Raw genomic sequence first — 288,358 nt, 5'->3', positions numbered from 1 at the left:
ATGCATGAATACAGGTTTGTGAAAATTTCTTTTGAAAGCTTTGAAAAAAATCATTGAGAAATCCCCCTTTATTTCTAAAATTTATTTTGTATAAAAGGGGTTTTTGTGCCTTATAGAATTTGAATGAAATAAATTCGCTATATATTCCTGATTATGGCCATGAATATGCTTTTAATATATCTCATTAAATCCTAAAAGGAGGGTTTTAAAATAAAAGTGTTGGAAATATGTAATGATTTTTGAAGATAGCCTAAGAGTGTAGGTTGTTTGTAACCTAGAAGATAAATCTGAGTTTCATTTGTATTCTAACTATGACCACAAATACGAACTACACTAAGTTTATCAACTTCTTAAAAGAAGGTGCACATGCCATTCATGTTGACCATTGTAGGATTTGAAAATGTATATGAATCATCAACCATAATAATTAATATTAAAAATAAACTATATCCAGATGCAACCCTAATCTATGCAGAAAAGAAAATTTCTACTATTTTGTTTTTTTATTATAATTTACATTGAATAATTGAATAATAAATAAAGAAAAAAAAGAAAATATAATCTTGAGTTTTTCTGCAAAATTAGCAAACATGTTAGTAGAAATATGTAGGCTTTTTGAGATTTATCCAATAATATCTAAAAATTGATAGATTTTATCCGAATATAAGCCTTTTTCTCATGCATTAAGAAAATAAAAATTCTAAACAAACTAAAAGATGGATGCATGATTTAGTAAAATATGAAACTAAACTAATTCTAAAATAAAAAATTCAGAATTTAGGGTAAAATGACCAAAATACCCTTAAAATTGATATTAATTATGAAACAGGGTTAAAAATAGAGTTTTCCAGAAAAGATCTTTGAAATACGCTTAATCCATTGATCAATTGAATTTGAAATTACACCAAATTGGGCAGAAAGCACTCTGACATGATTAAGAACATGATCAAAATAAAAAATTATGAAAATAATTCGTGAAAATACTAAAATAAATAAAAAATATTAAATTTGCCCGTGTTTCAGCAAAACAGGACTCTACGGGCATTCAGTTTTTGAGAAATAACTAAATAACATATCAGATGACTTATAAAAATCATGAAAATTGACATGAACATTGTTAACAATCTTAAAAATAACATGCAATCAAAAAAGATTTTTTTTTTATTATTTAATAAGTAAATATTAAATAAAAAAGAAGAAAACATGTTATTTTGTACCTGTTACGGTGTTAAACCAGAATGAAATATCAAACAGAGATGAAAATTTATGAAATTTAATAGGGGTTCTTTTTACAGATCGAAAAAAACATCTTCGGTTAAGGAGATACGATTCTGGCAAGATGCACTTGATTCTAGCCAACGCTTATGATTCAAGAAAGACAAACTCTGGTTTTTTATTAAAATAAAATTACAAACGACTTACAAAAATTATCAAAATCACACAGAAGAAACTAGACATGTAAATGAAGAAATCAATTTTAATGGATTGGAAAGATCATCTTTAGTTATGGAGAAATCACTCTGGCAAGATGGTCCTAGACCTGTGCAACGCTTGGTAATTCAAGAAAGACATATTCCAGTTTTGGGTTTCAAGAAAATAGTAAGTGATGGTCGAAAATCTCACCATAGAAACTAGACATGCAGATGGATCAGTCACCTTTTATGGATCAGAAATACGATCTTTGGTTAGAGAGATATTGTTTCGGCAAGATGAACCTGGATCTGAACTGTGCCTGTCGGTTAAAAAAAAAAGGTTCTGATATCAGGTAAAAATAAATTATTAAATCAGCATAAAAAAATCACAAAAATCTCATAAAATAAACTAAATATGTAGACAAAGATGTCACTTTTTACGGATCAGAAATACAATCTCTAGTTAGGGAGATATGACTCTCGCAAGTTGCTCCTGATTCTGCAAAGCATTTTGACAGTGCAGAAAACAAGTTTTGATTCTTGAATTTATAAATGGGTCATCAGATCCCCAAAAATCATAAAAACTTTACCAGATTCGTGTAGACACATGTATCTAACCCTCATAAAAAATTCAAATCAAAACAATAAAAAAATACACATGAAATAACATTGTTAACGCAAGGCCAAAATCAAGATTCACGCAGGGTTGTAAAGAAACCTATAGATGCAATATTTTTAGATTTTTTTATAGATAAAATAATATAAAACTAAACCTAACATGCATATAAAATAAATAAAAATATAAAAAAAATGGCATGGGATTTGCTTTGATGTAGCCATGAAAAATGAAGATTTAATCTATGAGAGATCGGATCTTATTCTTTCGTGTGGCTAAAATAGAATTGATATCCGAGCATCAAAAATACAAAATAAAAATATGGAAAACAAGGGCTTACCTATAGTTGGATTGTTCATAGAGGCTATCACACGAAAAATAAAAAAATGAAGAAGAAATGAAGAAAAGAGGGTGCAACAATGGAGGAAAATAATAAAATAAAATAAAACAAAAATAAGTAAAAGAATAGAGCTATACCTTGGGCTGGAGGAGGCTTGAGAGGAGAGAGAGGGGGTTGGAAAGCATGGGATGGACGTCCAACCCATGACCCCTTTTTATAGAATTTTTTTGGCTTAAGCTGAAGTGTTCTGATTTGATCGAGACTCTTCTTAATTAAAGAAGATAAACAAGAGGAGGGCGATTTTCCTAGAGTTCTAATTGCATTTTAACTTTGACTTTTCTAACTCTAACTAATTAAAACCCTAATGAAAACCTAAATGAATATAAAAGCTTTCAAATGTGGTGCCACATATATGGGCCCCACATTTTGTTTTTAAAGCAAATGAAAGATTTTAAAAACAAGTGAAAATACAAGTAAAAGATAAAAACAAAATAGTGTCCTAAACCAACTAAAATTTTGAAATAATAAAGAAAGATAAAATGACAAAATGGATTCATAGGTGACGCCACCTAGATGGGTTCCTTCTAGAATAAATTGGATCTAAGATCCGTTTTGAAATTCAAGTTTTGATAAGAAATCCAAATCAAAGCCTGATCCGGATTTACATTTGACACATTTGAAAAAGATATTTTTCTATAAAGCATTTCAAAATGTCGAATGTAAATCATTGGGTTTTAGATGAAAATTGATTTTGAATCCCAGGTTTGAAATCAAAAGAAAGTTTGAATTCGGATATGGATCCAAAGTTTTAAGATGACAAATGGATCTGGATCTTAAACCATGAGCTTGATCCGTATTTGAAAATGATGAAAGATCTTGGATGAAATCGAAAAATGAATCTTGGATCTTGATCAAACAGATGAAATGGCTCTCTGATCAGAGATAGACTTAAAAAGTGGATCCTGGATCTGAAATAAGGTAGAAATGGATCTTGGATCGAAGAATGGATTCAAGATGACAAATGATGTGGGTTCTGGATATCTGATGAGATAATCCAGATTCAAAAAGCAAATTGGACCATAGATATGGATAATAGAATGAATTGAATAGGAGATCTAGGTCCAGGATAGAAAATGAATATTGGATATCGGATCTAATATTGGATCTAATGTCCGAATTGGAATGTACTCCTTTTCTTGTTTATGATGCTATTTCAAAAGTACTCCTTTCAAGTGTCAATTTGACAATAGATAAAAAAAACATTGTACCTGTTGTGCTCTTTCATTAAAGGTTGAAGGTGGTGGTGGTCAGCGAAAGAGATAGCGTTTGAAGTAGGGCAAACAATATAGTCTTTTAGTCTCTGTTAAGGGCTAAGCTAAATAATCACAATTTTTATACAGTAAAGGTCATATCAGTGTGTATTGAGATTTCATGAGTTACTTTTTTTTAGTTAATTTTTGTTTTCATATTCTATTATTGCCTATTATGACCTCAAGTTTGTTGTTGTCTTGACTGCTATGTTTAGGGATGGTAGTAGACCGGGGCGGGGGCAAGGGACAAGGTCTCCACCCTCTCCCCATTTCAAAATCCGAACCTTCATTCCCGCCTCCATCCCCGCATGGGGATGAATTTCAACCTTCACCCCTACCTCCATCCCCGTTTCATGTCCTCCATCCCCGATTCAAATGGGGGTGAGGTGGGGGGGGGGGGATTTCCCTTAGTCTATAGTCATCCCTTAAAGGATTGAGGATGGGGCTAGGCGGGGATTGGGACGGGGACAGGGCGGGGTGGGGAAAAGCTTAAGTCCATCCCCGCACGGGGATAGATTTTAATCTTCATCCCCGCCTCTATCCCCATTTTATATATGTCCTTCATCCCCAGTCCAAACGGGGAGGCGGAGAGGAGCCCCGTTGTCCCCCGGTCCACTGCCATCCCTAGCTATGTTATGAAACATCTTTAGCTTTATTGTTTAGACTGTATGGTCTCTAATTTTAGGGTATATAACACTGCAAAAAATAAGGATTTTGTAACCTCCGTGATTATAGAAATTGTTTAATTGCAATATGCATCTATTGCAATTGAGCTGCTTTCTGTAATTCTCTGCAGGTTAGCTTACCAGATTTGGGGGATTCAACTGTATTTTCTATGAACATGATGTACTCAATACTGCACCCAGGTGGCTGAAGAACCTGTTAGCTTGGTCTTGTCGTTCCTTAGCAGGTTTGCTTGGTTGATAGCCGACTCCTTGCATGTGAGGAAGGTCATATGTCAAACACATAGATACCAACATATAGAAACTTGTGGGATGGGATTATGGGTACGAGAATGCAGATCTCATTGCAGAGACCAGCAAGTGATGGTAACATCTTATCCAATGAAATGGAAAGGGAAAATTGGTCTTTGATGAAGCATGAGCGCTGTTGCAGCCAACTGGATGAGTTAAGTGGTCAAGTGCTGTTACTTTTTCTGAATCTGTCGTTTGTTGTACTTTAGTTAGACCATTGAGTTATTGTACTTCAGAGTCCATGTAACGTCTTCATGCCAATTTTTCAACCTTGTAGCAGTAGTTGTTGGACTTCCTTTTTGTAGTAGGCGACTGGTGCTGTAACCAGCTGGTTAATAATGGTTTTAAGAAGGAAATCTCTTATTTGAAAGTTGTATTCCATGTTATACCATGTCTTGCTGGTTGTTATATTAGCCCATTATCTAGGTTGAATATTGCTGGCTATTTGGCCATTCTAAGTTTTGCAGTGTTTCACATTTTCATGTGTCAGTCAAGTTGAACTCTCATTATAGGCATATAACAGCATCACCTGTATATAAGGGAAAAAACTCGATAAATAGCAATAAAATTTAAAACATATCTGATACAAATTTTATAGGTAAAAAAGTTATCACGATGCATAAAGTAAGACTTCCATATATTTTTGCTGTTATTTTACTTATTTCAAAATTCTATTGATATTTCATAAAAATGAGCCAGCAAACTCAATTAGTTTCTAAGGATTTTAATTGATAATTAATTTATTTAGGTTTAGATATATGATTTGACTATTATAACTTAAGGGGCTTTTTCTAGGTTTTGGTTCTGATCCAAATCAGTATAGGCGTAAATCTTAGTACATAACCATGTTTTATTTTATTTGTAATATTAAAAGTTGGTAATATTAATCACATAATATTGTTGTTCTTGTTTGAAACAAGTAGTAAATATATTTTTGCTCTCTACTTATAAATTATTATTAACTGTTAAGTTGCCGATAATTTAGCATGATATAGGATATTGATAGCGAATGATATGTTGCCTGTACTCAGTACTGCATCCATATCTGCAATGCTGGATCCAAATAGGTTTAGTCATACAAAGGCTATATATATGAAAATATAAGTTTCTCCTTATGGATGATGCTTGCATTCATTAGGTTTCAGTGAACTAAGAAAGTCTTGTTTTCCCTCTTTCTTCTACCTGGACCAGATATCAGCCTTATATATCACTCTTATGTATGTGGTGTATAATGTTCTAGAGGAGAGAATTTGATCTTACTCTTATCTCTTTATGCAAAATTGCATGCTTATAGTGAAGTCAACTCCCTTTAATGTTGTTAAATTGATATATTTTCATTGCAGATGTTTGACAAACACGGCCAATCATTTGGTGGGGATATCGCGCAGGTGTTGTTTAGTTCTGCTGAAGGGGTTGCAAGTTTACTAGAAAATATGACATTTGATCTTATGAGATTTGTTATGTTGAAGTGTATATTTGGTCTTACATTTTTGTACATATATAGGCTAGCGACATTTTTGTGTGGCTGCTAGCAGCCCCTTTGTCCCCTCTATTACTTTATAGCAGCCACATTACAGTGGCTGCTATTGCGAAAGTGGTGACTCTTATACATTAATTGTAGCGATACTAAAAGTGGCTGATAGCATCCACTTGTGATATGGCTGCTATTGCTAACAGTAGCAGCCACTTCTAAAGTTGTTAATTGGGGTCGCTATTGTTGGCTGAATCAATAACAACAACTAGGAAAGTGGCTGCTAATAGTACTACCAATAGCAGCGACCCAATTTTTTGGCTGTTTAAGATCAATAAAAGCTAGGTATATGTAGCCAAAAATGTCGCTGCTATTGACTCAATAGCAGCAACATTTTTACTATAGCAGCAACAAATATTGTTGCTAAAGCCCTTTATCCTTGTAGTGTTTGCACATAAGGGATTTTTGCAAGGATTGTTGCGATTTTAGTACTATAGATGTCAAAATCATAAAGAATTTTTACAAGAATTGTCGAGAATTTTGTATCGAATATCATGTAAAATTCATAATTATTTATAATCTATTCATGATAATAATTACTGTCATCAATATGCTGATTATTGTAATCTATAAATGATGATAAATATCATTGTAAATATATTGAATAATCAGCATATTAATTACAACAATTATCATCATCAATAGTTTACAAATAATCAACATATTGATGACGATAATTATTGTCGTCAATATGTTGATTATTTGTAATCTATTAATTAGAAATAATAAACATATTAAGGATGATATATATTGTCATCATTATGTTGATTATTTGTAATCGAATGACTATGATAATTATCATCGTCATTATATTGAATAATCAGCATATTTATTGTGATAATTATCATCGTGAATAATTGTAATTTATTCATGACGATAATTATTATCATCAATATGTTGATTATCTATAATCTATGAACAATGATAATTATTATCGTAAATATGTTGAGTATTTGTAATCTATTCATTTTATGATGATCACTATCATTGTTAATATATTACAAATAATCAACATATTGATGATGATAATTATCGTTGTCAATATGCTGAGTATTTGTATTCTAGAATAATTATCATTGTCACTACTTTGAAAAGTAATAAAGATAATAGGCAACAACTAATTATCATCGTAGATTAAAATCGATGATAATATCGTCGACAATATCTTCTCCCAACTATCTTTCACATCTTCTAAATCATATTACCGATGGGCTAAGAGCGACGATATTTTATCGACGACAATATGTATTTTTACTACAATATTTTATATCGTCGAGAGTAATTATTTATTGATGACGATGATTTATCATCGCCATATTTATTGTTGGTAATGACATGTTTTCTTGTAGTGACATGAGAATTGTGACAAATGAATAAGGAGGAATATGCAACACTGCAATAAAACCCCATGGCCAGCATAAATATGTTAAATCTATCAAACCAAGTCTCATAAGACTGTTGAAGGTCATACAAGGCTTGCTTGAGTTTGCAGACATGATTGGGTCTTTTTGGGTCACGAAACACCCGTGGTTATCCATATAAACAGGTTCTACTAAAAAAGCATTTAGAAAGACATTTTTAATGTCAAATTATCATATAGTCCATCTGTAGGCTAAAGCGACGAACAACATGATGCAAATGGTGGTGGGTGTATGACCAACGAGAAGGTTTCTATAAAGTCTACCCCTAAGAGCTGACAAAATCCTTTAGCAACAAGCGAAGCCTTCAACCTTTCTAAGGTTCAGTCAGCCCACAATTTGTCTTAGAAACCCATTTTACATCTTTTGAGAATGAATTCCCATGTGTTGGTTTCACTCAAGACCAACATTTCATTTTTCATGGCTCGGTACCACCCAGGGTGAGTCAAAATGGCTTTCACGCTTTTAGGTTCAACTGGGACATCAAGTTTGTCCAAAAAATATTTGGTATTAAGCTTTATGATGCCATGCTTGGCGCGGCTCATCATGCCATGTCTGTTAACACTATGACTGTTATTATTGTAAACCATACTGGAGTGCAGATTTTCTTGAGACTATGGTCCATGGTCTGGACCTTGTTCTTCATGCAGATCCAAACCGCCTTCCATGGATCCGTTATTGTGATCAGCATGTTGAACCTCATGTATGATGAGCTGATCCTCTTGGATATCAGGATTGATAAAGTTCTGATGGTCAATATCGAAAGCTGGATTGGACATCACTTGTTGATCGTTTCTCGCTTCACAATCATCTAGAAACCACTTAGAAGAGACGGTGAGATAATTAAAACTTTTACGGTCACCAAAATTATCTCAAAATGGAAAAAGCGTCTCATAATGATCGTAGGCGATCCAACTTTCTCGAAGAAGTGCAGTGGACATTTTCTATCTGAGTCCCATCAGTACTAGTAACATATTGTTGTGGGATGGCGATATTGTTGTCAGTGAAACCTTAAAGATCCAGACTTTCCATAAGGCCCAAGAGTTGAGTTCTTCATAGTGAGTAATTCTAATGGGTCAGCTTTATCGAAACAAAGTTAGTAACATTTAACGTTGCTGGGGAGGGGAACTTGATAGAGGATGAAGAAGAAGTTTAAGTGGCCATTGCAGGAGAGAAAAATAACAAATTGGATCAAGGCACGGTTCTGATACCATAAACCAATGAGAGAAAGAGAGAGAGACTTGTTTTCGCCACTTTTTGTCTACGTCCATGGAATGGGAAGCTCGATTATTCTTTCCTCATGCCTGTACAATTTATAAGACTACTCTTACACATGGTAAGTTTGTGTTTACATTTTGTCAAGGGATTATGATTATCCTCTTGCCTTTTCATAGTTCTTCTTTCCATTTCTCTCTTTCTCATCTTATGATGAGTTTTCATCTTCCTTGCTAACATTCTTTCTCTAATGAACAGGTTCATAGTGGAGCGTGGAGCTGGCCTTATCCTCATCTTGAGATGGGTTGCCATAATCCTGAGATCTATGCTTATCCTGAGATGAGTTGCCATACTCGTCCTGGGATTCTTTCTGAATCGGATCAGCAAGGAAGATGATGTTGGATCTGGTACCAATAATAGGCTATGGCTGGGAAATGGGATGAGCTGCTCATGGCTCAGCTCGGAAAAGGCTCATTTGAAGTTATAAATTAGGTTCTCAACAAGCTGAACACAAAGAATAAGTGTTGATCTCAGTCGGGTCATGCAGGTTTGTTCAGTAGGAATAAGTATATTTTAGACATTTTATACAACATAATTCCATACCGATCAAATGGTTGAAGTATTTAGCTTGCAAGCAATAGGTTTAGGGATAAATTATTCTTGCTTCCAGCTTTGAAACAATAGTCCTTTTGTAAATGAGCCGGCTCAACCTTGGCTTATAATAGGTTTGTAGTTCAAATGCTTTTTTTTACACGGAGAAACCACCAACAAGATCAGAGACTTAGCTGCATTGGCTCTGCCTGCCGTACATATGGTCGCTGTCTTGGCACCGTAAAACTCGAGAGGGTGGTGTATGTTCCCCCTGGAACACGGGGCCGCGTGTTCAGGGGTCCGAATGAGTGCCACGTGGCACTCATTCGGCTGGTTATGTACGGAGGAAGATCTTGGGTTTTGTAATATTCCTTCCTCCGTACACAACCAGCCGAATGAGTGCCACATGGCACTCATTCGGACCCCTGAACACGCGGCCCCGTGTTCAGGGGGTAACATACAACCTGCTCGGGTAAAACTCTGTAGGCTTAATTACCCCTTGCCCTGAGGAGTCGCCATGCTTCGGTTTGCACAAGGTGTGATGCCCATGTGATTTGAACCTAGACCACCTGCATTGCAGCCTAGGTCCAATCCCAATGCCCCAAATCCCTTTGGGCCTTAGTTCAAATGCTATTACTTTTAGCTTTGAAACAATTAATATTTTTGTAAACAAGTAATCTTGAGATCAACTTGTTTAGCTCAGGATAGTTATGAGCACAATCTCATCTCGGATGAGCCGAGTTTGAATACTTCAAGTTGGCTTATTCAGCTCATTTACCAGCCTGGGCCCAGTTTTTGTAAACGTTTTGATCGGGTTTGACCTAGACCCAACCCATACCAAATTACCTAATTATAGGGTTAGAGATTAATGATAAAAAAGAGGCCCCATTAAAAATCGGATCAAACCTAAAGCATCCGTGATTAGTATATAGACGAACCGGGTATGATTTGTAAAATTTTGTACCAGACCCAAGTTTCACACATGATTTTTTAGTATAAAATTGATAATAAATATTATTTTAATGGCCATGGATTATAGAGTTCGGATATGGTTTTTCTTATGGCGGATTTGATTCAACTCAGGGCTGAACTCAATACCCACACGTAAAAGTCAAATCCAGAACCGAACTCACCTGGGTCAAAATCAGGTACGACCCGTTGAGACCCCTAGGCTCAAGATTTCATGGTCGTTTATTTCCAATTCTCCAGTCATTTTAAGGTGCGCGCCAAAACTAAAGTTCTTCCTTTGGCTCGTTGCCTAGTGGTATTATTGAAAATAAGCGATAATGATCAAGGAGATTTTAGAAACTCGATAAATTTCTGGAAGAGGGGAGCAACTGCTTATAATGGCTTATCGAACAGATGCGATGGCATTTCAAAGGAATCATTTCCACATTTGTTCCGTTCTCCCTCTATCTCTTGTGAGGAACCCGCATCATCTATCTCCACCTGTCTCATGATCATGAAATCGGACGGTCACCTTTGCAAGTACTTTTAATTGGCAATTTAGCATTGTAACTGCCGTGTAGTAATGGCCAACGGCAAAACGCCCTTTCTTCTTCACATGGGCAAAAGATGGAAACCTTTTTATTCTTTTCCCACCAAAACGCTCTTTCTTCTTCACTATGTTTCAAGTCTCGACAATTATAACAATTGCCCTTCATTTTTCCGAAATGACAGCATCATAGCGGATGCTTTTGTGGGCTGAGTAAGGGTAATTCGGTCAGTTGGACTCATTTGTCCCATTTTGCACCTCGATCAGTAGAAAGATGGTAAATTTTTTTATGGACCCAAAATACTCCAAACTTCACAAACATATAGTTTAAGCGGAAAGCCAGGTCGAGGAGGAAAAGGGTAGTTTAGTCATTATGGGAATCTTATTCCATTTCCATTTTACTGCGTACAGCTAGACTAGACCAGAAATAGGGGAAGGTTCATCTGGCTCACACACACACACACACACCCTCTCTTTCTTTGTTCATGCGTTGAAATCTTCTATAAATTTTGTTTAGTGTGTTGGAGTAGGTATCTGAGAATTTTGGTTGAGGGGGAAGAGAGAAGATGAGGGGATGGGGTTGTGTTGTGGTCTGGATGGTGGCCGCGATCATGAGCAGTCTCTTGTTGATCAGCGTCGATGGTCATCGTGAGTTTGTGGTAGGAGGGAAGGATGGTTGGGTGTTGTCACCCCACGAGCCTTTCAACCACTGGGCACAGACCCAAAGGTTTCAGATATCCGATACTCTTTGTAAGCCTCTCTCTCTCTCTCTCTCTCTCTCTCTCTCTCTCTCTCTCTCTCTCTCCGTTTGAAATGTTCAGCTCTTGTAAGCATAAAAAAGGTTGGATTCAAATTCCACTATATTTGGATTGTGAAGGATTTACCTGGAGATTACTATTGCTGCAAATTTTACTTGCCGTTCGAAGTTTCCATTTATCCAATTTTGGAAACAAGTGGTTCATCGTGTGACTGCTTTTATATTGAGTTCAGTCCAACCACATAATCCATGTTTCCATGCCCGCCGTAAGATTGCATTTGTTGCAAGTTATTTTGGGTAAATCCAAACCCATGAATAGATTCAGCATGGTTGATTTGATAGGAATCAACCCATGGATCGTGTTTCTCAAATAAAAATATGATCTCTTTTAAATCATAAAATTTTGTTATTTTACAACCTTTCATTTTTTAATTGCGAAAAAGATCCTGCACACAGTTTGGATCTTGGTAATTCGAAAGCTGTTCTTCATTAAACAGACCAGGCATGTAGATGACATTTATGGGGTCAGATTGTATCTAAACTTCTTGCAACAATCGATCTCAGGGTATAATCTTAGTGATGATTGGATCCCGTTCCCGGTTGTGGTCTACCGAAGCTTAAGTGCAATGATTCATACGAAAAGTTAGTTCAAGATTAGGGTTAGGTTTAACTCTAGTATTCTCTTTATTTGATTTCTTTTGTCTATTGCAGTGTTCAGATACATAGTTGATCAGGACTCTGTACTGTTGGTGAGTGATACGGCCTATGGCAGCTGCAACACATCCAACCCAGTCAAGTCCTACACAGACGGGCAAACAATATTCGAGTTGAATCATTCTGGACCATTTTACTTCATCAGTGGGGCTCAGGGACACTGTGAGAAAGGCCAGAAGCTTATCGTTGAGGTCCTTTCTGAGAGGCCCCCTCCTCCGCCTCCCTATCCGCATCCCCCTTCCCTCCCACCCAGCCCCGCACCTCTTAGTGAACCAGCACCCCCATCAAGCCATGCACCAACTGTTGCTCCAACTCAGTTAGCTAGTGAACCAGCACCCCCAACAAGCTATGCACCAAATTCTGCTTTAATTAGTGAACCAGCACCCCCAACAAGCCATGCACCAAATGCTGCTTTAATTAGTGAACCAGCACCCCCACCAAGCCATGCACCAAATGCTGCTTTAATTAGTGAACCAGCACCCCCACCAAGCCATGCACCAACTGTGTCTCCAACTCCGCTACCTAGTGAGCCACCATCCCCACGAAACATTGCACCGACTGTTGCTTTAACTCAGCCACCTAGTGAACCAGCACCCCCATCAAGCCATGCACCACATGTTGCTCCAGCTCAGCCTCCTAGTGCACCATACTGGCCAAAAAGCCATTCGCCAACGGTCACTCCAACTCAGCCTCCTAGTTCGCCACATGCACCTTCTACTCCTCCTAGTGCACCGCCATCTAGTCCTCCTAGTGCGCCACTAAAAGCTAGCTCTCCTCCCAGCGTTCGAAAGCCAAGGCCAAACCCACCTTCACCCAGTCCAGCCCCTAGTCCTGTTCATTCGGGCACTGCCACAACTCTTTCAGCATGTATTGGGATTGTGAGTTTGATGGTGATGATTGGTTGGCAGGTGGCCTTTTGATGGGAGGTAGCCAGGGCCTAGGGGTACCTTTATATTTTGATACTGATGATGTCTCTTTGTTATTTATATGGCGATTGGGTACATACATGTATACTTCAATATTGGGGATTGTTGCTGTCTTTGACAAGTCCCTTTTGCTGGGAGTTACCTTTCAATATTTTAGAGATTAATTGTTTGACTACCATCTGTCGTGAAATGTAGTCTCTCTCTCTGTGCCTGTGTGTGCCTACAATTTTAATGTGCATTTGAAGATGTAGGAAGTTTTATATAATTTGGTATTCCAAATATTTTGATGTGATGCTAAAGCTTTTGACATTGCCACAGTTACTGATTTATAACGTTTTTGTTGATTGCATCATTTGGTGATGTATTTACACCTAGCATGCCTTTTGTCTATTTTCTGCCGTGGATCACCCAATTGTGTGGTTTTCTTTGTGAATCGTTTTGCTACTTCCGTCCCGGCCCTACCGTTCTTTCTTGGTGTCACACTGGGGCAAGGAAACCAGATGAGCACCTCGTTTTTGGACTTGTGTTTTGCTTTTAAAGAGCTCATTTTGGACTTGTGTTTGGCTTTTAAAGAGCTCATTTGAACAAGTAAATTAGGATCTAAAAACTAAAGATGAATAATATATAGGTGTTGGGCTTGTATAGGCTCCTTAAGCACGTACGTTAAGTAGTGTCAATATATTTTAGATATTTTACATCACACCATATAGTGTAGAACAAATGATTGAACTACTTGGTTTGCAAGCAAAAAATGTTTTTCATTTTTAGATCAATGTATTTCTTTTTATTCCTTTTATTTCCAGCTCTGAAATAAAAATTTTTTTAAAGAAGCTCTGAAATAATTAATGTACTCACTTCAAGCTCCGGCCTACTCTCTTTTTTCATATAAATCGCCTTATTTTTTTTCAACTAATGCCATTCAATCGGTTTATGTGTCTATTATAGGCTTCCATAAAACAGCTATAGCCTACGGTAATTCTATATGTATGATTCAATTATATGCTATTGTTTTATTATGACAGTAATTCTGTATTTCAGTACATGATGAGATAGTGACTTGGATAAGGACTAATAAGATTAGCAACTCTGTCTAGTTATTTCTCATCCTAATGGACGGGCAGAGTTTTTCTAGCAAGCATATTAGAGACTGCACGCAAGCCATGTGTGCCATTACCAATCGCAGTAACCCCCTCAAACGTTTAGCTACACGAGCATTAAAAAAAAGAAATTTATACTATAAAATACTCAAACAAGAGTTCAGTTCCCCTGATCCCCTATGTCATCCCCATCTTCATACCCATCTTAAATCTTATGATATACTCTAGTTGTTGTGATCAAATATGTCCTTGTAGATAAGTTAAACATAGTCAATTTAATAAGAATCGACCTTGGATCTGGATGAAAAATATGATTTTTTTATCACAAAATTTTGTATTTGTCAACCTTTGATTTTTGATTCGCCAAGAAAATCCTGCCCACAAGTTGAATTTGGGCAATTTAAATGTTATCCACTAAATGAATCATGTAGCTCATATCTGTGGAGTCTGATTTGATCAAAACAACTTGCATCAATGAAATCCAAGGAGTATGAAGATAGGAATGACACGGGATGATAGAACCGATTTGCTCAAACCAGTTAATGCATCCCACAACGTCAACTCAATCAAAACCTGACAAGTGATATGCACACCCAGGATTTTCCTGGCTTCAGCAAGGGTTCCTCGTCATAAAAAAAAAAGATATGCCTCCAACTCAAGCCGTTGCTTTACATAGATAGGATCTCATCCACTTCATTGTGCACTTCACTCACTTGCAAGTTCATTTGTGTCAAAAAACCCCCCATGTCCTCCTTAACTATCTGCCTGGAAGTGCACCCAGCTTGGCCTTTCGCCGAGCTCACCCACTCTAATGGAAACTCGGATGCAAATATGACAGGTTGCTTGCATAATATCATCATTATCTTCGTACTACTGCCACAAAAACTAACTATAATAATAGTAATAATAATATTAATATCTGTAAGGATAATAATAATATTTATAATGATGATGAGTTGATAATAATATATAATCGTGATACGATGATAATAATAACGATGATGCTGATTATGATAAAAATAATAATATAATAATGAAGTACCCAACATGTGCCAATTTAGGTCTAGTTGCCATAGCTTTCAAATATCTAAGATAAAAACCCTACCTTATCACAAATTTGCTTGGATGACCCCCTGAGTTACTTTTACCCTCTAATACAACTTTTTGTATGAGATCCTCTAAAATAACTTATTTGCCCTTAACTGCTGCTACAAAAATGAGGAGCTACAAAAGACAAAAGTTTAAAATAGTTAATTTGAGGTGATATAAAAAGTCACTTCTGAGCAGTTAAATGTAAATTTGACAAACATTAAGTGCCTATGTGGTGATGGTAATAATAATAATAATAATAGTAATAATAATAATAATAATAAATGAAGAAAAGCAAAGGCACATATGGCAACCTTAGCACCAAAGACAAAATTGGTGGAGCATCAATCCTATCAACTTGGTGAACCCTATCAACTTGGTGAACCAGCAGAATCAGGGTTGTGAGTGACAAAATTTTGGTGACTTACCTGTATTGAGGCTCCCATGGATATTTCTAAAGTGCTTAACTGAAACTAAATATATTTGGTAAATTATTAACCTTTTCTTTTCGCATTTTTTGGCAATTTTATTTACTTTTGTCTCTTAAGCTTAGTTCATTCTTTTTCCTTGAGGAACGCCGCTGTTTGGCATAGGCATTTGTGTCTTTCCTTTTCAACGGCTTGTTTCTATAGGTAGGACATGGCCATTTAATGTGTTAAAATTAAGTAGCTAACGCAGTAGTGGAGGTTAGCCCCCACACGATTATCCGACTTTTCTAGATATGTGGGTGTATCAAAACAACCATTAAATTAATTGCCTAATTTTTGCTTGATTAAGACTGTATGTATGTGTGTCTGGGTTTTTATAATGTTCAAAAAATCAACGGTCCAAAATCTTTGTAAATTTTTTAGGCACCAATTATCATTTTTTTCATCGAAAACACATGATCCAGGTGTAGATTCCTCGTAAATCTACCATGCCCAACACATTTATGGGTAGGTGCTAAATGAAATATGCTAAATGATACATGCTAAATTGGTTTTTCTACTCTTTCAGTGTCTTTTTTGCAGTTTCGACCTCATAAATGTATTGGGCATGATCGATTTACGAAGAATCCACACTTGAATCATGTGTTTTCAATGAAAAAAAATGATATTTGAAGCCTCAAAATTTTACAAAGATTTTGGACTATTGATTTTTCGAACGTTATAAAAGCACATTCATGTGTCTGAATCAAACACTTTAGGAGTTGATCCCTATAAAATCAAGTACATAGATCATATGATCAGAATTTAAAAATAAAACCAAAAAAACCATTTAGCACGTATCAGTTAGCATATTTCATTTAGCACCTGCCCACTAATGGGTAGGTGCTAAATGGGTTTTATTTTTAAATTCTGACCATACAGATGTGATCTATGTACTTGATTTTGTAGGGATCAGCTCTTGAAGTGTTCGATTCCGACATATGGGTGAGCTTTTATATGGTTCGAAAAATCAATGGTCCAAAATCTTTGTAAATTTTCGAGGCTTCAAATATCATTTTTTCATCTAAAACATATGATCCAGGTATAGATTCCTTATAAATTGGCCATGCCCAATACATTTATGGGGTCAAAACTATGAAAAAATACCCAAAGAGCAGAAAAACCTTTTTAGCATATTTCATTTAGCACCTACGCATTACTCTCTCTCTCTCTCTCTCTCTCTCTCTCTCTCTATATATATATATATATATATATATATATATATATATATTTTGGTGGAGAAGCATTTGGTAACGACATTGTTATGTACAAATGCTTTTGGATTTCTATGGACAAGTTGTTTTGATCCAATCCGACCTCATTGATGGATTCAGCATATTCAAAATAGTGAGAACCAGCTTTTGAATTATTTTTCTGATTAAAAAAGAAAATTTTATAACCCGAGAAAGTATCTCACATTGCACGCCATCAATTTTTAAACCCTTATAAAAACCTGCCCTACGTGTTATAGCCAGATGCATGGTTCAACAGCCAATTTTCACTAAAACATGTAGATCACATCTGTAAGGTTAGTTTCATGAAAAACAACTGAAAAATAAAAGAGCTGTTTGTAACTCACGTCACCATTACCAAATGTTACCTCTCTCTTTTATATATATATATATATATATATATATATATATATATATATATATATATTGAGAGAGAGAGAGATAGACTTTAACTGAATCAATCAGCCCGATTTGGCCAAACATCAGTCAGTTTCAGAGGCGTCACCGTATTGTCCTCCATCACTAAATAGTGTGTCAATGAATAGGCCAATTCAAAATGATTCGATTTGAATTTTATAATATTTGTTTCCACCACCTTTGGGATGGTGATATGATGTAGTCATATAACAAAGCGCCAAGTTTGTTATATCAGATTATCTGATCGCACCATGAGCAAATTCTTTGAACTGTGCAGTACAGTGGTCTTACATGGTTAACTTGTTACTTCATTCTTTTCCTATTTTGTTCAGTTCGTTCTTTGAAAGCTACGCTAAACCGCTCACTGACTTCACTTTTCTGTATGGAAATAACGTGAACATCATGAACAAGTTATTATGCATCTTTTTAGTTGCCTTGCTTCATGTTGTCCCTTTTTTTTGTGTTAAAAATTGGAGGTACGGTTAAATAAATGATATTGTTTGGTAAATACGATAATGCCACAAGGTATTCTCATGGCAAAATCCAAAATTTTATCTAAAAAATGATGTATTATTCTTGCAAAATGACATTTATCCTGAAATACCTCACAATTTATGAAATCTGACCCATTTTCAGAATCGCAGATGCCCCACTTTTTTAGGATATTTTTATCCTTCATACTAGCGATACTAGCCAACCTCCTGAGGTTCGTGCAATATATTGGTACTTTACTGGAAGTGTGCAACCTCTCACTAAAAAGCAGTTTTGCATGATAATTGTGTGAACCTCAACGACTGCTTTAAATTGGCTTTAAATTAGCGACAGCTTAAATTCTGTCGCAAAACAACAACTGATTGGCGAAATTTAAAAAAACAAAATTGAATTATTTTGAAACTCAAGAAAATTTTCTCGTTATACAATTCATATAACTTGCTTATAAAAACAAAGTACACATAAAAAATACATATACAGGTGAAACAAATTTAACATAAGTTCTAAGTTAAACAAACTTTAACAACCAAATACAGTCTTTGCCAAGTTATAATTAGTTACAAGTACGTCAAACAAATTAAACAAATGAATATAATCCTCTCCAAGATTCTGGCATCATCCTCTTCATTTTCTCGATCTGCCTCTCCCTCCATGCCTCCATCAGCTCCTTTACGTTGATCATCTCCAGCATCTTACAATAGAACCAAAATGTTAGTATTTATAAACAAAATATAATAAAATAAACTATATGCAATGCACCTAATCTAATGCAATAAAGTAAATGGTTGAATGACACATAGACTAGCAATCATGCATATATGTGTTGGAAGGCACTAAAAAATTTTTATAATGATGAAATCATGCATATATGTGTTGTAAGGTTGTAAAAAAACTTTCATAGTGATTCAATCATGCGTATATGTGTTATAAGGGTGTCATAAAAATTGTATAGTGAATCAATCATGCATATATGTGTTATGCAATTTCATGGACTATTATGCATGCATTTATAAACTCAATATTTTCGTGTGTAACACCATCACATCATATTTATACACATGACAAGGATATTTAGAAATATAAAATCATATTCCATAAAATGATATATTCATTTGAAGCATATTTTCATGATACAATTTCACATGAAAGGCATAATCAAATCGAAAATAACTTCATGCAAGCATGAATACAGACACATCAAACATTGCAATACATTCAAATCATTCATATAAAAAAAATGTCAAACATGTACCTGTAGCAAACATACTCCAATATTCCGCTAACTACTATCATGCTTAGCATGAAATCCATACTTCAAAAATAAGAACACTTCTATTTTCATACATTAAAATCATGTTCAACATGATCTTCAAACTCCATCAAAGCAGTCTTAGATATCCACAACTAAATAAGTATGTGAACAAAAAAGTGTTGCATTCAAGAAATTAAATAACATGTGATGCGCTTGCATCACTTACTCACCATGGGTATTTACTCGATTTGAATTGCTTTTGCGTTTTTATTTTTTTCATTGCTTTTTGCATTGTATTTTTAACCGCATGTGATGTTTAGCACTAAGCATCGCACAATTAGCTCAGCAACGTACCTGCAAAATACAAATATACAAAATAATACAGGGAGGAGGTTCAACCCCTCCCTGGCAAAAAAGAAAACATGGAGGGGTCGGAGTCCCTCCATCGTATCTCGTAAGCTAGGGAGGGGCCTCGACCACTCCCTCTCATCTCGTAAGACAGGGAGACGAGGAGAAGGCACAGTCCCTCCCTGGCGAAAAAAATAACAGGGAGGGGGCTCGGCCCCTCCCTAGCGAAAAAAAACATGGGAGGGGGTTGAGTCACTCCCTCGCATCTCGTAAGACAGGGAGACAAGGAGGGGGCTAGGCCCCTCCCTGGCGAAAAAAAAAGGAAGGGGCTCGGCCCCTCCCTAGTGAAAAAAAATAGGGAGTGGGCTCGGCCCCTCCTTGGCGAAAAAAAGGAGAGGGGGTGGCTCACCAGAGCTCTGGTGTGGGACGCCGGTTGCCGCAGTGGAAGCGAGAGGAGACACAGAGAGGGGGGGTTCTCGGGGTGTCTGCCAGACAAAGGGAGCAGGAGGTGGTCGGGGCGGTCGTCGTTTGTCGCAGGGGAAGCGAGAGGAGACACATAGAGGGGGGTTCTTGGGGTGTCTGCCAGACACAGGGAGGAGGAGGTAGTCGGGGCGGTCGCCGGTTGCCGCAGGGAAGCGAGAGGAGACACAAAGAGGGAGGTTCTTGGGGTGTCTGCCAGACACAGGGAGGAGAAGGTAGTCGGGGCGGTCGCCGATTGCCGCAGGGGAAGCGAGAGGAGACACAGAGAGGGGGGGTTCTCGGGGTGTCTGCCAGACACAGGGAGGAGGAGGTGGCTGGGGCAGTCGCCGGTTGCCACAAGGGAAGTGAGAGGAGACACGAAGAGGGGGGGTTCTTGGGGTGTCTGCCAGACACAAGGAGGAGGAGGTAGCCGGGGTGGTCGTCAGAGGGTGGGAGGTGGGCGGGGTGGTCGTCCGAGGGCGGTAGGTGGTCGGGACGATCGTCAGAGAGAGGTAGGTGGTCGGGGCAAGCAGTGCGGGTGAGATAGAGAGAGAGAGAGAGAGAGCATAGTTCATTTAGTGCCCTAGATAGGCATTTTGCATCGAAAATTAGTGACGGACCAATTTCGTCACCAAATCCGTCGCTAAATAGCGACGAATTTGAGACATAAACATTCTGTCGCAACTTAGCGATGGAATAACGACAACTTTCTATCGTCGCTAAGTTGTGACATAGTTTGCGATGAATGTATATCGTAAATCCGTCGCTACTTAGTGACGGATTTGGCGATGAAATTGGTCCATCGCAAATCTCGCAACTAAATCAAACTTTAGAGACAGATCATTTTCTCTTGCTAATCTATCGCAAAATTACGACGAATTATTTTCGTCACAAATTTCCGTCGTTAGTTGACGTTTTTCTTGTAGTGTTCCTTGTTGACTTGATTGCTTATGTGCCAACAACTTTGCCATTGTTCTGCTATCGACCTGCTACTTCTATTGTACTAAGCATGCATGGGATATGCACAACTCCTGGTCTACTTTCTCTCTTCAAGGCTTACACAGCTCGTCGCCCCCAAAGCTTCTGCACTTCTGCAAGGGTCAGTTGTGTGCCATCATGGAATAAAAAGTTCATCAAATCTCACTCTCTATGCAATGAAAGGAATGGTGACTTTTTATCCGTGATAGTCGGAACCTAGTGCTTTCAGTGATGACAACGAATGGATGGAATATTCCTCATAGTTTTGTGGTTCCCAATTAGTGTTTCTACTTACTTTACCAAGTCATTGTGGATATAAGTTTATCAAGCATGTTGTCTATGATCCTCAAAAGATAATGGCTAAAGAGATAAGCAAAATGCCAACGTGCCAAACATATCTCTTAGCATTATTGGTATCATGTTTGGTATGTATGGGGATACTTGAACCCCACACATGTGAAGTATATGCACGTTGAAGATTTTGTAAGGTAAGAACGGCTAAAAGCAAAAAAGTTTTTGGATCAGCGACAGAGAAAGAAGAATGAGATAACTGATAGTAAATATAAACAAAGGAAATATATTGGTTAGCTTTTTCTTTTCTTTTTTTTTACACGGAGAAGTGCAAAATCCCAAGGCCAAGGAGCCTGCTGCTTTAGCCTTGCAACTAAGGGCACACTCCTGGTATATGTTTGGTTGCATCTCATGTGATTTGGAATCACATGAGATGGAATCAAATGTGATTTGAAGTCTTATGATTTCAGATCACATATTCCACCATGTGATTTGGAATCACATGAGATTCACTTCAAATATTATTTGATATCACATTTCATTTCTCATTTGCATGAGATTCCAAATCACATGTTTGGTTGGCTGTGCAAATGAGTTTCATTATCTCATTTGCATGAGATTTCAAAACACATGTTTGGTTGGCTTAGCAAATGAGATTCAATCTCTCATTTTCAAGAGATTCGAAATCACATTTGAATGCAACCAAACATAAATGTCCTTTAAGTTGAATGTGTTATGTCGACCCACCTAGCGAGGTGTGCATGTGGAACCCTTGTGGGCTAACTTTCTCTAGAATTATTTTTAGATTATTGTAAATATGGAAACTAAAGATATGAATTCCCACTTGCCCCAAATTCTAGGTTCTCACATATATTGTAGAATCAAAGGATTTAGACCTTTGAATTGATAGGGCGTAGAGGTGAACTTTCTTGTCTTTAGTAACAATGGGATCACAAAGAGTAAAATGGAAGTGAGGAAGAAGGTAGGGCCCCACCAGCATCACACCCCCACATGTCCTGTGTTGTATAGCACTGAAACTTCAATCAACCCTGTTGGGGATAAAAACATACTCCCGTGGGACCCACTTCCACTCAATCATTCAAATGCCAAGTTGTCAATTTCAAGGGCACCAAGATTTCAAAAGGGTTGGTTTGTGGCAACACTAAATGGGGGAAGCTCTAGTATTTTTTTCCCAATGGAAGGCAAATGGGACCTACCCTGTGCCCTTCTCCACAACAATTCTAAAGGGCATTTGGTCATAAAGAAAAGTCAAGTGGCAGTTTTTGTGTCTACTTTTAGAACAGCTTTTCCATCACTGTGTGGGTCCACATTGACGATGATATTAGCACTGGGATGGATCAGTGAAAAGTCCATCGACTAATTAGGTCATAGATATCATTAATCATTGACAAATGCATCCATATTTTTATGATCATTTTGTTGTGTTATCATATTATAGTCAATTGTTTGCAAGACAAGCTCCTAGACTAACATTATACTAGCTTGACTTAATCAGGTCAACTTTACTAGTTAGATCCACATCTATGGCTTCATAGACTTGTTGGTCTGGCATGACTTGAACGTTTGGACCGAGTCAGGGAGTTTGTGTTGAGTTCATTGAGTCAATGTGCAACATATAAGCTCATCAATATATATGATCTAGGTGGATTCAATTATAGCTGCTAAATGAAGCATATCACCAAACCTAAACCAATCCCCGTTAAGTGGATCTAGATTGCATTAGGATTAAATTTTACTCTAGTCTAAACCAATTCTAAGTTAATGGCCTATATTAATACACTGGTTATGATTGTAAGCATCTTTCAATTGGTAGGCAAGTTATAGACTAAAAAATTTCCAGAAAGAGAAATTGACATGTTTTCAGGAAAAAGAATAACAATAAAAATTTGAACGATGGATCCAGATATCTGATCGGTTATGTCCATTTGGATCTAGACCAGGACCTACTTGGAAGCCCTTATGTTTGGATAAGTGCCTACGCCTACCTATATTATAGTAGGTCCAATCCAAATTGTTCACTCAACTTTTTTAGTGAGATTAAGGACGTAAATGATTAAGATTCAGGTCAAATATCCGACTGAATCTGAATTCATTTAGTTAGATTCTGTAGCCAAAGTTAGATGGTATTAGTCAGGGTTATCAGAAGCGTCATACCATATGGGGAAGTGTATTTTCTCGAAGCACTAAATGTGGTGCTTCTGAAACGCGTGGGGAAACGCCAAAAAAATGGGAAGAAGCTCGTTTTCTCTTGTTTTTTTTTTATTTTTCTTACTTTTTTCTCTTTTTTTTTTGCTTCCCCCTCGCTTCCTAGGTCGCTTTCTAAGTCGCTTTTGAGATGATTCCTGGTTTGCTTATAAATCTTCCAGCGATTTCTGCTTCCTAAAATTTTGAAAGTGCCTCGCTTTCCGCTTCCCTGACTCGCAACTCTGGTATTGGTAATTGGATCCTGACTGGGCATTGATTTTTGCAGCTAAATCTTAATCTGAGCCCAAATAAAGTCCCAATGTGACTAAGATTGAACATGAATACATGTAAATATCAGATTTTATGGTACTCAGATCAATATCCAGTTTTAGCTGAACCCTCTACGATTGGATGGTTTCCCGATTGACTTCTTTTAATGGAGGATTTGTAGCAGCTTTTCATAGAATTTGTTCATAACTGCAACCTCCCTATGATACTAGTAAGACAAAAAAAATGTACTTATTTCAACGATATAAAGCCTCAGACGACATTGCTTCTTTCTGCACAACATCCATCTTAGGGCGACGTATAGAACAATCGCTAAGGTCCTTGCCAAAAGTTTGAAGAAAGTCATTTCGAAGCTCGTAAGTCCCTTACAGAGAGCTTTCATCCCTAGTAGGAAAGTTCAAGATTGTGTTGTTCTAGCTACGGAAGCTTTGCACAAGACCAGGAGCATGAGGAAGGCCTTTGATTCGGTTACTTGGGTTCATCTCATCTCATGAACACTTTGCAAATCATGGGGTGGTGTAAATGAATACAGCAGTTGGTCACTTTAGCATCGGCCGTTGTTTTAATCAATGGTGAGCCTTAGGCAGGGCTGCCCCCTTTCTCCTCTGCTCTTCAACTTGGTTGTATGCTTCATTCCGCAGTGGATGTTGCTCTGATCAGCCCCATGGTGTTTCATGGCCATGACTTTTCCTTGTTGCAATCTGCCAACAACTTCAGAATCTTTGGGAAAGCATCCATGGAGCAGATGGTCAGGTTGTTATGTGTCCTTGGGACTTTCGATATCATATCTGGCTTTCACATTAATGAGGCTAATTATGTGAGGTCTTTCTCTTAAATGCATACCCACTACCTGTGGCTAGAGCCTCATATTTTTTGGTGCAAGATCTGCAGCCCACCTGCCTCATACTTGGTCCTTGCCCTAGATGATCATCTAATTTGTGCAAATCTGTGGACCTCGGTTCGGGACAGAATTAATTCTCGTCTACAAGTGTGGTGATCCAAGTACCTTTCAAGGGCAGGTTGGTTAACTCTCATTATCATTGTTCTCTCAACTTTGCCTTGTTACTTTAAGCTAAAGTCAAAAGGTGATTTCCGATTAAGAGGTTATGAGCCTTTCTCTAGGGGTAAAAATGCAGAGGGAAGGGAGGGTTGCCTCAGGTTCGTTGGTCTACAATCACTTTTCCCAATGGCTGCGGACCATCCCTTCAGAATATCACGCTAATGTCGAAGTGGTGATTGGGATTTGGTTATAAGTAAAGGTTATCTTTATGCATGTCAACGTGAAATCAGATCCATATTCGACATTAGATCCAGACCCAAATCAAGAACTGGTGGCTACCAAGACTCCAAGGGCAACCCACACAAGGACTCCCACGATCTTCTCCATTGTGGAAGTTTCAAATGAAGTTCAGATACATCAAATGGATAGAGTAATGAAGTTGAGAAATCTATCATGGACTCTGGTGCTACAAGACTGCTACAAGGAGATGATGCCAAATGGAGTGAGGAAACTTCTAGAGATGTTCAGCTTATAATTGTAAACATTATCTTAAGGATTCCCAATCTCATAATCAAATGTAATCTCTAGCTTATTAAAGGAACCTCTCATCTCTGAAAAACATTGAAGAGAGATGCATGGAGAGAAAATCGGTTCCTTTGTGGACGTAGACCAATACTTGATCAAACCACGTTAACCCTGCCTCTCGTGTGTGTGTGTGTGTGTGTGTGTGTGAGAGAGAGAGAGAGAGAGCATGTTTTTACTTTAACGTGGTACCAGAGCCCTGGTGATCTAGTGATCAACTAAAGCCTCTTTTCTAGTATGTGTGTGTACCTCATTTGTATAGGTGTGTTCTTCCTAGAAAATGTCATACGTGGCTGCAGAAAACAACACTAGTGCAAATATTACAACAAGTGCGAGTGACCTTTTTCCTTTACTTCTAACTCCCATGAGTCAACCACAATTTTTGTTTATGAAACTCTCTAGAGATAATTTTCTTTTATGAGAATCTCAATTCATACCTCTATTTAAAAGTTACAATCTTATGGGGTTTGTTTATGAAACAAAACCATGTCCTAGTGAATATTTGAGTGTGCCTAGAAAAAAGGCTGAGAAAAATTATGAATATGTTAAGTGAGAGCGTATGGATCAACTATTATTCAATTGGATCATGTCCTCACTATCTAACACTATGCATTGTCAAGTTGTGGGACTAAACACCTCATACAGTGTTTGGAATATGTTAAGAAAAACATCGTTCTAGAGCAAGAGTGCAATAACTCAAGTCTTAGTTACAGAAATTGAAAAAGATGTCAAATAATATTACTAGTTATTTTCATATAACAAAAAGCATAGTTCATCAACTTGCAATGGCTGAAAAACCTATTGTCAATGAGGATCTTATTATGCATATAGTGGTGGGTCTTCTTATGAGTGAGTATGGGTCCTTGAGGACCGTTTTGAACACTAGAGACGATCCTATAACCCCAGAAGATCTTCTGGGTATGTTACTAGTTTACAAAGTACAACTTCATGAGATTGAAGAACCAGAACTACCTGCTGCTAATTTGACCTATAAATCAATAAATCAAGGTCAGCCTCAAGGAGGTTGTGGCACTAAGACTCATCCTAACCTCCCATGTGGCAAAGGAGGGAGATTTTCCCTAACCTGTTTAGGCAAAACCATGGGCAGCCCTGTTCTTATGTCATGTTTATGGCAACCAAGGCCACATTGTCGCCTAGTGTAGGACCACCTGCCAAGCATGTCGAAAGTAGGGACATGGTGCTCTTCAATGCAAAATGTTTAAATTCCAAAAAGAATTCAGCACCCTTGAAGCCTACAATGTAACTATGATGAATCACATAAAAGATGGTGCATGGTTTCCAGATTCAAGGGCTACACATCATGTGATCGTCGACCTCAGTAACCTCTCTCTTCAGACAGCTTAGCAGGGCAATGATCATGTTAAAATCGGTAATGGCTCTTACTTGGAAATAAAAAATATTGGTAACATAATTCTCAGTACTCCATATTCTAAGTTTGCTTTGAATGATATACTTCATGTTCCTGCTATTACTCGCAATCTATTATCTGTTCAAAAATTTACTAAGGGCAATGATGTATTTTTTGAATTTTATCATTATCAGTATTGTGTTAAGGATCGCAAAACAAAAAAAGCAGTTATATAGGGTACCAGTGATCATGGCTTCTACAAGTTGGATGTCCCTCAGGAGAAGAGGTTTGGGGTGTCTGCATATGTTGGAGAGAATGCATCCATTGAGCAGTGGCACAAGTGAATGGGCCATCCATCTTTTCTTATAGTTCGTCAATGTTTGAGTAAGCATAGTGCTCCTTTTTGGCATAATAGTTATAGTCCTTTGTGTGAAGCATTATCAAATGAGTAAAAGTCACACAATACCTTTTGAATCTTCTACACACCCAGTAGATGGGCCTCCTGATTATTTTATTCAGATGTGTGGGGACTTGCCCCTATTCCTAGCACTAGAGGACATTTATATTATGTTATTCTTTTAGATACTTTCTCTTAATTTACATGGTTGTTTCTTACTAAAAGAAAATCTTTAGTATTTCCTGTATTCCAAAATTTTCAAAAGCAAGTTGAAACCAAATTTGGAACTCGGATAAAAGCACTTCAAAGTGATTGGGGTGGAGAGTATAGGACAGTTTCTACATACTTGAAATCGTGCAATATTGAACACTGTATTACTTGCCCACACACGCACAAACAAAATGGTCATGTCGAATGTAAGCATCGATATATTGTCGAGACTGGTCTTACCTTGTTGGCCTAGTTTGTCCTACCACAAAAATATTGGGACTATGTATATTTTATTGTTGTGTATTTGATTAATAGACTTCCCTTTGATGTGACTCATAAGAAATCCCCCTTCCAATTCTTGTTCCATATAAGTCCTGATTACAAATGTATTAAAGTCTTTTGGTGTGCATGTTATACTTGGGTCATTTAATAATAACAAACTTTAGTTTAGAAGTAAAAAGTGTGATTTTTGGGAATACAACAGCTAGCATAAGGGATATTACTGCCTACATCCTATAATCGAGAAATTCACTATAAGTAGAAATGTTCAATTTGATGAAACTGATTTTCCATTCAAAGTCATTCCTAACCCCGCACCTCACCCTGTCTCTCTCCTACCCGTCCATCTCTCTATTGCATCTTTAGACCCTACCTTGATTTGTATCCTCCTCATGACCCACTGACCGTACCTACTCCAAAACTGACACCCACTCTGTCCCTGCCCACTAGATTTGGATCCACCCACTCTTACACCAGATTCTGCTCCGGCTGTTTCTACACCTATGCCTTCATCTGATTCAAATCCAACTCAGCCCATCACCTGATCTCTCACTGGCTCCTTGAAACCTAAAACTTACCTCTCTAACAGATATCATCTCTCTCAAGTCCTTCTCACTGAACTAACCCAAGACGTGGAACTTACCTGCTTCACCCAAACTCATAAGTCATCCCACTGGCACCAAGCTATGACAGATGAGTTCAATGGCCTCTTGAAAAATGATACCTAGATGCTCTCCGGCGTCGCCGTCCTCCCTGAACCGGCATGCATGCTCTCCGGCGGCGGCGTCCTCCGTGAACTGGCATGCTCTCTGGCATCACCGTCCTCCGTGAACCCACATGCATGCTCTCTGGTGTCGTCGCCCTCCGTGAACCAGTGCGCTCTCCGACGTCGCCATCCTCCGAAGAAGTCGGTTTAAATCGAGCGAGGTCGGTTTAAATTTCAAACGGGGAGAGGGAAAATTTTGCGCTCGATTTAAATAAAAAAATAGCGACAGATTTAGCGAGAGAATTTTTTCGTCGCTAATCCGTCGCTAAGTAGCGACAAAAAATTTGTTTTTCTTGTATTAAGAATTAGCGCCAAAAAAATTGGTGTCGCTAATCCGTCGCTAAGTAGCGATTGTTTAGCGATGAAAGTTTTTCATCGCTAATCCGTCGCTACTTAGCGACGGATTCATGAAGAAAGTTTTCTCTAGTTAATCTGTAGCAAATTTGCGACAGAAAAAATCCGTCACAAATTTCCGTCGCTAATTAACATTTTTCTTGTAGTGATAATGTGTTTTTACATGGAGTTCTCATTGAAGAGGTCTATGTAACACAACCACAAGGCTTTATCGATTCCCAATTTCTCAACCATGTGTGCAGATTAGATGAGGCCATGTGTGGCCTCAAACAGGACCCCGTGCTTGCTTTCAACACCTAAGTTCATTTTTGGTGAGCATTGGTTTTGCGGGTTCTTAAGTTGAAACCTTTTTATTTGTGTTTCATCAGGAACATCTCTTAGTATATGTTCTCATTTATTTTGATATTATTATTACGGGCAGTTGTGCATATTACTTGACTCATATTATTGACAGTTTGGGTGATGAGTTTACTCTCAAAGATCTAGGCGATCTATACTTATTTTTGGGTATTAAATCAAATACTACTCTTGATGGTCTATTTTTGTCTCAGGGAAAGTACATGCTTGATCTATTGGATAGGACCCACATGACTGGTGCTAAACCAATCTCCATGCCCATGGCACCCTCCACTAAGTTAGCTCTTCATGGTGGAGATTCCCTTGAAAATCCACCCAATACAATCAGGTGGTAGGTGCACTTCAGGATCTGAACCTGACTCGGCCTGACTTAGATTATGTGGTAAATAACGCCTGCCAAAATATGCATCAACCTACCACCGTCCACTGGACTGTCATCAAATACATTCTGTGTTACATCAAGCACACTTTTACAAATTAGTCTTCTCATTCTTAAGGGTCATGACTTTTACATCTATGCCTTCTCAGATGTCGACTGGGCTGGCAATGTTGATGATTGTAAATCTATAGGTGGTTTTGCAGTTTTTCTTAATCGGCCACTCATCTCTTGGTCTGCCCACAAACAAAAAATTGTCGCTCAGTCCAACAATGAGGCTAAATACTGGTTCGTGTCCAACACTACTACATAGTGTTTTTGGCTAACTTTTTTATTCTGTGATGTGCATTTTTTTATTTCAGTACCTCCTACTCTATTATGCAACAATATTGGGGCCACATATCTATCTACCAATCCTATTTTTTGCAACATAACCAAGCATATTGATATTGATATTCACTTTATTTGTGACCATGTTGCCAAGACGCATGTTCAGGTTCAGTATATCTCATATGCAGACCAGTTAGCGAATCTTATAACCAAGTTAATGTCTAGTACAAGGTTTAATCTTCTTCAGTACAAGCTCAACACCCTCCCTAAGCCATTTAACTTGAGGAGGTCTGTCAATGTGAAATCAGATCCAGATCTAACATTGAATTCAAACCCAAATCATGAACTAGTAGCTACCAAGACTCCAAGGGCAACTCACACAAGAAGTGATACCTCCACAAGGACTCTCACGACCTCCTCTACTGTGGACATTCCAAATGAAGTTAAGATACATCAAATGGATAGAGAACAGGTAGTTGAGGTTCCTAATGAAGTTGAGAAATCTATCACGAAGGACTCTGGTGCTACAAGACTCCTATAAGGAGATGATGCCAAATAGAGCAAGAAAACTTCTAGATATGTTCAGCTTAATTATAATCCTTATCTTAAGGAGACTCAGTCTCCTAATCAAATGTAATCTCTAGCTTATTAAAGGAACCTCTCATTTCTGAAAAATGTTAAAGAGAGATAGAGAGAAAATCACTTCTTTCGTGGACATAGACCAACACATGGTCGAACCACATTAACCCTGGCTCTCATGTGTGTATGTGAGCACGTTTTTACTTTAACACTGCATATTTCAGGCAGAAGTGTGGTTTGAATAGTGATCTATGTGATTGGGTCCCTCTCAGGAACTGTCGCTATTCATTTGTGGTTTTGTATCACTATTGCAAATTTTTGCCCATGTTTCGAATGGGACTATAGTTAGCTTAGGTGATGGTTCTTCTTACTATCGTTGGATGAATTCAGGCTTGGTTGCTTCTCTTTACCTCTGTATGTGAGACCCTGGTACCGAGCCACTTCCTAGGAAATGTATATGGTGGTCAGGTCCACCCCCTAGAATGCAGTTTTTTGCCTGGCTTGTCATCTTGGAGAAACCCCACACTCTCAACAATCTTCATAAGAGGGGCCTATACATCACGAGTGTTTGTTGCTTGTGTGGTCCATGCATTGAAACATCATATCATCTATTTTGGTCTTGCATGTTCTTTCAATCCATCTTCAATGCTTCTTGGCAGTTTGGAAGCTTTTGTGTTCATGTGGTGTTATTCAGCTAAGAACTTCTATTTCTCCCATGGCACGGACTTGCGACAAGGTCGTTGGTTCCATGTATGGAGATATTGGTTGTTCTCAATATGGTGGGCAGTCTGGCAAGAAAGGAATGCAAGTCCTTTCCAACTGAGGTTTTGATTCGATACATTTTAACTGATGTTTTCTATTGGGTGGGTTCCAAGTGGCCTGGCAATGATCTATCTACAATGGCTCAATCCATTGCTCATTTGATGCCCAATATTGCTATTTAGGTTGAGGTCTGATGCCTTATCAACCTAATCTATTATTTATAACTATTATAACCTTTCCATGCTTAATAAATAAATTGTTTTTTTTTCAAAAAAACAATTTTTCTATACAGCAAATCATCGTATTGGTATTTGTTTGACCAATGATTCATCTATATTGGCTATACTGATACTCAAGTGAATCATTTTGTATCGGTCAAAAAATAATAAAAAAATTTGTCAATCAGAACATGACACGTGTTAAAACTATTAAAATATAAAAACTTAATTTTAAGTATTTTTATATTTATTAAAAATATCCAATTCAAGGGTGATGTTGTAAAGCAGTGGTGAGGACCATTGGGAGGCCACCTCAATGGTCACTCTCTCTCTTAGAAGGCTTTAATTGTTCATACTTGTAACAATTAAAACTAAATCAATAAGATAATTAATTTACATACAATATACAGTTAGATGTATGAACATCAAGAGATGTGTCACTTGGGATGAAGGAATTTCTTCCAAAGATGTGTTCCAAAAACTGACCTCTTAGAGGTATACAAAAAAGGATATATTAAGCTAGGATCGTATGTGAAATAGCATACAAAGAAACAACAAGTAAGAAATTGGATTTTCTAGGTTTACAAAAAATCATCATGTTATGCAAGAGGGTTTTGAAGATCTGACCGCCCTGGCGATTTTGATCATGCCTTAGCCCATCGACTCTGCTCCTGACATTGGTATCAAAGCGCAACAAATCCGTTCTTGTCGGTGATCGTGTGCATATAGCATGAGACTCGGCCACCACTAAAAAACAAAAACGGGGAAAATTAGTGGTCATTAGTGGTTTTTATTTTAATTTTTCTGTTTTGGATAATCGATGAATAGGGATTCCTAATTGCAAAAAAAACAGTTTATTTGCATAAAAAAGATATATATATATATATATAATAAATTTGTTTTACGTATGCAGGTTCTTTCTAGTGACCGGAGTCCTCTCAAATCCAACATCAAAAGGCTACAGTCGTGACCGAAAAGTTTGCTGTGTCTGAATTTCTGAAGAAAAAAAAGAAATCAGAAGAGGTGTGAGCTTAAAGGAAATGCTCCTCGGATCCCTGGAAATCAGCGATAGAGGAGTCATTTCTCAATGACACTAGAGATCAACCCTAGAATAGGGATCAAACAACCATAATAGCAAGAGGGGATGGGGACACCACCGATTTTTGGTATGTGGAGGAGGTTTCGACAGCCATAGCAGATGAAAATCTGGCTTCACTGGCCGTATATTGCTCTCCATGCCAGAAAACCAAAACTGAGTCGGTTCGGGCCATAGATAACTCGATTACCGCCAAGGACACTTTGGTCGACGTTCAGAGAGGATGCACAAACATTGGTCAATTGGGCTCCTCCACTCCGGTGGGTTATCATCAAAAAAATCTGCAGCAACGAAGGTGGGAGGAGGTCAAATTTTTCTTTTTGGTTTTAGGAAGAAGAAGAGTCGAGAACCCTTCCTTTTCTGGCTTTTTCCTTTTAAAAAAAAATTTATTTTAAAGAAAACTATTCAGTTTAAGTCTATATAATTTTTGTTATATCCATTGAGGACCCCTATAAATTCAAAATTAAGGTTCTATTTCAAGAATTTCTAGAAGCAGACATGTTTGCTGGAAAATTCGGTGACATGGTATCTTCTTGTTGATTTTTTAGAAACAGACTTACTGTCTTTTTTGAAATAAAAGAAAGGAGTTTAAACTTTTTTGTTTAACTCAAAAAGTTTCATAATTTCTGTTTAAGGGTTCTGATTTAGTTTTTGCTCAAAATAGGCTTCTAACTTTTTTTATTTTACAAAAAAGTGGTTCTACTTTGGAGGAAATCACCTAAGTGTTATTTGCTTAGATTTAAAAAAATTATTTTTTTAAGCATATTTTTGTATATGTTATGACTATGTTGCATGCTTAAATTAGAATAGTGACATAAAAGATTAAATTTATTTATTTTGTGGGATAAATTATGTTACTACTAATTGATAAAATGTTTTATTTTAATCACTTGTATTTTTTTATTTAAGCAAAAATGGCAAACATGACTGAATTATCCAAAACTGAAAAGCTGAATGGAACAAATTTTGGAATGTGGAGGAGAAAGATGGAGTATTTATTAACCCATGACAAGACCCTCCATGTATTAACAAACATAAAACCTTCACTAACTGATAAATCTAGTGACGAAGGAAAGAAAACTTATAATAAGTTTCTCGAGCATGATCAACTTGCTTGAGCATCTCTCCTCATATTCATGCAAGATAACCTCATGTGTGTATTTGAAGATTATGATACCATAAAGAAAATGATGGATGCAGTTAAGAAGAAGTACGATATGACTTTAGAAACTCATATGTTTCTCCTCAAGCAGTTTAACTCCTGCAAGATGAAGGAGTCAGATAATGTAGTCGATCATATGAATCGCCATAGCTGGAAATGATATTTTCAAGAGAATGAAAATTTCTATCATACTAAACAACCTTCTTCCATCTTAGAAAATGGTATCGATTGCTATGAGACTGAACAAAAAAAGTCTCTCTCTAACTAAACTCCCTTTACAACTGGCTCTTGAGCAAGAGTACATAACCAAAGATAAGAAGGGAGAAATCAATTCTTTAAGAATTTTAAGAAGAATAAGTTCAACAAGGGGCATCCAGTTCAATTTAAGAACTCTAAAACTGCAAACAACGATGTATGTTTCTCTTGTGAAAAGGTTGAGGATTTCAAGAAGGATTGCCCAAATAGATCCAAGAAAGAGAATCTAGAAAAAAAGAAACTGAAGAGCATAAAATTGTCTACATTATATTTGTGTCATTAATCATAGATGGCAATCTCCTAGGATAGTGGATTGACTCATGGGGCACAACATACCCAAGAAGCTGAGTATATTATATGTAACATAACGGTCACCGTTGGTATGAATATATCGCTTCCTAAATTATTTGAAATTGGATATTCTAAGAGATCCAACTCAACTTTATTATAATAATAAAGGTGCTACAACATTAATTCAAATAGAAACAGGTAGCTCTAAAAGTAAACATATAGAAATTAAATATCAATATATTCATGATATGCTTATGAAAAATAAAATAGCAGTGAATTGCATTCCTTTAAGTGACATGATAGTAGATCTGCTAACCAAGGCACTCATGAATGATGTTTTTACTTGACATGTGAATCGGATGGAACTTAGGTATATCTAACTAGAGAGTGAATAAGTTCACATATATAGACTGTGTGAATAAAGTATCACTAAAAAATGTATATGCAAAGTTACTCTTGATAACAAGCATAAAAACACAAGGTGTGTTTGCAAGGTTTCTATTGTAAACAAGCATGAAAATAGAAGATATACCTTATGGCCAAGTGGGAGATAATAAGGTAGTGGTCATAGGAGGAACATTAGGAGCCCCCCACCCCAACGGTCTCTCTTTCTCTCTCTCAAGGTTTTAACTGTTTATACTTGTAACACTTAATGATAAAATATTTAAAACTAAATTAATAAGATAATTAATTTACATACAATATACAGTTACATATATAAACACCAAGAGATGTGTCTCTTAGGCGGAAGAGATTTCTTTCAAGAATGTGTCTCCAAAACCAACTCCTTGCCGGTATACAAAAAGGGCTCTATTGAGCCAGGATCGTAGGATCGTATGTGTGTGAAATAACATACAAAAAGACAACAATAAATTGGATTTTTTAAGTTTACAGAAAATCACCGTGTTGTGCAAGAGGATTGTGAAGATCTAGCCATCCCTGACGATTCCGAGCTTAACAGTGTATGCTTTAGCTCACTGAATTTGTGCTTCAGCATAATCTGTTCTTGACAGATAGATTTTTTGCATAAGTATTGGCGGATACAAGCCGACTCACCGATACTGACAACATTGAACTGGTAAGAACCTAACAGACCTGGCCTATCACGAGGTCAGATAGAGCATCATTCCAGTTTCATCCTGGACAAGGGCCAAAATGTTGGCCCAAATGCCAGTCAACCCTTTTTTCTAACAGTGAGACATGCAGGCCTGGTCAAGCCTGCTGGACCATACCAGCTGACGCCCCACCAATAGGTTGGGTATCAGCTCAGTTCCGGTCAACTTGGTTCTCAAAAAGATGGCCCAGGCCATGACCCACCGGTCCAGTGCCTACTACTACTTAAAAAGGTACACTAATACTTTGCATTAGGGGTGGCAAAATCTGACACTACCCGCCAACCCGCTTCTTAGCCAGGTTCGGGTTTGGCTTAAATGGGTCGACCCGCCTAACCCGTTTATTAAACGGGTCAGGTTCGTGTTAGGGGTATGCCAACCCGCCAACCCGGCTGACCCGTTTAATAAACGGGTTAGGTGGGCGGTTTACCCGAACCCAACCCGCCAACCCGTTTACCTGACCCGTCAGCCAACCCGTTTACTTGTACCCAACCCGCCAACCCATTTACCCGAACCCGACCCGCTAACCCGTCAACCCATTTACCCGACCCGTTTATTAAATGGGTTAACCGTGTCATGTCGGGTTACCCGTTTAATAAATAGGTCAGGTTCGTGTTTGCCACAGACGGACCCGTTTAATAAATGGGTCGGGTTCGTGTTGAGGTATGCTGACCCGCCAAGCCGTCGACACGGCCCACCAACCCGCCAACCCGACCCGATTGCCACCCCTACTTCGCATGTCTTTTCATACATGTGGGGCTTGTCACGTGTGTCTGAATATTGGTCTGGTCTGTTCCCTCTGTTCTGTCAGTGTCACCAACTACCAACCACCCCCACACCCTTTCCTAGACTCCCTCTAAATCCCCTCAACAAACACAAGACTATTTATGACCCAACTCCCAGCCAGTCAACAAGTCCTCATGAAATGAAAGTAATAGGCTTTAACTATTTGAAATGACAGGAAAACCCTTTTATTTCCCAACATAGAAACCAAGGTTAAAGTGATTATTTTGTGGTAATGGGGAACAAAAAATTTCATTGTACTGTGACAGTGACAGAAAAATTTCCTAAAATTTGATGTTGTGCTCACGTTTAATTATGGTTATGGGCCTCCCTTATGATGCAAGGGCTTAGTTTCAATAAACCATGGAAGGATGAGCCCCTAGATTATCTTACTTTTATTATGAATGTGTGTGTTTTTAATGTAAATTATAGGGATTTTCCTAGTGGGATTCGAACCTAAGATCCGTTAATTATGATAATTTGACCTAACAATTCATCTATGTCTTTCATTACATGTGTTGAATACTTGACTAGTCCAAAACATAATGATTGAAAACTTTAAAGTGATAATCTCTTTTTTAAAGATGTGAATGTGATAGCAAGACCCATAGTCAAAGGAAAAGATAAGGTGGAGACAGCCCTAAATTCAGTGTTTGCCATTCTTTTTCAGCTTGGACCTGGCATTTAATCTCTTGGGATATTTCTCGTTGAGGAAAAAGCTTGCTATCAACTAGGTTTTTTTGTTGTTGATAAATTATTAGAAAAATATCAGCAAATATACAGTGTAAAAATATAAAAATTATGAAAGAAATATATAAAATTTGTAAACTAATTTTTAGAAGTGGACTTTATCTGGTCAATACCACAATCTTTTTTTTAAATGGGTTTTTATTTCAAAAATATCATGATATTTTTTAGATCAAATTAGTGTCGGAAGTTATGCTCACTTTGCGTGCAATTAAGCAATAATTGATTAGGTCGGGTTCACTAATTTATTTATTTTTTATAGCTAGGTCAAGAGAGAAGCCCCTTCCTTGATAAGTCTTTTGAGTAGTAAAACCTTTAAGTTCCCCTTATCCACTGGAAAGTGCACTTCAACTTTATAGGAAGGATTAGCCTCTTATGAGTTGCAAACCATAATTGCATTGATACTAGATACACCCGTGTATCAAGCACACCAGTATCAAATACTAGTAAGAAATTTTTCCCTGAAGCCATAAACGGAAATATCAAATGTTTAAGAAACTTGTACTATCTTACATAGAAACATGTTTTTATTATATTATAATTGAATATCAAGTTTGTTTCTATTAACCCCCAAATGGTTTGGTGCAGTGGGAGGAGCCTTGACCACCGGTCTCGGGTGGTTAGGGTTCCATTCCCATAAGTGTCAAACCCTGGATGACTTCCTGGGGAGAAGGGGTGCACCAGGGGTTTACACCATGGAAGAAGAGATCGTAAGTATGGCACGCTTAGCCAACATGACTAGGACTATGATCTCGAGGGTGATTTTCCCATTCTTGGAAAAAACGTTTGTTTCTATTAGCATTCTTGCACTCATACAACAATTTGATTTTATAAAGACACTATTTTTGTTAAGAGTTTTAAATGTTACAAATTATAAAAATTTATTATACGATAATAATTGATTTACGTATCATGTTTAACTATTTTAATTTATAATTCTTTTTATTTAAATATATACTTCATATCAACTTTTAAAAAACTCGTACCAATTCTTTTAGAAACCTAATTAATATATATTAAAAACTTATAACGATATTTTTCAAAATAAAAAATGTACATAAACTTTTTAAGCCCTTACGTAACCCTATCCATACCCATGCTTGTTTTCTGGCAACTATGTTTCAAAGTGGTCGTCTCATGTCAGTCATGCTTACACTATAATGGCAGTTTGGTGATTTTCAGAACCTAGAGAAACCATAAAAATGCTTGTCAACTAGACAAGTCACTTTGCCAGCCACAGGTAGGGATGGCAGTGGACCGGGGGACCCGCCTCGTTTGGACTGGGGATGAAGGGTATGAAACGGGGATGGAGGCGGGGACGAAGGTTAAAATCCATCCCCGTCCGGGGGTGGAGGCGGGGATGGACGTGCACTTTTCCCCGCCCCATCCTGTCCCCGCCACACTTTTCCCCACCCCGCCCCATCCTGTCCCCGCCACGATCCCCGCCTCATCCCCACCCCAACCCTGCCCTGACCACTTTTCCCCACAACATCCCCACCCGCCCCGCCTCATCCACGTTTGAACCGGGGATGAAGGCGGGGGTGGAGGATAAAATCCATCCCCGCCGGGGATGGAGGCGGGGGTGGAGGATAAAATCTTGAGGCGGGGCGGGGGTGGAGACCTTGTCCCCCGCCCCGCCCCACTGCCATCCCTGGCCCAAGCATTTTCCGGAAAAAATCAGGGGTCAACATGTTTTCGTAATTTTTAAATGACTAAAGTACCCCTGTTAACCAATCGAAACTCCTTACCACCAAGAGATGATGACATGCTGGGCCCACAATTTTCAAAAGTCAAAAGTCAAATATCTTTCCAACTGTCAGCACTGTGTGCCCACAATTTGAAGTACATTTTCGGGAATTAATAACAGGAAACATGCCAGAAGTATCCTTCAGGCCTTCAATAATAGGATTGTTTACAAAATGTTACCCTATTATTTTTCACAATTTAATTCAACAACAACAACAACAACTACGCCTTCATCCCAAAACAATTGGGGTCAGCGATATGAACCAAAAAAGAAATTCATTTTTGGTCTTCCACATGAATCCTTTTCCTCCAATCATTTCTATCCAACGCCATGTCCTCGGTGAGGTTCAAAGCATTCATATCCTTTCCTATCATCTCCATCCAAGTCTTCCTAGGCCTACCCCTACCTCTTTTAACTAATATATTTTCCCATTTCTCCAACCTTCTAACTGGAGCATCATTAGGCCTTCGCCGAATATGTCCAAACCACCGTAAACGATTCTCTCGCATCTTATTCTCAATGGGTGCAACACCTACCTTCTTACGTATCTCTTCGTTCCGAATCTTATCTTTTATTGTATTTCCATACATCCATCTAAGCATCCGCATCTCAGCTACACTCATTTTTTTAATATGATGTCTCTTGGCAGCCCAACATTCCGTACCATATAGTAAAGCGGGTCTAATAGTCGTCCTATAAAACTTTCCCTTCAACCGCAATGGCATTCTACGATCGCACAGCACTCCAGTAGCACTTTTCCATTTCATCCACCCAACCTTTATCCTATGATTTACATCTCCATCAATTTCTCCATACTTTTGAATGATGGATCCCAAATATTTGAAATAATCATTCACCGGTATATCTTGCTCACCAAGCTTCACTACACTCCCATCACTACTTCGTTGCTTACTAAACCGACATTCCATATATTCAGTCTTACTCTTACTCAACTTAAAACCTCTAGCTTCCAATGTCTGTCTCCATAATTCTAACTTAGCATTAACCCCAGCTCTAGACTCATCAATCAAAACAATATCATCAGCAAACAACATACACCACGGTACATTTTCTTGAATTGATCTCGTAAGCTCATCCATCACTATCGCAAATAGGAAAGGGCTTAAAGCAGATCCTTGATGTAACCTAACCGTTATCGGAAAATTGGTTGTCACCCCTCCACAAGTGCGGACATTGGTTACTACTCTTTCATACATATCTTTAATTATACTAATGTACTTGAGAGAAAAATCTTTCTTCATCATTGTCCACCAGAGAACGTCCCTAGGTACTCTATCGTATGCCTTCTCTAAATCAATAAAAACCATATGCAAATCTTTGTTCCTCTCTCTATATCTTTCAATAAGTTGTCTAAGAAGATGTATAGCTTCCATAGTTGATCTTCCAGGCATAAAACCAAATTGATTCTCCGATATCATGACAACCTTCCTCAACCTAGACTCAATCACCCTCTCCCAAAGTTTCATAGTATGACTCATGAGTTTTATACCACGATAGTTTGTGCAATCTTGTATATCACCCTTATTCTTATATAAAGGCACCAAAGTACTCTTCCTCCACTCATTAGGCATCTTATTTGTTCGCCAAATCAAGTTAAAAAGATTTGTCAACCATTCTAAACCTTTCTCTCCCAAGCATTTCCAAGCCTCGATAGGTATACCATCTGGGCCAACTGCCCTTCTTGATTTCATTTTCTTCAAAGCCTCTGCAATTTCTTTCTTTTGAATCTTGCGCATGAAGTCACGATTTATCTCATGAAAAGGAATGGAGAAGTCTCCAAGATCTTGAGCATGACTATCATTAAATAGCTTATCAAAATAATCTTTCCATCTCTCCTTAATCTCCTCATCTTTGACTAAAACCCTTTGCGTTTCATCTTTGATACATCTAACCATACCCAAATCCTTCGATTTCCTATCTCTCATCTTTGCAAGCCTATAAATATCCTTCTCGCCTTCTTTGGTATCCAACTTGTCATAAACCTCCTTATATACCTTAGCCCTCGCGTTTCGAACAACTTTTTTAGCTTCCTTCTTTGCTATCATATACTTCTCCAAATTCTCATTATCACGACTCTTACTTAGATTTCTATAACACTCTCTTTTAACCTTAATAGCTAATTTGACATCCTCGTTCCACCATGATGTATCCTTACCTAGTGGTGCACCGCCTTTAGACTCACCCAATACCTCCTTAGCTACTTTTCTCATACCACCCGCTATCTTATTCCACATTGATTCTGAATCCTCCTCAAGACACCAATCAACTTCCTTAACTACCTGCTCTACAAACATTCCTTGTTTAGCTCCTTTCAGTGCCCACCACTTAATTCTAGGATCTATCCTATGTCTATCCCTTTTGCGGCATTGTCTAATTCTAAGATCTAAAATTAAGACTCTATGTTGTGTAGCTACACTTTCTCCTGGTATAACCTTACAATCGATGCAACAACCCCTATCTCTCTTTCTAAGTAGGAAAAAATCTATCTGACTCGTATTAACCCCACTTTTAAATGTTACTAGGTGAGACTCCCTCTTCCTAAACCAAGTGTTTGCTAAGATCATATCATAGGACAAACAAAAATCTAAAATCCTTTCTCCACTTTCATTTCTTTCTCCTATACCATAGCCTCCATGGATATTCTCAAATCCATCCCTACTAATACCTACATGTCCATTAAGGTCACCGCCGATGAAAAGCTTTTCTCCATAAGATGTCTCTTGTACTACTCCATCTAAATCTTCCCAAAATTGATGCTTAATGGAATCATCTAAACCTACTTGAGGTGCATAAACACTAATAATATTAATAATATCCGTACCTAATACTAATTTAATAAGTAAAATTCTATCACCCTTCCTACGGACCTCAACTACATTATCTATAAACTGACGACTCATAACAATCCCTACTCCATTCCTATTCCTATTTATTCCTGTATACCAAATCTTATATCCCCAAGGTTCTATCACTTTAGCTTTCTCACCTACCCATTTGGTCTCTTGAAGACATAAAATATCAATATTTCTCCTACACATAACATCTACTAACTCTACCAACTTACCAGTTAAAGACCCTATGTTCCAAGTGGCTAACCTAATTTTATGGTCTTGGACTAACTTCTTTACCCCCACCCGTCCAACAAAGTGAGGGAACCCTTGCCTATTTGACACCACACTCGGGCGCCGGTGTGATGCGTCGCTTCTGGGCGACGACCTAGCAACCCTTGCACATTTATCACTGCCTCCGGGCCTAGAGAGTACAGCGCGTCGCTCAGTAGGGAACGCCCCAACGAAATTCTCATATTGGTTCATTTTCATAGGATATGACAAAGTTTTTATGCTGGCTGTCACAGGCCTACCGCAACCCTCCTCCTTTATCCGGGCTTGGGACCGGCAGTGTATAACTACACAGGCGGAGTTTTTCACAATTTAATTCATGTTAAAAAAATTCTTAATTCAACTGCATGCCTCATTTATTTTGTGGTTAATTTCATTGGATGAAATTTGTTAATTGAGTGATTTAGTTCAACAATCACAACTCTCCTTCTTGTGATCTTCTCGGCAAGGAAAGAATTTCAAAGGCAAAGAAGTTTTTTTTTTAATATTGAGAAAATCTCAAAATATATAAAACTAAAACATATGTAAGGAAGTAAAAAAAATATGAACAAAATAACTCGTTAAAATTGTTATACGTTGAAAACAGGGTATCTTATCAATCTTTGGTGATTTTACGAGGAATTATTGCGAGAAGTTCAAATTGTAATTGAAAATTTTGCCGTAGATTAGTTTCAGTGTGATCTAAAACCTAACTCAGTTTTTCTCTTCAATAAACTATAAAAAATAAAACAAATTATAGATCTAGTTGAGGTTTACTATTTAGCTCTAGTTTTCATCAATGGGTGTGAACATGGGAAAAATGGTTGAGGGTTTGTATCCAAGGTCTAGGCTAATGTGAAAGCTAACATCTTCAACAAGCAAAATCTGGTGATATTTAAAAGAAAAAGTTTTTCTTGAAAATTATCAAAAGTTCCTGGTGAATTTAAAATTAAAAGAAATAAAAAATATCAACATTAATAAAATTTTATAAAAGCAGAGGGAACATAATAAAATCATGATCTTATTGCAAAGTATTTGTTTCCTATTGGAAGATAAAATGATTGGAATTCCCTTAGTTTTCATAATTTTGGCTTGTATGTACTATAATATTTGTTCAATTGAATGAAATATTTTTGAAATAATTATTGTGGTTTTTCTTTTACATGTGATGAGTCTGAAGATTAAGAGTTGATTTATGTCTTCCGTTTTGTTTCAAAAAGCAAAAAAAAAAAATGTCTTTGAATTTTTGGGGTGTTAGAGTAAGGTTCTTTGTAAACTTGTTAGAGATAAATCTTAGGATGAAATATGCATATGTGCTAGCTTGAGTAGCCCAAGTTTATATTTATGATATGATTGCTTGAATTTGTTTTAAGCTTAAGATGTTTATGAATCACATATGTTATGATTGTTTGTTTTAACTCCTAGCATGTTGGAATAGGGTGAAACCACCATTTGGTTGAGTTTTGTAACTCAAAATGAGGTTTTGGTGGAGCTACACAATTCTGCAAAGTATAGGAGTAGACCACTGCTGAACAGGAGTTGACCCCTATTGCTTTGCAGAAGATTGGGTAGACACAACAATCGACCTCTGCTTTGGGGTGTCGATTTCTCTCTCTCTGGATAGGATTGACCCCTGTTTTTAAAATGAAGAGTCAACTTATTTCTAAAGAGTCAACCTATTTCAAATGAGTCAACCCCTGTTCAAAGGAGTTGACTCTCTTTTCAAAGAAGAGTTGAACCCTGCAGTAGGAGAGTCGACTCATGTGCTTAAGAGAGTCGACTTCTGTACACCAGAATATCCTATTATGTTGTTTGGAGTTCGGATAAAGGATGTTAAGCTTGGGATTCAAGTGAATCACCTCAGGAACATGTCGGGAGACTCGTGCGTACTATATTTTTTAGAAGTGATGCACTATTTATGCTTGTTGGTTCAAGGGAGACCTGATTTGTGTTGAAATGCATAAGTATGTTACAACCCTGTGGGATGCTAAGTTGTCGACAGATTCTTTCTCAGTGATGGTAGCATGTTATTGTTGTAGGTCAGTTTTGGTCACTAAGGGTGTATCAGTCCCCAACCATGGTGGCTTAGGGAGACAAGACTCATTGTGTTGCAGGTCCATACTACGTACGCTAGTGATAGTACACCATAACTTTGTTCAGGAAAATGAATGCCTTAATAAAGAGCTATGAACCTTAATGTTGGCGTAATTGGCTACTCTTAAGGTTAATAAAATATAGAAAATACCTATGTTTGAAAATACGCCCTCATGTAAATCAGTTTGCGTATAGCGGCTCGAGGTAGTATTTAGCTCATAAAAAAAGTAATTAATATTGAAACAAGTTAATTGCATCATGCAAAAAGCAAAAGATAAACTTAAATGGAAAAAGTAATTAAGATATATGCATGCATTTAGTTTTGAGCATGTTTTGGTCTGTGACCTATTGTTGGTGTTTTCTCTTGAGTTGAAGATGTGTCGAGTAAAATCCCACATAAAGATGGAAGCATGACTTGTGGTTGTAGTATGGACATTTGGTAGGTCAGTTTGCTTTTAAACCTGATGGTGTTCTTTATTGTGTGACGGGAGGTTGAGTTTATTACTGAGGCAGTTTTGGTCTCACTCATGCTTACTTTCTCTTTTTTAGGTACCCACAGGTGAGCGTGTTGTAGTGATGATGGATGCATGCATCAAGTATCGTTGGAGTTGGATCATAGATCCTTTTAGTCTTGGGACTTCCATGTGTTATGAATTTTATTATTTTGTAACTGAACAATATATAAATGAATTCTCTTTTGAATGAAATGAAAAAGATTAGTTGGTTTTGAATCTTGAGTTCAGTTCAGAGTTAAAAATGCTTTCTCTTGAATCGGTTTTCATAAACCATCTTCTGTTGTTTTAAATAAATATCATTTTCCATATAAAAAAATTTATTGAAATTTTGGGTATCACATTGATGGTCCTTAGCAAATGAGAATGTCCTGGTTGTGAAGAGTATGCAGAGGAGGTGGTTTCACCTCAATTATTTGCTCGAGAGAAGTGATGGGCTGCAAACTTTGAATCTAAAATGCGATGTGGAGCTATGTTTGATTGAAAATGAGCCTTTGAAAGAATAAGTGTATGCTCTAGGTTGAATTGCAAGATTTGCAAATTCAATAGTCAAATTCTAGAAGATGTGGTTTTGTCTCAATCATTCGCTCAAGAGAAGAGAGAGTCTGCAGACAAAACAATAACTCTACTAGCATTAAGAAGCCAAAGATCGAACCCTCTAATGTTTAGCTATGTACTGTGAATGTTTGTAACATGTTCACTTTTTGAATAAATGTAATGAATATATGTATGAGCAAACTTATTTTCGAATGACTGAAATGAATATATATGTATGAACAAGTTTATTTGTGAATGAATAAAATGAATATATGCATACCAAGTTTTGAGAGGTTTCAATTTCAGGAAGTTCGTAAATTTGATTGTGTGAACTTCGCACTAAGTATGTGAAGTTAGTTTGTGAAGTTTCAATCACGAAAGAAATCACAGATATTGTTATGCGAAGTTCGAACTATATATACGAATTTAGTGTCATACTTGTGAAGTTTCTATGGTTTTAATTACTGAAAGTACATATATTTTGTTAGTTTAACTTCACATATATTTTTTATGTAAACTTCATGAGGTATGTGTAGATTAAATAGGATATTTATGAGGTTACGAGGTTCAGTTTAACAGAAAGTTTGCATATTTTTTATGTGAATTTTGTATTATATATGCGAACTTAGTCAGGTATTTGCAAAGTTTTAAGGTTTGAGTTTAATAGGATGTTCGCAAATATGATTATGTGAATTTTGTAATATCTACAAAAGAAAATTATGAACCTCCTTTTAAGTGAGAGTTTGTGATACTCAACGAGCACAATGATATATCGCGCAAACTTCATGAGTTTTGCACGTGCGATAGGTAAAAATGTCCTAACGAAGTTGGCTATTTGTGATCTTGGATATTGGGCGGATTTTGAAAATTGTAGTGCATTTCAAGAAATACAGCATTTATGTCAAACAATATGTCATTTTACAGAAAAAAAAATGTCATTACTGCACAGACATAATAGCTTTAAATTTTACAACTTACAAATAAATTATTATACAATAATGATTGATTAAATAGGATTTTATTGCTATTTTATTTCATAGGTATGTTTAGAAAAATATATGTACCTTGTGTCAATCTTTAAGAAACTCAACCATTTTTCTTTTTGAAACTATACATCAATGTTTATTACAGACTTCTATTAAATTGTTTTGAGATTGTATTATTTTAACAAAACCTTTTTATGCCTTTACATAGTAGTACCAATACCTCGCACTCTTACCTGTTTCCTGCAATATTGATTATAAAGAGATTTCAAGCTGGATACTTGGACCCTTAACTTTGAGAATAAAGAAAATTTAATTGAGCATCTCTCAGACTGCTTGCACGTGCTAGCACGTACACACACACACACACACTTTTAGCGGTAAAATCTCATGTTATTTTGAAAAGTCTGGTTTTTTCAATATAATAACAACATATATACAAACATAAACTATATTGTATAGACAAAAATATTGAAGTAAAGTACTGCCAAAGATATTTTTATTATCATAATATCACAAAAAAATATGATATTTTCAAAACAAATGATATTTTAGAAAAATATTAAGTTCTTTTGTATTACATCGGCCTTGGAAAATATTAAAGTAAAATCACGATATTTTCAGAATATGGGCAATGTTTGTGACATAGGACCAGAGAAGCATAAGGAAAGGTCTTGGCTTTGGCCGCATCTAATTCAGTCTGTCTCAACTTGATCCGACCAATCTCATTCTCACCTCTCAAGCCTCAGGTACCTCCTTAGATTTTTTAAAATGGTTATTTTGAAATAGAGAAAGGACATATGAGTCATTATGACTAACGCCAGAATCGCATTCAAAGTTTTACAAAGAAATTGAAAAAGGAGAGAAATTTAACTGCCCGTTTTCTACGTAATCAATGAGAGAGAGAAGCCATCTTCCACTTCTTCTCCCCCCTTGCTTTCCTTCCCAACCACCTCCTTCTCCTCCTCCTCCTCAAAAACCCTAAAGAAGGTTCACCCACCACAATTTCTCACCAGAAAATGGAGGCCCTGAAGCCCTCCCAATCACCACCATCCTCAACCAGCTCCAGCAGCACCAACAGCAATTCCACCCCTCCACAACGGTCTTCATTACCGTCCATCCCCAAGATCCCCCCAAAACCCTCGCTCATCCTCCAGGAAATCCCCCCTCCCACCACCTTCATCCAGGCCGACCCCTCCTCCTTTAAGCACGTCGTCCAGATGCTCACCGGCCTCCCTGAAACAGCCGCCGCCCGGAAACCGCCCTCCCCTTCCGCCCCCTCCTGCGATCAGCCGCCTCGGAGCCACCTCCCCACCTTCAAGAAGTCCTCCTCCTTCAGGCTCTACGAGCGTCGCCAGAAGACCCTCCGCAAGCTCAAGCTGTCCAACTCCGGCTTCCTCTCCGGCGGCGGCGGCTCCTCTCCAGCGGCGTCCCCGCTGCCGCTCTCGCCGAGCACCCTGCTCGACCTCACGGGGCTCTCCCTCAGCCCCGTCACGCCGCTCATCTCCGACCCGTTCGCCGCCGCCTCCGCCGCTGCTGCCGCCGCCGCCGCCGAGGAGAAGGCTATCGCCGAGAAGGGGTTTTACCTCCACCCGTCGACGCCCCGCGGCGGCGATTCGGCGGAGCCGCCGCGGCTGCTCCCCCTCTTTCCGATGACATCGCCAACGGATTCGTCGCCGTCGCCGTCATGAGGAGATCGGACGGCCGCGATTGCATTCGTCGATCGATTGAGGCCATCCTTTGATTCAATTGTACAAATTCTTCTCTTTCTCCTCTGTTTTTCTTTTTCCACTTGTTTTCTCGTGATTTTTTTTCTTCGTGATTTGAATTGTGAAATATTATGGATCGTTGATCGTGCGATCGAATTTTCCTTGGGATTTTTATCATAAAAAACTCGCCTTCCTCTCTGCTTTTTCCTCTTCCTCCTCTCCCGCTTCTCGTTAATCATGATTAGTAGTACTCTTGATCGTCATTTAGTTGGTAATTAACTTAATTGCACGTGGGTTTCCTCTTCTTCTTTCTTCCTCTCTTTATAATCATCATTAGTGATATTCTTAAGCGTCATTCCGGTGGATCATTAACTTAATCGCGTGAAATCTGACCCCGCTGTAAAAATGTCTGTTGGGGTCTGAATTGTCATTTCGGAATTGTGGATCCTTTAGTACTTGTGTTTTAGGGTTTCTTTTTTCGTAAAATGACGGTCGTCTCCCTGGGTGGGTTGTGGAGTAGACGGGCCCAATTTCATCCGGGTCCATCTACTGGGGGATCCCACCTTCATGGTCCGGATATATGCTATCGTATGGTACACGTGTCCGGATCTAGCGTAGTGCAAATGAAACAAAAGTAGTACCAAAAACATGTTTGATAGGATCAAATGCGGAATCAAAGAATTTTTACGACAGTGCATCCGGGTTCTATCCTATCTTTGGTTGGATTGTGGGGCATGGTTGAAACCGGATCCAAGTCCATCTATTTATAAAACCCTTCCCGCTACAGGATCTGGTTGGCGGGGGTATCATGGTCTTTTATGTACTTATGAAGGGCATGAAGGGAATTTAGTCGGTCGATGTCTGGTTTGGGATATGAATTAAACAACGGTTATGATGCCCTTGGTTTTGTTCGGGAGTTGTTTGGATGCTTCCGGTAGTCGTCGTTGTTTGTAAGGGTATTTTCGACATTTTCTTTCCAGATGAGTTGGAATTAGGAAACCGATGGGGAAGCGGATCAGGTCATGCTGAAAAATGAGCATTTTTTCTAATGCTGACATCATGGCCGTCCGATTTGCATTTTAAAAAGCTCAAAAGTCAACAAAAACCACGTGGCATTCATCCAAAATGCAAACAGACGGCCACGATGTCCGCATGAGCAAAAACGCTCATGTTGAGCATGACCTGATCTGCGCCCAACCGATAGGTGATATTGCGCTCTTCCGTGTGAGCGCTGAAGAATCGAAGGGACGCTTCCGTCTTTCTGTGTTTTATTGGGGTTACTATTGTAACTTAATATTTTTGCGATGCTGCTAGCCCTTCTGCCGCACGAGAATTTAGGGCGCAAATGGGTCGGATTCGGGCGTCTTCGGATCAGGATTCAACACATAAACTCAGATATGGATCTTAAAAGTAAGATCTGAATGAATGTATGGATCGGATTTGGACTTAAAGGATCGGGCTTGTTGGATTTGTACTCATATTCGGACCAGTACTTTGATCCAGATTTAAATCTAATCCATCTACACTTTTTCGCCGTGTAAACATTTATTTGTGAGACTCGATGTTATAACTTAAAATGTCAAAGACGTGCTTAACTCTACTAGGTTGGATCCTGCTTTGGATTCGGAGTTGTTGCCAAATATTCTGATTTGGATTTGGTTTGTCATGATTCGCACCATATTGGACCCGTTGCACCCTTTGGGCATACGGGCACGACATGAACTGTTTCTTTTCTGTTTGGATGTTGGGATTACCTATAATCGGATATTAGCTTAGTGGGATTTGTATTCAGATCTGAATATGGCAATCTTTTGTCGTATCCAAATCCAATTAGCTTTTACCCTCCTTTCCGGTCTGACTTAGAATTGATTCAAATGGATTTGGATTTTGATAGCATTCAAATATGAAAACCTCAAACCGGATCCCACCCTCTAGTTCATTGGTTTTATAAGGGGATTTACTGGGTAAACGGTAATCGATTGGTCAAATATTCCAACCCAAATCTGATGCATTGACAACTTAAAATGATAGATATAGAGCTGATTCAAGACCCAAATGCACAACTTTTCTTTTCTTTTGCAAACTAGGACACAAGGGCACTGATGTTTTTATATTGCAATTGGTAAAAAAATTAATTTTTGATACTTTGATATACAAAAGTATATTATCATTGAAAATATTATTAAAACTATTTAAAATTATTAAATTGTATACGATAATGTTTGCAAAACCGTGTCACGTGGCGTGTCATATGTCGTGTGGCTCTCTTAGACACTGGAACCTCAATGGCGTATCCCTGTGACAGAAATATGGCGATAATAAGAATATGGTTATTTGGTTACATTATGTGTCGTCATCATTTAATCATTTAAAGAAGGAATCATATCATATCATTGATGGTCATGATGATGACCATAATAATCACCACATCATCATTTTGCTTGAAGTAAGGCTCAAAATGATGGTATAATTGTGGTGACGGTGGTGGTGGCCTTGTTGTTTATTATTGGGTTGAGGAGACCATATCATTGTTATTGGGAGAATGTGAATGCACGTTATAACTTTTGCAGGTGTAATGTTGGGAAACTCCCTTCTATGACTACTAAAATGGCAACAAAAGATTGATGCAATGCATAAATCATAAAGCCAGTACCCATAAGTCAATATAATCAATAAAATGTATAAAGCATGAGTTACTTTTGACAAGGGTCATGGTCACCAAGAAGCCTCCTAGTAATTTCTATTTGGGAGTTGCTTATGAGAATAAAGTACTGCATTACATTGGTGAAGTAGGCATACTCATTGGATGAAGATTGTTCGACCCATATGAGTCCATCATCCAACAAGACTGCTCCATGTTCAGATTCGGCTAAACCTAGATGCCCCCAGAGTTGGATCCATTTTATGTTCCCCACAATATGGGGCTCAAGATGAGCTGGAGTTTGGTTGGTTAGAGTCGACCGAGATCTGCAATAATATATGATCAGATAAATATCCTATCTGTATTGGTTATAGGTTGTTCACAATGAAGTAAACACAATATGTAAATGAATTATAAACAATGTTGTCAGTATCTGTGCGAATCGGCATGGATCGGCTGATTTGTATCTTATCAGCAGAAAATAGGTATGATACTAATCTGAATTTAATAAATGTAAAAAATGCTTGAAATTATTTTTTTAATGTTATTTTAATGGTTTTAACACATGTCACATTCTGATTGACACAGAATATTTTTTAATTATTTTTTAGCCGATTCAGAATGATTCACTTGAGAATCGTTATCAGCCGATTCACCTGAATCGTTAGCCAAACCATTCAATAGCCGATATGATTTTGACAACATTGATTATAAATGGTCTAAATACCTTGGGATCGTGTCATTATCGAATTTGGATTAGTGTTTTATATTAGACCCATGATCATATTTGAATCTAATCTGAAACATTTGAATATTTTACATGTAAAAACCTTTATCTCAATCTTCTTTTACCAGACCCTGTATCACCATATATATTTTGGATTCGGATTCAATCTTACATTATCAGGCCTTATTCAGATTCAAACTCAGATCTAGATTGACTGCACAAAATTTTGATTCATAATTGGATAAAAAAAGGATCCAGCCTGTATCCAATCTGTTTGCAGCGCTAGTTCAGTCCCATCATTTGCTTATTTTTACCTGTTAGACTCGTAGGTAGATTTAGATCATGTTCACACCATTGACAGCCCAATTAATTTAAACAACTTATATTTCCTAATCACTTAAGTATTTTTCCATGCTGGCTCGGTTATGTCACTATGATTAAAAGTTCAAAAGGCCCAATCAAATACTAATGGTGATTGACCATGGGCACACTTGCAAACTGTAAAAACAATTAACCAGTGATATTGGTTACTGCCATACATGGGTCTTAGAAACAATGCCTCCTACACAATGTTGTTACAATCGGTTCAGTGTGCAAATCGGTTTTTAAAAAAAAAAAAACTGAATCGAAACCGAATGGTTTGTGAATCGGTACTTTTAAACCATTAGATGACACGTCATTAAAAATTATTTAAAAAAGTGTTAAAATTTTTTAACCCTCATTAAAAATATTTAAAAATGCTAGTTGAATCGACCATAGATAGGCCACTTTTGAATCACATTTGGGCCGATCCAGGTTGATTCTAACATTGCAATTACATCACAGGGATACTTCAATTTTCTCTCGCGTCGTGTCCTCGTATATGCTATTCTTAATGATAACCTACCCAAAGTGGTGTCTCTTGCCCTTTTGCCGTCTTCTTATGACAGAATGAAAATTCCAGGTTCCTGTTTATGGCAGCAATTATGGGTGGCTTGATTTACAGGTGTTCATTCAAAATTTATCATGGTGTCTGAAGAGACTAAACAAAAGCTTGGTCATGACCCAAGTTTCCAAAAAGTTATAATCATTTCCTCTATGATACCAAACAGAACAGTACGGCACATACGCAAAAGATGCAGACCCCCACAAACTCACATGGATGGCTAGTGAGCCATATGAGTTGGTGTATACCAATAACTTTATCATGCATACATTTGAATTTATGTGACGCTCTCAGGTTCAGGCGCCAAGAAACAGCATTTCTAAAACTTGTTATTATCACCAATGAATCCCAATTACTTAATGATGCATTTCTCTAATCAGACAGATTTACCGAAATGCAGTCGTGTTGCCTCACGTAGATACAAATCGATACATAAGCATAAACCACCTGGGGATAAATCTTCGCCTACTAGATCTCTTCAAATGATCGGATTGTCCGGAACTTGTGATTTTCTGGGAGTGGGAAATTCCCCGGCCGCACTGAGATCATCACTTCCAAACCTAAAAGACGAGGGACAAAGAATTATAATGATTAATGAGAAGATTAATGAAATAATAGTAGGTCGGATCTTTGTTTACTGGCAATGTGAGGAGATGACATCGATAAGATCCAATTCCTAATACCAACCAGTTTTGTGATTAAAACAATGGAGACTTTGGTTTTGTTATTGATTAAAATATTTTACCTGCAGCATTTGCAGCCTCTGCTTCCTGAATGACATCAGTCACAAACAGAATCTGTGATGGCTTGTCTACTCCAAGAGATTGCCAGATTTCTATATAACTGTGTGTCTCTCTTTTGTTCCTTTAACAAAAGAAAAGAGTGAGAAAAATCAACTAGTAACAAAGCAGAGGAGAAATACAGGGTAATGCAAGGATCATGACTTTTGAAATGTACAAAGGAGTTATTCAAGGTAAGCTACCCTACTGTGGTATCAAAGAATCCACATAGATATTTCCTCAAGTCACCATGTGCAGTATTTCCAAAGATAAGCCTTTGAGCCTCCCTACTACCACTTGAATATATGTAGACCTGCAAGAATATAACAGCACAAACTAGTATTTGGTAAAAAGTTACAAACTTCCAGGCAACTATCCAATATAGCCAGCCAACTTTAAGATGATAATAATGAGAAAATTCTAAACAATATTGAGAAATGAGTTTTATGAGATGGATATAGTTTGTACATTACATAGATAAAAGGATGGGAATACAATGATCATGGTTAACTAGTTCTATAGCAATATAGTTAAATTGCACGCTGTGCTCTTCAGATCTCTGGAGAAGACCAACTATCATGCTCCTACATTAGGTTGAGAGTTTGAGATACCTCCCAAAACTCCCTGTTGGTCTGCTAATTATCAAAGTTCTTTTTGGCTCCTTAAACATGTGAATCAAGTTTGAATATTTTACTGTTCTATTTGACTGATTATTTAAGAGGATACTCTAAGAGCAATTAAAAAAAGGAAAAAGAAAAACTCAATTTCCAAGCATAGTTAGCATCTTCCAAAAATCCACTCAATTTCTCAGTTTCATTTCATCTTTTTACTATTGTGAGTAAGTTTTAGCCCTAAACTATATGTACTCAACTCAATAGTATGATAATGTTGTGAATATATATTTGCTATAATCATTTGTATGTACAAACGACATAGCAAAACCTTTTTTTTCCTAATCTTTTTGGTTTTAGTAAATTTGACCCCATGGATGTGATCTACATGCTGCATTTACTGTGAATCAGCATTTGGATTGCCTCCAACACAGGAGCAAGTTTTCTTCAGCAATCAAAAAAATCGAAGGCCATGAATGCATCAAATTTTTTTTACTCAAAAAAACACGTTTTTCATTGACACCCGATCCAAGGGTCAATCCCACTAAATCAAGCATGCTGAACACATCTATGACATTGGACTGAGTCAAAACAACTTGCATCATCAGATCCCAACTAGATTGTACATACAAACGATTGTAGGCTTCTAGCAAATATATACCTAATGCTGTCCATCTAAGTATCATAGTCAAAACTAGTTGGTTATAGCATGTAAATCTTCCATTGTTATGTTCGATCAAAATTTGCCCAAACTCTGTATATGAAGCAGATGAATAAAGAGCTATATATTTAGGAAAAAAATAGACATGTATATTTGTACATAGAAAGCAAAAGTGGATATTATAAGCTGCATTCTCATTTCAATATTAACAATTTCTCTCACTTAACAGTAGGGTGGCCATCAGGCCAGGTGCCCGATGGGCTGTCAGGTACCCGGCCCGTTCCAGGTCAGGCTCGGGCAGCAAAATGCAGCCCGGGCCCAATTAAACTCGGGCCGGGCCGGGCCTGTTAACTAGGTCAGGCCTAAACGGCCCGGAGCCTGAGCCCGATTGTAACTGGGTCAGGCCACGCATGGGCAGGAATATGGGTTGGACCTGTTGGGCCCTAATCAGGCAGGGCCGATGGCCACCCCTACTTAAACAGACTCAAAATATCAAATTGATAGTGTCAAGAACTACACTAACACACACAAATTAATAACAAGTATCAAAGAATCACGCAAGCTGGGCAGAGTCTCATATGGACAGAGAGGGGTTAGACCGTTAGAGCCAAAATGTATGATGTTAGCAAATTACATTGTCACAAGGGTGGCATGAGATCTCTCAACCGTAAGACAAATCCATTGTACTCTAAGTCCATGATACTAAAAAATGTCATAACTGAAAACTTCAAGTAAACTATGTGGGAGATAAGAACCTTGATGCCCATAGCATGCCACTTAGCAAGAGCTTTAGGCACATCCTCAAAAAATACTCCCTTCAGTTCATTGTTCTCATAACCCGTTCTCCATATATGACCCTGAACATGAGAGCAGAATTTGGCACAAAAAATTGTTTGCAATATATGGATGCACACACACACACACACACACACACACACACACACACACACACATGTTCTAGTACCTGTAATTGTTTCAATGCAGTAATTTTTCTGTCAGCCTTGATCATTGCTTGTACATTGGCCACCAAGGAGTCAAGGATTTTCTCTTTAACAGCCTCTTCAGATGGTATGGCTTGTGAACCTGAAACACCTTGCTCTAGATCTTCCTTTACCTGTACAAAACATTAAGTTGTATGAATATAGAAGTGTCCGCTTATATATTCTTCTCAGGTTGTATGGGAATTTGTACTTTCCATTTATTTACCATTAAATGCACTTTTTCATCTCCCTACTATAAATATTTATATCAGCCTTTGTACCATTCCCTGTATGGATTCTCTACATGGCAGCTTTATATATCTTAACCTTACCTTGTTGGCTTTTCCATAATGAAACACTAACTTTTGTTTTTACTGAAAACCACAGGAAAACATTCACACGGGTTAAGTGTGTTTCCTTATTTATTATATTTCCAACAAGTCTACCATAATAATTTAAAATTGCATTTCTATTTCATCGACCAAAATACTGGATTCCTTTTGAGGACTAATACCAGAAGTCTAATGATCTTGAATGGACTTTCGATGTTTTATAGATAGAAATATTCTTTCAGATATATATGAATGACATTCACAATAATTGTCATTGTGATCCTTTCAGCAGTATGCCTCAATCCTACTATCGATGACGTGCAAAACTCTGGAAATAAATGTGCAGTCACTTATAAAACTGCACATATAGCTGCATTTTTTATAATAGAAATTCATGCTTCTGTAACTCTGTTTAGATATGCAAAAACATACTTCATGCTACTGCAAAAATACATATTACCAATAAGAAATGCCCAACGTGATTATCTGCAGATTACCAAGAAATGAACCAAATGAACCTTCCTATATAGGCAGGCACTTGCACAAGATGATCAGAAACAAAAGCAACAAAATCTTACTTGTGCACGTAACAACTTTATATCATCTTGAGTTTCCTTGCTCTCATAAGTGGCAGTCAAATGCTTCTGCACATTATCACATGCATATGGGAACAGAACGTCTGCGACAAAGGATATTGGGGTTGTTGTACCTTCAATGTCGAGTAGAATGCAGCTCTACAAAATACATAAAGCGAACAAAATAAGAAATTAAAGCACATGATACTTCTAGGCAAGTGTTCCAAATGAGTTTTTGCTACGAACCTGATGAAACTGAAATTTTTGGTACATATTGATTCATTAACTTCCTATGCACACACGTATTTACATACACATACACATACATTTATATGTATACATTCATACATACATATGTATATGAAACTCACCCAGTGTGGATCCCCTACATGGTTGTCCTCAGCAGCTTTTACAACCCCATTTATGTGTGTGGCACCGCTTCCTACAGCTCCTAACTCCTTGTTAAGTGGACCATGACTTGGACTGGTCCAATCCAAACCCATCTGGTAGAGCTTGACAGCAGCATCAAAGAGATAATGATAGCATTCTGCCTGCAAGGATAAATCCAGACTTCTAGGCAATGAAATGAAAACCAGTTTTCATGCATGTCATGTCAGTAAAAGACAACTAAGGAATGACTATTTGAAACTATCATGACAAGAACGCAATACAAAATAGTTGCACGACAATTGCAACTGCATTTCTTGGAATTAATATTAGTGTTGTTAACAACCTACTCACACTATCCAGTCTTGCAAAAAGTAACTTTATTTAACAATTGAATGTGCATTCTGTTAAAATGTATTGTTGTATATACTCATATCCACTATGTCACATAAGTGCGGGTGCGGCGATGCAGCACTTTAAAAAATATTTTTTCTGTACTTTCTCTGTCTTCGCCACTTCAAACAAACAAACAAACAAACAAACAAACAATCCTCAAAGCACTCGCAAAGAGTCCCTATATCCTTGTGGTTAGTGGAGAAGGGTATATATATATATAGTGAATGGTAACTGCTCACACGTTAGGTGCAAAATGAACGTGCTAAATGGGTTTTTCAGCCTTTTTATTTTATTTTTAAATTATGACCGTACAGATGTGATCTATGTACTTGATTTTATAGGGATCAACTCTTGAAGTGTTTGATTCCAACACATAGGTGGGTTTTTATAAGGTTCAAAAAATCAACGGTCCAAAATCTTTGAGACTCCAAATATCATTTTTTTCATCGAAAACACATGATCCAGGTGGATTACTCATAAATCAACCATGTCTGACACATTTATGGTGTCGAAACTGCGAAAAAAACACCGGAAGGGCAAAAAAACCCATTTAGCATAGAGTTGTCAGTCGAAAAAGTGGGAAGCGATTTGGGAAGCAGAAGCAAGAAGCAAGAAGCGAGGCACTTCCAAAATTTTAGAAAGCGGGACGACTTAAAAGTGAATCAGGAATTGTCTAGAAAGCGACCTAGGAAGCGAAAAAAGAAAGGAAAAAAATAAAAACATAAAAAAAGGGAAAAAGGAGAAGCGAGCTTCCTCTAAATGGGAAGTGAGCTTCCCTTAAATAGGGAAGTGTGCTTCCCGATTTTTTTTTTGCACTTTTCAGCACGTTTCATAAGCGCCACATTTCACACTTCGAGGAAGCATGCTTCCCCATGCCCTATAGCGCTTCTGGCATGGGTGTAACTAGGATTCATGTGGGGGGGGGGGGGCAAACAGGGGCGTAGAAAAAAAAATGTATTTGTGCGATAGTCGGGGGGGTTCGGGGGCAGCGGCCCCGAAAATTTTTTTTTGAGATAAAATAAAAAATGGCTACAATTATTAATAAAAATCTATTTCATATGGACAAATCAAACTATTTGCTGCAGTCAGGGCTGGGCTAGGACTGGGCTTTTAAAAAAAAAAAAAAATTTAACTGTTTCGGGAGGCAGGACTGGGCTACAGCCCAGTCCTGCCCCCCCCCCTAGCTATGCCTTTGGCTTCCGGTAACCCTGATTTAGCATGTATCATTTCATACCTAACGTGTGAGCAGCTACCAATTTCTATATATATATATATAGAGAGAGAGAGAGTAATGTGCTCCTGCCCACCTTGTTATGCCCCATTCTGCCCTCTCAAAAATCATTGTTTTTGGCATTTTTTTCTCACATCTAACACCATAGATGTGATCTATAGGTTTTGTTTAGTGGGAACCGGCTTTTGGATCACCAGAATCTGACCTGCATACAGGTTTTTTCAGTGATCCAAAATCAATGGCTATAAAGATACCAGTTTTTTTTTTGCTCATAAAAACATATTTTTTGACAAAAAAACATGATCCAAGAGTTGATTCCCACTAAATCGAGCATGCTAAACACATCTAACGGTTCTGATCTATCATAAAACACTTCAAAACTATGGGGCAAAACGAGAGAGAACGAGAAATGGGACCTAATATGTTTAGTTCTCATATATATATATATATATATATATATATATATATATATATATATATATATATATATATATATATATATATATATATATATATATATATATATATATATATATATATATATATATAGTTTTAAGTTAACACTAATGAAATAAAAATAATTATCATATCATCAATTCATCATGCATAAATTCATGCAATAAATCAAATTAACAATCTAAAATTGTTATTCCTCATCAATAAAAATAATACCACAATTGAATCAACCTAAATATATTATGGCTACGCCAAGTGAATTAAGAAAACAAGAAACAATCAAACAAGTCAAGCAAAAAATAAGTAAATTATACTAATAAAAAAAGCAAACAATGCATAATTGCATACCAAAAGTATATCATACACAGTGTTATACCTAGGTTCGGTTTTGGTGAACCCAGGCCTAGGTTCGGCTCTGATGAACTCAGGCTTGGGTTCACCAGAGCCGAACCCAGCAGGCCTGGGTTCGGTTTCGGTTATAGGCCTCAGGTGAACCCAATCCTAAGTTCACCAGAGTCGAACCCAACAGGCGAACCAAACCCAGGCCTCAGTTCACCAGAGGTTTGACCTTTGCACCAACGAGGGGAAAAGGAAGAAGAATAAGAAAGAGAAGAGGAAGAGAGAGAGAGAGTGGTACTTGTGGTCATCGTGATCGTCGCTACCGCCATTGTCGAAAGAGGAGGGGAGGAGGAGTCAGGAATGGAGAGGGGGAGGAGAAGGGGGGGGCAGTCATGCCCTAATGCCCCCAGAATTGACCGAGCACATTTTGGACCAGAATAGACTCGGTCAATTGAACACACCCAGAATTGTTTGATCGCACTCGGTGTAGCAAATTTTCATATTTTCCGCAGCGGGTGCCGCACACGCACCCACGTCGCGTTGCGTCTACGCCGGTGCAGCCGCCTCTAAGGAGAGTATAACATAGATTATACGTAAGTATACCTATATACATACATAGATTTTCTTATATATATATACATATATGAGTATATATATATGTACTATGTCACATAGGTGCGGGTGTGGCGATGCGGCACTTTCAAAAAACTTGGGTGAAGGAGGGTATATATATAATATGGGACAGACCTAGGTTTGTATACCCAGACTAATTCAAACTTGGGTTTACTTTGACCCAGGTTTGAATCAAACTGAGTCAAAGCAAACCCAACAGACCCTGGTTCAATTCAGACCTATGTCTGCTTTAACACAAGACTGAGTCTAACTTGGGTCAAAATATATTTAGGTTTGATTCATATTTGGGTTGCTTTGAACCAAGTCTGAATCAGACTTGAGTCTAAACAAATCCAAATCAATCAGATCTAGATCAAACCTAGACATGGATCAGACCTGAGTCTGACCCAATTAACACCTAGTTGCTTGCTTGTGCCAGGTGTTGTAAAACTATAAAAACATAAAAAAATGGGGAAAAGGGGAGAGAAAAAGAGAAGAATGAGAGAGAGAGAGAGAGAGACTTGGCATAGATGCAACAGAGGAGGAGATGGAGGAGGAAGGGGCGAAAAAAGAGAAGCAGAAGGGAGCAGGAGAGGAGGAAGAAAGATACGTACCTCTCCCCCCTAAAATTCTTGCATCCCTTTTAGCGAGACCCCACCATTCAGGTACGCACCCCCCCCCCCTCTCTCTCCTCTTGTTCTGCCTCCTCCTTTATTTCTTCCTCCTCTCCCCTGCTCCCTTCTGCTTCTCTTTTTCCGCCCCTCCTCCTCCTCTGTTGCATCCACGCTGAGGCTCTATCTCGTTCTCCCATTTTCGCCTTTTTCTCTCCCTTTTCCCCCTTTTTATATTTTTTTTAGTTTACCCCCCCCCTTAATTTTTTTTAATGGACCAAAATGGAGTCGGTCAAAGTTATATCTCATAATTTTTAAGCCTGAAAATATGATTTTAAATTAAATATTTATATTTAATATGACAAAACTGTGAAAATTAATTAAATGTGGGATGACGTCAACCTAGGTCCGGACATGGTCCAAAGCCCACTGACAAGATCTAAATATATTAAGAAAAAATTATGAATTTATTTATTTTTAACCTTTAAATTCAAGCAAAATTCGGCTTAAATTCAGGTTAAATTTAGGCAAAATTCGGGAACGAAATTGATCTAAGACCATAGTTTGATCCGTTTCGGAACGTAGATCTCGTAGGAGATCTATTTTATCGAAATTGGATATCGGTTGGTTCAAAAAAAACATTTTTCTAAATTAACCAATCTCTATTTTTGGGTCTTTTCGGTTTCGATTGGACTCGACCCGCTCCGTTGGACCAATGTTAATATGGATCTGGACCCAGTCTAGGATCCATAATGACTAGGACCCGATCCGGATTGAGATACAATTGGATTGGATATGGATTTGGATCATGGATCCAACCTGGATCAATAATCCATCCATGCCATATTAAAACTAAAATGAATTTACAACTTTAAAAACAAATGTTTGAATTTAAAGACTAAATAGAACTCTACCCCATTTGGTCGTCTAGAAGGGGGCGTCCCCCCCTAGAATATTCCATAGGATAAATAAATAAAATATATTAAAAAATTTAAAAAGATAAGGTTGTTAGTAGAACTCTACTCCTAAAGGGTCTAGAAGGGAGCATCACCCCCTCTAGAACCCTCATATCCTATATAAGAGGTTAGGAACCCCTCTCTCTCTCTATAAATCGTTTTCTAGAGAGAGAGATAAAGAGAGAGAGAGGTGAGAAAGAAATAAAGAGAAAAGAAAAGAAAAATCATGAGTTAAGGAAGAGAGAGAAAAAAGGAGAGAAGAAGAAGAGCTTTATCTATGATTTTCCCTCTTTCCTCTAACTTTTTGTAAAATCAAAAATCAAGGTACGGGTTTTTCTCTAAATCTGAATGGGAAGGGAGTTAGTGTAAGTTGATTCAAGCATGGGTTTAGAGAAAAAGAAGAAATTTAGTCATAAACATATATATTTTATTGTTTGTCGATTCATATTCATGAATCTGATCATATATTGTTTGTCGATTCATGTTCATAAATCTGATCATATATGTTTTGTCGATTCATGTTCATAAATTTGATCAGATATATATTTATTTTTCTGTCCACCGATTCATGCTCATGAATCTGATATAATTATTTTTCAGTCTACCGATTTATGTGCATGAATCTATTATACATATTTATTTTTTTGTCAGTCGATTCATGTGTTTAAATCTGATATATATATATATATATATATATATATATAAAAATCTTCCGATCATGTTTTTAAATCTGATTTTATATATATTTTTTAGTAATCGATCATATGCATGAATTTGTTCATAACATATGTATTATGTTGTTCATCGATCATGTGCATGAATATGTTCATAAGATATGTATTTTGTTGTTTACTAATTATGTACATGAATCTGATCATAATAGTTGATTTTCTATCAGCCGGTCAGGTACATGAATCTGATTATAAGAAGCTGATTTTCTGTTAGCCGATCAGATACATGAATCTGATCATAAGAAGCTGACTTTTCTGTCAGCCGATCAGGTACATGAATCTGATCATAAGAGGCTGATTTTTTGTCAACCGATTAGATAAATGAATCTGATCATAACAAACTGATTTTTTTGTCTGCTAATCATTTATATAAATTTGATCATAAATAGATCAGTTTGCTGTCAGCTGATCATACACCATAAATAGGTGTTTGCATGACTGTTAATTATATGTATAAACTTGATCATATGCATAAATATGATCTTGAGTAGATCGTTTGCATGTTTGTTGATCATATGCATAAATTTGATCATGAAAAGATAAATCTGCAAGATTTCTATATGCATGTGTATGTACTTGGTCAAATGCGCATTCTTTTTGTGTTGTGAATGTGCATTGCGAGCATAAATTGTGAAACTGTATATGTTTTATGTTCACTGAAATTTTGCAATAACATGAATCATTTTTGAGATTATGTTAGTGATTATGTGTGAACCACTGTGGGGCCTATGTAGGCCAGGAGCATGTGTTACTCATGTGCTATTGAAACTGTTTATACATTACAAAATGATTTCTGAAAATTATTGGTTTTCCAAAATTAATTACACTGTTAAATTTTTAGGATAAGAGTCCGAAATTGTTATTGCATGTGGATTTGCATAATTGTTCTTGTGTAAAGAACCTGTAATTGATTTAAATAGTAAAAGATACCAAAATAGCGTAATAATGTTCTTCCTTTATGTTCCTTTTATAGTGTGAAAATTTTGAATGACAATCATGAAAGACCGTCAGGATACTAAAACTCTGTGTGTAATTGTGTCTCGAAGAACCCGATGTGAGATTCATGTTCCCGACCACGGTTTTAGGGAGCTTTCAACCACTTTGCCTGGGGGTAGTATTCTTAACTCAACTGTAGTTATTGGTATACCAAGAAAGTGACATCAATGGTTAAAGATTTTTATTGATGTCCCGGCATTAGACGAGGATTCCTAATGTTTGGATGAAAGGTGAGGATTCCTGATATCGGTCAAGAAATAAATGTGGAACCTAGTAATTAAAATAGAAATTGTGTGTTAAGCTATAACCGAGAAATACTTTGGACCTCAAGAACTTCCGTTTTGAATATCTGCGGGTTTGTAAGGAAAAGTGAAAATTAAAATTGTATGCATTTAATAGGGACACGTATGTAGCAACTCTGATAAATAACTTAAGACGTTATTCAGGAATGTGCATTGATTCATTCATCCTTTACTGTTCAACATTAGTTTCATGCATTTTTTAATATTGATTTAGCATGATATTATTGAATGCTTGAATGGTAAGTTAGTTCTGGTAAATTATTGCTTGTGATTTTCTCTTAAATTGCGATTTTCTCTTAAATTTGTTCATGAATTAATTTATGTTATTTCCTTTCCTGTTGGATTTTTAGAGGAATTCATACAAGGACTCGTTCTTACCCATTTTCTAAAATTGTTTTTCAGGCATAGAGGCTCGGTGATGCGTGGGACTAGCTGGCTAGAGGACTCGAGGCTTTGTGACTTATGTGCAGGATTACATTGAATTGATTTTTAAATTTAAAACTTTTGATTTACTTATTAAATAAATAAAGTTCAATTATTATTTTTAATTGACTATGCATGGAATGGTTTATGAAATGGATATATTAAATTTGTGATATACCCCAGATCCTTGGGAGATTTTCCGCAATTGTTTTAAAAAATATCACTATTTTTCAAGGGTCAGTTGGGGTCATTACAAAAGATATCATTCAAATCAAGGTTATAATTAACCTAACTATTACTATCCAAATTATCTCCTGAGATGGGCATACAATCAATAGTTCTCAGTCCAGGCAACACCAAATATTAGAGGAACTGAGCCTTCAAGATGGTGCCAACGACACCAGTTTCCAACCTCACCATCCTCGAAAGAGCTCGGCCAAGCTATACACCCGAGTGTGCTAAATAACTGATATATTGATGCTATCTGTCTTGGAGTTTCTAAATCATGATACTTCTGGAGTTTTCTACAAGTATCACAATATTTGGTGAATATGATAGATGTACAGATCCATTTCCTTTTACATACATTACCACAAAACATATATTTATGTTTCTTGTCTACTTGGATATGTATACTATAGAATCATATTACTTTTTCTTATATATTCATGATATACAAGTCTATACCAATTACTACATAGCACCTAGGAAACAAATTTTTTGTTCGAGATCCCGTAGTTTGTTATATTTGCAGGTTTGAATATGTATCAAGGCACTTGTTCAAGTGTTGATAAGAGCAACCTAAGTGCTTTACTGCATCCTATAATACCCTTGGGAATGGGATTCTTCTAGTTGGAAGCAATGTTTCTAAACAAGCACAAGCTCCAGGACCACAGGGCTGGGATTACAAGGTGAGGAAACCGCCAAATGAGAAGCAACTAGCTACTAAGACGTGGAATCAGGGAATGTATTAATGTTGTTTCAGACATGCATGTTTATCATGTTTTGCTTTGTGAATAGGAAATCTGTAAAGTCTGCAAATTTCTCAGAATTTTGAAATGAATAAAAGAGGATTTTTTATGATTTTTTCTGGTATTTAGCTTTGATTAAATACCATTTTCTGACATTTTAATTAGCTAACATTGTTCGACTAATTGGTGATTATTTATCAATAATATTCTGGCATTTTTGTAAGTTATTTGATATTTAAGCAAGGTTTTATACGAGGGTTTTTTTATCTGTCCAAATTGATCAACCCATGTGTCCGGGATTGGATCCAATTGGAAGATCCAATCCAAAGTAGAATTGTTAATTTTGGACCTGAGAGAGAATCCGAACTCATACAAATCCATTGTGAGTTTCGAGACCTCGGATCCACTCTATATATGGATCTCCGAATGATTCGGGTCAGCCCAAATGGATTCTACTAAGTAAAATGAGATTTGGATCCAATTGGAGACCCAAATGGATCCCATTAAGCAAAATAAGATTTGGATCCATTTGGATTTATTCGGGTCATCCCAAATAGATCCCACTAAGTAAAATGAGATTTGGATCCATTTGGAGACCCAAATGGATCCCATTAAGCAAAATAAGATTTAGATCCATTTGGAATACCCAAATGGATCTCACTAAGAAAAAGGTATTTCGGATCCATTTGGAAACCCAAATAGATCTCACTAAGTAAAAAGTATTTTGGATCCATTTGAAGACCCAAATGGATCTTACTAATAAAAAAGAACCCAAATGAATCTCACTAAGTAAAAAGTATTTTGGATCCATTTGAAAATCCAAATGGATCCCACTAAGGAAATAAGATATTGGATCCAATTGGATTCCATTACGTAAATTGAAATTTGAACCCATTTGGAGACCAAATTGGATCCCAATAAATAAATAAGGCTTTCAGACCCATTTGAGACCCAAATGGATCCCATGAAGGTAAAATGAATTTGTTTGGATTTGGATCCAATTGGGGACCCAAATAGATCCTACTTAAGGAAACAATATTTGGATTCACTTAATATCCAAATGGATCTTCCTAGTGTACTATGAAATTTTTTGGATCCACCAAAGGCCCAAACAGATCCCGCTTGTATGGATCGGATTTGGGTCCACTCAGGACCCAAATGAATCTAATTAAAGTAATATATATATATAACATTAGTAGGATTGATTTGGATTTGATGAGACCCAAATAGGTCTCACCAAAATCCAACTCCAAACCTATTTTGGTTTTCCTCTTAAAAACCAATTTCGAAAACCCCAAAAATTTCAAAATCAAAACACAAAAATGAAATTTTCATTTCCCCCTTCATAGCTTTTCAAAATTTAAAACACCCAAAACATCTTTTTTTCTTTTCCCCCAAAAATCCCTAAGTTTTTTTCCCTCTTATTTCCCTTAAAGTTCACCTATAAATACCCTATTCCCCCACCCTTTAACGCATTCTCTCTCTCTCTCTCTCTCTCTCTCTCTCTCTCTCTCTCTCTCTCTCTCTCTCTCTCTCTCTCGTGTATTTCACGAGAGCCCTTGAGCTTCTCCATCGTGCAAGCCACCTCCGTGGCCACCTGACAAGTGTATTTCAGAATTTTACGAATAAATGTATGTATGTGGTTCATGCTTTTCAATATGCAGATTTCTGAATTATTACGCAATCATATTTGTCTTAAAGCCTGCATATGAATGGAAGACCAGATTTTGATGCATGAGTACAATATAGATTTACGATACATGTAAGCATGCTCATGACATGATGTTTGATGAAATGAATATTGTATGATTTACCCATGATAAAGAACATGTTATGCAATTATTGTTTTACGAAGGCTCGAACCCAAATAGGTGGCTCCCGACCTTGTGCACAGTCAACTGGACCGATATGTGTTAAGTGCTCCAGATGGGTGGCTGAGAACCTTACGATGGGTTAATTGAAATTATACATGTATGTTAAGAGAATTAAATGATAAAGAATGCATATGTTAATTCTCTTATAGCTTACAATGAGAGGGTAAGCAGTACACTATGCTTTGTGGGATATTGTTAAGCCCGAAGGGTTGCTTCCCCAGCCATGGAGATAGAGGATAGCTGCCACTGGTGCCATGAAGTGGTAGTGACTAGTGAGATTGTTTTAGCTTGTTATATCAAGTTGAGGGTGGTGGGAGCTCTCTCTGGGTTGTACCTCTAATTTGGATATTATATGTATTTTACCCACAAAGTATTGTGAAAGAGAAACAAAAAGTGTATTGTGCATATAGTGAAGGATAGCATGCATCATTTAATAAAGAAAACATAAATGAAAGAATTATAAGTTATCCATGCTTTCTGAGAATGCTTTGTTTGCACAAGTCATAGATGAATTGAATGATCATGCATGAGTATGGTTATTGCATATGATATTGAATTGTTACGTTTAAGTTATTGAGTATACTGAAAATTATTTATTTACATGAAAAATAGTGTCATTCATGTATGCATGTTTCTATGCAATAATGTTATTTTATTGTATTCCTAGTGGGGGTTTGTAGATATTGACCCCCCTACAAATTACAGATACTGAATAGTTGCAGGAGCGTAGCGGGAAGCTGCGGCGGCATCAAGAGTCAGTCATCGTCCTTTCCCAAGAACTGGAGTTTTGAGTACTTGTTTGTACTAATTTTGTAAAAACCTTATGGTTCATTTTGAAATGAAAATACTCCGATTTTGATTTGAATCATTTATAAGTGTTATTTTGTCTTACTGTTATAGATCGAATCTGTAACCCACCAAGGTTTTCAACCGGAGTGAAAAAGGTTGTCTTTCCACTGCTATACAAAATAAAAAGTTTTACGCATTTTTTTTTCTGGTTTTAAATCTTGAGGCGTTACAAAATCTACTCCACAGAACCAAGGCTTTTATTTTGTGAATTTCAAATATAGAGTCTATATTCATCAGTGGATAGAGAAGTGCATCTTACCATTGGCTAACAATGCCTTTCCATCGTCTTCCGTAGAAGATTCCATTGCTCAAAACAGTTTTTTCAATTACATGGAATCACATCTTGATCACAAGAACAAAATATGCAATTAATGCTAACTGAGGACAAAAACCAATAAATTATTAGGGAAAAGCTTTCATAAATAGGATCAAATCTTCTGAAGTTGGCTCAGGAACAGAAGTATAGGGGAAGATTAACTCAAGGGAGTGGATTCGTAAGCCTATAGAATTTCAAGAATCAGAAGCTAGGGGTCACTATTGTCTCTGACACTTGATATGTATACTATAGAATCATAATACTTTTTCTTATATATTCATGATATATAAGTCCCAATTATTACCTAACACCTAGGAAACAAGTGTTTTGTTCGAGTTCATGTAGTTTACTAGGTTTGAATATGTATCAAGGTACTTGTTCAAGTGTTAATAAGAGCAACCTAAGTGCTTTACAACATCCTATAATACCCTTGGGAATGGGATTCACCTGCAGGGCTGGGATTCCAAAGTGAGGAAGCCACCAAATGAGAAGCAAGCAACTAGCTACTAAGACTTGGAATCAGGGAATATATTGATTCTGTTTCATAAATGCATGTTTATCATGTTTTGCTTCACGAATAGGAAATCTACTCCAAGAATCAAGGATTTTATTTTGTGAATTTCAAATATAGAGTCTATATTCATCAATGGATAGGGAAGTGTGTCTTACCATTGGCTAACAATGCCTTTTCATCATCTTCTTTAGAAGATTCCATTGCTCAAAACAGATTTTCAATTACATGGAATCACATCTTGATCACATGAACAAAATGCAATCAATGCTTATTGAGGACAAAAACCAATTACTTATTAGGGAAAAGTTTTCATAAATAGGACCAAATCTTCCCAAGTTGGCTCAGCAACAGAAGTATAGGGCAAGATCAACTCAATGAAGTGCACTCGTAAGCCTATAGAATTTCAAGAATCAGAAGCTAGGAGTCACTATTTTCACTGACACCTTAAAAGTCCAAAAATTATGGTAACTATTGCTGCAACAGAAAGTTGCATCTCTCAGTTTCAGTTTCTAGTAGCTATATGTTTACTGTTTTAGTTTCTTGTAGCTATATGTTTACTACCAACACTATCTGACATGCCTATTTTTTAAGTACTATTAGCAGATTCCAGTGACTCTAAACACAATACCAAATAATTAATTATTAATCAATACTACCCCCCATTCTTAACACTCTACATATGGGTCCATTTGCCTCTGTACATGTGTACGAGTACTCATGAGCATGAACATGGGGAAGAGGGTGTAGTATAAGGCCATGTATTAAACCGCAGGCATGAACAGAAAATACACCACAAGCAGTAGCTTTATCAATGGCTGGACAAATGACAGGCTGCCAATGTCAACCATCACAACCAAAAGGCAATTTCAAGCCAAGAATGACTATGCACGTATAGTCAAACCAGAGTTACCGGAAGCTTCTTAGATAAGTGGGAAGCCCGCTTCTCGGAAACTCACTTCGGAAGCGCGATACTCCTCACTTCTGAAACTTGATGGGAATCTCGATTCTCCCACGCTTCTCCTATGTTTTTCACACGCTTCATCTATTCTTCTTATTTCTCACTCTACTTTTCATGTTTTTTATGTGTTTCCCTCACGCTTCTCACTCACTTCCACGTGCTTTCTCTAAATTGGCAATCATCATTTTTAGATTTTGCTAAAAATTTAATTTTTACAGTAAAAAATCATGAAATTTATGAATAGTCACTTTTATTTTAGTTTTTATTTGTGTTCCATTTCGATTATCATTCAATTCTTATATTGTTTTTTTATTCCTCACTTCCCGCTTCCTATACATTTTAAAATGCATCGCTTCTCGCTCTCGCTTCCCGTATCGTTTCCCGCTTCCGCTTCCTAGTCTGGCAACCATGAGTCAAACTGGGTATCAAGTAAAACCATGTTCAAGAAGTTCACCTAGATATCTTCCATAAAACCAGCACCACACGATGGAAAATTTGAAGAACACTATACTATTACTAACCAATGAAAGTGCAAGCTACCACAGCTTCAATAAACAATATCCAAGATTTAGTAAAGAGAGGAACAGTAGATCAAAACCTGAGTTTTAGCACTGATCCATGAATCTCCCCAAACATATATTCCATGGTTGCGTACAAGAACTGCGGTTGCTTTTGGATAAGCTGCAATCTGTTATTCAGTGCAATCACTACACTAATCAATATATATCAAGAAAAATTCTCTGCATGCTCTGGTTATTTGTGAAAGCGAAAGCAGACCAATTAAAACTACAAAGCATCTTCATAACTTTCATTTACATCTCTTGTCAAAAGTGACATTTGAATAAAGAGATCATAGGTTGAATGCAAATGTCAAAATGTCAAATCAATCAAGTACAAGAAGAACACAACCCTGATATGACAAAATCTAAGAAATCATACAGCAAAAAGAAATACAGATATACATCATGTAACCGACAAAAAGGCTTTTAGAATTATGATGTACAGGATTGACTTTCATGCAAATCATCAAGGTCCATAACTTAAAGAAAGAAACCTTGAGTTGAGCCCATATTTTTAAAAGAGCAAAGAAACAAAAAAGAGGGGCGGGGAGGATCCAACTCAACTACATATAGAAGAATAGGAAGACCAAAGGGAGGATGGAATAGAAGAGAGTGAAAAAGAAAATTGTGACTTTATTCTATTTGTCTTCTCTTCATCATAGGTTTGTTTTATTTTCTATTTCCTAAATAAGGCAGAGCAACAGGCCGGCCTAGCCCCATTTTGTATGGGCCAAGCAGCCCATTGACAGCCGGGCCCGGTCAAGCCCAACCTAGCTCAGGACAACTGGGAAGTGCCCAGCCATGGTCTCTGCAAGGGCCAAGCCCATTATTAAGGAGAAAACACAGGAGGGATATGTCTGACCAGACTCATGTCTATTTTTTGACTAAGCCTGCCACAGGCTGACGCAGTTCAATCAGCCCATGGCCTGTCATTAGGCCCAGCCTAGGCCTGACCAACCCCTACTTATAGATGTATCTTTCTTATTTTTCCCTCATTCCCATTACCAGTAAAGACATAACAAAAAACAGTTTTTTTATTTCTTGCAAGAAATTCCATACTAAAACTTACACACCGAACTCTTGTAAAAATGTTCAATGTGGTCAAATGAAATATTAAAAAAGAAAAAAATTGTGCTAGTAAACAAGAACAGATTAATCCAGAATCAAGAAGTACACCAGTTCTTTATCTTGCAGTTGCAATAGAACTCTTTATTGTTATGGAAGTGTGAAATAAGAAGAACTTACAGCTTCAGCAAGAGAATCTGTGAGCTCCCCTTCACGGGCAGTGTTCTCAATTATTGGGATCACAAGCTCGTCATAGTATCCATGTCCTTGGATTCCCTTTATCATCTCCATGTGAGTTATCTGCAAAAATGGTATCAGCAACTCATACACACACGCGCACACACACACACATGTACACACAGATGCACACCCCCCCCCCCCCGCCACACTCACACACTAACAACAATTCACATTAAAGCAACTGACAAGAATGTCATTCAAGTTACATATGCTCCAGTTACTGATAACCACATAATCATGAAGCATCTATAGCTTCTAGAGCATTATAAAGGAAAACACGTCCAACCACAAATCTTGTCAACCCTTTCAAGGGAATCAATGAAAGGAACGATACAACACCCCTAGTTCATGGCTATATTTCTTGAGTCCTGGGTCATGCTGCAATGGCACTTTGGGTTTACTGTCTCATGCAGGGCAAGAAACGAGAGATGACAACCGCTACTAAAGCTACAATTTTTAGACATTTTAGGTGCCAAAAATACAGGAAATTTTCATAAGCCAGGATCAAGTTTCAGCTCAGAACAGCATCAGGAATCAATAAAAAATGGAGTCGCATTCCCAAAACCCCAAAAAGACAGGGCAGATATGTTACAGTCTTGTTTGAATCTAACCGTATTTCAGACGGTTCTGAAGTCAACTTTAGGTGAAATTTGGTAAATGGGATATATGAATGAACCCCTAATGAATGCTGATGCCCTAGACACTGAAAACATGCTGGAAAATGTAGTTTTGAGCTGGGATACAGGATCCAGATTCTGAAATGGAATGCAATCCAATAGAGAGAAGTTCAAATGCCACTTATGGGCAAGAACACGAGGGCAACAAAGCACTCACAATGAGAACACAAGGGAGAATCACTCACAATATTAAAAAATAATATTTTATTGATGTGAAGATGCATCATCAAGAATAACGCATTAGAGAAAAAGGGACTTAAGTTACATCTATATACAAAGAGTAGGGGTTAGAGGGACCCAACGGCTAGAAATATAGTTGTTGAGAGCTCCCAACGACTAGTTGGTCAAAAGGATCAAGCTGCCCCTCCTAACCTAAATAAATACAAAAAGCAAAAAAATATTTATACAAGAACCTAGATACATTCTACATAAAAATATATATAATATACATATATACTATGTCACATGGGTGCGGGTGTGGCACTTTCAAAAAACCTGGGTGCGGGGATGCGGCAAAAATATAAAAAATTATATATATATAAAGTCCAAAAGTTGGACATAAATGACCCTGGGTGCGTTGACTGCACCCAGGGTCAGGTTGACCGCATCGGGTGCGGGTGCAGCACCTAGTTGGAGAATCCCTGTGACATATAGGGCAAAAAACAAATTTCTTGGCAATTTTTTTTTAAGTCCAAAAATTGGACTAAAATGACCCTTGGTGTGTTGACCGCACCCACGTCGCGTCGACGCGGGTGCGGCACCCTGCTAGCCGAATCCCTGTGACATTATATATATATATATATATGTGTGTGTGTGTGTATAATATGTGAAAAAGATACAATATTTAACAGATTCAACACCATACATCATTCCCATATACATATCCCACCAGTTAAGTGTATAAAAGTTTTCCAGCCAAGACTTGCAATCTGGCCAGCACTCTTAATGGTTCTTATTTTTTTCAAAGTTTAGGGTGAGCATGTCTTCTTATTCTATTCTGAAGATCCCAAACATAGACACGGCATGCCTGTATCTAGTCTTTATGTTATTCTTCGCAAACACGATACTTTGGATATTACATTGAACTTCTTTTTCTAGTTTAGCTATGAGTAAGATGTTTGACATCTTCTCCCAAGAAAATTAACAAATAAAAGAGATATTCGATACATTCTTTCTGAAATCAGATGTTCCACTAGTACGATCTCATTACGGACTTACAAAACAGATTTTAATAGAACAGAAGAGAAGGTGATGGAACACCAAAACGGGGTGTGAAGTATGAGTAGACCACAGAAAAATGTAATACAATGTCATTGCTTCCCAAGTCTATTCCACTAAACAGGTTTAAACCTAACATGTCATGGTTGTGCAAAAATGAAACTAACTGTGTACATGCAGTTGGTGAATTGTAATGTAGAGGCCAACCTGTAGATGCTTGATGCACTCTATACTAGCCAAGGCATGTCACCAACAACTGCCAGTTTCATATCTAGCATAATCCCTATAAAACCAAGTGGCTAATATCAGATCAGTCAGTCCATACTGCAAACATCTATCTATCTGGAACATGCTCACTAAAACAAGGGTACTAATAAAATGAAATACTTCAAATCAGTCGCCTGTATCGTTCAAGGTAATTTCTCAACGAGGGTTTTTCTCAGAGATATTTTCAAAAAGTGATTTCTATCGGGAAAACATCATGAACCTATGAATAATAAAAAAGATAAGAAATAATAGGTTTCGTACTACTTTCTTGCAAACATATAAAGAAACAATTAGAAAAGGTTTTAAAATATAAAAAATATACTAAAAATATATTTAAAAAAGATGTTTTCTGAAAATCTTGGGAAAACGCAATAATATCGTGATATTTTAGGCTTTGGTGATATTTTTATAATCACAGGAAAATATTGGCTGACCTTGAAATACCGATAATATCGTGATATTTTCAAAATGTTGGCAATATCGGTGACTATACTTCAAATAATTGCACTGTCTCCAATTTCTTCCATGGGGACACACCTGCAATCCTAATGGAACTTCTTAGCAAGCCTATGCTATCTGGACATATCATTGTTGGATACTAGTATATGGTGTATGTCACATGGGTGCGGGTGCGGCACTTCCAAAAAACCCGGGTGCGGGGGTGCGGCGAAAATATATATATATATATATATAGGACTTATAACCAGTTTTTTTTTTTGCTGGTGTGTTTGTTTGAAGACTTGTAACCCACGTTCTGCTTGTTGTGTACTTTGGCGCAACGGGACAAAATTGATGAACCGAAAAGATTGGCAATCTGATCGACCCAGCCTGCGGCGTTCTGCTGACTGTCATGATTCAATCATGTCTGAAACTCCCTGGTCTTCACGAAAAAAAATATAAGCGAAAGGTTTGATGTGGTTTGTTGGAGAGAGAGTCTTCACGAGGCCTACAGCTCCACCGCCACTGCCTAGGGTTCTTCAAATTTCATTTTATATACAGTTGCAAACAGATCTCCAGTCTGGACTCTGGATGACAGCTAAAAGAAATTTATTGGATTTGACATATGGAAAAGAGAGGTCTACACCAGGCTACGGCTAGAGCACCCATCTCAGATCTCCAGTCTGGACTCTGGATGACAGCTAAAAGAAATTTATTGGATTTGACATGTGGAAAAGAGAGGTCTACACCAGGCTACGGTTAGAGCACCCATCTCGTCAGGAGAAAAGTGAATACTAATAGCCACCAAGGCTACCACCACCATTATCAGTTATTATGGAGAGAGAAAATCCTTGACGAAGAAAGATCTGGATGGTTGAAGGATAAAGACTTCAAAAGGCTCTTGAATTTTGGTTTTAATTTTTGAGGAAGATGGATCATCATTTCCAAGTTAACCAACGCTGCAAATTCATTGTTTGGAGGCAGGAATAACATGGGATGCCAACAAAGCTCGTCAGATGTTGTGGACACAAGTGCCCCCTTTATAAAACAAGAGCAGCAGCAACAAGCAGGCATCGGTTGTTCTGTCCTTTCATTCTCTCATCACTACCTGCAGGGATCCAGCAAGGGGTGGGGAGAGGTGAAGAATCTGGAAGTCCTCGTCAGGGAATAGGCAACTCTAAAGAGACCGAAGCTATCAAGGCCAAAATCAAAACCAAAATCCAGCAAGGGGTGGGTCCCGCTGCGCGGTCAGCTGTCAGCAAATTTTTTTTTTTAAATTCCGCAGCCCATTTCACAGGGCAAAATTTAAAAAAAATCAAAAAATTGGACCAAAATGACCCTGGGTGCGGTCAACGCACCCATGGTCGGGTTGACCGCACCCGGTGGCGCACCCGCATCACGTCGACGCGGGTGCGGCACCTGTCTGGCCAAATCCCTGTGACATAGTGTCAGACATTTGTCTTAGCCAACCTTTGCGTTCAAAACCAATTTCTTTCATTCAACATCGAGAATGGATTAGGATGAGAATGGCAGCAGTACAAAGGATATTCCGATGTAAACACTCTTACCAGGGTTGGTTAAACCTTCCATAGACTAAAGAGAAGTTTGATAAACCCTTGATGTCCAAGACTAGCACTAGAAGGGCATCCTGCCACATAGTGATCGCCATTATATCTTTACACAGAAAAAGTGAATATAATATTAAGTGATTTGGTCTAGAATTTATCTCAGTTTTGTATGGGTAGAGTTCAAAAACAGACTTAGAGAATTATCTTCAATGTACTGAATTCTCTTTGTATTCTTTTGACTAGCACAAATTTAAAAAGGGTGGGTAGAATGATTAAAATCTTTGATCATTTATTTTTTGAAGCAAAATTTCAAACATATATCTTCATTCTCGTTTTTTTATATTGTATCAAGCATTTACCGTGTTTTCAAATTTTGAAGCCCAAGAAAACATAAAGTGAACTAAAATTGCTCGATGCATTTCTAAATAATGTTTACATATTATATGAGAGTGCTTTATTTTGGGTTCACGAACAAACACAAGATTTATCAGTTGAAAGCTAATATTATATCCCGACCAAATTCTTTGACAGATTTTAAGATATTAAGAAGCTATTTTTTTGGCAAATTTCAGAAATTTGCTTCCAGCTTACAGAATCACCAGAAGGCATAAGGGGAAAGCAACAAGTAGTAAATTGATCTGACTATACTCAAGCATAGTTCAAGTAATCACCCGGAACTCCTTTTCAAATGGAGATAGCAAGGTTGCTAGAGCACATTCCATTCCATGACTGTGAATTACAGCTCCAGCATTGTGCATCTGATAAGCCTGGTTTGACCAATAATTACGAGTTAGCATCCATGAAACCATATTATCAGCAGGTAAACTGATTTATTCTGCATGCGCTCTGCTTCATGTTCAAATTCCATAAACATAAAACTGATTCTATAACTATTATGGTGCATATATTCTTATCAAAGAGATCAGGATAATTCTCCTTGCATCTTTATGAGTGCACATTCATGTACATGTGTGTGCGTACATATGTGTGAGCGCAGCTGTCTGCATGTGATTGTGTATGTGTACAAGCAAGAATATGCATGCATGTGCATGCCTTCTGTGGTTCACAGGTTTGGTGTCTTTGCCATCAAGTAAAGGCAGCAAAGTAACCGGCGGTCTGGAAATGGCATCTCCATACTGAAAATTGTAATGAAATGAGTTCCTCCGAAGATATTCACTAAATCACCAAAAGTCGACACTCAAAAGAGTTACACCAAATTACCAAAAAGAACACACAAAGAACTACAAATGGGTTCACTCACAAACACCCACTAAAGGGCACAAGAACAAGAAATAAAAAATAATATTTTTATTGATTTCAATCCTTGAAATAAGCTTATATTTGAGAGGGGGTTTCACACCTATTTAACACTCTCCCTCAAACTTACGGTTGAATAACCGAAAGTTTGTTCAAGAGAAAGTGGAATTTAAGAGCAGCGAAAGGTTTGGTAAAGAAGTCTGCTAATTGATATTCTGAAGTAACGTAGAGAAGATTAATAGTGCCATTTAGGTATTCCTCTCATACATAGTGATAGTTCATCTCAATGTGTTATGTTCGTTCGTGGAAGGTCCGGTGGATGGCAATGTAAGAACTTTTGTTGTCACAGCACAGTCGTAATGCTTATGTACTTTGAACACGCATGTCAGCCAACAATCTCCTTAGACAAACCATCTCCAAAGTGGTTGTAGTCATGGTTTGATATTCTGCTTCGGTTGAAGAGAGAGAAACTTTTTGTTGCTTCTTACACCTCAATGAAATCAACGAGTCACCTAAAAATATACAAAAACCAGTGGTTAAGTATCAGTTATTTGGATCATCTTCCCGGTTAGCATCAGTATAAGCAAGTAAATCTAAAGAGGGAGAAAAAAACAAGAAAAAATCTCAAAAAACAAAAGTTTTGATATATCTAATAATACGCAAAAATGCTCTCATATGAATAGTTTGGCTTGTTGTATGAACTGCATGTGGAATGTCAGGCCTCGTAATTGAGAGATATGATAGTGCCTCAATCTATAAGGTATTGGGTTTTCGAGTGATTCCCTATCATCAATCTTCATTTTGACATTGACAATTTCAAGAGTGTCAATCTTCTTATCAACTGAGATACCAGACCTGGCAACAATATCTAGAGAAAATCTAAATTGAGTCAGTAGATAACTTCTATACCAAAAAAATATTTTAAAAACCCCAAATCAGTTATTTCAAAATGTGTTTTAAGAAGCCCTTTAAAGTATTCAACTCTATGTTTATCACTTTCTATGATAATCATATTGTCCATATAAAGGAGAAGGATAATAATACCAGAATCAGAAATCTTAACAAACAAAGTTGTGTCAGTCATACAAAATTGAAATCCAACATCAAGCATAACTTGACTAAACCCGTCATATCAAGCCTTTAGTGCTTGTTTAAGACCATACAAGGTCTTATCTAAATGAAGAACCTTTCCTTTAGGAATAATTATATCAAGTAGTGTTTCCAATATACACTTTAACCAAGTTTCCATTAAGAAATGTATTCTTAACATCCATCTGATATATAAGTCATTTTTTTATAGAAGTAAGAGCTACTAAGGTTCTAACAATGGTCATTCTGACAATTGGTGCAAAGGTTTACTCATAATATATTACATACACTTGAGAGTCTCCCTTGGCAACTAATCTAGTTTTGTATCTTTCCAGAGTTTCATCACTCTTGTTTTTAATCTTATATACCCATTGACACTCTATAGGTTTCTTTCCTGAGAGAATATCTTGGACAATCCAGGTATTTGTTTTTTCTAAGGCATCTAATTCTACTTTCATTGCTTCTACCTATTCAGGATGTTTCTTTGATTCAACATACTTGGAGGGCTCTATATAGGAATGTATCACTGCAATATAGGCTTGATACTTAGGTGAAAAAGACTTATAAGGCATAAATTTCTCGGGGGGGTTGATACTCTAGACGATCTTCTAATTTATGTTTCTACATGTTTTTCATCATTAGTATATTTTTCAAGAGCACATGAATGTTCAGAATGACAACGCCTAGAATATTGAATACAATATTGATCCTTATGAAATGGTTATTCCCTTGTATCATAAGGTTCTTCTTCACTAACCTCCCGATCTACATCAATATCACAATCACTAATTTTCGAAATTAGATCCAACAAAAAATAATACGCAGTTCTTTCCTTAGTTTTCTCAATTTCAAAGAAACATTTTTTTTTCTAAAAAGGACACATTTCTTAAAACATATAGCATTTTATTTTTAACATCAAAACATCTATAGCCTTTTTTATTATTCGCATATCCTAAAAAGAGGCAAGGAATAACACAGGAGAGAGTTTGTTATTTTTATCGCTAAAAACAAAACATTTACACCTAAAGACTCTCAATCTAGAATAATATGGGACTTGTTTGAAAAGTTTTTCAATAGGATATACATTTTTCAAAGAAGAAAATGACATTTTGTTAATAAGATAAACCGCAGTTAATGTGGCTTCACCCAAAATTCTTTGGATACTTGATTTGTAATAAGCAAAGTTATTGTTATTTCTATAATATGCATATGTTTTCTTTCAGCCAAACGATTTTGTTGAGGGGTGTAAAGACAAGATTTTTTATATGTAATACCATTTAAGTTTAGGTAGTTTTTAAATTCTTTTAATAAAAATTCTCCTTCTGAATTAGTGCCAAAGATGAAAATATCATTTTTTAATTGGTTTTTGACCAAATTGTGAAATATTTGAAAATGTAAAAAAACTTCAGACTTGTGTTTAAAATAAACCCAAGTGTGTCTCGTGAAATCATCCACAAAAATTACATAATAAACAAAATCATTCTTAGATATAACGGGTGCTAGGCTCCAAACATCCGAATGTATTAACTCAAGTAGTCGAGAAAAAATAAATGTTCTTTCTTGAAATGGTAATCTCTTTATTTGCTAAGAATACAATTTTCACATGTAAAATTTTTATAATTACAAAAAAAAATCTTTGGAAAAAAAACTGAATCTTGGATATACTAAGGTGGCCAAGCCTCTTAAGTTATAAATCCAAATCTAATTTTTGAACATTGCAACAAAATGTAATCTTGGGTATTTCCAAAAAAAATCATGTAGTACAAGTCTCCTTCTCTATGGCCTTCCCCAATCAGCTTCCCTGACTAGCGATCATGCACCCGACAACCATGAGAAGAGAATGAAACATTATACCTATGGTCAGATAATTGATAAACAAATAAAAGATTTAAATTTAATTTAGAAATATATCTATTTTTTGAATAAAAAACATTTTTGATGTTTTAAAAACAAATTATTTTTTTTATCTCAAGAGATGTTCCATCAAGAGTAAATACATTTGATTCACTTAAGTTATGACATTCGAATAACATATCACCATTTTGTCATATGAAAAGAGGTGCCCGAGTCAAGAAGCCAAAGAAATTTACCAAGATCGGAGAGGCCGTAGGAAGAAATCGTGGCTCCAGTTGATGAAGATGCTCCTTTAAGTAGAGGTTGAAGAGCTTCCACTAATTGTGTCAAGGACATATTTCTAATAGATGGATCTTTTGAGATTTTTGTATCATTTGACTCTTGTAGAGGTCCAACAGAGACAACATTCTTCTCATAAGGTTTCTTTAATTTAGGACAGTATGTTTTCATATGTCCCGATTCACGACAATAGTAGCAAATAACTTTCTTTCTCTCATACTCAATGCCTTGCTTTCCATAATGTTCATCATTTGACCTCCCATAGTGTGATAGCTTGTAGGTACGACTATAGTTTTCTGGTGTAGATACAGTTAGAACCGAGTCATCATCACTCTTAGAAATACACTTTTTAAGCCTATTTTCTTTCATACTCAATTCTCCTATGGTATATTTTATTGAGGGAACCTTCCCCCAACAAAGAAGAGTGGATTTAGTATATTCAAAAAATCATTGATAAATTGGTAAAAAATGCTCGTTTATTTAATTTTGGCGGAGTTCAATATCTTTGAGGCAATGCCACTTTAGTTCAAGAGGAGTCAACTATTCTCATAATTTAGATAATCCATTATAGTATTATCTAATACTCTTGTCTTCTTGAGTCATATTTTGTATATTGTCTTGCAAACTGCACACATATGCAATATCTTTATGAGAATACATTCTCTTAAGGTAATCTCATGCATCGTTTGCATGTTCAAATTTAACAAGACTAGAACACTTCTTAATGTCTATACTACTAATTAGCTAAGACATAATCTTGGCATGTCTTCTCATGAGTGGTCATTGTCTTATTTTTCTCACCCTCTGTAAGAGGTACCTTTTTCTCTCCTACTTTGGTGAGGATTAGCTTGGGTTTCGGATTGGTTCCATCTACTAGTCTCAACAACCCTTTTCCCATATAAGGTGTTTCATAATTGAAGCCCATGTAACATAGTTTTAATCATTGAGCTTAATCGGTTTTATGGTGACATTTTCATTGTCATTCATTTTTACAAGGGTATAAACAAAAAGGAAAGAATAGAGAGTAGAGAAAGAAGACATAAATGAACGAGAGTAAAGGTGGAAGTCACGAGCACTCTACCACCGAGCAAACGCCACCAATGACAAGCACTTTCAAATTTGGAGTGCCATGCTTCTCAATGTACCAAAAACAATTTTAGCTTGATCACCAAGCTTTGATACCACGTAAGGAAATGAGTTCCTCTGAAGATATTCACTAAATCACCAAAAGTGGATACTCAAAAGAGTTCCACCAAAATACCAAAAAAAAAAACACAAAAAACCACAAATGAGTTCACTCACAAACACCCACTAAAGGGCACAAGAACAAGAAATGAAAAATAATACTTTTATAGATTTCAACCCTTGAAAGAAGCTTACATTTGAGAGGGGGTTTCACCCTTATTTATACATATAGGTCTCCAAAAGAGATGTTGGGAGAGGTCTCCCAACGGGTCCCAACCGCTCCAATAGAGTTGTTGGGCTCTCTCTCCAATGTCTCTCTTAGCTGAAAAGAATCTGAAAAGTAAAAAAGTAAAAAGAAGACAAAAAGGAAACTAACCTAGTTACTATTTACTAGTTAGGTACTAACCTAATATATATATATATATATATATATATATATATATATATATATATATACATTTACATTTTTAACAAAAATAACCTCTACCCTCCATCCAATGGAAACGACTTAAACAAACATGATACAAGTTTGACAGTAGTAAAGCATAAAAACTGCAGCGCCCAAGAGATTATATATATATACAAGATTCTGAATAAGTTACATTATTTGTAACAATATTCATAAAACACAAAAAATACAACAATCACATGAAAAATGGCCTCAGAGTAACATTAGAAATGAATAAAAAAAACATGCCTTTAGGAATAGAGGTGCACATTCACTGCATTTAGGAGGCTTATGTGGATAAGGCTTTGGAGAAGGTGTTGACAAGAATGAACCATCCGCAGATAGCACATACATATCCTCAGGAACCATTCTTTCCTTCTGAACTCCTGAAAATGAAAATTCTCAAATAAGTTTCTTTTTCATTGATGACGATTCTACTAAAATAAAAAATTAAATGGAAAGCTTGAAATATGCTATTCTTTCAGTTTGTTTTCCCTGCTCTAATGGTTGCCTTGTTTGCCCTACACTAAGATCATTAGGGGTGAGTTGAGAGAGAGAGAGAGAGCTTGTACTTTCGGCTGAAAAACACCAAGATGTGTGGAATTATCGATCAAGTACATCACGAGACTATCATTTAGTTCAGAATCCGCAGCAACCAACCAACAAACCATGCAAGGTTAGAACCTTTTTTGTCATGTTATACATTGAAAACGAATTCTCACAACTGAATCATTATATGGCTAGGCAGCTCCCTCCAAACATAAATATATATTACGGTATCTACAAAAACCTAGGCAACATAAATATATATTACGATATCTGCAAAAATCAGTATAAAAACTAAATTCCAACAACTGTGAAAATGCAGTGAAAAGAATAAATAGAATGGCGAAATTCCATTCCTTCAAATCCTTGTATGGTAAAGATGCATGCTTGATTACATCAAGAGCATAGCACAACAACTAAAACCAGTTATAACTTAGACTTTTTATTGTCATAGAAGCAAATTGATTAACCCAACTCAAAACTCAGCTTTTTCGTTAGAAGGATTAATCTAGAAGACCAAATGAAAACTTTTACTTTTAAAGGGAAGGAAAAGAACAAGAATTAAACATGGAGAACACCACTTAAAACTGAATTATCAAACTAGCAGTTTAAACACCACTGACTGCAATTCAAATGCTCCCATATGTTACAACCGTCATAAAAAATGTGAAAAATCTTAAATATGAAAAATAAGGAAAAACATTTCATACAGAACAACTATTTTGCAAACAAAACTCAACTCCATAACAAAAAATTCGGGTTTTCTACATCCCAAAACAACTAAAAAGCCTAAACTCCAAACCAAGAGAGGTAATATGAATCAAAAAAACAACAAACGGGTAAATATGAAAAAGAAAAACGCAAGCATATGATTTTTTGCCCAAAAACCATATTCCTCCAAAGAATTCATTGTCCCGCCGAAAACCCAATTTCCCACTTAACCAAAACCCCATTTTTCCCCAACACCCATAAAAATTTTATCAAAAGACAAGAATTTCACTATGACGATCAAAGAAAGAGTGATGGTACTCTCTAGAAATCAGGAAGAAGCGTCAACCTGAAGGAGACATCACTATTAGTTGTTGATCCTTGGGCACAGAAGGGTCGTGGACCTTCACGGTGATGCTGCCACCTGTCCCAGACACCCATCCAAGGGTGTAGAATTGCCTGCACAGCTCAGAAACTAAGGCTCTGGCTTCATTGACGTTGCTGCTCCCAAGATACGCCTGAGACGAGAGGAAGGCCAACCCGTTCGACCCCATCTCTCTCTCTCTCTCTCTCTCTCTCTCTCTCTCTCTCTGTAACAGCACAAGTGGAGTTTATCGCAGAGGATGTGATGCATGGGGGATCATGCACCGTATTATGGTGCTGTGTCAGCAGATCAGCTGACAGTGATGACCATTTGACCAGCCACCCTGGGTTGTGACCTTGGTTGGAGGCGTTGGTGAGGGTGGCGATGGTCCCACACTAGCTTTTTGACTTTTATAACCCCGAACTCAGACCAGGTCCCGCTGGCTCAGCCTGCCATACCTACGGTCATCGTACCCGCAGCGTAAAACTCTGCCGAAGACCCCGGAGCCTATGCTACACATTGGCTTGCTTAGAGGGGCGACGCCCATGAGAATCGAACCTTGACTGCTGGTCTAGCAGCCAAGGTCCTACCCCACTACGCCAACTCCTCTTGGGCCCACACTTGCTTTTGACTTGCATTGCATGGGCACTTGGTGAACTGAAGTTTGAAACGGGTTCAGGCTGGTCGAGGTGGGTGCGGGTTCGAGCCAATGTCAATATCAGAATCAGTCCTGTATAGTTTGGCCAACGATTCTACTGAATTGGCTGATACCGATTCTCAAGTAAATTGTTTGAATGGAACAAAAAATAATTAAAAAATATTAGGAGTCAATTAGAACGTCACACCTGTTAAAGCCATTCAAATAATATTAAAATAATATTAAAAACGTTTTAAGTTATTTTTATATTTTATTAAAAAATAGCAGATTCAACTCAGTATCATATCGATTTTTTGGCTATACCATATGTATCGGTCAATAGGCACCGATACTGACAACACTGATCCGAGCTATGGAACAAACTAATATCACCCATATATTATCACAAAAATTCTGACCCAATATAATTTCAAAAAATATCATGATATTTGAAAATATTGTCTACTTTGCGACTGTCACAATGTTATCACGACACCTATAGTAGAAGTTTGAGTTTTTAACGTTTTAATATTTTCATCATATTGTTTATATATTTTTTATATTGTTTGATTCTTATATTTGTCGATATTTCCCATATTTAAAAAAAAAAAAGAAAAAGGTTTTCATTTTAAAGCCCTGACACTACAAAGATGAGGGTTAATAACAGCAATTTTTCTTGCCGCTATTTCTCTATTTGTCACCTCTATCAGCCTACAAGGGTGAGAATAAGTCATCGAAAGAAAATGGCCTTTGTGGATTAATAACGGCAACATTTATAGGTTATCGTTAAAGAGTGAACTAATGCTAGTGAAGAATCTCGCCAGAACCAGATATACTAATGCGGCAAGGTATCATGTAACGGCAAGGTTGTTTTAACGGCAAGATACCTATAACGTCAAGCCAGAGATCTCGCCGTTATAGGCTACCTATAGGTTATAACATTTTTGTCTTGTCATTATAGCTTATAATAGGCAAGCATTAACTCGCAATTGTACGCTATAATAGGGAGAATTAACTCGTTGTTATAGCCTGGCTATAATGGTGAGACATGGATTTTGCTTATAACAACTAGATAGAAATGTCATCGTTATAGGATCTAAATCTACAAATTAAAAACTAAAAATTAGTTTTAAAATTTTATTTTACATTCAAATACATATACTGCAAATATAGTAAAATTAACAACTTAAACATACATTCAACAAAAATTAAACAAATACTTCAAAAAACAAACATACACTTCAAAAATACAAACCCCATGCATCTTTTTCAAGCCTGCAACAAACACACTTCAAATACAAACTCACTACCTCCTCAAACATACATCCTCAAACATTCACTTCAAACATACATCCTTAAACATTCAACACACTTCAAACATACATTAAACAAAAACTTCCAAAAGCATACACTTCAAAAATACAAACCCCCCACTACATTATCTCCAAGCCTGCATCAAACGCACTACATCTTCTCCAAGCATTTAACAAACATACTTTAAATACAAACCCCTTACATTTTATTTCATCTTATTTAAGTCTGTAACTAATATATACACTTTCAATATTCACATAAATCCAAATTTAATTATTGCAATTATAGCAAAAAATTTAGAAATCAAAACATATACACTCATCATATAAGCAAAGAGTTCAAAAATTACGTCTTTACGCATCCATGAAGGCCTGTATATGCTCTCTTAGCTTCCTAGTTGCTTATCTCTCACTCTATTTTTCCTTTATTTTCTTATATCTCAGGCTCAATTTTTTGTCTAGTTGCTTCTTATTGTCGCTACATTTCCTCCATTAATTGTTGGATCTCTATCTGTATCACTTACAATTGAGAAGATAGCTTCAAAATTCAGGCCTGGCTGGAGTTGGATGATTTAGATAGAGGAAAAATGCACCCATCCCCTTCACATGTCTGTATTGCTTCCCGAAGACCTTAGCAAAGATGTCTCTGTAATGACCCCAAACTGACCCTAAAAAAATATGATTTTTTTTAACAAATAAATTATTTTAAAACATTGTAAAAAGATATCTCAATAACGTGGGACACATTGCAGCTTTCATATCAACAACTCAATATTCTTTCCAAACATAGAATCATTCAAACCATATTATTGAATTTAAATTAAATCAATTGAATAGTCCCCATCTCGAGTTCAACAAGTTTCCTAAAAACCACAAACTCCTAAAACAGTCAAAATTTGGTCCACCAAATCATAACCTCCGCTCCCTCCAGCAAGTTGGTCCTGCCATCACTAAGCCTCCGTACCTAAAAAAGGTTTTTAAAAATGGGGTAAGAACATGAAGTTCTTATACGAGACCCTCTCAAAATTCAACATTAAGGAAGATAGTATAAATTAAATCAAACATAAGTTTAAAAGGGCTCTCACAAACAATTCATACTCAAAACAAGTTTGTAATATAAACAATTCAATCACAAGTATCCAAAAAAACCACATGTCACATAAACATTTAGGGATGCATGAACTAATGCAACTTGTACATAACTTTTTAATTTAATTATCAAGTATTGTTTTTTAATGCATGTTTCTACTTAATGCAATACATCAAGTTTCATCGTGTATAAAGCCCATGGATACTCAAAACAGGATAAAGTCTCGAGGTTCAAGGCAGACTTCAGTAGTATCCTGTTATACAATTGTATTTTATTAAATAGGTGATGTAATGATAGTGAAAGCTCCAATACCAAAATGATGCAGATCTAATAAAGAAGTTGATCTACGAACCGAGATCCAAATAGATCTCCATGCGTGAAAGCTTGAAGTATTAACATATGAGTCTGAACAAGACTCAAACAATTGGCTATTTGAGTCCTGGGCAGGACACTCAGAATGGACACACAACCAGTTCGACTTTTTGAGAGGATTTTTGACCTCTCTGATGGTTGAGTTTGGAAAAACTCAAAACAAACAAATTGAGCGAATTTCTATTGTCTTTCCAGCACTTCAAAATGTATAAATTTTGAAGATATCTGCTAAAAGTTATGACTAATTTATTCTGCAGCATTTTCAAAACATCAATACTCAAAAAATCAAATTGGGGAATAATCATGCAACAAACCACTAGTTTTTGAAATAGTAGACGATTGAATGAGTAAACAATCAGAACATGAATATTCTTAAGCAGAAAGTTAACTTTTCAGATCATGCTTCAATGCAAAGAACTAAGCAGAGATGACAAAGTTACACAACAAATACAAGATGCTTTCCAGAAAAATGACAGACAGTCTAGATTCAAACTAGATTTTGGCAAGCAGATATTGTCGGCTATTTTAAGCAAATAACAAAAATAATTCAAGAAAAAACATAAACATGAAAGATGAAGCTTAGGATGTTATTTTTCCAACAAGATATAATTTGCTAACTTTCATTAAGTAATCAATAAGATATGCTAAAACATAAATTTGGGTCTTGTCAAGACGTCAGAAACTTTCCAAGAATTTTCACAGCTAAACAAAAATAGTTTAGGACAAATAGTAAACAGTAAACTTGGCGGTAGGATATTAGCTTTTCAACAAGCCAAAGATCACTCGATTTGGACCTGTATCTAAGGAGATATGATAAAAAACAAGAACTGTGTTAGACAGATCTGAGTGCAAAAATGAGTTTCTTTTGCAGAAATGAGATTCAGTCAAAATCCAACCATGCATTAACAAAATGAGTTTCTTGAACAACAAGATTCACATAAACAAGATCATTAACACTTTAAAACTATTCTTACAATCTTGAACAAGGAGACCAACAATCAACGATAACAAATTCACAAAGAACACATGCAAGGATAACAAAGTTCATAAGGTGTTATCTTGTTGCAGCCAACAAGATTGAAGAACTCGTCAGCAACTTCCATAAGTTCCGCCAACGATCGAACGAGCACTTCAGCAGCCTCCACGATGCACAATAGCACCATCCAAAAAATTAATTTCTCTTCTTGACCCAGCCAACACCAATGGCTATCACAGAAATTGAAATACGACATTCAAAACGGATTTGGGTTCTCGAAGATCCAATTGGACTCAGATAGTCCTGTATGATTGGATCTGCAATGGATCGCATCCTAAATCAGGTCTGGTGAGTTGAATTTGGATCCAACTTGTCTTTAATGTTCATATCTTTAGGATGCTCTGCATCAATAGGTCTCACACAAGTCCCTCAATCGATGTCAAACATCATCACCCTCAATCAGAACACTAGAAACATCATTCAACAATGATAAAATATCAACAGTCTAAAGCAAACAACATACATTGATGGTTGCAAGAACTCAAACTCCCATTTCGATCACTGATCATATTCCAAAGTAGTTATAATTAAAAAATGGATTTTAATAGGTTCAAAAACCCATCGTGAAACCTAAACACATGCAAGCTCTAATTTTTCCTAATCTGCTAAAATAGAACCCTATCAAGATCAATTTGGACTTTGGTTTTCACTTCCTTAAACCCATGTGTAGTTTAATCCATGCTAACCTCCTACGTTAAGGGAGAGAGAGACCCATATCTTGTTGTTGATTTATGGAGAAAGAAGAAGAATGAGACATTGAAGAAGATCCAGAAGAGGTGCAAGCCACACATTGCCCTCTCTCTCACTTACGATATTTTCTCTCTCTCTCTCTCTCTCTCTCTCTATCAAAACATGGTACTAGGTTCTCAGGGAGACTCTCGCCCACCCCTTTTTATTAAAAGGAAACCTCCTCTAAGGAGGAGACGTCAAAACTGAAATGGAAGGACTTCTATTTCTTTTCAGAATTAGACATCCCTCCCTAACTACACTACCTATATATATATATATATATAATGTTTTTATTGTAGTTAATATTTTTTATCATTATTGTAGTTTAATTTTATTATAACTTATATATCTTATCATAAATAGATCATGGATCTCAGCCAACGAGTCTAAGATTTATATTGAGATCTAAAGTTGCATCAGCCCCTATTAAGAATATATTATATATTATTTTAGCCAAACAGTGAAACAATTATTTATTTAAGTAAAAATTATATTTATTAAATTAAAAATAGATACAGATTTTATGAAATATTACATCCCTACCCCTTAAAAGAATTTAGTCCATAAAATTATAACCTGACGATCTCATTGATATAAAAGTCTGCCAAGCTCTTCAGGTCTGACTCACCTTGATCGGCAAAAATTGTGCACTCTTCGTCATTCGGTTAACTACCACCCAGATAACATCATACTGACAATGGGTCCTCGGTAATCCCACTATGAAATCCATCAAGATATTATTTTAATTTCACTATGGGATGTCCATTGGTTGTAGCAGCCCACCAGGCCTCTGGTGCTCGATCTTAACTTGCTGACAAGTAAGACATTGAGACACATATTATGCCACATTCTATTTCATCATGTTTTACCAAAAGTTCTATGTAAGTCTTTAAACATCTTGGTGCTACCAAGATGAACTGAATACTTCAATCTATGGGCTTCACTCATCAGCTCTTCTCTGAGAGCCTTTAGAACCCACCATGTCCCAACTAGCAGGAGGGGGAGGAGGCTCTATGGTGGGTAGGGATCCCATTGATCCACTCTGTTTGGCTATTGCTCACTGAACAAGGTAGGATCAATGGCTATCCCCACCCGTGGTTGCTTTCAAAGAGAAGAGGAAGAAGGGTCGAGGGGCCAACGGCCATTACCACCCTCTAGGATATGCATTGGAATCACACAAACTGGCTGTGGATCGTCCTCCTGATCATGCTTGGATGGTGGAAGGGGCTTGGATAATTCGATCCCACTGCTAGGCAGCGATAGCTAGGTGTTGCCATGGGTCAACGTCATTGACTTGCTCTCGTTGATGGGATTTTTACTGCAGATCTTTTGAACAAGATCAATCTTTGATCAAGCATCGTAAGACTCCAGTTTGTGTCTATTACCATTGTCTCAGATCAGTTACTTCTGCAGCTATATCCATCATTGTGTCCTTCACTTCCACCATAATTTCTTACACGTTCTTTTAGTGACAGCTTCCTAACATCATCACAGCACATGATCAATATCTTACTTTGATACCATATCAGTTTGCTTAATTCGTGAAGAAACAACTAAGTCACACTACTCCTATGAATCTATGCTACCAAAGCAAGATTAATAGAAAACAAGACAATTAATTAAAGCATAAATACAAAAATATCAAGTTTCAATCATAACCCCCCCTCCCCAAAAAAACAAATCCCATAAAGTATTTATGACATGAAAAAAACCCTAACTCTATGATAGATCTTAGATAAATATCTGAATATGAAAGCAAACCTAAAATCCTAAATACTAACTATAAATCCAATTGCATTCTAGATCTCAATCAAGTCAACCTTTTGGTTTTCTTCTTTTTTATTTGTTTAATTTGAATGGATTCTGGATCCACGGCTGCATCAACAAGCTTCCATAATAAACTTGGAACTTAGGCCAATAAAGCCAAAGCGGCTAACCTCAGCTGTTGGGCCCATTTGCCAGATGGGTCAAGCAAGGCCCAGGCTATGCGACCATCTACTCTCTTGGTCTGGTGCGTGAGTCGCAACCTTTTTATTCCAAGCAAATTGCGTACAATATAAGCAGCGGCCCATAACAAATAGCTGTGATATTATCAAAATATTGTGAAAATATCACAACGTTTAGAAATATTATAAAAAAGTAGCAGGACAGAAATGCAATTAAAAACTTTTTAAAAATTTAATTATTGTTATAGATTTTAGTATTTTTATGTTTGCTGATATTTTTTCAAGATTTTCCCCAAAACAGAAAGTTTTAAATTATTATGGCATATTCCCTGGAAAGAAAATTTGGATTCTGAGGTGCATTCTGTTAAGATTCTTGTTTTTTTGGAAAATTTTCAAAATAGAACCTAACTTTTTATCATAATTTAAAAATGCACCTAACATTTGAAAATGTATATTTATTGCCGTTTGTTATTGCTTTGTCCTATATTCATGTGAACTATATTTTAATCAACATACCAAAATTAATTATTGCCGTTTGTTATTGCTTTTGTCGTATATCAGCGTTCCATCATCACTTTAATCAACACCCAGAATTAATTATTGTTGTTTGGTAAACTGCTGTTATTCTTTTTTTTTTTTTTAAAGGCAAGCTGGGGTTAGGCGGACTCCTACCAGATCTCTTAAAACATGTGGCAGAGGGATTCGAACCTGGGCCTTCAGGCACAGGACCCCGCTTACCACCTCGGTGGTGTTAAATTACGGTTATGGTTTAACAAAGACCAGCTCATATTTCAAATTGGATTTTATTTTTTTTTTTGCATCATCTCTTGTCTGCATGTTTTTTTTTTTTTGAATTGATAACCCGATGAAACCCAGCCATACTTATGGTTTAACATGATCGTGGCTCAGTCAGCATAAAACTTCGAGGCTGAGACCCTGCATGTTTGTTAGCATGATTTTCTTTTGTTGGACCAAGAAAAATACCCCATCACCACCACACTTACTCTGGCTTCTGGTTGGCAAAACCCTTGAGGTCATCTCAGCCGGCTGAAAAGTACTAGGCTTCAGCTTTATGTCAAATGATTGCTCCAGGATTAATACATACGGGTTTAGAACTAGTGACATCACGTCAGTCAACTTGGACGAGGAGAAACCAATGTTGTGAGTATTAGCTATTTTTTAATAAATGTAAAAAATTACTTAAAACTAATTTTAACAACTTTCTGATTGATAAGAAATATTTTTTAATTATGTTTTGGTCAATTGAAAATAATTAATCGGCAAATTCAGGCGAATAGTTTCGTTGGCAAAATGATTCAGTGCCAATACCGATACTGACAACATTGGGAGAAATAACTGTTATGATTAGTATGAGCATGCCGCTGTTTCGGTGTCTGCAGTCTAAAACATAATTATACATGTTGGTAATTGAGACTAGTGAGCCATAAGAGTGATGTCAATTTATGTTAACAATCAAAACCACAGAAAATGAATAAGCAGGCCCGCCACTCAGACTTGAGTTGGGAATTGAGACAAAATTTCATCCAACAGCAAACAGGTCACCTTCTGCTTCTCACCGGGATGGAAACTCAAGCTCAAGCTTTCCCTGTTTATAAAGGTAGCTTATTTGAATAAAAAAGGAGTTTAAAGAGGGATAAGGAGAAGAATCGAGTCCCAAACTTGATTGAATAAATATTTGTTTCCCTCTAAAGAATGATAGATCAAAGAAATGAGGCCCAAGCTTTTGTGAATCTGCGTCATGCTTGGCAACTAATTTTATTTTATTTTTATAGTCCAACTAATTTTATTACCACATTATATACTGTATCTTATAATTTATATATTTTATTTTTACGAGAATATTCAAGATTATTGAAGCCAAACCATCATGTACAAAAACAGCACATGTTCATGCTTGGATCATTTAAGATAATTGACAGTACTTTTTTTTTTCGAGTATGAATGAGCCAGAGACATGAGCGGACTGGTTCATTCACTAGATCGCAATTCACAAGCACAAATACTTAAATTGACAAAAGTATTTTATTGATAAACATGTATAGTTTGGATTATCATTTTTTTTTCTCAATGAGCATTCGAATGAGGGAAGAAATAATCCCAACAGATTATTTCTCATGAAAATGGCATGGGTCCAGCATCCGACCCAAACATTTTTTTTTTCTACAGGGAAAGCTGGGGTTAGGTGGACCCTTACCAGTTATACAATTATACCAAAGGGATTCGAACTTGCAACGTCCCAATACAAGGTGACGTGCACCAACTGCTCCTGCCACACAAGGAGAGCCCTCCTTGGTAAATATTATCCTTACTTTTTGGGACAGTTAGTCTCAAAAAACATGGATAAACCCATGAGAACCGACTATTTATCCAGAAATTTTCCTCCCTGAATATATGGTGGCCGGTGTTGATTTTAAGAGCCTCCTTCCGCATGGGAGAACGTTACCCAGGAAACAGTTGGCCCCACAAAAACGCATGGGACACCATGTATTTCTGCAGAAACCCTTCCGTTTCTGTGGGATGAAAAAATGCCTAAGGGCTCATTTGCATGTCAAGGAAGAAGAAGCCGCAGCACCTCTTCCGCAGAAACAGAATCGGACACCCTCCCCCCCACGGGAACTCTTTCCGCAGAAAAAGGGGGGTCCTGCATGTATTTCTGCATGCTCGTCGAGGCAAGTCCGTGTTTCCATGTTAGCTTGCACATTTTGGGCCACATGGAAATGCACGCCCATCAATGCGTTTTTGCAGAAAGCGCTCACTTTCAGTGACAAGCAAACTGGCCCTAAGTGAAACCTTACCAATGCATACAAATTGTGCATATGCACCAATAAGAAGGCATGTGAAGTTACGTGTCCTGTTATTGAGAGAGAGAGAGAGAGAGAGAGAGAGAGAGGTGAAGGTGGAGTGAAAAAAAATCCTGATCTATCAAAAAACAAGGTGGACAATGAGAGAATTCAAAGACAGCAATGTATAAAAAAAGAAAGAAAGGCTAGAACATTTTTTTCAAGTCATTTGATGGATATTAATTAACACTCCCGGTATATATATTCATATCATCAGGCATGGTAACTAATCTTTCAAGTTAGACGACGTGACCATGATGAGCAAGGCACTACAGTTGCAAGTTGGTCATAACTTCCTCACTCAGACCTGCATGCAACAAGTCATTGTAAGATAATCAGTAAAGAAGTAGGTTAACCCAAATAGATATTTCTCAGAGAAGACCCAAAAAAGATCCACGCTAATCTTAGTATTTAGAGGTTCCTTTCATACACAAAGGCACTACATACACACACATGCTCTATGCATGCAACACAGACACACATATAACGTAAATAATTCTTTTGATGACGAAGAACCCTTGCCAAAGCGAGAAAAACCCTTGGTGTTGCCCCACGACCACCTTGCCTCTCGTAGAGCACCTCTGAAATATAACTTAAATATTTGTTACCATCTGTGGTGCGTACTATTAAGTAGAAACCGTCTTCTTTGATTTTTTTTGTTTGATTAGAATCTCAAAAGGTGATTTATAAAATTTGTTTAGTGGGAAGAATAAAACTTTTTGGTCATGTCTTTGCAACCTGCAAACAGTTTTAGAAGTTTACAAAGAAGTAGCACACAGTGTACCTAAAACTTATGCCTTAAAATACTATGTTTTTACATCAAAAAGATAATATTTGAACTATTATATCTTGCAAGCGAACCATGTTGAACACATCTATGTACAAATTGTGTTGATAGAGCTTGCACCTATCATTTCCAGCTCAATATTTCAACACCTAAAATATCCATTATTTTCGTATATATATATGATAATTTCTTTGTGCAAATCTGTATACCGTATTAAGTAGTGCAATCTCACCTACTCATTTATTTTTAAGCAAATTGGACTATGCAGATGGATTTGGTAGGGTCAATATTGCCTACTAATGAAGGTAAGAAACTAATGAGTAGAAATCACTCTTTTTTCAAAATTTCTAATTTTTTGTAGATCAAATGTTCGAGATGTGATCTACATGGTTGGTTTAGTAGGAATTTTGTTTTGAATCGTGTGATTATGACATGCGATTAGGTTTCTAAAGTGGTTAAAAAATCAATGGCCCGCAATATGCCAAAATTTTATAACTCAAAAAATCTTGTTTGTACAGCAGAAAAACATGACCCGAGGCTTGACCCTTAGCAAACAAACCATGCTAAACACATCTGTATAGTTAGATTGAGTCAATACAGTCAATACAACTTACACCTAACATTTCTTGCTCATTAGTTTCTTACCTGTATTAGTAGCAAATATTTTTCCGATCTAGCATGGTGTATTAGTAAGATTTTTTTTTTTTTATATTTCATATGTTTTCACCATATAATTTTGAATGTCAAGGCATATTTTTATCTTATTGCGATCTGAACCATTCATTTTTAAGTTTATTTGGCCTATATTTTGATACCTAAATTCATTAGTTTAAAGTATGTCTTCAAGTAAAACATGATAAATCCATCTATGAAGTCAAATTTTGACAACGTATGACGTATGAAATATTCAACATTGGATTATATATCTTACAAAGGCTTCACAAACTTGGCTAAATGGGCAGCTTTTAAGGCATTCAAGCTGCGAAGGGTTTAGCACCTGGGATGTTCATCCCTTGCCGCATGGCCTAAGCAATAAAGAGAATATGTTTGCTACAATCATTGGTATATGCAAATGACTTTTTTATTCTTTTTCTGGTAAATCTGACCCTATAGATGTGACATAATCTTTTCTATGAGGAATATCAAGATTTGGATTACCAGGTTCAGACGTGCAAATGTGTTATTCTTGTGTTCCAAGGACTGAGTCCTAAATGCTTCAAATTTTTTCTACTTACAAAAAGCATATATTTTCATGGAAAATACTTAATCGATTCTTAACAAATCAATCATGCTAGTGCACATCTACAATATTAGATTGAGTCAAAATAACTCACATCATGAGATTCCAACTAGATTGTATATATATATATATACATTCGATAGTAATAAAGGTATAGAACTATTAAGTAGAGATTGCCTCTCTTTCATATTTTTTTTATTTTTTGTCAATCAAATCCTATGAATGTGATGTTAATTAGTAAAAAAAAGTTTTGAATCATGTGATTTGTGATATGGAAGTAGGTTTTTTAAGACCTTCAAAATCAGTGACCCATATATATATATATATATATATATATATATATATATATATATATATATATATAATAATAATAATAATAATAATAATAATAATAACTAAGCAAATTTTCATGATTTTAAAGAACAAATAGCACAAACACATGCACATATAAATAATTATATATACAAAAAAACAATAAAATATATAATAATAATAATAAATGACTAAACTGCTCTCATGCCTAGGCAGAAGAAGCTTAGTGGACGACTAGGTGCCTTAGTCAGTGCCTATTTAGAAAAAATTATATCTTTTAAGGTATCCACCTATGAATTGCAAAGCCTAGGCATTTTACTTATGCCTAGACTGATCAGGCGGGTGGACTAATCGGTGCCTAGTCGGGGCTTTTGGCTACATAGATTTTGATCCAAAAATATGATTTTTTGAGTCATAAAATTTTAGTACATTATAGATCATTCAATTTTGAAGCTCTTAAAAAACCTACTTATGTGTCACAATCATATTATTCAAAACACATTTTTCACTAAACAATCAATGAAGATCACGTTCATAAGATTTAATTTAAAAAGAAATAAAGTATATGATTTTTATCTTAATAGTTCCATATAATTTGATGCCTTTAAAGACACCAAATATATATATATATAGTCATATATATATATATATAGTCATATTTATTGAAGGAGTGCAGAACCTGATTTGTATCTTGATATAAATATCTAATTTTTATAGATTCGGCTTCACGGTAAGTTGGTGGGAGGTTGCAAGTGGGTAGCACCGATAGAAATTTTTTGGAAGGTAGATTTATAATTTTACTCATAATAAATATTTTTTTTATATTAACCCACTTTTTGAGTGAAAAATGATGAAAATGCACTTTTACTTTAGCAAACCACAAAAGCCTTCTCTATTATGCATGGATTGACCCCCAAATCGCTCTCGCAAGTCCTAGAGAGTTGACCCTCAAGAGGTCGTTAAAACCCAAAACTATAAAATTATGATTCGGCTCATTTTTAACTGCGCTGATCCCGTATCGTACGATATGGTATGATACAAGCATATATCGTATAATACATATACAATACGTGATATGAGCATGTATCATGTCGATACTCCTCATAGTAACAATATGGTATGATACTTACAACATTGAAAAAATTACTATCCAAAACATGATTCTTATCAAATAAACTATGTTAAGTACATCTATAAGGTCTAATTGAGAAGATGCAACCTCCAACTATGATTTCTAGTAGGTTGGAGTAGGTGCTCTCAGAGCACCGGAGCATTACTCTCTCTCTCTATATATATATATATAGAGAGAGAGAGAGAGTGAGACAGAGTATTAGTTACACTAAAGTGCACTGGGTTGGAATACCTTGTTCTTTCATATCTTCTTAATGCTTTTGTGAGTGAAGCCCTAAGAATAGTTTATTTAGTCAAAAACATATTTTAGATCGTCTGGTCGCAGTGTATAGGTAGATTCTTGAAGGGTTTTAAAATTCGAGGGTTCACATGTCCAAGTTTTACAATTGACAAAATCATATTTTTGCATCGAAAGTCAAAACGACTCCATACAAAGTACATTTCTGAGTAAATAAGCCATGTTAAATTGGGGTCAAATTTATCAAATAAATTTGTAATATATATAGGATTAATATTTGGTGTTATTTACTATAAAGCAACTTTTTTTCCACATTTTAGTTTTTTTATTTGTAATATATATATATATATAGTTTCAAAGTAGCGTCGTATTTAATTTTTAAAAGATGATTCTAGCTTTAAAAGATTCGGGTTGAGATGACAATGGATTAGATATGGGTCAGATACTAACCGAATCAAAATCCATTTAATATCTGTAGAACAACTGAACAAGCAACAATTTGATCAACAATCAGATTCATATTTATTAGGCAGTTTTAACATTTGAATTCAAACCCGAACCAACGCAAAACCTGAATCCGGTTACACAAAAAACATAGGTGATTTGCTAGTCGGATCCAGACTTGGTATTACCTTTTTTCATCCGACTCCTCCGATCTCGAATCGGATTATGTTGATTCAATGACTGCATACAAATTGACACTTAACCGTTTGTTACTCGACATAAGTTATCACTACGACAGATTTAAAAAGAACAGTAATTTACAAAAAGCCACCCAACTTATCAGATATGTAAAGAAGAACCTAACATTTTGGTAACTACAGACTACAGTTAGCTGCTTATTTTTTGTAATTATGTTTTAAAAAACATGTTTGTTTGTTTTTTAAATCTTTCAGTTGAACTTTATTTAGTCAAATCAAGTGAATCATTACTAATTTGTTTAAAAAAAGCCCTAAGATGTCAAAAGACGAGTTCCATAGAAAATGGAAAAATTTGTTATATCTCATGCATGTATTTGAAATGCATTCAAAATATGTGGTCGAACATTGGGTGGCTTTCTGTAAATAGCTGATAAGTTAGTGGATTTTTTTAAATTTCTCAAAAATATTAACATAAAAGTCTTTAAATATAAGTCCACTGGTAAGGACAACTTTACCACTTGTAAAGTTGAACAGGGTTTTTACCAAGTTGCTTTTTACTTTTTCTTTTTAAGTTTTGTGTACAACATCAATTGTAGACATGCCAGCAATTCATGAGTGGAAAAGATTTAACACCATTGAATATGCATAAAAATGCAAGAGAGAGAGAGAGATACCTAGTTTCAAATCTAATTCATGGTCTTGGGATTCAAGATACAAAGGTCTGAGATGCTGCAAGCAACCAGGGGCCGATCTTCTAACACCAAGTCGCTCATGCTTAGAGAGAGAGAAAGAGAGAGACTCGATGAGAACATAATGAAATAAAAAAGGCCTTCTCAAATTGCATGAAATTAAAGGAAAGAAGAATAAAACCTTTCTCAAACTGCACCTACCTCTTCAAACAGCTCCCTTCTCTCTTCTAGTCGAAAACGTTCCTATCCAAGGACCATCATCAGCATGACATATAGAGTAATGAAGGCATAGAAGCAAAAAAAAAAAAAAGAGACAAAAACAAAATATTTTACATGTACCATGTTTTTAAGGTGTTCAATTTCTTCTTGCATCATTCTCTCCTGTTCAAGTTTTTCAAAGAAAATCCTTAAAAACTATAAAAGCAAATAAGAAATGAATATATACAAAAAATGAAGAACCAAACTCACTTTCTCATTTCGCACATGAGCGATGGTTGCTTCAAGATTTTGTTCAAGATAGTCCAACATTGACATGGAATAGCAATTGCCTTCTTCTCCATTAATAGACCTACTTCAATAATCAATATTAACATCAATCTCATTTTATCTAAGAAAAGTTAAGCCTTCCATTAATTGCAGTCCATCTTAAAAAACGAAGGTTGTTACTTGTTAGATTAGGCCTCTAGCTGGGGTATCATAAAAACACGGCCACATGTTCGCTAGAGTTTCCAAACCATTATTTTGCTTGGGTTGACGGTGTAGGTGAAGCAATCTCTCTCTCTCTCTCTCTCTCTCTCTCTCTCTCTCTCTCTCTCTATATATATATATATATATATATATATATATATATATATATATATATATATATATATATATATATATATATAGTTCTCACTTCATGGAAAAGAAAGAGTACGTTACCCTAGTTTCTTTTGTAATTGCTCGCTAATCCTCTTTATCTTGACAACATCAACACCCTTTTCCTACATACCACCATAATAATAATAAAAATAAATTCAACGCAGAAAAAAAGGCGGCAATAAAGATCTTAAAGAAGGTACCATGAATTTATCCTCAAATATTCCACTATGAGTAGCTCTGTAATACTTCTCCATGAACTTCCTCACGCTTGAAAATTAAAAGAAAGCAACATGAGCATCGCAGTGATCAGCATATAGAATAAAGTGATTACATAGTATGTTAAGAAGAACCATATCAATTTTCGGAAAGAAAATGGGCATCAGTTGAAAAAAACCTTTGGGATGAAGGGCTGATGTGGTCATAGAGTTTGCCTGAGGACGAGAAAAGAACGAGGAGAACATTAGCATCACACAGAACAGAAATCTCTCTTGCCTTTTTTATCAACCCATTTTTCCTTTTAGAGAAAGTAACCTGCCTCTGTTGGGGATTCTCAATTCTTTTCAACTCAACCTTTCCTCTCCCCATCTCCAGAAAGAAAGCTATGTAATGTGGGAGGAGAGGGAACAGTATGGGTGTGGAGTTGATACATTGATTCACTCTCATAAACTGTAAGTATTTAAAGAGGAAAGCTTCGTATTATATAATTTCTCAGTTTCTAGGGAGGTAGTGTGATGGGTCGCTTTCTCTAGGGGTTAGGGTTGTGCTTTTTATTCATGAGCAAGGCTGCAAAAGTTTCTATAAGTAGAAACTGTACAGCAGTGTGGAGTGTCTGAAGTTTTCCCATTTTTGTTGGTGGTGTCGGGGATATGGTAGGATTCGATTTGTACGGTGCAATGGAATGGTGTTGAATTAAGGCGAAGCTTTTTTTTTGCTAAAACAAACTTTTGGATTTACTAAAAGCCAAATACTCCTTTTCATCCCAAGGGGGCTGGCAGTCAAGGTTCGATTCTCATGGGCGTCGCTCCTATGCTCAGTCAATGCAGGCCTCGGAAGCAGGGTTTATAGCCTTGGAGATAGGGATGGCAGTGGAGCGAGGGAAAGCAGGGGCGCCCCGCCTCACCCTGTTTGGACCGGGGATGGAGGGCATGAAACGGTGATGGAGGCGGGGATGAAGGTTAAAATTTATCCCCGTGCCGGGATGGACTGACACTTTCCCCGCCCCGCTCATCCTCGCCCTGCCATTCCCTCTCCCGAATCCCGACAGCACACCCATTAACCCCGATAAACCCTAACGCAAACCCCCTTTTCCCATATGTATTCACACTACAAGAAACCTGTGGATTAGCGATGACCTAAATCCGTTGCTAAACAGTTTAGCGACGGCTTAGCGATGGATAGAGGCCATCGTGAATTTTTGCTCGCTAATTGGCGAAAAACTTATTTGTCGTTAATTCCGTCGTAAATTTGCGACAGACATTATCCGTCGCTAATCTGTCGCTAAATTTAAATAAAAAATAAAAAAAATTGATCCCTGTCGGGCGGTATTCCTGCAGCAATAAGCCGGACTTATACCGCATCCGACAGGCATTGCACAAACTTGTATCGTCCTCCGTGAACTGGTGCTCTCCGGCATCGCCGTCCTCCGTGAACCGACGTCGCCGTCCTCCAACAATCGCTCAGCCTCGTCGCCATCCACCGTGAAACGACGTTCTCCGAAGTTGTCGTCGCCGTCGTCGTCCTCTGGTGTCGCCGTCCTCCGTGAAACTGCGTCCTCCGAAGTCATCGCCGTCCTCCATGAAACTGCGTCCTCCGAAGTCGTCGTCGTCCTCCTCCATCGTCGCCGTCCTTCGTGAAACTGCCTCATCGGCGTCATGCTCTCCAGCGCGCTCTTCGACGGGGAGAGAGCGGTTTAAATCGTGCGAGGTCGATTTAAATTTCGAACGAGGAGAGAGGGAAAATTTCGCGCTCAGTTTAAATCGAAAATTAGCGAGGGATTTTTTTCGTCGCTAATCCGTCGCTAATTAGCGACGGAAAAATTCCCTCGCTAAATCCCTCGCTAAAATGGTTTTCTTGTATTGAGAATTAGCGACAAAAAATTGTTGTCGTTAATCTATCGCTAATTAGCGACGGATTATCGATGAAACAACTTTCATCGCTAATCCGTCGCTAATTAGCGGCAGATTCATGAAGAAAGTTTTCTCTAGCTAATTTGTCGCTAATTTGCGACGGAAAAAATCCGTCGCAAATTTCCGTCGCTAATTAACAATTTTCTTGTAGTGTCACCTTCCCTCTCACGCAGTTCGATTTTCCCCCCTTCTACCTCCCCACCTCTGATCGGAGGAGCGGTTCGAGAGAAGAACCACGGCACCACCCATGTGAAACAGGCAATTGGGGATGAGCATGGACTTCTTGTTGCCAAAGTACCAATTCTGAGTGATGTTCTCCATGCTCACCACCACTGCATAAGTGTTGTGGTGCACCTGCAGAAGATCCTTGGCGAGGTCGATTGCGATCACACCGACACTACAACCCATCCCGCCGAGATTAAAGGTCTTGATGTTTCCCTTGAGCTTGTACTTGTTGACGATTATGGCGGAGAGTAAAGGCGTCGGATTGAAGAGGTCGGAACGCTCGAGAATCTTGCTCTGAAAGTCAAGGGCTGGGTCATCGAAGTTACTAGAGAGGCGGGAGTGCTCCATGAATAGGGAGAAGGAGACCTTGAGGTCGGGGGAGGGGTGTAACAGGAGTAGTCAACAAGGTAAACGGGGCGAGGCGGGTCATGATGTAGAGGGTGGAGCCGAAGACGAAGAAGGCACAGCAGGCGATCACGCTAACCAGATTGAACTGGAGGTGCTGCCACAGTTGTCGGGCATTTTCGGGGTTCATCGGGGCGACCTCCAAGACGATGTCCACCATGAGCGGGAATGTGGTGGGGGCGATGGCGAGGAGGGGGATGAGGCAGGGGTGACGACGGGGACGGAGATTAATATTTTGAGACGGGGTCGGGGTGGAGGTGCAAAGTCTCCCCCATCACGGGGATGGACCAGGGATGAAGGTTAATTTTTTGAGATGGACCGGGGGTGGAGACCTTGTCCCCCGCCCCGGTCCACTGCCATCCCTACTTGGAGATTTAAGTTAACCACATGACGACCTAGGTATGGCAGGTTGAGCCGGTGTCGACGAGGGTGCGGTTTCTTGGGGTTATAAATTCAAAAAAAAAAATTTATCCCCTTTGAAAAAGGTCGAGACGCGGTGGACCAGCGACTCGTCATGTTACGGGTTCCCGATCGATCATGGAGTCTAGTGATTCATCATAGACTCGAGAGTTGAGAACGAGGTTAGTATGATTGGCCCTCACATTTGTGGTTTCTCAGCGTGTCCATAGGTCGAGTCGCTCGAGTCCGTTCGGCTCACCGTGAGATTATTATTATCAAAAGGCATTGGCTGCTCTGGCTCGACTATCGGTAAGTTTGACTCCGTTGACTTCAAAGATCGTTCGGATCTAGCTCTTACGAGACTCGGCTAAGGCTGAGTTGCTCTCAGTCGTTTAGTGAACCTTCCTTGACATAACAGCCTAAAGATTCAGTCACTTGGTTCGAACCAACCGTTCCCTTTCAGTCTCGGTTGAAACATGACCAAGACGCTGCTTATTGCTTTAGTGCACTGGAGCGAACGTGAAACTACAGTTATACCCTTCGTTGCTTAGGGAAGCGTGAAAGAAACAGGTTCGCAACTTCTCATAATTACTGAAACGTCCTGTCTGCAAGAAAATAATGAATGACAAGGTAATAATTTTTCTATTGTTTTTAATGTTTCAATTACTTGCCAGTTGCTACTGCCTGAGGTACAAAATGTACTCGATTTTTTTCACGGTACGACCTTGTCCTTACTGTTAAGGTACTTTTTAACGTTGGTAAAATTATGTATCAGTTCATGAAATCGAAGTTCTTTTTACTTTAGGTGAATAGGGTGAAACTTAACCAAGTTACATAATATAAAATGTGGGGGCTTGTTAGGAGACGTTTTTTTTTTTCTGATTTTTTTGTTTCCAAATTGTGGGTCCTACCAATTTTTGGAGCAAAAGGACGTCTTAGTGCGAAACTTGCTTCTTTTCGAGGGACATGACCATGAGCAGGGGTGGCAATTTCTGACACGACCCTCCAACCCGCTTCTTAGCCGGGTTCGGGTTCGAGTTTGGTGTCGTAAGTCGATCCGCCTAACCTGTTTATTAAACGGGTCAGGTTCGTGTTAGGGGTATGCAAACCAGCCAACCCGTTTAATAAACGGGTTAGGTGGGAGGGTCAACCCGTTTACCTGAATCCGACCCACCAACCCACCCGCTAACCCGCCAACCCGTAAACTTTTCAATGTAAAACCTTGAACCTGACCCACTAACCCATTTATTAAACAGGTTAACCGTATTGTGTGGTGTTACCCGTTTAATAAATGGGTCGGGTTCGTGTTTGCCACAGCCGAAGTGTTTAATAAACGGGTCTGATTCCTGTTGAGGTATGCTGACCCGACGACACGACCCGCCAACCTGACCCGATTGCCACCCCCTTCCGCTCGCGTAAGCTTGTAACTTGATAAAATATTATATAAAATAAATGGTTAAAGTATTTAACTTGCAAGCAATAGCTTTAAAGATAAAATCTTATGGGTTATTTACATATAAGCACCTAACGTTCCGCACATTTATGTTTAGCTGCCTCCAGTTTCCAATATTTAAGATAGATGGGTAATCTGTTAAGACACTACTCAAATGACCACATGAATTGCCTCTTTTTTTTTTCTTTAAAAATATACTTATTTACCATTGAGAATAACTTTAACAATTATGCCTATTGTTCATAATAGGCTCGCTACGTCCATTTGGTTTTTATAAACCAAACATGAACAGTGAGCGGCTCAGATTGTGTCCCGTAAGGATCGCGGACTGTTACCAATCCATATGGGAAATTCTTCACTTTAATCGAAGCACGGAGGCATTTTGGTAATTTTTCTGCACATTCAGTCCTAACGTAAAAAGATATTTTCGTAAATTTAAAGGGAGGATGGAACGAGATTTTTGTTGTTGTTAAAAAAAGGAGTTTTTGATTTCTCTTCTCGAGGGGAAAAAATGTACGGTCGCACAACTTGCACGTGCACCTGACACGTATCGAGAAATGAACTCGTATTGTCTTGGCCTTTTGTCAGACGAAAAATACGGTTTTCCTTTATTTCGAGTTTTCTCATATAAATAAATGCGTAATTTCACCGCCATTTATGGTAAGTATAAAAAATATACAATAGGATATTTAAAAAAATTGGACGAAAATGCCCCACGGTACGAAGCCTAGGCTTCGGATTGACGACTCGGTATAATTCCGACTCGAGTCAAAATCTGATTCCATCATGCGTCACGACTCACGAGCATTAGCTGAACCGAGACGATTCAACTTAAACTCGGAACGTGCCATATTTCAACCGAGTTGTTCACGGCCAAATCAAGCCTTTTTTTTTTGTTTGACTGGTGGATTCTCTCGGTCAAAGGCCTTTCCGCAATGTGACTGACAGGACTTGGCAAACGTGGTAGAAACATGGTCGTTCTTGCAAGACTTGGTCCGAGTCACCAAGCCCACTTGCCACTTTGCTCTAAATCTATGTGTTTACTTATTAAATATCATGTATTGAGAAAAAATTCTCGAAAGATAAGAAAAGTTGCACTTAATAGTTACACTTGAAAGATGGAGTGACATTGACTCGTACTATTGAGGTCGAGCAAGTGGGTTAAATGTGAACCTACATTGCACCAACCCAATAAAAAATTGGTGAACCTAACTGTTAGAAGTTCTGACAAATGAGGGTCAAATGTCAAATGGTTGCAAGCATAGTATATAAGGCAAAAGCAATATAATTAAAAGGTAAGGAAAATATGATCATATATAAGATAAGTCATGATTGCATATTTGAATTCTATTTATGCATAAATGTATGTTGAATTCAATGTGAGTACGATCGTACATCGAATTCAATGTGAACATTATTATGATTGCATGCTTCAATTTAATAATTATACGAATGCATGCCTAAATGAAATATATTGCATAATTGTATACTTGATTGATTGTGCGTAAGAATAAGTGCAGGCTACTCATACACATTAGTTATTTGATATGCACTTACTAGTGGATGCATCTATTGTGTGCCTTGATATACACAAAATATACAGAGTTTATGTAAATTACATATATAGATATCTGTGACTTGTGTGTTAAGGCATACACATAAAATTATATGTAATGTATTTTGAATCATCGTAAGATGATTCATGGTTACGTAAGGAGATACATAACCTATTGTGGTTTCATAAGTATGTGTTTGACATTCTAAAAACCTAGTAAGGATCTTCAAAATTATATGGAGACATGATGTGTCTCACTTCCAGTTTCTTTATATTTTTCATATCCAAGTGTATGAACGAAGGATTATCGCAATACAAGAACTTCAATTTTTTGGATGGACTAGATTGGACATCTATATAATTTTGGTTATGCTTGTAACTCTGAATTTTATTTATGAATAAATAAAATAAGTTTTTGAATGTATATTGTAAATGTCTTGAATAGTTTAATTCTATATCTGTGACATGCTCGAGTTTGGGGATTGTTTTTGAAATATTTGAAAAGACTTTCATTGTATTTTGAAAGGTTTCATATCTTTATAAAAAAAATCACCCAAATTTTTGGGCATCACATGATGTCTCCTCAACCTCTGCCTTTTTTATGACCTTTGCATCATTTGTGTCCTTTTTCATGTGTTCATAAAATTTGATCATACGCCTCCTATAATCTGTGACATGTTTCTGAAAAAAGAGTTATTAGCAATCATACCTCCTAAAAGAATATGACATATAAATACGTACATACACAAAGTTTAAATCTCTATTTTTATCCAAGTACTACATGTACGTGAGGACAAATATACCACAATCATACTTGTAATAATCATATACCAAGTCATCAAGAATATATATATATATGTGTGTGTGTGTACGAATTGTGTTAACAAACATATGCAAAAAAATTACCCATTTTCCTATTGAGGAATGCCCTACGTAGTCTTAACTGACCAATCACTGTAACAGTTGAAGTCAAATCACGTCAACAAAAATTTACCTGTAAAAAAATCAATTAAAAAGTATTTACAAAATGGGTAGTTAACAAACAAATGCAAAAAAGCAAGTACATTATTGAATAAGTATTGTTATCATACTAACAATATGATATTCTTATCCACAAAATCTATGAATCTCATGAAATTGTACAGCTTGAACACCTTCTCATTCATGTCCATTTCTCAAAGAACCCATTGGTAATTGCCCTAGTTGACCGGAATTAAGAGTTGCAACACAAATCGAGTTTAAGGTCATTGTGCATATGAAATTTTAAGTTTTGTAAGTATGCAAAGTTATCCAACGAATACCTTGTCAGCTCTAAAAAATTAATACAACAACTCGCTACTCTCCATTCATGCAATTTTCCCATCTTGTTGCCCTTTATTTGAGAGCATTTGTTGTGAACAAATAATGTTTACCAGTTAGTTTTTATTAGTTGGTAGAAAAATTACAGAAACCTCACAATTCAGACTCAAAGAAATACGGGGTAAGGTAAAGGGTCCTTGGCAGTTCTGTTTCTCTTTTCATATCCTCGTTGGGGGCCATTTGGAGTCTTTCTATGAATCTTTATAGATGATACATTGTCAAAATATGTGGTGCATTCATGTTAGATTTAAATGAGTCTGAATACAAACGTAAAAAAAGAACTATACAAGCGAGCAAACCTAATACTCACAATACTTGCCAATATAGTTTTTTCATAAAATTCATACTCTTTTTGCTCTTTAGTCTTTTGTTGCACATGTTCTCAATACTAAGGCAACATAATTGGTTCCTTACTTGGATATGGGGATGGAGGTTTTTTTTTTTCTACCATGTTTTCTTTTACGTTTATACATAGTACCTAACATATATATAGAAGACATAAGACATTAGAGCAATTTATTAAAAAATACTAGATAAATATACATAAGCAATTTATTAAACAACTCTTAACAAATCATATATTTTGCAAAGTATGAGTACTCTAAGAAATATTATATAAATATAAAAAAGTAATTCATTCAGCAACTCTTAACAAATCCTACATTTTGCAAAGCATACGTACTCTAACATACTGTTATTCGTGCTTCCGACTATTGTGGTCAACCTCACCATATACATTGCACATGTATGACACAACATTCATGTGTTTTGTTCTTCATCTCTTAAACTTAGGTCACTCTACTTTACGAACCACTTTTGGTGGATAAACATGTATAAGAGTTGATAGAGCGATGTGTGGGACATTATCCACTACTAAAATGAATGGATATGCATTATATGCATCTTGATACAATTCAACTGTGAAGAACTTGTCGTAGTAATCCTCTGGTAGCCCGCCCTCATACAAAATGCATGCAATCACATGTTTGCATGAAATCCCGCTAACTTGTCACTTTTCACAACAACACAAGTGCTTCTAAAGATCAACACTGTAACCGTGAGATTGGTCATGGGCTTCGTACCGACATCGGTAGCAATGAACTACTTACACACGTAGTTGTATCTTTTTCTTGAGTTTCTCTAGCTTTTCTTTTACCTTTGGCACCACAACGCCTATCATATGATGCTCGGTATTCTTTCTTCTCTAAAAAAGAATCATCACCATGAAACAAAGCTTTTCAATAAGAGAAACTAGGAGGTTATCATATATGGTGAGAATCTACAAATTGAAACTTTCAACTATATTAGACATTAAACACCCATATCTTTTCGTTAGAAAGTGACTGTTAACGACAACATAATTGTATGCGATTTTATCTTGCTCTCAAATTTTTTTGCAAAAAATTATTGCATTGTCGTCTCGTGGCTACTCAAGCTGCACTCCACCAAAGTGCACTGAGTGGTGAACCAAATTTCTTAGAAAAGTTCTATGTTAAATAATTTATGCAATATCCAACATGACATGTAGGTCATGTGTAGGGCACAACATACTTTAAACCTTTATGCCTATCTGAGATAAATGTAAGTTGTATTCCCTCATTATATTCATTAAAGTGTATGAGTTCTTTTAGATACTTCAATAACTACGCCCATGAATCCTTCAACTTCTTATCAACAACAATAAATGCTACTAAAAACATCTCACCATAAGGATCAATATTATGAGCCGATAATAATATACTCGCATATCTTCCTTTTAGGAATGTGCCATCAACCATAAGAACTGGAAAGCACCCTTTCAAAAACTCCTTGATGTTTAGATAGAAGGATAAGAACATGTAGTGAAATCAATCTTTTCGATCAGTCTCAATGTACCTTAGTGATCCTCGGTTAGCCTTCATCAAATGATCTAAATATGCAAGAAGCATCCTGGAGGACTCTTCGAATAAACCATATAACACCTTAGTTTATTTTCATCCATACTATGCTCTTTTGTAAGTAACATCCACACCTTCCTCGTGACTGATGTCGTTTATGATTTTTTTTGAAGTTTTCAAATTATCATGCATGCATTTGTGAATAACATTTGAAATCCATTTGAAATATACTTTTTTCACTATAAGGTTGCCCAATGATCCACCACATGTATGCTCTCTTTGATACTTCTTTACTTGAAAGAATCCTGCTCCTCACACCTTTGTGTAGTGGATCTTACAGAGGCAATCAACTATTATTTGCGGGTTCTTTCTCATGTATACGACAATGACTTTATTATTGTAGCTCTTTAAAAAATTTGCTTTATATTTATTCTTGATCACATGATCTTTCAAAAACTCGTGATAGTACTGAAAATCATTAAACCTTTTGCCAAAAGTAATTTCTCAATTGTTTGAGTCTATTGTTAGCCACTGAAATAGTTCACAATCATTAAGTTATTCATTATACAAATCGTCATACAAACGAGATGTCTCTATTTCAATGATTTTCAATTAATCTTCATTATAGGAGAATTCATCAAATGAGAACATATTCGAACCACATCTCATTAGTGTACAACAAAAACTACGCCTTCATCCCAAAACAATTGGGGTCAGCGATATGAACCAAAAAAGAAATTCATTTTGGGTCTTCCACATGAATCCTTTTCCTCCAATCATTTCTATCCAATGCCATGTCCTCGGTGAGGTTCAAAGCATTCATATCCTTTCCTATCATCTCCATCCAAGTCTTCCTAGGCCTACCCCGACCTCTTTTAACTAATATATTTTCCCATTTCTCCAACCTTCTAACTGGAGCATCATTAGGCCTTCGCCGAATATGCCCAAACCACCATAAACGATTCTCTCGCATCTTATTTTCAATGGGTGCAACACCTACCTTCTTACGTATCTCTTCGTTCTGAATCTTATCTTTTATTGTATTTTCACACATCCATCTAAGCATCTGCATCTCAGCTACACTCATTTTTTGAATATGATGTCTCTTGGCAGCCCAACATTCCGTACCATATAGTAAAGCGGGCCTAATAGTCGTCCTATAAAACTTTCCCTTCAACCGCAATGGCATTCTACGATCGCACAACACTCCAGTAGCACTTTTCCATTTCATCCACCCAACCTTTATCCTATGATTTACATCTCCATCAATTTCTCCATACTTTTGAATGATGGATCCCAAATATTTGAAATAATCATTCACCGGTATTTCTTGCTAACCAAGCTTCACTACACTCCCATCACTACTTCGTTGCTTACTAAACCGACATTCCATATATTCAGTCTTACTCTTACTCAACTTAAAACCTCTAGCTTCCAATGTCTGTCTCCATAATTCTAACTTAGCATTAACCCCAGCTCTAGACTCATCAATCAAAACAATATCATCAACAAACAACATACACTACGGTACATTTTCTTGAATTGATCTCATAAACTCATCCATCACTATCGCAAATAGAAAAGGGCTTAAAGCAGATCCTTGATGTAACCCAACCGTTATCGGAAAATTGGTTGTCACCCCTCCACAAGTGCGGACATTGGTTACTACTCCTTCATACATATCTTTAATTATACTAATGTACTTGAGAGAAACACCTTTCTTCATCATTGTCCACCAGAGAACGTCCCTAGGTACTCTATCGTATGCCTTCTCTAAATCAATAAAAACCATATGCAAATCTTTGTTCCTCTCTCTATATCTTTCAATAAGTTGTCTAAGAAGATGTATAGCTTCCATAGTTGATCTTCCAGGCATAAAACCAAATTAATTCTCCGATATCATGACAACCTTCCTCAACCTAGACTCAATCACCCTCTCCCAAAGTTTCATAGTATGACTCATGAGTTTTATACCACGATAGTTTGTGCAATCTTGTATATCACCCTTATTCTTATATAAAGGCACCAAAGTACTTTTCCTCCACTCATTAGGCATCTTATTTGTTCGCCAAATCAAGTTAAAAAGATTTGTCAACCATTCTAAACCTTTCTCTCCCAAGCATTTCCAAGCCTCGATAGGTATACCATCTGGGCCAACTGCCCTTCTTGATTTCATTTTCTTCAAAGCCTCAGCAATTTCTTTCTTTTGAATCTTGCGCATGAAGTCACGATTTATCTCATGAAAAAGAATGGAGAAGTCTCCAAGATCTTGAGCATGACTATCATTAAATAGCTTATCAAAATAATTTTTTCATCTCTCCTTAATCTCCTCATCTTTGACTAAAACCCTTTGGGTTTCATCTTTGATACATCTAACCATACCCAAATCCCTTGATTTCCTATCTCTCATCTTTGCAAGCCTATAAATATCCTTCTCGCCTTCTTTGGTATCCAACTTGTCATAAACCTCCTTATATACCTTAGCCCTCGCGTTTCGAATTACTTTTTTAGCTTCCTTCTTTGCTATCATATATTTCTCCAAATTCTCATTATCACGACTCTTACTTAGATTTCTATAACACTCTCTTTTAACCTTAATAGCTAATTTGACATCCTCGTTCCACCATGATGTATCCTTACCTAGTGGTGCACCGCCTTTAGACTCACCCAATACCTCCTTAGCCACTTTTCTCATGCCACCCGCTATCTTATTCCACATTGATTCTGAATCCTCCTCGAGACACCAATCAACTTCCTTAACTACCTGCTCTACAAACATTCCTTGTTTAGCTCCTTTCAGTGCCCACCACTTAATTCTAGGATCTTTCCTATGTCTATCCCTTTTGCGGCATTGTCTAATTCTAAGATCTAAAATTAAGACTCTATGTTGTGTAGCTACACTTTCTCCCGGTATGACCTTACAATCGATGCAACAACCGCTATCTCTCTTTCTAAGTAGGAAAAAATCTATCTGACTCGTATTAACCCCACTTTTAAATGTTACTAGGTGAGACTCCCTCTTCCTAAACCAAGTGTTTGCTAAGATCATATCATAGGACAAACAAAAATCTAAAATCCTTTCTCCACTTTCATTTCTTTCTCCTATACCATAGCCTCCATGGATACTCTCAAATCCATCCCTACTAATGCCTACATGTCCATTAAGGTCACCACCGATGAAAAGCTTTTCTCCATAAGATATCCTTTGTACTACTCCATCTAAATCTTCCCAAAATTGATGCTTAATGGAATCATCTAAACCTACTTGAGGTGCATAAACACTAATAATATTAATAATATTTGTACCTAATACTAATTTAATAAGTAAAATTCTATCACCCTTCCTACGGACCTCAACTACATTATCTATAAACTGACGACTCATAACAATCCCTACTTCATTCCTATTCCTATTTATTCCTGTATACCAAATCTTATATCCCCAAGGTTCTATCACTTTTGCTTTCTCACCTACCCATTTGGTCTCTTGAAGACATAAAATATCAATCTTTCTCCTACACATAACATCTACTAACTCTACCAACTTACCAGTTAAAGAGCCTATGTTCCAAGTGGCTAACCTAATTTTATGGTCTTGGACTAACTTCTTTACCCCCACCCGTCCAACAAAGTGAGGGAACCCTTGCCTATTTGACACCACACCCGGGCGCCGGTGTGACGCGTCGCTTCTGGGCAACGACCTAGCAACCCTTGCCCATATATCACTGCCTCCGGGCCTAGAGAGTACAACGCGTCGCTTAGTAGGGAACGCCCCAACGAAATTCTCATATTGGTTCATTTTCATAGGGTATGACACAGTTTTTATGCTGGCTGTCACAGGCCTACCGCAACCCTCCTCCTTTATCCGGGCTTGGGACCGGCAGTGTATAACTAAACAGTTATACACAGGCGGAGTTCACGTCTCATTAGTGTAATAACATAAAATAGTTATACTGCCCAACAAGTGATCATATAGATTATACAACATACCAAAGGTTCGACTTCTCAAATGTCATTTATCTCATGTCATAATTGTCTTCCTCCTCTCCCATTGACATGGTATAATCATTATCATCGATATCATCTAATTCTCTATCATTGATGTGATAGCTACTACCACTAATTGATTGTTTGATTGCACAAACTAAATCAAAATTTATTGTTTCTAGCGCTTTTATTGCTTCTATGCATTCAACATTCTTGATTTCCAACATCCAATATTAATTATAAAAATTTCATATTTATCCTAATTTACAAGTATAAATTATAAAGTCCAATAACTTGTACCTAGCTTTGTCATCTGACCGGGAAGGTTGGATGTAATTCAAATAACTATGATGAAGATCACTAGAATTAGTTTGCCCAAGTGATTCTACATTATCTGCAATCATCTTTTCTCAAGTAATTTTACATCATCTGCAATATGCAATCATCTTTTACTTATGTACAATATCGATTATTTGTTCTTTATTGAATTCACATCGAACATCTATATCCCTAATCAATTCGAGCAAATGCATGCCCTTCACTTGCCTAAGCTAAATGTTTGGGACGTCAATATAGATCACTCTTTGGGATAGTTGGATAATCGCCGAAGGACTAAGCTCGATAGATGGTGCTTCATATAGGTGCACAATCTTCACTTCTTCTTTAGCTTTGTGAGCAACTAAGTAAACATCATCATGAAATAACATTGATTTCACATCATCATCGTCTAACACATCCATTCATAAATGTTGGTCATCTAGGTTAAAAAAAATATATATATTAGAGGATCATTGACACTTTCACATATTCATTTTTATGAGCCATCAAAGCTATAAATTCTTTATAACTACTATTTTTTGAGACTATTATAAATCTCCAAGTAGGTTGATCAGTATTATGTAATGTACTATAACCATTTAAGAGTCTATCATTAACTACCTATACCAACCACACAATATATCATTCATCTAATGAAAATAGTATATATGAAAAGACCATCCATATACATTTTATATATTCAATTAACATAACTACCTACAACAATCATTCTGAAAACCAACTACCCACAATAACACCTTAACCCATATTAAATGGTTGTGCAGAGTAAACTAACATAAATCATTGTTCTTTATCATATAATATATACATCATATAAACAATCAAATTGAAGGATAGAGGCATACAAATCGTTAACAAATGAAAAACATGTTTTAAAAATGTACTTGGTTCGGCTTTAATAAAAAAAATTGCTATCAATTATTCCAAAATACTCAAGGATAAAGTGTCGCTGAAATAGTTGCCAAAAAAGTGACCGACAAAAAACTATTGAAGACCACTAGTTGAAGACCACAAAGAACCTTAAAAGCGAGCAAAAAATACCCCAAAGTGCAAAGAAACAATGTTTATACCCAATTGTTAAGGAGTGCAAACTTCATGAGGTATAGGAAAACTTTGTGAAGTATAAGTGCACTTATTCATGCATTTATCGAGGTTTAGTTTAACAAGATGCTTGCACCTATTTTTATGCAAACTTAGTCGGATATTGGCAAAGTTTAGAGGTTTTTTAAAGATGTTCACACATTTTTATGCAAATTTCTTATATATATGTACACTAAGGCAAATATTTACAAGGTTACTGGATGTTCACACCTATTTTCATGAAAACTTCTGAGATATATGCACACTTCGAAGTTTTAGGTTTGAGTTTAACATAATGTTCACACCATATTTTTATGTACATTATATATACATATATGCACACTTAGTCTAGTATTTTACGAAGTTTCAAAGTTCGAGTTAGAAAGGATCTTCACAAATATTATTGCCCGAACTTCGTTAAGTCCTAAAAAAAACATGTGAACCACATTTTGAGTATGCAACACCCAACGAACGAAGCAACATCTCGCACAAACTTCATGAGTTTCGCACATGCAAAAACTAAAAAGGACATTCCAAAGCTGACCATTTTCGGTTTTGGATATGAAAAAAAATATCAAAATTTGTAAGGTATTTCAGAAAAGGCATCAAATTACCCATACGTACGGTCATGGTCCAAAGAATCAATGGGGGTGGCCACTGGCCCAATTAAACTTGAAGCTGGTGTGATCAGGTTAAATAATCAGGTCAGAAATGGGCTGGGCCCTATAAAATACACAAGGCCCAACGGACCCTGCCCATTTACTAGGTCAGGCCTAAAGGGCCAGTCCAATCCCCACTCGAGCCCAAATATGATTGGGTCAGGCCGGGCTCAAGCTAGGATATCAGTCAGGCCTGTTGGGCCCTTATCAGACCCTAATCAAGCCTGGCTGGCCTGGACACCCCTAATAACAACCAAAACCATTTTTGTGGGCGTCACATACTGACGTGAACCTTTTGTGAATACCGGAGACATCTAAAGAATTTAGCATGGAGAGAGAGAGAGAGAGATTGCACAATATACGAATATTTACTATAATGCCAATAATTCAACTTTTGCAGCAATTCTCTCAACTAGCAACAAAATAGGCACATATCAAGCTCACTTCAAAATAGCCACCACCTTTTCCGCCTCTTCTCCCTCTGCATCAAAACAAGATGATATCACTCAACAGCTGGATTGAACCATCAACAAATGCAAAATATGCATATGGAAGCTGAACACAATCTGCTCCAAACAACCCCCTCTGACACATAAAACGCATCCTCAGTTTTGATTGATTTGTTTGAGTTACATGTGACCTATATCTAAGTCTGTTAAGTCATGCTGAATAGTGCCTCACGCATGTGTCCCGTCTAATTTCTACTGCTATACCCCATGCCCTTGTACCATTACTTTTTTTCAGAGTAATATTGTGAAAAAGTGGATGTATATGCGTGTGCATGCATGCACATGCGTGCGCGCACGAGAGAGAGAGAGAGAGAGAGAGAGAGAGAGAGAGAGAGAGAGAGAGAGAGAGAGAGAGAGAGAGAACCTTTTGATCTTGAGAGTTGACAATTATCGGCTTTGGCAGAACGCCTTCTGCTTGCTCTATGTATGGTCGAACTTTTTCTTCCAAAAGCTCATTCAACTGAAGTAGAAGGGAATTGGTAATATGTAGATTGTATTTAATTGAGGTCTCCTCTATAAAGATCTAATTTGCACAGCTTCAGATCTATTAAACAAAACTAGATTCTTACAGAAAAAAAGTTACCAGAGGATACAGGATGTTACATACCTTGTTCTTCCGCCATTTTGTTTCCCACTGCATGTCTAAGATTTGATCCGCCATTTCTCTCTGTGCATTGAGAAGAGTAGTCATTTCAAGAAGTTTTTTGGGATCTTTGAGATCTTCCTCAGTCCAAGAAGCTTCAGTCAAAGGAAGTTTCAGGTCCTGTAACAATTGTACAACAAATTGCGTTATCCAGAGCATGATATGTGTGTGTGTGTGTGTGAGAGAGAGAGAGAGAGAGAGAGAGATCCAACAATAATGGTTAAACTGACAATGAACATAATGTGATGGCAGTAACAACATGAAACAATCTGGGTGGTCGTCATTCTGAAACGTTGCATTAGTTGCAGACGAAGCCTCAAGTAAATTTTAGGTTTATGAATAGATAAACAGGAATTGCCAATGATAACTTAAGAGAGTCAATGAAAATGAATCAGAAATTCTGGATTAAGTTGGGGCTGGAAAATATACCATCAACTAATTCTCAATCTCCTTATATGATAGTGAGAACATAGTGAACAATATAATCTCTAATTCTGAACTCCCAAACATTTACATCATATTTTAGAAATTGAGGGTAAAACATTCCTAAGGAGAATGTGAATATGAGCTTACACCCCAGTTATGCGGTCGTGGTGGAACATCTAGCTTCATGACTTCAACTTCCAGAGCCTTCTTTGCCTTGTAATAAGGGATGTTTTTCACAACAACAGGATCATCCTTAGCACGTGCTGGATCTATAGAGATAAGAGCCTGACAAAAAATGATGAAAGATTAGAACTAATCAAGCAAAGGACTTGAGTGGCCTTCCTAAAGAACTGTTACTGGCAACATAAACCAAAAATTTATAAGCTTGCTGTGTTTGGGGAAAAAATTGCATAAAATCACCAATCAAAAAAGATCCAATAGGATACTAACATTTCATGTTTGATTTCAATTTGGTGAAAAACTTTGAACCATCATATTGCCAGGCAGTTACCAGTTCTGGCAACATGAGCATCCTGCCTCCACCTTATGATCAATTTTACTCCTACCAATATAAAGTCAACTTATAAGTGCTAATTAGGTGGCTACTTATGTAATGCCTAAAACTTGTGCTCTAGAACTAGGAAGTACATGCATTTTGCTATTAGCATTTTGTGGAATTGGCTCCTTTCTAATCAATTTTACTGCTACAAATACAAAAGTCATTTTCAAAGTACAAATTAGGCACCTAATATGTTATTGCTAAAAATTATGCTCTAGAAAGTAATGCAGTTTGATTTGGCAGTTTGCGCAAATATCTAGAATTGTAAAATGGTTCTCATATGGAAAACTGCAAACATTATAATTACCAAAGAATGGTGAAACTAATGGACCATTAACTTGAATTATAAAACCAAATAGATGCATATATAAATGATAGTGAAGAATCTCTGTCATGTATAATAATGGTGAAAAGGTATTTCCAACTCTTACATCTTGAACATACTCCCAACCAGGTTTTCTCACAGCTACAATATCTCGAAGTTCATCATAACGCATAGACTCCTGAAACAGTAAGCAGCCATGAGAAAATGGTAAATACAGAAAAAATCATAGTATTTTGCACATAGAAAGCATGAAAGCCACATAGACTCATCACTAAAGGAAACAAAATCAGGTGACCTATATGTGTCCATGTTTTTGTGAAAAGTTAAAATAAAGAACACAATTTCAACTTGTTTTTTCTGAAAACTGCAATCTGCACCTATAAGAGACTAAGTTATTTGTTCAAAAATGTAATGCAAGCATACAAATAGAATATTTTATAAGGAAAATTTTGTGCTAACCTTGTATTCCCACCATATCTTTTTCTTCACATCATCATCATATGTGAACCCTCCTAGAATCTCAGGCATGGAGATCAGCCAGAATTCGGCAAACTTGGGATTTCTCATACTATTGATGATATGCTGGGGCACAAACAAATAATAACTCAAATTACAATTGCAGTGACCTTAGGTAAAAAAAAGGCTCGGAGAATAGTGTTAGAGAAGCATGTCGCATCCACCTGGACATCAATATGTGTGCAAATAACTGATTGGATGCTCAGTGTATATTTGTGCATTTAAAGGATAAGGTATAAAATAATGGAGCATAGATCCCAAATTCTTTCTTTGTGTGTCACAAATGAATAAATTGAAAGAACTGAGAGAAAAATATGAGAAATTATAAAAAGTAAACAATAGGATAAATCATAATGAACAAATTTACATTTTTGATATAGAATACAACGTGGGCCCTCATTCATCTTAGAGATTATAAAACACACACATGCATGCACACCACATATACATAAATCCATTGATACAGCAATATCATTCAATAGTGCAAGTATTTGCATAAACTCATGACACAAATGCTCATAGTGATAAAAATAAAATAAAATAAAAAAAAAACAAAAAAAAAGTGAAAACATACCACAAGGATAATTTCCTTTAGGACTTGGGGAGTGGAGTATCAAGAACAATCAATAAAACAGCACAAAATTGCTCATCATTCACTACTCCGTAAACAAGAATATATTTTTAACGAAAACAGATGAGACAAATATTTAACTTTTCCTTTGTGTACATTTTTTGTCTTTCCACTATTGCATTGGTTTGTTGACAAAGAAATCTTACTAGGAAATCATGACCATAACACTCATTTTCAAGTATAATGCTGCTTGGTTGCATACAACTAGTTTACTGTTGTTTTTTGGGGATTATCACTTGTGAGACTATTGGTTAGCTCATCTAAATTAAAACCAAAAGTATAACTAATAGTGTTTTGCTCACTTCTAAAAGAAAAGAAACATCAATCTCGGAATCTATAAAAGGCTACAATATGCATGCTACTAACATGCAAATTTTACTATCTATGAACTATCTTTTACAATCTACAGATTTTTCTTTTTATTGCTTCAAAGATAGGGATGAAGTGCATTCATCATACATAAATATCATTGACGACTTTGTTAAAATTAGAACAGTTCTCCACAGTAGGTGACACCTCATTAGAACATTAGTGAACATATTCTCATAGTCAACATTTTCACTACCTAACTGTTCCTGGTAGCAAGTTTAAAACAGACATAACAATGCCATAGGCAACATTCCCTCCATAATAGATCTCCTACTTCCATCAGCATTCACCTTACTATTAGTATCATGTTATCAACATCCTCCATATGGTATTCCCCAAAAATGACTATACAATGGTCAATATTTTTCTTTTGTTTGATATGCACATAAAGGACAGATAACACAGGCTAGTCATGGAGCCCATCAAACTAAGGCCCTCAATTGGTCAGGTCAAAGGACCCAAATTAATATGACATGTTGGACCTAGATGAGGTCAAATTCACATGCAAAGCTTCATCATAGACATACACATGCAGTGTTCCAAACATGGGAACCTATGTCAAAAGGATACTTAAATTTAACTCCCACCGTGTATCAGCTTTTATACTAGTCAAACTGAAATCCTTCACAAAAACAGCCATATCCATGTGGCTTAGATTGGAACAAAGTGCAATCTTGATCACCTTCCATGAGCAATAATCACCAAATTCTTTTCTTGGGTAATGCACAGCTCTCCATTGTTTCTTCAGCAAATCAGAAACACAATTCACACTTTAGCACCCTCCCAGGCTATGTCACATGGACACTCCATTTTGCCCTCTGTATCTGTGTCAACACATGTCAACACCTGGGCACGCCATTTTACCTTCTATAGATACAAGTTTGTATTCAATTTGTAATTTATAATTATATTTTCAGTTTACAACTTTATATTTTCAGTATATAATATATTCACACTATAGCACACTCCCAGGCTATGACACACGGACACTCCATTTTGCCCCTTCTACCCGTGTCAACACACGTCAACACCTGGACACGCCATTTTACCTTCTATACATACAAGTTTGTATTCAATTTGTAATTCATAATTGTATTTTCAGTTTATAACTTTATATTTTCAGTATATAATATATATTTTAGATATAGTATATATATTTAGATTATATTCGGTTTATTTTGAGTTTATTTTGTATTTATGTGATATTTAATATCTATATAGTCGTGTCCCCCTACCCACATTTTTTGGAATTGCCATGTCGTACCCTCTGTACCCATACCCGCACCTATACCCTTACCCAGGTGACATAGCTCCCAGGTAAACATTAGCTTGAAAAACTCAGGTTTCTAAGCTATTTTGGTGTTTGTCTTAGGTTAGAAATCCTAGGCTAGTTGCATTTGGGTGCTTCCTATTTAACATAATTTTAATAATTTTGCTAAGAATTTAGAAAACCCTTGTTGGATAATTTCTTGGCACGTAGTTTTTTAGAAAAATTGGAACCTACAACAAGTTAGGAAATTCAGCTTGGGTGAGACCTTGTTTGCACCATGTTTGCTTCCTTTTTGTGGATTCACTTTTCATAGGAATTTATTTGTAGAGCCCTCTCTTGTGTGTAGATTTTTCAAAACCCAATCAGATCCCATCATTTTGGATCTGTGGATCCACGTGCCTGTACCCATACCAAGAACTAAAGTTCGGATATATTGGTGATGGAATCTCGGCGTCGAATACCTTGCTCGTGCATACTAGGAACAAAAATTTGAGTATATCTGCATTGCCCCAAATTCAATGGGAAAATCTCATAAATCACACACTTGGAACCAACAAATGATTATTTTCCCTCATATCTAATTTGCAATATATATATATATATATATATTATATACTGTGTGTAAGAGAGAGAGAGAGAGAGAGAGAGAGAGAGAGAGAGAGAAATATTGCTTCTTTAATTTATGTAATGTTCAAACGTTTCTTTACAATGAAAAAAAAAATCCAAGATATCAAGATTAAAATATCAATTACTATTATGTTTGTGAGGTGCATAAATGTTGGTTGGACAAGGTGTATGGCATGTAATCATAGGAGGAATCTCATGGACGGTAAATAACAGAATGGCCGGGGCTCATGAATTGCATTGCCGTCCAGAATCCAAAAGATAAATGAGGATGATCTATCCAAGCAGTCTTCATTTTTGGGTGAGGTCACAGTACAATCGTGTCGTTTAACTCAACTCGAACCCATGGTGAAACCCTTTCCCAAGAAGGCTATTTGTAGTGAAGGCCTGAACCCAAGGCTAAAACTTAGCATGGGTGCTAGGCTGTGTGCCCACCACCTAATTTCTAATGGATAGGAAGCTGGATCTCCTAAGTTGCTAACTTGAGCAGATTGAGAAATAAATTTCTTGGGGATTTCTTGCACAAGAAGGATTGGCACCTGGGACCAGAAGTAACATGAAGAAATGGAGAAGGTCCTAGCTGTTTCTGCTGGTGTCTCGCATGGAAAGAGCAAAACCTGAGAAAGTTTTAGGATTAGTTAATGCTGTTTTGTTTGCATGGTTTCACTGAAATTTAGTGAAAATATGAAACATTTATAGAAATATATCATTTGTGTATATTATATAATACACATGCACGTGGAAGCACCGACCATAGCACCACAAAGAGGTAACACATCACTGTGATGGTGTGGGACAGATAAGTGTTGGTTCATCCCATCACTGTAACAGTTGCTTAAGGGTGTGTTTGCAAAGCGAGAATCTGATTCACGAGGAAGTTGTGCCCTTGAGAAAATGAACCGACAAATTTCACATGTTTGCTCAGCCCATCAATGAAGCTAAATCACAGGCATGTGATTCACATTCTTTTGTATGCAAAACAACAAAAGGATCATTTTCTCATCTCAATGGTACTTGGATCATGGGTTGACACAAAATCTCTCTCTCTCTCTCTCTCTCTCTCTCTCTATATATATATATATATATATATATATATATATATATATATATATATTATTCTTTTTAGTACAAAAAACCTGTATTAAGAATGGAGCTCACCCAAACCAATTTTCTGGTGAGCTCCAACACAGCCTATAAACAGTAAGAGTAGGGGCACAAAACAGATGGGATACAGACTGGATCATGCCAGATCTGCATCTGAATCTGAAGTATCAGCAGCAGATCAGAATCCAAGTCTGGATGAGAATCATAATCAAGGTGGTAGGGTTGAATCAAGATCCCAAATACTAATACTGGATAACTGTAAAAAAAACTTAAAAACAAGCTCTTTATCTGAAAACAAAATGCAATTGGGTTGACTTTTGATCCAAGTCTGAATTAGATCTGACCTAAAATACTGATTTGAATCTGAGCAAATTCCAAAAATAATCCAAATAAACAAATTTGCATCTGATTGGAATGCACATTTGGACCTTGTCTTAAGGATATATGCAAATAAGATGGATTCGGATCAGATATTCAACACCCTAATTGACAGTTTGATTCCATGAGAAAATGAGCCTCAGGGTCAGGCAGTGAGATTCAGAATCATGAGATTTTGAGTCTCAAGTTTGCATTAACCTGAGAAAGTGGCAACTGGGTGCTGAGCTTTCACAACTACCTGAGAAAGTTGCCACTTTCTGAGGTAAGAAAACATGCTCTAAGTACTTAGTGAGACAAGAGGCCTTGTTTGAATTGCTACATGACTACTTTGTATAGAAGTGTCCAATGTACAAAGAATTACCATCAAGTCCTTCCAACGCCTATAGGTATGTCACTAGGTGTATTGAAAGTAGGAAAAGAAGTGCACACACAAATCCACTAAGGGAAGCAATGTTGTGAGTATCATACCGTATCGTACAATACAGTACAATACATATTGTTACTATTTATTCTAACGACACAATACATACTCGTATCACGATACGAGTGTGTATCATATTCGTATCAGGTGTATCGTACGATACACCCTTGTATCGTACCATACTGTATCGTACGATACAAGAGTGTATCATATGATACACTTCAAGCGTACTTTAAAAGGGCCAAAACTTTTTTTTTTACTTTGGGTTTTAAAGACCTTCCTAGGACCGATTTCTCTATTTGTATAGATGCCATTAGAGGGAAACCCACAAACCACAGCAAACTTGAGAGCATTTTGGGGTCTGATTTTTGTGCAAGGAAGAGGTCTTCGTAGTTTACTAGCATAAGAGTACATTTTCACCCAATTTTCACTCAAGGAAGTGAGATAAGGTAAAAAAATCTTCGTTCTTTGTTTCATTTGTATATGATTGAAGTTGAAGGAAGGTAAGATCATTTCTTTTTTGATGTTTCTAGAAGATACTACTTTACTTTTAGTTTTTTACCCTTAATCACATTTTTTGTTTCCTTAGAACTCAAAATTTATCCATAAGTGTGTTATTGAGCATTGTTTTACATCTTTGTAATGATTAGATTTAGTAATTCATGCTCTAGGAAGTCGATAGAGGGTGGAGGTCATGGAGGATGATACCTCTCAAAGGATCCTGCATTGAAATATTGTACACCAGTTAACTTGAAGATGTGTTTGAAAAGAATAGTGAAGTGTAACTTTTGTGGTTTTGTAATGCATGAAGAATTGTATAGATTTAAATATCATGTTGTGGGGCATAGCAACTCCACCGTAAAATTATGTACACATCACATTCTTATTGATATTCGGGTTGAGCTTCTAATTAGTCTTATAGAAGATGATAAAAGAAATGCACGAGTACGTGCAACAATTGTGGGAGAGAAATTGTTAGAGGTGATCCTTGATTCAGAAGATGAAGATGACCCATCATGATCTCAAGCCATTGAATGCTGCAATAAACGACGGAAATCACTGAGCTGAAGTTTGATACTGAAAATGACTTTTATATATAGACATGTTTCGGAAATTTGATACTGAAGATGACTTTTATATATAGGCATATGTTTCTAAAACTCTAGTTTGTATGCATTTTCCCTTAACATGGCATTCTGTAACTAAAAAATATAACTTTAACTTATGTAATAAGTTATGAAAACTTTTTGGCTTTTGAATGTATAATTATTTTGTCTTAACCGATTATATTTATGGTGATTAGATTCGTGGCTACACAACCAAATCTGTTGTTAAATGTTTAATAACATATTCATGTTTAGTTAATCTTATTATATAAATATAGTGTTCTTGTATTCTATATTTTTTTTTGTTTTTTTAGATTTTTAAAGAATTTTTTAGTGAGATTTGTGATTTTTTACCATACCATGCGATATGCATCTTACTTTGTGCCAGACCGATACGGGTTACAATACGCTACTTACAACCTTGAAGGGAAGTGCACATAAGCCACTAAGGGCTAGAACAAGCACTCAACAACACACACACATACACACAAGCCACTAATGGGCTTAATACACTATAAAAATATTATTTTACTAACCATGAAATGCTCAAGAGAAGCATGTCACAACAAGGGGTTTTAACCCCGTATTTATACAAGGAATGGGAGAGGACTAGGCGTTGGGCTAGTCCCAACGGCGAGCCGTTAGCCTAGTCTAACGGCTAACTGGCTAACCATTAGACCCAGCCCAATGGTTAGTCCACAAAAGACTAAAATGCCCCTTGTAAAAGGGGTAAAATACAAAAGAAAAAATAAAAGAAACAAAAAATCACAATTTCCTAAGATATAATCTACAATATTTCGTATATATACATACCAAACATATGTAGAACACACACACACACACACACATATATATATATATATATATATATATATATATATAAAACAACCCCTCAAACTGACGGTGAAATCATTGAAAGTTTGCTAAGGAAAAACAAGAAGTCAGTAATGCTTTGGTGAAGAAATCTGCAATTTGGTATTCGGATGTCACATAGAGAAGTTCAATAGTGCCTCTGAGAAACTCTTTATGAACATAGTGGCAATCCTACTAAGAGTCATATGTACAAGTGTGTGTATATATATATATATGTATTTCATAATTATATATATAAATATAAATATATTTTTTAGAATGTATTTAGGCATTATTTGTAAACTTTTTATTTTTTATTTTTAATGGGTATTTTGGTCTTTTGACCAAACTAGCTATTGGGAGCAAGGTTGTAAGTAGTGTATCGTTACCCATATCGGTCGGGCCCAAAGTTAGATATGTATTATAGTGTATTTTAAAAAAATCATAATTTTTTAATAAAAAATGTTCAAAATTTCAAAAAATAAGAAAAATAAAAAAATAGCAAAAATTCTAAAAAAATTATAACACATAAAACAATGATTAATTGCACAAAATACCACCATAAAATCACATATGAAACATTTATGTCTCTATAAGTTGTATAAGACATCATCTAACATCAACTAATATATATAATATTGCATAAATATCTCACAAGAATAATGCATATCTGCCATCTCCCATGATGCTACACCCAGTTTCTCTCTATGAATGCTTATCTCATCACAATATGCCTTCACTTCATTCACATTAGTATCTAAAATTTTTTCTCTTAAATCATGATATGAAGGCATTTTATATCCAGGCCCGATAGTGGTTATGACATCTGTCATGACCTGAAAATGAAAGGAATTTGTCACATTAAAAAGAATGCAAGTATCATAGAACCATTTCCAGACCGCGACATTCGCCTGCTTGACTAAATGTTTATGAGTCATAGCAGTATGAATGTCGGGTTATGCCCTAGGAGCAGTCTTAGAAGCAAAAATGTGCCTTGAGGCGCAAAAGACGCGCCTCAAGGTGAGGCGCAAAAGACGCGCCTCAAGGTGAGGTGCGGCCCTCTGTGCCTCAAGGCGCAAAATTTTTTTTTTTTTTACAAGACTTTTGAGACATAATCAAAAAGATTTTTGTAGGTTAATCTCATATATTTTCCAGTTATTTCAGTTATGTAATAAGTTTCTTAGTATATTACTATATTTTAACTTTTGTTGGTTAATTTCGTATATTTTTCAGTTATTTCAGTCATGTAATTAGTTTCTTAATACATTTTAACTTTTGTTGGTTAATCTCATATAATTTCCAGTTATGTAATCAGTTTTTTAGTTACTTTTATATGTTAATCTCATATTTTTTAGAATAATCTCATCTATTTTAACTTTTGTAGGTTCATCTCATATATTTTTCAGTTATTTCAGTTATGTAATCAGTTTCTTAGTATATTTTAACTTTTGTTGGTTAATCTCATATATTTTTCAGTTATGTAATCAGTTTTTAGTTACTTTTATATGTTAATCTCATATTTTTTAGAATAATCTCATATATTTTAACTTTTGTAGTTTAATCTCATATATTTTCCAGTTATTTCAGTTAGGTAATCAGTTTCTTAGTATATTTTAACTTTTGTTGGTTAATCTCATATATTTTCCAGTTATGTAATCAGTTTTTTAGTTACTTTTATATGTTACAACAACAACAACAACAACTACGCCTTCATCCCAAAACAATTGGGGTCAGCGATATGAACCAAAAAAGAAATTCATTTTGGGTCTTCCACATGAATCCTTTTCCTCCAATCATTTCTATCCAACGCCATGTCCTCGGTGAGGTTCAAAGCATTCATATCCTTTCCTATCATCTCCATCCAAGTCTTCCTAGGCCTACCCCGACCTCTTTTAACTAATATATTTTCCCATTTCTCCAACCTTCTAACTGGAGCATCATTAGGCCTTCGCCGAATATGTCCAAACCACCGTAAACGATTCTCTCGCATCTTATTTTCAATGGGTGCAACACCTACCTTCTTACGTATCTCTTCGTTCCGAATCTTATCTTTTATTGTATTTCCACACATCCATCTAAGCATCCGCATCTCAGCTACACTCATTTTTTGAATATGATGTCTCTTGGCAGCCCAACATTCCGTACCATATAGTAAAGCGGGCCTAATAGTCGTCCTATAAAACTTTCCCTTCAACCGCAATGGCATTCTACGATCGCACAGCACTCCAGTAGCACTTTTCCATTTCATCCACCCAACCTTTATCCTATGATTTACATCTCCATCAATTTCTCCATACTTTTGAATGATGGATCCCAAATATTTGAAATAATCATTCACCGGTATATCTTGCTCACCAAGCTTCACTACACTCCCATCACTACTTCGTTGCTTACTAAACCGACATTCCATATATTCAGTCTTACTCTTACTCAACTTAAAACCTCTAGCTTCCAATGTCTGTCTCCATAATTCTAGCTTAGCATTAACCCCAGCTCTAGACTCATCAATCAAAACAATATCATCAGCAAACAACATACACCACGGTACATTTTCTTGAATTGATCTCGTAAGCTCATCCATCACTATCGCAAATAGGAAAGGGCTTAAAGCAGATCCTTGATGTAACCCAACCGTTATCAGAAAATTGGTTGACACCCCTCCACAAGTGCGGACATTGGTTACTACTCCTTCATACATATCTTTAATTATACTAATGTACTTGAGAGAAACACCTTTCTTCATCATTGTCCACCAGAGAACGTCCCTAGGTACTCTATCGTATGCCTTCTCTAAATCAATAAAAACCATATGCAAATCTTTGTTCCTCTCTCTATATCTTTCAATAAGTTGTCTAAGAAGATGTATAGCTTCTATAGTTGATCTTCCAGGCATAAAACCAAATTGATTCTCCGATATCATGACAACCTTCCTCAACCTAGATTCAATCACCCACTCCCAAAGTTTCATAGTATGACTCATGAGTTTTATACCACGATAGTTTGTGCAATCTTGTATATCACCCTTATTCTTATATAAAGGCACCAAAGTACTCTTCCTCCACTCATTAGGCATCTTATTTGTTCGCCAAATCAAGTTAAAAAGATTTGTCAACCATTCTAAACCTTTCTCTCCTAAGCATTTCCAAGCCTCGATAGGTATACCATCTGGGCCAACTGCCCTTCTTGATTTCATTTTCTTCAAAGCCTCTGCAATTTCTTTCTTTTGAATCTTGCGCATGAAGTCACGATTTATCTCATGAAAAGGAATGGAGAAGTCTCCAAGATCTTGAGCATGACTATCATTAAATAGCTTATCAAAATAATCTTTCCATCTCTCCTTAATCTCCTCATCTTTGACTAAAACCCTTTGCGTTTCATCTTTGATACATCTAACCATACCCAAATCCTTCGATTTCCTATCTCTCATCTTTGCAAGCCTATAAATATCCTTCTCGCCTTCTTTGGTATCCAACTTGTCATAAACCTCCTTATATACCTTAGCCCTCGCGTTTCGAACAACTTTTTTAGCTTCCTTCTTTGCTATCATATACTTCTCCAAATTCTCATTAGTTACTTTTATATGTTAATCTCATATTTTTTAACTTTTGTTGGTTAATATCATATATTTTTCAGTTATGTAAACGGTTTCTTAGTATAGTTTTTCTTTTATTGGTTAATCTCATATATTTTCCAGTTATGTAATCATTTTTTTAGTTACTTATATATGTTATTCTCATATTTTGTAGAATAATCTCATATATTTTAACTTTTGTAGGTTAATCTTATATATTTTCCAGTTATTTCAGTTATGTAATAAGTTTCTTAGTATATTTTAACTTTTTTTGGTTAATCTCATATATTTTCCAATTATATAATCATTTTTTAGTTACTTTTATATGTTAATCTCATTTTTTTAGTACTTATTTGAGATTTTCTATTTCTTATTGGTTGTTATTTCATCAATAAAGCATTTCTTTATTTATTTGTATTTTTAGATATTTTCTTTAAAGTTTTCAAAAAAAAAATTGAGGCTTACGCTTTACGCCTCACCTCGGTTTTTGGTGGAGCGCCTCGCTACGCCTCAACGCTTTTCACAACACAGGTTTTAAGTTAACACTTATGTGTATTTGTGTGCATTTTATGTATATATATATATATATGTATGTATTTATATTGAATAGGTAATGTTGATGTTCTGAAAATAAACACAGAAATCGGGGTAGAGAGAGAGACGGCTGCTTAAAAAGAAAACTCGTTACCTTGGATTAGGGCTAATCTGTATATTAAATAGAGATAGTCCAAAGAACGAAATTACACCCAGGTCCCTCATTAAATATTAAGATTCAAATAACCTCTAGTTTAGAAAAACTTATTTACTAAAAACCTCTTAGTCTCAACACTCCCCCTCAAGCTGGAGCATAGATATCAATCATGCTCAGCTTGTCACAACATTTCGAGAAATTTGGTCTAGCAAGATGCTTTGTAAACATATCTGCAACTTGATCTTCTGACTTTAGATATTTGGTAGTGATATGACCAGCTTGCACCATATCTCTTACATAGTGGCAATCAACTTCAATGTGCTTTGTTCTCTCATGAAAGACAGGATTGTTCGCTATACATGTGGCAGCCTTGTTATCACACATCATGGTCATAGGAGAGGAAACCTTCACCTGAAGATCATGAAGAACAGTACGAACCCACATCAATTCAGCAGTTGTTTGGGCCATACCTCGATATTCTAATTCTGCACTCGACCTAGACACCACATTTTGTTTCTTACTTCTCCAAGAAATCAGGTTGTCTCCCAGAAACACGAAGAATCCTGTGGTAGATTTTTTATCCACTACAGATCCTACATAGTCAGCATCAGAATAGGCCACTATCTCCAGAGTTTCACTTTTCTTGAACAATAATCCCTTTCTAGGAGAAGATTTTAGATATCTGAGAATCATTATAGCTGCATTCCAGTGTACCTCAGTTGGTTTGTCCATAAATTGGCTAACTTTGCTTACTGCTAAAGCAATATCCGACTTGGTCACAGTTACATACAGTAGCTTCCCGACTAGGGAGCGATAGCTTTTGCTATCAACCGGTTTTGACCCTTCTTCAAACAACTGAACTTTCTGGTCCATGGGAATATTTGTTGGTTTAGCTCCTAACATTCCCGTTTCCTTTAATAAGTCAAGAACATACTTTCGTTGAAACAAAACCATCCCTTCACGGCTCCTAGCAACTTCTATACCCAGGAAATATCTCAGTGAACCAAGATCTTTTGTAACAAAGTGTTTTTGAAGATGAGCCTTTGTGGCTTCAATATCTTTCACATTGTCTCCTGTAAGAATGATGTCATCCACATATACTACCATAACAACTATGCTTGAATTAGTTTTCCTGATAAACAGTGCATGATCTGCCGTTGACCTATTAAAGCTAAAGTGTGACATCACTTCAAACAACTTCTGAAACCATGCACGAGGACTTTGTTTCAAACCATAAATCGTCTTCCTCAATCTACACACCTTCTGACACTCCCCCTCAACCTCGAATCCTGGAGGTTGTTGCATGTAAAGAGTCTCAGATAGATCCCCATATAGAAAAGCATTTTTCACATCTAATTGGCACAAGCTTCAACCATGCTGAACAGCTACTGAGAGAACAAGACAAATGGTACCCATCCGAGCAACAGGAGAAAAGGTTTCAAAGAAATCAATACCATATGTCTGAGTATACCCTTTTGCTACTAATCTGGCCTTGTACCTTTCAATAGAATCATCAGATCTGTACTTTATTATATATACCCATTTACATCCAACAATGTCAGCATCTGCTGGGGAATCAACTAGATCTTATGTATGCTGAGAGACTAAAGCATCCATTTCTTCTTGCATAGCCAGCTTCCAGCGGTTATCAAGTTCTGTCTGTTGATAGTTCAGAGGAATAGTTTCAGCAGATAAGGCTGAAATAAATGTTTTCATCTGATTTCCAATTCTGGCATCGGAGACAAAATGAGATATGGGATATAAGGTACATTTCCGTGTCCCTTTGCGTAGAGCAATAGACCTGTTATCATCATCATGAAGATCACTATTGTCAGTAGAACTTACCTCAGGGAAAGAAAAAGATGAAGGCACTTGCGGAGGTGGAGCTCTACGTACATATACCAATGGAGAATCATTAAATCTTGAAGAGGATGAAGTTTGGTTTGGTAATGAGGGCACAGACTCCAAAGGAAAAGGAGGTATAGGTAATGGAAAAGACTCAGTTGGATCAACCTGAAGCGGAGAACCGGTACTAGAGAAATATGGAGTGGATTCCAAGAAAGATACATCCGCACTGACATACTCTCGGCGAGAAATAGGATCATAACATCGATATCCCTTTTGATTTTTGGGATAACCTATAAATATGCATTTGGTAGCTTGAGCAGCTAATTTATCACGGTCAGGTCCAAGTTTGTGTATAAAACAAACACATCCAAATATTTTTGGCGAGAAAGAGAAGAGTGGGGCATTAGGTTTTAGGATATGTAATGGAATTTGATCACCCACAGATGATGAAGGCATGCGGTTGATCAGATAACAAGTTGTGGTAATTGCATCACCCCAGTATAACGCAGGAACATTGGATTGAATCATAATGGTTCGGGCAACATCAAGCAGATGCCGATGTTTTCGCTCAGCCACCCCATTTTGTTGAGATGAATAGGCACAAGAAGTTTGGGGTTGAATGCCATGATCTTGGTAAAATTGTAATAGAACTTTTGATTTAAACTCAAGAGCATTATCAGTGCGAACAATCTTGACAATATATTCAAATTGAGTTTTTATTTCAAGAATTAAGAATTTGATAATACTTGGAACTTCAGATCGTTCTTTATTAAAAACACCCATTACAACTTAGAGAAATCATCAACAATAACAAGGTAATATCGACACTGAGTCCTAGTAGGAATCTTACTAGGACCCCCATACATCTGCATGAAGAAGTTCAAAAACTTTATTACTAGACTGTGACTCGAAGTGAACGAACTTCGATGATGCTTGCCCAGCTGACATGCTTCACACTGAAAGGATGTAGTGGAAGGAATTTGAGGAAAGACAGACCGAAGCTTTGACAATGAAGAATGACCAAGTCGATGATGCCACTGAACAGGACTGAATGAGTGTTCTACTGCAGCATGAACATTACCCACTGGATGATGTAGGTAGTAGACTTCATTTTCTTCATAGCCTCCACCAATCTTCTTCCCCGTCAGCAAATCCTGAAAATGACAACCCATTGGATCAAATATTACTCTACAGTTTTGTTCTTTTGTAAGGCAACTAACAGAGAGTAGACTTTGAGGAAAGTTTGGAGCATGAAGAACATTTTTGAATTGTAAGGAGGAGGATATAGAAATATTTCCCTGACCAACAACTGGGGAGGAACTCCCATCAGCTAATGAGACTCCTCGATGAACAGTAATATCCTTTAGATCTGAAAAAACAAGTGAATTTCCACACAAGTGTCTGGATGCACCAGAGTCAATAATCCACTTACTGTCAGTCGGATGAAGATGATTTCCTGTTGAGTAGGCAACACCAGCTACAGGAGGAGTTGAACTCAAGGGGCGAAGAGCTATCAATTCATCATATTCAGCACGACTGAGGGTGATACTACTGTCACTTGCAGATATATTATCCTGTACATTTGTTGCCTCGAGAGTAGTAACATTTGCTTTAGGAGTATAAGACTTTGATGAAGAAGAGGTTGACCGACCATGCTTAATCCCAGCAACGATCTTCTAAATGTCCAGATTTTCCACAGAATGTACATTGAAGTTTTCCTCTGCCTCCCATACCTCATCCACGACCTCGTCCTTTGATATTCTGAATATTTTCACGCCCATAACCAGATGAAACAACAAGAGCAGATGACTGAGTCATAGGCTGAGATTGTGGAAGAGAAATCGCAAGTCTACTTAGACGATTGTATGCATCAGCAAGAGTAGGTACATCTAATCCAGTCAACATCTGGACTCTTGCAACAGAAAATTCTGAAGAGAGACCTGTAAGAAACCGAGCAACCATAGTTTGTTCTTGATGATCCTTTTGCTTCGAGCAACAAAGAGGCCTGTGAGCATTGAGTCTTTCAAATGCAGCTTTGACAGAGGCATAGTACTGGGCCAAGGTCTGATCTCCCTGATGCAAATTATATATTTCATGTTCGACTTGCAGGATACGACTCACATTAGTCTCTTGTGAGTACGTATCTTGAAGATTATCCCACATCTGTTTGGCAGTATGATAGTAAATTAAACCATCTGCAATATGGGGTTCGACACTATTCATGATCCATGACATAACTATGTCATTATCTTCATCCCAAGTAACGTATTTTCCAACCTTTTCATTAGGTTCATCTTCCAACAAGATATGTTTTCTACGATGTCCAGATACCTACATCATAAAAGTTCTGGACCACCTGGCATAGTTAGTTTCATTCAACCTAACAGAGGAACCATACAAAAAGGGATTTGCAAAAGCCTTATATTCCCCAATATGTTCAATTTTGGAGTCACATTTCGAGGATTCACCCATACTGAATATTGAATCCTATTTCAGCTTAAAGAAAAATCAGACTTACTCACATGAACAGCGTGTGTTATAACCCCACGTCAGGCAAGTCCACAACTACACAAGTTGTCACACCAGAAATGAAGTCTTGACAGCAGTACTAATTGAAATGAATGTTTCCACACAGCAGCAGTACTAATTGAAATGAATGTTTCCACACAGCAGCAGTACTAATTGAAACAAAAACTTTCCACAAGCCAATACTACGACTAGCAGCAGTACCAACAAAATTTCACAAGCAACATATGTTTCCACACAGCAGGAATCACGCCTGCAGCTTTAAAAAAAACTACTGTTAACAATTTGTTTTTCACAGCACTCCTGCTACAACTAAAAAAAAATATTTCACGACACAGCCTGTTGCTTCCACGAACAGAAATTGTTGTTAACATTCTGTTTTCACAACACTCATGCTACGACTGGAAAAATAATCCATAACACAGTCCACGAACAGAGAACTGATATTAACATTCAGTTTTGATCACGTCTGAAATCAAACAACTCGGTTCCACGAACACAGCCTGTTGTTTCCACGAATAGAAAACAAAAAAAATTCCACGACACAGCAGGAATCACGACTGCTGATATTTATGTTCTGAGAAATGAACAACCAAATAAGATCTGAGAGGAACTCGGCACTCAGATTCACTACCAACGACAACATGTTACGGCAAAAAAAAATTATTTCATGATATAGCAGGGAATCACGTCTGAAATCAAACACCCAAATAGATTTTAAGGAGAACTCGGCACCTAGATTCACGACCCACGATAACATGCGCACGCAGATACATAGAGATCATGACCGCTGCTCCCATATAGATCACGACATCCAGAACTTTCATTTTTTTTTCGTTGGAAGAAGATTGATCACGCTCCCAAGATCAACTGCTTTGATACCATGTTGATGTTCTGAAAATAAACACAGAAATCGGGGTAGAGAGAGGGAGAGAGACGGCTGCTTAGAAAAAAGAAAACTCGTTACCTTGGATTAGGGCTAATCTCTATATTAAATAGAGATAGTCCAAAGAACGAAATTACACCCAGGTCTCTCATTAAATATTAAGATTCAAATAACCTCTAGTTTAGAAAAACTTATTTACTAAAAACCTCTTAGTCTCAAGAGGTAATACACATTAGGGGTATTTTATTATTTCTCTCATTACAATAAGTTGTACCCATTAGGGGCACAACAAATTTTTTTTCTTTCTTTTTCTTTTCATAATGCCCTTTAGCTTAAAGATAAGGGCATCATTGGTATTACACCATAGATTCGTTGGGACCTCCCCAATGGCTCTATTTTTAGCCGTTGGGGATGGTCCCAAGGCTCTAGGAGTGGTGTGTGGTATATATTGTTAAGTTGTACAAGTATATATATATATATACAATGATGTAATAGGTAAATACCCTCTAGGGGTATTTCTGTTATTTTACTCGTGTAGCAGTACTGTTCATTAGGAACAATTTTTTTCTCTTATTTATTTTGTATCTTTTTATTTCAAGTCATTTTTTGTAAAGAGCATGGGATCTATGGTCAAAAGACCATAGAGACGTTGGGGGCTCCCAGCGACTCTACTGGGGAGCTCTCCCTGTGTATAAATAGGAGTTGAACCCCTCTTGTAACCAATATTTTTTTTAAGAATTTATGCTCAATAAAGATGAATATTTTTTATATTTTGTGTTTTTTTTATTTAGTTCCTTAATGTTTTACATGCACTTTTGCTTGTGTTGTTACTCCTTGTTGGCTATTGTTTTGTCCTATAGTAGACTTGTGCTTGTGTGCATTATGATTGTGATCTTATAAGCCCTTAGTGGCATTGGTTTATGCTTATCCACTTTTGTGATCATGATCTTGTAAATCCCTTAGTGGCATTGTTTTTGTATTTTCCGCTATTTCATTACATGGTATTAGAGCCAAGAATTTCTTCTTGGCATTTTGCCTCTTTTGGGTCTTGGAATTCTTTGGTTCAAGTTTGTGCTTAATGAAGGATTCATGATCATTGTGTGGCTTGGATTCAAGGAAAAACTATACCCGGTATGTATCTTATATCTTTAAGTATTTCTTGTGTTATCTTTTTTCATGCATTATGAATGAGGAAGCACTTAATTTTTTTAATCTTCAAATATAATATATATACATTTGCCTCTTTTATATTAAAAACAAAAAAAAACTTTGAATATTTTTTTTATTATTGTTGGACTTGTTCTGTAATATCCGGAAGAAATAGGTATACTTAATCGATTTGGATCTAGGACCCGATATCCGGACCCGTGAAGGAATCAATAAATGGGTGTTAAATTAAGATTTTGATAATAATTTTAATTGGGTAAATACTTAGGTATTAGGGTCGGATCCACAGTTGGACCCGCAAGGATCCAACTGAGGATCCGTTAGCTCAGAAAGACCCGGATCCAAGCATATGTTGGATCGGGTGTTGCGGGTCGCAGGGTTTGGACCCGGACCCGAGTACGAGCCTTATGAAATAAGAACAAGAATCGTGCCTCAAGCACGATTCTTGCATTCAAGATTTCGAGAGGGTGAAAGGGGGGGTTACGCAGAACGTAACCAACCCCTCTTTTCTCGGAAGGAGGTGGAAAGGGGGAGCTCGGCATAAAAGGGAGGGGAATCCCCTCAGTCAAGCTTTCAATTTCTCCCACTCGGTCTCCCTCCCTCTCACGGTTGGTGCACACAGTGGAGGAAGGAGCCCTTCACGACAGGAGCTTCGACCATCCGCACCTGTCAAGGCTCTAGCGAGGGTCTTCCTTCACGGCAGTAGGGGAAAGCACCGTAAAAAGGTACGGCTAGTCTTGGAAATGGGTGACGGATCGAACGTGGGTTCGATCTTGTATGAGGGTTTGAGGAGAGGGAGGTTATGGGGATAGGATTTCAAGTTATTAATAGTGTTTTCTTTCAAGAAATCATGGGGGAAGGGGTGTTTAGGGGTAGCGATCTGGGTTTGGGGAATAATGCTGGTCCAACCCTAAACCTTAAGGTTTCCAATTTGGCCGACATGAGATCGGTGAAGGGCGATGACAACCGGTTAAGGCAGCCCAGTTCTTGCTTGGAATACCCCGGATTTTTGGGGTTCTTTAGCCTGGAAATCGATGAGCACAGGCTGGGTGTGTATGAGTGTGTTGAGCTAGAGGTTTTTGCTATATTTCGTGTGCTCTGATTGTAGTAGATTACGGTATACATAACATGATATTTTCTTTGGCTTATCTGAAAATATTTGCTTAGAATATAACGTGGAAATGGTAGTTTAAAAGCAGGAAAACTCGATGAAGTTGAGGGTGTATTTAGATCATGATTCTTGCTATTCACTCGATGAAGTTAAATCTTGTTATTGCTACATGCATGAGAATTTGCTGTGTCTGAATTTACATATTGTATTCTTGAAATTTAGAGAAAACAATGGAAGATTATGGTTGCTGTGTCAAATCTGTTTATCCTATTGTAGAAAAAGGTTGGGTGCAAGGGTTGCACAGATGTTGTAACAGGCATGACATCAGCCTGACCCGTTGGATACATTCACTGGGTACCGATGGCTGCCATTATTAGCATTATTTCTAAATGCTATTACTGTTCCTCCATAGTTGGCTGCTAATGGTGTGTTTTCTTTGTTATATAGACCACCAGTCGTAGGGGAATAGACTGTTTGTTTCTTTTCTTTCTTTTTATGATGGTGTGTGTGCAGTAACATGATCAGGGGATGTGCTGGATGATTCAATCTAGCTAGTCCAGCCAGCAGTCTAAGTAGTGTGGACTATTTAGACAGTAGGACGAAAGGCCCGGGAGTGGCAAGCCCAACTACTCCTAGTAGGTGCTGGGATTTACACAATTTCAGATAAATGGATGAATGACAACATTTCATTTCATGATATTTAAATGTGAGCATGATTAGAATATTGTTGTGCGTGTTAACCATGAATGTTTGTGGAAAAATGGGGAATGTTACATGGAAGCATGTATTGGTTAATGCCCTCATGTGCATATATGGATCAATGTGGGTTTTAAAATGTGATATCATGCATGGATTGTTATCATGAATTTATGAACGATGGATGAATGCATAAGAGGTAGGTGGTGTCATGGAGACACTTGTACATGGATGGTACATGCATATGGTGTGATAATTTATGCACTTTATTAAGAAAGTTGATTTTGTTTCCACATTGACTGCATCACTTACACAACGTAAGATGGTGGCACACTACTACACTGTTCACATGGTTTTCGTGGGTGGGAGTCCCATATGAGTTCTCGCAGGGGTGTATGCGAGCTTTACACTTCACTTTTGCATAGGGTGTTGCAAAATTAAGAACTGAATTAAATAAAAACATAATAAAGAACAGTGTAACTTTTGATCTGAGGTCTTTCATCTGGAGAATGGAGATCTTAGAGTTTCCAGTCCTGGGGAGACTGTGAGGATACAAAAACTCCGTGTGCGTGAATTTGGTCCCCAGAACCCGATATGGAGGTTCTTTCTCCTGGCCACGGTTTTAGGGAGAGTCCGCCACTTTACCCGGGAGTGGTGGTGTTGGTCACAACTGTGAGTTTGTTTGGTACCAAGGAAGTGGCACTTGTGGGCGTTGGGTGTCCCTTGTGTCCCCGACATTAGATGAGGAGGTCTAATGTTCCAAGGGTGACTCGGTCGAGGGCTAGGTTGGAACCCAGTAATAAAATACCAATTTGTGTGCTAATCTACCCTGGGAACCTACTTGACCTCGGGGATTTTACCCGTTTGGTGTATCCGCGGGCGATGGAAATTTAAAAGAGAAACTTAAAGTTGTATGCATTAAATAAGGTCATGCATATGGAAAGAAAACTCAAACTTAAAGGTAAGATAATAAGGAAGTCATGCATTTTCTTCTTTGCACTAAGTCATGCATAATTTGAAATGATCTCTAGTTCATGATATGGTAAATGTATGCAATTCATTTCTTAAAAGCATGTTGATATGGTTTGGTATTGCTATGTGTTACTGTTCTTTAGCTGTGGATATACACAATCTGTCACATATATGCATGGTCAGATGTTGCATGTTGGTTGTATCCGCACTCACTCAAACCAACATATGAAATCTTATTCATGATCTTTGTCTCACCTAATTTCCTTAAAATAGCAGTGCTTAGAATTCTGTTCTGACCCTTCTACTTTGTTGGTTTACAGGAAATGGTGAGCAGTGAGGGATGGGCTGTTCACTGAGGATGGACGAGGGTCACATTTTGGGTTGGACAGTTTCAGCAGTGGCAGAGTGGTTTTATTTTTTTGTTCTTGGCTCCATTGTTATATTCAGTTCTTGTACTCTTTGGTTGAATAAAGAATGGTAATAACAATTTACTTCGGTTCATAAATAAATGGTTGGTGTTACTACTCATTGATGATGATTGTCAGTACATTTGTGGTGATGGGATATCCAATGGAAAGTGGAACTGTGAGGACCCCAAATCCTTGGGAAGGTTTCTGCATATATAAAAAAAAAATTGCATTTTTAAAAGGGGAGGAGTTGGGGTCGTTACATGTTCTTGTAAGGTTTATTTATTTAATCTTGTGAAATTAGATATATGTATGTTTTTTGAAATCATGTTTGAAGCTTAATTTTTCAAAAACTTGCTTTATTTGATATATATGCATGCAATTACGTATGCTTGAGCATTTGTTGGCTTTTGTTCTATTATTGAACCTTGTTTTGTTCTTTCTTGAAAAATTCTCATATATTTTAAAAGAGTTTGAGAAATTTTTAAATAAACGGTGTTGTGTGTATTTCATAAGTATGATCTTATAAAATTTTGCTTAAACTTGCTTTTAATTTTTCTCTTCATTCTTGGTGTATTATAGCATATGAAGTGTTACAAAATTATGATCTAGCTCATGAAAAAATAAATTTTATATTGATATTTGATCCTTATGCACTTATGATTGCCTTACATGATGAATAAGATTGTTTATTCGTGCATAAGGTATCGAGCATAATTACTTATGAGCTATGTCACAGGGATTCGGCTAGCAGGGTGCCGCACCCGCGTCGACTCGACGCGGGTGCGGGTGCGGGTGCGGGTGCAGTACCGGGTGCGGTCAAATGATCTTGGGTGCGTTGACCGCACCCAGGATCATTTAAGTCCATTTTTTTTTTGGATTTTTTTTTTTAAAAAAAATTTGCCCTATCACCTATGCTGCGAATTTTTTAAAAAAAAAAAAACTGTTGACAGCAGCTGACAGCAGCTGTCTGTCAGTTGTGACAGCAGTTGTCAGCTGCTATTCTTTTTTTAAAAAAGCAGCTCTGTCAGCTGGCTGACAGCAGCAGCTGACAGCTGCTCTATTTTTTTTTAAAAAAAGCAGCAGACAGCTGCTTTAAAAAAAAAATAGATTCGTAAGGGAGGGGAATCCCGATCCCATATATATATATATATATATATATATATATATATATATATATATATATATATATATATATATATATATATTGACATTTTTGCCCCTGCCGCACCCCCGCACCCGGGTTTTTTGGAAGTGCCGAATCCCCGCACCCGCACCCATGTGACATAGCTTATGAGAAGTCATTCACTTTAATAAATGCCTTTTATGGTGCTTTTGTGGGACAATAGTTATGATATTGGGTGTTTCTCTTGTTGGTCTTTTTTGTAGTCCTTATGATTATGTTATCTCTCAGGGCTCTTTAATGAATATTATCTTACATGTTTTGCATGAGATTTAAATATTATGTTTATATTGCACACTTAGTTTTTAATAAAATATTAAGTTGAGAATCATGAAAAACTTCTTTGTGTTTTTCCTTTGTGGGTGTTATAAGTGTTTCTCGCATGGTTCACTTTAGTACTTGTCCATTATTGATGAACGTATTCGTCCACTTAGATCTTTGATGGACATGTGTGTTCTTGATTAAAGACTCTTGATTCATTGCATACTTGTTATTTATAAAATATAAATTTTTATATTGTGTCCTTAGTGCCTTAAATCTATCACTTGCATATATGCTTAAATTTGTTTCTATGCATGTCTTTCGTATAAAATATATGGCTTTAAGTTATTTAGATTATTGCATATACATGAGTGCTTTTAATCTCCTTGTGAGTATCCATGATTAGTTGTACTTGTGCATGCACTTGGTTTTCTATATGGTTCTTTGAGAATCTCTATATATGTTTTGGTCATCTTTAATGTCATATGCAATTGATTGTCTCATAGTAGACTTGTAATATAGATTGAGCTATTTCTATATATAACTTGCTTATATTAACGATGCTTATGACTGCATCAATTGACATCTTGTTGTGCATATGATTGCACTGTATTCAGTCTAAGTTTTTCATCTACTGTTATTGGATTTGATTTGAAACTTTGCTTTTCCAAATTGATTCTTATATTTGGACTCACTTATTTGGGAAATGATTTTCGTGATTGCCTTCTTATGGCATTTGTTGTGTCCATCACAAAATTTTATATGATAGCATCATTTCTCTTGGCCTTGTTATTGTTGAACTAAAGTTTGTTTGTGGGGTTAAGTTATGTGTACATCGGTTATGTCAGTTTAGATTGTCAACTTATACTTTGGCTCTAACTGACGGTTGTTTGATCTCTGGTTTTATGAGTGTTGTATCACTTATTTGTTTATTTGGCCATTATTATTGCCCTGGGTCGATCTTTTAGAACGGGGGCACGTGCAGTGCAAAGCTTTACTGAGTGAAAAATGCATCGAGTGCAGGAACGTGCGGTATGCGTTCGCTTGATTAGTGACATGCGGTGGTAGCACGATATGCGATAGGCATCGGTATTGTCGCTAGTGCATCGTTGTGTGGCGGCACAGACGTGAAACGTTGTTCGGTTAAGCAATGCCAGCGAATCAGAGGATGTTGTCTTTGGAGATTTGGTTAAGGACATCTCGACTTGCAAGATGTTTCTCACGCGTAGTGGTTAGATGCACGGGGGTGCGTGTGGGTTAGGGATATTTCCCCCATGAATCACCTAAGGTGGTTCCAACCGAGTATAGTGACTCGGGGCTAGGCGAGTGAATGCTTAGGCGTCGGCGAATGAGTCTGGGTGGTGCTCTTCGCTATGGTGTTCAATCATCAATTGGTCTTCAGACTGGGGGCCACGAGGTCTTGTTCCTTTAGTGGCGAGGTTTGGCTATGTCGTGCGCATGGAGTCATAATACGCTCCATGGCACGCAAGGCTAAGACAAAGTTTGTGCCTCTTTCGGAAGTGATAGCTGGTATGAGATGGCTATGCACTAAGCGGCATGGACTACATGGAATGCGTATTTGGAAATGCGCTTGATCAGCTTCCGCTAGGCAGCTGCGCACAGGGTGGTGCGTAGGGCCAATGAAAATGATCCAGCACATGGAAAGGTGTTGGTACGCGGCCTTTGGCCGTTAGGCTGGGCAGCTTGGCGCGTTGCGGGTTTGTGAAGCATTCTATGCCCGTGACAGAGCGATAAGTAGGCTTGCGACGGTAAGGAAGGATCGTCGCGCCGCACTGGCTTATTGAAAAAATAAGCCCGTGACAAATTGGTATCAGAGCAGAAAGATTCACGAAGATCTTGTCTTCAATGTGTGCGTCACTGAAGAGAATAGCGATAGTTTATCTTGGTTACGTAATTTTGCACAACTAAAGTGTGGTTGATCGAGCACAGAAGTTGGATGTTGATAGGATGGTATGGGACATATTGTCGATGATAAGCAGAAGTGTAAGGTTGTTATTCAGTTGGCTAAGGGAACGTAGATAAGCCAAAGATTTCTACCAGTTGTGCGTTAGGCTCACAGGTGGAGCGTGGCGTTTGCCTTGTGCATGCAGAGAATGCACGTTGGATTCGGCTGGACGGATTTGCACCTTTGGGTATGGGAGACTCGACTAAACTTCTATATACTCTCTCAAGATTGTGGGTTAGCGGAATGCCCACGTTGAGCATAAGTCTCGTTGTTTGGTCTCTTGAGTTGGCAGATATTCAATGAATTGCGCATGTAGAAAAAGTTGTTCGTGGCTCGTTGGTTCCTGCGGGAACGTTTGCAGACTCTGAGAGAGAGTACAGCGTGCTGACTTCGGGAGTGGAGTGCAGCATTGGAGCAAAGTGCCCTTGTGAGGACGAGTGCCTAGGAAGACACTTTGGAGTACCGTATTGGGGTGATACGTAAGCAGGCGTCCCCCACTTGAAGACTGGTTTGGACCATTGGAAAATCGCAAGTTTGTGCTTAAGGGAGTTGATATCCCTACGACACGCATTGGTGGTCGTCTTTCTCTGTGAGGACTACAGAGGGCTTGGATTTGCCCTTTCTGGGGTTGGAAGTCACTCCAGCCATGAGCCTTAAGACGACAAGTTTGTCGTGCCGGCAAGAATGCCTGCTTGTGTTTGAGACTGCACTGGGGTCTCACGAGCAGAGAATGCTCGATGTTGATAAAGTAGAAGATTGTTGTCTAAGTGATCGGAGACGCGTTAAAGGTATGAGACTTGACGTGTTAAAGGTTGCGGTGATGGTGGATGCGAACCAGAACAAGTTGAGTAGGCTGAAGAAAAGAGTAAACCAAAGATAAGTACAAAGAAAAATTGGCATATCAGTAAAGACTGTGTTCTTACCTGCACCAGCATTATCGAGAACGACAATGATTTGGGTGGGGGAGAATGTCTCGGACCGATCTTTCAGAATGGGGCATGTGCAGTGTGGAGCTCTACTGAGTGAAAAATGCATCGAGTGCAGGAACGCGCAGTATGCGTTCGCTGGATTGGTGAAGTGCGATGGTAGCACGACATGCAATAGGCATCAGTATCGTCGTTAGTACATCGTTGTACGATGGCACAGATGTGGAGCGTTGTTCGGTTAAGCAGTGTCAGCGGATCAGAGGATGTTGCCCTTGGAGATTCGGTTAAGGATCTCTCAGCTTGCAAGATGTTTCCCACGCGTAGCGGTTGGACGCACGAGGGTGTGTGTGGGTTAGGGCTAATTCCCCAGGAATCACCTTAGGTGGTTCCAACCGAGTATGGTGACTCGGGGCAAGGCGAGTGAATGCCTAGGCGTCGGCGAATGAGTTTGGGTGGTGCTCTTCGCTATGGTGTTCAATCGTCAACTGGTCTTTGAACTGGGGGGCGCGAGGTCTTATTCCTTCAGTGGCGAGGTTTGGCTATGTCGTGCGCATGGAATCATAATACGCTATATGGCACGCAAGGCTAAGACAAAGTTTGTGCCTCTTTCAGAAGTGATAGCTGGTATGAAATGGCTATGCATTAAGCGGCATGGACTACATGGAATGCGCATTTGTAAATGCGCTTGATCAGCTTCCGCTAGGCAACTGCGCACAGGGTGGTGCACAGGGCCAATGAAAATGATTCAGCATATGGAAAAGTGTTGGTACGCGGCCTTTGGCCATTAGGCTGGGCAGCTTGGCGCATTGCGGGTTTGTGAAGCATTCTATGCCCGTGACAGAGCGATAAGTAGGCTTGCGGCGGTAAGGAAGGATCGTCGCGCCGCACTGGCTTATTGAAAAAGTAAGCCCATGACAATTATGTTGGATGTCCATAATTATGTTTATCTGTGATGGCTATCTATTTTTGAAACCATAGTGTTTCGAAAGATTGTACAAATTGATGGCATTGGTTTGTTTTTATTACAAGCTATCTTACCAATGGACGAGGGACTAAGCATGGATCGAACCAAGCTCAGAGTTTAGGGATTTATAGCAAAACACGTGATGGAAGAGGATCACGTTAGGCACTCTCTTTTGAACAGAAAATAGGGCGTGTTTTCCTTTTTAAAACATATGATAATAAAAGGGAAAAATCTAAATTTGGTTTCGATAGTCGTTAAAAGTCTGATCGCAAATTCATGATTTGTAACAAATTCCAGATTTGCTGAAAAGTTTACTTATATGTTGAGAATAGAGGTTATATCTGCGGGGGGGGGGGGGGGGGGGGATTCGTGGTTGTTGCATATTTTGAACTACTAAACTTTGATTTCTTGATTATCTTGATCATCTATCTTGATTGGGTTTGAGGAATCTAAAAAGATTTGATTGCTTTTAAGGACTATTGTTGTGATTAAATCTGTTTAGGATTTAAATTGGGTATATATATATATACTGGCATGTGTGTTGCTTCGACTAAGTTCACGTTGGATTTATAGATTATAACCTGTGTCTCTTTTCCTGAATAAAGTTCATGCTGAGTGAAGCTTGATATGTTGGATCGGTGTTTTTGTTCATAAAACTAAATCTTTTTTTATCACACAGTCCAAATTGTTACCTATGAATCGGCATAACTGTTTTCAAAAGAATCGATTTCTTTTCTAGTTTAAGAACAGGAACCCTGAATGGTTTATAGTCCTGAATTAAGTACTAGGCCTGAGGAAATTTTTGATATACCTAGTTTTCTGGGCTATTTGTCTTTCAGTGTTGATCATGAATAATTTTAGAACTTGTGTGTGGTTGCACTGACACTGAAATAGGCATGTCAGCAGCTCGATGCGTGTTAGTTAATTCTATTCATGTATGATAATGTTAATCTTGTTCATGCATGATAAGTTGTTAGATCTGCTCATAGTTAGTAGGTTTGCTCATGCATGAAGGTTTTCAGGTCTGTCCCTGCATTCTATATTTTAGGTCTGTTAGGTAGATTAGTTACATTATTTCTGCATATGCACGAATTGAGTTTTCCTGAATTTCTGAACCATGGATAAGAATATGTTTATGTTAGTTTGCCCATATGTATTTTCAATATAACTTTCTGTGCAGACTCAGGTTATCATGAAGCCGATGCATTCTTTTATACATGTTCAGCTTAAATTATCAAACTTTAGATCTCTATGCATACTTTGCTCTAAAGTATGTATATATAGTATGCAACTGGGCTTTAGATTTATTACTATGTGCTGATTTTTAACAGCTGGGATTTAATTCAGACAGATATCTTAAGTTTTATTCAAATCTAAGTTTTTGTTTAAACTAGAAATCTAATTTCTTTGACTAAATATTGGGTCTTATATAGCTAATCAAATCTGGTTTTCAGATGATTGGATAAATCATAATCTGTTCCACTATGTTAAATCTGAACCAGTTTATGTGAAAAGTCTGGTTTGAAAATTGATTTGAAACCTGAATTTTCTTAAGTTGCCTAAAAATTTGATTTTTTATTAGACGTCAAATCTGATTTGTTTTGGATATTTAGACAAATCTGAAATGTTTAGATGTCGAATCTGATCAGTTACAAAAGTTTGGATTTTTGGTTAATATGATAAATCTGAATTGTCAGTTACAATATGCATTTGTGCATGTGCTATGAATATGCATTAATATGCATTGATGTTGGGTATTGCGAACACAAATTTGAATATGTATGTGTGAGTGTTGTTTACCAAAAATTGCAATGCCATTTAAATTTCATTAAATTGTATAAGTGGTTATGTGTGAACCGTTGATGGGCCTTTGGAGGCCAGGTACATATGTTGCTCCTGAAAAAACAAATTTTAAATGCATTGCAAAACTGTTTTATAGTGCTCTTGAATTAATTACACCGTTGAAATTGGGCAAAGGCTCAAATTTGTTAATGCATTTGATTTGCATAATTGTTCTTGTAAAAAAAAACCTTAATTGATTAAGAATGGTAAAAGAAACCAAACAATGTAATAATTTTTCTTCCTTGGTGACTCTCTGAAATGGTGAAAACTTCGGATGGCGGTTGTGAGGACCGTAAGGATACTAAACGCCGTGTGCATTGTTTTTCCCATGCAGTTATTGGTATACTGAGAAAGTGGCATCAATGGATATTGATTTTCTTGTTGTCCCGGCATTGAGTGATGATTTCTAATGTTTCGATTGATGGTGTGATTCCTGACGTCGATCAACGAACATATGTAGGACCTGATTAATAAAATACAAATTGTATTTTAAGATACCACTGAAAACTACCTTGAACCTCAAAAATTTGCCCCGTTACATTGAGTATCTGCAAGTTTTATACAAGTGGAAATTTAATTGTGTGCATTAAGTAGGGACATGCATGCAAAAGCAATACTGATAATTAAAATTAAAAAGTCATTCATGCATGTTGCATTGATTCATGCATTCCTAAATAGTTAATTTAGCATGAGATTGATGATTGTTTAAATTGAATTGCTTATATTGTAAGTTTGTTCTAAATATGTGACGTATGTTGAGCATGCTTAAACTTATGTTTGATTTGATTTATGTTAATTTCCTTACTGTTGAGTTTCGAGAGGGTCTCGTATGAGAACTTCGGTTCTTACCCCCATTTTTAAAAACCTTTTTCAGGTACTGAGACTCAGTAATAAAGGAACCGGCTTGCTGGAGGGACCAAGGGTTATGATATGGTGGCCGGATTCCGACAGAGTTGAGAGTTTATCGTTTTGGGAAAACTTGTTGAACCCTAAATGAGGACTATTTTATTAAATTCAATTTAATATAAATTCATGGTTTGAATTATTCTATGTATGGAATGCATGTTGGGTTATGTATATTAAATTTGTGATGTGTCTCGAGTCCCTGAGATACCTTTCCGCAATGTTTTAAAATTGTTTATTCGTTTAAAAAAAATCGCAAAATTTTCAAAGGTCAGTTTGGGGTCATTACAGATGTCGTTTGCAAGCTCTGAACGTCTTTTGCCCGAAGGAAAGGTAATGTCAAAATAGGTTTTTCAATCTTCGTAACTCAAATCACACCATCGTGGATTCAAGTATGTAATCAAAGATAAAAAACGTGTATAAACACCCAATCAAAAGATTATAAAAAATTAAAATAAGTAGATTAAAGATCTAAAAAATACCTTTTTTGGACTCGAGGGTCCGTTTTATCGTTCAAACTCATTTTTGTCCATTAGCACCTCCACGTAGGTATGAGTGTTCTTCAATGACGTCGGAACAAAGTGCATGTAGGACATGGGTAGGCTTCTTCTCCAGGGCCAACACTTAGGTATGAAATTTTCAGATGATCAGACCATAGGGGTGAACCCTTATTTATAGAATTCTGCATAGGATATGGATCTAGAAATTTTTGGGTTTGAATCCAACCCAAATGGATCTGTTCTTATCTAGATAGATAAGACTCATCCAAGAAGAGTTCTACTTGGGATAGGACTTTGGGTAGAACATGATTCTATTTTTTGGGGGGCTCTAGGGAGAGAAGAAGAGACTTTTTTGTGGTTTTTACCCAAATAGCATGTGTCGATGGGGTTTCTAGAGGTTTTCTACTAATTGAGTAATCGAATTTCGGAACTCCATGCTTAAATTGGGTTGTACTTCAAATCCGTCATGATAGGGTAGCTTGTTTTGGCCATAACTTTCTATCTAGATGTCAGATTGAGACATTGTTTGATGTGTTGGAAAGCTAACATCCCAAAATTTAATTCATCTTTTAAGTAAAAAACAAATTCAATCATTTTTGTGGTAAAAAAGGCACTCAAAGTGAGCCCTACCTAAAAACGGGATTTTCATTGAACAAGTTACATTGTTTTTGTCATAACTTCATATTCTGATATCGTATTGACCAGATTTTTAGCACTCAAAGTGAGCCTAACCGTACTCGGCCGCGTTGAAAGCTTGAAAAGCTAAGATCCTTTAGTTTAATTGATATTTTAAACAAAAGTTTAGAGGATGCCATTTTGAAGTCTGAAAGTTTAAACTAGCAGAACTTTAAAATAACCTGGTCCAAATTAAGGTGTTTACAACTATATATATGTAATATCACGCATTTCCACACTTAATCATTTTTTATATTTTGTCAAAAATTTGGCTAAGTCTGAGAGAAAAATCGTTTGGGGCTCGGTTTTTGGACTGATGGCTTTGAATTTGGGCTTGGCCCAGGTCCCATCGACAAGGTCGTAACGAGCCAATCGAAGCGAGATAAAGAGTTTTAATTTTGACATTTAAATTCAAGCGAAATTCAGGTTATTTTCGGGCAAAATTCAAAATTTAATATTCGTGTAATATGTTGTTGGATGTGTCTCGAAATTCAGAGTGCAACAATATTTTACTTTCTTGAATTCGAGTCCCGGTTGGCCCGAAAATCGAGGTTTTTCAAAAATTGAGCAGTTTGTCGAAATGGATCCGGAGTTGGATCGGGTTGGATCCAATGCATATGATCCGAATGAATATGGGTTTGGATCTGATTCAAGACCCAATTTAATCTAGGCCTGATCCAGATTTCGATCCAATTTCATTTTGGATATAGGTTTGGATTTTTGGATCCGGATCTGGATCCAAATCCATGTCCAAAAACAATTTAGCTTCAAATTCAGTTTAAGTCTTTAAAATAAAGTTAGTTGGGGTTAAAAAGACTCCTAGAGTAATTAAACTAACTTTGAAATTCGAAATTTATTTAATTAATTATTAAATTAAATTTTATTAATTCCAAAATTTGGTTTAAGACTGAGTAGGACTTTTTAAAAGAGTCCTCCTACTTACCTAAGAAGGCTTAAGAAGTATTAAGAGAGAGTTTTAAAAGAATTGAAAAGTTTTAGAAAAGTCAACATAGATGAGTTGGAAGATTTTTGGAAACAAGAGAGGAATTTCAAATTTTTTTAGAAACTCACCCTCTCCAACCCATTTAGAAAAGGGCTGGAGAAGGGGGGGCGTCACCCCCTCTCACACTCTTTATATAAAAAAAAAGGAAGAGAGAGAAGAGAGGAAAAGAGAGGAAGAGAGAGGAAGAAGGAGAAAGAAGGAGGAGCCTTCTTCTCCAGCCGGTCTTTTCCACCATTGTTTCTCATTATTTTTTTATTTTTGCAAAGGTACGGGTCTCCTCTTTTGGATTCAAGTGAGAAATCGAATGTCGGTTCGATTTTATGCAATATCTTGGATGAAAATCCATGGAAAAACGTTTATATGGCTGATTTCTCAAAAACGCATGGAGGATGATCCATGGATGGATCTTCCTCCATGGCTGAATTTCTTGTTTTTCTTTTATCTTTTTCATGGAAAAAAATTCTGTACATATTATAACAAAATTTTATTTGACGTAGGAGTGGTTCTTTTAGAAACCGCTTTGATGGGTATTGATTTCCATGGATGGATGTTGATTTGGGTGGTTTAGATGCATGCGAATATATGTTGAAAACATGTTGTATGCATGTATTTTTCCAAAAAAAAAATGTGTATAATGATATGCTTATTGAGAAACTTGATTATTGCATGCATTCTTGAATGAGTACTCTTGAGTAAGTTTAATGCTCATGTTATATTTCTGAACATGCATAGGTGTTATTTTGTTTTGTAAGCTTAGGTGAATGAGATCATTGTTTAAACATGCTTATATGAGCCATGAATCAGTAAATGCATGCATGAATAAATCTGATAATGCTTTAATACCGGGGTTTTTTCGTTCATACTAGTATGCATAGGATTAAAGAAGAGGAAATCGGGTCGTTGGTAAGCCCTGATATTTTTCTTTTTGGGACCTCATGGTCTGGCCGAACAGAAGCAGGGCTCGGCTGGTCATGTCTGGCCAGACCTGTCAATGCTTTGACAGGACTGCCAGGCTCGGCTGGACTGTGTCCAGCCGGCCTGACAGGTTCTGCCAAGCCACAAGGCTCAGCCAAGTAGGCACAGGTCAAAAAAAATATAATATAAAAATAATATATATATATATATATATATATTATTGGTGGGCTGTCCAGTCCTGACAGCACACACACACAGGCCCGGGCTGGGCCTGTGCATGAGCTGTCAGGCCCAGCTGATGGGTTCGGTTGGGCTGGCTCGGCTAACCCGGGGCTGGCAGGGACTAGCCAGACCCAGTCCAGCCCTTGGACAGGACTGGGACATACCTGGCAGTCCACTGCCAGGCTCGACCAGGGTCTGCCCAGACCAGACCCAGCCGATCTTGGTCGGCTGGGCCTGTTTGGAACCCCAGTCGACTGGGTCAGCTAGGTGTGAGCCCCTTTAGAAAAATAAATAAATAAATAAGCATATATATATGTCTATATAAATTGAACACAGTGGGTGTGCAGGATCATTTTATAAAAAAAAAAAAAAAGAGTCCGTTTGCAAACTCTGTGTTGGCTTAAATCTGAAATTTTAAGTTAACAGGCATGTCAACTTCCAGATTGGGTTTCTGTATGTAATTTTGTATGTATGAATTATATTTTTGACAGCAAAACATGGTGATGACTTAACTTTTGTTGGAATCATGAGGTAGCTGCATTGTGTAATTTCCTTTATGCAAAAATTTACTCAAAATTTGTTCTTTGGAGTTCTCAGTTGATGATTTCTTTCTCGATAAGATGTAATGTCATATACTTATCTGCACTGCTTTTCTTGTTAGTGCAGTATAACTTAAACTATCTGTTTGTGTGGAGTCTTTAATATGCTTAACATGCTCCTGTTCTAAATGAGCTTGATTATCATGTGCATACAGAAATTATGTGTTGACAATATGAGCTTACCTGAGGGTGTGTTCTCATGCTTGCTCGATAAATGGAAACATGTGAATGACATGAATCCATGGACATATGCATGTGCATTGGAAGAGCATGCAATTGACTTGAATACGTGCATAAAACGAAAGTGTGTACTTGTCACTATCATATGAATTGAATATAAACATGCTTCTAAATATTCTTGTCTCATACGCATAGTTGAAATTTGTATATATGAATGTGCATTTAGAAAGCATGTGATTTATTTCATTATGGCGTGTTGTTATGGTTTTTGTATATGGTGCATCGATGATCGAAAGGAATCATCGTAGGCCTAATGAGCCTTGAGCTTTGGTTTTTGCTTCTCTTTACTTATTTTAAATGCTTTCACAAAAATCACATTAATATTTTTGCACTGTATTGCACTGTTCTATGCTTTTTCGCGGGCGGTGGTCCCGTGATGGTTCTCGCAGGAGAATATGCGAGCTTTTGTCTTTGTTTGCATGCTGAATTGCAAATTAAAAAATTGATTATTAATAAACAAATAAAGATAAAAGAACAGTGTAATATATGTTCTGAGATCTCCTGTCGTTAGAATGAGAATCTTAGAGTTTCGGTTTTGGGGGACCATGAGGATACAAAAACTTCGTATGCGCTATTGCTACCCCTGAACCCGATATTGAGGTTCTTTCTCTTTGTCACGGTTTTAGGAAGAGTCTGTCACTTTGCCTGGGGGTGGTGTGTAGACACAACTGTTGTTTTGGTATACCAAGAAAAGTGACACTTGTGGATGAGTGATCCCTGATGTCCCCGACATTAGATGTGTGGTCTATTGCTCTGAAGGCTGTTTCGATCGAGGGTTAAGTTTGAAACTCAGTGATAAAATACAAACTGTGTGCTAAGCTACTCTGAAAACCAAACTTGACCTCAGAGATTTTACCTATTTGGTGTATCCGCGAGCAACGGTAATTAAAAAGAGAAACTTAAATTGTGTATATTTAATAGGGACATGCATATGAAAAAAAAATCTAATAAGAGGTAATAATTTACTCATGTATTGCATTGAAGCCATGTATATTTCTGTCATGCATTAGATTATGTATGTTTACATGTTCCCTTAACTGTTAAATGTTGGTGAATGCATAATGTTTTCTTTAATGCATGTTAAATGATCTCTGTTATTTATTAAATGTTCTCTCATGCTTAATAATTATCTATAATGCATGAATGCTTAATTGAATTATGTATTTGTCATAATTGCATTCCTCTAAGTTATTGTATGAATTTCTATTTGTATTTTTTATGCTCATTTGATTCATTAGAAGGATTCGTACGCAGAATTCCTCGGATTTCTGACACCCTACTTCTGTAGTTTTTCGCAGCCGCAGGGGATCAGTGAAGCGACTCGCTTCTGAAAGTGTTATGAGTGCTACACATTTGCTAAACAACTTCACAGATGGACAGCATGGCTCTGTTTTTCTTTACTTTTTCTTTACATTTAATTGTTCATGCACTCTGATTTTTTTTATGCAATTGTCTCGAAACTACTATTTCTTAATTAATTAATAAAATTTGGTTTGCTATAGTTTGAACGATAAGTATAAGATCTCTTGTGGTTGGTTGAGTTATCCAATAGTGAGTGAAACTGTAAAGGCCTTGGGTCTCTGCGAATATTTCCGCAATTAATTTTACAACAACAAACAACAACAACAACAACTACGCCTTCATCCCAAAACAATTGGGGTCGGCGATATGAACCAACAAAGAAAATCATTTTGGGTCTTCCACATGAATCCTTCTCCTCCAATCATTTCTATCCAATGCCAAGTCCTCGGTGAGGTTCAAAGCATTCATATCCTTTCCTATCATCTCCATCCAAGTCTTCCTAGGCCTACCCCGACCTCTTTTAACCTATGTCACACGGACTCGGCTAAGGAGGTGCCGCACCCGAGTCGACACGCCCCGACACGGGTGCGGCTTCGGACTCGGCCCGGACTCGGTCAACGCCGAGTCAGACTCGGTCAACGAGTCCATGCTGAGTCCGTCCACATTTTGGAATCGGTCAACTTTGACCGAGTCCAAAAATGTCCCTAAAAACCCAATTTTTTATATTTTTTATTTAAAAAAATATATATATATATATATAAAGGCACAGTGCAGACTGTGACTGTGCTGCGTGACTGTGACTGTGCACAGTCACAGACTGTGCATAGTATGTGCAGTGTGCACAGTCACAGACTGTGCACAGTGCAGAGTGTTGTGCCTGTGATTGTGCACAGTCACAGTCACAGTCTGTGACTGTGCACAGACACACAGACTGTGTTGTCAGCTGTGGCATTTTAAAAATAAAATAAAATTATATATATATATATATATATATATATATATATTTTTTTTGCCGAGTCCCCGTGTCCAAAAATTTTAAAATTGTGCCGCACCCGTGTCGCACCCGCACCCATGTGACATAGCTTTTAACTAATATATTTTTTCATTTCTCCATCCTTCTAACTGAAGCACCATTAGGCCTTCGCCGAATATGTCCAAACCTAAACGATTCTCTCTCATCTTATTTTCAATAGGTGCAACGCCTACCTTCTTACGTATCTCCTCATTCTGAATCTTATCTTTTATTGTATTTCCACACATCTATCTAAGCATACGCATCTCAGCTACACTCATTTTTTGAATATGATGTCTCTTGGCAGCCCAACATTCCGTACCATATAGTAAAGCAGTCCTAATAGTCGTCCTATAAAATTTCCCTTCAACCGCAATGACATCCTACGATCGCACAACACTCCAGTTGCACTTTCCATTTCATTCACCCAACCTTTATCCTATGATTTACATCTCCATCAATTTCTCCATACTTTTGAATGATGCAATTAATTTTGAAAAAAAAAATTGCACTTTTCAGGGGTACGATTTGGGGCCGTTATAATATATATATATATATATATATATATATATATATATATATATATATATATATATATATATATATATATTCATATTGAGTAATGTGTTCCTTAAGCCCCCCTTTTGTTAGGTCTTGTTAGGGCCATTAAAAAATCATAGTTTTAAGTATTTTTTCTCAAGTTTAACACCGTAGATGTGATCTATAGGTTTTGTTTAGTAGGAACCAACTTTTGGATCGTCAGAATCTAACCTCTATGCAGGTTTTTTCATTGATTCAAAATCAATGGCTATGAAGGTACCAGTTTTTCTCGGCTCATAAAAACATGTTTTTTCATAAAAAAACATGATTCAAGAGTCGATTCTCACTAAATTGAGCATGCTAAACACATCCTAATGGTTCAGATCTATCATAAGACACTTAAAACCTATGGGGCAGAACGAGACAGAACAAGAAATGGGGCCTAATATGTTAAGTTCTTATTCATATTTATTATTGTAACTATATCTTGATTTTTTTCTTTTTCTTTTGTTTAGTTCTTTTTTAACTAGTCAACATAAAGTTGACTAGTCAATAGAGCTATTAGAGTTGCCAACATCTCTATTGAATTTCCATATTGTATATAAATAGGGGTGAACCCCCTCTCTCAATGTAATGCTTCTTGCACATTTTGAACATTAATAAAATATTATTTTTATATTTTGTGAGACGCTTTTGTGTGCCCTTTTGTGGGTTTTGTGAGTGAGCCTTTTTTGACTCTTTTGTGAGTCCACTTTGGTGATTTGGTGGACTTTGTTGGAGGCCCTCATTTCCTTTCAAGGATTAGTCTAAAAAGACTAAAATGCCCCTTTCAAAAAGGGTAAAATACAAAAATAAAAAATAAAAAAATAAAAGAAACAAAAATATACATGATTTCCTAAAATACAATCTACAATATTTCGTATATATACATACCAAATATATGTATATATAAGAGAACACACACACAGACATATATTCACATGAATATATATATATATATATATATATATATATATATATATATATATATATATATATATTAACACTAGGATCTTTATATATCTTTTAAGTCTGAAAGTCTTGCAGTCAAGCAAGTTGCTGCCAACAACAGTTAAAATCCAGAGGCTCAGACCCTCAAGTATAACTAAATGACATGAATTCCGTGAGATACTAATCGAACAAAATGCAGAACAAATTAAATGCTTATCAAGGATATCGAGCATTGCTGTTCAAAACTAGTAAAGGGCACATGCTTTCATCGTAAACAAACTTTCAAACTCAAAACAAGAGAGAATTTAGTTAAAGGCCCAAATTCTACAGATAAATCACAACTGCTTTTTATTTATCATTCCAACTTATCACCTCTCTGTATTTGATCTTAATTTATGACAATAGAATTAAATGTGGTCAAATTTGCATAATAGTTTGCAATATCAACCAGAAAAGTTGCAATTTCTATCATTCCAGCACCAAAGCTAAACCTAGCATTATATTATTCACCAGTTCTAGTATCCCACACATGCTTTTGTTGACAACCTTCCCCTTGTTGGGCTACCAGAAAACAAATACAAAGGTGACAAGAAGTCATCTATCAATTAAGACAAACACGGAAATTAAGAGAGGCTAAAAATCCATATTATTGGAAATCAAATCCATGATAAATCAATCCCAGGCCACTTCTCCTCAGCAGATAGCAGGATATCGGCCCAAATCCTCCTATCAATATCAGCAAAGTTCCAGAAACTTGTTCTCATGATCTCTTTCAAGCCAGCAGTACCACCATGTTGACAATAGCCACCAGATTTAGACTGATCTTCGCCACTTGCCCACAGAACAAGGAAAATAGAAGTCCCAATAAAAGGAAAACAAAACCAAGATATATGCTATTGAAGCAACATATGATTTCAACCAGAACTTCATATTTGGCCGACTACCCTATGAATGCTTTAAACTTCCAGAAGAATTGTTTTAGTGTTCATGCTACTAATTAAGATCAACTACTAGCGGCAAGAAGGTAGTGAAAGTCATAGCTTGCAGCCATAAATACAACTAAAACCTTACTAAGAAAAGAGGTAACCATGTTGCAAAAATGGGAAGCATGAAGTTGATGAGACTTGCCTCATAAGGGAATTCCATCTTCTTCATGATGTTGTATGCTTTCCATGGCGGCTCCATGATCTAAAGAAAAAGGAAGGAATGACTTTAGCAGCATTTTGTAAGTGAAAAAACTAGAAACTATAGACATCACAAGATATAATGCAGCTTATCGGAAGCAGAAGCATCAAAGAAGAAATTTAGAAAAGAACTGCCAGTACTGATGGTAGAATCCAATGTTCCTCTCCAATTGTAAGATGTTTTCCTCTTCATTTATATTTAAAATCATAAGATAAAAATAGCAAAAAGTTGCAAGTTAGAAACTGAGATTTTCCTTATCTTCACTTATTATTTTTTTTCTTTCTAGACAGGGAGCCTTTATGCACAACTTTGTTCTCTAATTACGTTTCATCATTTCTTAAGCAAATTATCAAGATGAGGTTGCAGTTTCCGGTCAAATTGGCTTTTTAATCATATTCCATTCTAACAATAAAAAGGAAAAGGAAAACAAAAGGAAAACGACATATAGATATAACTTGTGTAAAATGCACACAAAAGGCTCCAGGCAATAGTTCATAAACGCAAAAGGAAAAATAAACTGCCAAAATGCAATAATTTTTAAAGAACTGTACTGAAGTAACCCACTAAGCATCCAATTTATACATATTCATAATATATTTATATCTAATAGTTATGGGTGCACCAAAAGTCATCTCAACCTACCCAAGCAAAACATGAATAACTATCCTAAACGCTTGAAAAATAGAAAAAATATGATCAGTGAGCCTGCCAAGAGATGGAGGAGAGAAAGCTGGTGCTATACCTTTGTCCATCAACCATTTGCAACAGAACAACTTCCCAACATCAAAAGAACCAGCAAAGCAATTAGTTGTTTTTTCTTTTAACGTCTAATGTAAGAAAATGGTGGTCTTCCACAAATGCACTTGAATCCACCAAAAGAATGTCTAAAAAGACACTTCAACCAAACCCATAAAAGGGTATAAAAGGAAGAACACAATAATAAATAAATAAATCTTTATTGATAATGAAAATGCTTAAGAAGCATTTCTTGTGGTTTACAATGGAGGGGTTCACCCCTATTTATACAAAAGAGAATGGGGTTGGGAGAGCTCACTTTGAGCTCTCCCAAAAGAGTCGTTGGAGCTCTTAATGTAGCCGTTGGAGTCCAACGGCTAGACTCTTAGTCAAGTTCTAACTAGAACTTGACTAAGTTTCATATCTAGTTCAATGTGAACTAGATAATAAACTAAAGAAAAATAAAAATAAGAAAACATAATAAAATATATATATATATATATTATTATTATATATATATTATTATATATATATATATATGTTACATTACACTTTACATTTTAACACTCCCCCTCAAACTTACGGTACAATGAGCAAAAATTTGTCTAAAAGAAAGTGAAATTTGGGAGCAACGAGAGGCTTGGTGAAGAAGTCTGTTAATTGATACTCTGATGTGACATATGGCAGATCAATGGTTCCATATAGATATTCCTCTCTGACGTAGTAACAGTCCATTTCAATATGTTTGGTGCGTTCGTGAAATGTTTGGTTGCTTGCAATGTAGATCGCACTCTTGTTGTCACAGCACATATGTGAACCTTACGTTGCTTCAACTCCCATGTCGGCAAGCAGACGTCTGAGCCAAACTACTTTCATGGTCGGGGTTGTCATGGATCGGTATTCAGCTACAGTAGATGAGAGGGAGACCTTATGCTGCTTTTTGCATCTCCACGAGATTAACGATTCACCTAAAAAAACACAGAAGCCAGTAGTTGAGTGTTTGTTATTGGGATCACATCCCCAATCAGCATCAGTATATGCAATTAGATCCAGAGAGGAGGTAGAAGACAAGAAAAGTATTCATGAAAGAAAAGATATAATATATCTAACAATACGCAGAACAGCCCCCATGTGAACTGTGGTGGGAGCATGTTGGAACTGGTTGGTTGTGTGTACAGTGTATGCTATGTCTGGTCTTGTAATGGAAAGATAGGAAAGTGCTCTGATAAGTTGTCTGTAAGGAGTAGGATCCTCAAGAAGTTCATCATCAATTTTCATCTTAACGTTAACAACTTCTGGAGTATCAACTTTCTTATCATCTGTAATTCCAGACCTGGAAACAATATCAAAAGCAAACTTAGATTGAGACATTAAATACTCATGAGGAGAATAAGCAACTTTAATTCCTAAAAAATATCCTAATAGACCTAAATCAGTCATTTCAAAATGAGTTTTAAGAAGTTTTTTGATATTTTCAACTCCCTTTTATCGCCTTCAGTAATGATCATGTCATCCACATAAAGAAGAAGCACTATAATTCCTGCATCAGAATTCTTAATAAACAAAGTAGTGTCAGTCAAATAGAATTGAAAACCAATATTAAGCATAACCTGACTAAACCTGTTATACCAAACTTTTAGTACGTGTTTGAGACTATAAAGAGCCTTTTCTAAACGAAGAACTTTACTCTTGGGAATACTAATACCGGGTGGGGCTTCCATGTACACTTCTTCAACTAACTTATCATTTAGAAATGCATTTTTGACATTCATCTGAAATATGGGTCATTTTCTAATGGAAGCCAAGGCAATTAAGGTTCTAACAGTGGTCATACGAGCAACTGAGGCAAAGGTTTTTTCATAATCGATGTCATATTCTTGGGCATAGCCTTTGGCCACCAATCGGGCTTTATATCTTTCAAGAGTTCCATCACTCTTTGTTTTAACTTTGTAGACCCATCGGCAGCTTATAGGTTTCTTACCTAGAGGAAGATCTTGGATAGTCCAAGTAAAAGCCTTTTCGAGTGCATCTAACTCAGTTTCCATAGCTTCTACCCATTCCACACGATTTTTGGCTTGAAAATATGATGATGGTTCCTCATATGAGTGTATTAATGCAATAATTGTCCTATATGTTGGTGAAAAGGATTCATATGACACAAACTTTTCAGGAGACCTCGAAACTCGAGATGACCTTTAGGTGGATGCTTCGGAATATTTTTCTAGTGCACATAGAAGATTTGACTCTCTTCGTCTAGAATATTGTATACTAACATCCCTATGGTCTTCATTATTGTCATTGTGCTCGAGATCAACAGTACTTTGATCATTGTCAAAGTCACATTCAATATCACATTCAGCAGGTTTTGAGGTCAAATCTATTAGGAAGGAATATTCAGTGACTTCCTTAGGTTTCTCAAAATCAAAGAAGCTTTCCTTTTCAAGAAATGATACATTTCTTGATACGTATAGTTTTTCATTTTGAAAATCAAAGCACCTATAGCCTTTTTTATTATCGGCATATCCTAAAAAGGCACAGGAAATTGCACGAGGGGAGAGTTTGTCATTTTTGTTAGTGAAAACAAAGCACTTGCATCCAAACACTCTCAATCTAGAGTAATCCAGATAAAGTTTCACTAGTTTTTCAATTGGAGTTATATTTTTCAAGGAAGAAGATGGCATTCGATTAATAAGATATGTAGCAGTTAGGACCGCTTCTGCCCAAAACTCTTTTGAGACATGATTAGCTATTAATAAAGTCCTAGTTGTTTCCATGATATGATGATGTTTTCGCTCGGCCAGTCCATTTTGTTGTTGAGTGTATGGACAAGACCTTTGATGCGTAATGCCATGTAAACTTAGATAGTTTTTGAATTCTTGGGACATAAATTCTCCCCCTGAATCTGTGCGAAAATGGATATATCATTTTGAAAATTGTTTTTAACCATATTATGAAATATTTAAAAGTACGAAAAGACTTCTGATTTATCTTTGAGGAAGTAAATTCAAGTATGTCTAGAAAAATCATCAACGAAAATGACATAATATGCAAATCCATCTTTCGAAATAACTGGTGTGGGACCCCAAACATCCAAATGTAGTAATTCAAGTGGTCTGGAAGAAACAAAGGTTCTATCACAAAATGGTAATCTTTTCATTTTGCCAAGAATACAATCTATACGAGTAAAGTTTTCAGAATTACAAAATTTTCCAACATCAGAAAAATGTTGGATTTTGGCCATATGAGGAAGACCAAGTCTTTTATGCTACAAATCCAACTCTATTTTATGAATGTTATAACAAAAAACAATCTTAGGCAATTCCAAAAAATCCATATAATACAGTTCTTCTTATCTATGGCCTTCCCCAATCAGCTTTCCTGATTAGCGATCCTGTACCCAACAACCATGAGAAGAAAATGAGATATTACATGCATAATCAGATATTTGAGAAATAGATAGAAGATTTAAATTTAGTTTAGGAATATATCTTACTTCTGGAATAAATAATTTCTTAGTTTCATGGATTTTTTTAAAATTTTCTATTCCTTCTATTTCAAGAGAGGTTCTGATCATGCATAATTTTACATATTTACATGCATGATTATGTGTGATAAATGCTTAAAATGCTTGTTTGTTAGTGGTTTCATTAGTTTCAATTAAATTATAATTTGAGCAAATTGAGTCCTCTTTGAGTCTTTTTGTAATTAATTACGTTTTTGGAAAAAAAATTGAAAGAGGAGTCTTTTTGAATTCTTGAAAAATCCTTGGACTCTTTTTGAAAAAAAAATTGAAAACCTAATTAGACCTAACCACTAACTATAAATACTAGTTTTAGAGAAGAGGGAGGCATCTTTTCCCTTTTGAGATCCACGACCCCTCTTTCTCTCTCTCCTCTACCTCTTCTTTCTCTTCTCCGTCTTCTCTCTCTTTCCTCTCTTTCTTCTCCAACCGGTTCCTCTCCCTTCTCTTCGTTCTTCTTCTTTCTCTCCTTCTCTTCTTACCCCCATCGTCGCCGGTTTCTCGTATCCCCATCATCGGATACGATGGCACGCGTGTGATCACAATGGAAGGCCGCTCTTCTTCTCAACCCCTCTGTCGGGATCGGCCGCAAGGTACGTTCCTTCTCCCCCTTCTCTTTATTTGAATTGCACGTAATTTAGGTTTATTTTGTTTTATTGCATATATAAAAAAATCTGCATTATCATTGCATACAGCATATTTCATTTTAGGCATTTTCGTTACATATAAGACAACATATAATTTATTTTGTTTTGTAATATAGTTAGCGGTCAATGCTTGTAGTTCATTGTTCATTTTTTTTTACACGGTCCAGCAGTTCGTTCATGACAGACGGTGCGAGTTTTGTATATCAATGAATAATAAGGGATAACGTGATTCTTGGTGAACAACGTTTTCTTTTCCTTACTCTCGGGTATCATATTTTGCAGATCACGCATCTCTGTGTGAGTTGCGGCAGTTTGGAGTAAAGGACCAGATCAGGTTTTGATCTAAAGATTCCGATCAGTACTGTAAATTCCAGTTTGCAAGACTCGGACACATTCAGTTTTTTTTATTATTGTTTTATGCTGGATACGTATACATTTTTAGCATACATTGTCTAATCATGTAATACACCTATGTTGCATGTGAACAGTCCAAGATTATGGACATCAATCATGCACAGTGTGGTTGACGTTAATAAAAGAAGTTGTCTCTTTGCAGCATGTGTGCATTGATTAAATAGTTCAGCATGATTTTTTTATGCTTTAATGGTTTTAATATCCGGTTTGCTAATGAGTATGAGACTTGCTGTTATGTTTTTTTTAGTGCCTAGTTAATTCAATAGTTGTTGCATTAGTTAGGTGTCATGTGTTAAAAAAAAAATTAACATAGTTTAGCTAGGTCTTGGTTCAATGTTCTCATTTACTTTGTTTATGTTAGATTTTTTTCTTCCATTAAGTAGTTCTTAGTCTAGTTCACGATTTCTCTTATTATTTTTTTTACGTAGTTAATGTAATAAGTTACCATTAGTTTATTTGATTACATTAATTTTAGGTTTAATTAGTTAGATTAGAATCTTTTGTTTAGTTAAACGTTTTTTTTGTAGCTAGTTAGTTTTCTTCCGGTTGTTTCATAGTTAGTTTATTAAATAGTTTGTTACAATTCTTTCTTTAGGTTGTTTCATAATTTGTTACATAGTTGTTAGTTAGTTTTGCTAATTTATCTTTTAGTGATTTAGGATTACATGTTAGATTAGGTTGTTAGATTCTTGTTTTTCTTGATTTTTCATAAAACTAACCTTAGATTTTTGTGTAGTTTTCTTTGTTTTTGTTTTGTGATTTTGTTTTGCAGGGAAGCGGTGAACCCTCAAAAGTACCCCAGAAGAGCCCTCTGAGGTTTCCAAAAGGTCCCCTCAAAAGGCCCTTCGAGCCCTTCAGAGAGCCCTCAAAAGCATGGAAGAAGAGAGGAAATCAGAGATCAAAAAGGACTAGAAGCTCAAGCACTGAAGACCCCTTTTCTTTTATTTTTTAGTTTAGGTTTTATTTTATTTAATTAATTCAATTGGGTTTGCAATAAGGCCACTTTATTTTTATTTGTTTAAGCCCTCGGCAGAAGGCCGCAGTCGTAGTTAATTAATTAATTAATTATTTTATTCTTCAAGCAATAAAGAGTAGATTAGTTTTCTGTGGAATACAAAGTGTTTCTCCTGATCCCTAAGATCGACCCGGACTCCACCACTCGTGCGAGCCGGTTTTTATTATTTGGTGTCTAGCTTGCATAAACCATTTTCATCAAAAATATCTTTTAAAAATCTATTTCATAAAACTTACACCAGGTTCCATCAGCTATAAAAACTTTTGACACACTTGACTTATTTTTGAAACATTCGGATAGACTATTATCATTTGGGGTCATATGAAAAGAAGCATCAGAATCAAGAAGCCAAGGAAAGTTACCTGGATCAGAAAAGAATGAAACTGCTGCTCCAGTTGAGGCTTCAGATGAGGAAAAAGCCCCTTTGATAAGAGGTTGAAGAATCTTCATTAATTGAGCCATAGAAACCGGTGCATCTTGATCTTTGGGTTCCGATCCAATAGCCGCAACTCTTTTTTTCCCTTAGCTCTCTAAGTTTAGGACACTGAGGCATATAATACCCTGATTCATGACAATGGTGGCAAATGACTTTTCTCTTATCAAAGTCACCATTTTGTCTATTAAAATGAGGTGGCCTATAGGAACGTACATGGTTACCTGGTCTAGACACAGCTAGAACAGAATCATCCTCTGGTTTTGGAGTATTCTTTTTAATTTTATTTTCCTCCATAGTTAGTTCCTTTATAGTATCAATGATAGAGGGAACTTTTCCTCGATGAAGAGCCGATTTAGTCGACTCAAATTCCTTTCTTAAACCGTTTATAAATTGATAAAAATGCTCCATGTCAAGTTGTTTTTTACGGAGCTCAATGTCTTCGGGACAATGCCATTTTGGCTCTGAAAGAGCCAATTCTTCTCAAAGTTCAGACAACTCATTATAATATTCTCGAATGGTTTTATCCTTTTGAGTCATAGTACGAACTTTGTCTTATAAATTGCACACATGTGCAATATCTTTAAGAGAATATATATTTTTAAGGTATTCCCAAACCTTATCGGCATGTTCGAACTTAGCAAGACTAGAGTATTTTTTAATGTCTACGCTATTAATTAGCCATGACATAATTTTTGCATGCCCTATCCTCCACTTTTTTCATTCTTTTTTCTAAGTGCCTAACGCCTTACTCTTCTCCTCTTCCGTTAGAGGAACTTCTTTATCAGCCTCTACTTTGGTAAGAGATAGTCTAGGTTTCGAATCAGAACCATCCACTATACCCTATAGCCCTTTTCCCCAAATATGATGCTTCATAATCGAAGCCCACATTACATAATTAGTATTGTTTAACTTCATGGGTATGATGGTAATTTTATCATTGTCATCCATCTTTTATAAGGGTGAGAAGGAATTAGATAAGAGAAGGGAAAGAGAAAAAGAGAAGAAAAGAGAATAAGAGAGAGGATGCAATACAACTTTTTATAGTAAGAGAGGTTCTTCAATAGCCTCCTTTCTTCAACAAATTTTCTTGAGCTAAGAAAAAAGTGATAAAACACCTTTGCAAGGGAGACACGGAAAACAAGGCAGAAGCTCTTCAAGATCTAAGATCTCCACGACTCTGATACCATGTAAGAAAATGGTGGTCTTCCACAAATGCACTTGAATCCACTAAAAGAATGTCTAAAAAGACACTTCAACCAAACCTATAAAAGGGTATAAAAGGAAGAACACAATAATAAATAAATAAATCTTTATTGATAATGAAAATGCTTAAGAAACATTTCTTGTGGTTTACAATGGAGGGGTTCACCCCTATTTATACAAAGAGAATGGGGTTGGGAGAGCTCACTTTGAGATCTCCCAAAAGAGTCGTTGGACTAAGTCCAATGGCTCTTAATGTAGTCGTTGGACTAGAGTCCAACGGCTAGACTCTTAGTCAAGTTCTAACTAGAACTTGACTAAGTTTCATATCTAGTTTAATGTGAACTAGATAATAAACTAAATAAAAATAAAAATATAATATATATATATATATATATTATTGTTGTATTATTATATATGTTACATTACACTTTACATTTTAAAGTCCAATAACTTAAGATAAATTGGCAAACCATATCGATCACATAACAATATAATAAATAGGCAAGGCAATGTTAGAGTAGTGCAACTCAAGCACCTAAAAGGGAACTCTAAGTACCAAAACAGATTCAAATTTATAATGATGAATTAAGGCCATTAGTCTAACACCCCAATTTTTATAACCCAAAAAATGGTGGAATTTTTTTTTCTTTAAATGATTTTATAAATCTTTAACAAATAGCAGCATAAAAACTCATAGGGTCTAAAAGTTGGTGTGCTACTTCTCTTATTCATGTATAACCATACGATTGTGGGAACTTAAAATAAATAGATTTCATCTTGCATAAAATAAATCAATGTCCATAATCAGGCAAAATATTAATTAAATTGTCTATTGCCATAAAAATCAAATAATAAATCAGAGTCTGAAAATCTTGTAAATGCGAAGGAAAGGTAGACTCGGTTCTCGTCGCAACCTCCCGCCTTCGCATGTAAGTTATTCCTCATTACCTGAAAAATGTTAAACCATATAGGGTGTCTCTGTGAAGAATCCTTGCAAACAATCAAGTTTTCAAATAACTTGATACTTCAAATACTCAATACACAAAATAAATGCACAGTGTTTATAAGCTTTACACCACAAAAGAAGTGCAATAAATGCACAGTGTTTATAAGCTTTACACCAAAGAAAGTGCAATAAATGCACAGTATTTATAAGCTTAAGGAGACAACTCCTTACTCTAATACATGCATACAATGGGCTCACATAGCCCTTATTTATAAGCAAACTTAAGAGACGTTGGGCTATTCCCAACAATTCTTATTAGAGACGTTGGGAATCAGCCCAACATCTATATTGGCTGACTGTTGTACACTGTACACAGTCAGCCACTGACTGTGTACAAAAACATTACATAAAAAAACAAAAATGAAAAATGAAAAAAATTACAAAAATAAAAAATACCCCTACAGCCAATACAATAAAGAAATATATATTTTATATATACAAGTAAATGAATACATATACATATATGAAATATATATATATATATATATGTATATGTATCTTCTTTTATATATAGAAAATACATTGTCTTATAAATTACAATTTAACACCCCCCCCCTCAAACTTAGGGCAAGATGACTGAAAGTTTGCCAAGGAAGAAATTGAACCGCGGAGCACACAAAGCTTTGGTGAAGAAATCTGTCAACTGATATTCTAAAGTTACATATGGAAGATCTATAACTCCTTTCAGATACGCTTCTCGAACATAGTGACAGTCCATCTCAATATGTTTAGTCCGCTCATGAAAAGTATGATTTTTGGCAATGTATATTGCACTCTTGTTATCACAGCATAGCTTGGTGGGCCCTTCTATTGAGATTCCCATGTCTTCTAATAGCTGATGAATCCATACAATTTTCATGGTAGTAGTCGCCATGGCACGATATTCAACTTCTGTTGAGGATAGAGACACTTTTTGTTGCTTCTTACATCTCCATGAAATCCGTGAGTCTCCTAAAAACACACAAAAACTAGTGGTGGAGTGACGGTTATTTGGGTCACCTCCCCAGTTAGAGTCAGTATAAACAATTAATTTTAATTCAGAAGAAGAGGATAAGAACACTCCCTTGTTTAGTGTGCCTTTTATGTATCTCACAATCCGCAAGATGGCACTCATGTGAATTGATGTTGGTGCATGTTGGAACTGACTTGCAGTATGAACTGCATGAGAGATATCTGGTCTAGTAATACTCAAATACATCAAAGATCTCACAAGCTGTCGGTAGGGGGTGGGATCGGAGAGAGGAATACCATCATCAATCTTCATTTTGGCTCCTACTATAATAGAAGTTTCACAAACCTTATCATTTGTAATACATGACCGGTCAATAATCTCAGAGGCAAGCTTAGTTTGAAATAAAAAATACCCTCTATGAGAGTAAGCTACTTCAATACCCAAAAAATAAGTTAGAAATCTCAAATCAGACATTTCAAACCTATCCTTCAAAATTGATTTTATGCTTTTAACCCCTTTAGAATCACTTCTGGTTATAAGCATATCATCCACATATAAGAGCAGAATGACAATCCCGGCATTGGTTTTTCTAACAAATAAGGCAGTGTCAGTGAAACAAGAAGAAAAACCATTTTCTAACATTACAGAGTTAAATCTATCATATCAAGCCTTAGGGGCTTGTTTTAAACCATAAAGTGTTTTTCGAAGACGAAGCACTTTCCCTTTGGGAGTCTTCATTCCTGGTGGAGCATCCATATATACATCTTCATTCAGATCACCATTTAAGAAGGCGTTTTTAACATCCATTTGATAGATGTTCCATTTGTTGATTGAAGCAACGGTAATGAGACATCGAACAGTGATCATTCGGGCCACAGGGTCAAAAGTTTCTTCATAGTCAATCCCGTATTCTTGACTATATCCCTTTGCAACTAATCGAGCATTATATCTCTCAAGAGATCCATCGCTCTTAGTTTTTACCTTAAATACCCATCTACACCCTATTGCTTTCTTACCCTTAGGAAGATCTTGGAACTCCCAAGTCTTTGCCCTGTTGAGAGCTGAAAGCTCATATTCCATTGCTTTCAGCCATTCATCATTTTTTTTGCTTCTTCGAAGTTTTTGAGTTCTATATAGGAATAAATGGCGCTAAGGCAGGCTTTATGTTTAGGAGTAAATGAATCATATGAAATAAACTTAGAAGGCATCTTTCTACTTCTCTCAGTTCTTCGTAGGTTTTCATCATTTGTTGAATTGGACCCACTAGGTTCACTGAATTTTTCAATTGCACTCCTAAAACTGTTTTTATCTCTATGGGTATATGTTATAGGATCTCTCAATGCTCCTTCACTTCTATGTTGGGAGATAGGTAGATGGGAAGAGCCATCTTCTTTATCATTGACGTCATTATGAATGAAATCGTCATCACTATCATCATCATGTGCTAACATTTCAAATAAAAAGGAGTAATCCACGTCTTCTTCAAAGGGTTCACTCCTTTCAAAACCATTAACATTTTCCAGAAAACTCACATTTCTGGAAACATATAGCTAGTCATTCTCAATATCATAACAACGAAACCCTTTTTGGGTTTCAGAATATCCAAAAAAAGCACATGCAATGGCTTTTGGCGAAAGCTTGTTATTCTTGTCAGTAAGAACGAAACATTTGCAACCAAAAATTCTCAACCGACTATAGTCGGGTTCTTTGGTATACAATTTTTCAAAAGGCGAGATATTGTTCAAGTTTTTAGAAGGTAGCCGATTTATCAGATAGACAGATGCTAAAGCCGCTTCAGCCCAAAAACCTTTTGGGATGTTTTGAGAAACAAGTAATGTTCGAGTTGTCTCTATTATATGTCTATACTTCCTTTCGGCTAATCCATTTTGTTGAGGGGTTTTGGGACAAGATCTTTGGTGAAGAATACCATGACTTTCAAGATAATTTTTGAATTCACTTGAAAGGTATTCTCCACCAGAGTCAGTTCTAAAAAATTTTAGATTCTCATTAAATTGATTTTTAATCATCATATGATAGGTTTTAAAAATTGAGAAAACTTCATATTTGTGTTTAAGAAAATAAATCCAACAATATCTCGTGTAGTCGTCAACAAAAATGACATAATATGCAAAGCCTCCTTTTGATAGGACGGGTGTCGGTCCCCATACATCCGAATGGATAATTTCAAAAGGTCTTGTTGTAAACATAGATCTTTCACAAAAAGGCATTTTTTTCATTTTCCCAAGAATACAGTCATTACAAGTTAAATCACTTTTACATAGACTTTTAACAAAAGGTAAATGAGAAATTTTTGCAATATTTGGATGTCCAAGTCTCTTTTGCCACACATTAATATCCTTTTGTTGGACAACATAATAAAACGGGTTCTTTGGAATTTGAAGGAAATCGACATAGTATAAATCGCCCTTCCTAGAGCCTTCCTCAATCAATCTCCCGGACCGGCGATCCTGTATCCAACATTTGTTAGATGAGAACTTAATATCACACCCATGATCCGAGAGTTGAGAAACAGAAAGCAAATTCAAGTTTAATTTGGGTATAAATCTAATTTTTGGAATAAAGAACCCTTGTTTTTCAAAATTTTCTATTCATTTTACTTCAAGAGATGTTCCATCCGCAGTTGAAACAAAAGATGAAGAGGGATTTTTTGAGTATTCGGAAAAAGAACTAAAACTTGGGGTCATGTGAAAAGAAGCACCCGAATCTAAAAGCCAAGAGGTCTTACCGGGAGGTGAAGAGGTTGACATTGCGGCTCCGGAAATAGCCCCTTTTAAAAGAGGTTGAAGTGCATCCACGATTTGTTGCAATGAAAGAGCTTCATTTGAAGATGACGAGCACTCTTCCTTTTGAGGTTGGGATGTAGTAGCCATGGCAAGTAACTTTTTCCACTTTGAGCAAATACGCTTGATATGCCCCGGTTCCTTACAAAAATGACATAAAAGCTTGCTATAATCCTTCTTCCCTCCTTGACCACTTGAGTTTTGATTCTTAAAGTGAGGAGGCTTGTAGGTCCTTAAGTTGCTCCCCGGTCTTGAGACGGCATTAACTTCTTCATTTTCTTCATTATAGGAAGGTGTAGCTAGAACACTTAGGTTGTTTTTGCTTATACTCATACGAGTCTCTTCCCCACTTAGTTTAGTAATTACATCTTCAAGAGAGGGGGAAGTGAAGGCGAATAAAAGAGAAGATCAGATTTGTTCGAATTCAGGCATAAGTCCATTCAAAAAATTAAAAAATCTATCTTCTTTCAATTGTTTATAACGAAGCTCTATGGCTTCTCCACTCCACTTGGGTTCAAGCATAGCAAGCTCATCCCAAACAGAAGAGAGTTCGGCAAAATATTCCCTTATAGTCATCTCTCCTTGACGAAGAGTTAGAGCTCTCTTTTGGAGGTAATATTTATGAGACAGGTCCCTAGAGGTGTACATCTTCTCAAGGTACTCCCACGCTTGAGAAGCCTTCTTAAACTTGATAATATTGGCGTTAATTCTTGTTTCTACGGATGAGAAAATCCATAAGAGGATTTTAAAATTCCTCATCTCCCATTCTTCATGCTTTTTGGTGTAGTCTTCAAGAGCCTTGGCTCTTTCTTCGCCTTCAAGAATTTTTATTTCTCCTTTCTCCATCAAGGTTATCTATGGCTCCGGTTCAGGAATCGAGCCTTGAACATAACCCTAAAGCCCTTTTCCTTTAATATGAGCCTCCATGTTTCCGGCCCAGACGTGATAGTTGGACCCATTGAGTTTGAAGCCGAGAGAAAAATGAGTCTTTTTCACCCATTAGAGAGGAGAGATGATGAAAAAGAATATGTACCACAAAAGATTTTTAGACCTTTCTTGATAGAAGAGTCTTCTAAAATATTGGATAAACAAGTGAATCCACTTCAATCACCAAAAAAATTGAGGGCACGCTTTTCGAGGCACCCGAAAAAGTGAGAATCCACACGATCCTTTTCTTTTTCTCCAACCTTGCTCTGATACCATGTGAAGAATCCTTGCAAACAATCAAGTTTTCAAATAACTTGATACTTCAAATACTCAATACACAAAATAAATGCAGAGTGTTTATAAGTTTTACACCACAAAAGAAGTGAAATAAATGCACAGTGTTTATAAGCTTTACACCAAAGAAAGTGCAATAAATGCTCAGTTTTTATAAGCTTAAGGAGACAACTCCTTACTCTAATACATGCATACAATGGGCTCACATGGCCCTTATTTATAAGCAAACTTAAGAGACGTTGGGCTATTCCCAACAGCTCTTATTAGAGACGTTGGGAATCAACCCAATGTCTATATTTTTAAAATTGTGTACACAGTCAATGGCTGACTGTTGTACACTGTACACAGTTAGCCACTGACTGTGTAGTACAAAAACATTATATAAAAAAACAAAAATAAGAAAAGAAAAAATTACAAAAATAAAAAAATAAAGAGGAATTACAATCATATTAAAAAACATGAATATGTGTAAAATGTAAAATGACTAAAATACCCCTACAGCCAATACAATAAAGAAATATATATTTTATATATACAAGTAGATGAATACATATACATATATGAAATATATATATATATATGTATATGTATCTTCTTTTATATATATATAGAAAATATATATAGAAAATACATCGTCTTATAAATTACAATTTAACAGTCTCAGTAGAGAGAAATATGCTAAGCTTGTAAGACAGAAATTCAAAGTAAGAATTTCAATAGAAATTTCATAGTTTAGCATTTGGAATTAACTGAAACAAATACACAACTAGTCATGCTTATTCAATCAACCAAATTAAACAAAAGAGCATCAATTCATACATTTCAAGAAGTTAAAATGCATGAGCAGTTAATATGCATAACTTACTATATGCTAAAGACCTACAATGCGTGCACATATTCTTATCTTTAATTACATTTTCTTTCTTAAATGATGCATGTAATGCCTAACTAATGCACATACATCTTAAGTTATCACTTCTTAGCCCTTCTGATACCACACAAGCTTACATTCTCATATTAGAACAATGACTCAGAACGTGTTTTACATACAGGGGTGGCTTTAGCCTGGCCAGGTCCATTCACCAGGACGAGGTGAGGGACGTTAATACGAGAGAGATTCCTAACACATTTCAACCCGATGCACCAGTTTTCCTCATGAGTACCTTGCTCATTGCGCTGCAGTCTAATGCAAAGGTTTCCCCATAAAATCGTGAGAGGGGAGGAGCAACCTTTCGTGCTTGAAACATATTTGCCCCATGAAGTTTTTTACCACCTGCCTCTCTCCCAGCAAGTATCTTGAGTTTTAATGTCACATGATTACTTGATTACATACGTAGTTTTTTTTCATGCAACATCAAAACTTGAGTCACTTTATGGGCCATGGATGCATTCTTATAAAGCATTGAAATATTCACTTAATCATACTTCTAACATAAACTTGAGCATATGCGTAAATGAAAATCTTATTCATTTTCATACTTCAGCTAACACATATGCATGAACATGGTCAATGCAATAAAGAATATGAATATGAGCATCTATCTCAGTGAAACATTCATATTATTATCATAACATGAGCGCCAACACATATTCAGAATTTAAAACATAAACTTGCAGTCATTAGACCCTTTGATCCTTGATCTTAATGTGTGGGTTTTATTAACTATTCAGGTCATAGGCATATTCATATAAGCTTTTACATAGGGTCAAACCTGCATACTTATTCACATATTGCATGCTATTCAAAACGAAGAAATTTGCACAAAATATGCGAACTATACATAGGTCGACCCTCGGTCCAAAGACCGGTCTTGATTTACGAAACCAATAACTCTGCCAGACTGTTACAGAGCTTACAGAAAATTTTATGTTCGGTGAACAACACTGATATTTCCACAGTATAAAGAAAATTTCATCAGCTTTCCGTAGCCACAAACAGTTCGTAAAAATTCCTCCGTATAAGGAAGTTATGAACGTTTTACTGCAGACATGTCATATTTTTTTCCGACTGTCATAGGGTCGTGCTCAGTTCATGAACAGAGCCCAAAATTTCATAATAGATTCTAAATTTTGTTAGCTTTCCAACACAACAAACCGTTTGTCAAAACTCCTCCGGACGAGGGAGATATGAACGTTTTACTGGTTGGAGGTTAGGCTGAAAAACCTGAAATTCCGAATCTAAGCATTCGGGTTGGACCAAACCGAGTCACCCGAATCCATACACCCGTGATTTATCTTGCATGTTTTAAATAAAAACCAGAATAAAATACATAGTTAAATGTGATATATTTTATCTGAGCTAGATCATATTTTTTCTCAGCCTTTTGGCCGAAAAATATGCCCGATACGCATATGCTTTATTTTCTCAATAATTAATTTGGAAGAATACGCAATAAATTAAGTAAAATATGCAATATTCATGAAATAAAAATTCAAAAAAATGCACAAAATTCACATAATATCTTACAAATCATAATCTATCAGAAACCATCAAATCTTACATGAATACAACCACAAAAACTACTTTCTTTTTAAATTTACCAATTTTTTTCTAAGAAACCCAATATTGCTAAAATCACAATATCTCAATATTTCGATCATAGAAATTCTTAAAATTTTTACAGAAGGTCTACGATAACATATCCTACCAATACAAATCGATCCTTGCAAGAAAATCATAGCAAAAATCGAATATTTATAAATTTTACAAATTTCTTTTCTAAGAAACCAATTTTTTGTGAAAAACCCAATTTCAAAAGGGGTTTTCATTTGGGGAAAATGTTCTTTCTCCATGGATCTTTAGATCTGAGTCAAACCCACGGTTAGGAGGGTCTGATCATGGTGTAAACTTATGAAAAAGCATTGAAATCCATGCCAAGAACTTCGTTCTTGCAAGAAAAGCATAAACCACCTACCTCTTATCGCAAAAATGTTTTTTTAAAGATTCTGGCAGGTCTTTTTGCATGATCCGGACAATCTGCACCTTCTACTAGCTTGAAAAAGATCTAATACAACCCCTGAAATCACGTGGAGGTCTTTCTTGAATCCAAGAAAAAAAAGAGAGGGCTCTAAGGGATGTGAGGAAGAGAGGAGAGAAAAGAGAAAATTAACCTTATTAATCCTTCTTATGAAGGCCTCTATTTATAGATTGGCTTAAACAAGAGTATCATCTCTAATATAAGAAGTTAATATTTATTAATTTATTTTATTAATAAAATAAGATAATAAATTATAAGACCTAATTCAATAAATTTCGAAATTACTTAAGCTATAAAAGAAAAGTAGGGACTTTTTACCCTGTCTTGGGCTCTAGTGATAAGGTAATCTTCTGAGAGGCCTACAGACCCAAATACTCATCAGAATTAGACGTTTAAATAGTCGATTTGATAGCCCTCAAAATGTAGATCATCGTGGTGGCCTTAGATTTAATCATACGTACACGGTTTGGCAAGAAACTTTAGTCGATATCAAAAAACGCTAATTTTCGACTTATAATTAGGCATAAACTTCGGTCAATGATAAAATGCTCAAATCAACACCAATTTAGGCATGTAAATAGTCGATTTTGATGCCCTCAAAATGAAGAACGTCAAGATCAACTCTAATTTAATAGATGAGTCACTAATCGGCTAAAAAATGTTTGGTCAAAACAATAATAACATTTTTTCGAAGCGTCCAACTCTATGGGTCAAATTCAATCATATATGATTCAAGATATCTTAAGTTATATCCCATATAATCTATCCTTTAATTGATCTAAATGTTATGGATTATATTCAACTTAATTGGGTTTGATTTAAATATCATTAGTTAAATTCACTTGCTAATTTATATTTTTTTAAGATTCTTTCTTGTAAAAATTATTATTTATTTATTAGAAATGCCCTAAAGAAGCACATGTATGACTTTTGAACTAAATTTAAAATCGTAGATTTAATTTCAACAAAAATACAATTTATTATATTTTTTCAACCTTAATTTAACACTCAATTAAGTCTTAATTTAGATTTGAATCAAACTCAAATCTAATTATAACATTTTAGACGTAGTTATTAAATTCGAATTCAATTCCAAAGTCTAAAAATATACAAATCATTTACTTTCTTGCTTAGTCCACATATTTTAGCTTTTTCAATTATTCTTGAAATAATTTTCATAACTTAAGACAAAGGTTCATAATTAATCGAAATCAAGAATATCAAGAAAATAAAGAATTTCAAGAAAATAAAAAATATCAAGAAAATCAAGAATTCACGATTATAGTCATGAATGCACCCATAATTCATCATTCATTCATTTTAATTATCAAGGAAAAATCTCGAGTTTTACAATTAGCATGTCGTTGTGTCGAATCAGTCAATAAGAATCGCATTATGCAGCTACAATAACCACTAAACCATCAAAAATACAAAGTGAAGGTTTGGATCCATAATATGCATAGTTGTCATAGGTGCAAGGTGGAGCCTAAGCAGTGGGCCCCTAAAAAGGCCTAGGTGGTACCCAAAATAAAAAAACAAAAAAAAACATAATAAGAAACATGTATATTGTCTTTCCTTTCTTCTTCTTCTTCTTCTTCTTCTTCTTCTTCTCAAAGAAGAAAACAAATGATATGTCTTCAAAAAAAAAAACTTCAAACAAAGAAAAATAAAAAAAATAAAAGCAAAAGCATAGGCTTTACCTAGGCAACCTAGGCGGCAATATAGGGCCCCACCACCCAGACCTGGTCTCCCAGGCGGTGGGGCTGCGCCTAGGTCACCTAGGCACTGCCTTTGACAACTAAGATAATATGCTGATTCATAATGAACAAAATATTATGAAATATATTCACTAAGACCTGCCAACTTCAGGATACAGACTTGTATAAATCCATATAATTATAAAATGGGCTTCTCACAATACATAAACTGTAAGATTATGCCACAATAGATAAACTGTAAGATTATGCCAACAGTAGCCTTTCTTAGAGAGCCATAGGCTACAACTGATTTGAAGATAGTGCTGTATCTTCGTTACATCGAATAAACAAATCTGAAGATAACTTTTCAACATCAAATTCTCAGGTTAGTGCCTTATTTGGAGGCCTCAAGATGATGTCAAAGTTCGCTAGTCCAAAGAGTAAAGAACTATAAAAAAGAAATTTGATGAAGGTAGACCTTGCATCTGCAATGAAACTTACATCATCTGCAGATATTCTAACTTGTAAACGGTTTTGGCATTCAGGGCATCCCATAACTCCCTGCAAAGACAATAAACGTTTTACTCTTTTGCACTTGTATAATCAAAGTCAATAAGCTTTTCATTATTTGCAAAACCTATGCTAAACATTTATAACCAGAAACTCGAAGATAAATGTTTATACATAACTCAATGACATAAGTCAAACTAAGTACACAAGGACTATGCTACAAAGATGAATCATTATAACTCACTGATCCAGCACAGGTTGGGCATTCTTTGGTAGGCAATGCTATAGGAAGCTGAAGAGCAGAAGGAAGATGAACCAACTCTGCCCTATTGTCGGAAATGGCTTCTGCAATAGACTCGGCTGTTGGTTTCTGTCCACTGGAAAAAGATTGACATTAGATATTGAAAAAAAAAACATGCATAGCTTGTATTTGATAGATCTACCAAAAGGCTGCTTGAACAAATATTCTTTTCAACAATCTTTAAAAGAGAGTGGCAGAAACCAATGGTCATTCTTCAGATTCCAAATTCTTAAGACCCAAGAGATATTTTTTAAGTGACAGATAAAATGCACACAAGATCATATTGACATATAAAAAATGGTCAGGTATATGTATGCATCTTGTGGGCTAATATTCCACAATAGAGGTGAAGATAACCAGATATTGTACAGATATGCATTCATTCATCATTTCAAAAAACACACATCATCAAGATCAACAGTGAACAGATAACATTAAGCAATATTGATCAGCAATTAACAACATAATAAATCAAAGAACTATAGGTCCATACAATATCATACTGTCTCCCTCCATCCATCTGAAAAACAGAGTGTCATATTGTATCAAGCTACATCTACGATTAATTTATCATTCCATATTGTCCAATTCACAAGTAAATACTAAAAAGTACACATAAATTAAGAAAAAACAATCTTCAAAAACTAGTGTTCTTGGTGTTCCTTTTTTCTGCCATTATGGCCAAACTTTCAAGCACAAAGAGAGTTATTGTTGCCCAAAATTTTCAATCCAACCTCTCAAACACAAATTGTTCTCTAGGGTATTCAACACCACCAAATATTGGAGTTGACTTCTTTCCCCAATATGACAATTGAACCTCCTAAATAGGGCTGGTAAATGAGCCGAATGAGCCAAGCTTGGGCTCTTCAGGCTCGGCTGTTAAAATAGTATGTAATCCCTGATATATGTATATTTATAAATATACGTATATCACGGGCATTTTGGTCATTTCATGTATTGTACTTTAGCACAGTCCATTAGGGACTGAAAAGTCCTTTTTATTTTTTATTTTTTTTTGTTTTATTAAATGTATTTTGTGTAGCCATTGGGGGGCTGACAGTCCAATGCCTGTTGGACTGCCCCTTTGTGAGCAAGTGATGCTCTATAAATAGAGCCTCACTCCTTCATGTAATGCATGCTCTTTGAAGCATTTTTTGTGTGAATATATAAAATCCTTTTTTATTAGGCTTTGAGCCTTGTTCTACTTGTGAAAGTTGTAGAAGATGAACCGAACCTGAGAGAGAGAGAGAGACGGCTGTGCAAAGAAAACAGAAAACTTAATCCTCATTAGGGCTTCTCTCTATATTAAATAGAGAGAGGCAAAACAAAGAAATTACAACTAAGACCTTATGAAAAAAGTATTTCAGAAAACCTCTAATAAGGAACAACTTAACCTAAAAACCACCTATTCTCAACACTCCCCCTCAAGCTGGAGCATAGATATCTATCATGCTCAGCTTGTCACAGCATCTGGAAAAATTAGGCCTAGCAAGAGGCTTTGTAAACATATCTGCAACTTGGTCTTCAGACTTTAGGTATTTTGTAGTGATATGACCAGCTTGAATCATATCTCTTACATAGTGACAATCAACCTCAATGTGCTTTGTTCTCTCATGAAAGACAGGATTGTTTGCTATATATGTTGCCGCTTTGTTATCACACATCATGGTCATTGGAGAGGAAACCTTCACCTGGAGATCATTAAGAACAGTGCGAACCCATATCAATTCAGCAGTTGTTTGGGCCATAGCCCGATATTCTGATTCTGCACTCGACCTGGAAACCACATTTTGTTTCTTACTTCTCCATGAAATCAAGTTGTCTCCCAGAAACACACAGAATCCTGTGGTAGACTTTCTATCTACTACAGATCCAGCATAGTCAGCATCAGAATAAGCTACTATCTCCAGAGTTCCACCTTTCTTGAACAATAACCCCTTTCCAGGAGAGGATTTTAGATATCTGAGAATCATTATGGTTGCATTCCAGTGTACCTCAGTTGGTTTGTCCATGAACTGGCTAACTTTGCTTACTGCTAAAGCAATATCTGGTCTGGTCACAGTTACATATAGTAACTTCCCTACTAGGGAGCGATAGCGTTTGCTATCAACAGGTTTTGACCCTTCTTCAACCAACTGAACTTTATGGTCCATGGGAATATTTGCTGGTTTAGCTTCCAACATGCCTGTTTCCTTTAATAAGTCAAGAACATACTTCCGTTGAGACAGAACCATCCCTTCACGGCTTCTAGCAACTTCTATGCCCAGAAAATACCTGAGTGAACCAAGGTCTTTTGTAACAAAGTGTTTGTGAAGATGAGCTTTTGTGGCTTCAATAGCTTTCACATCATCTCCTGTAAGAATGATGTCATCCACATATACTACCATAACAACGATGCCAGAGCTAGTTTTCTTTATAAAAAGAGTATGATCTGCTGCTGATCTGTTAAAACCAAAGCTTGACATCACTTCAAACAACTTTTGAAACCATGCACGAGGACTTTGTTTCAAGCCATAAATCGCCTTTCTCAATTTGCACACCTTATGACACTCCCCCTCAACCTCAAAACCTGGAGGTTGTTGCATGTAAACGGTCTCGGAGAGATCCCCATAAAGAAATGCATTTTTCACATCTAATTGACACAAGTTCCAGCCATGCTGAACAGCTACTGAGAGAACAAGACGGATGGTACCCATCCGTGCAACAGGAGAAAACGTTTCAAAGAAGTCAATTCCATATGTCTGGGTATATCCTTTCGCGACTAATCTGGCCTTGTACCTTTCAATAGAACCATCAGATTTGTACTTTATTGTATATACCCATTTACAACCAACAATGTCAGCATCTGCTGGGGAATCAACTAGATCCCAGGTATGCTGAGATACCAAAGCCTTCATTTCTTCTTGCATAGCCATCTTCCAGCGATTATCAAGTGTTGCCTGCTGATAGTTCAGAGGAATGGTTTCAGCAGACAAGGCTGAAATAAAAGACTTCATCTTATGTCCAATTCTGGCATGGGAGACAAAATGAGCTATGGGATATAAGGTGCATTGTCTTGTCCCTTTTCGTAGAGCAATAGGCCTGTTATCATCATCCTGAAGAACACTATTGTCAGTAGAACTTACCTCAGGAGAAGAAGAAGATGAAGGCTCTTGCGGAAGTGGAGCTCTACGCACATATACCAATGGAGCATAAAGTTCAGTTGGTTGAAGAAGGGTCAAAACCTGTTGATAGCAAACGCTATCGCTCCCTAGTAGGGAAGTTACTATATGTAACTGTGACCAGACCAGATATTGCTTTAGCAGTAAGCAAAGTTAGCCAGTTCATGGACAAACCAACTGAGGTACACTGGAATGCAGCCATAATGATTCTCAGATATCTAAAATCCTCTCCTGGAAAGGGGTTATTGTTCAAGAAAGGTGGAACTCTGGAGATAGTAGCTTATTCTGATGCTGACTATGCTTATCCCAACAACGATCTTCTAAATGACCAGATTTTCCACAGAATGTACATTGAAGCTTTCCTCTGCCTCTCATACCACGTCCACGTCCTCGTCCTCTGATATTCTGAATATTTCCACGGCCATAACTAGATGGGGCAACAAGAGCAGATGTCTGAGTCACAGGCTGAGATTGTGGCAGAGATATCGCAAGTCTACTCAGACGATTGTAAGCGTCAGCAAGAGTGGGAACATCTGAACCAGTCAACATTTGAACTTTTGCAACCGAAAAATCTGAAGAGAGACCTGTAAGAAAACGAGCAACCATGGTTTGTTCTTGATAATCCTTTTTCTTCGAGCAACACAAAGGCCGGTGAGCATTAAGTCTTTCAAACGCAGCTTTGACAGAGGCATAGTACTGGGCCAAGGTCTGATCTCCCTGTTGCAAGTTATATATTTCCTGTTCGACTTGTAGGACACGACTCACATTCGTTTCTTGTGAGTATGTATCACGAAGATTGTCCCACATTAGTTTGGTTGTATTATAGTAGATCAATCCATCTGCAATATGGGGTTCGACACTGTTCATGATCCATGACATAACTATGTCATTATCTTTATCCCAAGTAACATATTTTCCCAATTTCTCAATGGGTTCGCCTTCCAACAAAATATGTTTTCGACGATGTCCAGATACCGACATCATAAAAGTTCTGGACCACCTGGCATAGTTGGTTTCATTCAACCTAACAGAAGAGCCATACGAGAAGGGGTTGGCAAACGCCTTATACTCCCCAATATGTTCCATTTTGGAATCACCTTTCGACGTTTCAGCCATACCAAAAAAAAAAAAACTCACTTGAACAACAAGTGTTCAAAAAAAAAATTCTTCAACTCAGCAGGAAACCACTCCTGCTGTTCCACAACATAAAGATCAATCCAGCATGAAATCACATTTGCTATTTTCCATGACAGAAGAGTAACTTCAACACTCGACACAACAGGGAGTTAAAAAAAAATTCAGTTGCTGTAGTTACCACAGAAATTCCGATCCTTGCTGCACCCAAACACATCACCACACATGATAAAATGCAGTCGCAAGACACACTGTTAACCAAAACTTGTTGTTCTCCAACATATACGACATGACATCCAGTAAATATCACACAAAATCAGCTTCTGCAAGAACTCAACACTTACGGCCACAAAAAAAAAAAAATTATGTTGCTCCCAAACAGCAGGAACACACCTCGACGAGAATTCAGCACTCACGACAACAGAAAAAAAAATTCTGTTATTTCCACCCATCAGGAATATCCTTCGACACCTTATGAACCAACACACAACTCGTCATAGCAGCAGGAAGACTCGGCACCACCAGGTCGCAGCAAACTCCCAACAGCGTAGGTATTCACGAGGAGAGAAAACAAAAGAAAACAAGGAGATACGACACCCACAGCAGGCATCCACGACGAGCACGAGGAGATACGACCCCCACAGCAGGCATCCACACCCAGCAGATGATACGACACCCACAGCAGATGATACGACACCCACAACAGGCATCCACGACCAGCAGAATGCCAAAAAAAATATTTAAAGTGCTGACCTGATTAGATCATTACTCAGCGTGATCGAAGTTTGATCATGATCATGAAAGCCTCCATGAATCGACTGAGATCTGGTAGAGCACGATCACACCCACGTCACTGTCGATATCTCGATCACGCTCCCACTTCACAGTCGATCACGTTCCCACAATCGGCTGTGGCTTTGATACCATGTAGAAGATGAACCGAACCTGAGAGAGAGAGAGACGGCTGTGCAAAGAAAACAGAAAACTTAATCCTCATTAGGGCTTCTCTCTATATTAAATAGAGAGAGGCAAAACAAAGAAATTACAACTAAGACCTTATGAAAAAAGTATTTCAGAAACCTCTAATAAGGAACAACTTAACCTAAAAACCACCTATTCTCAACAAAAGTGATATTCAGTATCTCCTTTGTGAGATTGTTGTTGGTCCATTAGTGACCATTTTATATTTGTAATAGTGCACTATTGTTTCATTACATGGTATCAGAGCTAAGGTCTTTGAAAAAGCTTCGTTAGTGATCCTTCTTGTGGTAGTGTTCTTCACACTCGTGTTAGTCATTCCCCTATTCAAATCTTTGCAATTCATTATGGGAGAAAGAGATTCCGCCTCCGTCGTCACATACAAGCTAAATGAGAGCAACTATTTGATGTGAGCGACAACAATGGAGAATCACATCAAAGGCAAAAAGCTATGGGGCTTTGTTAGTGGCTTCACTAATAAACCCCAACTCAAATTGATTAGAAGAAAAGGAGATCAAGTCAAAGTGTCGTCCGAAGAAGAAAAGGAAAAGGCTCTACAAGAATACCAAGATAAGTCGGAAGATTGAGAATCAAGCAATGCTCAAATTCTCTCATGGTTTATGAATACCATGGAATTTAAGATTCCCACCAACATCATCAAGTTCAAGAAGGCTTGCGATGCATGGATCTTCTTAAAGAATTCCTGTATTCAAAAGAATTTGGCCTCGGGCCCGTGGTAGGCAGATATGCACAAAAGCACGGGAGAAAAGGAACAATTGGAGGCTTAAAATTAGGGACGTAATGCCAGTAGCAATCCGAACTTGTGTGTTCTTTCTTCCTGCACATCTGACAATTGATGTTGGGACGTGGTCCACCTGGAGGAGTTGGTAGGAGACTACCACAACTACCATGACCAGCAGTTCCTCCACGACCCAGCCATGTCCAACTCCTGATCTACCACCAAAAACTTGTCCATGAGAGTTATTTCCCGCCATCATAACCTCATGGTGTGCTTGCTGGTCCTCTTTCTTTGATGAAAATTTGATCACCGACTCAAATTCTAACAACATTAACCGAAGAGCATCAAATGTGGGTCTCGGATCACGCCCCATATACATAGTAACAAGTGTTACATTCAGAGACCAAGCCCCTCAAAATCTGGCTGCATATATCGTCATCTGAAATTGGGCTTCCTATCGCTGCCAACTGATCTGAAATGCTTTGGACTTTATTCAAAAACTCCAACACAGTAGAACCTCCTCTTTGCAGGGCCCCCTACTCCGACTTCATATGATAGACCTTAATAGTAGAGATTTGTTCAAACCACTTATGTAGGATATGACAGAGGTCCCATGCAGTCACACCTATGGGGATATGTAAAAGGACTTCTTGAGAGAGAGTGGTTGTGATGTATGCTACTATAGCTTGAACATTTTTCAAGTCATGTAACATAATCTGGATTTTTTATCATGATAGACTGCAACCTCTATTATTTCAAGGCAAATTGAACCTTTCTTAGTCATATAAGTTATAAAATCAAATTAGATTAAGAGTGCAAAATACCAAAAAATAGAGATGTCAAAACATTGAAAGTAGGCGTTAAATATTATTTGAATGATTTTAATATAAATTTAGCTTCTTGCCTCAATGTTCTCACTTGTTTCCCTTAGCATAAGTTTAGCACCCTCATGCATAAACCAAGTCCTACAACAATCAGAGTAGGACAAAATAACTAGAATCTCCAATCTTTGAGGAGTTGAAAAACCCAGAATGGGAGGAGAAACTCTCTTATGGTGTTTTAGTATGAAAATAAATTCAAATCTCACCTCTTCTACTTTTAAATATGTAAATTCGGTTGATTCAAACAAAAACCTAACATCTTAAAGTCAGATTAGGGAAAACTCCTAATGACTGCATACAAACCGGGCCTCCAAGAGTAAACTCTTTTTGAAGAAATGAAGAGAAGAGAAGCCTCTATGGTTTTAGGCCTGGAAATGGGACTATTCATCTTGAAAAGTCTGACCAAAACTAGCCAAAATGAAACATAAAAAAAAAAAAAAACCTTTTAAGTTCTAGCAAGCATCAACCCTTTTTTTTTAAGGAATTAAAACTACGAATATTAAAATCCAGAATAAAGAAAACTAAAATCTCGTAGGCAACTATGTCACTTTAGTGTTGACTCAACACCCAGTGAGCACCTAGCTAGGCAAGTATTGACTCATAAGATATTAGTTGCATTATATGGCATGCTGATTCAATATGACACTGAGGTTTGCAATAAAAAATTTGTTTATTATATTGTATATGCTATGATATAATGATAAATTGTATCATTCTGTATGACGCAAATTTTACAAAATTGGTTCTGAATGTTGACATCACATGTACTTGCTAACTGTCACAAATCTATTCATGCCCAATTTATCCCATAAGTAGGTTTGGTTGATACTGCAGTTTTCTTCCAACACTTTTCCCTTTGCTAACAATTACATTTCAGAAAAAATTTGCTATTTCTTTGTTTAATACTAAAATTTTGATTCAGTTTTCAATTTTTTACTTTTTATCTTATGATATGCATGGTAAACCCATATCTTAGACCCTCACATAAGCATTCCAATATGCTTTTCACAACATATTTTACAAATTAACTTGTTACATTCAAAAAATAGCCATTTGGGAAAAATGAAAAGCCTTCTATCAATTCAACAAAGAAAATTCCTGTACAACCCAAATAGATTATTTGACTTTGCACTAGCTAAAAAACTATCTTCTGAAACCGAATCTAAGGAGGTTTTATCAACCATTTTTTTTCTTTTGTTAGGCCAAGGGAAAACCCTCCATCACCTGCCGCATAATGGCAGGCCTCCAATCAGAAAAGCCTTGAGGTCCCTGCTCCCCAGACCAAGGGAGTATACTCAGCTTCAACCGTGCAGCAAGGGATGACCCCATGGGTTTAGAACTGTGGTCACCATGTCAGGTGACAAACCAGTCACCCCAAGCCAGGAAGGCAAAGCCCTCGAGGGACGGTTTATCAACTTTTAATATCTTTAGAATTGATATTTTTTATGACATACAACAAGGTTTTCTGGGAACCTCATTGGTCAGCTCATTGAACTCATCCAAGTCAACCCAGATTGCCCATTTACTGGATGAAGTTGAACTAGTGAATAGACCCAAAACATACTACATTTGTGAAATTGTTATACTCATTATTCTTAGTTGGACTTGGAGATCTTGATTACTTGATTAATTACATTATCCATTTATAATAATATAGCATCATACGCTTCAAAATTATGCTCTATTTCAACTTATTTGTGATAAAAAGATTTATGTTATACAGCTGCTGAGTTGCCCAATCTTGGTCTTGAATAGCTTGATGCAAGTTAGAACATAATATTATTCCTTGATGCTATAGACATTTTAGCCATCTTATTCCTTAATGCTATAGACATTTTAGCTATCGTGCATCTTTTTTTTTTTTTTGTATTGACATAGTTGTGCTAATTTTACATACAGATTAAGAGTAAGAAAAACTCAGCTGAGTCATCAGGTTAAATCATCTGAGTCTCAAGTCAAGACCAAATCCTGTGTCTTTGGGTTTTTGAACCATGGCTTACAATTACAAAAATTTCCATAAATGATAAACCCATGTCTACTCCATAAGAATATGGTGTGAATCCAATCACACCATGAACAATGACAAGAATAAAGTCATAACCATCCTATCTTCCATTAGAAAGCATTACCTTTTCAAAGTGTAGTTTTTCACTTGATATTGTACCCTCCCAGTGCCTGTGCACATTGTACATTGCAATGCTTGCCATCCATTACATGTTCGACAGTTCCTACAGTTGACAAAAAATAAAAATTGAATATTGCAATTGAAATCAAGGAAATACAATCACAACAATGAATCACATTATAATATGCAAGCTTATCAAAACAATAGAAATTAAAACTTGGTGTGCCTACAAATACAGTCTCTTTTGATCACAAACAAACTCAGCCTGAGCATCAAGTAGGCAATTGACTTGACAAAATTGATTCACTACCAAGATTCAAAGTACAGATGGTTTACCAGCAAAAGGATCAATAAGAGAGAATTTTGACAATGTTTCTCTTTTGAGTTAATATCAAGCATAAAAAAGGCTGTCTTGCCAGTATGCAATCCTTCTAGAAACATGTATTAGCTCCAATGATTGTCCCTTCATTCCAACACTTGACTGATTGCAGTAAAGCACATGACAAAAATGTCATATTCATAACTTCCATTGTGCAGCACTTGTTAAAATGTAGTGTACCTTTTATATATATTCATATATATATAGAAAGATACATATACATATATATATCATATATATAGATACATATACATATATATATATGTATATGTATATATATGTATATATATATAAAAAAATATATATCTCAAACCCGATAAGGGTATTTATGTAAATTCACATATTTTACGCATATTCTCATTTGAGAATATGTTGTATTTTGTTTTCTTATTTTTCTTTTTGCTTTTCCTTTTTTATTTTTTGTCATTTAATAATGATGTAACATGGGGGGGGGGGGGCAATACATAGGTTGGAGCACCCTCCAACGGTTACATTTCTAACCGTTGGAAGGGCTCCAACGTATGTATTAGAGCCCCCCCCCCATGACTCCATGGTCTTATAAATAGGGGTGATCCCCTTTAGGTTTTGGTATGCTTTTGTAAAGCCCCTCTTGGGACCCAATATATTGAAGTTGACATTTTTTCATGCTCTTGTGCATGTGTATCCGTGCCTTTGTGCACTTGCGAGAGTTCTCCTTTGTGCCTTTGTGCATACTTCGTGTTTCTAGCATTGTGTTTATACACAAAATCTCTTTTTATAGAGATTTTCACAGTACTCACAAGATTCCTTTCAATTAATTACAAAGTTTCTAGTTATCATATTAGATTTTTATGCATTTCCTGGATAGCCCATCCCACCCATTTAAATTCATAGAAGGCAATACCAGTTGCTAGATTATTTCATCCACAACTTGATGTAGAATATTTTCAGTGAAACTAGCTCTCCATCAGAAGATTCAATAAGGGCCATGATGTGGATATTTTGTCCCAGCATTCATGTACAATAATAGGTAGGTTTGTGATCATTGTTCTATGGAGGTCTGTAAGCTTGAACATACCAAAACCTGATGAATCTGTAATGAAGAAACTGAAACAATCCCCCTTTGTTTTAAGATAACTTCTGAATTACAAAATGTGACAAGTAAATCATTCACAGCTAATTACCTAAAAAGCACTAGGGAAAAAGAGATCAGGTCAAAAGGAGTTCAAAAGGAATAGAGCTAGACTACTTTAAGGAAAGCAACATTTGACCACATAGTGAGAAAAGAATGAAGGTCAATGTTTTCTGTTGGTTTATAACCTAGAATGAAGCTTTCAGTTAATCTAGTCTTGTTCTTTAATCATGACATTGGCAAGTTTAGCAAGTCATCATCATCATCATCATAAAACATTATCTCATCTTCAACTGAATAGAATATGATGTGGGCCTTGGTGCATTACTGACAGTATCAGTGGTGTCAGTACCTTAAATGGTCTATAACATTTATTCTTGACATCAACAGGAATAGAAATGTGATCACCCACTCTCCAAGAAACATTATATCTCTAGGCATGATATCTTCCAAGCATCCAACGCACTTTGGTTCACATAATTCCAGATGAAATAATCCCTTCCTCTTCCATTGACTAATGATAACAGGAAATATAGTTAGACATATGGGAGAGAGACCCTCATCCACTTATGTACCATTGAAAGTAGATAGAAGTCTAGAAGAGTACAACAGTAAGGGGGCATTTGTGTGCCACGAAAGAGGTTGCCGCTCTGCCCTTTCCTTTCCGCGGAAACGGAATCGGGCCACACACCCCCCCCCCACACATCGGGAACCATTTCCGCTGAAAGTGGGGGGTTCTTGTGGATTTTGGGCTCCTTTTCCGCGAGGAAAAGGAGTGCCCAGTTTGTTTGGGTCACAGTGTGGCCTGCGAAAACGCACGCCCATCGATGCATTTCCGCGGAAAAGCCCCAGTTTCCATGACACAAACTCCCCCTAAAGAGGAGAAAGAGCCTACTCAGTCACCTAAGCCTTCAGATTCTGCATATAGAGCACTAGCTCACCTAAGGCTTCAAATTCTGCATAGAGAGCACCAGATTCCACTTGTGTTTCTATTCCTCCTAAATTTGTTTCATCTTAGTCACTGCCTCTTAGATGACTAGTGTTTATAACCTAATTCATTTTGTTGATCCCAACATGGATGAAGATACATTTGGTCAAATTAAATGGTAGCAGTGCCATATCTCAGAAGCTTCCTAAATTTGAAAATGGCACTTAGCTTTCTATACCTTTTCAGAGTATTGGTACAAGATGTTCATAGTCGTATATAATACAAACCAAGGCAGATGAACATGTGAAGCACTTCACTCAAACACTTAATAAGTATTGGTAGAGCTTTTTTGACAGTGGTAGGTGCTAGGGGTCACAAAGTACAGCAACCTGATGTCAAAATAACCTTATGATGTGTATATTGTAACTCTGTTGGGACCACTATGTTGTGAGATATGCTTCATTATACCATACTCTTGTGTGATACCCTTTCTTATGTATATTTCTTTATTATCGAGGGGCACTTTGTATTTTTAGCCATAGAGTCATAGTCAATTATTTTTGCCTTCTATTGAAGCCAAGAGGAGACGTTCTTATGTTGTATCTTGTATTCATTTTAGGGCAAATAAAACTTCAAGTCTTTTACTATTCTCTCTTCTTCAATGGCTGCTGAGAGTGAATATGACATCAGAGCATCATCACTCAGAGGGGAATAGCTCTGCTGCGCTAAGGAAGATTTGACTGCTGGTGCATCGATCTACATGCCAGTGGTGACATCAGCAAGGAGAGAGGCATGTGAAGTGAAGTTTCAGGTTTGCATATTCTGAGTTCAGAATCTGGTAGTGGATGATTTTAGAAGGTTTTTGCATATCTCTTGATGATCATATCAGAATTCGATTTTTGGTGGGTTTTTCAGTATTTTCTGGTTTTCACGTGAATAGTCCAGATTTGGAAAATCTGCGTAATCTGATCATATCGGTGGTTTTTGAAGGGTTGGATTAGCCCTATTTTGGTTGTTTTTACCCTAGGAATTGTTAGATTTAGGGTTTCTGACTTCCCTGCAGAGGGAAAAGAGGACAATAGGGTTTTGGGCTGAACACACCATTCCCAATATGGGAAAATTGTGTTTCTCTTGTAACTATATATTAACTTTACAATTAAGATACATCATGTCTAAAATACCCTCATTTACATAAAATACAAAAGAGATTAATGAGGGGCATTTAAGGAAACACAACAACCACATTAGACATGAACACAAGATGCACGTTGGGTGATCTGGATCTGACGTGATTTGGATCTGGACCCACATGCGTGAACCTGGACCTCACGCTAATAAGAATCTCCACAAACTATGTCACATGGATGCGGGTACGGGTGCGACACGGGTGCAGAGCAATTTCAAAAATTTTGGACACGGGGACACGGCTATATATATGTATATATATTTTTAAATATATATATATATAACAATAATAAGACTCTGTCAAAGTTGTGCCCATTAGGGGACACGACTATATATATATATATATATATATATATATATATATATATATATATATATATATATATTGTTGAAACGAAAAGAATGAAAAATCTCATTAACGATTAACCCTAATCCTCCTTAAGTAGTGATTAGGGTTAATGAGTAAATTTACAAAAGAGGACATTAAAGATTAAATAATAAATAAGACCACCTGATAACCTTTCTAATTTCTAATAAACCCCTCACGATAATATCTCTCAACACTCCCCCTCAAGCTGGAGCATAGATATCAATCATGCTCAGCTTGTTACAGCACTTTGAAAATTCTGCGAGAGATAGGGGTTTTGTGAAAACATCTGCTACTTGATCTTCTGAAGGCACATGCATAGTTGATATATTTCCCATTTGAACCATATCCCGAATATAATGGCAATCTATCTCAATATGCTTAGTCCTCTCATGAAATACAGGATTATTAGCAATGTACGTGGCGGCCTTATTATCACATATCATCTTCATAGGTAGAAAAACCTTTATGCCCAATCCAGTAAGCATAGATTTTATCCAAATCATTTCAGCAGCAGTTTGTACCATGGCCCTATATTCTGATTCAGCACTTGATCTTGCCACTACAGCTTGTTTCTTTCTTCTCCATGAAACTAAGTTGCCACCAACAAAAACACATAACCATGTAGTAGATTTCCTATCATCAACAGACCCAACATAGTCAGAATCAGTATACGCAACCACATCAAGATTTCTCCCTTTTGTAAACAATAGACCTTTTCCTGGAGATGTTTTCAGGTATTTAAGAACCATCATAGCTGCCTCACAATGAACTTTCCTTGGTTTATCCATGAATTGACTCAACTTGCCAATGGCAAATGATATGTCAGGCCTAGTTACAGTAACATAGCGAAGTTTACCAATGAGAGTCCTATAGGACTTACTATCAACTGCCTCAGATTGCTAGTCATACAGGAGAAGTTTAGGATTCATGGGGATATTGGTCGGTTTTGCACCAAGCATCCCTGTCTCTTGTAAAAGATCAAGCACATACTATGTCACATGGGTGCGGGTGCGGGGATTCGGCACTTCCAAAAAACCCGGGTGCGGGGGTGCGGCAGGGGCAAAAATGTAATATATATATAAGGGGGTCCGGGGGTTCCCCCGACGCGGGTCGGGGGTCCAAATTTTTTTGCTGGTGTGTTTGTTTGAAGACTCGTTACCCACGTTCTGCTTGTTGTGTACTTTGAGGCAACGAGACAAAATTGATGAAACGAAAGGATTGGCAATCCGATCGACCCAACCTGTTGCGTTCTGCTGACTGTCATGATTCAATCATGTCTGAAACTCCTTGGTCTTCATGAAAAAAAATATAAGCGCAAGGTTTGATGTGGTTTGTTGGAGAGAGAGTCTTCATGAGGCCTACAACTCCGCTGTCACGCCATAGGATTCTTCAAATTTCATTTTATATACAGTTGTACGACAACTAAAAGAAATTTATTGGATTGGACATGTGGAAAAGAGAGGTCTACACAAGGCTACAGCTAGAGCACCCATCTCGTCAGGAGAACAGTGAATACTAATAGCCAGCAAGGCTACCACCATCATTATCATTTATTATGGAGAGAGAAAATCCTTTACGAAAAAGAAGGATCTGGATTGAAAAGGATCTTCAATTTTAGATGGTTTTAAAAGTGCCCCTTTATAAAACAAGAGCAGCAGCTGTCAGCAGATTGTTTTTTTTAAATTCCGCAGCCCATTTCATAGGGCAAATTTTAAAAAAAAAAAAACCAAAAAAAAAATGGACCTAAATGATCCTGGGTGCGGTCAATGCACCCAGGATCGGGTTGACCGCACCCGCACCCGCATTGAGTCGCGTCGACGTGGGTGCAGCACCCTGCTAGCCGAATCCCTGTGACATAGAGCACATATTTTCTCCGAGAAAGAACCATACCTTCTCTATTTCTTGCTACTTCGATTCCCAAGAAGTACCTGAGAGGACCCAGGTCCTTTGTAATAAAGTATTTTTGCAGATATGCCTTGGTGTTGAAAATCTCCTGCTCATTATCTCCAGTTAAAATTATATCATCAACATAAACAACCATAATCACACAGCCTTTAAAACCATTCTTTATGAACAAAGAATGATCTGATGGTGACCTCTGGAACCCAAATTTAGACATCACCTCAAACAATTTGTGAAACCATGCCCGCGGGCTTTGCTTTAGCCCTTATATTGCCTTTTTTAGCTTGCACACTTTGCCACACTCCCCCTGTCGTTCGAAACCAGGAGGTTGTTGCATGTAAACTGTCTCATATAGATCCCCATACAGAAAGGCATTCTTCACATCAAGCTGAGTCATACTCCACCCATGATGAACAACCACAGAAATAACTAAGCGTATAGTACCCATTCTGGCAACGGGAGAGAAAGTCTCAAAGAAGTCCACCCCATATGTTTGGGTGTAGCCTTTGGCGACTAAACGCACTTTATGTCTCTCCAGAGTGCCGTCAAAATGATATTTAACAGTGTACACCCACTTACAACCAACAATGTCAGCATGAGAAGGAGGATCGACAAGTTCCCAAGTCCCTTGAGAAATCAAGTCATCCATTTCTTCTTGCATTGCTTGTTTCGATTGAGGATCTAATAAAGCCTATTGATGATTGATAAGACTGGAGATGGCAGATAAAGCAGATAGAAAGTTTTGCGTGCTCTTTCCAATCCGGTCAGTGGACACAAACTTTGAAATAGGGTGCAGAGTACACTGACACGTACCTTTCCTCAGGGCTATGGGCAACTCATTTTCAATCTCTGGATCTGCTCTACTATCATCAGGAGCTGCAATAGAATCATCAACATGATCGGGATCCCTGTCAGCAGGAAAAGAAGACGATGAAGGTCCACGAGAGGAGGTTTGACGGCGAGTATACACCAATGGAGGATCATGCAACCGAGTTAAAGGGGGATCATAACATAATGAAGGCCTCAAAGGCACTGAATCCAAAGGAATGGGAGGAATAGGTAAGGGAAACAATTTGGACATATTAGGATTCACACGAGATGCGCACAGTGAAAAATAAGGAATAGACTCAAAGAAAGTGACATATGCACTGATATACTCTTTACGGGCAATGGGGTCAAAACATTTGTATCCTTTTTGGGTTTTTTGATACCCAAGAAAGACACACTTTGTTGCTTGTGTAGCTAGTTTGTCCATAGTAGGTTCCAGTTTTTGCACAAAACAGACACAACCAAATACCTTAGGAGCAACTTTGAACAAGGAACAATCAGGATAAAGTTGTCTAATAGGAATTTGATCATTAAGAGCAGTAGATAGCATCCTGTTAATAAGGTAACAGGAAGTAAGAAGGGCATCTCCGCAAAAAGAAGCTGGCATGTTTGTTTGAATCATAAGGGTTCGAGTTACTTCCAAAAGGTGTCGGTGTTTTCTTTCAGCTACCCCATTTTGTTGGGATGTATGGGCACATGAAAATTGAGGGCAGATCCCATTATCCCGATAAAATTGTAATAGTTTGTTGGATTTGAATTCAAGAGCATTGTCAGTGCGAACAATTTTAACAATGGAACCAAATTGAGTCTTTATTTCAAGAATAAAAGATTGGAGAATACACAAGACTTCATATCTCTCCTTTATTAAAAAGACCCAAGACACTCTAGAGTAGTCATCGACAATGACAATGTAATACTTAGACTGAAACCTATTTGGAACCCGCCTAGGCCCCCATACATCAACATGAATTAGATCAAAAAGACTATGACTAGAACAACTCTGACTCAAAGAAAACGAACTATGATGATGCTTGCCCAGCTGACACGTTTCACACTGAAAGGACGTTGTAGGAGAGACCTGTGGAATGACTCTTCGAAGCTTTGAAAGAGAAGGATGACCCAATCTGAGATGCCATTGGTAGGATTTAGAACTTGATTCCTCACATGAAGTTGCTACTCCAACTGGTTGTGTAAGATAGTAAACACCGCCCTCCTCATGGCCTCCACCAATCTTCTTCCCAGACAGCAAATCCTGAAATACACAAGAACCCGAGTCAAATATAACTCGACAATTTTGTTCTTTTGTAAGCTGACTTACGGATAATAAATTCTTAGGAAACTGTGGAGCATGGAGAACATTTTGGATCCGTAGTGTAGGGGTAAGATTCACATCTCCTTGCCTGCCCCACAATTGAGGATAATCTACCATCTGCCAATTTAACATGACGAGGGAAAGATTGATGGACCAGTGTAGAGAAACTATGTGAATCTCCATAAAAGTGTCGAGATGCTCCAGAATCAATAATCCACATCTTACCCCCATCATCCACCTGAGTACCCGGAGAGCATGCCCCATCGGTCACTACAGTAGAGACAGACATTGATGCAGAACTCTGAGAAAGAAGTTGATCATATTTTGCACGACTGAGAGTGATCGTATTGGTTGAAGAGGTAGGCACAGGTTCAATGATGGAAGAAACACTCTAAGTTGTTGCTTTGAGGAACAAGGATGAGCTCTAAGGGCAACTTTTAGGGTTCTTATCCCAACAATGATCCTCAAGGTGTCCCTGCTTGCCACAATATGTACACTGAAGTCTGCTACGACCTCCATTGCCTCTTCCACGACCTCTACCTCTGGAAGAACTAGGTAAACTATGCTTGCGTCCACCAGTGACAATGAGAGCCGAAGTCTGAGAGTCCCCATGGGGCGGAGAAAGGGTAACAGCAACACAGCTTAACCGGTTATAGGCATCAGCTAGTGTAGGGATCTCAGAGCCAGTAAGCATTTGCACCTTGGCTACTGAGTAATCGGGAGATAATCCTGATAGACAACGAGCCACCATAGTCTGCTCCTGATGGGTTTTATGATTCCAGCAGCAGGGAGGACGAACAAAGTTGAGCCTTTCATTGGCTGATTTAACTGATGCATAATATTGGGAAAGATTTTGATCACCCTATTGCAACTGAAATATCTCTTGCTCAACTTGCAAAATTCTACTAACATTTTTGCCTTGAGAATATGTGTCACGTAATGAATCCCATATCTCCTTCGCAGTAGAATAGTAGATTAAGTCGTCTGCAATATGTGGTTGAACACTGTTCATAATCCAAGACATAACAATGTCATTATCTTCCTGCCATGTGACATATTTCCCAATTTTTTCTGTTGGTTCCTTTTCTAACAGAATATGTTTTCGACGATGTCCTGACACAGACATCATAAAAGTCCTTGACCACCTTTCATAATTATTGTCATCCAGCTTTATGGATGACCCATAAGAAAAGAAGTTAGCGAAAGCTTTATATTCTACAGACACTTCAGACCTTTGTTCACTGGACTTTATTTCAGTCATGGTATTTACCGTTGACAGTAGCGAGCCAATTAGCAGGGTAATAAATATAACCAGAAAGAATCATGAGCAATCGGCAGAAAAAAAATTACATCAACACTACTTAGATCTGATTAAAACTGATTGCAACAACAGCAATCATGACAGATTTAACGACTACTGCATCAACACGACTCAGATCTTATTAAATCTAATTCCAAAGCCAGCAGGCGCAACAGATTTAACGCTTACCACATCAACACGACCCCGATACAAGCAAAGATCAGCCAGTCTCACCATTCAGGTCTGATCCAACATCAGCGATCCACGCTACCCAACATATGGTTATTGCATGATCTCAGATCTGCTCCACAAAAAAAAAACGCGATCATGATATCAGGTCTGCTCCACAAAACCTCCACACGATGGCAGATCTGATTCAACACGATCCATTAATATTACTGAAGCGTCATCAATAAGACGCAAAAGAGAGACACGTTCTAGGGTGTCTGATCAGATCTGCATATTATACAGATCTAATCAGATCCCAGGTCGTGACAAAAAAAACTTAGGAATCGAACCGATGAGAGGAGAGGAGAGAAGACGAGGAAAGAATCACAAAGAAAGAATCACGATAAAGAGGGAAGAGGAAATACAGCCTAGGCGTCAGATTCTCCCAAGAACGAGAGGCTCTAATACCATGTTGAAATGAAAAGAATGAAAAATCTCATTAACGATTAACCCTAATCCTCCTTAAGTAGTGATTAGGGTTAATGAGTAAATTTACAAAAGAGGACATTAAAGATTAAATAATAAATAAGACCACCTGATAACCTTTCTAATTTCTAATAAACCCCTCATGATAATATCTCTCAACATATATATATAACAATAATAAGACTCAGCTATATATATATATATATATATATATATATATTTTTTAAATATATATAAAAAGATCAATTTTTGTTTTGTTTTTATACGTCTTTTGCCCTAAAAATAGACAAAAATAGACTCGGTCAAAGTTGACCGAGTCCAAAATGTGGACGGACTTGGCCCTGGTGCGTTGACCGTGTATGCCCCATGTCCAAAGCCGCACCCGTGGCGGGGCGTGTCGACGCGGGTGCGTCGACCTTATAGCCGAGTCCGTGTGACTTAGTCCACAAATCATGTGTGGTGAGATTTGCGGTATTTTGTGAGTTTTATTGAGTTTTCTTAGTCTCTATTTATGGTGGTACTTGGTTTTGGCCTGTTGCAGTGCACTGACTGTTATTGTGATTCAGATTGCCTGGTATAATGCTTGTTTTGGTGTTCAGCATGGGTATTTAGTTGTTGACTGATCTAAGTTTTGCATGTCGATTTTGTTTGGGTTTGTGTATCGGCAGTTTGGTATTGGGTGTGTTTTGGTGTTGTTATCAGCATTTTGCCTATACAATCTGTTACTCTGATTGTATTTCGGTAAGCAGCATAGTTTGGATTGTTGTTTTCTGGTTTGGTATTTCATTTTGTGCAACCTTGAACTGTAGTTGGGGGTTGTGGTGAGAATGGAGAAAGGTGAACGAAACCAGTTAATCACGGTGAAGCTAGATGGGACCAACTATCCATATTGGTCCAACTTCATAGTGGTTGTGATTGATGGGAAAGGTTTGGGTGGATACTTGGATGGAACAAGTGTGAAGCCGAAAGTAGGAGATGCAAACTATGACTCTTTGGCAAAAGAATGGAAGATGAATAATGTCAATGTGAAATTATGGATTCTTGACTCATTGGAACGAAGAATTGCCATGAATATCTCCAATCTTGAGGAAGCCAAAGATGCTTGGGGCTATTTAAAGCAAGTATACATGCAAGAAAATTGGGTAAGACAGTATCAACTTGTGCAAGACTTTAGAGCTTTACAACAAGGAAGCAAGTCGATTCATGATTTCTATTATGAAATGCAATTGTGGGACTCCCTTGCATCATTAGAAAGAAAAAAAAGTGTGAAAATGCAAGGATTGCAAGACATGTATGGAAGTGGAGATGTAGTCTCGGGAGACTTTTAGATTGGTTGAGCTCTTGATGGTGCTTCGACCAAAATTTGATAATGTAAAAAGCCATGATCCATAGAACCTTCATGCCCAGTGTCGCTCAGGACATCTCAAAACTTATTGCAGAAGAGACCAAGATGAGGTTTCTTATGTCTCTTGGATCTCAACCCTCTAGAGACACAATTATGGCAGTTACCAGGCAGATGAGTGGTTACGGTTTTGCCAAGTCTGAAGCATCTAAGCCTGACATGAGTGGGGTCAGATGCCATTATCATAAAGAGATGGGTCATATGAAGAGATATTGCCTTTTGCTGAGGAGGAGGAGGAATGCGAGAATGAGTGGAAGTGCATCAATGTCCAATGCTTCAAGGGGAGAGAAAAGTGTTGGGAAGGAGGAAGAATGCATGTCAGCACAGCAATCACCTCTACTCTTGAATCATAGGCTTCAATCCATTCCAAGCTTGACCATCTGACTCAGCAGATTTAACAGCTTATCTCTCAGTCTGTCCCATCTAGTTTTGTCGTTTCCTCGAGTACCTTTGGTTGTGCCTTTGCAGGTATCCCTTGTGTTAGTTTTGGCTGGTTAACAGACTCAGGCACTTCATGTCATATGACTGTGAATGAGTCTATACTAAGCAACTGCAAACCATGTTGTGGAACCTTTTGTATTGTAGATGGTTCTTCTATGAAAGTGTCAAAAGTTGGTTCAGTTACCTTTGGCACCAATCATGGTGAAAAGTTGTATGTTTCTAAAGTCTTCTTGGTTTCTTCCTTGGCTATGAACTTGATTTTTGTTGGACAAATTACTCGGTACAATTGTGATATTGTCTTCACTCCTGATGGTTGCTTTATGCAAGATCGGTCATCAGGGAAGAAGATTGGGACTAGGCATAAATGTGGTCATCTATACTTCCTTGATCAACTGGACTAGAAATCAAGAAACATACAGGAGAATGGCGTGGGTGCAGCAATTTTGGAATCATCAATATTGTAACACCAGAGATTAGGTCATGTGTCAAGTTCTAGGTTACAGTTTATGTTATCTTATGAAGTCTTAGGTAGTGGATCTATGCATGATGTTTCTGATGAGGTTAGGTGTTGTGAGAGTAGTAGGTTGGCTAAGGGTCAGGCTCTCTCATTCAGTCTTAGGGAGGTTGAGTATGTTTGTCCTTTTAACATTGTTGATTATGATGTCTGGGGACCTTCTCCTATAGTGTCAAAAAGAATATTCATGTACTTTGTGACTTTTATTGATTTTACTAAATATACATAGATATATTTTATAAAAAGCCAGAGTAAATTGTTTGACATCTTTAAGACATTTTGTGCGTATGTCGAGATGCAGTTCGTAGATAAAGTGAAGATCCTTCGTTCAGATTCAAGAGGAGAATATGTGAGCCATAATTTGCAAGACTTCTTGCTTGAAAAGGAAATAGTGCATCAGAGATCATATTGTTATACTCCAAAATATAATGGAGTAGCAAAAAGAAAGAACACACGTGCTTTAAACCACAAGAGTTTTATTATTTAACAATGGAATGCCTAAAGATTTTTGGGTCGAGGTTGTGGGTGCAGCAATATATTTGATAAATCGGATGCCATCACAAGTTATTTGAAAAGTGTCTCCTTACAAGAAATTATTTGGAAGAGATCCTGATTATGATTTGTTAAGAGTGTTCGGGAGTACCTGTTTTGTCCTTGTCCCTTCCCAATTTAGATATAAATTGTCCCGTAGAACTGTCAAGTGCTGCTTTATTGGTTATTCAGAAGGACAAAATGGTTATAGATGTTTTGATTCCATGGGAAAGAAAGTTTGGACTTCCGTACATGTCGAGTTCTTGGAGCACATGTCATTTTATAAGAGTGACCTTGACAATATAACAAAGGTCAAACATAAAAAATAAAGAAGAAAATAAAAAAGGAAAAAAACAGTTTATCCCCTAGTGGGTAGTTCCTATTACAAGGGTCAAAAGACCAAAATACCCTTGGAAGGTAAAACATATTACAGTCACAAATATATATATATAACATATTCCAGTCACTATATATATATATATATATATTTGGACATATATATATATACAAAAAATATATGATTATATATATAAGGAGCACCCATATTCTAACAAGGCTAAATTTTCAGATGATAAGAAACAGGTAAATACTCCCATGGAAGCAAATTGCAAGTTAAAACAGTCAAATGGTGAGCCTTTAGATGATCTCACTGTGTATAGACAATTGGTAGGGGGCTTGACCTACTTGGCCATTTTGAGGCGTGACACCACATTTATAGTTCACATGGTTAGACAGTTTATGAGTGCTCCTAGATCCTCTCACCTGGCATCAGTATTAAGGATAATTAGATACGCCAGAGGCACTATGAATTATGTTTTGTTCTTTTTTGCTTCATTCTCTCTAGAGCTGAGAGCTTATTGTGATGCAAACTTTGGAGTGTCTCAAGATAAGCACTCCACCTCTAGATTTTGTATGTTCCTGAGATAGTCTCTGATATCATGGAAGAGTAAAAAACAACAAAGAGTTGCACTCTCCGCAGCAGAAGAAGAATATCATGCCACGGCCCAAGTCACAGCAAAAGTTATGTGGTTGCCATTTGGTAGAGAACATGGGAGTTACTATTGAAAAAAAGGCAACACCTTTGTATTGTAACAATCAAAGTGCTATTCATATAGCCAAGAATCCAGAATTTCATGAAAAACTAAGCACAATGAGATAGATTGTCACTTCACTCAAAATGCTTACTTGGAAGGAACCATTTCTCTGTCATATATTGGGACAACAAGTCAGATTGTGAATTGCTTCATCAAAATCTTGTCCTTAAAGACATTTCAACCATTCCTTTTCAAACTTGAAATGATTAGGTTCTCATCATCCCAAGTTTGAGGGAGAGTGTTGTGAGATGTGCTTCATCATACCATACTCGTGTGCTACTGTTTCTTATGTATATATGTTTATTATTGAGGAGCACTTTTGTATTTTTAGCCATAGAGCCATAGTCAACTACTTTTTGCCTTGTAGTAAAGCCAAAAGGGGACGTCTTTATGTTGTATCTTGTATTCATTTTAGGGAAAATAAAACTTCAAGTTCTTCCCTATTCTCTCTTTTTCTTCAATGGCTGTTGAGCCCGAATATACTACATACTCCTCTTAGAGTTTATGAATTTAATCATGCTCTTTATGGTCTCAATCAGGTTGTTGAAGCTTGGTTTCAGAAATTCTTCTCAACAACAATCTCAATGGAGTATGGACAAAGTCACCGTGATCTAATGTGTTTTAGATATAGAGATGGATTATAAATATGTTCTTGGTCATCATGACACTTCTAATGTCTCTTCTGTAAACCAGCCCATAGAGTTTTCACCAAATCCATTTGATTTTTCTCCCTTTACATTCTAAACTCACAATATTTTTGTATAATGACTCGAATTTGAGGAATTTCAAAATATAATCTTACTCATTATAGTCTTTTAATCATCTTTTCCAATTTTGAAATTCATTCTTTTGAGAGGTTTGATGGCAATTTAGGTATTTCAATTTATTATATCAGTTCAGTATGTACTTATACAAGAAATATTAATTACATATGTTTCTACCTCTACATAGATGCATTACTAAACATTAATGTTCCAACACTCTGGAGAATAAAGTAAATACAGTATGCATCTCATGACCAGGAAGTTCATGACTAAATATCCATCAATTTACAGTAAAATGTAGAACGAACATAAAATAATTTCTTCAAATTCCAATCTTCCACAAATGAGCATAAGTGTATGCATCAAAGTTGCAGAAAAGTGGACCATCCATCTTGAAGAGTGAAACACTACATGACATTTTGAGTGTACCCTTCGTACATTTTCAATTACACAAGAACTTCCAACAATCTTGACATTGTAAGCACATATTGAACAGAAGGAAATATATAATACGTATAAAAGGTGATAATATGAAAATAAACAAAATAATGAAGCAACTTATCCCTAATTCATGCTTTATTCATTTAATACTATCAAAAAAAGCACAAATCTATTTTTTCTTGCAGCAAACAATGCTTCCCACATGTTGTATCTTCAACACCTGCATTGGAGCATAGTAAGACACTGACATTCTTTATTGCCTAAGTACATTTGACATAAGTAGCTTTTAATAGAAAAGATAGAAATCATAAATGTGAGATAAAACAGACCAATCATGCAAGAGACAAGAGTTGGTAATCGTTTTTATAGGGAAAATACGTTCAGAACAACAAGCACCTCTGACATAGCACCTTCTTCCCTAATTCCAGAGCAATGTCATAGGTACCAAGTGTAGCAATGGCCTGCATTTAGCCCATCAAAAAGGGAACTTTTTGTCAAAATCAATAACTTCAAATAGCATTGGATTGCTAATTTGTCATATGAATAAACAAAAACTAGAACTTGACATGCTAAACTGATCACCTCTTTATAATAGCAACACAACCCCAGTATGAGCAAAAAGCCCAATGGACTTTGGATATTTCACTAGTTCCAAACAGTTGAAAAAAAATCAATAATTAAGACCATTCTCCAAGCTCGGTCAACTTATGAAATTGACACAATTCAAGATGCCAACCAGTGACAATCATAAAGATACTATGTTAAGTAGGATAATAATTTCCATTTAGGTCTAGTAAGCATGCCAAGCTGCTTGCAAACTGCTCAGACGCACTCATTTACTTACAAGCTTGCACAAAGTGAAAAGCCAAGCTTGTGAGCAAGCCTGCAATTCATTTCAAAATGCTTCAAATGTATGGCAGAAAAGGGCTGATTCAATTGATCTCAGTTTTCAAGCTCAGTTAATTGGGGATGCAAGGCTCAACTCCCTTTTGAGCTCCAGTGCAAGCTTATACATGCCTCTTAAAACGTACATTGTCACCACAGAGATGTACAAGTTATTTATGTGTTGTGGCTCTAGCTTTAGATCCAGCTCTTTCTGTCATATGTTGATGGATAGAATTTTTGTTATTACGAATTTTTAGGAAATAACTTGCTCAAGAGAACATTAAAATCTGAGCTCAAGCCTGGCTCCGTGTGGAACAGCTTGTTTAAAGTTCTATCCAGAAGATGAACAAGATTAGCTGATAATCAACCATCAACTTGATAAAAGGGAGAGATAAAATGTGTGACAGAAAAGAGAAAGAGGGGAGACAAGAGAAAAAGAGAAGGCTGCTGGCTCTCAACTAGAGGATCCAAGCAACCTCTTTGACATGAGACAAAGTGATATATGAGAGAGAGAGGCAATGTTGAGACCCAAGAAAATGAAAAAAAAATCATATGATAAACAAAACAAAAATAGGTCATGACTCATTTATAAAATTCCTAAAGCTTAGATGGAAAATTAACATATACATGATATTTGTCCTTCAAGTCCTTTAATTATGATCTGCTCACCAATTTACAGGTTGTTTATATCGCAATACATTTCCAAAAATGCCTAGGAACTGTTTTTTGGTACAAACATATTCTTACAAATATCAAATTGAAAAAGGATAAAAACAGTTAAAGTAAGCACATTTACCTTAGAAACTCAAGCTAGAAGTGTGATCACTAAGGGCTGTTTGGATGACATGGGGGCAAACCTGGTTTTTCGGCAAACCAGGTTTTGCCCAAAACCCAGGTTTTTAGCAAACCTAGTTTGCCAAAGTCAGCCTTAAAAGTAGGGGTGTCAACAGGTCGGGTTTACCTGGACCAAACACTATAGGGTATGGTGATAAATAAGAAGACCCGGATCCGGACCTGAAGGTCCGATTAATACATGGATTCGAACATAGTTTGTGAAATTTTATACCAGACCCAGGCCCGACCCGAGTTCCAATGAAGAGCCACAATTTTTCAACGTAAAAATGATAAAAAATATTAGTTTACCGGGTATGGTCCGGGTCTGGTTCATGTAGTTCTTATCGGGTCCGGATCTGGGTATGGTTTCTCTTATAGTGGACCCGATTAAACCCAGGTCCGGACCCAATACCATACCCAAAAATCAGGTCCAGATCTGGTTCCACTGGGTCCAAATCAAACCCGACCCGTTGACACCCTTACTTAAAAGGTTGTTTGGGTGACAAAAACCTGGTTTCCAGGTTTTTGCTCACCCAAAATTTGAAAAAAGAAAAGAAAAAAATTTACAAAAATCATGTGAGGCCGTTTTTCAGCCTGCCACCGGCCGAGAAATGGCCTGGTCGGTGTCACCCATGGCCAGCACTCATTTTTTAGGAAAAATCAAAGAAAAAGAAAAAGGAAAAATGGATGGCCAGGCATTTTTCTAAAAAAACGGAAAAAAAAAAAAAAAGAAAATTGGTCGGCCATTTGCCAACCACCTACCGGCCAGGAAATGGCTAGATGATCAGTTTTCAAAAACACACACACACACACACATTTCTAGCCATTTTCGGCCGGTGACCAGACAAAAATGGCTGGATTCACAAGGTGTGTAGGGAGGGGGGAAGAGAGAGAGAGAGAGAGAGCTGAGGATGTTGGGGGAGGGGCGCTCGATAAACCAGGTTGCAAACCTTGGGGGGAGCGTTGTTTTACTTAGCTAGGTTTTTACAAAACCTAGTTTGAAACCAGGTGTTGGTGTGTCACCCAAACGCAGCAAAACCTGAATTTTGGGCACAACACTCAGATTACACCTAAAACCCAGTTTATAACTGGGTTTCCGATGTCATCTAAACGGTACCTAAGTAAAATCCGACTCAAATATGACAAGAATTTTAAGGGCATGCTTCTGTGCACCAATGTTGTTAAAATCGATTCAGTAGGCGAATCGTTTTCCTAAAAAATGCCCCGAATTGAATCGATTGTGAATCGGAAACTTTTTACCATGACCGTTATTAAACAATAAAATTATTAAAAAATATTAAACAAATATTTTAACCCTTTAAAAATATTTAAAAAATTGTGTTGAAATGATAGCCAGCCCTTTTTGAATTGGCTAAGGGCCAATTTGATCTGAATCGGCCGATTCAGACCGATTCTTACAACATTGCTGAGCACCCATGCATCCAACAAAGACAGATAAGTTGGGGGAATTGCAGTGTGCAGTAGATAAGTTCCTAGCTTACCCCCTTTCTGGATAGGCAACATTTAGCTTCAAAACCAAGAAACAAGATATTCCAACTATTATTATGCATGTCTTGAATTCTTGACCAGCTCCATTTCATGACCTAATCTAACAAATTTGAAGAAAACATTGAAGAGGAAAATTCATTGAGGTTTGTAGTGGTAGTGGAGAGCATGGACCAATAGGATGAAGCCCAAAGTCGGCCACTAATCTCTCTCATGGTGCGGGAACAAAACTCCATGGTATGGACCTTTCATTGATTTGTAATTTTGGCACATAATATCGATTAGCTTTTCTTTGCCATAACCTTTTGGGTTTTCGGGTATATTGAGGCTTTAGGACTTTTCTTCTTGAGAGTTCTTTCGTTATAGTTGTATTCCTCTATTTTGATAGTGGATTTCTTGCTTCTCCGCCGCCCATGGGCATAGGCCAAAAGGTTGAACCACATAAATCTGTTGTTTACTTCTTGCCTCCTATTCTCTTCATATTATCTCTGTGTTTTACTTCATGTGTTTGAATTTCATAACAACTAGTATCATTGCACCAAATTCTTTGGAGCTGTGAAAACAAGAAGATCCATAATCAACAGAAATACAAAGATTTTTCAAACTGCTAAACCCCACGACACAACAACCTAGAAATGGAGATCCCTAGCATAAGTTCCCGGTGAATGAAAGGTGGACCAGCATTTAAGTCATCACTCATAAATCTAGATTACCAAAGAAAATAGCATAAACCATGAAAAGGGTGGTCTTGAAATGGCTACAACAACCTTCCCTACATCAATGAGAAATAGACGTTGATAACATAAACACATAAAGTAGCATGAACCATGAAAAGGGTAGTCTTCAAATGGCTAAAAAGCCTTCTCCAAAAAATCATTGAGAAACAGAAAATTTGATAACTCAGTAAACAGTAAAGGAAGTTCATGGCGTAAATTTTGAAACAGAACTATAGCGTAAGAAATGGAGCGAGAAACCACACAATGGGTAATCTTCGGAAGGCATAAGAAGCACAGCGCATGATGAGTTAAGCGGTTGGTGCTGTCGAATTAAAAAGCAAAAGACGAATGTGTTGGGGAATCCAAGTCGTGGGTACTCACGAAAATGGCGGAGAAGGAGAGGTGGGAGATGAACTCGGGGATGCCGAAACCGCGAGGTGCGGAACCAGCAATGTCGAAGGCGAGGGTCAAGGGAGCGACGACGAGGCGGAAAGGGAGGCCCAACAGGTCCAGCAGAGGAGGGGCATACTTGGCCTTGAAAATCTTCGAGTAGATGTCTGCTTTGAACTTCACGAACCGAACCAGTCGGTCCGTACCTCTGGCCATGGTTGAGAGAGAGAGGGAGAGAGAGATAAGCCTCTCTTTGATCTTGTCAGAAGAAAACGAAGAGAGAGAGAGAGGCAATCGGGTCGGGTATATTATCTAATCCATTCCAATCAGGTTTTGGTATGACCAAATGGTCCATATCTGATCGGATTTTACTTAATTAGCGCGGACTACTTAGCATGCCTACTTCAATCACATGTAAAATAACAAGATATAAGCATTTGATTGGTAACAAACTATTGTCACAATCTCACAATATTTCAAAAATATGATTTTTCTTCAGATAAGTTGGCATATACAAAAATTTTAAATATGTGTAATTAAATATACAAGATTTTAGAAAAAAATATTTTTAATCGGTTAAATTCTAAAAATTCATTTTTTTCGACCAGTTTCAAAAATAATTTTGTATTTTTAGAATATCACTCTGAAAAATATAAATAAAAATACAAGGTTAATTTACACATTTTGGCCTTAATTTTAGCTTCTTGTTTTACCTGATTTGGATCCATCTTGAGGAAGAAATGTTCACCCTAACAGAGTTCTAGTTTAAGGCTCTGGTTACAGGACTATTTTGACGTATCTTTTTGAAATATGTAAAAGCCTAAGCAATACCACTCTAAATAAATTATAAAAATTTTGAGTGAAGTCCAACATATAATAAAAGGTTGTGTGAAAAGGGCTTTGCCAAAAATATTTTCTATAAATCCCAAGAAAATCATCAATCGGATAAAAATTATGCACTTTACATATTCTAGGTTATAACTATGTCAGAATAGGATTTCGTAGAAAAATTATAATTATTTTTTCTCTCATTATTTTAAAGATCGGTTTGTTAGATTGTATTTTTTACAAGTAAAGGCAGCTACAGTAAAAATATGATGATTTTATATATGATCTACAATATTTTGTAGATTTTATAAAAATAGGTTATTAAGGGTCTAAATTTTCTTGATGACTTATACTTGTGATTAGACAATAATGTGTTTAGATCTTGTTGTTTCATTGTTTTTCTATCATATTTTGCATATTATCAGTGTTAAAATATCTTATTAAATCATGAACAAAGAACCAAACACCAAAGAAGATCTAAATTCAAATGTGTGCAGGTTGTATATGGAAGTTATTGCAAAAGTTTGACTGTTATGTGAATTAATTATTTTGGTTGATTCTAACGAAGAGTATTTCTAAATGTATGATTGTGTTCTTCATGTGTAGCCTGTTAAATACTTGAAATCATGCTTGGCTTAATGAAAATTGATTGGTAGATATTTAAGAGAATTAAAACCTTGATTTCTTAGAAATCGATTTCGGGTTTTAGGTTCTTTCTTGGATTTTGTTGCCTATAAATGCATATATTGTTAGGATTTAATTTTTCTAAGATATTTGCAGCATGAACTAAAACAAATTATGTGTATTTACCTTGGGTAAGCAAGGCTACAACTGAACATGATTAAAAACATATGAGCCTTCCGATTTAGGCTTATGGAGGCCTTGATCGAAAAAGCTGACTTGTGTGTTTTTTATTATAGATTAGTTGTAGTAAACTTATGGATTCAGTCTGTTATCATTGATATTTTAATCAGGTTTAATATAATTTAAAGTACTAAAAAATCAATGCATTAATCGAAGTCACGTCGATTTACTCGATAAGGGTTTATGGGAGCTCTTATCGGGAAAGTTGGGTTTCGTGACTCTAATTATGTGTTGATGTCTTCTTCAAAATTTTCACAAATTTGGTTTTGAATTATATCAGATCTAATATAAATATTTATGATAGAGATGAAGGTGAGTTGGATCACAATCAGTAAGTTATGGTTTTGATGTAAAGATGCTTTGTTTCAGAGAAATAGGCTCTTACACAAATTATGATTGATATTAATGATTAAATCCATTCATGACAACTTGACTGTATTTATTTTCATGATAAATTGATCATCATCATGATCTTATTTGCAAAGAATGTGACTTATGAATCTGGACATGTTTGATTGCATTGTGATTGGTAGCCCAAAAACATGTTCTTGTTGTATGGTTTTGGGCTACTTTAGCCACAAGACCTAAACAACTTAACAGTGTTTTAAAATTGTGATTCACAGAATGATATATATTTATGATAATTATGCATGTTCATTTATATTTAATAAAATTATTGATATTGCATGAATAATTGTTGAATAGCTTGTTTACATGATTTATTATTTATGATAATACATGTAATGCTTTGAGATGTAGTATTTGTGAAATGCATGTAGGGTGATAAAAATTTCACGGGGTTGCATGGGCATATGGGTGCTCAATAAAAATGGTGAATTAAGGTTCCAAAGAGAGAATAATGAGATGACAATGTACTAGCCTAAATGGTAGATGCATTTACCCATGGCATAATTAATAAGATAACCCTAAGCAGCATTTCGGGTATGCCTAACCGGATTGATCCTCGGTCTACCATAGAGAGGGTAGGCAGTATGAAACTCTCTAGGCCCTTTTCTTTTATACTTCAAGGGGCAATGCCTCAACGGCCCCTTAGCCAAGAAAATTTAGGGGGGTCAGGACTACCTCTTTTGTCCTAGGTGGGCATGTCCTTGGGTCTTCTATAGAAGTGAGTGATCGATCACCATATGACACAAAGTCATTCGCCATATAGTGTATCTTGATGCACACCGCTACGTCTCATGGCCTGACTCCGCTCTTGTAGGAGGATTGAGTCAGTTACTTGGAAAATTAAAATATATAGCATAATAAACACTCGAGTAGTTTAGCGTATTTCGTAGAGGGCCGACGCATACCCATAGGCTTTTTGGTAATCAAGTGAAAACTTAAAATACCTGCTCACTTTACTTTTTGTACTTTTATATATGCTTATATAATTATGTAGATGTATGCATGTGATTAAATGTCTTGATTTGAAATATATTGTTGTTGTGCATGCCTGAAATTGTGATATTATGCTTGTGCATATTTTGAGAATTCTGGATTCATAAACTTTGTTGTTTAGTAATTCATCTGCATATTAAATATTGAATTTTGTATAATGTGATTAATACATGTTATGCAAGCTTAGTGTATCGTATATTTTCATTATCTATGTGAATCTTATTGAGACTCTTGAAAGTCTCATGTTTTCAAAATAAAATATTTTTCAGGTAATATGTGATCTGATGGAGCGAATGCAAGATGTTGCGAGTGTGTTGTGTGAGACTGATGATTTTGAGATCCCAGGGGTTATCAGTAAAACTTTAATTTTATATTATTTAACTATCGATTATTGTACAAATGCATGAATGGTTTGTTAATTAGATAGATTGTTCAATATTTCAATGAATTTCTTTCATGTATGGTCAGATGAGTGTGTTTCAAAATGTAATACGTCTGAGAGGTTTAACAAAAAAATCTAAAATGTTTAACTGATTTTAAATCAATATTTTTTGTTGTGTTTTCTCGACGTAAATAAAAATATTTGGGTTTTGTCATTTAGATGCCTTTATCTCGAACTTTGTTCTAAGGAGCTATTAAACGCTAGTGCATGTGCATGCTGATTCTTTAGAACTTAATTCGATTAAGGCAATACCAATGATGAAATATTTTAATTAATAAATTTTTAATGTAATGGTTCAATCAGTTTGTTAATGGTGGTTTCGTACTGGATCTGGTACTAAAAAGCTAAGACACACTCGCACATGCGCTTAGGCGAGTCATCTAGTACTTGGTACGGTTGGAACGTATTCGTTGATGAGACCGTTGAATTATTACATATTAAAAAAAATTTACTGACATTTTTAGGTTAAAATCTGTCAAAGCATTACACATATGCAGTACTTAAGTTTAAACTTAGATAAATACAAGCTAGACTTGTGCATGTCTCAGTATACAACTGAAATTCATATATCTTAAACTATGAATCCATCTGTTGCTTTTGCACCAAAGATCTTGTTATTTTTAAAAGAACTGAAGTTGCAGCTCTTTTCAAGTTTCCATATATATGAATTATATGAAATATCTTATTTACACAATCATTATGAAAAAATATGAAATATATCTTTGATTTTCTTTTGTTAAAAAAGGTTTTTTTATTTTGTCAACTTGACTAGGTAGTGGCCAAACTATTCCACAATTTTCAATGAAAGAAAAAAATATTTGAAATTCAACATGATATTGAAGCAACAACACAAGCTTGTAAGCAGTATATGTCTTAACTAATTCTAAACATTTTTAATGCATAGTTGCATATGTGTTTTACTTCTGATTTGTAGATGATTATTGCCTATACACTAAAATCTATGGTTTATGTTGGATTAAGTTAATGAGAAATTTTGATTTTAATTTCAGCAAAATATGGTATAACTTGAGTTGTTTATATTGAGTGACTCTAAAAACAAAACTAGAGTAAAACCATATATGAGATGTAGATGTCATGCACAAATAGTTGTCAAAAGAAATATAATACAAAGTTTGTGTATTCAACTTTAATCCAAAACATAACCTCAATGTTAGCACAGGCTTAATTGGTACATTAAGGTTACATCAAAATGGAACAACACTTCACAGGACTGTGTTTTCTAAACAAAAATGTTGGGAAGTAGCCCACAAGGGCTCCGCTCATATAGTAGGGGCAACTTGTGAATATCACCTTCTAAACCACGCGTGGCATCCCTTGCTGCAAGGTCGAAGCTGGGTGTACTCTCCAGGGGACCTTAAGGGTTTTACCAACAAGCCAACCAAGGTGCGGTCGTTGAAGGGGGGTTTCTTGAATTATCTAAAAAACAAAAAAGTTGAAATGTGACAACTGCTATAGATGAATACAGGTGTGATAATGTGACCATAGGTAGAGTACGCCCTATGCAATGTTGTGCATACGCTTCTCCTTTTCACTTATGACACTTATTTACTCTCCCAAGTCCTAACGAAATTGACTTTGAGGTTTGGGTTCCTTAGGGGATTTGTGCGATGATAGGACTTGGTGGGTCCCAATGCACAAGAAAAAAATTAATCTATGGGTCCCAAGCTTGTGTAAAATTGACTTAGCCTAAGTGGTAGGAAAACGTGTAATACATAAAACAAGCATGAAATTTGGATATGGGCCTCCAAACCATATTACCTTTGGAACTAGGGCATTAATGGATTGGTTTTAGTTAGACTCGTAGTAGCAAAATCAGAGTGGCAAAAGCTCTATTTTTTTTTATATATTCTAACTGTTTTAATGTTCTTTATTTTTTAAAAATTGATTTTTAAAATATTTTATGTCAACCAAGTTGACTCATCGAGTCATGTCAAGTTACAAGTTAGACCCCATTTTTTTTAACCGAGTCACCGAGTGGGCCAACTATGTTATAAACTTGAATTTATAATACCTCACTAAACCTAAAAAATAGATGTTGATTGGTTGGATATCTGACCCAAACTTGAACCACATCCCCACAAATAAGACCTAAAAAGACATAATTTATTATTGAAGATGTTATTAAAACAAACACAATTTTATCACAGGTGCCTACATAGCACCATAAGGCTCCAGAATCCCAAGTACCCTTTCAAGGTGACTTACCACATTGCCCTTCAAGCATGCGCATCATACTACCCATCCTGATACTTACCCAATTCATTAGCTCGACAACTTCATAACTCATGTATTATGTTCCAGTCCTTTAAAACCATTAGACCATCTTGCATGTGAAGGCGATCCCTAAATTATTATGTGTGCATGTATGTGTTTTCATTATCATAATTCAGTGCACTCACAATACCCACATTGGGTTCTTATCAATCCCTTGCACACTTAAGAGCGATTCTCTGTGCATGCATTTTTTATAACTTACAATACAATAATGTCATATGCGACACATACATTCATTCGTACACCCATAGCACCATAATAGTTTCTTGAACAACAATTACATTCATAAACATATGCAGGCATGCCTCTCCATGTCTTATAACACATCATATGTAAGATCATGCAATATGTCATATTCGTGCTCTCAAACAGTCTTTTGAACCATAAGCTCATATATGAGCATCCATTTGAGCAAGCATTCATATAATGTCTAATAGCACATAATAATAGTACATAAACTGATATAATACATATCATAACATCACATTGCATGACATAGACATATGTTGCATAACCTCATTCATTTAAGCATGTATTTTGTTAAACCTTATAACCGAAAAATTACAACATAGGCAACATCACATTATTCATAACCGAAACCATCAACAAGATTCATCCTTAGGACTATACATTGTGCCCTAACCAGTAGTGTATATGTATGGTTCAGTTCTAGAAAACATTTATGTCTATTAGGTTCACTTTCTGAACTATGACATTCATGTAAACATGAGTTTCAATTCAAAATTGCATGGACAAAATTTAACAGTCGGTGTAAATTATGCCACAACAAAAAATATATTGAAATAAAATCTAAATTTTTTATAGTAGATGCCTAGATGTGTTGGCTAACTACAGTCGAAAACCTTGCCTCAAACTCAATTCGAAATAGGGAGAAATAAATCAGTTACTAAAATTGGTTTTTTGTTCACTCAATAGACATTTTCGTTTTGTTATTACCGAAGAGGCATCAACCAACAAAAATCCAGAATAAATCAAATTTTATAATTTTTATTGCAGTTAGATAGGCATGTCTAACAAAATCTTGTATAGAAATCAGGTCTAAACTTTATGCCATCTAAGAATTAAAATTCATGAACAACAACTTGTTCTTGGACAAACTATAGTTCAAAAATTCCAGGTTTCTTGAACAAACTTTCATGATTTTTAATTCATAAACTGAAATGAATCTGTGCATAAACTTTTCATAGCGTCTTCATCAATATGTAAATTAACACTTTGGTCATAGACATAGAGCATATTGAGAGAAATAAAATCGATAATCACAAGCAGTCATTACAAAATTTTGTTAGGAGATAAATTATGTCTTGACTTGCAGAGATCGTATTTTCCAATCTAGACTTCAAACAAACCTTTTTTTTTTAAGACTTCATCTATGTGTCTTGAACATTCTTATAAAATTTAAGAATTTTTAGATTCACCATTTGAAAGAACCAATATATTCTTTCAGACTGGTTAGAATAAAATCATAGGATTGAATGTGCTTTTCAACTAATCACATCATTACATACATATTTTCATAAATAAACAATATAAACATTCATTCTATGGATTTTAATTCAAACTAACACACCATACATAAGTTTGCACACATCCATCTCAGAGATCACATTCATATGAAAATTGACATAAGATCCAACTCGCAATCATGAATTTTATATAGTTGATTTTCTAAAAGAAGGTTTTTATAAACCAAAAACTGATTTTTCACCAAAACGGATTTTATTCTTTGGGCTTTTAAATCAATCACACACATCTAATATTAGATTATCAAGAATATAATCTACCACATACTGCTCATGAATAATCTAACACAAAGCATGAATCAAGAATCACACAAATCAATTTTACAAAAGAATTTTGTTGATTTAAGTACACTCCAAAAATGATTTTGATAAAAATGATTTTGGAGTTTGAAAACCCCATTCTCAATATAATATCAGCCCTCTCATGACTAATATTTGTATTGGTGTGCATGTGAGAATCTTCTCATAGCACTCACATGCTTCTTAACATCAAACATGCATCCATGGTTAGAGTGCACCTACCTCAAAATCGTAGAGTTTATGAATCCTTCATCTTCAACAATTTAGATCTTCTTCAAGTTGCACCTCCAATAGATGTACAACACCCCAAGCTCCTCTAAAGGAGTTCTGGACCTAGGGGGATGTGAGGGAGGAAGAAAGAAGGGAGATAGTCAAAATTAAGGTGGAGAGAGAGAGAGAGAGCTTGCCCAATTGTGTGAGGGGTCTCCTCTTCTTTTTTTATAGATTTTCCTAGAGTCTAACTCCACAAGGGATTCCTAACTCTATGAGAACTCTACCCTTCCAGCCCCATAGGTTTACTTCTCTATTAAAAGTCTAATACTTATTAATCTTCTTTATTAAATAGTTAATCAATTTATGTCATTTATTCTAATTAGGACTTCTAATATTAAATTAAATTAAATAGGTGGAAAAGAAGGTGGGGACGTCTGATGCGGATCCGGCAAGAGGACGATCTACAATCCAAGATCTAAACGGATATTGATGCGCAAAAGCTAAAAACAAGATTGTTTGGATCTGATAGGTTTCAGTCCAGGGTCGTTTTGACCCAGATATGCTCTAAACTAATGAATAGTGCACATATGGGATTTATAAATGACATGTTCGCCTTTCTAATGAATCCAAAATCATGATTTTTTGACCGTTGATGGTCGAGATATAGTACTAACACCAGAGCAAAAGAATGGTGTTCATAGTTTGGGACTCTTAGAACTTGTTAGTAGGGACATACCAGAACGAGACTATTTTGTAGGGATTCAGACAAAGACCCAAACACAAAAGTTGTAGATATTTTAATTACAAATCCAGAAAACAAAAATCACAAGAATTGAAGGTAGTATGACTTTGATACAACCTAAACAAAAGGATGAATTGGTATAATTTTGAACCGTCACCCATAAGACTGTTCTCTCTATTCTATAACCCTTTTAACAACCAAGATTGATTTTGTAATGCCCCAATTTGTGAAATAAAAAATTTAGAGAATTTTTTTTAAAACCCTTTTACAAGGTTTTCAAGAAACACAACAGAAACTATTTTTAAATATGGTTCAAGCCTTGGGCGGCTTATAGATACAACACCCATGCATAAGACTAGAATAACTCAATCAAATTATAGTTTGCATTTAAAATACATCAAATACTAGTCTCAAATATTATCAGAGTTTACAAGACTTAATAAATCAAATAAACAAATAAATAAGTATAAAGTCCTTTCAAAAGCTTTAAAGAACTGTGACCCTCATGGCACCACCTCAAGCCAACTGCCATCACCCTCTAGCCTACTTATTACCTGAAATATTATAAGTAGAGGCATAAGTCTACAGTCTCAATAGGTAATCATAAAAAAATATGAATACAAATATTTCAATCAAAGAAATAAATATTGACACATTTTCAGATATCATCTAAATCATGCAACGTCACAATATTAAAATTAAGCATAAATCACATTTACACAACTAATCATGCTTGCGTTCATATTATAGTATAAACATGCTACAATGCATTATGCCAATGAAATAACAATTTATGCACAAACTGAAATATTTTAATGATTCTATTTTGATTTCTTATGTTCCACTTTTTCTCATGCTCGAAGGTACACTCTCGGGTTTCTAACTTCAATTTAACCAATCCAATGAAGGGTATATTATGCCATGTATTTTAATAACCTTATTGAAATGAAGAATGTGCAACTTCATATCGAGGTTCCACTAGAGCGGTCCCTAACCGAGAAAAACTCCCAGTGGTCCTGTGTGAAATTGATTCCTACTCTACAGAGATTTTGGACATACCACCTAGGATACCTGGCAATTCGGCCCCCCTATGACCGAAGACAAGGGACTAGAAGACACCGCTACCCTCCAAAACAATACAATGATCAATCGATCGTGTGTACCCCGACTCTTTCAAAAGTGGACCCCAGTCCAAAAGACCTATTTCGAATGGGTCATGAGTGTTATTTAATTATTAGGCTCACAAATTAAATTACATGTGCTCATACCACATGCACCCGGGCTCATAAGGACAATCTCCCCACTGGAGATTCCATAAGCAAGTTTGTTTTAACCCATTCAAATACCCACAATTCACATTGTGAGCCTAACCTCCATGAGGCAATTATGTGATTATGTGCATGGATATATTTTCTGTCTCTAGTGCACCACAAGCACCCATAGGTTTCTCCGAACCCATGCTCATACCAAGCTACACACATGCTCATATCACACATCATTATCACCATGTCATATACTCACATGCATAAATAAAGGCTGCAACTACATGCAATTGATGATTATGCTTAAACAAACAACAATATGTGTAATCATTTACTTTACATTGATCATGCCTTATAATATTCAATGTTTATTAGCATGCATGCCATATGAATGGTTATAAATAAAAAATAACATAGAATACAGTCAGTTTGCATGCATATCAACTCAAGTTTTAAGATAAACATCCATAACCATGCTGCATAATGTAAAATATACTTAAGCATTCATATAAGTCATAATGTGTAAATCCAGATCCCTCTTAACCCATTTTTAGAAAACCCATCGAAAATCACAAGAACCGAATTACACTCTCTCAATTTTACTGAAAATGTCTCCATGTCTTAGGAAAGCAGTCCAGAAACATAACTGAAAAAGTCATTATAATAAAATCAGGAAAATTTTGGTACTAAATCCTGTTAAGAAAAAACATAAGTCAGATCCTGTCAATTGTAAAAATTTATGTCAGTTTGGGAAATTTCTTCAGATCTTCAAAAAATCTTTTGACAAAACCCTTTTTACAAGATCTTCTTATACACATTGCCTTTTACCCAGAGTTTTTTTAATTTATTTTAATCAGTTTTGGTTAGATCTTTAGAACTATCAAAATCGTTGGTCGAAAGAGTCCTACAGTCAGGAAAGAAAACCTGTGCACTGATGCAAAGGATATTTGGGTCTCAATACTGATCCAAACAAAATAAAATATGATTCTAAATTCAAGCCTTGGATGTATAAAACACTCTCATATTTTTATTTAATTTATTGACTTCGTGTTTATAGAGATATGAATTTTTTTCTGAAACAGGTTGGGATAAAAAATGAGGATAGAAAAACTAAGATTCAAACTCATGCAAGATCCATTAAGCAACAACAAGATTCAAGGTAAAAATCTATACAATCACTATTTTTGATGCTCTTAACATATTTATATCATCATATAATACATATTTGCTCAGATTCATGCTAATCTTGTTAAAACAATAACATACATCATCCAAGAATTACAAAACCTTAAAGAAATATCTCAAATATGATTAGATCTATGCAAGAATCATAAGAAACCCTAAATAATCATGAAAAGATAGATTCTTTATGCAATAACGTGTTTAATCTTGCTAAAACTGAAATAATCCATCATACATGCTCAGATCAACTTTCTTTATCAAAAACATCAAAACCCTAAAAGCATTTTTGCCAAAACATTCTTTGAAACATATTAAACATATATCGAATTTTCAGAACTTATAAAACTTATATTTCATTAAAATAGCATAAGATTAACGTATTAAACATGCTCAAACAAATAAGATCTAGCAAATAACAAGAAAGAAGTTTTCCTCAAATCATTTTTCACAAAAAAAGCTACAAAACTATCCCGTTTTAAACATCATTTTTTGTCTTTTTGATTTCATAGTAACAAAGATTCATAAAACATGTTTTTCAAATTGAATCTCAATCTTAGAGAGGTGTTATAAGGTCTGATCTATCATTAGTTCAAATTTGAAAATCGTCCCATGCATATTTCACGTGTTTGAAAAATCTATGCTTACACGATTGATGTACCTACCTTAATCGGGTTCTCAAACATAGATCGACCTTCATCTCTCATCTTCAAACCTTAGAGGAGCTTCAATGACTACTGAAAAAGCTCTAAGAAGAAGAAAGAAGGAAGAATAAGATGAACAAGAGAGAGAGAGAGATTAGAGAACTCTAATGAGAACAGGAGAGGGAGAGAGAACTAACCTTGTAATTGGTATAAGTTTTATGAAATAGATTTTTAAAAGATATTTTTGATAAAAACAGTTTATGCAAGTCAGACACCAAATAATAAAAACCGTCTCACACTAGGGTAGAGTCCAGGTCAAACTAAGGGAACAGGAGAAAACCTTGTATTCCACAGAAATCTAATCTTTATTGCCTTAAAAATAAAAATAATTAATTAATCAACTAAGAGTACGGCCCTCTGCAGAGGGCTTAAGCAAATAATAAAAGAATAATTAAACGGTCTTATTACAAACCCAAAATAAATAAATGAATAAATCCTAAGCTAAAAAAAAGAAAAGGGTCTTCAGTGCTTGAGCTTTTAGTCCCTTCTATGCTTTAACTGCTTTCCTTTCTTCTGAGGGCTCTCTGAGGGGCTCGAAGGAACCTTTTAGGGACCTTAGAGGGCTCTTCGGAGACTCTTTTGAGGGCTCACCACACAATCAACCGCTTTTCTGTAAGACAAAATTACAAAATGAGCACAAAACAATAAAAAATTAGACAAAAATTCAATGTTAGTTTGATAAAAAATTACAAAAATAAGAATCTAACTACCTATAACACACTAACTACATGCAACAAATATGAACTAACATGTAACAAACCAAAGCACTAAATGACAAAATAGCAAAACTAACTAATAATCAAGAAAACAACTGCTAACTGAATAAATTCAAGAATCAAAAGCTTTGACTAATTAACTAATACAACTAATATGCAAGAACCGAAATATGAGACTCAAGAATCTATGACTAACACTTTAACTAGCTAACAAGAAATAAAGAGTTAATCGTATGACAAGATTCAAGAATTAATATGGTTAAACTTAATAACTAACTTAGCAACTAATCAAGAAATATGAAAAATGACTAACTAAATTTCAAGAATTAACAATCAATATCATAACTATATAACAAAAACAATAACAAACTATAAACTACTTGCTGTATAATATTTCAAAATAACAACTAAGTCTAACTATCTAAATTTGGAAATAAACTATCTAGACTATTTCTAAGCTAAACAACTCAATCAATGAATTAAAGAACAAGATTCAGTTATTACTAATCTAGCAAAACTAGTGATTTATAAAACTAACTGATTTAACGTTATTCAAATAAAATTAAATCTGATTAAATGAATTACAAACTACTACTAATCTATGGCTAATCACAATTGAATAAAAGAATATATTAACTAAACCATTGAGACAAAAAACGATAATTGGAATCAAAGGTAAATCAACTACTATTTTAGCTAACAATGAATCTAAGCTATATTAAAAATCTAAGTCTGAACTAAAATTATGTGAATCAAACAAAAAATAAATTGACTAATGAAATAAACTAAGCTAAGCTGCAACTAATATGATTAAAAGAAAATAATATTAACTATTCTAAGAAAACCGATATTGGAAATAAAGAAAAGACAATTGGCTAAATAATTTTAACTAATCTACTTTTTAACACACTAATCTAATTTAATCTAATGAGTTTAAATTAACCACTACTAATCTAGTTACTGTAAAAGCACAATTTAATATTAATTGAAATTAACTAAAAAGAAAAATTACAACTATCTAAATGCAACCAATATGCAATGAATATGCCATGCTTTATACAATGAAACACTAATCTAACTAAAAACTATGGATAAACAAGAGAGAAGAAACATATCTCACGATCCATTTTCGATGGAGGGGTTGAGAAAAAGAACATGGTCTTACCTTTGAATTGCGCGTGCCTCCGTTGAGAGGGGGTAAGAAGAATCGATGCCAGAAAAAGGTTAGAAGCAAGACAAAAATGACGGAGAAAGGAAGAGAACAAGGAAGAATCGATTGGGAACGAGAAAGAGGGAGAAGAGGCCTGTGTTTTGTTAAGAGGGAAAAACGTCCCCTATGGCTGAAAAGATATTATTTATACTAAAAATTAGGTTAGAAAAGTGTTTTCTAAAAATGCCTGATTAATTTTTGAAATTTTCAAAACATTGCCTCTAGAAAAATGTGTTTTCAAGAAAATACAATTCTAAACGATTAAAATTAATTACTACACTCCTAATCTAATTAGACTACACATTAAAAAATTTTAAACCTACTAAAACTCTGAAAAACACATGAAAGAGCTTGAAATATGCGATTTTTCTTTTATTTTTAATTTCAAAGTAGTTTCTCAAAAACATTAATAAGAATGAGTTTTTAATATAATTTTTTGACAAATCATGCATAATAGGCCCATTATGGTTTTGCGTTTGGACCCTTTTAAGGCCCCTTTATAGCCTTTATGGGTGGTTTGGAGGCTGGGGCCTATATAAACCCCAACCCTCTCTCATTTTTTTCATCCCTCAATTCTCTCTCCTCTCCTCCCTCTCTCTCTCTTTCGTAGTGCTTTTAAGATCCATTTTTTTGTTGCAGTTCAGATCTATATATAAGATCCATACCTAATTATAGTTATGATCTATACCTATGATATATAACCGATTACAGTTCAAATATATATCCACTTATAGTCTAGATCCATACCCATATATGAACCCAAGATCTATACTTAATTCAAGCTTGGATCATCCTATCCTAGTCAAGAGGTTGTTCAAGGTGGTTCGTGTCAAGGTTATCGGTCTCACTCAATGTAGGGCATGAACCCATTTTCATGAGTAGGCAAAAGCTCGGTTATATTCTGGGAGTATAGTTGCACAAGTACCCATTGCATCGAGGACTTGATCATAAGTGAGGCAACTACCACTTGAAAGATAGCATGTGTATACGCGCACCTCCAAGCACACTTAAGCACACTTGGTTCAAACTCAGTGCCTGACCCACTAAGTGAAGCATATTTTCCAACAGTCCCTGCATTATAAAGTGCACAAATTGCCCTTGTATGTTGCCCCAAATGGGGTTGACATAATGCGGTTGGGCCTTGGCTATCAGACCGCTGCTCAAAGTTTGAATCTTAGAGGTGTCACATCCTTGCATATGCTGATGCCCAGAATAGGCCCTAGAGGCAAGGGTCCTAGCTAAGGAGTTTTCTCCCCGAGAGTCTATCTATGTTCTACCTAGTACCAAATTGTGGGTTTCTCCATGTAACTAAACAAAAAAAAAACCCTGTATGTTGTCATTTCATTATGGTGTGCTTGAGACAAACTCATGCTGGCTCATTTATAAAAAAAAGAACAAGTTTCTAAATTAAAAATAATAGGATTTAGACCTTAGACTTATCGAGCCAAGCTCAAGCTGACTCGTACAAAATAATACATTGTTTCAAGGCTATAAGTTGGATTTGAAGTCTTGCTTGCAAGCTAAACACTTCAAAACTTTATGATATAAAATAATATTACTAGTTAATGAGCCTATACGAGTTGAGCCAAGCTGAATTACTATAGTTTCTGTTGGGCTTGCTGAGCCCTATTTCACGAGTTTGAATGAGCCCTTCATGAGTAGAACAAGAGCAGTTTTTCCCGACATGAAAGACTAGTTATACCACACAACACTTGCTTTAATTAAGTTTCCATGTTGGTATATTTTGAAAGTCATCCAATTAACGACAATATCACATATATAATAGATATAATAAAAATGAGCACTGTCAATTTATAGACATGGATGTTTCTTTTTGGGAAAACAATTAGTCATGCAAAGTTGCAAATTGAAAAATTGTCTACACTAGTTATACCACACAACACTTGCTTTAAGTAAATTTCCATGTTGGTATATGAGCACTGTCAATTTATAGACATGGATGTTTCTTTTTGGGAAAGCAATTAGTCATGCAAAGTTGCAAATTGAAAAATTGTCTACACTGGTTATACCACCAGTAAATTTCCATGTTGGTATATTTTGAAACTTATCCAATTAACGACAGTATCAAATATATAATAGATATAATAAAAATGAGCACTGTCAATTTATAGACATGGATGCTTCTTTTTGGGAAAGCAATTAGGCATGCAAAGTTGCAAATTGAAAAATTGTCTAAACTACTATGCAAACATGGCATTGTTCATAATGGACTCTTGGTGCTTTCCACTCCACTTTTCTCATAGCTCCATGACTAGGCTATTTGGGCTGGGCTTGTTAAGGGTGAACCCCTACTTGTGCTCAGCTCATGAACTCATCACACGCTTAGCGTGAGCCACACTTTCTTTCTTTATATCTATGCACTCGTTTTGCCCCTCATTCTGCCCTTTTAGGCTCCTTAAAAGTTTGTAGTTTTTGGTATTTTTTCTCACATCTAACACCATAGATGTGATCTATAGGTTTGGGAACCAACTTTTGGATCACCAGAATCTGACCAGTATACAGGTTTTTCCAGTAATCTAAAATCAATGGTTATGAAGGCATCACATTTTTTTTGGCTCATAAAAATACATTTTTTGTTGAAAAAACATGATCTAAGAGTCAATTCCCACTAAATCAAGCATGCTAAACACATCTGATGGTTCAGATCTATCATAAAACACTTCAAACTATGGGGGCCTAACGGGGCAGAACGAGAAAAGAGCGCCTAATATGTTCAGTTCTCTCTCTCTCTCTCTCTCTCTCTCCATACATATATATAAGTAAAGATACTACAATATATATATACATATAATACATGCATATACATATATTAATACCTGTCTAAGATATAATATGTACAAATATATATAATATATGTATATAATATATAGTATGTAATAATGAAACTGCGGCTGAGTTGAGCCAAATACCCCTTGTTCATGCTCGGCTCATATATGCTTTACAAGCTGGTTGTGGTTTGGCTTGCCAAGCTCACTTTGAGTCTGAACGAGTTCTCATCAATTTATGATCAACTAATGAAGAATGACATAGTTCAGACACATAAGGTGTAGATGCCAGAAATCCAGGCATCAAGAATCGGATGTATTCACTAGCCGTGAACACACGGTATTTCACACGATACAAGTTGTCAAAGTGCTCGAGCAACATTCTTGAACTCACTCAAGCATGACTGAAGTATCTTCAGCCTCTTCTGAAGCATCTCCCTTTCACTCCTGAGCATATCAACAGCTCCTGGTGCCACAAACATGTCCATGAACTTCTCATCATTCACAGCAAACAAATCCAACCCCAATGCCACCACCAATCGATCTCCGCTGCCAACAGAATAAAAGAAAATTTAGAGACAAATACATTATTAGAATAAAGGGCTTATCCATTTGACTATGTCACGTGGATACTTTATTTGACTTCCATTCCATGTCTCCATATATACAAGTCACAGTGGAAACTTCATAAATATGGCCGTATCCATTTGACATAACTTAAAGTACAGCTAAGCTTAATAAAATCCTGGGAGAACTTTCTCTTGTTCTCTTGTATAAAAAGATAGATTGTTGGTTCAAGTCACCAAACTGGGTCGAGCTGCTGAGCTTGCTTGGTCTAGCTCAAGTTGGATTAAAGTGTCATCTACAAAAGGGTTAGACGGTTTGGTGCCTTAACCAACCTAATGACATAAGTGTTCAAACCTCAGCTCAAGTTGGATTAAAGTGTCATCTACAAAAGGGTTAGACGGTTTGGTGCCTTAACCAACCTAATGTCATCAGTGTTCAAACCTCAAAACTATTCAAACTGTTTAGAGGCCAAGAGTCCAAAGCTCACCATGGAGTTAAGAATCCAGAATTCAGGGTTGACGGCACGCTTCTCTCAATAAGAACTTCTCTGATTCTGGCAAAATGCTGAGATGCAACAGCACAGACCTCAGAGTACGCTGAGCCTGATCTGGAAGCATTATCATTTCTCTCGCCAAACAGGTTTCCATTTTGTTGGTGAAGATCCAAACCATTGTTTCTGGGCATGATTCTCATGTGCCGTTTTCTCATTCCGATTTCACCATGGTTACCATGATCTTTTTTCTTACCTGCAACCATTGCATCACTGGGTTGGTCAGGAGATGGTGTCTCAGGAATAGTCGTTTGATTCTCTCTTAGAGCTTCCTTTTCTGCTGCTTTTCCTGGGGTGTTCTGATGATAAACATGGCCTTTTGGAGGCACATTCTCCTGCTCATCCATCACACTGTCTTCAGCAATCGTGCCTGATAGGTCCACACAGGCAGCAAGAGAGGAGCTAAAGTTGAATCTGTGAATTGAAGTTGCACCACCAAAACCTGCAGATCCAAATGAATCATCGTAGTAGCATATGTGAGAGTATGGGCTGGTAACTGAATCTAGGTGGTGTCGAACTAGTTGCTTGCATTGCTGTGCCAAGTCATGAATGAACTGACTGTATGAATGCCGCAGTGCAGCATGAAAACCAACATATGCATCCATGCTTCCTTTCCATCTTTCATCTGTCCATAGAAGACATCAAAATATGACTAAGTTGCTGAAATGAAAAACTACAAGTAATTTATTGTTTTCAAGTGTCATCAATCTCGATAGCCCCAAGGGGTTTAGTGTAGTGAAAGGGGGCCTTGGCCACTAGACAGGTGGTCACGGTTCCATTCCCATGGGTGTCAGCCCCTTGCATATAAGAAGGGAGAAAGGGCATTATGTCCCTTGTTAATGCCGAAGCAAGGTGACTCCATGGGGGCAAGGGGTGTGCCACAGGTTTACACCGGCAGGAAAGCGACCATAAGTATGGAAGGCATAGTCAGTGCGACTAGGTCTCTGATCCCGGGGTAGTTTCCCCGTTCCTCATGGAAAAAAATGTCATCAATCTCGATAACTACGCTGAAAGGAAAAGATGGCTTGTATCCTTATTTTACCGACTTTGAAGATGCACAATAAAACACATACAAACTTCAAGTCTAGAAACATGTATATCATCCAATTATGTTTATCATGAGAATCGTTTAGTTTACAATCAGATACGAGTTTTACAGCATCGAATGACATCCATCAAAGAGAGCCATGAGAGAAAGAAAATAGTACAAGGATGAACATACAATCAGAAATAGTTTGTGAACCAGCACTTCCAAAATTCTTAAATGCAAAGTACGAATCGCCAGAAACTAATGGCAAACCATAATGAAAAATAATATTTAAAGAATGTGCTTAATTAAGCCTCTCAATCACCTATGTGAACCATTCAGATTGCATTTTCGCTGGGCTTTCTTTTATGCGTACTAGTCTACTAGATTACTTTGTTTTATTGAATATTTAGTAGGGTTCACACTTATCACATCTTGCCCACCAGATCATTAATGAAATATAATTTATAATTACAAAAATTCAAGGCTTTCTTCATGCACAAAAAACACAAAATTAAGAAGACTCCATTTTGCTCTAGAAAATACAGAACCCACTGAAGTCTCTATTAGAAAAGAAAGAGCAAAAATGAAAAAAAAGAGGGAGAACTCTGATTTACAATAAATCAAACAAACTAGTGACAAATTGATATACAGGCTCAAACAACCTTGATACTAAAGTCACCCTGTTTCATTGAAGCATTGGTTTGCATCATGCAATGGAAAAGGATAAAACAGAAACAGAAATTACTTTTTCCATCTCAGATGCATAGAATAATTATTGGAGATGGAGGCAAATAAATAAACAAGCAAAAAATGAAAAAGAGGAAAGAATGCTTATACATTCCCAATGGAAAAAAAACACTTGAAAAATTGATTAACACATGCTGCTTTTTATACCCTAGAAATCGATCATTGATCCAACTTGAGTACCTCTACGGGATAGACCTCAACACAAAACTGAAGAGTAATGATAGCAGGTGATTGAGTTTAATTGTTCCTCGTATAAAATTATTGACTCTAGAGAAAAGTTAATATGGAGAAGACAAAATTATTTAAAGAATAAATAGAACTGGAAGCACCCATTGTTTCAAAGAGAGGAGGATGAGTTATATTTCATTTGATAGTCAGAGGTGAATTGAAAGATGATAGTAAATCAGGCATCCCATACACTGAAAAAAGGTAAAGAAAAGGTTGTTTCCTTAATTATGCTGATATATAACAATGATGTTTTTGGCATGCATTTCATCATGTCTATATCTTCATTTTGGTTGCAACATTGATGCAATTTTGAAAACCAAGATCATGGAAAATCTAGCCGAAGCTTCGCTTCTTCTATGAATTTCTAAAGTTATCTATGGAAAACTGTGAATAACTGGAAATTAAAGAGAAAATTTGAACTTAATTGATTTCAATATCCAACTAAACTCTGATTGAACCCTAGATCTCTCATCTATTTATTATTGGTAAACCTAACTTCTAATTTCATAAACTCTAAAAAAGAGTTTAAAAAAAGTCTAAACAAATCTAAAATAAAAAAACTGGATCCAAATGGATCCCTTGGACCCGGATTGCACCCTGTTGTGCTCTTGCATCATTCTCCCTAGGTTGGAGAAGACTCGCCTTTGACTATGCCCTTGTTTGCAGGTTACAAACACACAATATGAAACCAAATCTCCGTAGCACAAGCATAATGTTGTTGTGCAAGATCTACACCAAAATGAGTAAAGACACCAGAAACAAGCTTTTCAAACCAACTATAGACATCTTTTCTACACTGATGTTGATATCAATTGAATGGATCCTGAGGAAGTGGATGAGACATAGTATGGATCCACTCTGAAGGAACCTCATCTCTAGCTAGCTATGGAAGTCCATACTAATCCGATCAGGGCAAGTCTATAGTTAGGAGTAGGCTTGGGTTATGCAAGATGGATATATAGCATGACTTGAAAGGATTCACTACATGTTGAAATCTAATTGGGTTTGGCTATTAGAATAATGGGTAGGATATAAGAGGGTTCACTTTGGATTGGGTATAACTAATTTTGGTTTAGAACCAATTCAAGTTTATATGGAGAGTAACAAACTTCAACATAGGTTTTGATAGATCCAAGTAAATTGGATTTGGACCCAGTAAGAAATTTTGCATTCAAATCTATTTTAACTGTATCTAGGTTTGGGGACTCAACTAGTTCAAGGGAAAGTTTCAAAGCAAGCTCTCTCAAACTAGATTCTAACTGGATCTATTTGATTCGGTTTGGGTGGCCTTAGGAACAGGGATGAGTTTATCAATAAAACTATACTGCATTAGCTTTGTCTTGTTGTCTCATGTCACAAGTGAGTTAGGCTCTTGATCTTTATAAATGTTAAACAAATTGGACCACCTTCTTAGGGATGAGCTAAGAAGTTTAATAACTGCAAGGACAAGCTTGCCATATTCTGGAACATGGTATAAATTGAAGTAGTTCTCCATCACCTTGGTCTAATAAAAGAAGTTGACTGCAAATTGACATAGAATGTTGGAAGGTCCATCTTATCATCATTATAATCATGAAGTGGATAATCTCTTTGCATATTTTGGACTTTGTAGAAGTGGATCATTGTCTTATACTATGTTACATAAGTGCAGGTGCATACGCAGATATGTATATATATGTACACGTGTATGTGTGTATTTATGTATTTATATATATAATATAGATAAAACTGAACTTGGTTAGGGTTAACTGAATCTACTTTTGGACATATATGGACCTCAGTGTGGTTGACTTCACCTGACAACCTGACACAAAGGAAGCTGTCTCCAAGTGTCACAGCCACATGGGTGAGGGTGCGACGTGGGTGTGGTGCCCTGTTAGAATAGTTCGTGTTACATAGGTCTTATACTTGCCTTGAAGAAGCTTGTTAAATGGTTTGATTATGGGTTTGATTCACAATTGGATATGAATCATGAGTTGGCTTAAACAAGAAATTGGGTTTGGGTAAGATCCAGTTGATTTAAGTAGGTTTTTGAGAGTTATACTTGGTTGGTTCTAGGTCAGATTAGTGGATACGGGTCTAAAACAGGGTGTATATGAAGGTTCAAACCAGTTTTTGCTCTCTAAATTGGTTCTCAACTCTACGACAATGAGAAGGATAAAGGGCAATGATATTAGGGCAGTAGTATCAATTGATGGTATAGTAGGGAACGATGATCTGACGGTTGATGAGGGTTCTGCCAGTCAAACTTGGTTAGCGACAGATCGCCGATTAGGTTTTGGTCAGCAACAAACTAGTAAAGAGGAGCAGGAAGCATACGCTGGTCTTGCCAGCCAGACTTAGCTGTCAGCCAGTTGGTTGATAGAGAAGAGGGGGAGAGGGAAGAAAAAGGTAAAGAGGCAGGAGGAGCTTCAACAAACACTAGTTGGCAGCTAGTCGCCAGTCAAGTGTTGGTAGCTGGAAGACACCCCCACCACTCACGACAGATATGGGTGTTGAAACTAAGAGGCAGAGCACAAGCAGGCTGGGATTTAGGGAGACCCATTGGCCAAGGCATACCCTAGGCTGGCAGTAGATCACCAGCTAGGTAGGTATAGGTTGAGTGAACACCCTAAACTTGGTGGGTGGAGTGCAGTTGGAATATGGAAGTTGTTGGGTGGATGGCATAGAGCACAATGTCCACTGGATTTACCATGAACATGGACTTGCTACATGAATTACTGGTGGCCACCATGGTCTGATGCTTTGGATGCATGAGCGGGCACACGACGACACTTGTCACCAGCCAAGCTCATTGCTGATATGAGAAAACCTCTGATAACTTTATGTCCTGATCGCTTGATGCCGCTCTGTAGTTGTGCTTCATGTTCTCGATTAGGACTATCGCTCGTACGAATCAAGACAACGAACTTGTTCTAGTACCAATTAATGCAATCTAAAAAACTACCCAAAACAATGATTTACTATGAATTTTTAAAATTACCTACGAAAACTAGAAATAACTAAAATTAAATAAATAACAGGAAAAACTGAAAATTAATTGATTTTAATATCCAACTGAACACTAGATATTTCATGGCGACCGATTGGGCCATAGATATTTCATGGCGACCGTTAAGGGACCAGGATTTGCTGAAGCAGCAGGCATCGGGCCATAGAACCCATAAAAAAGAGATGGTTGTGACGATATCTTGTGCAGCTACGGCTCAGTTCATTGATTAGGGAGGTTCTGGTAAGGTCGGGACCGTGGTCGTCCTTATCCGGTTTGCCGGCCGATAAGATCTCTGATATTATAGATGAGAATTTCTTACTTTTGATAAATCTAACTTCTAATTTTGATAAGCTCTAAAAAAAATAACTTCCTAATTCTAATTGACCTCTAATTTAGAAAATGGATGTCAAATGGATCTAGTATCTAATATAAAATAAAAAAAAAATCCAAAAAATCCAAACAAAAAAACTGAATGGAAATGGATCCCTTAGACCCATACTGTGCCCTGCTCTGCTCCTGCATAAAAAATACAATGTTCTTTTGGTGATATCTCGGTGACATTGTCACTAAGCTCCTTATTTGAGAAAGGAATGACAACAATAAGCAAGTCACAATCAATATATGGGATAGGTTTTATTGTTTCCCACAAAATTCAGGAAAGAACTGGCCTCGTAGATTTCCTGTACAATAAGATCAAGGAACTATTTACATATGACATTTCTTTAATAGAAGTTGGGCAACAAACAAAGAAATAACTAATAATTGCATAAGTTTGCAGAGGAAAACATGCCTTTAGATCAACATAAAGTTAACAAATTACAGATAAGATAAAAACAAGCATGCGACAAACTGTGGATCAAGGAGATAGACTATGATGAATGATGAAATTCAAGCAGTCATGGTACTTTTGAAGCACAAAATCTGAACACAAATTAACAAGGAAACACCTTTACAAATTTTACCATCTAATGATTCATTGTTCCGATTACGCTCAGCAGCAAGATCGAAAAGATTCCTTAAGACAAAAGCAAGGCGATCACATGCGGTGTCTAAAAGAGGAGCCAACCATGACCGAGCTGCTGTGCGAGCTATCTCTGCTGCTGCACCTAAAACACCCCCACCCCCACCTCTACCAGCATGGGCAAGCAAAATGTTAGCAACCTGTTGCACCAAAAACACAATATTAATAATATGAAGCATAATCATCCCATAACAAGCATGGCAAGCAATTGAACATTTTAACACTGGTTCAAAAGTATTCCCAATGAGAGAACTTACCTTCTCCCTTGACACTGTTGGGCATTCTATAGAATAGGTAGCACATCGAAACTCATGCATTACCCGCTTGAATGCTGCTCCACCATAAAGTTTGAGAACAAAATTTGGTGGCTTTACTTCTTCAACCACCCCAGGCCAGCTTCCGAGGCCACTCCCAAGCCGTTCTTCATCTGTTGTCTTTCCCCATTCCTCTGGAGCAGGATCAGCTGCTCCATCAATCAGTGCCCACTGTGTTAAATCAAGAAATGGCAAAAGAGTGAGAGCTTTTCTGCACAAAGTTTCTGATAAGAAAAATGAAGGAAAAACGCGTACCACATGTCTGCTAATAGAAGCAGCATGTAACATTGCCAATCTCCGGAGAGAAGCAACATCAGAAGTAGCTTGTAACTTAGTATCAGCTCGAGATAGCTCAGTTGCAACTTCAGCGCAGCGTTGTTCCAGCAAGGCAAGAGTTGCAGGAGCAGCCTCTTTGTATCTCTTCTGAAGCTCAGACTCCAAAAAATTTCTTAGACATCCAAAACCAATAAAAGGTCCATACTTTTCTTCATCAAATCCTCCATTAATGCTTTTGCTAAGGTGATGAACAATTTCTGAGTCAACCTGGGAGATCTGCTTGCGAAATTCTTCATTTGAAATAGTACCTCTGTCCTTTGGCAAAGCTACAAAAAAGGGTCGCGTACTGTCACCAAGGTAACCACTTGCACTCAAATATCGATCAACTTCCCATCGATCACTGAATTCCTGTTTGAGTCCATTTTATTCTCATTAACAATGATGAACCAAAGACTTTCACTTGAATCACATACTGTAAATTCCATAGAATTTCCATCATTTTGGTGCTTTTTGATATCGAGTTGCATTAAATTGAAATGAGTTTGACTTGCAATACCTTCAGTCTATTGTCAAACTTGGAAACAACAACTATTGTACGGCGAAGAGTGGGATCGACGCTGCGAACAGCATCTAGCCACAGTGAAGAACACCATTCAACACTGCTCTGTTGGAGGAACAAGAGTAGGCGGTGTGGAGGGCCTGCTAATGCTTTAACCATTGACAAAATCTCCTCAGGCGTGCTATCTGGCTCACCTTTCTTAGCCTTCAAGAGTTCAATTGAGATTTACAGTCAAAACAAAGAAAGATTGGACAAAATGAAAGAGAAAAGACTTCAAGCAATATCATTTGCCATATATAAATCACCTTCAGAACAAATCCAGGTGTGTCAATAATGGTGAGATTGGGGCAATGTGCATATTCTGCTCTCATCACGATGGGCTTTGCAGAAACAGAAGTTCTAGTCTTTTTCAATTGTGCATCTGTCCTGGATTTGATAACCTCTGCAATGGCAGAAGATGAAACAATTGGACTTCCATAATCATCAGAATCCTCTTCCTGCAGGGTTTCAAACCCCTATTAGTGCATTTGTGATTAATGAGATAAAATAATAACAATCTTAGTAAGGGCAAATGTATTGGAACTGCAACAATAGATAAGGCACTAACCAATTAGAAGCATCAATTGGGCCACGATTCTACAATGTAATTACAAAAAAAAGAAAATAACAGCATGGAGAAAGAAAGGAAGTGTTCCAGCGTGAAAATTGAACACCCAACAAAATGCACTAAAGAAAATCACAGTCTAGCATCTAGATCAAGTAAATGCTTAAATGGATAAATCAATGAAGGAACAGGGACACCGATAAGAACTGCAAATGAAACAATACAGTTTAGCATAAGATAGCACATAAGTGAGTATAACACTAAACCATATATCCCTACAGCTACAGTTAATTCATAAAGTATAGAGAGTTAAGAAAGAAAAGGAGATCAAAATCAGGAACGTCTCTATATTAGCTTAAACTCAGTTTTAATCACCAAGGCTGAGGATGAAATCTAAATATCACAAACATTCTCCAAATTAAATTCAAACAAGGCAATTCATGAGGAGAGTTTAATAGCTGAAACAGAAAGTTCATTATTTCACCCCCAACAGAGCCAATCTTTTTGGTATAACTAAAACCCTAAATTACAATATGGAAATTTATATGAAATGAATGATGAACACTAAACCCGATTTCCAAATGCCCTCAAAGGACAATAATCCCCAAACAAACAAACCACAAATAGCCCACCAAAAGAAAAGGTAAACCATAGCCACAGGAAAACCTAAAACCCTAAATCATCACATTTCCAAAAGGAAAAGAATCCAATATTACTGGAAATTCACAAAAACAAAAGCCCCCAAAATCTTAAAACTCCCCTTCATTTGAAATGCTGAAAGAAATCATAATCTTTAAAAGAAGTGATTTCATTAATCCCCAAAAATACCTTTCATGATAGTGGGGGAAAAAAACTTTAAAACCCCAGAAAACTACAATTCCCATGATCATGAAAAGAAAACCCTAAAACCAAATCTTGGAAAGCAACTCACTAGTTCCAGACAAACGGAGACAGAAAACCCTAAAAACAGATGTCCACGGAGACAAACCTGGAAGCGGCACCTCGGCTCCAGTGCAGACGGGTCGTGAACCATCTGAAGAATCAGCGGCCTACGGGTTCCTATCTCCACCTCCCGGACGTTGAATTTGAACCCCAGAAGTGCTTCAAGAAGGGAACTCTTCCCATCGGATTGACCGCCTAGGGCGACGATCTCCGGGATTGGAAGCTTCTCGCCGAACGCCACGGCGGCAGCCTGCAACCGATTGTAGGCCTCGAATCTGAACCTGAAGGAATCGGTGGTGGATGGTGGCTCCATCGGCTTGGCTTGGGAGTCTTGGTACGAGGGTTGTAGCCTTCTAGATTTCTGGTTTGGGGTCTTGGTGGGTGTGATCAGAGGGCTGTTGATTGCCATGAACCTCTCTCTCTAACAAGAGAGGGAGAGGAAAGACGCAAGATGGTGGGATCTCTCTCTCTCTCTCTCTAGCAACCCAACGGAATAGAATGGAGCAAAACAGACAGCAGTATTTGAAATTCAAAAAGGCTAGCCGTTGAGATCCTCATTGAGGTGCGCAGAATTAAGCAGAAAAGTGTGGCCTGGGGGCAAGGGATCATAAACTCACAGAGTTTGTAAAAGGTACGGCAGGCAAAGCCAGCGCGGTTAGCCACTCTTCCTGCGGTGGTTTCGGGGTGTACTTATAAAAAAAGTCCCGAGGGTTTGGGTTTGGTATCGAGGTGATCTCAGATCCAAAACCAAAGTCAAAACTAGTATCTTGGCTTGGATAATTATTATTAGAAAATTTTACAAAAAGCTACGCAACTTATCTGCTACTTACAAAAGGCATCCTAATGTGGATTATTGCATATAATTGTATACTTTATTGAGTGCAGTTCAAATACCCGCCTGAGATATAAAACGGCGTTATTGTCTTTTTTAACAAGACAATTCATCCTATGTCACATGACATTCTTTTGATACAGAAATCAGCATTAAGGGCGTTTTAGCCACTTTGTTACTAAAAAAAGGTTTCTAATTTTTTTTAGGACGATGCGTGTTTTTAAAATATAAAGTATAAAAGTAGGAGGTTAATTGTAAAAATAAAATGTTAGCTGGTTTTGTTTGTAAATAGTGAATAAGATGCACGGTCTTATTTAATTTACTCTTAGAAATAAGTTTAATTCGAGCTGGAGTTAAAATTGGATTTAACAAACACCATTTCACTTTGGATAAGACTCCGAGGTTTGTCTGATGAACCGTAGAATTCTGATTTTTTCGGAGGAGTTGCAAATTACCTCAATGGATCTCTATGTGAATGTTCACACTCGCAATACGGGACACATTTTTTGCCAAAATTCGCATTTAGGTCCCTTTAAACTTTACCCCCACACTTTCATCTATGAAGGTCGGGTGCAATGCTGTTCTTATTGCGAATTTACCTTTCATTCTACAGCAGTTTGTAGATCTCGACCCTCTTTTTCACATTCAACTGCATCTACAATTGATGAATGGAACAATGTCAAAGTATCAAAATATCTTATTCGTAACACAGGCACTACCTCAGCTAAGTGCTCCTACTATGGACAATTCAAGCTCTCTGTCTCAACCTGTTTTTAATGCCCAAGAACAACATCCTAGCCAAGTTAAGACTCGTATTTTCAGATCAGCTACAGCTAGTTCGATGTCCACCGCCTCACAAGTTCCGGTGAAGGTTCAATTTCCGGCCAACTCCCCGGTTGTGCCTCATCAGGACATCAAGAACTGCGTGGCCAGGTGCCTCATCTCTCAGCCCTTAGTAGGGATGGCAGTGGACTGGGGAAAATGGGCCCCCCGCCCCACCCTGCCCTGTTTTGACCGGGGATGGAGGACATGAAACGAGAATGGACCAGGGATGGAGGTTAAAATCAAAACTCGTGCAGGGATGGAGGTGGGAATGAACTTACTCTTGCCCCGCCTCGTCCCTTATCTACATTAAGAAAATTACTATTATACCCTTATATATATTCTTAACCCTAACATAAAACCCTTTCTCAAATACCTCCTCTCTTCTTCCTCTCCTTCCTCTAACGAGATGTGCGAGCTCTCATTTCTCTCATCTCCTTCTTCTCTTTCCTCTAATGACAGAAGGCGGTAGCAGTGGAAGGACTGGAAAAATGGAGCCTTGTCCCATCTTGCCTCGTTTGGATCGGGGATAGGGGACATGAATGAACTGAGGATGGAGGTTAAAATCAAAACCCGTGCGGGGAAGAAGGTAGGGATGGAGGGCAAATTTTTGAAACGGGCCGGGGGTGAAGACCTTGTCCCCTACCTCTGCCCGGTCCACTGCCATCCCTAGCCCTCATACGGCTCCTTTGACTTTGCTGCCTAAATCCAACTGGGAGGTCCAAGAGAATCAAGAGATGAATCTCAGAGCCTCAACTGGTTTTAAATTTCTGACCAATCATGACAAAACAACAAAGCAATTTCCTACATCATCTCATACGTCAGATGTCCCACTGTCTGTTTCTCCTGCAACAACTAACAAAGGAAACATCCAAGTAGCTTCTGTTGACCTCAAGGTAGAAACCATTACTAAGTTGGTGTCTAGTAAAAATATCTGTAACCGGCCACTTTAGTACTCGATGGGCCCTCATATTGTTGACTCATTAGAACCTAACTCCTAACCATAGAAAAGGTGATCACAACAAATTAACAAGATATTAGCTTTTGTTGTGCCTCCAAACCTTCTTCAGTTGGGTGAATTTTTCCCTAAAGCATTGGATAATCAAGGGAGGCCTTCTGAAGATCAAAAAGGATTGCAAGATCCATGAAAGTCATTTCATGGAATATATGTGGCTTGGCACAATCGGCCACTCAATGTGATTTGAGGCATTTGCTTGATTTCCGAAAACCGATAATTATCTTTCTTATTGATGGTCAATTGAGCCCCCCTTCATAGGATCAGTTTAAGAAAAGGTTTCGTAAATATGAACTCTGCTATAGTCTGCTTGATTATAATGGTGTTAACAAGGTCTTATGCTTATGGGACAGTCAACAAGTTGACATCATTTCCTTTACTGCTTCCATCTTTTCGATAAATATTAATTTTCTTCAGCTTTCAGACAACATTCATTTTAATTCCTATGGAATTTACCTTGATAATGATGTCTATCGACGAAGAGTATCTTATGCAGAACTAATTTGATCTCTTTCAGTTGCCCCTAACCCGAGCATCCTCATTGGAGATTGCACCACAAGATAAGAGTGGACGTAATCCTCCTCTGTTTGTCGTGATTATATGGACTTCATCAGGGACGCAAATTTAATGGAGATTAGTGGATCAAATGGGCATTTAACTTGGACAAACAACCATTCAGGGGGGTCAAATGTTCAATGTAAATTGGATTGGTGTTTTGTTACTCTTCTTTGGTTTGGTAGTCTTGGAGCTTTTCCATCCTTGAAAATTTAGCCAAGATCATCTTCTGATCACAACCCTCGTATTTTTGTCTCTAATGCTCCTTATGGTTCGAGATGCAAACCATTCAAGTTTTTTAAAATATGGCTGCTATAAGATTCATGCAGACGAATAGACAAATAGTTGAGTTGAGTTGGAATGCTTGATCTCGAGGATGCTATATTGGAAGAGTTTTGTTTAAATTGAATGTAGTAAGAACTAACCACAAATTATGGAATCAGGAGTTTTTTTGGAATAGTAGCAGACATGATCAGTCAATATCAAGCATAATTGGAGAGCTTGCAACCTTTGCTTGAGGCTGGAGACTATAATGCAATTGCAAATAAAATCTTAATAAGAGTGTCTCTTAAATCTGCTCTGAGGGTGACTCCAATACTTCATATTTTCATGCTTCGGTCTGCCAGTGGCAACGTAGGAATAACATCTCTTCTATTGATTTTGAGGGAGCTGTCCTTACTGAATTTAAGACTATTCAGTCTACTGGAAAACCTTTCTTTTCCAATTTGCTCTTCAAGGTTGATAGTACTGACAACATGTTCCATGTTTCATATAAAGAGAACGAAAACCTTCTTGGACCTGTTACAGATGAGGAGATTTGTCATGCAGTGTTTGCCTAAGATGGTGATAAAGCATCAGGGTTAGATGGCTTTCTTGGGTGTTTTTATCAAAACTTTTGTGATATCATTCGAGCTGATGTTACTCGTGCCATAAAGGACATTTTCTAGAAAGGTAAGCTTGTTCATCGAGTTAATGGTACACATATTGTTCTTATCCCTAAATCCAATAATCCATAATCTTTTGCTGACTATCAACCTATTTCATGATACAATTTTCTTTACAAAATTGCATCAAAGATTATGGTTGTTAGGATCATGTTATTCTCTCATGCATCATATCTCATAATCAAGGATTTTTTTTTTGAGGTCGTATTGTCCAAGAAAGTATTCTGCTAGCTCATGATCTAATTGACTCCCTTTTTACTTATAAGATCTCCTCAGTTTGTCTCAAAATTGATCTTTCTAAAGACTATGACCGAGTGGACTACGATTTCCTTAAAAAGGGTCTTCTTTTTCTAGGTTTCCATGAATCATGGGTCAATCTGATCATGTTAATGGTCTCTTCGACCTCTTTTGTTGTCGATTAATGGTTCACCCGGGATTTGGTTTCATAGCTCTCGTAGATTATGTCATGGTGACCAAATTTTCCCTTATTTATTTGTCATTGTGATGGAGCTACTACATCGACATATTCTTGCAGCAATTAATAAGGGAGATCTACTTATTCCTAAGTTTTCTCATTGTTCGACTCATATTTTGCTCTCTATTTCTTGCGGATATTGCCTTGTTTGTGTGCAAAGTTCATGAGAGATCAATATTGACTTTATGCGATATCTTTCGGGAATTCAAAATTGTGGCATAGATGCAAGTAAACATTTTCAAATCTCAATTCATTCTGATCAATATTTTGGATAGTGAAGTTGTTCATTTGAATGGTGCACTTGATGGACTCTCGGAACCTTATCAATTCACTATCTTGGTCTCCCACTATTCTATGGCAATCTTTCTTGTGAACTTTGTCAAGATATTATTGCTAAGGTAGATAGTAAATTGGTTGGTTGGAAATCTTATTATCTTACATCGGGTGAGTATGTTTGACAGGGCATGTTCGCTCTAGCCTACCCTTACACTAGATCCTAACATTTAAGATACCAACTCAGGTTTTAAGGGAATTAGAGAGGATGTAATTGAATAATTGAAGTTTAAGCATGCACGTTAAGAGAATTAACTAATTAAGAAATGATGCAAATGTTGGTTCTCTTGTAGCTTACAATAAGAGAGTAAGCAGGTACACTAGGCTTTGTGGAGGTTATATTAAGCACAAAGTGTTCCTTTTCCCAGCCACGGAGATAGAAAATTGCTACCACCGATGTCGCGGGGTAGTAGTGAGAATGTTTCAGCTGAAATGAAATTATGATATATCAGATTGAGAGTGTCGAGGTTTCTCTTTTGCTGGGATCATCTCTGACCCAGAGCCAAAGAAGATGTGCAATGCTAGGATAATAAGAGACAAATTGATTGAATATACCCTCCCTAGTCATGCCTCTAATATGAATATTGTCTATGTTGTACCCATAGAGTATTATAAAAGAGAAACGAAAGTGCATTGTGCATGTAATGAAGCATCACATGCATCCTCTAAAAAATATATATAAATAAAAGAATTATAAGGTACTCATAGCTATGGTGGTTATTTTGCTTGCAATGGTAAGTTATGCATAAATTAAATGATTATGCATAAATGAGATTGTTGCATATGATTTTAAGTTATTGTGTGACAAGCATTTGTTTGTACACTGATAATTGTTTATTCATTTTATATGTATGAAAATAATGTTGCTTTATGTATGCTTTGTCATTGTATTCCTACAGGGGATGTGGATATTGACCTCCTAAAAAAATTTAGGTAATTAATAATTTGCTGGAGCGATGGCGGGAAGCTGAGTCAGCATCAAAGAGCCAATCATTTTTCCTTCTTGAAAACTGGATTTTGAACACTCGTTAGTTTGTTTTGAGAATTTATTATTGTTTAATTATGTGTTTTGCAATACTCTATTTATGAGAAGTGAATGTTTATGAATGAGAAATGTTCTTTGCATTAAAATTCAGTCCTAGTGTATTTGATTGATTGGTAACCCACCTAAGGTTTTTGCTGATGATTGAATTTTTTTTCTTACGTATTTTTTGAGTTAAAAATCTTGGGGCGTTACAGTTTGGTATTAGAGCATAAAGAAAATATTGGCTCTTGACATGTCCAACAGATGTTGGGCAAGTGAGTTATAGTTCTGTTAATTGTTGAAATTGTGATGGTTGGTATTGTAAATGTTTGAATTTGTGCAAATAGGAACTTTGATGAAGTAATAAGGACATCATATGGGTTTAGTGTCCAATGATATAGAACTTACACATTTTTAATTAGATGACCAAACAACAACCTCAGGGTTGGGCTTCTCAGAGAGACTTCCTGTTGAAAGCTCTCAATACTTTGACCCAAACATGTCAAAACCTTGCCAATAATGGGGCCAATGATAATGGAAATTACAATAATCACAATAAAAAAAACAATGGAGGGAATAAGGGACCGAGCTACATGCATCTTATAGAAATGGATCCCCTATCCTTCACAACAAAAAAGGACCTAAATGCTACAAAAGAGTGAGTTTGTATGATCAGAAAGATCTTTGAGATACTGGAGGTCCCTAAGGATAACAAGGTTATGTTTGACACCTACCACTTAAAGAGAGACACCAAGAGTTGGTGGGAGACTTTGGAGAAATATTGTCCACACACCTAGTCGCCTACACTACAAATGAGACCCATGCCAAGAAGTACATCTAGGGGCTACGAGATGGGCTGAGGACTAAAGTTCTCACTAGTCAACCTCAGAACCTTAACCAGGACATCGAGATGGTTATTGTGCTTTAGGTGGAGAAAAACATAATTAATTGATTAAGTTGTAATTTAATCTCCTGTAGTTCAAAGTTAATATTTACTTGTTGTGCAATGCTAGGATAATAAGAGACAAATTGATTGAATATACCCTCCCTAGTCATGCCTCTAATATGAATATTGTCTATGTTGTACCCATAGAGTATTATAAAAGAGAAACGAAAGTGCATTGTGCATGTAATGAAGCATCACATGCATCCTCTAAAAAATATATATAAATAAAAGAATTATAAGGTACTCATAGCTATGGTGGTTATTTTGCTTGCAATGGTAAGTTATGCATAAATTAAATGATTATGCATAAATGAGATTGTTGCATATGATTTTAAGTTATTGTGTGACAAGCATTTGTTTGTACACTGATAATTGTTTATTCATTTTATATGTATGAAAATAATGTTGCTTTATGTATGCTTTGTCATTGTATTCCTACAGGGGATGTGGATATTGACCTCCTAAAAAAATTTAGGTAATTAATAATTTGCTGGAGCGATGGCGGGAAGCTGAGTCAGCATCAAAGAGCCAATCATTTTTCCTTCTTGAAAACTGGATTTTGAACACTCGTTAGTTTGTTTTGAGAATTTATTATTGTTTAATTATGTGTTTTGCAATACTCTATTTATGAGAAGTGAATGTTTATGAATGAGAAATGTTCTTTGCATTAAAATTCAGTCCTAGTGTATTTGATTGATTGGTAACCCACCTAAGGTTTTTGCTGATGATTGAATTTTTTTTCTTACGTATTTTTTGAGTTAAAAATCTTGGGGCGTTACAGTTTGGTATTAGAGCATAAAGAAAATATTGGCTCTTGACATGTCCAACAGATGTTGGGCAAGTGAGTTATAGTTCTGTTAATTGTTGAAATTGTGATGGTTGGTATTGTAAATGTTTGAATTTGTGCAAATAGGAACTTTGATGAAGTAATAAGGACATCATATGGGTTTAGTGTCCAATGATATAGAACTTACACATTTTTAATTAGATGACCAAACAACAACCTCAGGGTTGGGCTTCTCAGAGAGACTTCCTGTTGAAAGCTCTCAATACTTTGACCCAAACATGTCAAAACCTTGCCAATAATGGGGCCAATGATAATGGAAATTACAATAATCACAATAAAAAAAACAATGGAGGGAATAAGGGACCGAGCTACATGCATCTTATAGAAATGGATCCCCTATCCTTCACAACAAAAAAGGACCTAAATGCTACAAAAGAGTGAGTTTGTATGATCAGAAAGATCTTTGAGATACTGGAGGTCCCTAAGGATAACAAGGTTATGTTTGACACCTACCACTTAAAGAGAGACACCAAGAGTTGGTGGGAGACTTTGGAGAAATATTGTCCACACACCTAGTCGCCTACACTACAAATGAGACCCATGCCAAGAAGTACATCTAGGGGCTACGAGATGGGCTGAGGACTAAAGTTCTCACTAGTCAACCTCAGAACCTTAACCAGGACATCGAGATGGTTATTGTGCTTTAGGTGGAGAAAAACATAATTAATTGATTAAGTTGTAATTTAATCTCCTGTAGTTCAAAGTTAATATTTACTTGTTGCAGGAGGACTACAAGTCTTACAAAAAGGCTCAAACTAGTAGGTTCCAAAAGACTGGAGGCAAAAAGAAGAAACCTTAGAGTTCCACTACAGGCCAGAGTAGATGACCATCAACCAAGAAGGCACGGGTGCAACAAGGTGGCAACACTCGACAACAACCGCATACAGATTCTTGCCCAAAGTGTAAGTGGCACCACAAGGGATAATGCTACTAGGACACTGGAGCATGCCTATACTATAGTGAGATGAGACACTTCATTAGAAAATACCCTAAGAAGTTGGCACAAAATGGGTAGAACATCACATCTGGAGGCTAGCAACAACCTCACCAATGACAACACCAGGGACAAAAGAGAGCAAGCAGACACATCTATGTGACTACTGCAGAGAGCAAGCGGACACATCTATGTGACTACTGCAGAAGAGCTGAAGAAAGATGCCAATGTCATAAAAGGTGCCATTACTATTGACAAGTTTGATGCTAAGGTGTTGTTTGATACGGGTGTAACACACTCTTTTATTTCTACACGATTTTTTAGTCTGTTAGACTTGTCACCTGTTATTATGGGATACATATTAAAAATTGTCATACCATCGAGTGATTGAATCATTACTCAAAACTATTTACCCGAGGTAGAAGTCATTATTGTGGGGTATAACCTTTCTACCAACCTAATTTTGTTAGACATAATTAGGTACAATGTAAATTTGAGAATGGAGTGGCTATACGAGCACTACACTTGTATGGATTGCCACAAGAGAAAGATACATTTTATTCGTCCTGATATAACCTATCCTAAAATACGAAGACAGTAAGTTAGTAAAGAAGGGAATGATAATTTCATCACTTAAGGCTTAACATTACATTGAGAAGGGGTGTGAGGCCTTTTTGGTCAGTGTTTTCTAGGTGAAACCCAACACTACTCCTATGAAAGACATAGACTTGGTGAGAAAATTTATGGATATATTTTCTCATGACTTACTTAGACTACCCCCCTATGCGGGAGATTGATTTTATGATAGAGTTGGTGCCTGATACAACCCCAATCTCTAGGCACCTTATCGGATGGAACCTGTAGAGCTAAAAGAATTGAAGAAAGAAGTTCAAAAACTTATGAATAAAGGATTTATTCAACCCAGTGTATCACCATGGGAAGCACCTATATTCTTTGTCAAGAAGAAGGATGGATCAATGCATTTGTGCATTGGCTTGTCAGGTGACTATTAAAAATAAGTATTTTCTTTCACGTATAGATGATTTATTTGATCAACTTCGAGATGCAAAGGTCTTCTGAAAGATAGATCTTAGATCAAATTACCATCAATTAAAGATTAAAAATTTAATATATTAAAGACAATGTTCAAAATACGTTATGGCCAGTATGAATTTTTGGTGATGCCATTTGAGCTAACCAATGCTCCAGTAGTATTCATGGATTTAATGAACATGATATTTCAATCATTCCTGAATCTGTTTGTTATACTATTCATTGATGATATTCTGTTCTATTCAGAGAGTTACGAAGATCATAAAGACCATCTACGGATTATTCTGGAGACACTTAGAAAGCCTAAGTTGTATGCCAATTTTTTTAAGTGTGAATTTTGGTTAGAGCGGGTTATGTTTTTGGGATATGTGATCTCAATGGATTGAGTATCCATGAATCCTACTAAGGTAATTATTTTACTGATACATTTGAGAAATTAATATTGAAATTCTTAATTTAACTTTTATATGTAGATTTTTATAAATGAATTTTGGATATCTTGATAGGTATAAGTAGTTTTGGATTAGAAGTAATTGAAAAATGTCTCAGACATTCATAGTTTCTTAGGACTTGTCAGATATTATAATTTATTTAGGATTTCTCTAAGATAACAACTCTTATGACTAAATTGCTTCACAAAGAAATCAAATTTGAATGGACTCAACAATGCGAAGAAAGCTTCCAAGAATTAAAAAAAAAAACTTACTTCAGCCCCAGTGATTACACTTCCATCAGGCCATAAAGGATTTATTGTATATAGTGATGCTTCGAGAATAGACCTAGGATGTGTTCTAATGCAGCACAATAAGGTGATCACATATACATCTCGTCAGTTAAAAGTGCACGAGCGTAATTACCCTACTCATAATCTGAAGCTAGCAGCAGTAGTATTCACTTTCAAGATATGGCGACACTATCTGTACAAAGAGCAGTTTGAGATATTCTCTAACCACGAGAGCTTAAAGTATATTTTCTCTCAGAAGGGTCTAAATATGAGACAATAAAGGTGGTTAGAATTTTTGAAAGATTATGATTTCTCTATATCTTACCCCTGAGAAAAGCTAATGTTATTGCAGATGACTTGAGCAGAAAGGCAGAGAGCTTATATTGTGTTGTAAGCAGCGAGTGAAATCTTCTGAAGGATTTTATTGCATGAAAACCATTTGACTTCAATTCTGGCAGAATTGAGATAGCTAGCATGACTATTCAGACAAATATCATGGATTAGATCATAGCTCAACAGAAGGATCATCCGGGTTTTTCTAAGATGATAGCAGTTTGCCAACAAGAGAAAGTGGCTTTGCACTTAGAAGAAGATGACATCATATGGTTTGGTTAAAGATTATGGGTACTTAAAGATCCATAATTGAGAAATGAATTGCTTGATGATGCCTACATGTTATCATCGCAAAATTTTTCCCCTCCCTTGCGAGAAAGAAATGAATTTTGTGAGTCAAACTCGACCAAAATTTTGAAAATGATTTTGAAAATTTACTCGCCTCCGTTTTTAAAATTTGCGGGAAAATTCCGTGGAATGGGATCCGCCTGTCGGTACGAGGTTCAACCGTTCCTGGCGCCTTTACCAGGGGTAATTGAACCAAGGATCAATTACGTGCTTTAATTTGACTCAAATAGCTAAATTATGCTTTATTTTTACTAGAATGCACAAAGAATCAGGCTTGTGCTATGAAATTTTTAAAAAATGCAAGTTTGAGAAACTATGATGTTTGCTTTGGAAAATTGAAATGCATTTGGAAAATGATTGGAAAAGTGCTTGAAATTGGATTTTTTGGGAAAATCATTGAATTTCATTGGAAATCAGAAATTTGCATTGAAAAGTGATTTCTCAGGAAAACTTGAAAATCTGAGAAAATTGGTTTTGAGATTGGAAACTTGGAATTGCTTTTATAAGAAAATGGATTTGAGAATCTTGAGAAAATCTAAAAATTTATTGGAAAATGACTTTTGAAATGGAAAATAAATTCTCAGAAAAACTGGAAAATATGAGAAAATCGATTTCTGAAAACTTGGGATTTTGAAATTTAAGAATTTGAAAACATAGGAAAATCTTGATTTGAACTTGGAAAATGCTTTGAAATGTCATTTGAAAACTTAGGATTTTGAGAAAATCAGATCCTGAGAAAGACTTGGAAATTCTTGAGAAAATTGAATTTTCTGAAATTGAAATTGGAAAATGAGTTTGAAAATAATGCAATTTGAATGATATGAATGAATGAATATGAATTTGAAAAGGGAATTTCATTGAGGAATTGAGAAATCCTTTTGAAACTTTGAGAAATGCAGTGCATTTTTGAAGTTAGCCTAAGAGTGTAGGCTGAATGTGGCTGATATAAAGATCATAAATCTTGGTTTTCTTCGTATTCTGACTATGGCCATAAATACGAATCCCACCGAGTTTATAAACTCCATAAGAGCTTGTGCACGTGCCATTCGTGTAAACCATAGTGAATTTGAAATAATGTGCATGAATCATACATCACATATTGAAATTTGCATAAATTAAACTATATGCAATGCAACCCTATTCTAAGCAGAAAAGTAACTCTTATTCCAAATTATTACATTTGAGGTTACATTGAATTGAAATAAAAAATAAAATCTAAGTCTTCTTCTTGAATGTTCCTGCAAAACTAGAAAACAAAGTTAGCACAAAAATGTAGGTTTTTCTGAATTTATCCAAAAATATGGAAAATTATCGGATATTATTCAGATATAAACCCAGAATCATACCCCCTTTGATATAAACATGAAAAATAATGAATAAATTTTGAAAATAAACTTGAAAATTCGAAATTGGGGTCAAAATGACCAAAATACCCCTGATGACCTTGAAATCAGGGTTTTATGAAAGATTTTTTTTTTAAATTTTTGAATTTTGAAAAACAAATGAAATAAATCAAACATGATATGATAAAATATGATGATATACATGAAATTTTGGAGAATTAGAAATTGAAATTTCGAAATTTAGGTCAAAATGACCAAAATACCCCTGATAACAAGACTATGGCCTTGAAACCAGGGTTTTCTGAAATAAATTTTGCAAAATTGAAAAATATGAAATGCAAATGAGATTAAAATTAACCCTAATATGATTCTACATGCTCATGTACATGATAAAAACCCTAAAATGGCAAAAATATCATAAAATATCAAATTTAACTTGATTTTCGCCTGATTTTCGCTTCTGAATTTAAAGATAAACTAACACATGGAGCAAATGAACTTGGAATTAAACCAAATTTGGCATGGACACCTAAAATAACCCTAGAAACATAATGGAGCTCAAAAATCTATTTTTTTGTATTTTTAAATATGGAAATTCAAATAAAAACCCTAAATTTTGTGATTTTTGCCTAAAATGTTGATTCTAAAGGAGATTTAGGATATCCAATTTCCATAAAAATTTCCCAAATTTCATGGGGTGACCGAGGACAGTAATTAAAGGATTTTTGATTTTTACACTTTCTGGTTTTGACCTATGGTCGGAGCTGTACCACTCCGGCAAGTCGGATCGGAATCCGGCGACTCTAGTAAATGAAGGAAACAGACAGGTTTCGGTAGAAAATATGGGAAAAATGGAATACGGATGGGAAAATGGCTGAAATTGTGGGAAAATTTCCCTGACAAATAGAGGAATATTTGATCTTTTTACAGAATTGGGATTCGGGTTACGGTTTGGAAAAGGGCATGCTGTTATCAGAGACCTAAATCTCTGGAATTTCTGGACATTGGAATCTGTTAGACAGAAAGATAAAGTCCGGGAAAAATAATGAAACAGATCCAAAAATTCCCAAATTTTGGGAAATTGCAGAACATTATGTTAGAAAAAACTTTCATGTTGAAAGTTTTTGCAGACAGGCTATAGATTTGGCGTACTTGATGCATTAGGGTCTGTCTATACCCTGACACAGGAAAATCAAAATTTTCCCAGGGGTCTGGGAAATCCGATTTTTGACAGAGGTCAAAACTTATTGGAAAAAGCTCAAAATTTCCAGATCATTAGTAGATTCAATCTTAAATCCACTGTGATTTTTGGAGAGAAATCCAAATCTCCCACAAGGGTGGTGTCGGAGGTTCTTTTCTGCTAAAGCAGAAATTGGAAATTCGGGAGGGTTCAAAAACCCGATCCAGTGTTTTATTTTTTTTATGGGGTTATAAAACCCGAATGAACCTGAGTTTTTTTACTGGGAATCACAAACACATAGATGCATCTACCAAAAAAATATTCAAGATTTATTGACAAGAATTTAAGCATGAAGTAATGAATGGACTAGACATATGACTGAAATTTATAAGATTGATAAAGAAATCTAAATAAACTAGCCTAAGTATGCAAAATGAAATCAACTACCATGCTCATAACATAAAACTTATTAAAAAATGATAAAAATTTATCATAGGGTGGTAGAAAAACTGTTTAATGTATGCTATTAGTGAGAGGGGATCCGATCCATAGATTGGATGAATCCTATTCTCTCATATAGCAAAAACATGGAATGTATAGAAAAGTAAACAACCATATAACCATTTTTTTTTCCGTTTGATAAGATAGAGAGATCTTACCTTGAGGGTTACTTGGAAGGGCCGATGGAGTGCTGAGGCAATGGGAGTGAAAGTGTTTGAAGGAATGCTGGAGGTAAGCTACAACTGGGCGTCACCAAGGAAGGGGTTGCACTTGCTGTGGCTGAAGGAGAGGAGCTTCACTTGCTGCACCGGCTGGAGCTTGAAGACTGCTTTGATATGGAGGTAGTAGCTGCAGCAAGGAGATATGGCAGTGATGGTTGGCTGTTGTCCAAGTGAAGGAGGCTGTGTTGCTGCAATGAGAGAGAGAGAGAGAGAGAGAGAGAGATGGGTTAGGAGGCAGCCGTATGGCCTTCTTCCTTCTTTTCCATAAAATCAAAACTTAGCCCCTCATGTCCCTCCACTTAGGTCTTAATAGCTTAATGAAAAAAAGAATCTCCCAACAGCCTACGTGAATGGGAAAGGGAAGTGCGTGAATGGCTCTCTTGGGCAGCCATAGGTTTCCTCTTTTTTTTGTTTTTTGGACTTAGGGCTTAATAGCCATTTGCCCTAAGTTTTCTAGGTTTAATTTTTCTAGGAATGAGAGAGTGAAATCATCTTTTACGTGAATGGTTGGCAGCCATACGGCTGTGGAGGGAAATGGCAAGGGAGTAAGGAAGAAAGGGGAAAGAAGGAAAGAAGAGGAAGAAGAAAAAGAAAGAAAAGGGAAAAAGAAAGGAAAGAAAGAAAAGGAGGGAAAAAGGAAAAGGGAAAGAAAAAATGAGAAAAAAATGGAAAGTGGGGCTGGAGGTTTGGGTGACCACCTTGTGGGTCCCACCTCTCTAAAATGAAATAAATAAATAAAAATCAATAAAAACAAAAGCAAACAAATAAAAAGAATCTTTTTTTTTTGTTTTTTTTTAATAAAATAGAAATGTAAATGAATGAGCCATCTCAGAGCGGGTCCAAATTTCATATTTGAAATTCATTTTGAAGATTAGAGGGGTAAAATGGTCTTTTCAAAAAGTTTTCAGACGAAACGAGCTATTTTTGGCAGTTTTTGAAACGAGCTCGGATTTTGAAGTTCAATACCTCGTTGCGAAGCAAATCCAGTGTAGAATTTGAAAATTTAATTTTGAAAGAAATCCAGATTGTTTTTCTTGAGAAAATATTTCCAAACGAAACGAGCTATTTTTGGCAGTTTTTGAAACGAGCTCAGATTTTGAAGTTCAATACCCCGTTGTGAAGCAAATTCAGTATAGAATTTGAAAATATAATTTTGAAAGAAATCCAGATTATTTTTCTCGAGAAAATGCTTCCAAATCTATTTTTAGACAAAATGAGCTATTTTTGGTAGTTTTTGAAATAAGCTCGAATTTTGAAGTTCAATACCCCATTGCGAAGCAAATCCAGTATAAAATTTGAAAATTTGATTTTGAAAGAAATCCAGATTATTTTTCTTGAGAAAATATTTCCAAATTTAGACTCCTGGGGTGAACATGTCAATTTTGGAAACCTGAGGTTTGAAATTGATTTCTGAAAACTTTTAAAACTCAATCTGGATTGAAATTTATAAAGCTGGAGTTCTGGACTTCGAAAATGAAATGAAATGTGATGAAATGTTATGAAATGCTGAGAAATGATATGAAATGATGAGAAATGACATGAAATGCTATGCAAAATGCTAACCCTGAATGAAGAATTTTGGATGTTAGACCCCGATTGACACTTGTACCAGTTCAAAAAGTGTTAAAATTGACAAAATTTGCAAAAATGGTTGAAGAAATGATTTTCGAGCTCTGCCAAGCTAGAGTAACGCTGAAAATTAGGGTTTGAGCTGGATTCAACTGAAATGAACTGGATTGAGCTGGGTTTTAGAGTTTCAGAACCCAAATGAACTCAACAAACACTGACTCAACTGACCTTTCCAACTGAATTTTCAAGAAAAGCTGCCATTTTTAGAGAAATGGTATGGAATGGTCATTGGAATGAAGTGAATTACGAACCTGAACTGGGTTTGAGCTAAAACAAAGGTCAGTAATACTGAGATGAACTAAAATCAAGTCTCAAACACTAACTCAACTGACTGAACTCGGCTCAATTTCAGCTGAAAGAGCTGAAATGGACTAAAATGGGCTCCCAGACACTTGGAAATGGTTTTGAACTGAAATTGGAGCACTTGAACTTCTGGTGAGCTCAAGTTAGACTCTGGGGAACATGACTGACTGGGAATGACTGACTTTGAGACAATTGGCTTGGATTCGAGTGAGAAATGAGCTCATTTTTGAAGAAATGATCCCATTTTGGCAGGAATGGTCAGAAATGAAAATGGTCTTCTCACTGTGAGCTCAGATGAGCTTGGAATGATTGATATTCTAAATGTTCTGAACTGACGAGTGAGCTTGGTTGACTCCGACTGACTGGGGTCTGGGATGACCTAGGGGTAAAATGGTAATTTTCCTAATGAAAATGGGTAAAATGGTGATTTTCTGAAACTGACTCGGGGTTTGACTCCTACATTGACCTAACAGGGTTGGCATTGCCTGAGGAGGATTGTTTGAGAATGGATGTGGAAAATTTGGGGTGTTTACAGATGCCCCTCTTTGGTACTAAGCCGGCTTGAAGACGAGCTTAGTGGCAAAGAAAAACACACCAAATTTGGCCATAAAAATGCCCCAGTTTGATGGATCTGACTGGGTATGAAGAGATTAAGCCTGATGAAAATGGTAGATATGAAATGGAGACTAGAGAGGAAAAATTTACTTCAAAAGAAGTGAGATTCAGGTTTTTTCCCTTAACCTGGATGGGACGGGAAATACCTTGTGTAAAAACGAAGCTCAGGTTTAACCCTTAACCTGACCGGGAAATGAAATACCTCATCAAAATGAGGCTCAGGTTTGTACCCTTATCCTGATTGGGCAGAAAATGAAATACCTCATCAAAGGAGGCTCAGGTTTTTACCCTTATCCTGATTGGGAAACCAAATACCTCATCAAAATGAGGCTCAGGTTTGTACCCTTATCCTGATTGGGAGATGAAATACCTCATCAAAGGAGGCTCAGGTTTAACCCTTAACCTAATCAGGAAATGAAATACCTCATCAAAATGAGGCTCAGGTTTGTACCCTTATCCTGATTGGGCGGAAAATGAAATACCTCATCCGAGGAGGCTCAGGTTTGTACCCTTATCCTGATTGGGCAGAAAATGAAATACCTCATCAAAGGAGGCTCAGGTTTGTACCCTTATCCTGATTGGGCAGAAAAATGAAATACCTCATCAAAGGAGGCTCAGGTTTGTTCCCTTATCCTGATTGGGCAGAAAATGAAATACCTCATCAAAGGAGGCTCAGGTTTGTACCCTTATCCTGATTGGGCAGAAAATGAAATACCTCATCAAAGGAGGCTCAGGTTTGTACCCTTATCCTGATTGGGCAGAAAATGAAATACCTCATCAAAGGAGGCTCAGGTTTGTACCCTTATCCTGATTGGGCAGAAAAATGAAATACCTCATCAAAGGAGGCTCAGGTTTGTTCCCTTATCCTGATTGGGCAGAAAATGAAATACCTCATCAAAGGAGGCTCAGGTTTGTACCCTTATCCTGATTGGGCAAAAAATGAAATACCTCATCAAAGGAGGCTCAGGTTTGTGCCCTTATCCTGATTGGGCAGAAAATGAAATACCTCATCAAAGGAGGCTCAGGTTTGTACCCTTATCCTGATTGGGCAAAAAATGAAATACCTCATCAAAGGAGGCTCAGGTTTATACCCTTATCCTGATTGGGCGAAAAATGAAATACCTCATCAAAGGAGGCTCAGGTTTGTACCCTTATCCTGATTGGGCAGAAAATGAATGGAATCCTCAAAGGAAGAAACCATGATGGAACCTTCGGATCTCCGCACAATGAGTCCGATAGGGGTTTTGCAAAAGGATGAAATTGGGGTCCCTAAAGCTTGAAAAGGGGTTTGATTTTGGGCGCCTCATTGCTGAGACTAAATAACTTTTGAAATTGATGACCTTTTGCGAGAAAATTATTGGTGGCTTAACCTCAAGCCGAAATTGGACTGTCTATGGTGGGACAGTGGGGACACAGGGAAGTGTGCGAATCTGAGAGCCCATGCGCTCAGATTATACCAACAGAAGGGAAGGAATCTTGAAAACTCCCGTTATCAAGTCCTTAAAAGGGATAACAACTGATGTCAGGGTGCACCAAAGATGAACCTCAAACTCGCGCTTCACGTCAGGATGGCTAGAAAATATTGTCAGAATGTTTGAAAATTATTGTTGATTCAAAATAATTTAAAATGATGCACATTGTTTTGAAAATAATCCCTCTTTTCTACCTGAAGTATTACCTTCGACTGGGCTTAACTCCGTAGAATCAAGATTCAAATTCAGATTTCTTGCAATTGACTTTCTTTCAAGGAAGCTATCAATTTCCTTGATATGAGCAGAAAAGAGAGTATTCTTGACATTGTGAAAGCAATTGGTGAAAGAATATTGATAATAGAATTTCACAAAATTTAAGAAGATTCTTTGGCAAATTTGGCGGTCTGATATCCTGGGATTCTTTCCTCATGATTATCTTTCTGTCCACTTTTTTCTTTTTTGGCAGAATTGAAGCTCTCTTGGATTTTTTTTTGGGGATTTTATTACATCATCCTTCATTTTGGAGATGTCCTGACTTTTCTCTCTCTCTTTTTTTTTTAGAAGGGTACATCACAAACTCCTTCATCTCAGAGATGCTCCGATCCTTCTTTTCTCTCAGGGATTATATTGACGGTTATTGGCTCTTTGGTTGGAAATCTCTTGATGATAGCAGAAATTAAATATCCTTTAGGGTTTGTCGGGAGGCTCATCACAGTCGCCTTCATCTTGACGGTGCTCTGAACTTTCCCTGAAAGGATCCGTCACAAACTCCATCATCTTGGAGATGATTCAAATCTTCTTTGGCCCCGGGGGTCTACTCGCATAATTCGTCTTCATCTTGACGACAGTTGAGAGATCCCTTTTGCAGATATTTAATTGCAGCTTTAGGTGATTGAGGAGATATAGGGATTGAATGGATTTTTCTGTATCACCCAGGATATTTCGACTGCTTTATTTTCCAAGAATGATCTTTAAAAATGTGTCATTGACTGCGATCAATACCGATCACTTATGGCTTTGCAACAACATTGAATTTCCTTTTGCTGGCCATATCGAGGATTTATTCTTCATCCTTTTGGTCGGCCAATAGAAAGATTCTGAATTTTAAATCTTTTTTCGTGAAAGCTTTGTCCTTTCGGAAGTAATACTGAAGGTATTCTGAAGTAATGTTTTTGTGCAATAAAAATTTTGAGATCAACAAATATTTAATGACAAATTGACAAGATTTTCTTGAAATCCTTTGTGGAAGCGAGTATTTGAAGCACAACGTAACACATCCATGACAAAAAATTTTCTTCTCCTTTCCCCAAAAGAGAAGATTCAGACATTGGAAATAGAAATTACTCCTCTCTTCCCTGAAGATGAGGTGTTTGCAAAACGAACTTTCGAAGAGAAATTAAGCTTTCGTCAAAACTTCCTAACATTAGGCTTCTCTTATGGAAAGGGGGCCGGTAATGATGAGGTCAGTGAATTGGTCATGAAGGAACGAGTCCATCACACTCTCCCTGAAAAGAGGGTCCTTCACGATGAAATGGCCTAGTACGAAATTATGGTCACAAGGAAAGCGAACTTCCGTCGAAGCTCTCCCTGAACTAAGGGTTCCTTGTATGAAATTGGAATTTTGTTTTGCAAACGGTTCACAAAGACACGAGTCCCTTCAAACTCTCTGTGAAAAGGGGCTAAGTGAACGAATTGGATAGCATGCGAAAAGAACGAGCTCCCTCGAACTCTCCATATAAAAAGGGTCTCTCGCAAGAGAAATTTATTGGAATTGGTATTGGATGACCAAAAGGGTCAAATTTTGGAAATTGGAATTTTGAAATTTGATATTTGAAATTGGAAATTGGAAATTGATAATTGGAAATTGGAAATTGGAAATTAATTGGCTAAAAAGGTCAAAATTGTGAATTGGTTTACTGAGAATGACATGGGTTCTATAGGGATTCCTCCTAAGAACGACATTGGTTCTATTGAGAACGGCATTGGTTTCGCAGAGGTTCGACCTGGGTTCAATAGGGATTCAGCTTAAGAATGACATTGGTTCAATTGAGAACGACATTGGTTCACTAGGAACAACATGGGTTCGATAGGTATTCAGCCTACGAACAACATTGGTTCAATTGAGAATGACATTGGTTCACTAGGAACAACATGGGTTCGATAGGTATTCAGCCTACGAACGACATTGGTTCAATTAAGAACGACATTGGTTCACTAGGAACGACATGGGTTCGATAGGTATTCAGCCTACGAACGACATTGGTTCAATTAAGAACAACATTGGTTCACTAGGAACAACATGGGTTCGATAGGTATTCAGCCTACGAACAACATTGGTTCAATTGAGAACGACATTGGTTCACTAGGAACGACATGGGTTCGATAGGGATTCAGCCTAAGAACGACATTGGTTCAATTAAGAACGACATTGGTTCACTAGGAACAACATGCGTTCGATAGGTATTCAGCCTACGAACGACATTGGTTCAATTAAGAACGACATTGGTTCACTAGGAACGACATGGGTTCGATAGGTATTCAGCCTACGAACGATATTGGTTCAATTAAGAACGACATTGGTTCACTAGGAACGACATGGGTTCGATAGGTATTCAGCCTACGAACGACATTGGTTCAATTGAGAACGACATTGGTTCACTAGGAACGGCATGGGTTCGATAGGTATTCAGCCTACGAACGACATTGGTTCAATTGAGAACGACATTGGTTCACTAGGAACGACATGGGTTCGATAGGTATTCAGCCTATGAACGACATTGGTTCAATTGAGAACGACATTGGTTCACTAGGAACAACATGGGTTCGATAGGTATTCAGCCTACGAACAACATTGGTTCAATTGAGAACGACATTGGTTCACTAGGAACGACATGGGTTCGATAGGTATTCAGCCTACGAACGACATTGGTTCAATTAAAAACGACATTGGTTCACTAGGAACGACATGGGTTCGATAGGTATTCAGCCTACGAACAACATTGGTTCACTAGGAACGACATGGGTTCGATAGGTATTCAGCCTACGAACGACATTGGTTCAATTAAGAACGACATTGGTTCACTAGGAACGACATGGGTTCGATAGGTATTCAGCCTACGAACGACATTGGTTCAATTAAGAACGACATTGGTTCACTAGGAACAACATGGGTTCGATAGGTATTCAGCCTACGAACAACATTGGTTCACTAGGAACGACATGGGTTCGATAGGTATTCAGCCTACGAACGACATTGGTTCAATTAAGAACGACATTGGTTCACTAGGAACGACATGGGTTCGATAGGTATTCAGCCTACGAACGACATTGGTTCAATTAAGAACGACATTGGTTCACTAGGAACAACATGGGTTCGATAGGTATTCAGCCTACGAACGACATTGGTTCAATTAAGAACGACATTGGTTCACTAGGAACGACATGGGTTCGATAGGTATTCAGCCTACGAACGACATTGGTTCATTTGGAACACTATCAGTTCAATGAAGAACGACTATCAGTTCACTTGGAACACTATCCGTTCAATGAAGAACGACTATCAGTTTGCTTGGAATATTATCAGTTCAATGAAAAACGACTATCAGTTCGCTTGGAACACTATCAGTTCGATGAAGAACGACTATCAGTTCGCTTAGAACACTATCAGTTCGATGAAGAACGACTATCAGTTTGCTTGGAACACTATCAGTTCAATGAAGAACGACTATCAGTTCGCTTGGAACACTATCAGTTCAATGAAGAACGACTATTAGTTCGCTTGAAACACTATCAGTTCAATGAAGAACGACTATCAGTTCGCTTGGAACACTATCAGTTCGATGAAGAACGACTATCAGTTCGCTTGGAACACTATCAGTTCAATGAAGAACGACTATCAATTCGCTTGGAACACTATCAGTTCAATGAAGAACGATTCTCAGTGGGAATAATATCAGTTCAATGAAGAATGACCATCGGTTCACTTAGAACACTGTCAGTTCGATGAAGAACGAATATCAGTTCACTTGGGAACACTATCAGTTCGATGAAGAACGACTATCAGTTCACATGGAACCCTATCAGTTCAATGAAGAACGACTATCAGTTCACATGGAACACTATCAGTTCAATGAAGAACGAGGACTATTATATAGAGTTGGATTGCTTCTATGAACGGTTTCAGGATTATCCCCTTATCCTGAACGGGGATAGAAATTGGATGACTCGAAGGTCGAAATTGACATAATTAATATTGAACTTGAATTCTGATGAAAGGTCAGCGTGAAGACTGCACCTAAGAGATCGAATAACGCGACCAATGGGCAAGACACCAACACGAGTGTTAGATTTTTAAAGGGTACCAGTACGAGCACTGGATTTTGAAAACGTACCAGTACAAGCATTATGTTTTGAAAGATTACCAGTACGAATACTGGGTTTTGGAAGATTACCAGTACGAGCGCTGGATTTTGGGAGATTACCAATACGAGCAGTGGATTTTGAGAGATTACCAATACGAGCACTGGATTTAGAAGAATTTACCAACACGAACCTTGGATTTTGAAAATCTTACCAGCACGAACACTGGATTTTTGAAAATTTACCAGCACGAACACTGGATTTAGAAAATTTTTACCAGCACGAACCCTGGATTTTGAAATTCTTTTCAGCACGAACACTGGATTTTTGAGAATTTACTAATTGATTTTGATAGAAGATTTTCAGTCTTCACCCTCACGACGACTTGGACAACTGTCGGGGTCTCAGGATTTATCCCTTAACCTGAAGGTGAAGTTCAGGTTTATCCCTTAACCTGAAGGGGAAATGAATTTGATGCAAATGAATGTAAATGGATGCAAATGAATGCATGTAAATGTAAATGAATGCAAATGTATGCAAAATGATGTAAATGAATGCACATGTATGCAAAATGAGAGATTTGTTTGATCCTGCCTGCATACATAATGTTTTGAAGACAAATTTTAAAATAATGCCCCAGTGTAACTGGGAAAGAAGGATTTGACCATTATTGAGGAAAATATATTGAGGAATTACAAAGGATGGAATAGAGGATTTAAGTATAGAAAATTTTCAAATGTTAATCATTGATGGGGTCTAATAATTCCACACCATCGGCATTGATGAGCAGATATGAATTGCAGAGTAATGCTTTCTCAACAACATAGGGACCTTCCCAATTCGGCGACCATTTGCCACCCAGACGGTGCTTGAGATAGGCCGTTGATCTGAGCACTAGATCATTGACTCAAGATTTTCTTTGAATGACAAATTTTGCATATTGTTTGTCTATCCTCTGACGATGTGATTGAGCGTGCTCTGTTGCTCTGAGTCTTTTTTCATTGAGCAAATCAAGTTGTACCAGTCGCTGCTGCTAATACTGATCAAGCGATAACTCCAGCAGTGATGCGAACTTCAAGGCAGGTTTCTGAACATGTAGAGGCAGTACTACTTCAGTTCCGTAGACAAGTTCTGACGGAGTAGCATTAGTTGGAGTACAAATGGTGATTCTGTATGCCCATAATGCATCATGGATCTTTTCATGCCAATTATGGCCTGTTTCCAAGGTTCGCTCCAGGATTCGAATCAGAATCTTATTGGTGGCCTCTGCCTGACCATTCCTTTGAGGATAATAAGGAGCGGAGAAATGATGCTGAATTCTGAACTTTAAGTCAAATGTCCTCATTCTCTTATTCTTGAAATGACTGCCATTGTCTGACACGATATCGTGCGGTATGCCGAAACAACAATATTCTTGTGGATGAATAAGACCATGTGTCGACCTTCTATTATACGCAAAGTGATAGCTTCGACCCATTTAGTGAAATATTCTGTTGCGGCAAGAAAATATTTGTAGCTGTTTGAAGCAGGAGTGATGGGGCCCACAACATCAAAGGCCCACATAGAAAATAGTCATGGAGAGATGGCGATTCGCAAATATGTTGCTGGCGCATGAATAGAAGGTGCATGTATCTGGCATAGAGCACACTTCTTCACAAAATGGTAGCAATCTTGCTGCATAGTCTTCCAATAAGATCATGCCCGGATGATTTGCTTGATAAGAGTTTGGTAGCCGATGACTCTACTGCAAATGCCTTCGTGTACCTCCTGCACAACTTATTTGGCTTCATCTTCGTCTAGGCATTTAGAATATTCAGAACTGAATCCACGATGATAGAGGACATCGGCGAGAATAAAATATCGAGCAGACATGCACTGAATCGCTTGTTGCTCTTACCAATGATACTCTAAGAGAAGGAGACAGATGTCTTCTTTTTGATGGGAGCCTTTCTGAAACAGTCCTTAGCTTGCTCAGACATCATCCTAATCATCATTTTCTTGAACATCTGATATGTAGTAGGATCAATGCCATCCTTATCATTCAAACTCTGTCTTCTAGCAGATCTTGGAGAATCCATTTCTTCTTGCCTGCTTCTAAAATCACTGATGCCCTGATACAGTGGTGTCTTCTTGCTTGATCTGATCTGAACCACTTGGGAATACTGATGCTCTTTGTAGAATGGATGATTAAATTTTGATGATGAAGATTCAAGATAGAAATGAATATAGTAAAAATATTTGATGAGAATTTGATAGATAATTGAAAGAACATCCCATTACTAGGGATTGGGTTGCCACTGGAGTCACGACAATTATGTTGTCATTCTTTGCAAGGAGAACGAACAACTGCAAATATGCCTTGTCACCTAGGCGAGGTTATCAAACCATGATAGAATGAAAATTGAAGGATTTTTTTTTCTTTATTGAAGGAAAAATATGATTGCATCAATAGTGGACTTGAGAAAGAAGGGGCGGACAGACAATTTGCCACCACTCCTTATAACTGGCAGAGACACGAGGACCGAGAAAAACTGGAAGAGTAACAAAAGAGTCTCAGCCATATCTGGCAGAATGGTATGCTCCAGACCACTGTGCTGATGTAAGGTCGAACTCTGGCACGACTCCTGATAGCAGCCGCATCTCTATGTGCTTTTGTCTCTGAGAAACTGTCTGACACATCACTCTGGATAGTAGTAGGTACAAGAAAATGGGCCGAGTAGCTTGAATATCTTACCATATGCATAGGTGTATCTAGGAGGTCATAACTCTCGATCAAAATAGTCCCACACCACTTCTTCTTCCTGCAAATAATCGATCATGAATCGGTACCGCGCAACTGGAAGAAGTTCCTTGCCATTGTATCTGAACGAACTAGCTCTGGCCGGTACATGCTGAAAGAACCAAGACTGAAGAGCATAAGTACATCCCTCGACTAAGATGGACTCTCCAAGTGTGAAGCGGGTCAGTCCTCTGTATAGAAAAGCAAGCACGGCCATGGCTATCGAGAGACGGCTGGTCTGTCGACTTCCCCATCTTCTCAAAAGTTGAACTATTCTGACATCCACATAATTCTGTCCATCTGGAAAGAAAGCAAGTCCCACAGTACACAAAACCATCGCATGCTGAATTCTCTCTCGAGCTGTCCTGGACAACGAGCTGACTTCTGCGAATTCTCCATACTGTCGGTAGATCTCGATCAGACTCACGTACTCATTCCCATTTTCTTCAATCAGTGGCCAAGACTTGCGCCCTGTCATGCGAGCTACGACATCTTTGGGGTCCAGACCCTTGACATTGATCAGAAACTGCTGCTCTAACGGATCTCCAGGCTGACCGGCTGGCTCAGGCAGTCCCATAATCTCTGAAAATTCATCCATCAGTAGTGTCATCTCGCCCCACGGGAACCAGAACGTGCAAGTGCGCGGATTCCACCGCTCTGCCAATGCATGAATCAGATTGCCGTTGACTGTCAACTTTCCCACTGCAGATGCCAATTCCAACCCACAATCGCTCAAGTGGTCCGGAAACATACGAGAGAAATTTTTGAACCAGACATAGTACCACCGGGGAAAGAAGGGTCCGGTGCTAAGAGATCGATGCTCAGGAAGACTTTGTCGCACCTCATAGGAGATGTGACCCTCAGGAAAAACAGAATTGAGCTGACTGGATGTCATTGGACTGAAAGACAAGAAGACTGAAATTAGACTTTGACAAAATACAAGAAATTTGAAAATTGCAGGCAGGATAAACTGAAAGCTGAAAATTCGAAGTCCAGAAGAACAAAAGAATGGAAAATCTCCTGGAGTTTTGAAGAAAAGGTGGATAATTTGGAAAAATCGTCCAGGTTTTTTTGAGAAAAAGGAGATATTTCATAAAAGATGAAAAATGAGGTATTTTGGAAAATTGTTCGGTATTTTGGAAAAATTGAGAAAACTATGAGAAAATAAGGCGAAAATGAATATCATATATTCAATTACAAACAATTATGCACATACAGCAATCCCTAAGAAGCCAACTCTAAATGCATTGATTTTGAAAGAGCTTTAGGACCCTAATCCTGACTCTAGGCTCAGATCAACTGTGTCCAATCATGCTATGCCGATATACTCGAGCCGAGGCTCGATGTACGTGGCATAAAACTCATCTCCGGGTCTAGGCTTGTGTTTTCCCAACATCCTTGAGCGCCTGCCGATATACGTTGGACTATGGCCCTTGGTACGTGGCAGGGGGGCGTTAGACCAAATAAGTGGCCCAGTTGTGAGGCTCTGTCCTGAACTATGGTTCTGGAAGAGAGCCCAGCAACGTGAAGACCGGGTAGACATAGGTGGGGTGGTTTCTGAAATATGATCACATGCAAACAAACAGAGGGCTCTAAATCCTAAAGAGATAGAATTTTGAAATTTTTTAAAGAAGCAAACATTGTTTTCACACAAGTCCTAGATTGAGGAGTGTTGTATTTCAGACCTAAGTCTATGTGAGCGTGCATAATTCTCCTCAATATGGTCCTACCAAACCATGCCTAGTCTACATGCAATCCATGTCAGCTGGGTTCAAGCCTAGGCTCCTAGGTTCACATGATATCAGGAATTAAAGCTGTCATTTCATAGAGCATAATTTTGATAATTGAGCTAAGTCAATGCACATAATTGATCAGGCGAAGACAGGTCCCATCTCGGTCGCCAAACCTGTTATCATCGCAAAATTTTTCCCCTCCCTTGCGAGAAAGAAATGAATTTTGTGAGTCAAACTCGACCAAAATTTTGAAAATGATTTTGAAAATTTACTCGCCTCCGTTTTTAAAATTTGCGGGAAAATTCCGTGGAATGGGATCCGCCTGTCGGTACGAGGTTCAACCGTTCCTGGCGCCTTTACCAGGGGTAATTGAACCAAGGATCAATTACGTGCTTTAATTTGACTCAAATAGCTAAATTATGCTCTATTTTTACTAGAATGCACAAAGAATCAGGCTTGTGCTATGAAATTTTTAAAAAATGCAAGTTTGAGAAACTATGATGTTTGCTTTGGAAAATTGAAATGCATTTGGAAAATGATTGGAAAAGTGCTTGAAATTGGATTTTTTGGGAAAATCATTGAATTTCATTGGAAATCAGAAATTTGCATTGAAAAGTGATTTCTCAGGAAAACTTGAAAATCTGAGAAAATTGGTTTTGAGATTGGAAACTTGGAATTGCTTTTATAAGAAAATGGATTTGAGAATCTTGAGAAAATCTAAAAATTTATTGGAAAATGACTTTTGAAATGGAAAATAAATTCTCAGGAAAACTGGAAAATATGAGAAAATCGATTTCTGAAAACTTGGGATTTTGAAATTTAAGAATTTGAAAACAAAGGAAAATCTTGATTTGAACTTGGGAAATGCTTTGAAATGTCATTTGAAAACTTAGGATTTTGAGAAAATCAGATCCTGAGAAAGACTTGGAAATTCTTGAGAAAATTGAATTTTCTGAAATTGAAATTGGAAAATGAGTTTGAAAATAATGCAATTTGAATGATATGAATGAATGAATATGAATTTGAAAAGGGAATTTCATTGAGGAATTGAGAAATCCTTTTGAAACTTTGAGAAATGCAGTGCATTTTTGAAGTTAGCCTAAGAGTGTAGGCTGAATGTGGCTGATATAAAGATCATAAATCTTGGTTTTCTTCGTATTCTGACTATGGCCATAAATACGAATCCCACCGAGTTTATAAACTCCATAAGAGCTTGTGCACGTGCCATTCGTGTAAACCATAGTGAATTTGAAATAATGTGCATGAATCATACATCACATATTGAAATTTGCATAAATTAAACTATATGCAATGCAACCCTATTCTAAGCAGAAAAGTAACTCTTATTCCAAATTATTACATTTGAGGTTACATTGAATTGAAATAAAAAATAAAATCTAAGTCTTCTTCTTGAATGTTCCTGCAAAACTAGAAAACAAAGTTAGCACAAAAATGTAGGTTTTTCTGAATTTATCCAAAAATATGGAAAATTATCGGATATTATTCAGATATAAACCCAGAATCATACCCCCTTTGATATAAACATGAAAAATAATGAATAAATTTTGAAAATAAACTTGAAAATTCGAAATTGGGGTCAAAATGACCAAAATACCCCTGATGACCTTGAAATCAGGGTTTTATGAAAGATTTTTTTTTTAAATTTTTGAATTTTGAAAAACAAATGAAATAAATCAAACATGATATGATAAAATATGATGATATACATGAAATTTTGGAGAATTAGAAATTGAAATTTCGAAATTTAGGTCAAAATGACCAAAATACCCCTGATAACAAGACTATGGCCTTGAAACCAGGGTTTTCTGAAATAAATTTTGCAAAATTGAAAAATATGAAATGCAAATGAGATTAAAATTAACCCTAATATGATTCTACATGCTCATGTACATGATAAAAACCCTAAAATGGCAAAAATATCATAAAATATCAAATTTAACTTGATTTTCGCCTGATTTTCGCTTCTGAATTTAAAGATAAACTAACACATGGAGCAAATGAACTTGGAATTAAACCAAATTTGGCATGGACACCTAAAATAACCCTAGAAACATAATGGAGCTCAAAAATCTATTTTTTTGTATTTTTAAATATGGAAATTCAAATAAAAACCCTAAATTTTGTGATTTTTGCCTAAAATGTTGATTCTAAAGGAGATTTAGGATATCCAATTTCCATAAAAATTTCCCAAATTTCATGGGGTGACCGAGGACAGTAATTAAAGGATTTTTGATTTTTACACTTTCTGGTTTTGACCTATGGTCGGAGCTGTACCACTCCGGCAAGTCGGATCGGAATCCGGCGACTCTAGTAAATGAAGGAAACAGACAGGTTTCGGTAGAAAATATGGGAAAAATGGAATACGGATGGGAAAATGGCTGAAATTGTGGGAAAATTTCCCTGACAAATAGAGGAATATTTGATCTTTTTACAGAATTGGGATTCGGGTTACGGTTTGGAAAAGGGCATGCTGTTATCAGAGACCTAAATCTCTGGAATTTCTGGACATTGGAATCTGTTAGACAGAAAGATAAAGTCCGGGAAAAATAATGAAACAGATCCAAAAATTCCCAAATTTTGGGAAATTGCAGAACATTATGTTAGAAAAAACTTTCATGTTGAAAGTTTTTGCAGACAGGCTATAGATTTGGCGTACTTGATGCATTAGGGTCTGTCTATACCCTGACACAGGAAAATCAAAATTTTCCCAGGGGTCTGGGAAATCCGATTTTTGACAGAGGTCAAAACTTATTGGAAAAAGCTCAAAATTTCCAGATCATTAGTAGATTCAATCTTAAATCCACTGTGATTTTTGGAGAGAAATCCAAATCTCCCACAAGGGTGGTGTCGGAGGTTCTTTTCTGCTAAAGCAGAAATTGGAAATTCGGGAGGGTTCAAAAACCCGATCCAGTGTTTTATTTTTTTTATGGGGTTATAAAACCCGAATGAACCTGAGTTTTTTTACTGGGAATCACAAACACATAGATGCATCTACCAAAAAAATATTCAAGATTTATTGACAAGAATTTAAGCATGAAGTAATGAATGGACTAGACATATGACTGAAATTTATAAGATTGATAAAGAAATCTAAATAAACTAGCCTAAGTATGCAAAATGAAATCAACTACCATGCTCATAACATAAAACTTATTAAAAAATGATAAAAATTTATCATAGGGTGGTAGAAAAACTGTTTAATGTATGCTATTAGTGAGAGGGGATCCGATCCATAGATTGGATGAATCCTATTCTCTCATATAGCAAAAACATGGAATGTATAGAAAAGTAAACAACCATATAACCATTTTTTTTTTCGTTTGATAAGATAGAGAGATCTTACCTTGAGGGTTACTTGGAAGGGCCGATGGAGTGCTGAGGCAATGGGAGTGAAAGTGTTTGAAGGAATGCTGGAGGTAAGCTACAACTGGGCGTCACCAAGGAAGGGGTTGCACTTGCTGTGGCTGAAGGAGAGGAGCTTCACTTGCTGCACCGGCTGGAGCTTGAAGACTGCTTTGATATGGAGGTAGTAGCTGCAGCAAGGAGATATGGCAGTGATGGTTGGCTGTTGTCCAAGTGAAGGAGGCTGTGTTGCTGCAATGAGAGAGAGAGAGAGAGAGAGAGAGATGGGTTAGGAGGCAGCCGTATGGCCTTCTTCCTTCTTTTCCATAAAATCAAAACTTAGCCCCTCATGTCCCTCCACTTAGGTCTTAATAGCTTAATGAAAAAAAGAATCTCCCAACAGCCTACGTGAATGGGAAAGGGAAGTGCGTGAATGGCTCTCTTGGGCAGCCATAGGTTTCCTCTTTTTTTTGTTTTTTGGACTTAGGGCTTAATAGCCATTTGCCCTAAGTTTTCTAGGTTTAATTTTTCTAGGAATGAGAGAGTGAAATCATCTTTTACGTGAATGGTTGGCAGCCATACGGCTGTGGAGGGAAATGGCAAGGGAGTAAGGAAGAAAGGGGAAAGAAGGAAAGAAGAGGAAGAAGAAAAAGAAAGAAAAAGGAAAAAGAAAGGAAAGAAAGAAAAGGAGGGAAAAAGGAAAAGGGAAAGAAAAAATGAGAAAAAAATGGAAAGTGGGGCTGGAGGTTTGGGTGACCACCTTGTGGGTCCCACCTCTCTAAAATGAAATAAATAAATAAAAATCAATAAAAACAAAAGCAAACAAATAAAAAGAATCTTTTTTTTTTGTTTTTTTTTAATAAAATAGAAATGTAAATGAATGAGCCATCTCAGAGCGGGTCCAAATTTCATATTTGAAATTCATTTTGAAGATTAGAGGGGTAAAATGGTCTTTTCAAAAAGTTTTCAGACGAAACGAGCTATTTTTGGCAGTTTTTGAAACGAGCTCGGATTTTGAAGTTCAATACCTCGTTGCGAAGCAAATCCAGTGTAGAATTTGAAAATTTAATTTTGAAAGAAATCCAGATTGTTTTTCTTGAGAAAATATTTCCAAACGAAACGAGCTATTTTTGGCAGTTTTTGAAACGAGCTCAGATTTTGAAGTTCAATACCCCGTTGTGAAGCAAATTCAGTATAGAATTTGAAAATATAATTTTGAAAGAAATCCAGATTATTTTTCTCGAGAAAATGCTTCCAAATCTATTTTTAGACAAAATGAGCTATTTTTGGTAGTTTTTGAAATAAGCTCGAATTTTGAAGTTCAATACCCCATTGCGAAGCAAATCCAGTATAAAATTTGAAAATTTGATTTTGAAAGAAATCCAGATTATTTTTCTTGAGAAAATATTTCCAAATTTAGACTCCTGGGGTGAACATGTCAATTTTGGAAACCTGAGGTTTGAAATTGATTTCTGAAAACTTTTAAAACTCAATCTGGATTGAAATTTATAAAGCTGGAGTTCTGGACTTCGAAAATGAAATGAAATGTGATGAAATGTTATGAAATGCTGAGAAATGATATGAAATGATGAGAAATGACATGAAATGCTATGCAAAATGCTAACCCTGAATGAAGAATTTTGGATGTTAGACCCCGATTGACACTTGTACCAGTTCAAAAAGTGTTAAAATTGACAAAATTTGCAAAAATGGTTGAAGAAATGATTTTCGAGCTCTGCCAAGCTAGAGTAACGCTGAAAATTAGGGTTTGAGCTGGATTCAACTGAAATGAACTGGATTGAGCTGGGTTTTAGAGTTTCAGAACCCAAATGAACTCAACAAACACTGACTCAACTGACCTTTCCAACTGAATTTTCAAGAAAAGCTGCCATTTTTAGAGAAATGGTATGGAATGGTCATTGGAATGAAGTGAATTACGAACCTGAACTGGGTTTGAGCTAAAACAAAGGTCAGTAATACTGAGATGAACTAAAATCAAGTCTCAAACACTAACTCAACTGACTGAACTCGGCTCAATTTCAGCTGAAAGAGCTGAAATGGACTAAAATGGGCTCCCAGACACTTGGAAATGGTTTTGAACTGAAATTGGAGCACTTGAACTTCTGGTGAGCTCAAGTTAGACTCTGGGGAACATGACTGACTGGGAATGACTGACTTTGAGACAATTGGCTTGGATTCGAGTGAGAAATGAGCTCATTTTTGAAGAAATGATCCCATTTTGGCAGGAATGGTCAGAAATGAAAATGGTCTTCTCACTGTGAGCTCAGATGAGCTTGGAATGATTGATATTCTAAATGTTCTGAACTGACGAGTGAGCTTGGTTGACTCCGACTGACTGGGGTCTGGGATGACCTAGGGGTAAAATGGTAATTTTCCTAATGAAAATGGGTAAAATGGTGATTTTCTGAAACTGACTCGGGGTTTGACTCCTACATTGACCTAACAGGGTTGGCATTGCCTGAGGAGGATTGTTTGAGAATGGATGTGGAAAATTTGGGGTGTTTACACTACAGGACCAAGTTTATCATTCACCCTAGTAGTACTAAGATGTACAACGACTTACAACAGAACTTCTAGTGGAATGAGATAAAACATGAGATTGCTGAATACGTTTCAAAGTGCTTGGTATGTCAACAGGTTAAGATTGAACATTAGAGACCTAGAAGTATGATGTAGGCGATAAAGATACCCCAGTGGAAGTGAGAAGGCATTACCATGGATTTTGTGGTAGGCCTGCCCAAGATTAGGCATCAATATGATGCAATCTGGGTTATTATTGATGAAGTCGGCACACTTTCTATCGATTAGGGCAAATCAAACATTGTAGAGTCTTGCAAACTTGTATATAGATAAGATTGTTAGGCTGCATGAAGTTCCATTGTCAATTATTTTTGACAAAGATCTTAGATTCACTTCAAAGTTCTAGAGGCAGCTACAAAAGGCTTTAGGATCAAAGCTTAAGTTTAGTACAACCTTTCACCCTAAACAGATGGACATTCAAAAATGACAACACAAACATTGAAAGACATGCTACATGCATGTGCACTGGATTGAAAAAGTGATTGGAGCAAAAACTTGAAGGTAACAAAGTTCGCTTATAATAATAGTTATCATTCAAGTATTAGTATGGCTCCGTATGAGGCCCTATACAGACAACCCTACAGATCTCCTAGTTATTGGAGTGAAGTGGGTGATTGGACTATAGAATCACTGATTGTGCTTTTGTATTATATTAATCAAGTGCAGTTGATCCAAAAAAGACTTTTGATAGCTTAGAGTCATGAGAAGAATTATGTTGACCAGAGACGACGAAAACTTGCCTTTACTATAGGTGAGCATGTATTTGTCAAGGTTTCACTGATGAAGAGTGTATTCTGTTTTGACAAGAAAGGCAAACTCAACCTGAGATATGTTCAACCCTTTGAGATTCTCGAGAAGATCAAAGGAACAATATATAGGTAGTAGTTTATCCTTAGTTTTTTATCATTCATAACATATTTTATGTTTTTATATTGAGGAAGTATGTACCTGACCTGACTCATGTTATATGGTATGAAAACCTTGAGATACAGAAAGACCTTATGATCGAGGAGCGACCTATGGAGATTCTTGACCGATGAGAACAAGTGTTGAGGAAGAAGACTATTCCCTTGGTAAAAGTGCGATGACAAGACTACAAAATCAATAAATGCACTTGGAAGCCGGAGGAGGAGATGGAAGCGAAGTATCCAGAATTATTTGGTACGTAACCGTAACTGAATTTCACAGATGAAATTTCTTTAAGGGTATGATGTAACATCTATATTTTTTTCGGTAAATTATTGTAAGTAGGCATTAAATTTCCTAAGGAATTTATTTTATTCGTGTATAATTTAGGAATAAGGATAGAATTTTAAATAAAATTCAATTTGGACCCTTAGTTGTAAGTTTAGTTATTTTAGTCTAGATCCAGATATTTTAGCAATGGATCCAGTGCAGATATTATTTGATGCATCTGGGGATCCAATTATAACCAATTAGATCCAAATATTTGTTAGATCTACATGGATCTATAAATAAGTACATAAACCCAAGAGAGTGAGATGTCTCCACCTTTCTTTAAAATTTAATAAATTAAATATTAAGATAATATATATATACTTGTATCTAATGAGAATTTAAAGTATAAGTGAAATAGATTTATAAAAAAAGAAGAAAATTTAAAGTTTAAATTGTATTTAAGGGTTTTAAGATGTAATTAAGAGGGAAATGAAAAAATGAGGGCTACTACCCCCCCACCCACCCACACACACACACACAATTTTGGTATAACCCCCTTATAAGCCCTCACATTAAATCCCTCTCATTAAACTCCCTCTTTCACACCCCACCCTCCCCATGCACGCCCCTCTCATAAATCCCTCTTCACTCTTCCTTTTATCTGATTAAATTCTCTCTCACGCCTCACCCTCTCCATTCCTTATCTCTCTCTTTATCTCCCCTTACCAGCTAACCCCCCTCTCCCTCTTTGCACATCAGCCTCCTCCTATCCCTCACATCTTCCTCTTGATGTGAGAGCCCCATCAACCACATAAGATGTAGCTGGACTGGTTTGAGGTGTTGTTTCCATTGAGAAAAAGCAAATCTTCGAGTCCAAAACTGATTTTTGTTTGAGGTAGGTTTACAATGGCTCAGAGTGTGGTTCTGGGCTGTATGCACGATATCCTTTTCATGCTATAAGATTTCTTTTTTTTTTCTATGTATGATGACATAAAGGTGTGATCCATATTAAGTATTTTTTTTCTTGGTTTAGATGCTCAGATTTATGTGTTATTAAAGATATATATAGAATCAAATCTATGTGTTTTCTGTGTATATGAACATGTAACACTTTAACAACAAGCTTGTACTTTTGTTGTGTATGCATATGCAGGGATTTTCTTTAAGGCATCCAAAATATGCTTTTCAAAGTATGTTGTTGGCTGTCATATGCATCTATAACGTTTGTGGGCATGAAATTGTTATATGTTTCAATCCATGTGCCTTGCTTTGATCAGATTTGTATAACTTTATAGTACTCAGTCTGTGCATTTCGGTTTATGAATCAGAATTGAGCATCGTTTTGCCTATGTTCAGTCTACTCAATTTTGCCTAAGTTCAGGCTATGTTGTTTTGTTAAAGAATCCAAACTATGTATTTTTGGCTTATATTCAAAACTCTGCATTTTGCTATATTCAGTTTCATGAGTTTGTGTATATGTGGAAACCAGAATTTTTAAGGGTGTGTATGAATGTGTCTTCTGTATGAACACACACAGAAAGCTTTTTTGTTGAAAAACCAAGACCTTGTGTTTGTTAGGTATATGAACACCTGATTTTTGAAAAAAATTGCACCTATGTGTTTTTTTTTATATATAACCGACATGCGGTCTATGTTTTGATATGCACACTTACAAAAAAAAACAAATAAATATAAAGGTGTAACGCCCTTATGATTTTCCCCTGCACACAGTAGTCTTGCATTTTTGTGGAATGCCTACGAGTCTGTTTATGGTGTGATACAATGAACCTAATTTGTTTAAGTATAGTGGTGTAATCAGATTTGTTTTAAGCATGAATGCAGTAAAAAAAAAGAATTTTATAAATGTATTAGTATGATTGAATGATCATAATGTTAGAACTACACTGTGATGAAAATGCAATATGTAAATGTTTTATTTGATATAAAATAAATTGGATGTTCGAGCCTAAACAAGTGGCTCATGACCTTGTGTATGGTTAACTAAATTGTAAATATGTTGGTACCCTAAAGTGGTGGCCGATAACTTTATTGTTTAACTTAAAATCATATGTGCTTGTGCCATGTGGAGGCCATTGATGTTGTAATTGAATAATTGAAGTTTTAGCATGTATGTTAAGATAATTAACTAATTAAGAAAGGATGTGAATGTTGGTTCTCTTGTAGCATACAATGAGAGAGTAAGCAGGTACACTAAGCTTTGTGAGGTTATGTTAAGCACAAAGTGTTACTTTTTCTAGCTACGAAGATAGGAGATAACTACCACCGATGTCGTAGGGTGGTAGTGAGAATGTTTCAGATGAAATAAAATTGTAATATATTAGGTTGAGGGTGTTGGGGTTTATCTCTCGCTAGGATCGTCCCTCACCCAGGGCTAGAGAAGATGTGAAAGGCCAATATAATAAGAGAAATTGATTGAATATACCTCTAATCGTGCCTCTAATCAATATATTGTCTATGTTGTACCCACAAAGTATTATGAAAGATAAACAAGTGTATTTTGCATGTAATGAAGCATCTCATGCATCATCTAAGAAATAAAATATAAATAAAAAATTACAAGTTACTCATACCTAAGGTGGATGTTTCTCTTGCAATGGTAAGTCATGCATAAATTAAATGATTGTGCATAAATGAGATTGTTGCAATACGATTTTGAGTTACTATGTGACAAGTATTTGTTTATGCACATATAATTGTTTATTCATTTTATATGTATAAAAAGAATGTTGCTTCATATATGCTTGTTTCTATGCATGCATGCTTTGTCATTGTATTCATATGAGGGTTGTGGACATTGACCCCTACAAAATTTTTGGTAATGAATAATCTACTGGAGTGGTGGTAGGAAGCTGAGGCGGCATCAAAGAGCCAATCATTTTACTTTCTTGAAAACTGGATTTTGAACACTCATTTTTTTAGAACTTATTATTGTTTAATTATGTATTTTGCAATACTCTATTTATGGGAAGTGAATGTTTATGAATGAGAAATGTTCTTTGCATTAAAATTCAGTACTAGTGTATTTAATTGATTGATAATCCACCTAAAATTTTGACCCAAAAGTTAAAAAGGTTTTCGTCGATGATTGAAATTTTTTTTTACGTGTTTTTAGGGTTAAAAATCTTGAGGCATTACATCACTATCAAGTTGTGTGAAAACTGTGGCAGTTCAAGAATCACTTTAGACACAATGATAGCATACTTACTAGGGCAAAAATGAAATTTTGCTTATGGTCCTTATGTTGTGAGAATTTTTACAAGTTAAAGTTGTTTATAGAGGAGTCACATATAGCCATCTAGTCAAAATTTGGGATAGTGCCACATCCTTGGCCAAAATTGAATATATAAGGTATTCATATTCAGTTTACCTCATCCAGTTCCTCATTAGGACTTGCTCTTTCCTTTGTGATTCAGAAGACTAATCGGGAGTTTATTATGGCAGGGGCTCAACGTATATCCCCATATCACCTCTTACCAAAAATTCAGTTGTTGGATGATGCTCTAAGTCTTACCTTCCTTGGGGATGCTAGTATCATCTCTAGCAATAATAAGCTTTTTAGAACTTGGCCTCATCAACTTAGTGAGAGATGATCTATTGCTAACAAATTTCCGACTCTAAATCAACTTTCTCACATGTGTTATATCACTTGTTGTGATCCTTATTGGGAGCTTTGTAAACTTTTGAAATTTTCTCCTCAAATGGGGGATAGAGTGGTTTGGCATCAACGACCTTCCAAATTTGTTGACTGACCCTCTTGTGAAGCAGAGGTCCTTCATTCCTCTAGTTTTGCTATGAAAAAAAAGTTTAATTCAAGCAACAATAGGTGATAGGGGTTAATTTGTCATTTCTTTAGTTGAATCCTAATTGGTATCAAATTTTTGTAATGCTACGTCTCATTAACCTAGATTTGTCCAAGTCTGTTCAATCTTTCACTTTTCTTCTATTTGTGTAAGTTGGGGCTTACAAGAGCGTGAGTTGTATTTAAGTTAAGGCACTATGGAGCTGGTGTTGGAGAGGTAACAACAACCTTACGATGATGTAGTTGAAAATGTCACATCTCCATTCTCAACACCAGCCTTATCTCCAAAAGCAGAGTTCTCAAACACCTGTGGGGGTAGGTGGTATTAATTACAATCTCATTAAATACCATCATCAACTCCCAAAGAGAGCCTAAAGGACATATGGAGTTCGATACTCAGAGTGTGCATCCCTTACCACAAGACAAAAGCAGCAAGCTCTCCGGTAGTCATGGGGAGCATTTTAATTGCTTGAAAATGGGCCATAAGGCAGAGTATCATTTCTCTTGGGTCCCACCACTTTTTTTTTTTTTAATTTATAACCCAAAGAAACTACACTTGGCACAAAGACCTGGTCGCATTGACTCAACCTGCCTTACCAATGATCATTGTGCCGGCAACATAAAACTCTGAGGTTAGGGCCCCTACCCCCAAGGCCTATGCTATGCATGGGTCCCATCGAATTGGAGTTTTACCTTGTTAAATATCAAAAAAGGAAAAAAAAGTTAACAGACAACCACAATAACATCTAAACCCAAGAGTACCACTTAGTTATGACATTCCAACCAAAGACTCCTCAGTTATAATAGTGTGACCTTACCATCCAATTATCTCATTCAGTCCCACTAAAACCGTGCCATTTACATCCCTAATTCTTGACTGTTTCTTGAGCATATTTGAACCAAGGGCAAGTATAATAAATGGCAAAACTCTGATCAAAGGGTGCATTATTCACTGGGTGGAATTCGGCCTGCACTTCTACTTAAGAAGGCTTTGCCACCAAAATTTTGGAAAAGGACTTAATTTGGAACTTGCTTTCCACCTTAATAGATTTAACGTAGGGAACTTAAACAAATTCTAATTGTAATTCCACCAAGTAAAATAGGTACACATTTTGCGAATTGAGTTCAATCTCTTGTTTATGCCAAACATAACACGGTTCAAGGGAAGATATTGAATGTCAGCAACATATGTTGGGCAGTGACTTGTCAGCACTTTTTTTTTTGGATTTATAACCCGAAGAAACTGCACCTGGCATGAAGACCTGACCGTGCTGGCTCAGCCTGCCATACCTACGGTCGTCGTGTTGGCAGCGTAAAACTTTAAGGCTAGGACCCCTGCCTCCAGGGCATATGCTATGCGTTGTCTTATGCAGAGGGGTGACACCCATGAGAATAAAACCTTGATTGTCTGCCTAGCAGCCAAGGTCCCACCCCACTACGCCAATCCCCCTTGGGGCAAGCTTGTTAGGAACCGAGAAAGAAAAAAAATCCAGTGTATGCTAATATGTAGGTCATTGACTGTAAAACCTATAATTTTTAAGGATTATTAATTAATAAAGAACTCATTTTTATCCTCAAATTAGAAATGTGTTTCTAGCTTTTGAATTTCATATATTAATATATTACATCTTCATTTGTTCATTTCTGGCCAATTAGTGCATAATTTGTATTTATAAAACTATTTCAGGCTATAAATAATTATTTATATATAAATTATATTTAAATATATTTTGTGGTGTTTTTAAATTATTGGAGTGTATTTGTGAGTTATGTGGCTCTTGGTAATGGTTTATATGATAATTTGTCATTTTTGGCTAATCTTGGTATAATTAGTATTTTTTGATTTATTTTGGCACTTGCGATCGCACACGAAGGGTTCGTTGTATTGCTTGAGTAGCGGTCTTTACGGACTTCAAAACTCCTTGATCTTTTGGGTCTCAATTCATTGTTCTTCATATTATTAAGGTAAGATACCTTAACTGAATTTGTATAAAGCATGTTTATGCATTTATCTTGTAAGCATGATGTGGCGTTAAATTCTTATCTGAATTGCAAATATAAATTATGCGCACACACCACATGTAGTTGTGGATATCTAGGGGTGCTATCATTGCCTATATGTTTAACTGATTTGAGTGTAGGACATACCAAAAATACGGTACTTATGCTAAGTATCAAAATGACTAAGCCAGTGTGTATTGAATGCAATGCAATGCGAAATGCAAATCAGGTAAACACCCGTGGTAAATATACGTGATGCAAATGCATCACACAATAATTTATTTTATTGTATGCAACACTTTTATTCTCACATACTTAACTTAGTTGTGGATATCTTGGACTCTTGTGATTATAGTTTAGAGATCATGCTTGTCATGATTGTAGTTAGCAGAATATGAAGTGTGTTTGCTGCAGGTACACTTGTGTGTGAGTTTGAATGCTTGTGCACTTGTAAATGTATAATATGTATGCAATGCGTGCCATCATACTTTTGATTGTGCATACTATATTGTTTTGTGTGTTTGTATGGATTTGATATATGGTGCACATATAACTACTATGAATACGTGTAAGTCATGTTTGATACATACTCTGAATGTTATAAATTATTTTGAACTTGTATGTCTTGTTTGCTTAAGAAATATGTGCGTATGATGTACGTTGAGATGGTCAATAAAATTTTGACTTACTTTTCTTACAAAATTATATCTAAGGTGATATATTGATTCATGTGATAAAAAAATGTATACATATGACTTAAATCTTGTGTGCATAACTCGAACTATGTAGGAGTTACGTATGTTGAGGTTTAGTTGCTTCATATTATGAAATGTGCATGTTCACGTATGTATGCATAGAACTCATGTTTTATTTATACATGCTTCGAGGTTCAATTTATAAAGTGCAATGTTCTTTGTGATGATGTTATGATGTATAGGATAATATGCTTCTGTATGATATGATTTAAACACCACATGATGTGAAATTATGAATGCATGCAATAAATTTTTAAGTTCAATAGTGAATTATGGTTCATGAAACCTTATTGATTAAATGTGTGATTTTATGATTTAGTTGCCATATAAAGTGATGTGCGATGTGATGCATTTTTATTGTATGCATGCTTGTGCCCGTGTTGGTGCCTATAGACCCTGAGAATGGTCAATTGTATTGATGCATGTATGATAATAGTTTTCACTGGATATGATACCCATTAAGGAACTGTTCCCAAAGGATTCTCTCTGAGGGTGTGCATGACCAGATCAGGTAATCCGGTTAGAGCGGTAAGTCTTTGTGAGGAAGTGCATTATCCAAGAGCAGGTAGCCCGCGAAGATGAAATATTTCTATGCGAAAGTGCATTGTCTAAGATCAGGCATGTCATCCGTCTAGGGTGGTAACTTTTTGTGAGGTTGTACATTTCTCAGACCAGGTTATCCGACGTTGATCTTATAAATCTTTATTATGAATAAATGAAATATTGTGATGAATTATTATAATCTTCTGAGTTTATTGAGATAGCTAGTTATGAATTTATAGATTTAGCTTTTCTATTGTAGTATGAGTATATGCTGAATTAAGATGTGAGAATTAGATCCTTATTGATTTTAGATCTTGATATGAGGTTATGATTATGATGCTTATGTTAGCTTATAGGTGAACTCACATTACTCTTACAAATGACTATGTTAATTTATTAGGTTAATGACACATCACGCCTATATAGTTTTGTTGAAATTGATTGCATTATGATTGTCTGATTTGAATATATTACACTTATGTATCATGATTAATGTGTATCATAAATATCTAAAGGATTTACTTAGAAAGTATATGCATATGTGACCTGTTGTTTATAAGAATTATGAATGCATATGAAAATGATGCAATGACCTGAATGTCTTAGATGCATGTATATATTCAAGCGACGATTTGTATGTTTTAAATGCATATAAATTATACGTTATGATGTGACTTCATGTTGAATGAAATATTAAGTGATGGAATGCTTTTAATTGCCTTATGTTTAAATACTTGAATGGATGACCTATAGGATGTTGTCCCCTTATATGTGGCTTGATGATTGATGAATAATATATCATGTCTTTACCTTTAAATGCTTGATATATTCTCTTTAAGTTTGAGTTTCTTTACCAAACTTTAGCGAGTCTGACCCCATTTTATGCGAGACAAGTAATGCAGGTAAAGTATGATGAATAGTTAAAGCGAAGGACTGGTCGAGCTGTATCCTCGAGGGCCCACTCTTATCTTACTATCTTGATAGACATGATCTTTTTGCTTTAAATACTTGATCATGTAAAGACTGAACTATTGTTTTTATACTCTGATTTGAAATGAAATTAAAATTCTTCATATTTCAGTATTATATTGTACGTGATTTGAAGTGTGGATATCCTGTACATTTTGATTTGATTGTTATCCTTAGTGTAACCTCGCTCAAAGTCTTAACCATTTTTTAAAATCATTTTCGCATTAGAAAAACTGATTTAATTATCAAAGAAAATTTTGGTCTCAAAATTTTAATATTTGAACAATAATTAAGGTTAAAATTTTAGGAGCGTTACATTGACAGGCAAGGAAATTTTACAGTTTAATGGAAAAAATATAATTGTCTTAATTAGTTGATTGCATACATGGGGAAATTTTCACTGGGTATGAATTTCCTAGACATGTTCAAGAAAACTTCTCCCTCTGCTGATAAAATTCTCACATGAAAATTTTGTGGGAACTTCTTTCTTACAAGATATTTCTTTCTTATAAAAAAATTTCACTTTACACATGCCTTGGTGGTGTGGTGGTTGGGCTCAAGGAATTGGTTATATACCATGCCAACCTTGATGAGAATTTAGCCCTTTACTACCGAAGAGACCACATTTGAAATCCAATAAGGCCCACAATTGAATATCATCCTTGGGATCAGGATATTATACATCATCAGCAGGAGATTGTACACCACGAACAATGGAGTTCTCGGGGTATTGTAAAAAAATAGTCTTTCTCAAAATAAAATATTAATGAAAGGAAAAGATAAAAAATGTACTAATATAGAGTAAGGTGTAAGCTATGTCAAAGGGACCTGCCATTTTGGTGGCGTATTCATGCTCACTGACAGTATGGACTATAATTTAATATTATTTTGTTATTTTTTAGTGTTTTAAGATTTTATTTCAATAAAACATGCATTTTTAAAATTTGAATATCAAAAATAAATTTTTGTTGATTAAAAAATAAAAAACATTTCGTGTTCTCGTGCTCTATTTTCCAAAAGAAAAAATTGAACTTTCAAGCCAAACCTGCGCCACGCATTCTTGTGTCCATGTGTCTTTGCGACATGTGTGTAAGTGCAGACAGCTCAAGTATAAACTTGTTATTCTCATCAGAAAAAAAGTATAAAATAGTTATGGATCATAGCATTTTTTGGTTTTTTTGGGGAGAAATGTGACCATGTATACGTGATCCAAATGTTTGATTTTGTAGGATCCGGCTTTTAAATCATCTGATTACACCACATTGAGTGGAACCCAACTCCCCCTAACAGAATAAGGGCAAAAATATATATATATATATATATATATATTTCATATACGAATCGCCACAGAAAGTCTGAGGTGAGTTTCAAAGTGACCAAGATAAACAAGACAAAATTTTAAATAAATGGGTTCCATTCACCCCCCCTATGTCATGTATACCTATCTTCATAACCCTTCACGAGATTTTATTTTTGCAGGTTAATCAAATCGGACTCCATAGATGTGATCCAACATGTGATGCAGGATTTTTTGGAGACTTAAAAATCACAGGTTGGCAAAGCACAAAATTTTGTGATTTAAAAAAGCATATTTTTTCTTTGAAAACATACGATCCAAATGCCATTCTTATTAAATCATCCATGCTGAATCCTTCTATGCGGTCAGATTTGATGTTGCATTATGATATTGAAAACGAGTACGAAGATGAAGGATGACATAAGGATGAGTGCGGTTAAAATTTCATTATATGATGACAATGAAGTACGACCATTTAACACTTTCAGCAAAATTGAACATCTGATATCAATACCACATATAAATACTAATTTATAGTAGCAACACATCATTACAAATGCATTCAGATGAAAACACCAATTCCAATCACAGGATTCTGTTGGTAAATATTATTATTGGTATAGCTGTTCGTGTGCAATGAAGTCAAGCTCATGTTGGTGGTGATAAGCTAATGGTCCACCAGGCGATATTTCAAGATGCGTTGCGGTCTCTGTTAGAGTTGCCCTCCATCCCCACTCCTTGTCGATAAATGAGGCGAAATGCTCCATCACCACCTTTCAACACGGACAGACCTATCGTTTATGCAACCTCTTTCATTTTTGGCTCCCTCCTCAGTTCTTTACCGTCCGCCGATTTGGGCCTACCCCTCTCCAAATCTAGGATCAGCTCGGATCCCACCTCTGGAAACCGATCCGATCATTGATCGTGTCTCCCTCAAGCTTAACTCATGGAAAGCATCCTAGCTACCTCTCTCAGCCTTGTCATGGCACGTCGTCCTGTTACACTTCCATAACCCCACCTGGATCGGCACCCTTCCCGGATCACTGCATGTGGGGGTTAGGTTCTACACCCCGATCCCAGTGTTTTTTGTGTGGGTCCTTTCCCTGGACAGAACCCAGACCCAGAACAACATGCGTAGATGGGGTCTGAGCTTTCACCTCTTCTGGAGCTGCTTGGTCTTTCAACAGATCTTCCATATTTGTTGGAATCTACCGAACGTAATTGGCGGAGATCTCATCTTGCATGCCAAGAACCATGATGGAAGTTCGTGTGGAAATGCTGGCTATTCACGGCCCGGAAAGAACGCAACACTATAACTTCAGCATCTTCAGGGTTTCATGTAGCAGTAACTTCAGCATCTTCAGGGTTTCATGTAGCAGTAACTTCAGCATCTTAAGGCATATTACTATAACCGAGGTCTTATCCAAATTGTCGAATCATCTAAACCCAAGATCCGCTAGTCGCCAAAATCGCTCCCTTGCCATTTCTCTTCGTTTGGGTCATGACCATACACAAGGGGTGAGTAATATTACATAACCCGAGAGTCTATTAATCGAAGCATCTAAGAAAATGTGCTCTTCTTCTCCCTCATTAGATTGGATCCAGACCTTATCCAAAACCTAAAGCAAAAGTCCTAGCTACTCGAATAGGAGTAGATTCTAGCAAGAAAGGGTAATATGACAACCAAAACTATTTATAATTGAAACTCCTGGCTCCCATTTCCATTTTGAAGCCCATCCATGTGTCAGCATTGACAGACAGTTGAAGACATCCTCAACGAAGTCAGGGCTCCTCCATCCACGGAGCTGAATAGCCTACGTACTAGCTTTGGTCTCACAGGTTATGACCCAAATGTCGCTAAAGCTTTTCAAAAGACAATGCATCATATCCTCTCTTCCAACACACCAAAGCTCTATATATCATTGTGCAAATCAAGGGGTTCTCCATACTCAATTGTTTTGTGGATGGTAGGGGTGGTTTGAACATCTGGCCTTATAGTATCATCAGGAAATTGGATATCACCATGTCAGAATTTAGAGATCATCGGATCCAAATTAGTGAATATGATGGTAATGTCACCACGACTCTCGAAACAATTATACTAGATGTGGGACTTTGTTCAATTTCCCACAAAAAATTATTTCATGTAGTAGATATTCTTGACTTCTATAATTTGCTTTTGGGCAGCTATGGATCCAAAATCTTAAAGCAGTTTCATCTACCTACCATCAATGTGGAAAGATCCCTTAGAAGGACTACATCATTGTCATTGTTGTTGATAATCCTACTATTAGATTGGCCCAATTAATGATCCTCAGGTCCAACAATCATACTAACATGCCTACTATCTAGGAGAAGGGAGAGACTTCATTTCCAGTCCATAAGTTAGGCCCAGAGCATCCCTCCAAAGTGACAGTTGTTGATTGTTCCTGGTGACCTAAGTTTAGTAAGAGTGCAAGTCAGATTGATTACTCCGACTTTCAGAATTGTCAGAGGTGCCACATCTTTGCCAAGTTCATAAAACGCTAGCCCCATGATACTTAGAATAGACTCTAAACCCTTCAAAAGTCTCGCCAAGCATGATCAAGGCGGTAAGACCAAATCATAGTCACCCAAGGAAAATAATGGAGAAGGTTTGGGGTATCAAGACAAGCAGAAAAAGAAGGTGGTTGAAAAAGTCACCTGTAGGTCACAACCAAATTTTTATTAAAGTACCATTCATACAAGGGAAATCTTGGGGCTCATCTCAGAAGAAGGCCACGAGTATGAGTGAAAAATCAATGTTTTTTCACTCATATGTACTATGGGGTGAGACCCTTTGACTGGAGAAGAAATTGTGCATTAATGTTTTTTTCTTTTTTTATGTTGATCCATGTGAAAAACCTGTAGCCCAATAGGTGTATTATATATTAAAGAGTGTTGAGGATAATGATGCCAATAGAGTCAAAGGCACACTTTAAACTCACCACATTTTGCAATACCATAAAAAGTTTTATTTACATGTCAAAGGACAATAAAAAGAGAGCAATTTAACCAAAAAATAAAATACTTTTGACAGTGGTAGCTTTTGTGATGGGTAAATTTACAAATATAAATCACCTAAATAGTCAGTAACCCATAAACTCGTCCCAAATGAGCTTCATTCAGTGTGCCATTAATCGTATCATTGTCAGGGATTGCTTGAACTTGGTAAAGTCGGTGATAGCAATGGTCTGGGTGATAAGCTACCCGATAATGTGTACCTGTTAGCTAGAGGATAGTGCCATGAATCCAAGCCTTGATGAACTTCACCTTCTGGTATGCCAAAGAAGGAAGAATATCCCAACAAACATCTCTTGGGCTAATGGTCTCTAAAAATTACTGATAGAAACGTGTGGTTACACGATTGTCATCCCCATAGTACCGACTATACCTTATGCGAAGCCAACGATCCATGGGAACGTTTCCGGGATGCATCAAAGGGACATATCATAGAACCAAATCTCCAAAAGGACATTACATCCCAAAAAGAGTGGGTTCCCACCAATAAGAGAAAAAGGCTCAACTCCTTAATTATACAGACAAGCTAATACTGCTATGCCCAAGGAAAGGTGTTCGCCTCGGTTGAACCACACTTTCATAAGGTTTACATGTCTAAGATCCATTACTTTATTGGCTTTACCAAATAGGATCAAGTCAATGGTGCAAAGAGTAGAAGCCCCATAGAGCTTTTGTTTCTGACGATCCGGCAGGTCAGTGGAAGCCATTATCACACTAAAATTGTGTTAAAGATCTTTTAGATACACAGGTATGAAGCTCTCATTTGGCTCATAAAGGTTTAGTCTGATTTTCCCGTAATACTACAAAGAGCCTTCTTGTAGCTGTAAGGGCCCATGTTAAGGATGAATTGCTCGGGTATTGATTTGCTCGGAGAAGGAGAAAGAAGTCCCGGAGCTTGATGGTCAACTTTCACATCTAGAACTAAAAAGTGTTGGTCTGTGGATTTCATCTCTCGGCTAAAGCCATGACCAAGCTCCCATTCACCCAAAAAACTTTTCAAGAAGACGGCTCGATGCAAGTGGAAGTCCTTCAAGTACTCACGATGGTGGATCACGAATTTCTTAACCCATCCGTGATACCACTTTGGGAGATCCAGTATGGGAAGAATTCGATCGTTGTTCTGACAAAAAACAAGCATAAGCTTTAGAACATCACAAAAGGAAACCACTGCAAAGCAAAAAGAAAGCGGATGGATGGTGTGAATTCACTGAGGACCCATGGTGGACACGTGGTTTCTGGTAACCATCACCATGGTCGAAAGCTGAGCAGAAGTGCAGGAAGAGAGTGGGCATTCGATTAAAAAACTATGGTACAGTGTACGATGACAAGTGAACCAGTTGTCGTTAGACAACAAACTATCATTAAACAGAGCCTACCTATCGCTAGACAACTTGACGTTAGACAAGAAAGCGGATGGATGGTGTGAATTCACTGAGAAAACAATGGACACGTGGTTTCCAGTAACCATAACCATGCTGAGCAGAAGTGCAGGAAGAGCTCTTATAGAAGGAAGAAAAGCATGAAAGACCCAGTGTGGGCATTCGATTAAAAAACTAGCGTACAGTGTATGATGACAAGTGGACCATTTTGTCATTGGACAACAAACTATCATTAAACAGAGCCTACCTATCGCTAGACAACTTGACCTTAGACAAGAAAGTTTTTAGACAAAATGGGAAAGCTCAGACTTGTTGTCATTAGGATTTAAAATTTTTGGATTTGTCGTTAAAGAGAATTTGAAAATTTGTAGCAGCAGAATTAGGAAACCATTATACTTGCCATCAGAGCATCACTTGTTATTAGACATGACGTTAGACTTGATGACCTGAATTAGGAATTTATCTTGTCGTTAGACCTTCCTTTTGTGGATGACCTGTATCCTTTTCTCATGCATTTTGCATTAAACTAACATTTTTTATTGCAGGTGACATACTTAGAGCTCATTTGTCTTACTAGAAAACCCCAACAGGAACATCTTATTAGATAGTTGTAATGACCCAAAATTTTAACTCAAAAATATAATCAAATTTTTATTTAAAGTAAAAAAGATTTATCAATGATAATGCTCCAATTGAACTAAGTATTAAGGGGTCACCTTAGTGCAAGTGTGAACATATATTAATTCATTAGAACTAAGTTCGAGAATGAGACCACCAAGGACCATAAATTTTTTTTTTAATGCAACAAAAATATTTATTTTGGTTTCAGATAGAATTTCGAGCAGGTTATAGGTATTTTAACTCAGTATGAGACTGGATTCATTCCCTGTATAGGACTTAGGTTCAGGTCCAAATCATGAATCGGTTTCAACTCAGGAATCCAAATCCAAGATGTAAAAGAGACTACACAATTTAGACCATTAATCAATTAAATAAATTATTTGTAAACAAGTGTCAAAAAAAATTAACAGTCCTTATATTCAAAACAAATCTCAAATCTAAAATAGTTAGTTTTTGGCACTACATGTAGCATCTCGTCATTGCTCTAATTCGTTTACTCATTACTTAAATGATTATGATATAGGAGTCAAAATTATTGAGTCTTAGTAGGAACATAATAACAATATATGTATATATAGAGACAAGCATACATGATGTCATACATCTTTTCAGAATGCATATAAGACAACATAACAATCATGATGACATATCCATGATTATGCATCTGAATTATAAAGGCATATTTTCAATATAAGTTTATCAAAAAATAGATGTGCTCAAGTACAAGAACTTGTTTCTTTTATATGTCTCCTTGTAAGTACTTACAAGACCAAGCATCGAAATAGAGAAGTCCACTAAGTATTTATTATGCTATGTATTTTTTTTTAGTACCTCTATTGAATCGGTTCTACTGTGAGTGGTTCACGACTGAGAGAAATCTCACCAATGACAACAAATAGGTTGCATCCTACTACTTCTATAGATGACATGTGCATACCTCCCTATGACACATTGGTAGTCTAGCTCTCTATGCTTCAAAAACTAAGAACTAAATGAGCTTTCTCACTCGAAAAGAACTAACGTGGTCCATCAGAGTGTGTACCACCTACCATCTCTAAGATAAGTCATAAACTAAATGGGTCATTAGATTCTCTTTATTAAAGGCAAGGTTCATTGCATTTTATCATATATGTCATTAATCATTTAGCCATTCCTGACCAAATAGTCTAAGTACCCTCACCTACCAATCTAGGGTAACTTTCCAAAATTGCTTTTATGGTATTCATGTCAATTACACAATTTATTAGCGCATTCATGTTGATTACCCATTTAGTATGTCCTTGGTACCTTTAAAATAATTGAGCATATGTACCCTTGCCTGCCACTACAAGTTATGTTTATATTACGTGTGTATTTTATAACATTTGTTTGTTTAACTGTGTTTGCTCATTCATGAGCATTCACATGTGCATGCATATTTTTCATACCTTATAACACATCATTATATATCACATAACACATCTGTGCACTTATGATACCATATTGTTTCTTTTAAATCATAAGCTCATTAATGAGCATTCACATATGCATGTATATTTTTTTATGCTTTATAGCATATCATAATCGCATTATACATCATGTTGCATATCATAACATCATGATAAAATTTATATCTTTACATTCAAAGAGAATTTTATAAAAGATAAAATCATGCCTTAGTAGGCCCACATATTGTACATCAGTATGCCACATGTCCATCTAGTTCACCTCTAAAACCATCACATGTCCATCTGGTTCACTTCTGGAATCATCTCATGCAAACACAATCCCTCAATTCAGGACAAAATAATACATAATTTACCTATCATTATAAATTTTGTCATAAATTGTATAGAACAATTTGGGCTCTAGGATTTTAACAGAAAGTCCATACATGCATACAGGAAAAAACCCAAACCTTAACTCATTTCAGATCAGCAATTAAAATTTTGGTAACACGGACTGTTTTTTGTTCACAGATCAGTCTTATTCAATTTTGTCTCTCTAATGAAAAATCATTTATAAATCATACATAATGAATTATATGTTATAATTTTTTACTGTAGATAGCTTGATATGTCTTATTTATGCCTACAAAAACTCAGAATATAATTTGATTCCAGCAGAGAGCTAAAAAATTCAATAACATTTGTTTTTTATGTTATTTAACAAAATGTATTCTAGAAAATTATAAATTTTAGACCAACCTTCTTAAATTTTTGTTTTCAAACCATGAGAAATCAACCTCTAAGATTTTAACCGTGGGTTATTCCATATCCAAACTAACATACCTTAAAATCTTATCTATAAATCTTGAATATTCTGAGTGATGATTTCCACAAGAATTTTCTATCTTCATAGACTTACTGTTAGGATAAAATTTTCTTGTCGACCTGAAAATGACTTATCTCTTAATACACGACTCATCTGACTCGGAGATTTAAACTGGGATAACTTTTATATGTATGAAATATCCTCACAAATTTTCAAGATTTATGAGTTTGCGGTTTGAAAGAAATAAAATTATTATTCTGACTGGTCGGATTAAAATATACAAAATATAATACAAGAATCAATCAAAAACTTTATGCATTCACCAAGAACATAAAAAAAACTCATCCAATAATTTTAAATCTATCAAGAATACATTAGATTCATGTATACAACTATGAAATCATATTGTAAACACAAAAATACAATACATAGATAAATCTAACATCCAAAATCATATATTTTTCAGAAAAGAACACATTTTTCCTATAAAATTCAATATCAACTTCAAAAAAAGATTTCAAGTTTTAAAACCTTTATACATGACATAATATCAGTTCCTATACAAATTTAGGCTTATATATGCTGATACGCATCCGAGGATCATCCCATAACATGCTCGCGTATCCTAACACTATATACATGTACAAAGTTACAATGTACCTACCTCAAAAATGCTAATTCTATTTTTCTCACAGATGCACATAATGAAGATGCAGCTACACCAGCTTCCTTCTCTTCTAGAGAAGGGCGTGAGAGAGGAAGAAGAGAAGAGTGAGAGAGAGATATAGAAAGAGCGAGATATAGGAAAAGAGATAAATAGGGGAGGTGTGTGATGTAGGAAGGGAAGAAGCTATTCTTATAGCCTTTTCTCATAAGACACCCTCTTGAATAAGAAAACTCTAATTAGTCTTAGCTAATCTGAATTTTATTTAAATTAGAGATCAATTTATGAATCCTAGCAAATTAGGATTCCTAGTGCAATAAAAAATAATTAAGCAATTTAGCTAACTAAGTCTCTTAATAAGATAAGAAAACAATTAAATAAATTGACTAAGCTAAGAAGGTGGGGAAAAAAAGTAGGTGGGGATGTCTCCCCCCTTGGATGGACTTGGTTGAGTCCTTCCCATATTAGACTCCAAGATCCTAGAGGGCCCACCTAAGGGGCGTCCCACTCTATGGATTCTATTTTAAAATTCAGGATCCATTTGTGATCTATGTCTAAATTCATATGTAAGTATCCAAACTAAGATCCAAATATTAAAATTATAATTATCCAAACCCAAATTAAAATTCAATTAAATTTGAGACTTAAATTTCATATTTATTTCTCAAAAAATTATAGAAAAATGCCAGGTGTTACAATAGCTTGTCATTAGGTCAATAGGTTGCCCCATAGACTGATGGAGTAGTCATAAAACCCATAGAGAGTGTTATCCTTACTTGTTACCTCATGGCTTTTTTCAAGTCCCACTATCACACATGTCTGGTTTCTCAAGTGTGTCAAAGAAGATTGTCTTCTATGACATCATCCCTTTTTCTAAAAATAAATCTTGATTTTCAAAATTTTGTCAATTGTCTATGCAATCTTAAACCGTAAGACACGTGTTTTATCTCTTGTCGACCGAGCTCGACAAAGACACCACTCATCTACAAAGTTCAAAGGTGGTGCTCACATAAATAAGGTACTAGCTTAGTCTTTGGCCCAGTGTCGTCTGGCTCAGACTTTTCTGCATATTATAAAAAGACCATAAAAAAACCCTCTTGTTAATATCTAGATTCCTTAAGCTAAAGATTCACACTTTCACCTTTGTCCTTGCCTAAAAGTTTTTTTTGGAAATGTATTTAATCTCAAAGTCTATCTTTTCAAAATTAGTGTGTATACTTCTTTGTCATCAACCAAGCTTTGCACGCTCAATAATAAAGAGGGGCAATATGTAGACACCCCAAATTTTGACCCAATTGTCTTGTGTCTAAGGTACTAATTCAAAATCCAATTGCCCTAAGTCTTTCCAACTTACTCTAAACTTTTATTGTATTTTTGGCCTATAAAACAACATCCTCAATATTTTTGTCCAAAAATAAGTTCAAACTAGAGAATCTCAGTCTTCCAATATGACAACCATCAAGTCATTTTGATATTAGAATATGAGTTATAAAAAAAATGAGCCAACTTGTCTAGCCAAAAATATGTTTCTATGTAGGATCTACTTTGAATATGATTTTGACCACTAAAACTATTGAATTTGTTTTTTTACTTAAAATATAATTTAAATTAGAGTATATGAGCTTTCCAATGCATCAAATTGCATCTCAAAAAGATGTATAGTTAGGGAGTTATGGCTAAAACAAGTCAACCTATCAATGCAGTCAGAGTCATTTTTATCTGACGATAAGTCATAAAATACTATTTGTCATTAGACACCATCTGATGACAAGTTTGAAAATTTGACTTGTCGTTAGACTTAACTTTTGAGCATCGTTAGAGACCCTGAATTGTTATTAGAGAAAATGAATTATCATTAGCAAGGGTCTAAAACCCCAAACTTGTCATCAAACAACCCACTTATTGTCAGACATTTTTTACTTTTCATTAGACAACCTTGTGACTTGTCGTTAGTCAAAAAGTTGCCCATTTTGACCTAGGATGTGCATAAAAACAAGGATAAGGCATATTCTACCTTCCAAAACCATAAAACTTTATGGTTAAGCCTTTTCTAAACTCAAAACAAGTTTACCCAACCTACTAAAACTAGTTTTACCTAATTACCCAAAAGCCCTAATAAACTTTGCAACTTGAGCTAATCAGAGCCCGACATCATAAATAACCAATCAATCATATCACAACTGCTATGTAGCAGCTAGATCTGGATATTTACACTCAAAACCCATGCAAACTAAATCCTGAATATGAGATTCAAAGTCTAGGATCTACCTCAAACTCTATAAATAGGAGCCTACCTCCCTAATCTAAAGGAGAGAGAGAGAAATATATATTCAGATAATCAACGAATGCCATGATCCGTCGCAAGGTCGTCGCTAATCTGCAGAGATTTGGTTTTGCAATAGATTGTAATTCATCGCTAATTATATCGCTATTGTAGCGACGGATTTGCGATGGATTATAATCCATTGCAAAACATTAGCCGATTTAGTTTTGTGTCAGATAAATATTCATCCCTAATCCATCGCCAAATTGAAGGCTGATACTAATTAGCGACGGATATTATCCGTTGCAAAAACTAAACAAATAAATAAATTATTTGAAATATAAATATCGAGAAAATTTTTCTTGTTATACAATTTATATATCATGTGTATAAAAAATAAAGTACACATAAAAAATACATAAACAAAGCAGTTGAAACAATTTATCGATCCACTATAATCCTTGCCAAGTTCTAATTATTTACAAGTGAACATTTACAAAGAGTTTCTTTTGAAACAACAAGAAGGTACAACAAATTCAACACATGAATCTAATCATCGCCAAGATTCTGAGCATCATCTTCTTCATTGTCTTGATCTACCCCTTCATCCATGCCTCCATCAGCTCTTCTACGCAAATTATCTTCAACATCCTACAAGAGAAAAGAAATGTTAGTATTGATAAACAAAATATAATGAAATAAATTATATGCAATGCACTTAATCTAAGGCAATCAAAGTAACATAAATGAATTACACATAGACTAGTTAGCAATAAAGTGAAGGATATTAACATAATTCAAATATGTGTTCTAAGGCTAACAGAAAAAAAATCATAGTAATTCAATCATGAAGATATGTGTTCTAAGGTTGTCAAAAAAATATCATAGTGATTCAAGCATGCATATATGTGTTATAAGGCTGTCAAATAAATATCTTCTGTATCACAATCATGCTTATATGTGTTCTAATGTTGTCAAAAAACTCTCATAGTGATTCAATTATGCATATATGTGTTCTAAGGTTGTCAAAAAGCTTTCATAGTGATTCACGCATGCATATATGTGTTCTAAAGCAGTCAAACAATTTTATAGTGATGAAATCATGCTTATATATGTGTTATAATGCAATAAAAAAACTTTCATAGTGATGGAATCATGCTTATATATGTTCTAATATTGTGAAAAAACTTTCATAGTAATTCAATCATGCATATATGTGTTATAAGGCAATCAAAAACTTTCATAGTGATGAAATCATGCTTATGTGTGTTCTAATATTGTCAAAAAACTCTCATAGTGCTTCAAGCATGCATATTTGTGTTTTAAGGTTGTAAAAAACTTTCATAGATGAAATCATGCTTATATGTGTTCTAATGTTGTCAAAAAACTCTTATAGTGCCTCAAGCATGCATATATGTGTTCAAAGGTTGTAAAAAACTTTCATAGTGATTCAATCATGCATATATGTGTTATAAGGCCGTCAAAAAATTTTATAGTGATGAAATCATACTTATATGTGTTCTAATGTTGTGAAAAAACTTTCATAGTGACTCAATCATGCATATATGTGTTATAAGGCAGTCAAAAACTTTCATAGTGATGAAATCATGCTTATATGTGTTTTAATGTTGTCAAAAAACTCTCATAGTGCTTCAAGCATGCATATTTGTGTTTTGAGGTTGTCAAAAACTTTTATAGTGATGAAATCATGCTTATATATGTTCTAATGTTGTTAAAAAACTCTCATAGTGATTCAATCACGCATATATGTGTTCAAAGGTTGTCAAAAAACTTTCATAGTGATTCAATCATGCATATATGTGTTCTAATGTTGTAAAAAAACTTTCATAGTAATTCAATCATGCATATATGTGTTATAAGGCAGTCAAAAACTTTTATTGTGATGAAACCATGTGTATATGTGTTCTAATATTGTCAAAAAACTCTCATAGTACTTCAAGCATGCATATTTGTGTTCTATGGTTGTCAAAAACTTTCATAGTGATAAAATTATGCTTATATATGTTCTAATATTGTAAAAAAACTCTCATAGTAATTCAATCATGCATATATGTGTTCTAAGGCAGTCAAACAATTTCATAGTGATGAAATCATGCTTATATATGTGTTCTAATGTTGTAAAAAAACTTTCATAGTGATTCAATCATGCATATATGTGTTATAAAGCAGTCAAAAACTTTCATAGTGATGAAATCATGCTCATATGTGATGCATTCATGCATATACTAGCTTGAAATCTAACAACATGAAACAAATAACATGAAACTTTCATACCTGACAGGCAGCTGCAGACAAAGTTTTCCTATCTTGAAAAAGCTGCATAACTCATTATGGACAACGTCGAAAATTACTTCATGTAAATAGTCACGCATTATGTCCTTAACAAGCTGGCAGGTACCATCCCAAGGATTAGCTGGGTCAATCGGACGCTTGGAGTTGATGTTGATGGGAGAACTCTGAGAGCCCTGGTTGGAGGAGGCAACGACTAGTGTGGTGTTCATATTACTCTCAAACCTGAACACACGACCCTTTTTGGGTTCACCGGTTGCAGTCACCTATGCTGTAGGATCAAAAGGTGGATGCTGAGTGGAGTCATCGTCATATCACTCTACCATTTATTGCTCGTATGACTCCTATAAAGTAATGATTACAATATGGATTAATAATTAAGAATTGCAATGTTCATGGTAACTTGTATATTACAATGTTTATTAATACAATAAATACATATCGTTGTTGTTCTCGCATTCTCTGATATGAACTCTTCTGTGCTCTTACGTTTATGTGTTTCAACAAACACATCCTTGTAAGGCATAATGGCTCCTTTTTCTGCTTCCTACAAGGTTGAATGATAAAAAAATTATTTAAAAATTATGCAACAATACTTATAAATTTGACAATATATATTGACGTGTTACCATTTTCTTCAGGTGGCTCCCAATAGTCCTAGATCCACCTGTGTGTAGATGGACATCGAGCATCTTCGCTCGATTTTATGCAGCATTTGCTGAGCAGTTTCAAAATTCATGCCCCTCTCACTTGTCACACATTGCATCCCAAAAATCTGACCTGATAGTAGGAGGGTCATGGCCCTTCCACTACAGCGAATCATCTATCCCACTAGATGCTTTTATTGCTACAGTCTTCATATTGTGCAGCATGTCTACAAATCAACTGGTAGCCACCTTCTGCCACACTTGTCTCGCGTCCTGCTCCTCCATCGCAATTGTGAAATCATTTAAAGCCTATAAATAATTTCAAAAAGTTAGTAGACATGACTATAAAAAAAAATTAAATATACACATTAGCTATGATAAATGATTATATATTATAAATAAGGACCACAATCTGTCCAATACTTCCTTTGGGTACTCTTTCCATTGAGCGACCGGTCCTGGTAGATGTTGAACTAGTGACTGCCTAATCTCTCGTATTACTTCTTGTGGCTCGAACCTCGCGCCGCAGATAAATTGGTACACATTAACTATCGATATACACTATTTATAAGATAAGTATTGGATAAGTGAAAATAAAATACTTACAGTCAATTATCGATATACACTATTTAAATGAGTCGTTGTGTGTCAGACTGAGAAGACTCTGCATCCAGCGTTGTCTCATGACATGTATGAATAGCTGGTGTAGGTGGGTCATGTGCAGGCCAAACATCATTTATAGAAAAATGAGTTAGAAATTCACATAATGCATATTTAAACTAATCAAGTATACAATTAGTTAAATGATATACCTATCGAAGTAGCCCGTGAAGATAAAGGCTGAGACTGGCTACCACTGGGTGCTCGACTACTGTAACCTCCACGAACCATATTCTAACAAATAAAAATTTTATTTGGATCAGTTACACAACTCTATATCATCATGGATATATAATCAAATCAAAAAATAATTTCATGCAATACATTCAAATATTATAATACATTCAAATCATTCACATCAAATATTACAATAAATTAAAACATAAGATATGACATCACTTGCTAATCATGGATAACTTATCCTTAACTTGCAATACAATCGGATTAGTTATACAACTCTAAAAGATTGCAATACATTCAAACATAAGGTATGTATTACAAGATGTATTTTACTAGCTCGAGTATCATTCCTCATCATTTGTTTGACTTTCATATTCTTCTTCTTCCTCCTCCTCCTCTTTGTCCTCTTCTTCTTCTTTATTGGGCATCCATTCACTTGGTATATCATTTGGATCACATTCTTTCATACATGTGCCATCACACAATGGAGATATAACATGCATACCATATGCGATATCGTGACCATAAGAGAAGTCATACATATCATCTAATTGATAGTAATCACCCTCTTCAACAAACTTGTCTTCCTCTAACTGATCATACTCGGGGTATAGTTTAGACTTTCAAGCTTCCGCGTCAACAGGATACGTGATCTTGTCTTTATCATGTCGAACTTTATTTGCATGTCATCTCATGTGTTTAGATGTTCTCGAAGACATATACAATCGTTGCAATATAGGGGTGAGAGAGAAGTAGTTGAGCAATTGTATGACACTTTTTTTGACCTCGTGCTACCATTGTCTCTTGTCTTTGGCTTGAACCGAGAATGCCCACAAGATGAACATGATCTGCTATTTTCTTAATCTTTAAACTACAACATGCAGTGATTTGGACAAGCATCTATCTTTTGATACCCCATACCTAAAGTGTTGACCAAAACCTTTGCACGATAGAAATTTTATGATAATTTCTCATCTTTGAGCAACATACTCTTCACAATAGAGCACAAACGGTCCAAACATGATTGACTCAAATTATACTCGAACTTCAAATTCATTAGTTGAAGAACTGCATACAAGATAGTGTGACTCTCGCAACTATTCCAAAGTGGCTCATCAGCATCTCTAAGTAAATCATAAAATCTACTAGTTGCATCGTTTGTTGCTTCTTCCTCTACCCCAGTTGGTATATCACTAGAACCCAGTTCTGGTTCTACGGCATCAAATATTAAATCCACATATGAATTATCGTGCACCATATCCACCCGTGTGTCAAAATTGTTTCAAAATTCTAATTTTGATAATCACTCACAAAACTCTTCCTGTATAGGTGTCATGAGGTTCTACAAATCAATTGTTCTTACACATCATGCAGGGGCAACTGATCCGACCTGTGGAATCTACTGTACTGACATTTGTCATTGTAAATTCAATAAAACTGTCAACACCATCCATATATTCATGCGATACCTCATTGTCAACTATCCTACGATATATTC

At 36.5% G+C, this 288,358-nt stretch overlaps 4 protein-coding genes across 6 annotated transcripts; 1 reads left to right on the top strand and 3 right to left on the bottom strand.

Annotated features, from left to right (window-relative positions):
• The first annotated feature begins 46,950 nt into the window (after positions 1-46,950).
• LOC149820179 (VQ motif-containing protein 4-like) lies at positions 46,951-63,436 on the top strand. The gene is made up of 2 exons (XM_089981762.1): positions 46,951-47,682; positions 63,291-63,436. The coding sequence occupies exon 1, from the start codon at positions 46,951-46,953 to the stop codon at positions 47,620-47,622; it is 672 nt and encodes a 223-aa protein (XP_089837888.1). The 3' UTR covers positions 47,623-47,682; positions 63,291-63,436.
• On the bottom strand, positions 52,058-82,775 carry LOC149820178 (haloacid dehalogenase-like hydrolase family protein). Of its 3 annotated transcripts, none has more exons than XM_089983043.1 (12): positions 82,542-82,775; positions 81,188-81,324; positions 75,498-75,593; positions 70,599-70,718; positions 69,392-69,481; positions 56,243-56,422; positions 55,875-56,030; positions 54,949-55,098; positions 54,740-54,841; positions 52,916-53,025; positions 52,679-52,797; positions 52,058-52,493 (listed from the first exon to the last, which is right to left on the bottom strand). In XM_089983043.1, exons 1-12 carry the CDS (start codon positions 82,744-82,746, stop codon positions 52,402-52,404), a joined length of 1,557 nt encoding a protein of 518 aa, XP_089839169.1. In that variant the 5' UTR covers positions 82,747-82,775; the 3' UTR covers positions 52,058-52,401. The 3 variants fall into 3 exon arrangements, with proteins under 3 accessions (XP_089839169.1, XP_089839170.1, XP_089839171.1); XM_089983044.1 differs by having other exon boundaries at positions 52,679-52,788; XM_089983045.1 differs by having other exon boundaries at positions 52,921-53,025.
• A 31,477-nt stretch (positions 82,776-114,252) lies between these two features.
• EMB2737 (embryo defective 2737) lies at positions 114,253-202,937 on the bottom strand. The gene is made up of 12 exons (XM_089983042.1): positions 202,672-202,937; positions 198,746-198,810; positions 183,198-183,296; positions 174,119-174,251; positions 173,866-173,925; positions 154,683-154,742; positions 116,825-116,947; positions 116,472-116,543; positions 115,629-115,766; positions 115,020-115,175; positions 114,777-114,872; positions 114,253-114,384 (listed from the first exon to the last, which is right to left on the bottom strand). The coding sequence occupies exons 1-12, from the start codon at positions 202,894-202,896 to the stop codon at positions 114,349-114,351; spliced, it is 1,263 nt and encodes a 420-aa protein (XP_089839168.1). The 5' UTR covers positions 202,897-202,937; the 3' UTR covers positions 114,253-114,348.
• Positions 202,938-219,378: 16,441 nt separating this feature from the next.
• Positions 219,379-229,659, bottom strand: LOC149820176 (dynamin-related protein 5A-like). The gene is made up of 8 exons (XM_089982997.1): positions 229,043-229,659; positions 227,756-227,947; positions 227,448-227,654; positions 226,871-227,299; positions 226,559-226,786; positions 226,243-226,441; positions 220,221-220,908; positions 219,379-219,715 (listed from the first exon to the last, which is right to left on the bottom strand). The coding sequence occupies exons 1-8, from the start codon at positions 229,403-229,405 to the stop codon at positions 219,529-219,531; spliced, it is 2,493 nt and encodes an 830-aa protein (XP_089839123.1). The 5' UTR covers positions 229,406-229,659; the 3' UTR covers positions 219,379-219,528.
• Positions 229,660-288,358: the final 58,699 nt, after the last annotated feature.

Source organism: Nuphar pumila, chromosome 12 (genome assembly GCF_984573655.1).
Source record: "Nuphar pumila chromosome 12, dmNupPumi1.hap1.1, whole genome shotgun sequence".
Classification (NCBI taxonomy): Eukaryota; Viridiplantae; Streptophyta; class Magnoliopsida; order Nymphaeales; family Nymphaeaceae; genus Nuphar; species Nuphar pumila.
Note: the sequence above shows the minus strand (reverse complement) of the source record. Positions and strands in the feature narration are given on the sequence as shown.

Excerpts from the sequence above, each read along its gene's own strand:
- LOC149820179 (XM_089981762.1), top strand. The coding sequence starts at position 46,951 with ATGGAGGCCCTGAAGCCCTCCCAATCACCACCATCCTCAACCAGCTCC.
- LOC149820178 (XM_089983043.1), bottom strand. The coding sequence starts at position 82,746 with ATGGGGTCGAACGGGTTGGCCTTCCTCTCGTCTCAGGCGTATCTTGGG. Across the intron at positions 70,719-75,497 it reads CATTTGAAAAGGAGTTCCGG|ATAACTCACATGGAGATGAT; the intron begins GTGATTACTTGA and ends CCATTTTTGCAG. Across the intron at positions 54,842-54,948 it reads CTGCATTGAAACAATTACAG|GGTCATATATGGAGAACGGG; the intron begins GTACTAGAACAT and ends TCTCATGTTCAG.
- EMB2737 (XM_089983042.1), bottom strand. The coding sequence starts at position 202,896 with ATGGCCAGAGGTACGGACCGACTGGTTCGGTTCGTGAAGTTCAAAGCA. Across the intron at positions 174,252-183,197 it reads AAAAACTACACTTTGAAAAG|TGGACAGAAACCAACAGCCG; the intron begins GTAATGCTTTCT and ends ATCTTTTTCCAG. Across the intron at positions 116,544-116,824 it reads AGATATGGTGGGAATACAAG|GAGTCTATGCGTTATGATGA; the intron begins GTTAGCACAAAA and ends TTACTGTTTCAG.
- LOC149820176 (XM_089982997.1), bottom strand. The coding sequence starts at position 229,405 with ATGGCAATCAACAGCCCTCTGATCACACCCACCAAGACCCCAAACCAG. Across the intron at positions 226,787-226,870 it reads CTTCTATTAGCAGACATGTG|TGGGCACTGATTGATGGAGC; the intron begins GTACGCGTTTTT and ends GATTTAACACAG. Across the intron at positions 220,909-226,242 it reads GAACAATGAATCATTAGATG|ATGAAAGATGGAAAGGAAGC; the intron begins GTAAAATTTGTA and ends TTCTATGGACAG.